Source organism: Aricia agestis, chromosome 12 (assembly GCF_905147365.1).
Source record: "Aricia agestis chromosome 12, ilAriAges1.1, whole genome shotgun sequence".
Lineage (NCBI taxonomy): Eukaryota > Metazoa > Arthropoda > Insecta > Lepidoptera > Lycaenidae > Aricia > Aricia agestis.
In genome coordinates, this window is record NC_056417.1 from 15,710,097 (window position 1) to 15,998,454 (window position 288,358).

The following is a 288,358-nucleotide window of genomic DNA, read 5'->3' on the forward strand; positions in this document are numbered from 1 at the left end:
CTATGTGAAGTTAGCAACCGAGTTCAAGGTAAATGATTTTTATATATGTCATTCGATTGTACCCGGAGTGTACCCGATTGTACCGCAATTAAAATCGTTTGTACCTCAATAGGGTAGAAATGGGGGGGTGGTAAAATTTGCTTAGCAACCGACATAAAGATACCGGAATTTTAATGATGCCATCTGGAAGAGTATCGTTTGTACCGGATTGTACCCGTTTTTAAAGTTATTTTTTTTTTTTGATTTTACGAAAAAAAAACAAACGTACAAAGCCTTATTTTTTCCCTAAAAATAAGGCTTTGTACGGAGTAGAAGGAAAGAAAGTATATAAAGCAGTTCAAATGTGTAAAAGAAGTTATTTTTTGAGGTAGATTCGTTCGGTCTTGACGAATTTTCCAATATCTTACTATAAAAGTCGGAGTTATATTTTGCAGTTTTTTTGTCGTTTGTACCTCGCCAAAACAGAAAGATTATAAAAGAAGATACTATTCACTTTAAATTCACACAAAATTTTTTGAGACAACAACGTCAGAGATTCGATCGGTCTTGAAGAATTTTCGAATATCTTACTATAAAACTCGGAGTCAAATTTTGCAACTTTTATCGTTTGTACCTCGCCAAAACCGAAAGATTACAAAAGAAGATATTATTAACTTCATATTTACATAAAAAAATTTGAGGTACAAACGATTTTTCATATAGTAACAACGTCAGAGATTCGATCGGTCTTGACGAATTTTCGAATATCTTACTATAAAACTCGGAGTCATATTTTGCAACTTCTATCGTTTGTACCTCGCCAAAACCGAAAGATTATAAAAGAAGATACTATTCACTTCATATTTAAACAAAAGAATTTGAGGTACAAACGATTTTTCATATAGTAACAACGTCAGAGATTCGATCGGTCTTGAAGAATTTTCGAATATCTTACTATAAAACTCGGAGTCAAATTTTGCAACTTTTATCGTTTGTACCTCGCCAAAACCGAAAGATTACAAAAGAAGATATTATTCATTTCATATTTACACAAAAAAATTTGAGGTACAAACGATTTTTCATATAGTAACAACGTCAGAGATTCGATCGGTCTTGACGACATTTCGAATACCTTACTATAAAACTCGGAGTCAAATTTTGCAATTTCTATCGTTTGTACCTCGCGAAAACCGAAAGATTATAAAAGAAGATTCTATTTACTTCATACTAACAAAAAAAAATTATAGGTAAAAACGATTTTTCATATAGTAACAACGTCAGAGATTCGATCGGTCTTGACGAATTTTCGAATATCTTACTATAAAACTCGGAGTCAAATTTTGCAACTTTTATCGTTTGTACCTCGCCAAAGCCGAAAGATTATAAAAGAAGATACTATTCACTTCATACTTACACAAAAATTTTTGAGGTACAAACGATTTTTCATATAGTAACAACGTCAGAGATTCGATCGGTCGTGACGAATTTTCGAATATCTTACTATAAAACTCGGAGTCATATTTTGCAACTTTTATCGTTTGTACCTCGCCAAAACTGAAAGATTACAAAAGAAGATATTATTTACTTCATACATACACAAAAAAATTTGAGGTACAAACGATTTTTTATATAGTAACAACGTCAGAGATTCGATCGGTCGTGACGAATTTTCGAATATCTTACTATAAAACTCGGAGTCATATTTTGCAACTTCTATCGTTTGTACCTCGCCAAAACCGAAAGATTATAAAAGAAGATACTATTCACTTCATATTTAAACAAAAGAATTTGAGGTACAAACGATTTTTCATATAGTAACAACGTCAGAGATTCGATCGGTCTTGAAGAATTTTCGAATATCTTGCTATAAAAGTCGGAGTCATATTTTGCAACTTTTATCGTTTGTACCTCGCCAAAACCGAAAGATTATAAAAGAAGATACTATTCACTTCATATTTAAACAAAAAAATTTGAGGTACAAACGATTTTTCATATAGTAACAACGTCAGAGATTCGATCGGTCTTGAAGAATTTTCGAATATCTTACTATAAAACTCGGAGTCAAATTTTGCAACTTTTATCGTTTGTACCTCGCCAAAACCGAAAGATTACAAAAGAAGATATTATTAACTTCATATTTACAAAAAAAAATTTGAGGTACAAACGATTTTTCACATAGTAACAACGTCAGAGATTCGATCGGTCTTGACGAATTTTCGAATATCTTACTATAAAACTCGGAGTCATATTTTGCAACTTCTATCGTTTGTACCTCGCCAAAACCGAAAGATTATAAAAGAAGATACTATTCACTTCATATTTAAACAAAAAAATTTGAGGTACAAACGATTTTTCATATAGTAACAACGTCAGAGATTCGATCGGTCTTGAAGAATTTTCGAATATCTTACTATAAAACTCGGAGTCAAATTTTGCAACTTTTATCGTTTGTACCTCGCCAAAACCGAAAGATTACAAAAGAAGATATTATTCGTTTCATATTTACACAAAAAAATTTGAGGTACAAACGATTTTTCATATAGTAACAACGTCAGAGATTCGATCGGTCTTGACGACATTTCGAATACCTTACTATAAAACTCGGAGTCAAATTTTGCAATTTCTATCGTTTGTACCTCGCGAAAACCAAAAGATTATAAAAGAAGATTCTATTTACTTCATACTAACAAAAAAAAATTATAGGTAAAAACGATTTTTCATATAGTAACAACGTCAGAGATTCGATCGGTCTTGACGAATTTTCGAATATCTTACTATAAAACTCGGAGTCAAATTTTGCAACTTTTATCGTTTGTACCTCGCCAAAGCCGAAAGATTATAAAAGAAGATACTATTCACTTCATACTTACACAAAAATTTTTGAGGTACAAACGATTTTTCATATAGTAACAACGTCAGAGATTCGATCGGTCGTGACGAATTTTCGAATATCTTACTATAAAACTCGGAGTCATATTTTGCAACTTTTATCGTTTGTACCTCGCCAAAACTGAAAGATTATAAAAGAAGATACTATTCACTTCATATTAAAACAAAAAAATTTGAGGTACAAACGATTTTTCATATAGTAACAACGTCAGAGATTCGATCGGTCTTGAAGAATTTTCGAATATCTTACTATAAAACTCGGAGTCAAATTTTGCAACTTTTATCGTTTGTACCTCGCCAAAACCGAAAGATTATAAAAGAAGATACTATTCACTTCATATTTAAACAAAAAAATTTGAGGTACAAACGATTTTTCATATAGTAACAACGTCAGAGATTCGATCGGTCTTGAAGAATTTTCGAATATCTTACTATAAAACTCGGAGTCAAATTTTGCAACTTTTATCGTTTGTACCTCGCCAAAACCGAAAGATTACAAAAGAAGATATTATTAACTTCATATTTACAAAAAAAAATTTGAGGTACAAACGATTTTTCACATAGTAACAACGTCAGAGATTCGATCGGTCTTGACGAATTTTCCTGTATCTTACTATGAAACTCGGAGTTAAATTTTGTAACTTTTATCGTTTGTACCTCGCCAAAACCGAAAGATTACAAAAGAAGATATTATTAACTTCATATTTACACAAAAAAATTTGAGGTACAAACGATTTTTTATATAGTAACAACGTCAGAGATTCGATCGGTCGTGACGAATTTTCGAATATCTTACTATAAAACTAAGAGTTAAATTTTGCAACTTCTATCGTTTGTACCTCGCAAAAACCGAAAGATTATAAAAGAATATTATATTCACTTCATACTTATATAAAAAATTTTGAGGTGCAAACGATTTTACATATAGTAACAACGTCAGAGATTCGATCGGTCGTGACGAATTTTTGAATATCTTACTATAAAACTCGGAGTCAAATTTTGCAACTTTTATCGTTTGTACCTCGCCAAAACCGAAAGATTACAAAAGAAGATACTATTCACTTCATATTTACACAAAAAAATTTGAGGTACAAACGATTTTTCATATAGTAACAACGTCAGAGATTCGATCGGTCTTGACGACATTTCGAATACCTTACTATAAAACTCGGAGTCAAATTTTGCAATTTCTATCATTTGTAGCTCGCGAAAACCGAAAGATTATAAAAGAAGATTCTATTTACTTCATACTAACAAAAAAAAATTATAGGTAAAAACGATTTTTCATATAGTAACAACGTCAGAGATTCGATCGGTCTTGACGAATTTTCGAATATCTTACTATAAAACTCGGAGTCAAATTTTGCAACTTTTATCGTTTGTACCTCGCCAAAGCCGAAAGATTATAAAAGAAGATACTATTCACTTCATACTTACACAAAAATTTTTGAGGTACAAACGATTTTTCATATAGTAACAACGTCAGAGATTCGATCGGTCGTGACGAATTTTCGAATATCTTACTATAAAACTCGGAGTCATATTTTGTAACTTTTATCGTTTGTACCTCGCCAAAACCGAAAGATTACAAAAGAAGATATTATTCACTTCATATTTACACAAAAAAATTTGAGGTACAAACGATTTTTCATATAGTAACAACGTCAGAGATTCGATCGGTCTTGACGATATTTCGAATACCTTACTATAAAACTCGGAGTCAAATTTTGCAATTTCTATCGTTTGTACCTCGCGAAAACCGAAAGATTATAAAAGAAGATTCTATTTACTTCATACTAACAAAAAAAAAATATAGGTTAAAACGATTTTTCATATAGTAACAACGTCAGAGATTCGATCGGTCTTGACGAATTTTCGAATATCTTACTATAAAACTCGGAGTCAAATTTTGCAACTTTTATCGTTTGTACCTCGCCAAAGCCGAAAGATTATAAAAGAAGATACTATTCACTTCATACTTACACAAAAATTTTTGAGGTACAAACGATTTTTCATATAGTAACAACGTCAGAGATTCGATCGGTCGTGACGAATTTTCGAATATCTTACTATAAAACTCGGAGTCATATTTTGCAACTTTTATCGTTTGTACCTCGCCAAAACCGAAAGATTACAAAAGAAGATATTATTAACTTTATACTTACACAAAAAAATTTGAGGTACAAACGATTTTTTATATAGTAACAACGTCAGAGATTCGATCGGTCTTGACGAATTTTCCTGTATCTTACTATGAAACTCGGAGTTAAATTTTGTAACTTTTATCGTTTGTACCTCGCCAAAACCGAAAGATTACAAAAGAAGATATTATTAACTTCATATTTACACAAAAAAATTTGAGGTACAAACGATTTTTTATATAGTAACAACGTCAGAGATTCGATCGGTCGTGACGAATTTTCGAATATCTTACTATAAAACTAAGAGTTAAATTTTGCAACTTCTATCGTTTGTACCTCGCGAAAACCGAAAGATTATAAAAGAAGATACTATTCACTCCATACTTAAACAAAAAAATTTGAGGTACAAACGATTTTTCATATAGTAACAACGTCAGAGATTCGATCGGTCTTGAAGAATTTTCGAATATCTTACTATAAAACTCGGAGTCAAATTTTGCAACTTTTATCGTTTGTACCTCGCCAAAACTGAAAGATTACAAAAGAATAAATTATTAACTTCATACATACACAAAAAAATTTGAGGTACAAACGATTTTTTATATAGTAACAACGTCAGAGATTCGATCGGTCTTGACGAATTTTCGAATATCTTACTATAAAACTCGGAGTCATATTTTGCAACTTCTATCGTTTGTACCTCGCCAAAACCGAAAGATTATAAAAGAAGATACTATTCACTTCATATTTAAACAAAAGAATTTGAGGTACAAACGATTTTTCATACAGTAACAACGTCAGAGATTCGATCGGTCTTGAAGAATTTTCGAATATCTTGCTATAAAAGTCGGAGTCATATTTTGCAACTTTTATCGTTTGTACCTCGCCAAAACCGAAAGATTATAAAAGAAGATACTATTCACTTCATATTTAAACAAAAAAATTTGAGGTACAAACGATTTTTCATATAGTAACAACGTCAGAGATTCGATCGGTCGTGACGAATTTTCGAATATCTTACTATAAAACTCGGAGTCATATTTTGCAACTTTTATCGTTTGTACCTCGCCAAAACCGAAAGATTACAAAAGAAGATATTATTAACTTCATACTTACACAAAAAAATTTGAGGTACAAACGATTTTTTATATAGTAACAACGTCAGAGATTCGATCGGTCTTGACGAATTTTCCTGTATCTTACTATGAAACTCGGAGTTAAATTTTGTAACTTTTATCGTTTGTACCTCGCCAAAACCGAAAGATTACAAAAGAAGATATTATTAACTTCATATTTACACAAAAAAATTTGAGGTACAAACGATTTTTTATATAGTAACAACGTCAGAGATTCGATCGGTCGTGACGAATTTTCGAATATCTTACTATAAAACTAAGAGTTAAATTTTGCAACTTCTATCGTTTGTACCTCGCGAAAACCGAAAGATTATAAAAGAAGATACTATTCACTCCATACTTAAACAAAAAAATTTGAGGTACAAACGATTTTTCATATAGTAACAACGTCAGAGATTCGATCGGTCTTGACGAATTTTCGAATATCTTACTATAAAACTCGGAGTCAAATTTTGCAACTTTTATCGTTTGTACCTCGCCAAAGCCGAAAGATTATAAAAGAAGATACTATTCACTTCATACTTACACAAAAATTTTTGAGGTACAAACGATTTTTCATATAGTAACAACGTCAGAGATTCGATCGGTCGTGACGAATTTTCGAATATCTTACTATAAAACTCGGAGTCATATTTTGCAACTTTTATCGTTTGTACCTCGCCAAAACTGAAAGATTATAAAAGAAGATACTATTCACTTCATATTAAAACAAAAAAATTTGAGGTACAAACGATTTTTCATATAGTAACAACGTCAGAGATTCGATCGGTCTTGACGAATTTTCCTGTATCTTACTATGAAACTCGGAGTTAAATTTTGTAACTTTTATCGTTTGTACCTCGCCAAAACCGAAAGATTACAAAAGAAGATATTATTAACTTCATACTTACACAAAAAAATTTGAGGTACAAACGATTTTTTATATAGTAACAACGTCAGAGATTCGATCGGTCTTGACGAATTTTCCTGTATCTTACTATGAAACTCGGAGTTAAATTTTGTAACTTTTATCGTTTGTACCTCGCCAAAACCGAAAGATTACAAAAGAAGATATTATTAACTTCATATTTACACAAAAAAATTTGAGGTACAAATGATTTTTTATATAGTAACAACGTCAGAGATTCGATCGGTCGTGACGAATTTTCGAATATCTTACTATAAAACTAAGAGTTAAATTTTGCAACTTCTATCGTTTGTACCTCGCAAAAACCGAAAGATTATAAAAGAATATTATATTCACTTCATACTTATATAAAAAATTTTGAGGTGCAAACGATTTTACATATAGTAACAACGTCAGAGATTCGATCGGTCTTGAAGAATTTTCGAATATCTTACTATAAAACTCGGAGTCAAATTTTGCAACTTTTATCGTTTGTACCTCGCCAAAACCGAAAGATTATAAACGTTGTTACTATATGAAAAATCGTTTGTACCTCAAATTTTTTTGTTTTAATATGAAGTGAATAGTATCTTCTTTTATAATCTTTCAGTTTTGGCGAGGTACAAACGATAAAAGTTGCAAAATATGACTCCGAGTTTTATAGTAAGATATTCGAAAATTCGTCACGACCGATCGAATCTCTGACGTTGTTACTATATGAAAAATCGTTTGTACCTCAAAAATTTTTGTGTAAGTATGAAGTGAATAGTATCTTCTTTTATAATCTTTCGGTTTTGGCGAGGTACAAACGATAGAAGTTGCAAAATTTGACTCCGAGTTTTATAGTAAGATATTCGAAAATTCGTCAAGACCGATCGAATCTCTGACGTTGTTACTATATGAAAAATCGTTTTTACCAATAATTTTTTTTTGTTAGTATGAAGTAAATAGAATCTTCTTTTATGATCTTTTGGTTTTCGCGAGGTACAAACGATAGAAATTGCAAAATTTGACTCCGAGTTTTATAGTAAGGTATTCGAAATGTCGTCAAGACCGATCGAATCTCTGACGTTGTTACTATATGAAAAATCGTTTGTACCTCAAATTTTTTTGTGTAAATATGAAACGAATAATATCTTCTTTTGTAATCTTTCGGTTTTGGCGAGGTACAAACGATAAAAGTTGCAAAATTTGACTCCGAGTTTTATAGTAAGATATTCGAAAATTCTTCAAGACCGATCGAATCTCTGACGTTGTTACTATATGAAAAATCGTTTGTACCTCAAATTCTTTTGTTTAAATATGAAGTGAATAGTGTCTTCTTTTATAATCTTTCGGTTTTGGCGAGGTACAAACGATAGAAGTTGCAAAATATGACTCCGAGTTTTATAGTAAGATATTCGAAAATTCGTCAAGACCGATCGAATCTCTGACGTTGTTACTATATGAAAAATCGTTTGTACCTCAAATTTTTTTAAGTAAATATGAAGTTAATAATATCTTCTTTTGTAATCTTTCGGTTTTGGCGAGGTACAAACGATAAAAGTTGCAAAATTTAACTCCGAGTTTCATAGTAAGATACAGGAAAATTCGTCAAGACCGATCGAATCTCTGACGTTGTTACTATATGAAAAATCGTTTGTACCTCAAATTTTTTTATTTAAATATGAAGTGAATAGTATCTTCTTTTATAATCTTTCGGTTTTGGCGAGGTACAAACGATAAAAGTTGCAAAATATGACTCCGAGTTTTATAGTAAGATATTCGAAAATTCGTCACGACCGATCGAATCTCTGACGTTGTTACTATATGTAAAATCGTTTGCACCTCAAAAATTTTTATATAAGTATGAAGTGAATAATATCTTCTTTTATAACCTTTCGGTTTTGGCGAGGTACAAACGATAAAAGTTGCAAAATTTGACTCCGAGTTTTATAGTAAGATATTCGAAAATTCGTCACGACCGATCGAATCTCTGACGTTGTTACTATATGAAAAATCGTTTGTAATCTTTCGGTTTTGGCGAGGTACAAACGATAAAATTTGCAAAATTTGACTCCGAGTTTTATAGTAAGATATTCAAAAATTCGTCAACCTTCTTTTATAATCTTTCGGTTTTGGCGAGGTACAAACGATAAAATTTGCAAAATTTGACTCCGAGTTTTATAGTAAGATATTCAAAAATTCGTCAAGACCGATCGAATCTCTGACGTTGTTACTATATGAAAAATCGTTTGTACCTCAAATTTTTTTGTTTAAATATGAAGTGAATAGTATCTTCTTTTATAATCTTTCGGTTTTGGCGAGGTACAAACGATAAAAGTTGCAAAATATGACTCTGAGTTTTATAGTAAGATATTCGAAAATTCGTCACGACCGATCGAATCTCTGACGTTGTTACTATATGTAAAATCGTTTGCACCTCAAAAATTTTTATATAAGTATGAAGTGAATAATATCTTCTTTTATAACCTTTCGGTTTTGGCGAGGTACAAACGATAAAAGTTGCAAAATTTGACTCCGAGTTTTATAGTAAGATATTCGAAAATTCGTCACGACCGATCGAATCTCTGACGTTGTTACTATATGAAAAATCGTTTGTACCTCAAATTTTTTTGTTTAAATATGAAGTGAATAGTATCTTCTTTTATAATCTTTCGGTTTTGGCGAGGTACAAACGATAAAAGTTGCAAAATATGACTCTGAGTTTTATAGTAAGATATTCGAAAATTCGTCACGACCGATCGAATCTCTGACGTTGTTACTATATGTAAAATCGTTTGCACCTCAAAAATTTTTATATAAGTATGAAGTGAATAATATCTTCTTTTATAACCTTTCGGTTTTGGCGAGGTACAAACGATAAAAGTTGCAAAATTTGACTCCGAGTTTTATAGTAAGATATTCGAAAATTCGTCACGACCGATCGAATCTCTGACGTTGTTACTATATGAAAAATCGTTTGTACCTCAAATTTTTTTGTGTAAATATGAAGTGAATATAATATTCTTTTATAATCTTTCGGTTTTTGCGAGGTACAAACGATAGAAGTTGCAAAATTTAACTCTTAGTTTTATAGTAAGATATTGGAAAATTCGTCAAGACCGATCGAATCTCTGACGTTGTTACTATATGAAAAATCGTTTGTACCTCAAATTTTTTTGTTTAAATATGAAGTGAATAGTATCTTCTTTTATAATCTTTCGGTATTGGCGAGGTACAAACGATAAAAGTTGCAAAATTTGACTCCGAGTTTTATAGTAAGATATTCGAAAATTCGTCACGACCGATCGAATCTCTGACGTTGTTACTATATGAAAAATCGTTTGTACCTCAAATTTTTTTGTGTAAATATGAAGTGAATATAATATTCTTTTATAATCTTTCGGTTTTTGCGAGGTATAAACGATAGAAGTTGCAAAATTTAACTCTTAGTTTTATAGTAAGATATTGGAAAATTCGTCAAGACCGATCGAATCTCTGACGTTGTTACTATATGAAAAATCGTTTGTACCTCAAATTTTTTTGTGTAAATATGAAGTGAATGGTATTTTCTTTTATAATCTTTCGGTTTTGGCGAGGTACAAACGACAAAAGTTGCAAAATTAGACTCCGAGTTTTATAGTAAGATATTCGAAAATTCGTCAAGACCGATCGAATCTCTGACGTTGTTACTATATGAAAAATCGTTTGTAACTCTAATTTTTTTATGTAAGTATGAAGTGAATAGTATCTTCTTTTATAATCTTTCGGTTTTGGCGAGGTACAAACGATAAAAGTTGCAAAATATGACTCCGAGTTTTATAGTAAGATATTCGAAAATTCGTCACGACCGATCGAATCTCTGACGTTGTTACTATATGTAAAATCGTTTGCACCTCAAAAATTTTTATATAAGTATGAAGTGAATAATATCTTCTTTTATAACCTTTCGGTTTTGGCGAGGTACAAACGATAAAAGTTGCAAAATTTGACTCCGAGTTTTATAGTAAGATATTCGAAAATTCGTCACGACCGATCGAATCTCTGACGTTGTTACTATATGAAAAATCGTTTGTACCTCAAATTTTTTTGTTTAAATATGAAGTGAATAGTATCTTCTTTTATAATCTTTCGGTTTTGGCGAGGTACAAACGATAAAAGTTGCAAAATATGACTCCGAGTTTTATAGTAAGATATTCGAAAATTCTTCAAGACCGATCGAATCTCTGACGTTGTTACTATATGAAAAATCGTTTGTACCTCAAATTTTTTTGTTTATATATGAAGTGAATAGTATCTTCTTTTATAATCTTTCGGTTTTGGCGAGGTACAAACGATAAAAGTTGCAAAATATGACTCCGAGATTTATAGTAAGATATTCGAAAATTCGTCAAGACCGATCGAATCTCTGACGTTGTTACTATATGAAAAATCGTTTGTACCTCAAATTTTTTAGTGTAAATATGAAATGAATAGTATCTTCTTTTATAATCTTTCGGTTTTGGTGAGGTACAAACGATAAAATTTGCAAAATTTGACTCCGAGTTTTATAGTAAGATATTCGAAAATTCGTCAAGACCGATCGAATCTCTGACGTTGTTACTATATGAAAAATCGTTTGTACCTCAAATTTTTTTGCTTAAATATGAAGTGAATAGTATCTTCTTTTATAATCTTTCGGTTTTGGCGAGGTACAAACGATAAAAGTTGCAAAATATGACTCCGAGTTTTATAGTAAGATATTCAAAAATTCTTCAAGACCGATCGAATCTCTGACGTTGTTACTATATGAAAAATCGTTTGTACCTCAAATTTTTTTGTTTAAATATGAAGTGAATAGTATTTTCTTTTATAATCTTTCAGTTTTGGCGAGGTACAAACGATAAAAGTTGCAAAATATGACTCCGAGATTTATAGTAAGATATTCGAAAATTCGTCAAGACCGATCGAATCTCTGACGTTGTTACTATATGAAAAATCGATTGTACCTCAAATTTTTTAGTGTAAATATGAAGTGAATAGTATCTTCTTTTATAATCTTTCGGTTTTGGCGAGGTACAAACGATAAAATTTGCAAAATTTGACTCCGAGTTTTATAGTAAGATATTCGAAAATTCGTCAAGACCGATCGAATCTCTGACGTTGTTACTATATGAAAAATCGTTTGTACCTCAAATTTTTTTGTGTAAATATGAAGTGAATAGTATCTTCTTTAATAATTTTTCTGTTTTGGCGAGGTACAAACGACAAAAGTTGCAAAATTTGACTCCGAGTTTTATAGTAAGATATTCGATAATTCGTCAAGACCGATTGAATTTCTGTCGTTGTTGTCTCAAAAAATTTTGTGTGAATTTAAAGTGAATAGTATCTTCTTTTATAATCTTTCTGTTTTGGCGAGGTACAAACGACAAAAAAACTGCAAAATATAACTCCGACTTTTATAGTAAGATATTGGAAAATTCGTCAAGACCGAACGAATCTACCTCAAAAAATAACTTCTTTTACACATTTGAACTGCTTTATATACTTTCTTTCCTTCTACTTCGTACAAAGCCTTATTTTTAGGGAAAAAAATTTTTTTTTGTTTTTTTTTCGTAAAATCAAAAAAAAAATTAACTTTAAAAACGGGTACAATCCGGTACAAACGATACTCTTCCAGATGGCATCATTAAAATTCCGGTATCTTTATGTCGGTTGCTAAGCAAATTTTACCACCCCCCCCATTTCTACCCTATTGAGGTACAAACGATTTTAATTGCGGTACAATCGGGTACACTCCGGGTACAATCGAATGACATATATAAAAATCATTTACCTTGAACTCGGTTGCTAACTTCACATAGGTTACATCTCTTACATTCAATATCAAACGGCTTAATGCGTGTTATGACGAAGTAAATAATGCTCTCTCAAAGATTGTACATTGGTTTAGCGTTAATAATCTTTTACTTAATAGTAAAAAAACGAAATGTATTAAATTCAAATTGCCCAATGTAAGGCAAACGGAAACCAATGTGCTTTTAAATGGTGATGTTATGGAGCTAGTGGATACAGCTGTATTTTTAGGTATTACACTAGACTCCAAGCTTCAGTGGGGCCCTCATATTGCTGGGTTGGCCGACAGACTCAGTTCAGCACCATATGCAGTATGTAAGATTAGACAATTTTCAGACGAAACAACAGTACGTCTAGTATATTTTAGTTACTTTCATAGTATTATGTCCTACGGCATTTTGCTGTGGGGCAATGCTGCAGATATAAATACAATTTTTGTGCTGCAGAAGCGAGCTGTGCGGGCAATCTACAAGTTGGCCTGTAATACTTCACTTAGAGAAAAATTTAAGGAAACTGAAATCTTAACTGTTGCTTCTCAATATGTCCTATCAAATGTATTAATGTGATACCCATGGGAGAAATACTCGTAATAAACATAAGCTTGAAATTCCGGTGACTAGACTTACTAAAGTCAAAAATTCTTTTAAAGGTCAATGTATACGCCTTTATAATAAGATCCCAGAAATCGTTCAAAATCTCTCAATTAATAGTACACCATGGGAATAAGGTCGCCCCCTGCAGAGCTGTTTCTATATAATATTATCTATAATAAATGTACACTCGTTGTATTTTATTTAGTCACACTGTTATTTTATAATATATTTTTTGTAATTTTCCATCTTTTTAGAAAAAGACGGCCCCGTGCGAGTTTCTTACGCCGGTTCTTCTCGCCGGGTTAATTCCCGAACCGGTGGTAGGCATCTGTGTAGCCCCGACGTTCAGAGAATATTTGAAAAAAAATATTCTGAATAAAAAATTTTGAGTTTGAGTTTGAGTTTGAATGCATAGACTTTTATGTAATTAATTTAGGCCCCCATTGACAACCCGTTTTTTTTAAGCGCTCGGGATAAAATTAAAATAGCAAGATTGTTTGAACCTTTAGAAAACTCTTTGCAAAGTCTTATCTCCGAATGGCAGACGCGATGGGACTGTTCCACCAAAGGGCGACATCTTTATAATTTTTTCCCTAATATTCGTGAACGGCTTTCCAAACATTGGATGGAAATTGATCACTGCGTTTCTCAATTCCTGACCGGTCATGGAAATTTTAAGGCCATACTCTACGGATTTAATCTAGTAGCATCACCCATGTGCGAGTGCTCGACCGAAGGCAACATGTTTGAACAAACAGCTCATCATGTTCTCTGGGAGTGCAGTCTCTGGCAGGACGAAAGAACTACAATGCTAAACAACCTACTCTGTACATCTGGTGTCGCATACTACGGTGATCTCGTGGACATCTTCTATGTAGTATATTTGAAGCTTGGAAGGGGTCGCAGGATGCACTTGGTATCTTCTGCGACCTATCCAAAGCATTTGATTGCGTTGAACATGCTACATTAATCAGAAAATTGTATCATTATGGTATAAGGGACACAGCCCTAAAACTGTTAAGTTCTTACCTTGCAAATAGAACGCAAAGAGTTGAAGTTAATTCTAAAAGGTCTAATGGTAGTAAAATAAAGCTAGGTGTTCCACAAGGATCTATTTTAGGTCCCTTTCTTTTTCTTATTTACATAAATGACCTACCTTATCTAGTTAAAGATAAGCATGAGATAGTACTTTTTGCTGATGACACTTCACTAATTTTTAATGTGAAGCGACAACAATATAATTACGACGAGGTAAATAGTGCTCTCTTAAAAATAGTACAATGGTTTAATGCTAATAATTTACTATTAAATTCTAACAAAACGAAATGTTTAAAGTTCAGTTTGCCAAATGTTAGACAAGTACAAACCAATGTATTATTAAATGATGAGAAAATGAAATTAGTGGACACCACTGTTTTCCTAGGTATAACTTTAGACAGTAAATTACAGTGGGGTCCGCATATTGCAAATCTGGCGGATAGGCTCAGTTCTGCAGCATCTGCTGTTAAAAAAATCAGAGAAATAACTGATGTAGAAACAGCGCGACTTGTTTACTTTAGTTACTTCCACAGCATTATGTCATATGGAATCCTTCTATGGGGAAATGCAGCGGACATTAATTCAATATTCGTGCTGCAGAAGCGAGCCATACGTTCTATTTATAAGATGTCATCGTGTGAATCCTTAAGAGAAAAGTTTAAGGAAATAAATATTCTGACCGTCGCATCTCAATATGTCTTGGATAACGTACTGTATGTAAGAAAGAACTTAAATAATTTCAAAAAGAAAAGCGACAATCATTGTTTTAACACTAGGAATAAGAACAAATTAGAAATACCAGTGATCAGAATTAGCAAAGTCAGCAAATCTTTTAAAGGCCAGTGTATACGCCTGTACAATAGAATCCCAGAAAACGTTCAAAATTTCTCTATCAATAAATTTAAAAATGTAGTAAAAGAACGTTTATGTACTAAAGCTTATTATAAAATCAATGATTTCATCGACGACAACACAGCTTGGGAATAGGGTGGTTCTTACAGGCTACTAGAATATTTTTTATAATTCCTATTGTAAATAGCTCTTAGTGATAATATTGTTATATAACACAGTCAAATTAACTAGACGCATGGTGATGACGTCATTACGAAGCTTGCATATACATTCCAGTGGTGCGTCAGGTTAATGTGACCGTGTTGTACTGTATATGATTTAAATTGTAATTTTCCATCTTTTTAGTAAAAGATGGCCCCGTGCGAGTTTCTTACGCCGGTTCTTCTCGCCGGGTTAGTTCCCGAACCGGTGGTAGGCACCGTAGTTTCGACGTTCGGTAAAGTTTTTGTAAAAAAATTACTCCGAATAAAAATATTTTTGATTTTGATTTTGATTTTGATTTTGACAGCGCTAGGAACTTCCGTGCCTTCAAGCGTTTTTGACACAATTACTACTGGCAACAGTCTAACACAATAAATTAATTTAGCTCTAGCGTAGTAGTCACTTTTATTATTAACGTTTATTCCCGTGGTGCTTCCCCCTTCCAGTTCTTTGACTTTCGGTCACTGCAACTCTGTGCTGTCTCCCGCTTTATATTGGGGAGGGAATCTGGAATTCTTCCTACTCCTCCTATTTTCTTCTGATTAATTTCGTTGCGGGTCCCAAGACAGCTTTAGCATGTCCCTCGGGCTCCCTGAGATCATATCAAAGGGTTTTCGTGGTTGGATACCGCTGTTGATCCTGGCGACACAGGAGATACAGTGGTGGGAATATGTGGTGGGCCAAAGCCCGTTTAAAAAAAAAGTTAAGCCCCCCCCCCCCCCCCTCCTTAAAGCTAATAAAAGTATATAATTTACAATAGGGTAATAATATGTTACTGCAATTTTTACACGCTCAGGCAGCACCAGCACAGACAGTAAACAAAAAGTTTTATTCGACGTTTGACAACGTTTTTGTCAATATTCTGTAATGACGTGTCAGATTTTCGTCGGACTATATTTTGCTGTATGTGCTAGTACCGCCCTCTGTTCCGAATTTTGCGTAATATTTGCTATTGATTATGATGAAAGTATACATGCGTGGGAGAGCCATGCTTCGGCACGAATGGGCTGGCTCGACCGGAGAAATACCGCGTTCTCTCAGAAAACCGGCGTGAAACAGCACTTGCGCTGTGTTTCGTCGAGTGAGTGAGTTTACCGGAGGCCCAATCCCCTACCCCATTCCCCTCTCTTCCCTCCCCTATTCCCTTCCCTTCCTTATTATATTAACCTATTCCCTTTTAAAAGGCCGGCCACGCACTTGCAGCTCTTCTGATGTGCGCGAGTGTCCATGGGCGACGGAAGTTGCTTTCCATCAGGTGACCCGTTTACTCGTTTTCCCCCTTTTTTCATAAAAAAAAAATACAGGTTGTTCGGGTGAACACCGTTATCATTAAAACCATCAAATGAGCCCGTCAAAATGAACAAATTTTTCTATGAGAACAATAATTATGCTGGGAACTAAAAAAAATCCGTCGTCATACCCATACAAATTTTTAGATGGTTTTAAGGATGTTATTCACCCTAACAACCTGTTTAACAATACATACATATAGGTACCGTAAGTTTTTGTAAATTGTTATGTTAAATAAAGTCCCAAAAATAGGACACAATTTGTCGTCCACAATGGGCAACATGGCGGACGGAAGAAGCCGGAAGTGCCACCTGGGTCCTTCATATCCGGTCACCGTTCTACGAATTCAAAATTCGAATCGGATGTAAATATAACATAGCCCCGTTTGTTTCGTTTCATGTTAAACTGAAGAGTTGAGCGGATGAAGTGGGTAACTAAAATTTTACAACATAATTTTTGTCCCATAATTTGAAAACAACCATGTAATTTACCCACTTCATCATCTGGCTAATACCAGCTATACATAGAATCCACATTTTTAGGCTTCCGTACCCAAAGGGTAAAAACGGGACCCTATTACTGAGACTTTGATGTAAGTCCGTCTGTCCGTCTGTCTGTCTGTCTGTCTGTCTCCAGGCAGTATCTCAAAAACCGCTATAGCTAGACTTCTGAAATTTTCACAGATTGTGTATTTCTGTTGCCGCTATAACAAAAAATACTAAAAATAAAATAAAGTTAATATTTAAGGGGGGCTCCCATACAACAAACGTATTTTTTGGCCATTTATGCTCGTACTCAGTAAATGCACCAGATTGGCACTTGAAATTTTCACTAAATCCTTAATTTTATTTGTACTTTAATAATTTTAATAAAAAAATAAAAATAAATATTTAAGGGCGCCCATACAAAAAACAAAATGTTTGCCTACTTTCGCTCTATAGTGGTACGGAATCATTCGTGCGCGAGCCCGACTCGCATTTGGCCGATTTTTATTTCAAATCATTTTCCCGGTCCTAAAGCCTCTTAATTACTCTCGCCCCTGGAGGATACACCAGGGGCGAGAGTAATTGAAATAGGTATTTGAAAATGTATTGCTGTCTCATCAATCTCAAGTCTCCCACCGCAGAGCGAGATAGAGACAACACGACAAAAGTTCTAATAAAAGAAGAGAAAATCTTCGATTCGTTGTCCGCTGATTCCTTCTCCAAAACTTAACCGATTTAAGTACTTTTTTGATTAGGAATTGAAGCAAGGCTTGAGCTGTGTTCCTACGTTTTTTTTTTTTGTATATTTTACCCAGTTTTGTTTTTTGGGTGTTTGAACACAGAGGAAAATCTGGCCATTTTTTTGGGTTTTTGGACGTTCTTATCTTTTTTAATAATAAAATTATGAAAAAAAAAGAAAACATAGGGACATGCTTATAGTGGCCATAGATATTCAGGAAAAAAATCATAATTCCACCGGCATTATCCAGGGAGGAAACAGGGGACAACGTTTGTATGGAAAAACGGCAGTGTGGACTCCTCTTAATACAAAAAAAAAGCAGTTTGCAAATTGCTATTTACCTACTTTAACAGCTCAAGTTTTCATTATTGTCGAATATTTCTTTTACAGTTAGTGCCAGACCGATGATTGATTTTTGGCTGAAGCCGAAGCCCATTCATTGCTTTAAGCCGAACCTTCGGTTAAACCGTGGCTGAAGTTTTGAGCTCCTTAAAAATCATTAATTATTACCTATTATTATTCAGGCTTGTCTGAAAGTAAAATGTTAAGAAATTTTACAGGCTATACGATAAATAATTAGTTGAGTTAATGTAATGTGCAAATAGCTTTTTTTTAATGAAATAAGGGGGCAAACGAGCAAACGGGTCACCTGATAGAAAGCAACTTCCGTCGCCCATGGACACTGGCAGCATCAGAAGACCTTTTAAGAGGGAATAGGGTAATAGGGGAGGGTAGGAAAGGGAATAGGGGAGGGTAGGGAAGGACATAGGGGAGGGTTGAGAAGGGAAAAGGGTAGAGGATTGGGCCTCCGGTAAACTCACTCACTCGGCAAAACACAGCGCTGTTTCACGCCTGTTTTCTGTAAGCCCGTGGTATTTCTCCGGTCGAGCCGGCTCATTCGTGCCGAAGCATGGCTCTCCCACGTAAACAACTAACTTAATCCTATCGAGCATATTATCTATACTAATATTATAAAGCTGAAGAGTTTGTTTGAACGCGATAATCTCAGGAAATACTGGACCGATTTCAAAAATTTATTTCACCAACGCAACATAAGATGTCCGTGAGTGCTATCGGATGTATGCTCCAAGATCGAAAACGGGGTGGACTACTGATCGTTTAATATAGAATACGATATAATATATAGATATATTACATCGTTTAATATAGAAAACAATCGTCTATATCATAGACGATTGTTTTCTATGAAATGAAACAAAGAACCTTCGGCGCACGATTACTTTCAGGCTGAATATGATTTGAGCCGAAGCCCAAGCCGATCGACCGGCTTGGGCTTCGGCTCAATTTGTTAATTGTTTTTCTTTGTTAATTGTTTCATTTTCATGCATTGTTAATAGTGACCACTATTAACAATGTATGAAAATGAAACAATTAACAAAGGAATGTCGAGTTTAATTTGTGAGGTAAATGCAACGTGAAAAGGTTCTGTTTGAACTGTTTACATTGAACAATACAATGTACAGTTGCGGTTAAGCCAATGATACTGTCTGTAATATAAATTCTTTGTTCATATTTAAAATAATACCGTGTTTTACACATTGTGTTAAATGGAAATACGAAGTTTCGGGATCCTTATATTATTAAATTATTTTGCACGCCACTTATAGGCAGAATGTTGGATCCATTTAAATAATATTGTAAGACCTTTTTGTACCACATTTATGCAATAAATCATTATCATTATCATAAAAAAAAAAGACGATAAACTGGGTAGTTTAATAATAATCCCATCAAAAACTTTTCTTGTAAAATGTTGCCGAGACGACCACATAAGGTATAACCTGAGAATAAGATATCAGATCTCATGTAGAACCAAGATTCTGAATCTAGACGGGTTAACTCTACGGACCCTAACTTCAGCAAATTCTACATAATATTATATTATATTATATTATAATATATATGACTTCGCCGTTACATTAACATTTTTAATTCAATAAATGAGTAAATATTGCAATTATGTAAATAAAAGCATAGGTATTAAATCTGTATATCTCGATACGTCATAATTTATGTAGATGCACACCACAGGCGATCCTCTCTCGGGATGGACCCACAGTAAATCAGCGAAATGTTCAAATATTTTAAACTCCAATTCGGAATAAAATAAAAGCTCACCAAAACAGAAAAAATAAATTTCCAGCGAAAGAATTCGATTGAATAAGCCCCGAGTTCGAACGGTTCGGCCGAATTCGAAAACTTTTCAAAATTAACCGCCCAACGTGGCGCACAACTCTTTTATTAAATTCATTAAAAATTGTTTTTGAATAACGCTCTTTACCTGCGTGTAAAAATGTATTTGTTTCTCGTTGCTTATTTATTGAAAGAAAAATAATTTCATTCCTTATAATTGGACGGTGTTATGTAATAACGAATCAAGCGACAAAATTTCAAAAAATGAGTTATGAATGCAGATCGATTCCAGGGATCATTAGCTATGTATTCAGCTCATTTTGTGTTCAAAAGTCAATCCTAGTGCCTTATAATAAGGGGTGAATTAAGCGACATGTCAAAATTTGTTAGAAGTTTTGCACAATTTAGTTACGTATTAAAGAATTATGCGCCAAAGTTACTGTTACAAAATACACAAACAGGAATTTAAAATGCATAAACGAATTATATCCACAGAAGTAGTAGATAATCCGTTTCAATTTATTCATTACAAACGCAATAACGGACTAACCGCCTAAAATGGCAGCAGATTTTGATATAGAAGATGAAGATAAGAAAAATAAAAAATTGATTAAGTATATTCATTTTTTTTATCATTGAGTGTTAATTGTTTTGTTTTTTTTTATGTTGAATAAGTGCCATTTTAATTATTAAAAACCTAGATGACGCCCGTAACGCCGCGCGCCGTTGCGCCAAAATTCGCATATCGCGCTAGAACCGTACATTTTTTGGAACAAAAAGTATGCTACTTCCTTTTCCGGGTCTCAAAGTATCCTCATGCCAAATTTCAGCAAAATCGGTTCAGCGGTTTGGGCGTGAAGAGGTAACAAATAGACACACTGACACACTTTCGCATTTATATTAGTTTCATAAAGGATAGCGAAACAAGCAAATAATTATGTTATTTTGTGGTATTTGACTATAAAAACCATTCAAATTTATGTGTATTTTCGTAATCATTAAAGACATACAGTATCATCTTAGAAAAACTGTAATTTTTGTTTAATTTGAGAAATTTTCATTAAAATATTTGGATTTAATCTTTTATTGCACTTTATTTCACCCGAAATAAATCGTATTAAAGAATCAAACGACAATAATGTCGTATAGTATGTTATTGACAAATTTAGTTTACCTGAATATAGCTATAAAACATTAACGAATTAAGCGGAAAAATGGCTATATCTTTTAAAGTATATTATACATAGTAATATATTCTATGTTTATCTAAACTTTATATACATCTTAATTTACAGTAAAAAAATCATACAGGTAACATAAATAATAAGCTCACAGCGACAATTTTTAGGTTTAATTTCTTTGAAGCTTATTTTCTCGAATTCTCTCAAGTGTCGCTTAATCTGTTATTACATAACGCCGTCCAATTATTATGTAACATGAAATTGATTTGATGTTGTAGATATTAATATACGGGTAATTCCAGAACTGTTTAGTTTTTGTATAATAATATATTATATGTTAGTCTATAATCACCGTCTGAACAAATATGCCAAATTTCAGAAGTGTATGTATGTATGTATGATTTTATGTTTGTGATCAGTGATCACATATCTCTGGAACTACAAGTCCGATTTAAATGATTATTTTTTGTTATACTAGGTATTGTTCAACTTTGGGAATACTGCAAGTTTCATTAAAATGGTTCAGTAGTTTTTTAGATAGGGAATTAAAATTCTTAATTACGTACAATTTTGAAGTCAGTTTTATCTTTTTAAAATACTATTATTTACTAGTAAGCACACAGTTTTATACCGGCCGCGGCTGCATCATTTCAGCCTGCCTAGCATACACCAACGAGATATCTCACCTACATGTTTTCTAGATGTTTGATGATTGTCTCTTCATCTCTATTGACCCTAGCATGACAAACAGTTTTTCTCACGTAGATAATGTCAAGATTTTGACATTATGAGACAAGTAGTTTTTAATTATATCGAGAGTGAGATATCTCGTTGGCGCATGCTAGGGCAGGCTGGTCAATAACAAGTGTGCGTGTACCTTTAAACTAGCTGCATCATTTCTGGAAAATTTCCCGTCAACGCAATATAAAAGCGCGTTATTTTTGATTGTACGATTTGTACGATGCTGTTTTATCCATTTTTATTGTAAATCGAATACAATTATAACAATTAATATTAAGCAGAAAATATTTCTGAATGTTTGTTTCAGCATTACTCGAAAGCTACTAACCAATTTGGTATTTTTTTAACCATAATAATGCAACATTCTTCTCATTACAGTTAAGGCGCTGTGGTTGTTGCAACTACGTAAAATGGGTTTTTAAAACACGTTTTTAGTAAAGGAAATGGAAATGTCATTAATTAAGTATAAAATAAGTACCGTTTTAAAATTGAGAAAATTTCCTATACCGGTAAACCGCGGTGAATAGAATTGAAGGGGGCAATAGGAAAAAATCTTAGGATAAGTTTTAATGTGTTTTATGGCAAACTCGGTATCCCCAGTAAAAAACCCGCAACTTTATAAATTTGTTGGTAACATTCTCCTTAGTCTGGAAATTTTTTATGTGTGGTTACATCGCTAAAACTGCCAAAATTTATTTTCAAAGTTGACAACAAAACAAGTCGTTGTAGACGAGCGAGTTTGAACCTCCGTATTTCGGTGAATTTTGGTCATAATAGTTTATAGTTTTCTTCAAATTGCGGTCAGTGCTGTTATAATATATTTTGATATAGTTATTAAGGTAAGAATATGCAGCAAGTATACAAAATTGCTCTTTTTTCGTAAGCCTTATTTTCTTTAAATTTTTGAGGTGATTAGATACACGAAAGGGGTGAATAAGAGGTTAATGGGCACGCAAATATGGGTAATAGACACAGCCAAGGGGTGATTAGTTACGAAAGAGGGGTAATTAGCCATGATTATGTCAGGGCTGCCACAAAGTTTGTAGTGGTTATCTATAGTTCAAATTTCTCTTTTAGTTTTGTTTTCGTGGTACATTCTAAATTTACAGCATTTAAATTCATTTTTATTATTGATGATTTCTATTTGAAATTATAATTTTACTTTATACTAATAAATAATTAAAGAAACCTTCTCAAGTTTGCTTGCCTTTATCCAACAAAGAATAAATATGGAAACTGTAACGAGGCAGCCCTACGAAATTTTTCCAATCACCGTTATAACGCTGTTTTTCATGATTAAATCATTTTATGGCTAAATTACACACTTTCTAGAAAAAACAAAAAAAATGTAGTATTATATGTGTCGTAACCTAACGTAAATGATTTGATATATTTGATTTGTGTAATACTAAAAACAAAAGGTTTTTACTCCTAATTTCTATTATCAAGGCACGCGGCAAGCGCGTAACAACCACTGTACAAGGCGCGCTGATATGAATGTTATTTTATTGTCCTTAACGTCGATATTCGTACTGACAAACATCGACCTGCTTATTTTAGGGACTACTGGGCCTTAACGGCTAAATTACTACTTTTATACTTCCCACAAAAAAAAAAACACAGGTCAGCTAGAAAAAACAAAAAGGTAAAAAATACAAAATTTCAGCAAATCCATTTATTTGTCCGAGCATTCCAAACATCGAAGTGACGTCACCTCTGTACACTCGCACGTGAAACCTCCTCTCCTGTGGCACCAGAACAGCAGCAGAAGACCTAGGAGGCACAGCAGCAGCAGGAATACCAGCATGAAGAGCAGGTACAGCTGAAACAGATGCTTAGGTTTCTTACAGACGAACGGCACATGTCGACGGCATTTGTCGACGGCAGCCGTCAACGCGTGCCGTCGACAAGTGCCATTCATTTGTAAGAAGCCTCATATTATACTACTAGCACAGAATATATATTAGTAGTACCAACAGAATTCCCACTGGTGAAACCCGTTTAAAAAAATAACAACTCATGCTACGATACTATAAAGTTCAAATTCCGACCGCGCAGTGCTAGGTGCCTACAATTATATTTGCCTACATGTGCGCTCTCTTTCTATCACGTAAGAGGTACCCTTTCTGACGAAATCAAGATTGTCACCTTTTAGAAAATAAAATAATCTTCTTTTAATAATTACTATAGCTACTAATAGCAAACTTTTTTATAGTAATAATCAAATTTTAGTAACCCAACGTATATTTTATACTTAATAGTTTTATATTCGATTATAGTGTAGGAGCTGGTCAGGATTTTTTTTAAACTTAAACTTAGTAACTTGTGTTTATTTATGTGTAGTATGCGGTTTGTTTGTAACAATTTGGTTTATTTTCTATGTTAGTGTATTTTTTAAATCTTTTTTTGGTATTTTAAAGTCTTAAATTACTTTATTGAAATATTGCTTTGACTATTTTCAATTGTTCATATTTATCAGATTAATAACGATTCTGTCACAGCGGTTAAATCAGTACGTAAATATATGCGATGAAAAAATCTTGCGCGCGCGTCACCGCTCGCTTGTTAGTCCCTTGTGATCTGCCCCTTTAAAGGGGTACTTACAGTTCGATACCTAAACGCGCGAGTGGGACAGGCCTGCTACTAGTAGATTCCCGAAACTTATTTGCGCAGAAATATTTGTATCCTATGCCCTTTCCCGGAAAACTTGAAGTACATCTCCATCCTTTTCCGGTATAAAAAGTATCCATATTTCCCGGGACTTTAAGTATTTCCATCCCAAATTTTACAAAATCGGTTCAGCGGTTTAAGCGTGAAGAGGTAATAGACAGACAGACACACTTTCGCATTTATAATATCAGTATGGGTGCCATAGACTTTGATATTGATAATAGGGAATCCTATTAGTTGGTCAATAATCGCTTTCACTTTTTTTTCAGGATAGAAAAACAACGGGTTGCACTTTGGATTGGAAGTACCGGCAGAAGTGAAATCGAAACAGCAAGCATACACTTTCTCTGCTCGGTAGAAAGAGAGGGAGTCATTGCTTTCTCTCCTTTATTTTTTTTGGAACGAAGTTACTTATCGCGCGTTCGGCGTAAATCTTAAGGCTAGACAGAACGATATTTGACCTTGATTTGACTTCGACCCTTTTTTTTATTAGTACCTGCATGTTAGGGTCAGAGGGCGTTGATAGTAAGTATTCCTGTGCGTCAACTTGATGACGTTTTTTAAAAATAAACAGCGACGCGTTGTTAGTATTCCTGCGCGTCAAAAGATGGCGTTTTTCTAAATAATTTTGTTGAGTGTATATTACTGTATACAGGTTTTTTTGAACATAAGAAATAACTTCGTTCCATTCGGGTGTCCCTTGACACCTCTCAATTTTTTTTAAATATTTTATTGTGCACAAGAAACTATTACAGTATGACCATATCTCAGTAAGACGACACTAAGGATCTGCTTATTTCTAATAGAAATCTCTTCCAGCAGCCCTACGGAGAGAGATAGGATTGAGATAGAACGTGCTAGTGCACGGGAAACAGTGGGAGAGTGTTCTACTAAATAGTTCGACCACCTGTGCACTCTGTTACTAGTGTCCCGACGCTAGCTCAACATTATTGAAAATCACAATTAATATTAACAAAAAAACCGACTTCAAGCAGTATATTTTCCTTATGATGGGACCACCTGTCCACCTAGGAGGATCGTCTTTCCAACTAAAATGAATGATGAAAATTGGTTCACAAACGGCTAAGTTATCCGGGAACAAACATAAAAACAATATTATATATTCAGTCGAATTGAGAAACCTTTTTTTTAAGTCGGTTAAAAACTGCACATCGCCGCTAAAGAACTTTCACTTCAAAAGGTAGAACTTACCCCAAAATAAGCCAACACGGTAGTATATGGAGACATGTCTCGTCAACCTCACATGGGCTACTGGAGGTGTAGGGGCGAAGTGCCAAATTCTCATGGTCTATCTTATGTTTTATTGATTCTGGCTACATAACAACATTTTACTTTCTAGTAACAGGAAAAGTGTATTAAACGAATAACAAATATTAAGGAAATGCTCATACGTCTACCGTACCTATACATCGTAATACCCCGGTTTCGGTGACGGTGGCGGTTTTCATTGACACCAGGCCAGTTCCGCAGTAGTAATTTTTATAGTGTCCAAGTGTGTGCGCAGTACACAAGAGAACTCTCTATTCCTTTACTCTCATAATCTAGTGGGACGGGAGATCGACACGACTGGCGAGAGATCAGGCGCAGGACCGACTTCTTATATGCCCAATGCCCATCCGACGCATGAATTATCCTATTGTCAGAAAATCAGATGACCAGCCTGCATGGTCCCAACCAAACTTTGAAATAACGCGTTTCCAACGCGGAAATCGATCCCGCGGCCAAAAGCCATGCACTAAACCGCTGTACAGTATTACATATTATTGTTTAGAGCGCTTACAGACGAACGGCACGCGTCAGCGGCACGCGTCGGCGGCAGTCGACGGCACACGACGGCACGTGTCGGCGGCAGTCGGCGGCAGATGACGGCAGCCGTCGACAGTTTATCACGCTTGCAGTTGTGACGTAATGCGTAAAGTTAAGCGTCCACATGTCGGTATCGTACGCAACGGACGTCTCGCTTCAAACAGATAATTTTTTTACAGTACTGTAAAACTCTATCTATCTCTAAAGTCCACTGTATCTGCAGCGTACGATTTACCTACTAGCCAGTATGTTTATCTTCAAATTTGTCCAAACAAAGTTCCTATCCACACCTCCTTTTTGAACATTCATTTACTAGGCTAGTCGGTAATCCGTACGCTGCCGATAATAGGGGAGGGTAAGGAAGGGAAAAGGGTAGGCGATTGGGCCTCCGGTAAACTCACTCAATCGGCGAAACACACCGCAAGCGCTGTTTCACGCCGGTTTTCTGTGAGCCCGTGGTTCTCCAGTCAAGCCGGCCCATTCGTGCCGAAGCATGGCTCTCCCACGTCAATAACATCAACATCTGTTTATCATACATCAAATACATTAACATCTGTTTATAATACATACGTCGTACGCAAAGCAACACATAAAATCCTCAAGCAAGGCTACCCTTTGTTCAATTATTTAATTAATTATCTTGCTAATTAAACTCCGCTCTCACTTTGCTTTGGGAATTAAAAACGCTACACCGTTTCAAAGGAATGTTGTTTAAAAGGAAACGTCGTTGAATCAAAATCGAGTAATAATTATTACTGTGTGGACCGCAAAACTGACAGCTCGAAGGCTCGCATCGAGCCGCTCGACGGCTCGCATCGAGCCGGCTTGATGGAATTAAATATTATATAAATTTAGAATAAAACTATCTATTTGACGACCTCTGTGGCTCAGTGGTGAGCGCGTTGGTAGCTCAAGCCGGGAGACGCGGGTTCGAATCCCGCCGACGGAACAAAAAGTTTTCAATGTTCCCGGATCTGGATGTGTATTAAATATGTGTATGATATAATAAAAATCTTAAATATATGTATAGTATAAAATTATTCAATATATTTCCGTTGTCTGGTACCTGTAACACAAGTCCTTTAGGTACTTAGCACGGGGCCAGACTGACGTGGTGTGAAGCGTCCATAGATATTAAAAAAAAAAAACTATCGAGCAATGCTGAATGTGTGGACGAAAGCCCGAGCCGCGGGTTTTGCTCGACGTCATTGCTCGATCGAGCATAACCGTAGGCGAGTACTTAGCATTATTGAGCTTTTAGTAAAAGTCATTTTGATTGCGCGAATACAAAATATTTTTCCAAGCAAGCCAAGCGAGTGCCCAACCGTCATGAATTTTCCAAAGACTTCTATTTAAACAATAGAATTCTTTGGAATTTTCCCATACAAAAGTTAAAAAGAGTGTCACTTTCAGCTGGTGCTTTCACAGTGACTTCTATATAAGAGACACATACACAGTACACACCCTAAAATAGGATGACTTGGTTTTGTTACAACCCGTATATTATGAGATACATACACACTCTGAAGTATTATCACTAACTTCTGTTATACTCTGCACACGACAGCTGGAATCCATCCTGATATCTAGTGGGCTTTGGCCTGACCGAGCATATAAACACCATGCAAGGCCGGATTTATATTTTTTACGAGTAATGGGCCACTTTAATTTTGCCGCCCCTATGTACGAACTCTGCCGCCATCCTAGGACGCTGCCACCCCCCCTAGGACGCCATAGGGCGCTGCCATCCCCCCTAGGACGCCCTAGAGCGCTGCCGCCCCCCTAGGACGCCATAGGACGCTGTCGTTCATAGACCGGCTTGCTAAGTCGGATCTTCCTGGCGCTCGCAAGCATAATATTTCGGGCACGCAAAATTTGTTTACTATAAAGAACTAGTATTTACGTCGTAGAACCATGCTTCGGCACGAATGGGCCCGCTTGACCGGAGAAATACCACGGGCCCACAGAAAACCGGCGTGAAACAGCGCTTGCGCTGTGTTTCGCCTAGTGAGTGAGTTTACCGGAGGAACAATTTCTTACCCTACCCTTTCCTATTCCCTTCCTTACTTCCCCTACCCTGTAATCCTATTTCCTCTTAAAAGGCCGGCAACGTACCTGCAGCTCTTCTGATGTTGCGTGTGTCCATGGGCGACGGAAGTTGCTTTCCATCAGGTGACCCGTTTGCTTGTTTTCCCATTATTTCATTAAAAAAAACACACATTACTGAATAGTTACTAGTCTATTCTAGCACACGTGCTAGCATACATGTAACTACATTGCATGGTCGTAACTAGTGAGCTAATTCCAAGTATAATATAATTTTAATCAACTCTATTATTATTACACACGAAAAAAATAACCTTTAAACGAAAAACATCAGAAAGAAGATGTTTTTAATTCATTATATTCCAAAGAACATGATTTTCGAGGTGAAGCTTTGGCGATTTAATTATGTTTTGATATTGATGGGACAGGGAAAATATATTTTCCATTAGAATAAATTTCACCAGAATATCATATTGTTATTAAGACATGACGGGTACTGGTTACCTTACTTATCTTAATCATTTTCTTAGAAGTGTTCTTAAATGAATAAAGCTGTTCTTGATAATAATCTGGTTTCATATTAACTTTACACAATTTTCATCCAGTTATTCCATTTTTCACTTCATATTACGATTCGATACAATTCTAATAATTATTATTATCAGGTGTAGCTTCTAAGAAATTGTTATGAAACAGGTCGGAGCAGAACAGAAAAGATCCCATGCGAATCGCGCATTTTTGAGGGTATGAAACTAGAGTAGGTATGGTTATTGTTATGGCAAGTTAAGAGAAATCGTAGGCTGTTTATTAGGGATTTACGTGGGAGAGCCATGCTTCGGCACAAATGGGCCGGCTCGACCGGAGAAATACCACGTTCTCACAGAAAACCTGCGTGAAACAGCGCTTGCGCTGTGTTTCGCAGAGTGAGTGAGTTTACCGGAGGCCCAATACCCTACCCTATTCCCTTCCCTACCCACCCCTATGCCCTTCCCATCGCCACCCTCCCCTATTACCCTATTCCCTCTTAAAAGGCCGGCAACGCACCTGCAGCTCTTCTGATGCTGCGAGTGTCCATGGGCGACGGAAGTTGCTTTCATTCAGATGACCCATTTGCTCGTTTGTCCCCATATTTCATAAAAAAAACAAACATCGCCAACTCATTATCATTTGGACTTAATAATTATTATAATAACAATCAATATAACGCTGCCACAACAATAACAAAATATTATGAAAAAAATCAAAATATCAAAGAGCTCATACAAGAAAAAAAGAAAAAAACGGGCACAAAAAATCAGCTTGTAGGGTTCCGTTTTAGGGTTCAATAGTCAACTAAGTTTTGTTGATTACAGAACTCTATAACGGAACCCTAACGTGCTGATTTTTTGGTATATTGATAGGTTTTTAGTTATATAATTGAGTAATATTGTCCTACAAATAAAACAGTCCATATTTTAGGACCATCAATTCAAAGTATGAAATCCTTTCTATCTCTGTTAGCTACCACTTTCAAGATTTTTCGCGGACAAAAATGTTGTTTGTCTTATCAAAATGAAGCTATACTCACAAAAAAATAGCTTCATAGTAAGTAATAAAAAAAAATATATATTTTCTCCTCAAATTGAGAATTTGAATGATTCACTAAATGAGAATTTTATTTTAATTTTTAATTAAAATAAAATTCTCATTTAGTGAATCATATAATATCTATAGACGCTTCACACCACATCAGTCTGGCCCCGTGCTAAGTACCTAAAGGACTTGTGTTACGGGTACCAGACAACGGAAATATATTTAATCCTTTTATATTATACATATATTTAAGATTTTTATTATATAATACAATATGTACTTATTTAATACACATCCAAGACCTTTGAAAACTTTTTGTTCCGTCGCGTCGCGTCGGCGGGATTCGAACCCGCAACCCCCGGCTTGCGCTACCGATGCGCCATCAACTGAGCCACAGAGGTCGTCAATATGAAATGAGAATTATTTGAATTTAATGAAAGCAATAAAACATTAATAATTTAAGTACGTTAATACAAAATATATTATAATATTGTGTAAGTATTTGATATTGTTTCGTAGATTATGGGCTTCAAAATTATATTAAAAATCACAAGATAATTAATTTGATACTTAATTTTTGGTAAAACATACAGGTGGCATGCAACATGGCAGGTTTAAATTAATTTTTTATATTATAGCCATACAGGGTGTAACAAAATAAGGCACTTTTGGAATAAGGCTTTTTATATCAATAAAACTGAGAATAACTACTGAATATTGTTTTATTTAAAGTAACTCACATTTGCACAGTAAGAAATCAGAAATAAATAAAAAAAAAAAACGCCATCTCATAGACATTGACATTAACTTTTTTACTATTCCACTAAACCAGAGGCAAAGACATAATGGCTATTCAGCCAAGATTAAAATTTTCTAATGCAAACTTAAACTTAATACTCCCACTAAAATTTTACATCATAGCTTATTCTATGGTTGAACATAAAATAACAAATAAAAATTATAAATCATTCATCATTTGTTCTCTTAGAAAAACAAAAAGTTGTGTGGGCAACGGTTTTGTTAATATATCAGCAAGCTGATTCCTGCTAGGGACATAAGATATATTTATTAAACCATTCTCCACTTTTTCTCGAATAAAATTGTACTTGACATCTATATGTTTTGATCGTTTGTGAAAAACTGGATTGTTAATCAATTTGATTGCACTTTGATTGTCAACACAAAGCTTAATATAATCAGATTTCTCATGTAAGTCTAATAATAGTTGTTGCAACCATAATATTTCCTTTGCCGATTCGCAGGCTGCAACAAATTCTGCCTCGGTAGTAGAGAGAGCAATGGTTTTTTGCTTTTGGCTTAGCCATGTAATAGGCCCTCCATTCATTAAAAATATGTATCCACTAGTTGATTTTCGGGTGTCCACATCTCCTGCAAAATCAGCATCTGAATAGCCAATAAGACCACTGCTTTCTCCATACCGTATACATACATTTTTTGTATTTACTAAATATCTGATAACATGTTTCAATGCATTAACATGTTGTTGACTTGGGTTATTTATATAACGACTTAACATGTTCACTGCATATGAAATGTCAGGTTTTGACACTGAACTTAGAAATAATAAAGAACCTATTGCTTCCCTATATGGAAATTTTATAGCAGTTTCCTCTGAATTTTTACATAAAACAACATTTGGATCAGCCGGAGTTGACACATGATTACATTCAGTCATATTAAAAGTTTTAACAATTTGTTCTATATATTCTCTCTGATGGACACATATACAGTTATCTGTTTTTAACACTTCTAGGCCAACAAAATATGACAAATCTAATTCTTTAATTTTAAACGCCTGTTTCAGAAAACTGATTATATCTTTAATTATCTTTTTACTTGATGATAATATAAGAGCATCATCAACATATATTATCAGTATTACTCTAATACTGTCTACATTTCTAGTACATACACAGTAGTCAGCCTGTGACTGAACAAAACCATAAGATTTTAAAAATTCAGTAAACTTTTTGTTCCAACACCTTGACGCCTGTTTTAACCCATAGAGTGATTTATTTAACTTTAGTACTTTACTTTTATTAATATTCACCCCATCAGGAATTTCTAAATAAATTTCTTCTTCCAAGTCCCCTTTCAAAAAAGCAGTTTTAACGTCAAATTGTTGGATTTCTAAGTTATACTGAGCTGCGATACTAAAAATTATTCTAATTGAATCATACCGTGTAGTAGGGGAGAATATTTGCTGATAATCAACGCCAGGAACTTGATTGAACCCTCTTGCACATAATCGAGCCTTGTAACGGTTTACCTTTCCATCATCACCCCTTTTGATGGAGAATACCCACTTAGCTGTAAGCGTTCTCTGTCCAGCTCGCTTCACTGGGGTCCAAGTTTGATTTTCATCATGTGCGCTTAGTTCTTCTTTGATAGCTTGCAGCCATTCCTCCTTCTGTAAACTGTTAATTGCCTCATTAAAAGATGAAGGTAACATAAATTCTACTAAATTGGCTTCTAAATGCAAATTTCTCCTGGGTCTCAAATTCATTGGTTCATGTAAAGAATCATCAATGATCTGTGATGACTCATAATCAGGATCATCATTATCAGAACTGAGGATACTTTTATCTTGACTCAGCGAGGTCTCATTTAAAGTGTCATCTCTCTGAGAAGAATCATCTTCCAGTATGACATCAGAGTTAGTACTTTGAATGTCTTCATTATTTTCATCTACAAACATCTTTGCTATATTTTGTCTTTTTTCAGGAAATTTATTCTCATCAAAAACAACATTTCTTGATATTTTAATTTGTTTTGTCTTTACATTGTACATTCTGTAGTTAGTATTATCATACCCAACCAATATCATTTTTTCACTCTTTTTATCTAATTTAGTTCTCAATTGATCAGGAATATGTATATATCCCTCACTTCCAAATACTCTTACATGCTCCAAAATTGGTTTGACTCCATTCCACAATTCTGAAGGTGTTTTATCTAATGTAGTGCTAGACGATGTTCTATTAAGCAAGTATACTGCACAATTTACTGCTTCTGCCCATAAATCTAAAGAGACATCGCGTGCATACAGCATTGATCGAGCACTTTCAACAATTGTTCGAATATCCCTTTCAGCGCGACCATTTTGCTCGGGGGTATATGGAGCGGTACATTCATGAAGAATCCCTTCTCTATCCAAGTAATCTTTAAATGCTTTGTTAATGTACTCGCGTCCATTATCAGTATGCAAGATTTTAACACTGTGCATGTATTTGTTTTTTATAATAGCATTATATTTCTTAAAATATTCAAAAGTATCACTCTTATTTCTCATAAAGTAAATATGTCTGTAGCTTGTTGCTGCATCTCTGAATAATAAAAAATATCTCATACCTTGAACAAATGAATGGCTCATCGGACCACAGACATCACTATATACTAGGTCACCCGGTTGTAGTTCTGGCCGAATTGATTTCTGAAAAGGAAAACGAGATTGCTTCCCATAAGCACATGCTTCACATATAAAATTATTTTCATTCCCTTTTTCAATGTTTAAGCCTTCAACTATTCTGTTCAAACTCATTTTTTTAATTTCTTGAATGTTCAAGTGCCCCAATCTCTCATGCCACTTTTTCAGATCACTTTTGTTTATTTTTTGTACTAAATTGCATGTGTTCGGGATGATTGTTTTAATGTCTAATTCATATAAATTATTTGATTTGAGTTTTCCAGACATTACAACTTTATTGTCTTTATAAATTAGGGCATTTTTGTCCTTTTTTATTATAGAATAGCCCTTTCTAGTTATTATTCCTTCTGAAAATAAGTTTCTTTTTTGGTTAGGTACATGCAGTACTCCTTTTAATATGCTTTCCTCCCACTGTCCATTAACAAGTCTTTTGATTAAGATGTTTCCTTGTCCACATACTTCTATGGATTCTTTGTTTCCCAAAGTCAATGATTTCTGCATACAAGTGTATTCTTCAAATAATTCTTTCCTATAGGTCATGTGGGCCGAAGCACCACTATCGAGTATCCAGGTTTCTTCTTCTGTATCATTACGAGCACACAATTCTTCAGCGACATTAAATGCGAGCATATTCTTATCTTTCTGCACTTTCTTTGGTGCACGACACTCTCTGGCAAAGTGTCCCCTTTTGCCACAGTTGTAACATTCAAAACGACGCTTCGCGGGTTTCTCTTTCTTGTTCATCCTATTTGGTTCATTTCTTGTCGATTCCTTCTTTGGCTTGTTTTTAGCTATAAAAAAAGCCATTTCTTGCTCATCTTCACCAATATTATTGGCCTCCTCATCAAGCAAACGTGCAGTTAAGTTGATCAAAGTTTGCTGTTTAGGATCCAGCGACATCCAAGCTTGCCTAAGTGATTTGTACTTGGGCGGTAGAGTGCCCAAAATTTTAGTGATAATAGCAGTGTCACTAATGCTTTCACCGCTTTCCTTTAGCTGTTTGGCAAGATTCTCAACTTTAGCTATATGTTGAGCTACGCTATCACTTGGTGACATTTTGTATTGGTAGAATCTTTCATGGATATACATTTTGTTCAACTCACTTTTTTGTTCGTAAATTGATTCTAATTTAGTCATTATTTCGATAGCGGTGTCACAGTTTTCTATTAACGTAATTTGATTTAATTCCATTGATGAGGTTATGATGTACATAGCCATGCCATCATCCTTTAGCCACTTACTTGCATTTCCTTCAGTTTTCTCTGCAGAGATATCAATTCCTTTTGCTTTCAGTGCGCATTTTATTTGAAACTTAAAACATTTTATTTGAAACTTAAACGAAAGTTTTTTCCATCGAATTTGTCCAAAGAAAAAAAAGCCACCATAGATCCGACATTCAGAAAATATTTTGTAAAAAATTTACTCTGATTAAAAATTGTTTGATTTTGATTTTGTATAGCCTTTATAGGTGTCCCAGCTGTATAGAGTTTACTGTGAACATAGCAGCGCTGAAAAAGTTTTATTTAAACTTTTGTATGGCCTTGTAATTCATGACGCCGCGCTGCACTGTGGCGCTTGCCCAATAGTAATTCCAAAAAAAAAAAAAGCTTTATTAGTGTTGCTACTTTCACAATGAGCTCTAGATATTCAAGGGCACATACACACCCTAAATTATTATCGATCGAATGACTTGCGATCCATGAACTTTGGATTGTCGTCAAATATAAGTTATTCCTTCGTTGCTCCTCTCCTGGTATTATAAAAAAGTTAATATTCATATTGTAAAGTTTAATCAAACTTGATAAGCGTACTTTAAGTTTAGAAATAAAATAAATAGCTTCTTATTTCGAAATAATCTGGTGGAAAATGGCTATTCCCTTCCCTACCCTCCCCTATTCCCTTCCCTACCCTCCCCTATTCCCTTCCCTTCCCATCCCTACCCTCCCCTATTACCCTATTCCCTCTTAAAAGGCCGGCAACGCACCTGCAGCTCTTCTGATGCTGCGAGTGTCCATGGGCGACGGAAGTTGCTTTCCATCATTGCCTGGCAGAGACTGCTTCCAGCAGTAAGGCCGCCAATTCAAACTATTTCTGTTTTTGTAACTTGTGTAAACTGATCTGTTTTGTTTGTTTGAATAAAGAGTTTTTTATTTATTTATTTATTTACTCTCTGTATCCGTTGGAAGGATCTGTAGAAAAAAACTTAGTGTTATACAAAGTTCTTAACAAAAATACTCCTTTACTCACAAAGTATTTTTTATTTACAGGGACTGAAAAAGATGTAACAAAAGCATACTTTCAAAGAATTTCAATGCATTGTAAGTAAGTGTGGCGTCACGCGTCAGCACCTACACAATTGACTTCAGTCGATTCATACATTACCGCGACTTATAGCTATTATATTATGACAAAAAGGATGTAGTCCTTATTTTCCTGTTCTGAGGTGTAGTCCAAGAAAAAAATAAAAGTATACTATTTAGTAAGTATAATATGATTATTTATATGGCAATATGTTTGACTAAACTAAACTGAGGTTTCCGCCCCGTGCGAGTTTCTTACGCCGGTTCTTCTCGGCGGGGTAGTTCCCGAACCGGTCGTAGGCCTCATGTAGACACGACGTTCTAAAAGAGTTAACTTTGATAACCTATTTGGAAATAAATATTTTTGATTTTGATTTTTGATTTCGAGGTCACAATATGCTTTGCAGCTCCGATCATAATGTTACTTTAGGTACTTTATAAAATTTTGATTTGTATAAAAAGGTACTATTGACAATTGTTGTTCATTAATTTTGCTAAGAAAAATTGTGTGAAAATGATTCGAACGCTAATAAATTTGCCTTATAAAAGCATTCCGTATACAATATACATAGCTTTAAACTGAGCGTGCCCTAAAATCGCTCATGCTCCCGCTGCCGCTCATCGCTAATCGCAGCCGCCTGTCGCGTGCGCTGCGAGGACGATGACGTCACGCACGTGCCGGTGTCGGCCATGTTGTCAGTTGTGCGAGGAACGTGTTTACGGAATTTTATAATATTCCTCTTACACCATACGGGCAACCCACTCACTTGAGAATAACTAATTATGTGGCGTCGCGTTAGACTCCATCCGAAGTCTAGCCCATTATAACCCAAATAATCCATACTAATATTATAATTGCGAAAGTGTGTCTGTCTGTCGCCAGGCTGTATCTCAAGAGCCGCTACAGCTAGACTTCTGAAATTTTCACAGATTGTGTATATCTGTTGCTGCTATAACAACAAATACTAAATACAAAACAATATTAATATTTAAGGGATGATTTGATTTTTTTAGCCTTTTTTGCTCGATATTAATAATGGCCACAAGTAGGTAGTAATAGGGTCCCGTTTTTACGGTTTGGGTACGGAACCCTAAAAACATCTATACATACATCCATACATCCTCACAAACTTTCGCTTTTATAATATTAGTAGGATTTATGCAAATAAACGACGCACTTTTCAAATTTTACCCATTTCATCAACAATTATTTATTTAGGTACGTTCTTTGGAAAACAAAATTTCAAGAAAATGGAACATATTTGTAGGGTACTTACCTTAATTCGGCATGTCTGTTAAGGTACCAATTAGTGTGAAAATTTCCGGCATCAAGAATGTATGGGGAATGAACGGAATTCGCTCCCTGTGAGATGCTATTCCAGATATTGGATTTACTTACCGTCTATTCGACGTTACTCGAATTTATTCTCCTCGTAGAATTAACGCTGAGATTTTCTGTCAGGAGTTTATTATTCTCTCTTCGACGTCTCGTTACTACTTCGACGTACGATTTAACGCCAAAAATCTTCGAATCTTAATTTGACCCACTCTCCGGTCTTCGATTAGGATGAAAATTTGCTCAGAGTTCTGATGACAATACATGACTAGCTAAGAAACGTCATTACAAATACAATATCGTCTCCCAATAATGCGGACAGGCTGTTAGAAATGTACCCCCATGATATGGGTATCAAATGAAAGGGTTTGCTGTCAGGAATTCGAAAAAAATTGTCACGTGACTTAAATCCAACATGGCGAACATCCAACATGGCGGATTGGCTTAGTGCGTCCTAAAAACGTGTTTTTTATTTTTATTTTTTTACAGTGATGTTTATCTTACTTCTTACCAAAGATATACCTGATAGGATAATAAAGTGGTTGATTTGTTAGCATCAACTAAGCTCTAAAAGTACTAGACCCACTTTATTTTAAATTTTCACATCCACTGTTTTATAGATCAGAGGGCAGGACACGTTGCTCATCGCGAGAAAATGTACGGTACCCCGGGGTAATCCACAAACTACTCGGTCTATTGGTCTTATAGCTGTTCTCAGAGGCATTTAAAAATATATTTTTAAAAAGTGTTTGACAGAAAAGTTCATGTCAAAATCATCATGAGATTAAACTTAAGAATAATAGATTTAAATGTCTCTGATCAAAGAGAATGTCATATACTACGTAACATCTCTGATTATAAATAAACCACGAAAGAAGGCACAAAGCTATCAGTTTTCATCAAACCCCTCTATTTCTTCAATTCTATTTCCAGGGTAAATCGTCAGACTGGTGACGTTCTTCTCACAGATGAAGGGTTTCCTGTCGCCGCAGGTGAGTTTTCTCAGCAGGGCAGATTTTTTTTGATGGCACCGCAGGCGCTCACTATGTCAAAAGGGTCGCGCTCAGCCCACCCAGTGGATGTGATGTCGTCTCCTGAAAAGTGATGAACATTCCATGTTTCATTCAAGGCTATCGCTGTTGAATAAAGCAAGTAGAGCATGATGGTGAATTATAGCTAGTAGCATAGGGCACTCTTCATCACTCGTGGAAACTCAGTGGATGACAGCTTGGTTCTCGACTTTGGAGGTCTTCCATTCCCATACAGAAACAGCTGAAATGCCTTCGTCAAGTATGGCCAAAACTATATGAGGATGAAAAGTATCACTGGTTGACAGTACGTTGGATAGGCACATTAAAGGCAATACTCCCTTCTAATCACTCACCGTGCAATGTGTGCCATTTGTCACTTATGCGCGTTCCCTCCCAGTTCATGTAACCGATTATTGTTTCGTCCTCGGTGGCCATGTCGGCGAGCAGCTGGGCTTCGCTGGCGTCAGACGGGATGGCCAGGTAGCCGCCCTCAGCGGTGCACACCGTCACCGCGGTGTTCCAGTCCTCGTGCTCGCGGTGCAGCTTGTAGCAGCTGCCGGTGGACTTGTCTAACGTATATGCTGAAAAGTTTTATGCATTAATTCTAGGATTACAAATATTTTGGAACAAAATTCATCATAATCGAAAACTACTATAATATGTATTTTGAGGAAATTTACAAATATTTTGTTGACCACGCGGTGGGCACAATCATTCATGCCGTCGTGTTGATCGGTCATAATTCATAATTCATTTATTTGCTCAGAATATGGTACAAGACGGTGTTACAATTTTTCTGTTTGGAATGTAGCATATTCTACTATTTGCATAGTAGAATATGCTTAAGTCATTTTGTTAGACTAGGCTAACTATGACTATACCATACGTGCCTGGTCTTTTCCTGTTACCTGGGTCCGTTGTTCCACACTCAGTTACGGTCAGGTGAACGAACCTTTTGGAGCACATGAAGGGATAGCCTTCGTCACATCTTACGCTGGCAAGCAGCCCTTTGTTATCGATGATGACGCAGCGGTCCTCGTGTGAGTAACTTAGACCATCCCGTCGCCACATGTGCTGGGATATACCCATGTAAGGAATACCTACAAAGATTTTGATATTTATTACCGGATATCAATTAATTAACAATAATTAATGTTATGATGATTCAGAACTTCTTGGTTCCCAATTCTCTAGAGTCTAGATTTTCCACGGTTTAGTAGGATACGGGGGTTTATAGCACACAACATACGGGACAATTTCAAAGGAATTCTATGCAAAGCTCCTAGGCCTTGTAATTCCAGCTGTACTCACCATCGACGGTGTAGAACTCTCCAAGTCCGTAGGTGGAATGGGCGCCGGTGTACATTTCGTTCACATTGAATCCTGACTGCACTTCCTTCAGGTACGAAGCGTTTTGACGGCTCATGGGGGTAATAAGCCGTGCCCCTGAATTTGATGGTATCTTATACAGGTTATGTCGTTATTAATGATTAATTCTTCATCATTATCAGCTATAGCATATTATAATTCATAACAGGTTAGATAATTTTATTAGTAGTTATTAGTTTTTGCCATTCTTTTTTAATAATTAGTAAACACGACAACATTGCAGACCTGAATAACGTGGGAGAGCCATGCTTCGTCACGAATGGGCTGGCTCGACCGGAGAAATACCACGTTCTCACAGAAAAACGGCATGAAACAGCGCTTGCGCTGTGTTTCGCCGAGTGAGTGACTTTACCGGAGGCCGGAGGAAACAGCGCTTGCGCTGTGTTTCGCCGAGTGAGTGAGTTTACCGGAGGCCCAATCCCCTACCCTATTCCCTTCCCTACCCTCCCCTATTCCCTTCCCTTCCCTACCCTACCCTATTACCCTATTCCCTCTTAAAAGGCCGGCAACGCACCTGCAGCTCTTCTGATGCTGGGAGTGTCCATGGGCGACGGAAGTTGCTTTCCATCAGGTGACCCGTTTGCTCGTTTGCCCCCTTATTTCATTACTAAGACTAAGAGGCTTTCGAATGAGAAAAAGGACCCCAAAACGATTATAATATATGAGTGAAAATGATTATGGGCGACCTCATCGGTTACAGCGGAGTTTGCTAAGATGAAGTTAATTTTGTTGTTTGTTATTATAAGCTGCGCTGGTAAGTAGGTAATTTATTTTAAATTCACGTATAATACGTGTAATATTTTAGCCGATATTTTTGTACAGTCACTTTGGGTAGGTAACTTTGAATTGCGGTTTAACTTTGAACAATACATAATACATTATTGTGCTGTTCAAAATTACCCAAAATGAGCGTAATTTAAATAATAATATAATATACTTTCATGAGGAACATTACGAACGTTTAGTTCCGTCAGCGGAACTCGAACCCATAGCTTCATCAGTAAGCAGATTTTGCTAACCGCCGAGGAAGTGAGGTTTTATAAGTTTGACGTGTGTATGTTTGTCAGTGACCCATACTTATCACGCAAATGGGTGGACCTATTTGGGTAAAGTTCTTTTTGTTCAAAAGCTGACACGTTTAAGATTGTTCTTAGCAATATTTTGAGGCTTAATGGGGAAAAATTTGGGGCTTATATTTTTCGCGTTACGTAAAATGCATGAAAATATGAATTATTTGATCGGTTGAATATTATCTTCCATTCTGATTACTGATGCTTATAAAATTTTGAATTGGTTAATTTTTATTTTCTTAACTATATTTTATTTCCAGTGGATGTTTTTTTCTATAAATTCAAGAATTAGATGACGCCCGCAACTCCGTTGCGCCAAAATTCGTTTATCGCGTGGGAACCGTACATTTTTCGGTATAAACATTATCCTATGTCCATTCCCGGGACTCAAAATATTCCCATACCAAATTTCAGCAAAATCGATTCAGCGGTTTGGGCATGAACAGACAGACAGCGCTGTTTCACACCGGTTTACTGTGAGAACGTGGTATTTCTCCGGTCGAGCCGGCCCATTCGTGCCGAAGCATGGCTCTCCCGCGTGTAAATATTTTAGTTATCATTAGTGTACGGAACATCATGTTGCAGAATTCGACTCGCACCGGCACATCAGTCACCACATGATCTAGTCATCTATATAGTCAAGTTCACAGACATCAAGCCACATCGTATCTTCCTCTGATAAACTGTTTTGTTTATAACTAATAATCTACCGATAGTAATATAAGGGCATAATATTTTAGTTCTGGATGTCCTAACCAAAAGTCACATATTTTGAAATTAGCAAGTACTTAAATAAATATGAAAAAAGCTCTAAATTGTTAATAATATGTAAGGTTTAAAGTCAAACTACCATTACACCATTGAACTTTATTAAAATAAGGGAACTAATTTTTTGAGCAGTTATTTAAATATTTGAGATATGATCAGTTGAAAAAAATATTGAGCAGTTATTTAATTTTATGGCGAATGATTAATTATTGCGACTGTTAAACATAGACAGTAATAAAAAATAATTGAGCAGTCCAATAACTGAATGAGCGGCAAAAATGATGGAATGAGCGGTTCGATAAATGAATGAGCGGTAAATATTTTAATTCAGGGGGGCTCCCATTCAACAAACGTAATTTTTTTGGCCTTTTTTGCTCGTAATCAATAATGGCAATAGGTAGGCACTTGAAATTTTCACAAAGGCCTAAAATATATGTGTACTTACTTTAATAATTAATAATAATATTTAAATAAAATAAAAATTTAAGGGGGGCTCCCATACAAAAAACACATTTTTTGGCCAATTTTTGCCCTATAACGGCACGGAACCCTTCGTGCGCGAGTCCGACTCGCACTTGCCCAATTTTTTATATTAGTTTCCAGTTGCACGTGCCATTTATAATTTTAACTTACCAAAACTGCAATTTACAAATGCCCCTTTATGATGCCTGAATTAAATAAATAAATTAAAAAGATTAAAATTAAATAATTTAAATCAGTGCTTTAAAATAATATGTAAAAATTCGTTGATTTTGATTTTATTAATATTATGTCAATCGTTTTCGTAGTGCCTGTTGATGTTCTTTCATTTATTCATGTGGATTTCGGCTGTGGAGCGACAGACTATCAACCTTTTTCTCACAGATGAAGGGATTCTTCCAGTTGCAATTAAGTTTTGTCAGCAGAGCAGATTTTTTTTGGATAGCCCCACAGTAGTTAATGCTGGCGCCCGGCTCGTCCCATCGGTTGTATGTGATGAGTTCACCTAAAAGTTATGAAATTCTACGTTTTATCTGGTCTAATGCAAGTTTTTCTTCAATTTAAGAACATGAATGATCGTCACAAACTTGATCCATTCGTCGGGTAGGCATGTAAAAAGTCAGACTGCGCCTAATCTCTCACCGAATACATTGGTTTTTCTGTCTTGGATTACAAAATGAAGCAATTGGGTGCTATTAAATAAGATGCAGTTGGGCACCACGAAGAGAGTTTTAATCGTTGAAACCTGACCAACAGGCAGGGGTACTGCTCGTTGGATAGGTTTCAAACGGAATTGGCATTAAAGGTCAGTGTAGGCTCTCAATCACTCACCGTGCACTGTATACCATTCAGACTCATCCATGTTCGCTTCTTTCCATTTCAAATATCCGATATAAGTTTCATCATCGGTGGCTATGTTGGCCAATAGCTGGGCTTCGCTGGCATCAGACGGGATGGCCAGGTAGCCGCCCTCAGCGGTGCACACCATCACTGCGGTGTTCCAGTCCTCGTGCTTGCGGTGCAGCTTGTAGCAGCTGCCGGTGGATTTGTCTAATGTATATGCTGAAACGGTCAAAGTTTTGTTAATTCTACTATTTTAAATGTACCTAAAGTTCTTTTGGAAAATTACGCACTGATTATGATGAAGTATCAAAGCCAACGTGCTTGCTACGCATTTTTTGCACAAATTTTGGTCAGGCAAAATTATAGTTGATTACGGAAAAAATGAGGTAGGTAATACGTGGGAGAGCCATGCTTCAGCACGAATGGGCCGGCTTGACCGGATAAATACCACGTTCTCACAGAAAACCGGCGTGAAGCAGCGCTTGCGCTGTGTTTCGCCGAGTGAGTGAGTTTACCGGAGGCCCAATCCCCAAACCCCTACCCTATTCCTTTCCCTACCCTCAACTATTCCCTTCGTTTCCCTTCCCTACTCTCCCCTATTACCCTATTCCCTCTTAAAAGGCCGGCAACGCACTTGCAGCTCTTCTGATGCTGCGAGTGTCCATGGGCGACGGAAGTTGCTTTCCATCAGGTGACCCGTTTGCTCGTTTACCCCCCTATTTCATAAAAAAAAAAACTTTAAATGGTATTGACTATGTTCCTATCCATAAAGAGGTCTTACTTCTTGAAAGTTGTGGCAAATCATGCACAAAGGATGAAATAGGTCTAATTTAGACGTTCCGTCTACTACATGCTTTGTGTATTTCTATTACCTGGATCAGTGGTCCCACACTCAGTGGTCTTTAGATGAACGAACTTCTTGGAGCAGATGAAGGGATAATCATCGTCACAGCTGACGCTGGCCAGTTGGCCGTTACTGTCGAAGGTGACGCAGCGTGCCTCGCGGGAGTATTTCAATCCATCGCGCCGCCACATGTGCTGACCCGAGAATGGTTTGCCTGTAATGATTTTGACACTGACTTACCTAATGTCCTAATACCAACAAATTGTGGTGATGCAGGATTTATTATGTCTGTATTTTCCAGATTTGTACAAAGCCATTCGTACCCACCACTGAAAGTCCTTAATTCAGATTTACGAAAAAATTTATCAGAAGAAGGTAGAAGTATGAATTAAAAAAAAAATTGTCTTACCAAGGACAGGGCAAATGTTTGCTTCCTAAGGGTGAATTTTCGAATTGAATTTTGATTTCGGAACTATTATAAGGTTGCTGAGTAAGGTAAAGAAATTAATCAATTTATCTATAACCAGCAGTACTTACCGTCGATGGTGAAGTAATTCCCACGGCCGAAGGTGGCATGGACGCCGGTGTACAAATCACTGACGTTGTATGTGGACATCACATCCTTATACATCGTCACGTATTCTTTGTTTATTGGCGTGCCAAGCTTGGACCCTAGAATTTAATGGTAATGTCTGGTACAGGAAGAGTTGTTCCCAGAGAGTTGACGCTTTTACTCGCACACGAATCCTGTTTTCACAGTTCGACACAAAAACCGTGACCGTAATATTTTCTTGCCGGAGAGAAAGACATATTAAGTATCTCTTTCCCTTCTCCTAGTTTCGAGACTTGACTTTAAATAATAAATTAAGGGCCCTTTTCACCACTTCCTGATAAGTGTCGAATAGGCTATCTGACACTTATTTGATAAATAGAGTATGAAGTATCTGTCAGATAAGTTTTGGATAGCCTATCCCATACATATCAGGAAGTGGTAAACATACCCTTAGGGCCTGTTCACCACTTCCTGATAAGTATAGACTATAGGCTATCCACCACTTAACTTGACAGTTAAAGTATGGAGAATCTGTCAAAAAAAGTTGTGAATAGCCTATTCGCCACTTTATCAGAAAATGGTGAAACAAGCCCTTAGTGTTGTTACTTGTTAGTTGCAGCCATTGTAGATATGAATTTTATGCCACTGGCTTACTGAATCAGTGATAAAGATGAGCATAACCGTAGGCAACGATATTAAGTGTACCTTCGTATTCGCATGTCCGGCGCGCGAGGTGCCAAGGCAGGGGTTCGCGGTGGAACTTCAGCCAGCTGCTGAACTCCGGTACGAAGTTGTAGTCGCTGCGAAAGAAGTACTTCTGGCCCGCTAAAATCGTTGATGATTAATTAATGTAACCATCTGCATCAGAGGATGTTCAAAATCCTGGGAAAAAACTAGGCCACACAAGTTTCAACTCCAAAAAAAATATATCCACAGCCGAACATATAACCTCCTCGTTTTTTGGAAGTCGGTTAAAAACTAATAATTGACATAGCTCGACCAAATGCCGTAGGCCCATCATCTATGAAAATATCTGAAAATATGTAAGAGCCAGGGACATCCAGACTTTCGTCATTCATAAAAATAAATAAAATAAAATAAAAATTGTTTTATTTCTGAATAAATTTGAACCAAACGTTCTCAGAAAGTCTACATGGTGCCTACCACCGGTTCGGGAACTAACCCTGGCGAGAAGAATCGGCATAAAAAACTCGCACGGGTTTCTTACGCCGAAAAAAAAGCTGAAAATGTTCTGTTTATGATCAATTATTATAAAGATAAAGAATTAAGCTCAATAGCTGCTGGTTGTTCTTACCTCAAAATTGGTCATAAACAGAAAAGCACGTTTTAGAAAATTGTGCAAATCGAGCTGTCACTGGCTCTTGGGTTATTAGTAATTTATACAGGATGTAACAAAACTAAGTGATAATACTTTAGGGTGTGTACGTGTTTTTTATAGAGTTCACTGTGAAAGTAGCAGTGCTGAAAGACCAATTTTTTTATGCCCCAGCGTCAGTAGTTTCCTCAGACAAAAGTGAAAAAAAATTGGTCATGGTTTTGTCCACACTGTGCCTTTTTCTGTTCGTCAAGGACATGCGTTATAGCGCAGTCAACAGCGAACGTGAGGCATGCTTGCGACGCATCCAAAACTTCAAAAATGACAATATTGGCGTTGCGTTCCTTGACGCATTCAATTATTGAATACTCCAATATGAAAGTTGATGACGAAAATTGAAGATGAAAGTGCACAGTGTGGACATAGCTTTTCAGCGCTGCTACTTTTACAGTGAACTCTCTACGAGGAACACGTACACACTACACACCCTAAAGTATAGTCACTTAGTTTTGTTACACCTTGTATAAGATAGACCTTGAGCTATATGAATAGTTGAATACCTACCAGCACAGCTGAAGACAGCAATCACCACTAACAAGAAAAACTTCATCTTGACAAACTGAGCGACTGGTGAGACCGCCCAAAATCGTTGAACTTATATAACTTTGTTTTAGGGTTTCATTTCTAATACGAAATCCGAAGTTCCCATATGGTACTTGTTAAAAGTAATTAAGCTTATTTAAGGAATATGAGCTACTGCCTAAATATTTTTCATTAGCGATTTTTGAGATAGGAAATTTTAATTCTCCATTACTTACAGTGCTCCCAAAGTGATAATGCGCATAGTTTCGTCATTGTTCGGCAACGATCGTTTTTCCCGAGCGTCGGAAGACGTCGCTGCATAAACTTTAACTTTAAGAAAAACAGCGCTTTGCAGCGACGTAGAGGCGCCTGACGTTGCTTGGACGTTACTATGGTAACGCCGCGATGCACTCATTGACTGACCGGCGACAGCGGACAGCCACCGGCTATATGATATTTACTTACTTCTATTTCCTTTGAACAAGGTGCAAAATGCAAGTGCATTGTTTGGGGCTCTTACGTTTCATAGATTCGGGTGTTTCCGTGATTACGACAATTAGCGAAGATTTGCATGCATGGGCGTACCCAGGTTCTGTGCCAGGGGGGGCAAAATACCCAAGTTCTGGGCCAGGGGTCAAATAACTCAGGTTCTGGGCCAGGGGGGGGGGGGGGGGGCAAATTAGATTTTTTATAAGCTAGATGTTTATTAGAAGACTAAAAATTTATAATTTTTAGTTGCAAAAATATTGTATTGCAAACAAATGGCAAAAATTCGTTTTCTTAATTTTTGATTTTTATAGATAAAAGTACTAGATAATATACTAATTAGTAGGGACGTCAACATGATCCAGGGGAGGGGGGGCGGCTGCCCCCCCCCCCTGCCCCCGCCCCCCCTCGGTACGCCCATGTTTGCATGCGCATTATTAATTTTGTACAATTATTTTAACGACGGTTTTATCTTTTCAAAATATTATTATGTCAGAATTTGTGTACGGAACTCGTAACTATAGAATTCGCATCACATTACAAAGTTCACGGAGGTCAATTCACATCTTTCTCTGATAAACTGTTTTTATTTTATTGACTTGGCCGATAGCAGAGTAGACAGAATGATAGGAGTTATGTCTATTGTGCCGATAGTGTAAAATCGGTCGTAGTTTAGAAAAAAATATATATGCACTTATTTGCTGATAGATATTTTAAAACCATTTTTTAGAAATAATTTAGCGGGATGATGGAAATTCCATTTTAAATTACATTTAAAAGAATAGCCGGATTCAATGAAACCGGTCACCGTCACCGAAATCGGCGTGGGGGTATTATTATTATCAGTGTGTACCTTCATTGTTGGGCTGGCATGCAATGTATGGCAAAAGCCTTTTATTTAAATAAAGATATTATTAAAAAAAAAACCTTCATTGTTCACGCTGATTACACTGCAGCTCTTCTGATGCTGCGAGTGTCCATGGGCGACGGAAGTTGCTTTCCATCAGGTGACCCGTTTGCGCGTTCGCCCCCTTATGTCATAAAAAAATAGGTACATCACTCGACTTTCTATCGGCTGAAAGTCTATCGGGGCTTAAACACGATTAAACCAAAAAAAGTAATATTTTTTCGTGTTATCCTGTTGGGAACTAATAATAAATTGCTCGGGGCAACGGAACTCCTTTTCACCGTGAACCGAGATCACGGAAAAAGGAGTTTCGTTGGTTTTCTTACTTACCTAATTACTTTTTTTTACTAACCGAATTGTATAGTCTGTCAAGAAAGTGGAGACATTAAAAAGTGGCAACATCGTAGTGTCATCCCTTTCAAATCAATCCAAGAAAAAAGGGATGACACTACGATGTTGCCACTTTTTAATTTCTTCACTTTCTTGACAGAGTATAATCAATGTTGACGCTTTGAAATAAAAGATGATTATCGGTAAGCCGTAGATTTTTAAAAGCTTTTTGTTTATTTCTACAGCAAATGTTATTTTACGTTTTGCTATTAAATATTAAAATATTTAAATACTTAGCCATTTCACAAAGGACATTGGGACCTTTACTATGGACAAAATACCCCGGCAAACACTAATGATTCATACCTTATTTTAATGCCCAAGACTTCTATAACATGTACTGGTAAAGCGCATTATTAAGGGGTATGGGAATATGAAGCATTTGAAATTCAAAAACTGATTCAATTTATCGGTTTTATATCAAAGTAAAATAAATATCATTACGGAAAGCTCTTTGTTTCTTATAATAATAACAAAGAATTATTACATTTACTGTATTCACTATCTTTTTGTATAAAATCATGACAAATATCTCAATAACGTACGTACATAGGTATTAAAGAAAAAAATGTGTCGTTCTCCTCACCGCATTCCACGCCTAATATAATATTATGATGGTCTTAGTTACTGTGTATAATTATCTTAATTACTTACTAATATTTTGAGTATGAAAACGTGCAAAATCTGAAACATATTTTTGTCTTTTTCTCTACATTCCCATTACTTTATTTAAAAAAAAAAAAACTACAAAGTTATAACTTATGTAAGGTTATCTAAAAATTCAACATAAGTTACATTCGTGTTTGCTGAATTTCGTAAAGCGGGTCACAAAGGTCCCAACTCCCAATGTCATATTTTGTAGAAACTACAAATTCTGCAAAACTGTGTCCATCATTGAATCCTTGGTTGAAAACAGATTGATATTGATGCTGGCGATAAATCTCTCCTGGATACCTCCCTGAGATTGTCCGCCAACGCGAGGCCAGTCCATCCAGAGTCCCCGGCGAGAGCGGTCGACGCCATTGCGCGGCAAAACTTCGCACGCCATTGCGATTCGAAATTCAAACGCGCTGACAGTTATACTTTTTTATTGATATTCAAATAATTGGCCCAACGCATCATTATTTTTTTCTCATTAAAAATAGTTTGTTTTTTCTTCTCTATAATGTTGTGCTTTTAATTTTAATTTGACAGTACTTTAATAGTGGAAGTGTTCGGACGTTTCGGAGTTGTTCGGAGCCTGAAATTAAATTTTGAGAATTTTCTACAGAACTTGCTCCAGTTTTAGATATAATGTGAAGGTAAGTCCTGCTTATTAAAAAAAACGATTTTAAACATTAAATTTATTATTACTTTTGACAACAATAAGTATAACAAAGTTAAGATGGAAATGATTTTAATATTACTTTTCGTGGGGATTTTTTAAAATAATATTTTCCTCAGTTTTTTTGGAAAACGACTCAGGGATATTTATTTTTTTAAGAACTACACCAGTGAATTTGAAAATAACGTGACGCTAATATTATTTTATTTATCTACCCTCTTACTAATAAAAATATTTACACAGCGAAAATATATTATAATTATTATAATTCCATTCGCTTAGTAATTTAATAAGCCGTCGTGGTCGTAGAGAATTCGTGAATTTGCCAATACAAAAATAAAAAACTGCTACTTTTACAGTAGACGCAACTCTTCTGAGTGTCCGAGAGCGACGGTAGTTGCTTTCCATCAGGTCCCTGATTTTAAGCTCGTTTGCCGTTGTATACAAAAAAAATCTAGAGACACGTCATAATATTGTAACACACCCTTAACTATTATGACATTATTTTTAACACCCTGTACTAACATTTAAATACCTATATAGTATCAATTTTTTTCTATAATATTATGGAGAAAAATCTATGATTTTCCTTTAATGGGTAAAATTACATGGGTAAGTACTAAGTACCTAATAATAAGTAAATAGCGAGAATTCAATCTGAACTGAAGTAGGTACTTTACTCTTTTAACTGGGCTTTCATAAAATAAGGCATTTGTTTAATGGTCCATTGGACTTTTATTATAATTAAGGGACAATCAAATAAGACATCTAGGATCCATAAAGCTACCGCATACTGTTGTTACTGTTGCATAAAATATATTATTTAATTTCGCTTAATTTGAAATATATTATTAACTCCGCTGCACCAAAATTAGTTTATCGCGCGGAAACCGTACATTTTTAGGGTTCCGTAGCCAAATGACAAAAACGGAACCCTTATAGATTCATTTAATTTTATTTTTTTTTAATTTATTGTTTTAAGCAGGGGTTTTTTCCCAACGGAAAAGATCACCCCCATGATACAAAAATTACATTTCAAACAATACAAAATCAACACAAAGAGAAAAAAAAAAGTAAAGATACAAAAACAAGACATCGTCATTTCATTTTGCAATGTACAATGCAATGCAATGTACATGAAAGTATCCTACGTCTTTTCCCGGGACTCACAGTATCTCAATACCAAATTAAAGCAAAATCGGTGCAGCGGTTTGCGCGTGAGGAGGTAACAGACAGACAGAAAGTAATGTCAGGCATAATATCATCTTCTTTGGAACTAAAAATCGTATTGGAATAACTTAGCGAGTTTCGGTAGTGAAGTCCGATATGTAAAAGATGACGCATCACAAGCGCCACACAGCGACGCGTTATATCAAATCCATTTTTATACAACCTACGAATAATAAAAACTAAGGATGAGTAACTACAACATGTGACCCGAATATGCATGTATTCGGTACACAATTTTGTGTACCGAATATGCATGTATTCGGTACACAATTTTGTGTAAATATAGAAGTGACTATTAACAGAGTAGACAGAATGATAGAGTATGCCGACTTAGAACTGATGTTGAAATTTTTAAATTTGACGTATTATGACGAAAATCGTCGCTAGGGTTGTTAACTTGTTACCTACGAATTTAAAACTATGACATATTCGATGGACGTGTTCCTCTTTGGTCGTATTGTTGTTTGTGTTTTGGCACATGTGATTAAAATTGTCAGAATCCAATTTTGAAATCTTTATTTTAAATATTTAAAAATAAATTGTATCAGCCAGGCACATTGCGTTCATAATCCTAGTGAAACCCGACGAATTTGACAGATATTGAAACCTGTCCGTCTCTTTGCAGTCGAACTACTTACTGGTCGTTATGTCTATTGTGCTATTAATGTCAACGGCTTTATTTCGTAAAGAGTGTTAGTGTTTCGATGCTATTTCCATATTATTTTAGTGTGCGAAAAGGAACAAAATTCAAAACGATTGAAGTATGGGAGTTACGTTTCCTTAATTATTTTTTTTATGATATAAGGGGGCAAACGAGCAAATGGGTCACCTGATGGAAAGCAACTTCCGTCGCCCATGGACACTCGCAGCTTCAGAAGAGCTGTAGGTGCGTTGCCGGCCTTTTAAGAGGGAATAGGGTAGGAAAGGAAAGGGAAGGGAATAGGGGAGGGTAGGGAAAGGAATAGGGTAGGAGATTGGATTTAGTTTGTATTATTCGTAGACATAAACATACATTTTTAAGAATAAGAATAAGAATGGAAGAATTTTTCACATCTAACTTCGTTTTCGAAATTATCACTCAGATCTCTTGCTTCAAAAATGAGCTAGCAACTCTATCTCCCAGATCCCAATGGTAGACACCAGGCAGTATGTCGATAAAGATGAAATTAAAGAGACGAAGGTGTGATGACCATAATTATTTCCATCTCAAAATAACCGACGTCTCGGCAATGGGACCCTTGTCCTAAATCTTGACATTTATTGAGGCTCAATAATACTACCACAGTATAAACATCATGCAGTAATCCAGGCCAGGGATGTGCCAAAACTTATTACTCATCAAGATACGGTCCAGCCCATATCTTTATAAAATTCGCTTAACAGATACAAGTTTTACTGCCGCGCTCAGAGATTTAATGCCGAGTAAAAGTAAATTTAATGAAGAGTTTGAAAGCTAAGTATCCAGGTCGTTGTGCCAAAATCTTCATTTAATTACAGTTAAGTAATTAATATATTAACGGCTCTGAGTGCTGCGGTTAGAGTGAGTTTCCTAAAGGGAATAAGCAGTACCGAGTACCGATGTGCCAAAACTTATTAGTTTTGGTACGATACTTTAATATTTTTTTAAAGCAAATCACGCCTTTTGGCGTCACAAAATTAATATTTTGTGACGCCAAAAGGCAACATCGTTGCAAATATTATTCTTACGGCCGAATAAAGCGGTCTAGTGTGATGATAGTGTACTGCATATAATTTATATTGTGATACTGGTGTCTTCTGGGCATATCCGTCATTTTCATTTCAAAATCTTATTAGTAAACGTCTTCAACGTAAAAATAATAATGTCCCTTTTGTATTTAAGAAAATGCATTACCGCTATCAAATTAAATTGTTTATTTAAATAAATATTACTTGATATTACAATAAGTATTGACTATCTTATAAACTAATGCATAGTAAATTTGAAATGCGAAAGTCTGTCTGTCTGTTTGTTACCTCTTCAAACATATAGTATAAAAGCTAGGTAGCGTGATGTACGCTCCCTAGCTTTTATACTATTGTATAATATTATTGTATGCTTAATAAAGTTTTTAGATGTCTTTTCAAACTTCAGCTGTATATTTGAAGAAGGATAATATCCTTTTTTATGGTCTTTCGTGGGGCTCAACGCATCTATAAATTAAATTTCATCAAAATCAGTTCTGCGTATTATAAACAGTCCTTAAATAATATGGAGATTATTCATAATTTACTATTTCACAATCAAATGATGTCAAAATGAAGATTGATTTATTTAGGAGACTGTACAAAGTCCGAATTCTAACCAATTGGATAACAATGAAGACAGTAACTATATAGACGGTGTGAGTACGAGTTTCTTATGCCGGTTCTTCGTTCGTCCGTTCTAAAAATATTTGTAAAAAAAAAAACGAATAAAAATAGTTTGAGATTGACTTTATTAGCTGGTTTGCTTTACTGGCATGAAATATAAGGCATCCATTACACGCTCATGCAAGCGACAGTCAATTCCGTCAATCATGAATAATTATGTTTGACTGATGGTGAGTGGTGACTGATGGACCGACGAATGGTATTAGACGGTCACTCAATCCTCTTCAGTTTTATGTCAGTCAAAGTCAAAATTTTCAAAGGTATACGTTTCTAATTTTTTTCCTATTTTGTCAGATATGACAACACTCACTCAAAATTCTTGACTGATTCTTGCATGAAGCAAAAATCAAGATATCCAGATTTTCATCAATCAACTTCATGCAACCATCTGTCACGCTCTTACACGGTAGGTTATCCATCAGTTACAGCAATGACTGTAATAAAACTGACAGCAAAACCTACCGTGCAATGGATGCCTAATGGAAGAGGATGAAATTATGAGAGTTTTCATCAAGACGGTTGTGAGTTTTAACAGAACTTTATTAAAAAGCTAATAAAAGCTGCTACTGCTAATAATAATTATTAGCCCTAGAACAATTTTTTTAAATTACTATCAAGCAAATTTTTTGTGAGTAGCTTCATTTTTACCGACTTCCAAAAAGGAGGAGGTTATACGTTCGGCTATATGTATCTTTTTTTTTGTATGTTCAACGATAACTCAGCCGTTTGTGATCCGATTTTCAAAATTATTTTTGTGTTGTATAGGGTTTAACTCGAATTTAGTACCATGATCACAAAAGTGGTGATCTGATGATGGGATCCTGGAGGAATCGAGGGGACTCCTTGAAATTTGTATGGAAACATGTTATAGTGATTTCAATTTTTTCTGAAGCATTCGAGGTAAATGCTACCAAAAAGTTAGATTTCGCACCAGGTTATACCCTGGATCCGAAGGTACTCAACAGATCTTTTGAATCCTTATAGATGGGTGAATTTCCCAAACGGCTTTTTTTTTGTCTTCGCTGAAATTACTATTAAAAAAAGGGAATATTTCTGTAAATTATTTGTTTTACTATTCAATGGGTAGCTATAGGATTATGGCAAAAATATAATATGCCTAGGACTATTACAAAGGTAGAAATAAAATAAAAAAACTTAAAGATCTATTTTTATCAAATCGGTGCTGTCCCTGTACTTTTTTACAAACAAAAACGCTTACATACTAGAAAATATGAATAATTTAAGGGTATAACTTATATTATTTCGTAGAACATTAGTTAATCTATTATTATATACCATATTTTATTATATAATTAACGATTGTAGTTACTTAGAGGCACAAATGTACTTGTCCTGAGAATCTTCCTCATATCGCTGGATAAAAGAAATTTGAGCATTACTTTTCATCGACGAGTCGGACAGTCTCACCACCCCAATTTTAATTTACTCCTTAGTGTGTGCTTCCACGCAGTCAAGACAGATTTGCATCAAACCGCTGCATATTCGTGCCAACAATATAAGTATGCCACTAAAATGCTCTCGGGCAATTATTTTATAATATCGGTGATTGAATGTTTTTAATGTAATTAATAGTTTTAAAATTGTTGTTTGGTTCTAATGAATGTATTAAGTGATTAAGCTTCATTATCTGTAACCAAATTTATCTTAGATATAATACATTTTTTATAATTTCCTTAAAAGTGCGTTTTTTCTCACGTCGCTGCTCTCATATTGGTGTAATCGTGGTCATTTTAACTACCGATATGATAATTTACACCGAAATTATAAGAAAAAACGAATCGGTGTCTTAAATCTAATCTCGGTGCTTGGAATCATGACCAACGCACAGTTTTGTCACATCGGTGGATTGCTTTATCATATCGGTTGATAATTTTACCATATCGGTGAATTGTTTTATCATATCGGTTGATCTAGTGGCATTTCGTTAAGTAGGTATATAAAGAAATTACAAATGCGCATGATAGTAAAAACGAATGGATGTAAGGATGTATGGTTTTAAAGTTTTTACTTTATTTTTCTTTTCACATCTAGTTCATTTTAATAAAGACAACGATGATAAATTTTATTATTTTTTTATTCTTTATCCCTACATCAAATAACTGGATTTCCCAAACTACTTTTTTGCTCGGCAATGTTGAAAACTATCTTATTTTTCAATATATCGTTTTCATTTTTGATTTTAAAAGTAAAACATAACGCTTATAATTTGGGCCTATCTTTATTTTTTTTAAATATTATTATTTTCCAAGAAAATAAACATAAATAGGCGATTTCCAATTTTGGTGGCTTGTCCCCGAACTATTTTACTCAATATCTAGACCGATTAACAGAAAACTTGATACTGGATTAGATTTTTATTTTTATGTTATAGTCATTTTATATAGTTGACTCTTCATAATATTATATAAATTTTACTGTGCTAACTTCTGTAGTTGAGTTTTTATGACACAGTTTAGGTCTGTCGCGGCGAATTTTTTAAATTTTGGTGGGATTTACAAAACGTTGTTTCTAAAAAATACCATTGATCACTTAAGCATAAAAAATACGCCATTTGCTTCATTCAGCCACACGCTAACCCGTTTAGGAGGTGGCTGTGGGCTGGGTCGTACCAGTTTCCAGCCAGAAATTAAAGAAAACCGTTTTATCACAAAACCCCCGATTTTATGCAATTTTGGTGTACTTAAATTATCCTACTTGTGGCAATAATGTCATGTTGTTATTTTGAATATCGGTAGAAATTTGGTTTGTTTATACTTAAGTTAATGTAATGTAACTTTAGTGCACATAGTTTCTTTTAATGATTATTTTTCTCGCAAATTCCAATTTTGGTGGTTAGGGTGTGTAAAACATTATTTTTACAAAATACCATTGATTCTTGAAGCATAAAAAAACGCCATTCACTTCATTCTGTCATAAGCTAACTTGTCTAGGTGGTGGTTGTTGTACCAGTTACCCGTAAACACCTAATCTCCAATTTTGGTGGAAACAAAAATGTCCACAAAAATTGTATAAAAATGCAAGTTGTTGAAATCCACTCAAATATTGAAAAACATTTTAAAAATATTTTAATTTTATTTTAAGTACTCTATTCTTGATCAAAATAAATACATAAATATAATATTATAAAGATAATATTATCATATCGCTGGAATAGTATGTCATTTCGGTGGTTAAGCTTATCATATCGGTGCACATAAATAAAAATCGGTGCCGGTTTATCATATCGGTGGAAACCAGAATTCAAACTGAATTTTCTCCTTAGTCTTAAACGATACGTTATTGATATTAAATTTGGGAACATTTTGTATCGTAAAGAATACATACCACCTGAAAAGTATAAATAAAAAAGTTCACCGATGTGATAAAAAAATGGTCATTTGTTGAAATTCACCCAGATACAGGTTCGGGGATTTCGGCGTTGTTTAAAACCACAGAAACGGATATAGTCCATGTTCTGTGTTTAAAACACTGAAAGCATAAGCCAACACATAAATTTATTTGATCATCATCATCATCAAAATCATAAATATGCCATGGGTCATCACATTAAGAACCCAATTATTGATGCTTTTCGTGATATTTTGCATCGAGGCAGATGTTTTTGATGATTATTTCGCTGTTTTGTGGATTGATTTTCAAAATTCTTGTGTTGTTGTATAATATCTTGTAATCTTGATTTTGTATAATAATTGCGAAAGTGGTGAGCTGATGATGGGATCTATGAGCAATCGAGGGAAATCCTTGAAATTTATCAAAAGACTCATAGTGGTTAAAATGTTTGTTTCTAGTAACTTAAACTTATTATGTTACGAATAAGAGAAAGTTCATTCGAAGGTGTCTCTTGGTCCAAAGGCACTGAACAGAACTCCTGAACCTTTAAAGATAAAAGTTTGGAAATTGCAGCATCGCTTAGATAACTGCAAGCATTTACCACAATTTTGCTTACAGTAACATAATGTGAATAGTTAACATTGGTAGTGGCTTTTTTCAGAATTGGTCTAAATCTCAACTATTACTGTACATACTACTGTCTTCATTACTTTGAAGTCGGTACCAGTCCCACAAGCTTCAGATATTTTGACATTGACTGAACTCACGATAAAATTAGCTGGTACCGACTTCAAATAATTATTGTTTTACCTTGGAAGTCGGTTTTAATTTTTGTTAAAAATAATAATGATAAGACAAACAACATTTTTATCTGTGAAAAATCTTGAAAGTGGTAGCTAACAGAGATAGAAAAGATTTCATACTTTAAATTAATGGTCATAAAATATGGATTGTTCTGGTTTGTAGGACAATGTTACTTTTAAATTATGTAACTACGAGCTTTTGCCCGCGGCTTCGCTCGCGTTGAGAAGTATTATTATATACAAACTTTCATTCCCTATTTTAACCCCTCGGGGATAGAATTGATCAAATTCCTTTCTTAGCGGATGCCTACGTCATAACATCTACCTGCATGCCAAATTTCAGCCCGATAGGTGCAGTGGTTTAGGCTGTGCGTTGATAGATCACCATGTCAGTCAGTCACCTTTGAGTTTTATATATACAGATTAACCTACCAATATACAAAAAATCAGCTGGTTAGGATTCCGTTTTAGGGTTCTGTAATCAACAAAACTTGGTTGACCACTTGGTCCACAGTAAGTAGCAAAAATACAAGAAAAGTAGCAAAAATATTATGTTACACTAGGTGACGCCCGAAGCTCCGTTGCACTAAAACTCGTTTAGCGCGGGAACCGTACATTTTTCCGGAATAAAAAGTATCCTATTGTCATTTACCGGGACTCAAACTATCTCCACTCCCAGCGAGCCCTGCCGGGCAAGCACGGCCACCAGTAGAAATGCGAAAGTATGGACAAACTGTGGACATAAACTTAAGGTGAAGTTCCGATCTTTACCGCGGCTAATAATTGAATTTTTGTCGGTCGCTATTAAGCGACCGACAATAATTCAATTAAAAAGCCACATTTTGACAGACTATAATATATGTCATAAAGTAGGATATTATTTGAATTTTTAGGACTATAGTCTGTCATAAAGTGGCATTTTAATTGAATTTTTCGGAACGAAAAGATCGGAACTTCACCTTAAGTTTATCTCCACAGTTTGTCTATACTTTCGCATTTCTACTGGTGGCCATGCTAGCCCGACTGGTATATCCCACACTACATTTTGTGGTACACTTTACGGAAAAACTATTACGCCTTTGTGCTTTAACATAGTAATTTTTATTTATATGTAGATGTGTTATCATCAGTCGGTCAAGGTGTGACGACGAGAGCTCTCACAAAGCTCGGCTTTTAGCTATGTTATATATTTGTATGGATGATAGAATTGAATTAGTTTTGAGCACAATTATGGTTATAATTGACTAATAGACAGAACCTGAGTAAACAGTCGCAGATGTCCAGGTTATATTATTCCTCGCACGATTCCACTCAAACCTAGATAGTCTAGATTTAGTCTAGGTATCTTGTGTTTGAATACTAGAAGTTTACGTGTGCAACTTCCACAATCTACATTTATGAGAATTGGATATGATAATAATATTATTGGCTATGAATAAATTGTTATGAAATGGATAGTTTAAAATGGGATTTATGTGACTTTATTATAGACATTGGACTTTATCTATACATCTACATATACATCTATACATATAAATAAAATTGGAGTGTCTGTTTGTAATATTGAAATAATCGTTTTTTACTACATGCATATTATGAATATTTAGACGGTACATACACCAAAATAACAATTTTTAGAATTTTTGTCTGTCTGTATGTCTGTCTGTTTGTTCCCGCTAATCTCCGAAATGGCTGGACCGATTTAAACGGGACTTTTATTGGCAGATAGCTGATGTAACAAGGAGTCACTTAGGCTACTTTTTAACCGACTTCCAAAAAGGAGGAGGATATTTTTTTCTTTTTTTATGTTTTACCTATGTATTTTACTCCGCCGTTTGTGGATCGATTTTCAAAATTATTCTGTTGTTGCATAAGATATGGTCCAAATTAGATACCATGTTCATAAAAGTGGTGATCTGATGATGTAATCCATGAGAAATCGAGGGGACTCCTTGAAATTTATATGGAAACAATAGCGTGATTTGAATTTTTTCAGAAGGACTTCAAGCATACACTACCAAAAAATAGGAATTTGCACTGAAGTATACCCTGGTTCCGAAGGTGCTGTTTAAAACTATTGAATACTTATAGACTGATATAATATGTTCGGGAATTTCGGTGTTGTTTCAACAACTAAAAGCATATTACCTAATATGATGTATCAATTATATTATTCATCATCATCATCACTATAATTATGACATGCATCGTCACATTATGACCTTATTAACGGTATTTCTCATAGTCTTTTACTTCAAAACGCGTGCTTTTATTATTATTCCTCCGTTTGTTGACTGATTTTTAAAATTCTTTTGTTAAATAATTTAAAAAATTGAATTCAGGTTATACCCCATACAGCAACGATTATTGTTGCTGTATGGGCTATAACCTGAATTTGGTACCATGCTTACGAAAGTGGTGATCTGATTGGAACTCCTGAGTCCAGGATCTTTTTTGGGACACACATAGATACCTCAACTATGTCTTTGATCAATCTTCATATTTTTTTAGTCGGTACCAACTACCAGCTAAGTTCAACGGCAGCGTAAGTTCTATGTGCAATTTACTGCATTAATACAATAACCAATTTTCTGAAATCTATAATAAGCATAGCAAGTTCACCTACAAGGAAAGAAATAATATTCTATAGCGAACGTTTTTTTGTAGATCTAGAAAAGGGGAATATTTCCTTCCTATATTATTTTGTTATGTCACATCGCATAGGGCTTAGGCAGCGTTTTCGTCAAAAGATGGCTTAATTTTTTCTAACACCTCTGACAAATGTTAATATTTTTTACTAAAATGCACATTAGAAATTTGACAAATTATATGCCTGAACCTCCCTAGGAATCATCATGTCGACTTTTTTTATGAAATAAGGGAGCAAACGAGCAAACCGGTCACCTGATGGAAAGCAACTTCCGTCGCCCATGGACACTCGCAGCATCAGAAGAGTTGCAGGTGCGTTGCCGGCCTTTTAAGAGGGAATAGGGTAATAGGGGAGGGTAGGGATGGGAAGGGAAGGGAATAGGGGAGGATAGGGAAGGGAATTGGGCCTCCGGTAAACTCACTCACTCGGCGTTTTCTGTGAGAACGTGGTATTTCTCCGGTCGAGCCGGCCCATTCGTGCCGAAGCATGGCTCTCCCACGTTTAAAAGTGAAATTGTGAAAAGTGCATAAAAATCCATGAATTGATTGTATGGAAGCTTTCTTCAAATATTTACGTTACTTTCTTTATAATGAAGTTTTAGTGGCAATAGAAAACGTAGTCTATGAAAATGCCAACTATCTAGCTAGCGCGGTTCTTGAGATACAGGCTTGAGACGGACATACAGACAGGCTGCTGCTGTCTTTGTAATAGAGTAGAAAATTTTCTGTCTTTGGTATCTAACTTATCACATTTTGTCGACGCGGACGAAGTCGCGGGTAACAGCTAGTCTATACATATAAATAAAATTGGAGTGTCTGTTTGTAATATTGAAAGAACCGTTTTTTACTACATGCATATGAATGTACATACGGGACATATACCAAAATAGCACTTTTTACAATTTTTGTCTGTCTGTATGTCTGTCTGTTTGTTCCGGCTAATCTCTGAAACGGCTGGGGCAATTTTAACGGGACTTTTTTTGGCAGATAGCGGATATAATAAAGAGTAACTTAGGCTACCTTTTAACCGACTTTACCGGATAGATAGAATAAGTGACCCATTTCTTAAAAAAAAAACAAAAGCACAATTATTGAACTGCACTGAGAGTCATTCACGATCAATACAAATCTAATACTTAATACCTCTCAGTTTGAATGCAAAATATCCGTCTTTATTTATATTAATACTTTTTATAGATGTAACTAAACAAAGTGTTATTATATTAATAATTTAGGTCCTAAAGTAAATACACCCTAAAGTTTAGGGTGTAACATAATTATAGGGTTTACTGTGAAAGTAGCAGCACTGAAAAAGTAACTTTTGACTTCTATGTTTCTATGAAAAGTGTCAAGAATTTGCCCATACAATAATTATTATTTGAAATGTGACCAGTGCTGCTACTAACTCTATATGGACTGTTAGGTATTTATATCATCCCAAAAAAAATAAGGTATTGAGTTATGAATGCAGTCATGATCTTTTTTTTTATAAAATAAGGGGGCAAACGAGCAACCGGGTCACCTGATGGAAAGCAATTGCCGTCGCCCATGGACACTCGCAACATCAGAATAGCTGCAAGTGCGTTGTCGGCCTTTTAAGAGGGAATACGGTTATAGAATAGGGGAGGGTAGGAAAGGGTAGAGAAGGGTAGGGAAGGGAATAGGGAAGGGGATTGGGCATCCGGTAACGGGTAAACTCACTCACTCGGCGAAATACAGCGCAGCGCAAGCGCTGTTTCACGCCGGTTTTCTGTGAGCACGTGGTATTTGCACTGCCATGAATGTCTCCATACACCAAACTCACACTGCACTAGGGACTGTGTCAAAATAAATCAAGTCACAGAACACACCTACTTAGGACTAGTTATTGACCATAAATTTAATTGGGAAAACCACATAAATAAAGTTTGTGATAAACTAAGAATTATATTGTCAACATTTTATATAATACAGCATTCTGTACCACGAAATATACAATTACTTACTTATAAAACACTGGTAGAAAGTTTAATAGCTTATGGTTTAAGTAGTTACGGACGCACCTATAAATCATACTTAGATCACATTTATAACATTCAATACAGGATTTTGAAGTTAATTGTATCCCCTAAAATTAAAAATCAGTACTCGGACAATCCTCTAGGTCTGTTTAGATATTGTGGTGTCCTTCCCATACATACTAAGGTTGAGTATGCACTGCTTACTGAACAATATTTTCGTTATGATATTCAATCATTAAAAAGTCACCATAAATTTACACGAAGTATAGCATTAAAAAAACTATGTACACCGAAATTGATTAATGAATATGGCAAAAGAACCTCTCATTATATAATACCACACGTAATTAACAATTTACCTGAATATACTAAAAAGAAAATTACTAAAAGAAATATTAAACATGTATTAAAAACATATTATTTTGATAAACTCGAAGGACAATTTAATAATATTTGTACTTAATTAAACACTTCAATAATATTTGTAATTAAACTCAATAATTAAATAGTGTAATATCAAAACATCCCGTATAGTGTTGTAACTTGTTTACTTATTAAGGTAGGTATTTACGCACCAAGCGGCGCAGCGAACATAAATGGTTTTATATCAGTTATGAAGTCCCATCTGCCCGCTCGATGCAAATTATAACTCGAATGGTTACAATTATCAATTATGTAATAATTTACATTCATTTGTTATTAGTTTAATTATAGTTACAAGTAGTTGAGAACGTTATCTCTAGACAAACTCGACAAGAGTTTTAGGCATATCATAATATAAAATTGTAATTAGATGTAAGATTTGGAGAAGTAAATAAATAAATAATTTGATGACCTTTGTGGCTCAGTTGGTGAGCACGTTGGTAGCGCAAGCCGGCGGGCGCGGGTTCGAATCCCGCTGACGGAATAAAAGGTTTTCAATATTTCTGGGTCTTGGATGTGTATTAAATTAGTATAATAAAAATATTAAATATTATGTATAGTATAAAAGTATTAAATATATTTCCATTGTCTGGTACCTGTAACACAAGTCCTTCAGGTACACGGGGCCAGACTGACAGTGAAGCGTCCATAGATATTATTATTATTTTATGTTATTTCTCCGGTCGAGCCGGCCCATTCGTGCCGAAGGATGGCTCTCCCATGGTCTTTAGGAAAAGACTACAAATGCGAATGAATTGAGAAAATTAATTTAACATTTTTTTTGTAAGATATTAGATACTAAATCTCTAACAGCGACCATAATATAAGGGACGCACGTACAAACCCCTAAACTATTGTTTTGTTGCAGGTAGTATACTTTATTTCTGAATTTCGTGCCGTCACGGCGACGATAGTACAGCAATTAGACTGCAACTCGACAGCAATGTTAGCTGGTCATTATCGCCCGGTAGTTAAACAAAATGGCGGACGTTCGAATCTAATTCCGATTCGATCCCGCGCTAATCGTTGTGTTTGTTCATTCAGTGTCAGTAGCTTAAACACTTATAAAGATTAACGCTGTGTGTACAGGGTGTAACAACAATGATCATATTTTAGGGTGTGTATGAGGCCCCTGTTCTGCGGAGATCAATATATCGAAATTTGGCCGGAAGGTTTAATTGCGCTCTGTTTAAATAAAAATGTATATGAATGAAATCTCGAAAACTGCTGCACCGATTTGGATTATTTTAGTATTGAAATAATCGTGGAGGTCCAGGGAAACTTTATATACCTACTAGGTGGGAAGTGATAGAACTTTACCAGCGGGGCTAAAATGGTCGCTTTGAAGAATCATATTATGAATTATGTTATGAGTCATTCTTTTAACCCATCGATCGTGGAATAACGAGACACAATAGCTTATCTATTGTTATCGCGGCCGGATGCGGCCGCTTAAGGCTTCATAAATTAAAATCGCAAAATGCAAGTCTGCTTGCAATTCATCTTTGACAGTTTTGACAATTAATTTGCTGAATTGATTGAGAGGAATTGCTAAATGTGACCATTTTGGCCCCGCAGAACATCTAGCTTTTAATAGGTGAAACTATTTCGTAGCACCTCTACGAGTCGTAGAGCTTTTGGCTACAACCTCGCGTAGCACTGCTACGAACAACGAACCGTGTTTAATGACTGCAAACACTTTAATGGGATATTCGTGTCTATCTGTCTGTCTGTTACCTTTTCATGCCCAGACCACTGCACCACTTTTGCTGAAATTTGATGTGAATATACTTGGAGTCAAGAGCAAACGGGTCACCTGATGGAAAGCAACTTCCGTCGCCTATGGACACTCGCAGCATCAGAAGAGCTGCAGGTGCGTTGCCGGCCTTTTAAGAGGGAATAGGGTAACAGGGGAGGGTAGGGATGGGAAGGAATTAGAGGGTAGGGAAGGGAATAGGGTAGGGGATTGGGCGTCCGGTAAACTCACTCACTCGGCGAGACACAGCCGGTTTCACGCCGGTTTTCTGTGAGAACGTGGTATTTCTCCGGTCGAGCCGGCCCATTCGTGCCTAAGCATGGCTCTCCCACGTATGTAGTATACTTTTTATTCTAGAGGTTGTACGGTTCCCGCGCGATTAACGATTTTTGGCGCAGTGGAGTCGCGGGCGTCAACTGTTTTTATAAGGTTGTAAAATAAAGTTTTATTCGTGGTCATAAAATGAAAACGAAATCTTAGCCAAAAGGAGGTCAAAGCAGCGACAGTCGACGAAATGTATAATTTAGAGCAGCTGTAGTCAACCTGCGGCCCGCCGGGACTTTATCAGTGGCCCTTGTGGAATTAAACCATTTTGAAAGTCTTGTCTAGCCGCAAAATAGCGCACATTTTTCCACTTTTATATCGCTAATTTTGAAGAACGTATTTTTTACCTAAAAAAATTTGTTTGCGCCCCGCGACACCAAGACCAAAACGTGTTTGTGTCCCGTGTAAAAATAGGTTGAGTACCACTAATTTGGAGTGTTTAGCCATCTGGTCTTAGCAATTAATTCGACTTGGACTCGGCAGGCGTATTTCATTAAAATTGCGATCGGCATTCGGCTCCGAAATTAGTTTCTATTGATAATATTAATTCTTTTATCTCCGACTTCGTTAAGGCCCCAATTTGACGTTATCACAATATGCCGGCATTCATAAATCGCCTGATTGGATATTTTATAAATAAAATGTGTTTTCATCACAATAAGTAGAGTAAAAAATGTTTTTTTCTTTTATACTAAAGGAAAGTGTTTTTTTTATGAAATAAGGGGGCAAACGAGCAAACGGGTCACCTGATAGAAAGCAACTTCCGTCGCCCATGGACACTCGCAGCATCAGAAGAGCTGCAAGTGTGTTCCCGGCCTTTTAAGAGGGAGGTAGGGAAGGGAATAGGGGAGCGTAAGGAAGGAGAGGAAAAGATTAGGGGATTGGGCCTCCGGTAAACTCACTCACTCGGCGAAACAGAACGCAAGCGCTGTTTTACGCCGATTTTCAGTGAGCCCGTGGTATTTCTCTGGTCGAGCCGGCTCATTCGTGCCGAAGCATTTCCCACGTTACAAAAATATTTTATAAATAAACTATTTTTATCACAATAAGTAGAGTAAAAAATGTTTTTTCTGATATACTAAAGGAAAGTGTATTGTATAGCGGTAATGTTTGATGAATGATGATATTAATAAAACCTTATTCTCGTGCTCGTATAACTAAGACTATTTTTAACTGTCTATCCCACTGCTGGGCAAAGGTCTTCCAATCGATACGACGTTGGACCGAGAGGATCCAACGCAGCCATAGGCTAGCCTGGCTCGTATTTGTCTAGTTCATCGCGCTATCAACTTATTAGTTGTATTATTTATTTATTTATTTATTTGGGATAACAACAGCCATCAATTTTACAATGTACAATAGAAGAATACAACAAGTACATAAGGCCAATAACAGCTATCCACAACTTATTACAATGCTTATTACAATTTTACCAAAAGTAAACAGCATAGAAACGGAAATGAAAACATGTTTGACACTTAATGCTAGTTCTTATAATAATATCAAGCCATTTATTTTATCTATTATAACTTATAAGTTATAGTATAATATAAATAATAAATATATACATATATAAATGTGTATAATATAATTTGGTGAATAAATGATAAAATAAGTATGATATATGCATATAAGATATAAGTATAATTTAAATAGTATTAGTTTTGTGAATTATATTAAGTATACGAATTTTATTATGTTTCTTGAAATCATATTAAGCTTTCATGAACCATCTCGAAACTTAACAAGAATCGATTTATTGATGTGAAATGGTCGTCGTTAATTTTAGTGCAGCTCTACTATCTCAAGAATAAAACTAAAGTACTTCATCTAATTTAAAAGATTTATATCTTTCTTGTGTAGTTTTATAGCTACACCCACTTTTCATAAAGTCGGTAAGCCAATATCACACTACCAGTAGGATTACGTTGGACTGTACGAGTTTTTGAGAAATATTGACTTTGTAACTTATAATACCGGTTGGGAATGTGCCAAGTTTGAAAAATAGCTGTTGACTTTTGTAGTTCGCCACTCGCCAGGTAAAATCGAAGATTTGGGTTAATCAAAGTAAGACTCGATAGTGGAATTCAAAGAGTAGAAAATTAACCCGTCGATCGTGAAAAACGAGACACAATAGAATTTCTATTGTGTCTCGGTCACCGGTAACCGTATGGGACTTGATGAATTAATTATTTACTAGCTGTTTGACCGAGCTTTGCTTGGTATTCGATAAAACACGAGTAAAATGACATTCTCTAAAAATGATTCCTAGCTAGATCGGTTTATCGCCCCCGAAACCCCCTATTATTTAATTTTATAATAAATTATAATTATTATAATAAATTTCATGAAAATCGTTGGAGCCGATTCCGAGATTCCAATTATACATAATATATAATATACAAGAATTGCTCGTTTAAAGATATAAGATTATACGAATATAATAAAAGGGAAAGTGAGCGTGTCTGTTACATTTTTACGCCCAAACCGCTAAACCGATTTTGCTGATATTTGGTATGGATATAAGTACTTTGAGTCCCGAGAAAGGACGTATGATACTTTTTATACAGAAAAATGTACGGTTCGTGAGCGATAAACGAATATTAACGCAACTTTAAACAAATGGGTGCCGCTTAATAGCTTTGTCCACACTTTGTCACGGGCATGCCACACCTTCGCTGTTGACTGCGCTATAACGCATGCCCTTGTTGAACAAAAAAAGGCACAATGTGGACAAAGCTTATAGCATACATTCATAAAAGTTAATAAACCGTACCGTATTTATTACCAATTCTTTTTAGTCTACACTTAACGATAAATATTATTAACTTCATTGTAATTTAATTACATTTAAGTAAGGTATAAAAACTAAGTAGATCGGTCTACTTTCCCATTTAACCTCGATATCGAGATGATCAGCATTACTTGTGACGATTTCATTAAAACCAGCGTTAAAGTCCATTAAAAGTATAAGAGTTTTAAAGCGGTAAAGTTTTAAGGAAAAACGTCCTAAAACCTCCTGAAGGCTGGTTAACGCATGGTTTGAACGCATGCAAAAGCATTTTAAATATCGCGAAGAATTCTTAAAAAAACAATAAATGGTGATAATCTATTAGATTGTCTGTATTTATTCCAAACGACAAAACTTAAAAGGCAGCCCTCGTAAAACTCAAAGGTCTGGCATGGTGATCTATTAACGCACAGCCCAAACCACTGGACGGATCGGGCTGAAATTTTGCATGCAGGTAGATGTTATGACAAAGGCATCCGCTAAGAAAGGATTTTGATAAATTCCAGCCCCAAGGGGTTAAAATAGGGGATGAAAGTTTGTATATAATAATACTTCTTAACGCGAGCGAAGCCGCGGGCAAAAGCTCATTTAGTAACAAATAACATTATAACAATTGCAAGAAACGTTAAATGATAAATGAAGTGAGTGAATGATGTATCACTGAGCAGTTGAAAGGATACCAACACGAAAACACACATGATTTATAGAGGAAAACTTACACCAAAACGAAACAACTGTTTTAGGATCCCGTGTACTTGTTTTACACCCCGTTTGAAATTACTGTCAAAACTGAACTCAGTAAGATTTAATTGCTTGGTTTACGACTAGTTTCAGTTTTATCTCATACTAGTCGATACCCGCATCGCCACTGTGCAGAAAATGGGATATCGCGTCGAAACCGTACATTTTTACGGGATAAAAAGTATCCTATATCCTTTCCCAGGACTCAAAGTATCAAGATTTGCTGCGGTTAGTGAGAATTCATATAGTTGGTAAAACGCGCGAGTTAACGAGTCATTACAATATTTTACTCAACAGATAATAATCGTTGTTCGAACTATAGATGATCGTATGATCATATTAATTCAACAGATTTACTCAGAAATAGATTTTAATACTGAGAACTTACGGTTGTAAATACCACAACACGTCCCTCGTGCGGAGGCGCCGAAGATTTTTACGAGGGGCATAAAATATTAATTATTGACGTATCTTTCAGCACGTAACACTACATCATAAACTCAAGAGTCAAGAGCTAATAATCGTAATTCGGATTTTCTTACTTTGACGTGTTACTAAGTGGGGTAATGTCATTGTGTCAAGGTGGACATAGTGTCACAGAACGCCTCCGTGGTCTAGGGGCTTAGAGCGTTGGAAACGTGTTATTTCCTAGTTTCTTTAGGACAATGCAGGCTGATCACCTGATCCTAACTCCGTAATTCCATTGCGCTAAAATTCTTTTGTCGCGCGGCAATCGTACAGTTTTCGCAACAAAAACTATCATAATAATATTATGTTCTTTCCCGAGACTCTAAGTTTTTCTAAGAGGTAGCAGACAGACAGACACACGTTATTCAAATTTCGACTCGACGACCTCTGTGGCTCAGTGGTGAGCGCGTTGGTAGCTGAAGCCAGGGGTCGCGGGTTCGAATCCCGCCGACGGAACAAAAAGTTTTCAATGTTCCCGGGTCTGGATGTGTATTAAATATGTGTATGATATAATAAAAATCTTAAATATATGTATAGTATAAAAGTATTAAATATATTTCCGTTGTCTGGTACCTGTAACACAAGTCCTTTAGGTACTTAGCACGGGGCCAGACTGACGTGGTGTGAAGCGTCCATAGATATTATATGTCCATAGATATTATATTAAATTTATAATGTTAGTATGGATGCAGCATTAGCTATGAATGTAATAATTATTCATAGCTACATAGGAATATAAAATATTCGTGTAATATAAAGAATAGCAGAACGTGCTATCAATGAGTATAATTATGTTATTTGTAAACAAACTTATTGTATACTTTTCTTAATACCAAGAATCTATAAAAAGGGGCTCAGCAAAGTAAGTCATCAAAATACAACAAATAACACTCACTGAAAATAACAAGTGAAATCTGGCATCACATAATTTATAGCGGTACAGAGGGTACACAACCAATCACGAGTCTTATATTACGACTATATGCTATAATGTTCATGATATAATCCTCTTTCACCTTCCTTTATATATACAGAAAAGGGTTTGGGGGTTAAATGCTTATTGGCTTTGTGGGAAACCGATTTCAAAACTATATTTCGTTTTAAACCATTGTCTGTTTATTCAAGTTTTGTTTTTTCGCTATAAACGTGATTCGAAACTAAAGTGATGATTCTTATATTCACGCAAAATGTAGACGTTAGGATATAAGCTACATTTAGCCAGTATAGGGCGAAGTTGCTGGAAACATCTATTTATATTTATATTTTTGCTTCTTTTCCCCGTTATGCAATAAAACATTTTCCTGCATAAGATGTTCCATATCTTTCCTGTCATCTGCATTAGCCAGGAAAGTGACACTGGCAGTATTCATTGGACCTGCATTTCCCTGTGTATTTTATAGCACTCAATGCAAGTGCCACTATCAGTTTGTCTATCTGTACATCTTCACGGCCAAGCCATTGAACCGATTTTGCTGTTTGTTATGGACATACTTTGAGTCCCGGCAAAAGGGCATAGGATATTGTTACGTGCTAGGGTTCGAAGGATTTGGAGAGAAATAACTGCTGACTCTCTTGAAGACTTTATTCACTAGCACTAGGTCTAACACAAAGCACTAGGTCTAAAACACTAAGCACTGTCACTGACCTAGGTCGTAGCCAAGTCGTAGGTATCACTCTTATTAACTTGTTTTCACTCCGAAGTCGCCTTGAAGATCGCTCAAACTGAACTGATTTACTGGCCCGCCTGACTGCGGCTATTTATATGGGCCGAGGCGAATCCCAGAATATTGATGAGAGTTCGTTTCTAGAAAGTATCTATCTCACGTTAAACATGGGTTAAATGTTTCTAGAAAATACGCGCATGTAATCGTACACCTAACGCCATCTTGTATCGGTTATGTTTTCTGTGTACCCCCGATAAGTTCCGCTGGTTTGACGCTAGATGGCACTATGTATCGTAAGTTCGTAACGCTATTTTTTATCTCAGAAAAATTTACGGTTCCCGCGAAATAAACTAATTTTGGCGCAACGAAGTTGCAGCCGTCAATACAGTAAAAATATCACTTCCAATGTTTGGTTTTCAACGCTTGCACGGAGTACTCGTTGTAAACTGGGAGTAAACTATCGACATAATATCTCTTTTATTGAATCACTCAATGCATATATCATGGTTATACTCGTGTAAAACAAAATGTTTGTGTTAATACTTAACACTGTAATACCACAGTATAAAACGCATTTAAACAGTAGAGTAAATCAGACGGCTGTTGAAAACTAAACTCGGCGTGATTACGCCTGTAATACTTTTTCAATTGGTATTTGGTTATCACAATTCTGAAATCACGCGTTCGTGTTATTATAATATTATATACCTACTATAATGAGCCCCGAAACTTCACGTCTTGTATCTTTTTGTGTATAGCCAAGTGACACTTCGTTTCGGTGTGACTGATTCTGAGTTATCTGAAATCATGTCACGGTTTCGGACGGTCATATACTATACTGTATAAATTTCTATTGTGCCGCTCATCGTCCAATCATTTCAGCAACTTCGCATTCCTGTGTTTTTGAAGTTATTTCAGAAACTGTTTGCGAGCGGAGCACGTTCCTACGTGGGTGTTGATGTACCCACTACGGTTTGCGTTTAAAACTATTTCCAGTGTCTACTCACATATTATACAATATGACGCAAATATTTACGTACTTTAAAACATCTATAAGTACTTATATAAAATAAATAGGTTAACTTATTTGTAATATGCTTCAAAAAGAAATTTATCGAATTTGGTCATAAAAAATATTTTTCAATTTTATTAGTCTCGCTAAAAGTAGTCTTGAAATGTTTGTAGAAGTCCAGAGAAGGTTTATAATATGAAGTAATAAGAAGTTGACCAGGTCATTTAGTAATAAATAGGTTAGTTTATTTCCAATACGCTACAAAAATACTACACCGAATTTAATCTTGCCACAGGACATAGGCTACTTTTCATCGCAGGAAAATTACGGTTCCGGCTAACATGTACAACTTGACATAATACAACCTGACCAAATTTCGTAGGTCTGCCAATTTTCTTGAGTCGGTCCATCTTCAATATACTATAACAATAAGGCTGGATGAGAGTCATGAAGATGAATATGCGACGGCGCGAATGCGCGTTTTTGTCGCTATACCGCGAGATCACATGCCGACGATTTATTTAATTAGCGGCGCGGTCGCGCTATCATTTACATACAATTGCTTGTGATGTCACGATATACTAACCAAACCTGAAAATTGAGCCTTAGGGAGATATTTACGTCGCAGAATTTCTGCCGCGTAAATATCTTTTCATACGAATCATGACTCACAATATTACGCTCGTGTGAATCAAACAGGACTTTTGTATGAAACTGAATGCAGCAGAATTTCTGCCAGCTGAAATTCTGCGACCCACAACTCACAAATTACGCTTGTTTGGCTTCACCCTTAGGTCCACATGTGAACCAGTTAGAGCACTGTAACCGCAGCACAAGTCACGGGACCACTAATTGCAGAGTGCGGTTATCGTGATATTAGCTCCGACCGAGCACAACTTCTGCTTGGTTGATTGTTGGTTGATTGGATAGCTGATATTTACGGAAAAGGCAACCTTGAGCGTAACTGGTGGGAGTCTCAGTCAGGACCCAATCAAGCCATTTAGCCGCTCCAGGCAAAGATTATTTTCGCCGCCCTTTACATATACAGGAAACATATTTGTTGGGGGAAAATGGGAGAAATAATTAAGTAAAATACTCAAATATTTCCACTAGCAAACTTAAGGTAGGTTAGCTGGTAAAATTCTCAAACTTAAGTGGTGGATGGCTAAGTTGGAAGATAGGAATAAGTCAATTTCGCCGCCCCTCATTTTTGCCGCTCTGGGCAAATGCCTAGCCCCCCCCCCCCCCCCCCTTAGATCGGGCCCTGGTCTCAGTAACTGGTGGAGGAGTCAGTGGTTCCGTTACTGAAAAAGGAACTAAATAGAAAGAGATAGCGCAATACAACTGTACACTATTATTCACGCATGCGAAGGCTACAATTTAGTTTCACCCTCAGTGACGAGAGGCGCTGGCAGCGCTTTAAAATGGCGGACTATAGTAACGGCTATCTAGTTAGTATAGAAATCAGTACGATAGGTAATGACTTGTTTATATTATATTGTTCTCATCTCTAGGCACGGGCGCCGAAATACTAACTGCTCCCTCTGAATCGTATCCAATGAATGGCTGCTCGAATTGTTGACTGCCATAGTGTTTCAAACAGCTTGGACCCCTTGAAATTATGCCGAGATGTAGCTTCACTCTGCATCCTCTATCGGTTGTATCACGGGAAGTGCTCTGACGAATTGTTGCAACTTTTCGCCATCGTCCCACGCGAAAAATATACCATCCTCATCAACTTGATGAGTGGCAGTCTTCAACCGTGCGTTTCTCGCGTAACTTTCTGCCGCGCACTGTAAAACTCTGGAACGAACTGTCACCAGCAGTATTTCCGGACCTATATGACCTGCAAACCTTCAAGAAAAGAGCGTATTCCCTCTTAAAAGGCTGGCAACGCACCTGCGGCTCTTCTGATGCTGCGAGTGTCTATGGGCGACCGTAATTGCTTTCCATTTGGTGACTTCCATTTGGTGACTTTCCATTTGGTGACCCGTTTGCTCGTTTGCCCCCTTATTTCATTAAAATAAAAACTTGGAAATAAAGTGAAGAACGGGTTGCACCTCGAAAGTGCCGACAGGAAACGAAAACATGAGTGGGACTACTCTGCCTTATGAATTTTCAATCAGATGTTTTGTTGTAAGATTCACACGGTTAACTCCAATGAGTTAACCGTCGTGCGGTTTTTATTTGAATAAAAACCGCACGACGCCGCTAGAGAAGTGTTTACTACAAAAATTTATAAATTATTATGTCACACTTAATTTTATGAGCGTTAGCATGCATTATATTTATACGTGGGAGAGCCATGCTTCGGCACGAATGGGCCGGCTCGACCGGATAAATACCACGTTCTCACAGAAAACCGGCGTGAAACAGCGCTTGCGCTGTGTTTGGCCGAGTGAGTGAGTTTACCGGAGGCCCAATCCCCTACCCTATTCCCTTTCCTACCCTCCCCTATTCCCTTCCCTTCCCTACCCTCCCCTATTACCCTATTCCCTATTAAAAGGCCGGCAACGCACATGCAGCTCTTCTGATGCTGCGAGTGTCCATGGGCGACGGAAGTTGCTTTTCATCAGGTGACCCATTTGCTCGTTTGCCCCCTTATTTCATAAAAAAAAAATATGGAATATTTAGGAGTGATTTTTACTAATTTGTTTAGATGGCAGGCATCATAGACTTTTTCAAAAGAGCTATTTTTAATCTATATATATATATATAAATGGATTTTCAATTGTGTTAGTAACGCTAAAACTCGAAAACGGCTGAACGGATTGGGTTAATTTTAGTCTTCAAATATTCGTAGAAGTCCAGGGAAGGTTTTAAAGTGAGACAAAGTTCACCGGGACAGCTTATAGTCAATAATAAAATAATAAAACATTTTTCACTTCTAGGCAGCGTCTAGTCAGAATATTTTAAAGCAAGTTACATTTACAACAAAAATTACATTATAAGTGCTTCTTTCATTTACTTAAATAAAAAACGTTAATTGTGTGACTAAAATTGGGTCCTCAAATTAACTCAGATCACGGTAATTAACTCAGAACATTAATTATTGCCTAAAAAGTTTTTAAGAAAATATAATTACAAGTCTAAGTCGGGGCAAATGAATTAAGTGGATATTACAATTCATTCTGTAATGTTTTAGAATTTTTAAATTACTCTTGCTAATAGTTTTATTTTTTGTAAAGCCACTCCCCTTGGTTTTGTTCAGGTGCAATGAATTATATAGCGCTCTTCTTTGAGTCATTTTCAACAATTGCTTAAGAGGATACACCAGGGCCTAGAGAAATGAAAAAAAAGTACGTGTAATATCTATAGCTTATCTCTCCCTTACCTCGAGCCTATACCGCAGAACGCGATAGAGACAACTGCAGAAAATCAACGATTCGTTGTCCCCTGATTCCTTCTCCAAAACTTAACCGATTTAAGTATAAGTCTACTAGCATTATCCAGAGAGGAAACAGGGGACAACGTTTTTATGGAAAAAAGGGCGGTGTGGACTCCTCTTAAGAGGATACCACAGCGGCTAGAGAAATGAAAAAAAAGTACGTGTAATATCTATAGCTGTCTCCCTTACCTCAAGCCTATACCGCAGAACGCGATAGAGACAACTGCAGAAAATCCAGAAAATCAACGATTCGTTGTCCCCTGATTCCTTCTCCAAAACTTAACCGATTTAAGTACTTTTTTCATTAAAGATTAAAAAAAGGCTTGAGCTGTGTTCCTATGTTTTGCTTTTTTTGTATAATCTATCCAAATCTGTTTTCTGGACGTTTGAACATAGTGGAAAATCTGGCCATTTTTTTGGGTTTTTGAACGTTCATATCTTATTTAATAATTAAATTATGAAAAAAAAGAAAACATAGGGACATTGTATTAGTGGCCGTAGATATTCAGGAAAAAAATTATAACTCTACAAGCATTATCCAGGGAGGAAACAGGGGACAACGTTTGTATGGAAAAAATGGCGGTGTAGAATCCTCTTAATAGTGATAATATTATGTTAAGCTGATTTTAAAGCGTATTTATTATATTTTTTGGTTATTAGTAAATCCTTAACTAGTTATTGACATGATAACATAATACGTATTGTTTTTTTTGGTTGAGATAAACGCATACATAAACAAGCTTTAACGTACCTATTACATTATTATATCATCACAATAATATTCGTTGTATCTTCTGTACAAATCCACAGGGACTGACAAAAGCGTTTTATTTTTCCTATTTGTGTAAGAAACAATAAAGACATTTTATCTCAAACGCGACTTACGAAGTTACGATGATGTAAAATTTGTAAATTTAATTATTTTTCGGAGTTTCCGGGAAAACTTAGTTTACGAGCTAAATTGGACTTTGGGGCAATCGCGTAGAGTTGAAATTTGAAATGAGTGTTTATCTCGCCATCTCTTGCATGATCAATGGTATTACCAGATTATGGCACCATAAGTGTCATCGGAGAACGTTAGGACATAATGCAGCCTTTGCACAATGGCGCATGATGGTCCAATACAGGTGATTATGAACGTGTAGGGTTGCCATTAGTTACTGCTGCTTTACAATGAAGGTGGCAATTATGGTTATCAATATGTATAGAATAAAGCCATTAAATATAATATTATTAATTACATTATGGCACACGTAATGTAAATAATACAAGTCCTAGACAACTTACCACTGGACTAGACTGACGTGATGATTAGAATCCAAAGATATTATTATAATTAAATGTATGTATGGCTTCGCAGTTTGAACTATTTTTTTTTTGTCCTAAAGGCAGGTTGTTGTAGCATTGGCGTCACTGCGACCATTGAGGATCTATTGTAACTCCTTCGCATTATAGTACCGTCCCCAACCCAATGCTGCTCATAAATTGAACGATGTGGTTGGAGTTGGTGCCACGAATTTCCTGTGTGGATGAGTATTCGTAGTGACTCTGTAGTAGAGCAGAACAGTCAAAGATGTATAGGTGTCAGGTCTTGCTCCTTGCAGAATCTGCAAGTCATTATGCTACTAACACCTATTCCGTAAAGACTTGGAGCATAAAATATTTAGATTATTTAGCCGGAAATCGATGATGATGCTGTATCCTACATTTTCCGGTTCACTTGACTGGTGCGATGATCGGGGCTGACGGAAGTGACGGAGCACACTGTCGTCGCCGCAAATAAAATGTTAAATATACTAAACGCGACAACTGCAGACGACGTGTTGTCGCGACACTATTGGTTTGTATATATCTATATAATAATACGTGAGCCAAAAACTTTGTATCCCTTTTGATGAAAAATGGGGAAACGTAGGTGAATGAAATTTTGCACAGTTATCCATACTAATATTAAAATGCGAAAGTATCTCTGTCTGTCTGTCTGTCTGTCTGTCTGTCTGTCTGTCTGTCTGTCTGTCTGTCTGTCTTGCTTTCACGCCAAAACTACTGAACCGATTGCAATGAAATTTTGTATACAGTTAATCTAGAGTCTGAGAAAGGACATAGGCTACATTTTGATGTGGGAAAATATCTTATTTCCATGAAAATTTCGATGAAAATGAATTCGCATTGCGCGTGGCCAGCGCTCATCCCGGGGGTCCTGGGTTCGAGTCCCGCAGGCGGAACAAAAAGTTTTCAATGTTCCTGGGTCTTGGATGTGTATTAAAATAAAATTTCAAAAATCTTAAACATATTTTATGTATAATATTATAAAAAATCCAGAAATATATCGATGGAATGAACATTTTAGTTCTAATACAATTCAACAGATGGCGTTTTATTTTTTACTTTATTGTAACATAGAACTAATCATACTTATTAGTTAGTATGTTTTTGTTTATAGTTTTTAATACGTTAGAATATTATGTTTAATAATATTATCACTTGGTATAATAATCAATCTATCTTATCTTATGTAGAACTCCTACTGCATTTCTAATCCATACTATCCATACTAATATTATAAATGCGAAAGTATCTCTGTCTGTCTGTCTGTCTGTCTTGCTTTCACGCCAAAACTACTGAACCGATTGCAATGAAATTTTGTATACAGTTATTCTAGAGTCTGAGAAAGGACATAGGCTACATTTTGATGTGGGAAAATATCTTATTTCCATGAAAATATCGATGAAAATGAATTCGCATTGCGCGTGGCCAGCGCTCATCCCGGGGGTCCTGGGTTCGAGTCCCGCATGCGGAACAAAAAGTTTTCAATGTTCCTGGGTCTTGGATGTGTATTAAAATAAAATTTCAAAAATCTTAAACATATTTTATGTATATTATAAAAAATCCAGAAATATATCGATGGAATGAACATTTTAGTTCTAATACGATTCAACAGATGGCGTTTTATTTTTTACTTTATTGTAACACTAGCTGTTGCCCGCGACTTCGTCCGCGTGGACTTCAGTTTATAGCGCGCGATGTCAACAAAATTGGTGTCAAAAGCTTTTATAAAAAAACCCTGGTACCCCTTAAATCAATACAGCTGTGCAGTGTGCACACAATAAGTATTTCATTTTTTTATATTAAACTTTATATTTTATGCCAAATTTTAAAGCTTATTTAGCCCTCCAATTACACAACTTTACCCATAAACTATTTATCATTGACAGATTTAAGGTTACGTCACTGCACAGATAAAGTACTGAGTTATTTAATACCGTAGAATAGATATAACAATCGAAAAAAATCGAAACTTAAAAAGATGATACCACGTCTTATAGAAAGACTTTTGAGCAAGCGTCAGCGCGATGTAGAAGACGCACGGCGCCATCTATTATGAATTGTTGGAACTAACTTAATTTGAACAAATTTACGCATTTTCACCCCCTTACAACCCTTTTTTCCAGTAAAAAAGTAGCCTATGTCCTTTCTCAGGCTTTAGACTATCTGTATACAAAATTTCATTACAATCGGTTCGGAAGTTTTGGCGTTTGGCGTGAAAGCGAGACTGACAGACAGACAGACAGACAGACAGACAGAGATACTTTTGGCGTTTGGCGTGAAAGCGAGACTGACAGACAGACAGACAGACAGAGATACTTTCGCATTTATAATATTAGTATAGATTATGTGCACACTGCATAGCTGTTTTTGGGTATTTTGATTAATTAAGGGCCGCGCTACACCGGAAGCACTTACCAGGGTTTTAAAAAGTTTTTAAATTTGACACAAATTTTGTTGACACCGCGCGCTATAAACTAAAGTCCACGCGGACGAAGTCGCGGGCAACAGCTAGTAGTTTATATGGTGAAGGAGTGCATCGAGCTAATATTATTTTGAAATTATGCTTTTATCATACATTTTTTTAACAAATAAAACATTACACACACTACAACACACACACTAGGAAAAATGACAGATTTTTGAGTGACAAGCCTATACATACGAATTATAGTCTTTTATTTATGGTTGAAGTCTGTTGACAATAAGGTGACAAATTGAGAATGGAATATTATTTTTTTTTACTAGACAATGTTTACATGGCCAGTCTGAAATCAGGTGAGTCCCAGAGACAAGAGTTGAAAAAATGATGATAGTCAATATTTTTTTTTTGCAAAATATAGGTACTTAGTAGTCCTAATGTCGTTGAAACTAAGGTCGAATTTCGACAATTGGGCGACCTCTAGTTTCTATGAAATACCCTCCGCAGCTAGCGACACTTGTTCATAGAAATACATAGAAAGTAGTGTCGCGACGAGACGTCGTCTGCAGTTGTCGCGTGTCGCTCGGTTCCAACTTGTACCTTTACGGGGTGACCATAGATAGGATATTTGCACGCTAGAGCACTAGCATAGACAGTGAACAAAAAGTTTCCTTCGACTTTTGATAACGTTTCTGTATTTTTTTTATGAAATAAGGGGGCAAACGAGTAAACGAGTTACCTGATGGAAAACAACTTCCGTCGCCCATGGACACTTGCAGCATCAGAAGAGCTACAGGTGCGTTGCCGGCCTTTTAAGAGGGAATAGGGTAATAGGGGAGGCTAGGGAAGGAAATAGGGGAGGGTAGGGAAGGAAATATGGGAGGGTAGGGAAGAGAAAAGGGTAGGGGATTGGGCCTCCGGTAAACTCACTCACTCGGCGAAACACAGCGCAAGCGCTGTTTCACGCCGGTTTTCCGTGAGCCCGTGGTATTTCTCCGGTCGAGCCTGCCCATTCGTGCCGAAGCATGGCTCTCCCACGTCAATTTACGTCAATGACGTAATATGCAACGTGTCGGATTTTGGTCGGATCATTTACTGTATTGTGCTTGTATCTTAACTCATATTGTTATGATATCTAATAATTAGACATCGGATTATCCCTTTTTTATTAGATTGATTTGAAAGGGATGACACTACGATATTGCCACTTTTTAATTTCATGACTTTCTGTAGCTATCATGACACACACTGAGGCCACAAAACAGAGGTACAATAGATCAAAATACTTAAAATATTGGCTCCATCCCCATTTACTCGTCATAATGCAATACACCCAATAGGTACAATATCTTCCTAGAAACAAAATTTTTCTTTGTAGTTGGCAACATTAGTAAAAAATTCGAATAAAGTAGTTAACGATTTATTAAACTTCCATGGGCATTAAGATTGCAATCGGAAAATGTTGGTAGAAAACTATTATTGGTGCTGTATAAAAGATGAAAAATCCTGGATTTAATGAAATTATAAAAATTGACGCTTTTATTAACGGCACCACCGGAACGCTCTTAAAAAATTATAAATTTTAGTAATAAGTGACTTTGATCATGCATATTTTGTGCATATTTCGGCCATTTATCGTGCATACTTGCATGCATATTTCGGCACTTTGATCGTGCATATAATCCGATGTCTACTCATAACTTAAAACCGATTCATCATTCTCTAAGCACATCCATTACAGCACTTATAAAACACAAAGTTGAGCTAGTTCTGATATAATTACTTCAACTTTTGCTGAACTCACGATAGTTCACATAAATTTTCTTCCGAGTGTAAAATTTGTTCTTATCTTTGGGGAATTGTTCGTGTGCGGAAATGTTCACGTGCTCCGTGAAGTTGCCGACTAACATGAAGTTGCAATTGCTAATTTCCGTTTACTTTTTAAACAAATATCATTAAAACAATATAAATGTGATTGTAAGTTTGTATTAAACTTTTGTTGTAAAATATTTAACCGGTCAGCACGAATCTTGGTAACATTGGTATTAACCCTTAACCACTGACGTGCAGTTAAGTTACATTACCACTGACGTACGTATGGGATACGTATGTAATTTTGAACGCCTCCTGATGTGTCGATAAAGTTTAATGCTGGTGTAAATTTAAGTCTTTTTATTTGGATACTTTCAAATTACATAAAGATATTTAAAAAATTATAAATAAATTTTTATGTAACAAAAACCTTAGTGACTTACAAAGTAGGATATACTTTTTATATAAAATGAACAAAAAATATTTTCAAAACATATGAACTTTTTTTTTTGGTTTATATTAATCATTAAGGATTATATTAATTAGGAAAAAATTACAATCACCACAAATCAAATTATAAGTTTTTAAGGACAGTTGTTGCAGGTCGACTTAGAGCACTGCAAGCAAACCGATTTATGCAAGCAATTGACATCCGTTTCGGGTTCTGCGACGTTTTTCTTTGAAATATACATGGCAAATTTTCATTGTGTGAAATTTATGACTTCTGTTGCTTTTTTGACCAACTTCATCACCCTTATCCTTGGCCAACCAATAAGGCTAGAGAGCTCTTGTGAAAGCTACGGTATAAATTCAATTTGTTCGTCATTTTTAGAAATATTCTGTTCAACTGGCCTTTTTTAGACATTTAGGGTTCCCAAGATGAATAAGACAGCCTACAATTCATTTTTATCTACGGACAAACAAAAAGTAATTACTTGAAAAAAGTCACACTAACACTGACACTACGTACCTCATACGTCAGGTCGTCGAAATCACCTGCTTGCAGACATGCACTGCATCCGCTCTCCCCTGCCTTCGACGCGTCACTGGCAACTAGGAAACTACCAAAAATGACACGCAGAAATTCCCCCGAAATTTTGAGTTTTGACTGAAAAACCGCGTGGGTGACGTACCACATACGTACGTCAGTGGTTAAGGGTTAAACAAACAATTTTTTTGTCATTCGTATGGACATGAGCCCCAGCGTTATAAACTTTTCCATACAAAAGTAAAAAAAGTTACTCTTTCAGCGCTGCTATTTTCACAGCGAACTCTATACAGGGTGTAACAAAAATAAGTGATAATACTTTAGGGTGTGTATATGTTCCTAGTAGAGAGTTCAGTGTGAAAGTAGCAGCTCTGAAAGACCAAATTTTTTTTTCATTTTTGTATGGGGAAACTCGTGACGCTCTGGCCCTTGCCCATACAAAAGTGAAAAAAAGTCGTCTTTCAGAGCTGCTACTTTCACAGTGAACTCTAGAAACACGTACACACCCTAAAGTATTATCACTTATTTTTGTTACACGCTGTATACTTAAACACCCACCACCCATACAAATATAGTAACATAATAAAGTACTATTAACACTTAGTTTTGTTACATTCTGTATAAGTAGTAAGTAATTGACTTTTATTCAATGAAAGAAAAAAGCTATCCTATGTGCATTATTGTAGATGTTTTTATCCATACTTCCATACTAATATTATAAATGCGAAAGTGTGTCTGTCTGTTACCTTTCACGCCCAAACCGCTGGACCGATTTTGCTGAAATTTGGCATGGAGATACTTTGAGTCCCGGGAAAGGACATAGGACACTTTTTATCCCGAAAAAATGTACCGTGTACGGTTCCCACGCAATAAACGAGTTTTGGCGCAACGGAGTTGCGGGCGTTATCTAGTTATTATTAATAAAATGGTGAATATTTTACCCAAAAACCGAAACAATATTATCATTCAATGAAAATTTTGCACTGAAATTATTCTGGAGCGTTATCTCAATATTAAGAGCACGTCTAGTGTTCTCAAAGAAACGGTGTAACGGAGTTTCATGATTAATTAATACTCCGCACCAGTGCGAATTACCAGCGCAAACTTGTAATTATTCACGAAGTACTAGTTTTTACAGGTCACCGGTTCGCGCATAACTGATTAGTTAGTTTTAACTTGTGGTTAATGCGAAGTTAGTAAATAAATTCATGATTTTTCCGTTGAAAAATATTTTTCAGCATTTAAAAGTTTTCTTATATTTAAATTAATGAGGAGAACATTATTTTACCTGCATAGTCAAATTTGTAAAGAAAACATAATACTAGATGAAGCTCGCAAATATTCGTTTATCGCGTGGAAACCTTACATTTTTTCGTATTTCGTAGTCTCCAATGTCCTGTCCCGGGACTAACAGTATCTGTATAAAAATCTGTTCAGTGATTTGGGCGTAAAGAGGTAATAGACAGGCAGACAGACAGACTTTCGCATTCATAAAATTAGTACAGATTATTATTATATGACATAACAATAATAATTATTACCCTGTGGCGTGTTTTGTTTTTTTTAAGAGAAAAAAGAGAAACTAAAAGACAAATTTTTTATCACGAATTATGATCGAGGACAGATCGGCAGGGTGATTCCTGTATCTTACAACAGAAAACTTTGATCGACAGCCTTCGACAGCACAATTTTTTATGATCGTATCTCGATCGTAATTTTATTTATTTATTTATTTCTTTATTAGACTCGCCAACAGCAAAACACAGAAATACATTTAGACTTAAAACTTAAACTAAAACATGCACTTATGTGTAAGCCAATTATAGGCGTGTACGGCATTCATTAGAACAGTAGATATATTATTTATTAAATGTAATAATGATTACTTGATATGAGTTTTAATTTTCGAAAGCAGAAGTTTGAGTATTATAATTGGTTAATTTGGTTTTTAAACTCTTACAGGAATCATTAAAAATATCTAAGTCTCTTACAGATGTGCAAGCTAGGTTGTAATCAGAACAGATATTAGATAAGGGAGAGTATTTTAGGATGTTAGTTTTGCTTTTAGGAGTGTAGAATAATTTGGTAATTGGATAACGAGGATAGTGATACGGGACATTTAATTTTATACAACGAAGTAGGTTGTCGCAGTTAATAATTCCGGATAATATCTTTTTTAAGAAAATTATATTAGTTATCATTCGGCGATTACTAAGTGTCAATATTTTAAAGTGTTTTAAGCGTAAATCATAAGTAGCACGATGAGAAATACCAGGAGAGTGAAACGCGAGATGTCTCGTGAATGCACGTTGGACATTTTCTACGCGCATGGAGTGGGAAATATATCGAGAGCTCCAAACTACTGATGAAAACTCCAGATGGCTACGAACTAATGAGTTATATAGAATAATTTTAGGCTTAATACTTAAAAATCCTGTAGTGTTTCTTTTAAGAAATCCTAACATTCTATACGCTTTTTTGACACACATATCTATGTGTGACTTGAAATTGAGCTTGGAGTCAAAAACCACGCCCAGGTCTCGAATCTCTGTAACCTGTTTAAGTACGGCAGAGTTTATAGCATAAGTTGCGGTTACATTATTTTGTTCACGTTTTCGTGTAAATTTAAGATAAAATGACTTTTTAGCATTTAGAACCATACCGTTACTACAGCACCAGTAATATATACTATTTAAATCTTGCTGAATAAGATCAGCATCCAGTGCGCAGGTTACCCTTCTGTATATTTTAAGATCATCAGCAAATAGACTGAACTCACTATTGTGTATGGCATCTGAGAGATCGTTTATAAAAGCTAAAAAAAGTACTGGACCAAGGTGGGAGCCCTGAGGTACACCAGAAATTGCGAAATTTTCGCCTATTATGTTACATTTTTGTCGCAAGATACGTCACCCCGTCGCAATGTCAATAGCTTTGTCCACACCAGAGTAGACAGAATTATAGAGTATGCCGACCTAGAACTGATGTTGAAATTTTTAAATTTGACGTATTATGACAAAAATCGTCGCTAGGGTTGTTAACTTGTCACTACGAATTTAAAACTATGACATATTCGCTGGACGAGTTCCTCTTTGGTCGTATTGTTGTTTGTGTTTTGGCACATGCGATTAAAATTGTCAGAATCCAATTTTGAAATCTTTATTTTAAATATTTAAAAATAAATTATATTATCAGCCAGCGCGAGGCACATTCCATTTATAATCCTAGTGAAACCCGACGAATTTGACAGATATTGAAACCCGTCCGTCCCTTTGCAGTCGAACTACTGGTAGTTATGTCAATTGTGTCCACACTGTGCCTTTTTCTGTTCGTCAAGGGCATGCATTATAGCGCAGTCAACAGCGAACATTCAATAATTGAATGCGTCAAAGAACGCAACGCCAATATTGTCATTTTTGAGGTTTTGGATATGGTCAGAGGGCATGCGTCGCGGGCATGCCTCACGTTCGCTGTTGACTGCGCTATAACGCATGCCCTTGACGAACAGAAAAAGGTACAGTGTGGACAAAGCTATTATGAAAGTTGATGACGAAAATTGAAGATGAAAGTGCACAGTGTGGACATAGCTAATGGGCGTACAACAATTTTCTCTCATTTCTTGGTAATAATTTTCATAAGTGATCGTTTTCACTGTATCCACCTGAGAGGACACGTTGGTAAATAACTTACCTAGGGGTTAGGGTTACCTTACCCGGTCTACAGAGGGAATCATGTTTCGGGATGAAAGATGTCCCTGCCCTTTTCAGTACCCATGAATGTACATTTCTCTATTAATTGATCAGCTGGCAATATTTTCCGCAAGAGTGTTCATTAATTATTATTTACGTACCTTACCTGTGTAGCCTACCAATACAAAATGCATTACCAGTATGAAAAATTAATATTTGTTTGTTTGCATAGTGAGTTCCAAAATCTAAGGACAGGTTAATTGGTAGATGTCAGATATATTATCTATAAAATAAATAAATAAAATAAAATAGCCTTTACTGCTGCTTTTGTACAACAATTTTACAAATACCGTTAACCACTGACGTGCAATTAAATGGCAAATCAAATGGAATAACTTTTGTCGTTGGTTAGTTTCTTTTGTGTTACCTTCACTAATATAAAAATTACAAAGTAAATAAGTAATAGTCTCATACACATTTATATTTTTATTAAAATAACATCTTTCGAATAATATTTTCGTAGTAGCACTTAATAACTTCAAGTCACGTTTCTGAAACTGCGGGTTACTAGAATTAATAAAACCTTGCACTTGTTCAAAATATTTTGCTTAGCAAACAGCGACGAAATAAACTGTTGAGTTTTAATATTGCAGTCGAGTGTGGCCACATTGCTTTGTTGCATTGCGTTGCCGCGCCGCAGCTTTGATGCCACGTGAGTCGTGACTAAGGGTCAATTTATATTTAATACTAGCACAGAGTCGAAGCGCATTGAAGCGCACTTTATTTTCAATAGGTAATCCTTTCCGCATGTGGTGTGAACATCATATTAAGATGAATTACATGACGTGCGAATTTTCAACAAGTGAACATCATATTAAGATGACTACATGACGTGCGAATTTTCAAGTTTCTAGCTCAAAGCGTGTGTTAAGGACGCCATCACAAAAAATATTACAAAAATTAGCAGGTCAGTACGAATATCGACGTTAAGTACATTAAAATAACATTCAATATCAGCGCGCCTTGTACAGTGGCGGTTACGACGCTCGCCGCGTTCTTGATAGGGCGAAAATGTATGAAGAAACTTGAGAGCGTTTCTTATTTTTCTTATAAATGGAAAAGTTATTTATTTTTATATAAAATATTTAGCTTTACGTACCGGGGACGAAAAAAGCAAAATTTTTTTTGTACATTTATTTTCCTTAGTTCAGTGTATTTAGCTATAATGGTACCTAATCAAACCCCATTTTTTTTAATCTTTTGCGATTATTGTGATGGTTAAAACGTATTTATGTGAAACTTTTGTATGCGGCTATAAAATTTTTATGGTGTAGACGTGGAGATGAATATATTATCATTCATTTGAAACCAAAATATCCTCGCAGTGTGACTCCTAATTCTTTAAAATGGTACCTGAAAATCGCTGATGTTTGTGAAAAAATGTGATAGCGTCCTTAACCTATCATAGTGAAATACCTTATATATATACCTTTTAACTTATTTTAAGAGACTATAAATGCCATATTTTTTACGGAACTACAGACGATATGAAATGAAACTTGAGTTGCCGCAATTCCCCATAGATGTCATTCAGTTAATGCGTTTCGAAGACGACGCTAGTCGCTACACAAAGAAGCAATGTGGCTTTCTTACAGTCGAGCGGTACGTACTTGGCGAAGGGGGAACTCAAATGGGGGTATCGAAATATTTTCTATTGCAGGGTTGAAACGCAAGAAATTTCAAATTATTGTACTTTAGGGACTAACTGCCGCACTCAGAGTGGAACATTAATTACTTAAATGTTATTAATTCAAAATTTTGACATAAGCCATTACCATACATCACATTAACTGTCAAACTCTTCATTAAATTGAAGGTTAATCATAATTAAAATATGTCTCTGAGTACGGCGGTATGTAATTAAAAAAAATATGTGTGAATCTCTCACTTTGTCTATTCTTCCTTTTCTTTGATAGAGAGCTATTTTATAGTTGTGTATTTCATTTTATTGGTTCTTAAGTGGATTTGCGAACATTTTTGGTATAGGTAAAGTTAGGTAAAGTCGCGTCAGGGACACAATAGTATTTTCATGATCGTAAGATGGAAAGAACTCGCTGAAAAAGTCTTAATGTAGTAAGTACGCGTCGCAATTAGGTACGTGGTAATATTATTTTTGGTTATAATTGAATTCACCATAAATAAAAACACTTGACTGTCAACCCTACCTTTGTTTAAAGCTTCAAGTATTTTCGAGCGATTCGCCGTCGATCGAAAATAAAACCACGCCAATTTGTGCCCGGACAGCCAATTTCAGCGGGTATTTAACACAAAATGGACGTGCAATTATCTATTGTTTTAGAGATACAATATTCCCTGTGGGTAGTAAACAATTTCTTCAATAAAATCCGTCAAGAAAGAGTGGGCGGTGAACTAAATTTGAAAGCGCCATCACGATAGGATGGAAGTCTTTTTGCCAATAATAGACAACGTGACTTTAAATATTATTAACCTGACACATGTATTTGATGTAATAAGGTTTTCATAATTTTCATGTGATTTATAGTTGGGGAGGGGAAGAGGGGATTTCGGCAGTAGCTTGAGCGTGTCAGATTAAGCTTGCATAGGCTTCCGACATGTGTCTAGTTATCATGGTTTAGAAATCAGATTTCTCACGTGGTGGGTTATTTTTAATTTTTTTTTTTAATATTGAAATGTCGTCGGATTTGTCAGATTAAGATATGCTTAGTTTACCCCAAAGAAGCTTCCATATAAAGCACTGACGATTCAAAGGTTAGGTAAGCCTGTAGGGACATTTTAAAATATATAAAAATAAAGCTTTATATTTTCTTAACTAAGCTTCGCAGATATTTTATTTTGCAGTAAACTACATGACTTAGTCCTTGTTGTCTAAAATATATTTATAATTAACCTAAATAAGCAATTTTATGAACAAATTTTCTTTTTCAAAACATTAAAATGGCTGCAGTTTCTGAACCCACCGCTAAAATAAAAAAACGCTCTTTTTTTTTTATCAGCTTTACCTAATGTACAAAACCTACTAAGTCTCCATGACGCTCGAGTGACTACAAAAATAGCACCCCCTACTATTAAGAACGCTCGGCAATCTGCATCTACTCTTTTTTGACAAGCTTGGTACCTAGCTTTGCACGTGTGAAATATTTGATCTCTATCGGGGTGCTACATAAAGTTAATATACCTAGCGGAATAGAGAAACAAAGGCCTGAGGAAGCGGAAATATCAGTAACACTGCGTGGTAAAAAGAGACGTGTGATACATGACAGCAGAACTCTTTTTTTTACTTCTAGTCGGCACGTGCCGCACGTTGATAATTTAATCTCATAGAATTAATGTTCAATCATGCTTGTGTAAGTGTATATGTAGGTACACATATTTTTACACACAGATGTAAACCACTTTTGATTTCGTTTGACAGCTCGAGATTGTTGCTCTATTCCGCTAGGTATATTAATAACTTTATGGGGTGCTACCAAAGTGCCACTTAGTAAAACACTCTCATCTACTACCTATATATAAACGGAACACAATATGTCGATTTGAACATAATGATTTTGACAGAATTGAAAAGAATACTATAGGCACAATAGACATAATTACCAGTAGTTCGACTGCAAAGAAACGGACAGGTTTCAATAACTGTCAAATTTGTCGGGTTTCACTAGGATTATGAACGGAATGTGCCTCGCGCTGGCTGATATAATTTATTTTTAAAAATTTAAAATAAAAATTTCGAAATTGGATTCTGTCAATTTTAATCACATGTGCCAAAACACAAACAACAATACGACCAAAGAGGAACACGTCCAGCGAATATGTCATAGTTTTAAATTCGTAGGTAACAAGTTAACAACCCTAGCGACGATTTTCGTCATAATACGTCAAATTTAAAAATTTCAACATCAGTTCTAAGACGGCATACTCTATCATTCTGTCTACTCTGCTATAGGTCTACCAGAATCTGATGGCAATTTTTGACAGCAGATTTTCAAAAGATATCCTTGATCATTGGATACATTTTTATATTTGTATGTTTCACACAAAATAAGCCGCTAAAGGAATAAACAGGGATGAAAATGTTATATTCCTGTTATGTTGGTATTGCTAGAGCTAAATGTAAGACCTATATCCTACGCACATATGCAAAGTAAATGATTTGATTTGATTTGAATTTATTTTCTCACTTTTTGTCATCAGATTCTGGTAGACCTATAATTTATTACATAATTGAAGGCGTGCAGATGAAGTGAATAACTAACATTTTATACCATAAAGACAATATTTTTTTTCTAATAATTTGAACAAACCTAGTCACTGAACTACTTCATCATGCTGCTAATATATCTGGCTTTACATGAAATCCATTTTTTTATTTGAAATAATTTTCCGATCCCAAAGCCTCCATTTATAAAAAAAAAGTGAATTTTCCAGTTACTCATCCACTTTATCCACTTACGTCTTCAATTGTAATAATATTATATTAGCTTTTTATATTAAATAAGCCAATCCAGTAATGAGCAATGGCCTAAGCCTTAATCCCATTACCTTCCTTTATAATTCAGTTCTCATTGAATTAGGAATCATTTCGGGAACGCCCCGCTCCATCGAACAATGTTATCTTTTTTTCTCGATCTTAACTCAGCTGCTTTAATTCACTTAGTAGTATTGGAAGATAAATTCTCCGATCCTGAAAAATAAACGAGGAGGAACGCCATTTTGAAACGCCTTGATAAGTAGATTAAAGTTTGAAAATGCCACATTACGAGGATTATTTAGTGTCTAAAATTAAAATAGGTGATTTTAATTATACTAAACTAGCTGTTAACCGTGACTTCGTCCGCGTGGACTTTAGTTTTAGTTGTTCCCGTACATCGATCGAGTCGTTTACGCGCAAATCTGAAAAGTATATTGTGTTATTTGTGTGGAAACCGCACATTTTTTTGGGACAAAAAACATTCCTTGTCCCAGATTCAAATTAGTATCTCCAATCTCCATGCCAAATTTCATCAAAATAGATTAAATAGTATAATTGAATTTCTTAAATCGGACCAGTAGTTCCTGAGATTAGCGCGTTCAAACAAACAAACAAACAAACAAACTCTTCCCAAATGACGCCCGCAATTACTCCGTTGCGCCAAAATTTGTCTATAGCGTGCAGGCCCGGATCTACGTTTTAAGAAAGGGGGAGCAGAATCCCAATTTGCCGCCCTCCAAGCAAAAATGTGCATTTTCAATTGGTACTTAATAAAATGCTTTGATTGCCATTTACACCGCGACAAGGGGCGCCTCCAAGTCTTTTAACAACAGATAGAATTCTGTGAAACAACGTTGACGGGGTAGCGCGGTGGGCCACCGGTGGCGCACGCGGCGGTGAAGAAGGCGGCAAAAGATTGGGACTTGGGAGGTGGCCTCTGGCCGCCAATCTTTGCCGCCCGGGGCAAGTGCACCCTCTCGTGGGATACGTGAACTGGATCCATAACAATATACGAGCTAAGGCCGGTATAGATAGTCAGTACTTAAGATGCAACGCGCTCTCAAGAAGGCTCTGTGATTGGTCCAAATTTTGACAGCTAACCAATCACAGAGCCTGAACCGTGTCTTGAGACCGAGATGCATCTTGAGTACTGACTATTTAAACCAGCCCTAAGTTTTCCAAGTGAGTGTACGTGGACCATCCGTATAATAACACTTTCAATACGCTCCCCCAAGTAATGACTCGTTCAGGAGGCAATAAGACATTGTATAACTCTAGTAACAGATTGCGTAATAAAATAGGAATAAAAATAAATCGATGTACAGTCGAAGATAACTTTTCGTTCTTATTTTTTGCTGGGTACAAAAGTTGTATACCGGATCTTTCTTTAACCATGATACTTATCGCTTGGGAGGCCTCCTTCGTATGATTGCTTTTGTACCGGGCGTTAAAAAAACCTCGAAATGACGCAAATGAATACTCACGTATTCACAAGACAACGTTACAATTTTCGACATATACATTATAGCATGGTCTTAACGTGACGCTTTTTAAGCTCTCGTGCGAATGAGGCCTAAGGGACTAGGGAAATATTGAAAAGTTCACCCGATTACCTTGTTTATAGCTTTGGTTGTTTTCTTTTTTACGATTAAACCTCTAAACCGATTTAGGTGAACGTCGCTGCGAAGATACTTTCGGTCTTACTACAAAAGATTTAAACACCCGTTGAACAGTTGATTAGAGCAAAATTCAGTACAAAATCGTCTCAAAACAACTGTTAAACAGAAGTTAAATCTTTTATGGTATGACCGTTTGTGTCCCAGACAAAGATTAAAAAAAAGTGTACCGTTATTTGCATGTGACAAAAGGAGACAAAAACCATTTTATATCTACACTTTTGAACGGTACCATCAATGCGCGAGTCCAAATTGTACTCGAAACCTAGGTACTTCTTTAAATTTGAACAATGATTTTGTTAAAATTTAAAAAAAGCATTGCAAGCCTAACAAACCTACAATATTAATAATTGATTGAATATTTTAATTATTACTTCATGGCAAAGTTCTGCAACATGAAGTTTGTTCTCGTATTGGATAACATTTGTCTCTGGGGTAAATCTCCGGCCACCTTCACCACGGCGATGGACATGATAAGGAATATTAACTATCAACTATTGAGACGTAGTTTAGGTAAGGGACCGATTCATATCTATTAATTACGGAGTTTGTAATGAAGTTTGCATTTAACTTTGTTCTCAAGTATCGGGTTATGAATCTGATTTAGATAAACTGTATATTTGATGATTAATGTATGGGATTTGACATAAGGCATCGCAAGCGTGGTAAATTATCGTACCTTTTTTGATTTCTAGGTTGTTGCAATTATCGTCGAATGCAAGCTGCCTAAGGCTGAAAAGTGGTTTGGCTGAACATCAGCAAAATCACGAGTAATTGTATGTAACCTAATAGACATATTTAAGGTATAGCGGCGCGGTCGCGTTACAACGGTCCATTCAGACCGCAACGCGACGAGGCGAGGCGAGGTGCGGCGCGGCATAAATTTGTATGGATTTGACAGATTTCAATTGTGTGAGACGTCTTGCGAATCTGTCAAATCCATATAAATTAAGAAATGCATCTACGCGTCGCGTTGCGGTTTGAATCAACCCCATGCATTGGGATTTCGTTGTTTAGCGGCCAAACCGCTCTGTCGCGCGGATGCAAATAATTCGATCACGCCTTTTACTACGCCTTTTTTATTTTCTTTGTTTATTTAAATCAATATATTATACTTTAATGACTACCATACATTTTTGCAACGCAAGTCACGTCTCAGTGTAAATACGTCTACGTCATTATGGTTATTATCTAATTTTTTTGTCTTAATATCTGGATAATATTATATCAAATTACCACCAGCCAAAATAGAATTTTTTTTAAAAACATTACTTTCATTTCTTTGAGTATCATACCCTGGAAATACCTTTCACATAAATATCTTACACATTTTTCCTGTTATCACTGAACCCTGAAGCTTATATAGAAACTATTTGAAGCGTTCGACACTGAATTACTTTGTCGCGAAAGGGCGCGAAGTAATGCTGTAACATTCTTATTGAACTTCGCTATTTATGTATAGACCATAAAGTTAATATACCTAGCAGAATAGAGCAACAATCTCGAGCTGTCAGACGTAACCGAAATTGGTTTCATCTGTGTGTAAAAATATTATGTGTACGTATACACTTACACAAGTATGATTGAACATGATTTCTATGAGATTAAATTGTCAACGTGCGACACGTGCCGACTGGACGTCAAAAAAAGAGTGCTGCTGTCATGTATCACACGTCCCTTTTTACCACGCAGTTTTACTGATAGTGACATCTCTCTTGCTCAAGCCTTTGTTTCTCTATTCCGCTAGGTATATTAACTTTATGGTATAGACGTAAAAGGTTAAAGATGCCTTTTATACGACTTGTCAGAGTGTAGTGTACGTTTTACAATTACAAAAAATAACATTCAACATTTCCATGTTGAATAAATTTACAGGGTGTAACAAAACTAATACTTTAGGGCAGTATTTCCCAAAGTGTGGGTCGCGCCCCACTGGTGTGTCGCGAGTAGATTTTGGGTGGGCCCTGATGGTGAACTACGATAAGAATTAACGGGTAAATATTAGTAGTTTAATGACACAAGGTGGGCCGCGAACTTTAAACCTTCTTGTAGAAGGGTTGCGGTCCCGGAAAGTTTGGTAAACACTGCTTTAGGGTGTGTATGTGTCCCAAAAATAGCGTGAAATATGCGACCAGCGGGGCTAAAATGGTCGCTTTGAAGAATCATGATATGAATCATAATATGATTCATTTTTCTAAAATCGCAAAATGCAACTATGCTTGCAATTCATTTCTGTATTTTTGTATTGATTTGACATTTATCAGTTTGACAGTTTTGACAATTCATTTGCTGAATTGATTGAGAGGAATTGCTAAATGTGACCATTTTAGCCCCGCAGCTCCGCTGAGCTCCATCACAATACGAGTATACGTAACCTGATGTTTTATTTCCTACTATAATAATATATTGTTTATCAATATCAACCAAAATACTTAAACTAAAACTAACTTTCATAGTTGATTAATTGTTTGATTGTTTGACACTATCTTCGGCCATCTTGGTGAGCTGACAATGATTGATGCTACTGTAATACTCCGTTAATTGTGGCAATTACTGTCCCGCACTATTGACTCGACCATGTCCACGTGATTAATGTCCTCACACTGTCACATTATAAATCATATACAGTACATCTTCATACTACTGGATGGCTTAAATCCGGCACACACACACTTAAGGCGGGGATTAATCTCAATCCAAAACGATAACTTTGCACACAACGCAATAAGATTCATTTTAGCTTAGCATAAAACTGAAATCACTTGAGCGGATTTTCTCTATTTTTCATGTTTTTTTAAAATATCTTTGGAAATAAACATTAAGAAACAAAATTGTTCGGTTAAAGAATTTTTAATATAGATAAACTAACAATTTATTCAAATAAAATGTATAATTATCCTAGTTAATACTTATATTTCGATGAAATAGATTTTTATCGGAGGTGAGTATGTAAATTAATTACAGCCAAAGTATAAAGTTTTATTAAAATGTTTATGGTTTAAGGTATTTTAAATATTGTGCTTTATACCTCATATTTTTTTAAAACTTCGTTAATATATTGGAACTAGGTAAACCGGAAGTCGCGGAATAACAAATTGGGCTTTATCCTCGCCTTAAGCGTGAATCGTGATATCGGATATATTTAAGAACACGAAATAATGTGTACACTGTACGCGGACCAGAGAGCGTACAATCCTGAATAGCACTATCGATAAGGTTGACAGTTAGAGGTATTTAAAAAAAAGTTTTATTACAACATCCTACAAGGGACAATAGCCGCAATAATATCTTCCTTTGAGTTTCAACGATAGTCTAGTCAGTTTGTAATTTATAAACTTGTGTCGGTGTTGCACGAATTTAATTTCAAAATTATTGTTGACCTACGCTACTGAATATATTAGTATTGTATCCCAATATATTTAATTGTGTTAAACTGGCTATCAATTATTATTGTCAATATTAACTTTACTGAGGTTAATTTATCGTGTTAAATTTAAAAAATATATAGCGAAAACTAGTTTCTGTCCGCAGCTTTTCATTTGTTGCGTTGTAATCGTACATTTTAATCATTTTTGTTTATTTTTTTAATTGAATAAAGTATTATATAGTACCCCTCGAACAATTTTTTTTATTAAGTAAGTACTAAAAATTATTTCTAAAAAAATGTTCTAGGGAACCTGTACCAATATTATATTCTATGCGTCCAAATTGATTAAGCGGTTTTAATACCAATACCACATATTATATAATGTTATGACTTATAAAGAATACTTAAAAGAGCTTTATTATTTACTGAAAAATAAAAACACTAATTGACCTATAACCAAAATAATTTAATTGACTAAACTAAGTGTTAATTATTTCCTAATAGTTAAATTGTCTGTTTATCACTCTCCAATCGTTAATTCACCGTGAACGTCTATTCGCAAGTGTGACGTCACCGCTGGGGTGACAATGACGTATGGCGTCGCGGGACAGTCCCAGTTAGCGTTGAGTTGACGTATTGCCAACTTGTTAACAAGATGACAGATTGTTATTGATAGGAGTTGTGAGATGCTTTGATTATGTTCCTAAATAGGATTAGATTTTTTTTTGTGCTTTATAAAGTCTGGGTTTATTCTTATAGGATTATGATATTGTGTTGTTCACACCAGGTTATGGTCAGTTTATATTGTAAGGCGCTGATATTACAGTCCTTTAAAAAAATATAACAAACGTAATATATTAAACGTGGGAGAGCCATGCTTCGGCACGAATGGGCCGGCTCGACCGGAGAAATACCACGTTCTCACAGAAAACCGGCGTGAAACAGCGCTTGCGCTGTGTTTCGCCGAGTGAGTGAGTTTACCGGAGGCCCAATCCCCTACCCTTTTCCCTTCGCTACCCTCCCCTATTCCCTTCCCGTCCCATCCCTACCCTCCCCTATTACCCGATTCTCTCTTGAAGGGCCGTTCAGGTGACCCGTTTGCTCGTTTGCCCCCTTATTTCATAAAAAAAAATGAATGTCCGCAACTCCGCTGCGCAACAATTATTAGTTTAATTATATATATATATATATATATATATATATATATATATATATATATATATATATATATATATATATATATATATATATATATATATATATATATATATATATATATATATATATATATATATATATATATATATATATATATATATATATAATATATATATATATATATATTAATTATTACGCCTCAAGTCCACTGACGCTGCAAACTGCGAAATAGCGGCGAACCGATTTACCTACTGTCTCATCCACCACACGACAATGCGTTATATTGCATCTCGCTCTATTTCTGATTCGCATTGGTTTCACAGATATTTCGCAGTTCGCAGCGTCGATGGACTAGAGGCGTAAATGTATCTTGTGTCCTTTCCCGGGACGGAAAGTACATGGAGATACTTTGCGTCCCGGGAAATGACAAAATAGATTCAGCGGCTAGTGCGTGTAGAAATAAAAGACAGAGAGACATACTTTCTCATTTATAATATTAGTGTGGTTTATTGTAACTAACAATAATATTAATTAATAATTAAAATTTTAAACCATTAAATATTAATGCCTTGTTGTTGTTGATGTTGTTTCTTTTTTTTTTTAATAAAAAAAACCGGGCAAAAACCCGTCTACGCTTATGTTCATTTACTTCCTGGTTTAAAATCATAGTCACATCATTAATTGTTTAGCCAACAGCGCGATGAGTTTCGGAGTTAAATCGGGAGCGACAGGCAAACACACGGCGCCAACACCCACGACTTCGATGGCCTGTCGATGGCCCACGTCACTGCTTTATATTTAGTATATAAACATACTATGCTGAAGTTACGCGACGAAAACTCCGCGGCTTATTTTCCATTCGGAATATTTGACGAATATTTTTAAAACAAATTATGTTGTCGTTAAACTTACGCGAGACCGAAATCAGACTGCTAAAATAATAACTAAAATAATTCCCACACAAATAATTTAGACACTTTATAATAATTGAACTAGTATGATTCCCGCAACTCCGTTGCACCAAAGTTTGTTTATCGCTAGGGAACTGTACATTTTACGGAATTAAAAGTATCGTCCTCTCCCGGGACTCAAAGTATCTCCATACTCAGCAAATCGGTTCAATGGTTTGAGCGGACCGACAGATACACTTTCGCATTTTGGATATAAACTTATTATGCTGAAGTTACGCGACGAAATTTCCGCGGCTGATTTTCCGTTACGGAATTGCTACTTATTTTGTGAAGTAAGAGCCCGTCCACACGGGCGTCGCGTCGGCGTTGCGTCGACGCAGCGCTGCCGTTTGACGTACGCGTTACTGGCGCGCTTGCATGTGTACGCTTCAGTAGAATCCGGGATTCTCAAAACGCGCGTTAGCAAAGCGCGCGCTTCTAAACGCCCAATGTGTACCTGCCCTTAACGTCAACACCCCCTCCCGCTTCCTCTCGGGGGCTGCTGTCCGTCATGTGAGCGTTGCGCTCTGCTGTCACGACGCAGCGCGCCGTGTGAACGCCTTGGTTATTTGTATGTAAAACAACGCAACGGCTGCGTCGACGCAACGCTGACGCAACGCGCCGTGTAGAGTGGCTCTGAGGGACCACCCACTCATCCATAAAATGCGTCACACGATTTTCATGATTTTTAAACCGATGTTGGTTGATTGGGAATTTGTGAGACTCACTAGTCACTGAAGCTCGGTTTCTGAGAATTATTGACGGGCGTTTATCTCTTCACTAGTGTCGTAATTGATTGGTTGACTTTTTGACTTTAGCCAATCAACAAGCTCCCAACTGTTTCGGAGGGGGATACACCCAGAGTAGACAGAACTAAGTTAGTTCTGTTTACTTTGTAGCAACATCATGTTAGTTGCTAATCTCCTCCGAAACATGACGTGGGAATTTTTAATATAAGGGCTCCCACCACAGAAATAAATCTGATCTTGATTTATTTCTGTGGATCCCACACATAACTGCGAATTCGCATCGCATCGCGAATATCTGCGACGAAATTCATATTAAAAATGACATTAAGATGCGATGCGAATTCGCAGTTCTTTGTGGGAGCCCTTAGGATAGGTGATATAAAACCTATTTATCTGTACATACCTACATATACGCGGAACTCGGAAGTTTAACAAGCGTTCAAGTTCAGTGATGTGGTGTGCGATATACACCCGATATACCCTTATTCCGCCCCGCTGCCTCCACGCTATCCACGACATGGTCGTTTAGTCACGTTATGGTCTTAGCAAAAGCACTTGATATTATACTCTCCTTATTTAACCAACTATCAAAACGGAAAAGGTTCTGTTTTCGGCCTATTTTTAACCCGCTTTTATTTTCTTAGGCTCGGCCGAGCACATCCATGATAAACATTCCAAGTTCTTATAGCAGCGGGGCTAAAATGGTCGCTTAGTGGAATTATAATAATATGAATCATAATATGATTCATTTTAATAAAATTGCAAATGGTCACTCTGCTTGCAATTCATCTCTACAGATCGACAAGGCTTTATATGAACGTGGCGAAAAAAGGAACTAAAGCTGCCACCATACAAAAACGTCATTTTTGAGAGTTCTCCTTTACGTGCAGCGCCCCCGCTCACGTTCATAAAAAGCCTTGTCGATCTGTAGTAATTCGTACAAATTTGACATTTGTCAGTTTGACAGTTTTGATAATTCATTCGCTGAATTGATTGAGAGGAATTGCTAAATGTGACCATTTTAGCCCCGCAGACCGACCGAGTGCACTGTCTCGCAATTACTGTACTCGGTAGATGTAAACAAGGCATCAACCCTAATATCGGTTTTATACGCCAATATTAATTTATAGTAAGGCCTTTGCCCAGCAGTGGGACACTGTAGGCTGATAATAATAAAAATAATAATAACTAGATGACATCCGCAACTCAGTTGCTCCAAAACCCGTATATCGCGTGGGCGTAACCTACATTTTTAGGAATAAAAAGTATCCTATGTCCTTTCCCCTGACTCAAAGTCAGCGGTTTAGCCGTGAAGAGGTAGCAGACAGACAGACAGGAACACTTTCGCATTTATAATATTAACCCGTCGATCGTGGGAAAACGAGACACAGTAGATATTCTATTGCAGGTGACGCAAACGGTGGACCGCGGTCCGCATCCGGACCGCCGACCCATTGTGTGCGGAACTGCGGACCAAGCATGTTCGAAGATGAACTTCGTTAAAAATAAATTTAGGTCTCGACTTACTGATCTCCAGGATTTAATGTTAATAGCTTGCACCAATTTCACTCCAAACAAGCAACGAAAAATTGTCACTTTAAGGCTGTCACAGACAGAGCAGGTAATGTATATTAATGTACATTACATCCCGGGATGTATATCTTTACATTATATTAATGTATCACACACACAACAGGTATATTTCCCTACTAATGTATATTTCCCTACATTTCAATGGTAGCCGCCCCGCTTCGCTTGACGCACATTTCAGCTGCTGAGGTGTTATACAGGCTGTTCTTATTTTTAATGTCATAAATCGTAATACTATGGACCCTTCGAGTTCTTTGCTATTAGATTTACTAGATAGTTCATCAGAAGATTGTATTTATTGGATCATCGGATTGTAATTATATGTAAGTATATTGTGCCAAAAACAGAACGATGTGGATTGAAGATATTTGATTGAAAATATAGGCTCTGGGGAACATACTGCCTGCAGTATCTACTGTGAAGTGCTGTGCTAAGGTGGCAAGTGGCAACACTGTGTGTATCCGTCAATGATATACATATAATATAATCTCAGAAATTTTTGAACATCCTATGAAGAGAAGAGATGTATAGTAATATAAAGAAATATATTGAGATGTATTGAGATGTATTTAGATGTATCAAAATATAAATGTATATTTTCATACAGCTCTGTATCTTAAGATACGAAGATGTAAAAATATACATTATAGCTGTTGTGTGTGGTCTCCTGATGATTTCTATAGAAAGGTGTATCGTGCTATAACATACATCTTTACATTACCTGCTCTGTCTGTGACACTCTTTACTCATTGATATGTAAATAAATACCTTTGTACTTTCCGTACTAAATGTTTCCATATGCTGACAGTGAAGTTCATTTTATTTTTTTAAATGGACCCCGAGTGAAACTAATTGGTGACCCCTTCTATTGTTTAAGTATCGTTCACCGGTGACCGTATGGGGCTTGATGAATTAAGTATGGATGAAATGAAGAAAACATAAGTTTAACTTGATGGATATTGAATTAAATTGCTTGCATCAATATTCCACTTTGAATCCGGTTTGCTTTCTCGCTCAAGTTATTAATCTCGCGATTGGATCAGCGATGATGGATGCAGCTCATATCGCGCTTATTACGGCAATGTCGCCGGATTACCGCCGCCGCCGCCGCAGCCGATATCCTGTGTCGCCTGTCAAATTACACCGCAACAGCCAACAGCATTATCAGGCCTTTTTAGGGTTCCGTACCCAAAGGGTCAATACGGGACCCTATTACTAAGACTTCGCTGTCTGTCCGTCTGTCTGTCTGTCTGTGTGTCTTCAGGCTGTATCTCAAGATCCGCTATAGCTAGACTTCTGAAATTTTCACAGATTGTGTATTTATAATAATTATATTATATTGCCTCTTTAACAATAAATACTAAAAACAAAATAATATTAATATTTAAGGGTACATATATTATACATATGCCCTTACAACAAATGTGATTTTTTTGTCCTTTCTTCCTCGATATCAATAATGACAACAGGTAGGCACTTGAAATTTTCATAAAGACCTTGAGAGAATATATAAGTATATTTATTATTAAGTATAATTAATACTTTAATTATTAATAATAATATTTAAATAAAATAAAAATTTAAGGGGGCTCCCATACAAAAAACATGATTTTTGGCCTATTTTTGCTCTACAACGGTACGGAACCCTTCGTGCGCGAGTCCGACTCGCACTTGGACTATTATTTGACATGGGATAATTATGCCACTTTACGCTTTACGCATAATACTATGGTTTAAGTTAACTTTGGATTAAAAAAGATATTACTTGTTATATTTTTCATGGTTGAAATGAAAGATAATAATTTAACATTGTGTACTTCCCATAGAGAGACTACATAGCTTTTTTTTTTACATTAAACTACTTTTTTAAAATTTTACATCAAGTAAAGGACATCCTTTACAAAAAAACTTGAAAGATATATTAAATTAAAATCTCAACGTTAATCAAATTAAATTAAACTTAAAAACATTATATTAGGTATACATGTATGTGGTAAATGATGTGGATATCACAATTATTGTGTGTATACAGTTAAGACTGTCTGAAATGTATTTTATTGTGATATTGTTTTTTTTACCCAAATAAACAATAAAAAAATGTACAACTTTGAAAACTATTCAGCTGTTAACAATGTAGGTCAGTGACCTTTTCAGTGTGGTTCCGTAAGGGCACAGGGCCGCGCGTTAGGGAGAGAACTCACGGCGCGGTTTTTTCCTGCGCCCACCGCGGTTGCGACTTGCGCGCCCGCATCCTTCGTATAATCCAGTTTTGTATGTAAAAAATGAAAGCAAAACTCATGGCGCGTTTTTCGCCCGCGGCGGGCGCGGTGGTTTGCGGCTCTCGCAGCCTCGGCGGTGTGCGCCCGCGCGCTATGCGATAATTTAGCGGGCGATCGCAGTAGAAACCACCAGTCTTGCGATCATCGCCCGCAGAGTTTGCGGGCAATGATCGCGATCCCGGCGGTTGCGGGCCCGCACAAATCAGCGGTTTTGTGAGTTCTGAAATAAAACCGCTCATTTGCGCGGGCCCGCAACCGCGGCGGGCGCGGGACAAAACCGCTCCATGAGTTCTTAGCGTTAGACTATCGGAAAAGTTCACTTCCTTTCGTAACATTTTTCCTTTGCACGGTCGTTGTTTAAATCATTTAGCTAAAATAATTTTAAAATTGGTTGTGCTAATATTAAAAGCTATTCATGAAATGACATTTCCATGTGTAGAACGCAGAACTAATATCGAGCTGGAACAAATTAAACAAGTTTGTACAAACACTGCGCACTGTGAAAACTTTCTGCGGATTGCTGGAGCTAGTCAGCTTCTATATACGAAAGTTTATCTAAAATGATATAATATATTATATTCCTAGAATTTTCTAGAAAAGACAAGAAATTATTTTTAAATCATAATTTAAGTTAATCGGGTGAAATTGTAGTTATAGTTCACGCAGTGATTCGAGGCGACATCGGTTATTAACCTCATTTTGTATTTCATCGTTTTCTATTCTATCGCGACTTATAATATAATTGGGGAGGAGAAGAGGGGATTTCGGGACAAGCTCAAGCGTGTCAGATTAAGCTTGTATAATGTATAGGCTTCCGACATGTGTCTAGTTATCATGGTATAGAAATCATATTTCTCACATGGTGGGTTAAAAAAATGTTTTTTTAAATATTGAAATGTCATCGGATCTGTCAGATTAAGATAGGGGATGTTTAGTATACTCCAAAGAAGCTTCCATATAAAGCACTGACGATTCAAAGGTTAGGTAAGCCTGTAGGGATATTTTAACTCGTCGATTGTGGAAAAACGAGACACAATAGAATTTCTATTGTGTCTCGGTCATCGGTGACCATATGGGGCTTGATGAATTAAAATATAAAGAAATAAAGCTTCATATTTTCCTAACTAAGCTGCGCAGATATTTTATTTTGCACTAAACTAAATGATTTAGTCCTTGTTGTCTAATAATATTAGACAACAAGGACTAAATCATTTAATATATATATTATATATATTTATAATTAACCTAAATAAGCAATTTTCTGGATATTATGTTTTCTTTTTCAAAAATTTAAAATGGCTGCAGTTTTTGAACCCACCGCTAATATAAAAAACGCTTATTCTTTTTTAAATCAGTTTTACATAATGTAAAAAACCTACTAGGTCTCCATGACACTCGTGTGACTACAAAATTAGCACCTTCTCCTCCCCTACATGTTTCAGAAACATAAGTCATATCAAGCAGATTGCTTAAATTATTGCTGCTAATTATCCTCTATTCTAAATTATACAATCTTAAGTAAATTCTTCCTTCTCTTGTTTCTACATCCCCTTAGAATATCTCGATTCAAATGAATCTTGGCATCGATTCCAATAAAATCATTTTAGCGGAATCTTGCTGAAAAGGTTGAACAAATACCGGTTTTAAAAGTAGAGTTGAAATCAGGACTGCACCGAGTCCGCATACTGATAAGTGTTGAGTTCAACACTCAGCTGTCCCGATTCTACAATAGAAGACATGAGTGGGTAACTAACTATTTGAGAACTCCCCACACCGGTTTCCGTGACGGTGGCCGGTTTCATTGAAACCAGGCAAGGTACGCAGGAGTAATTTTATAGTGAACAAGTGTGTGCACAGGATTTTGATTAAAGTTTGTACGAAATTTTTTCAATTTTAATCCGATCGGACTGAGATTTTGATACCTAATTAATAATAATACTTCTTAACGCGAGCGAATCTAGCTAGAAGCCATTCATGTCTTCAAGTTTTCGTATGCAAGTGGCGATTCTTAAAGACGATTCTCCTTATGTATGAGCGTGTATACATGTTTGATTTTGATAATTCACTAGCCAACCTGGAAAACGTTGTTTTGCATATTATATGTAACGTTATGGGAAGCTCAAAGGCAGATCTTCCGAGGACGTATGCTTGATCAGGCCGAAGCCTATTGTAATTTCAGACGTTGCATATTAAGAGGGCTACTGACACAAAAAATCAAACATCGTCCTTCTCCCTTCACACTCACGCCCGTCTTTCATATGCCAGGTGAAAAAGGACGACGCGGAATCATCGCCAAGCTAGTTTTACTTGAATAAAAGACGAACTGTAATGATTATGAAAAAAGTATTTTGAGCAAAAGGTTTTATCAATGCTTTTTTAGATATTAAAAAATATTAAAAAAAGACAGCAAACTTCGAAGATCCAAGCAAAAATGTGTTTAAAACAAGGATTTTTGTAAAAATAAAACTATCGAGCATTTATTCAGTAATTGTGTTTTCGTCTTGAGTATTTAATCTTCATGAACTGAAATTACTTGTGTAAAAAAATCAGTTTTCTAGACCTTACAGATTTTGTGATCTAGGTTTACGTATGTAGTCAAGTTAGGGTCAGGTGCATTCTTGATTGCGTTCGACGACCTCTGTGGCTCAGTCGTTGAGTTGATAGTCGACTCTGGCTGTTAATTAAAATTAAACATTTTTAATTCTTAAAAACTAGTCGGTACTAGATGACGCCCGCCGTTGCGCCAAAATTTGTTTATCGCGCAGGACCGTACATTTTCCGGGATAAAAAGTATCTATCCTATGTCCTTTCCCGGGAGTCATGGTAATATCTCCATAACCAGCATAATCGGTTCAGCAGTTTGTGCGTGATGAGGTAACAGACAGACAGAAAGACCAACACACTTTCGCATTTATAATATTTGTATGTATGGTATAGTTTCTACATAAGTATTGACTGATAAGCCTCAATGGTTATTACTTATTAGTATTGATATAATATTATTACAAGCCATTATTCAGAAAAAAATCCCTTGTACGTAGCATCGGTAGGGCTTCCTTTGAGGATTAACAATCTGAGAGTAGAAGCCGTTCCACGGCAAAGTTAATGGAAATCTATTTTTGATATGGCAACATCTACAGCGTAAACTGAACATTCTAATATTTTGTGCTATATTGTACTGTTAAATGTAAAATACTGGTAATAAACATAAAATTAGTATGGTTTGGGGCTACGTCAGTTCATACACGATATCGATAATACTGTCAGAACTCAGAGCATTCATCAGGGCGAGCGAAACGAGCCCTAGTATATCCCACAATCTGAGCACATTTGTGGTACACTTTACGGAAGAACGTCAAGTACTAAGATGGGAAGATGACCTAAAGCTATAAACCTTGGGCCCGCTTTGGCTAAGAATTGCATCCAATTGAAAGCAGTGGAAGGATCCGGAGGAGACCTTTGTCGTAAGACACACCGACCGTCGCGTTAAATATTATAATACTAGCTGTTGCCCGCGACTTCGTCCGCGTGGACTTCAGTTTATAGCGCGCGATGTCAACAAAATTGGTGTCAAAAGCTTTTATAAAAAAACCCTGGTACCCCTTAAATCAATACAGCTGTGCAGTGTGCAAACAATAAGTACTTCATTTTTGTATGTTAAACTTTATATATTATGCCAAATTTTAAAGCTTATTTAGCCCCCCAATTACACAACTTTACCCATAAACTATTTATCATTGATAGGTTTAGCCCCAATTTCACCAACGTCTGTTAGTGTTAACAGCTTGTTAAAATATCCTGTCTTCTCTTTCATTCATATGAAAAACAAAACAGCTAACGTGATACTAATTCGAGCATTAACTTTAACAGTCGTTGGTGAAATTTGGTCTTAAGGTTACGTCACTGCCTGCACAGATAAAGTACTGAGTTATTTAATACCGTAGAATAGATATAACAATCGAAAAAAATCGAGACTTAAATGTAGGATGATACCACCTCTTATAGAAAGACTTTTGAGCAAGCGTCAGCGCGATGTAGAAGACGCACGGCGCCATCTATTATGAATTTTTTGAACAAATTTACGACCCTTACAACCCTTTTTTCCAGTAAAAAAGTAGCCTATGTCCTTTCTCAGGCTTTAGACTATCAGTATACAAAATTTCATTACAATCGGTTCGGTAGTTTTGGCGTTTGGCGTGAAAGCGAGACTGACAGACAGACAGAGATACTTTCGCATTCATAATATTAGTACAGATTATGTGCACACTGCACAGCTGTTTTTGGGTATTTTGATTAATTAAGGGCCGCGCTACACCGGAATGGCAGCGGCGAGGCGAGCACTTTCAGCGCTGCCATTCCGGTGTAGCGCGGCCCTAAGAGAGGTACCACTTACCAGGGTTTTAAAAAGTTTTTAAATTTGACACAAATTTTGTTGACACCGCGCGCTATAAACTAAAGTTCACGCGGACGAAGTCGCGGGCAACAGCTAGTTATGAATAAAAACAATAATATATAATAAAGTAGGTACCGTATGATTAGTTCTGTTATAATAATGAAGTAAAAAATAAAGCGCCATCTGTTTTCATACATTAGAATTAAAATGTTGATTGCATTGATATATTTTCTGGATGGAATATAGGCCAACACAACACACTCGAACTCCTTAGAAATGCAGTAGGAGTTCTATAAGATAAGATAGATTGATTATTATTATAGCAAGTGATAATATTATTAAACATAATATTCTAACGTATTAAAAACTATAAACAAAAACATAATAACTAATAAGTATGATTAGTTTTATGTTCCAACGAAGTAAAAAAAGCGCCATCTGTTGAATCGTATTAGAACTAAAATGTTCATTGCATCGCGTCGATATATTTCTGGATTTTTTATAATATTATACATAAAATATATTTAAGATTTTTGAAATAATATTTTAATACACATCCAAGACCCAGGAACATTGAAAACTTTTTGTTCCGCCTGCGGGACTCGAACCCAGGACCCCCGGGATGAGCGCTGGCCACGCGCAATGCGAATTCATTTTCATCGATATTTTCATGGAAATAAGATATTTTCCCACATCAAAATGTAGCCTATGTCCTTTCTCAGACTCTAGAATAACTGTGTACAAAATTTCATTGCAATCGGTTCAGTAGTTTTGGCGTGAAAGCGAGACAGACAGACAGACAGACAGAGATACTTTCGCATTTATAATATTAGTTTTTTGGGTGAAAGTGAGACAGACAGACAGACATACAAACAGAGATACTTTCGCATTTATAATATTAGTATGGATTAGTATAGAAGTATAGATACATAAAATATATTTAAGTAAAAAATAAAACGCCATCTGTTGAATCGTATTAGAACTAAAATAAAATAAAACGCCATCTGTTGAATCGTATTAGAACTAAATTGCATCGATATATTTCTGGATTTTTTATAATATTATACATAAAATAATTATATTTAAGATTTTTGAAATATTATTTTAATACACATCCAAGACCCAGGAACATTGAAAACTTGTTCCGCCTGCGGGACTCGAACCCAGGACCCCCGGGATGAGCGCTGGCCTGCGCAATGGGAATACATTTTCATCGATATTTTCATGGAAATAAGATATTTTCCCACATCAAAATGTAGCCTATGTCCTTTCTCAGACTCTAGAATAACTGTGTACAAAATTTCATTGCAATCGGTTCAGTAGTTTTGGCGTGAAAGCGAGACAGACAGACAGACAGACAGACAGACAGAGATACTTTCGCATTTATAATATTAGTATAGATTTAAATATGTAGTTTTAAATTATGAATAACCTAAACTTGTAGCTGGTCTGGAAATAAAGGCTTTATTTATTTATTTACAGAAGAACTATCACGCCTTTTGATTTGTGCTTTAACATAGTAATTTCCATTTATATGTAGATGTGTTATCAGTCAGTCAAGATTTGGTTACTATATTTTTTTTTTTTTTTTTTTTATTAGCCTATTAAAATTATAACTATTAAAATATTAAAAAAAAAATGTCTTAAAAATTATTACCACGCAGAAAAACTTTAATTGTACATTTTTATGGCGCAAGAACGCGAAGCGGCTGACTCTCGAACCAGCACCAACGTTAGTTTGTCACGGTAGTCCTTAGGGCGTTCGCTGCGTTAAGCGTGCGTCCGGCGCGGCCACCCGCGAGGCGTGCTTGTTTCATGTCATCCCATAGAGCAGCGCTGCGTGAGGCGGTTCAGCCGCGGCGCGTGCAGCGGTGCCCGCCCCGCGGGCGACGGGTCAACAATCTAGACGTGACAAATGGGCTGATTGGCTGACGCCTTTGTACACGTCAGCATCGTCGTCTGTTGGCTAGGTAAATGGTAATATTATATCAATAAAAATCCATAGGTATCGACTTTACACCCGCGCGATCGAAATTATACTGGCCGCTGCGAGAGACGGGTGGCCGTCGTGGCCGCCCGCGCCGTGCGTCCGCCTGTCTGTCCGCCGTCGCGGGCAGCCGCGCCGGGCGCAACGAACGCCCAGTCCTTACATGCATAATTTTAATTCAAAAACGACTAAACAGTATTATTTCCTTCTTATGAGACTACCTTTGAAATGTCCTATTCAAAAAAAAAGAATCATTTAAATCTGTTCATAAACAACGAACTTATTATCTAGAATGCGTGTATAACTTTTAGATAAAATCGAAGCTTTTATACGGTCCTCCTTTTTGAAGTCGGTTAAAATAATATGGATGAAATTGACAGGAGTGTTAAATGGTATAAATATTTTCAGTTAAGTAACTTGATGATAATGATAAATTAAAACGCCCCTCTGTTTGTACTAATATGTATAATTCTGTGCCTCTGTTTCCGTCGGGGGTTAAAAATGTAGCACAATCGTACAAAACATCTGTTTGTCGGTTCATCATAATTTAGGCTTCCCTTCGCGGAATTGCAAATTTGTACAAGGATTTAGGGTCTTACATTACCAGCGTCGAATATATTATCAGGATTATGGAAGTAGGCCAGCTCGCAAGATGCTCTGAGATTATCATACTGTTTTGGGCCGTTTTATCATTATTTTGTCACCAAGGATGGTTAAATTCAAATGGGTACCGATTAAAGGGTCAGGCTCTTTAGCCAAGACCTTTTCTTCATCGTTTATTTATAGAATAGCCGACCATGATGGAATTGACATAAGACGTGTTCGTTAATATGACGTTGACATTCGTCTCGTCTAATGTCATTTTCATAGATTTTGATCGGCGATTCAATAACGAAGCGATAAAAAATGTCTTGGCTACAGGCTCAGCCCTCAGGTGTAGAATGCGTATAACTTTTAGATCGCAAGGCAAAACTGGAGGCCTGGCAGGGTCGCGGTTGTTTTTGCGTATCCCGTAGCTCTGTCTACAGCGGAAAAGCAGGAACACCGTTGGGGTTTAGTGGGCCTTCACTGACCCCGGGGAGTCCCACATAACCCGGTGGCCACCCCCAGACTTACGGTGATGCGTAAATGCAATGCCCAGTTTCATCTTTATTCCGCAACGGAATAAAGATGAAACTGGGGGGCCAATGGGGGCATATTGTGTGCAATACCAATAACATCTAGTAGATTGGAGTAGCGTCTCATACCTAACGACCTATCTAAAGTAGTAACTACTGAAATGCAGAATATATTTTAAAGCATATAAAATACTTTTATGTTCCACGACTTTACGAGACATATAACGTATTACACTTTTATTCAACAGCATAAATTATAAAGCCTTTCTCTTATAATTTTTTCAGGTCAATATAAAATTATTATAGATATTTAAGTGCAGTGTTCCGTAATATTTTTGTGTTCAAGGTACATCTAGAAAAATGAAAATTTTTGGAGGTACACCAGAAATAAATCAGCGTGTACGGGGGTGCTCTGTTCCCAATTCCCACTCCTTTCGCCAATCTTCCTAAGATGTTGTCTAATGCTAAGTACTCATATGCGGTTTTGCTCGACAGTTTTACTCCAAATCGAGTAATAATTACTGTGTGGACCGCAAAACTGCCAGCTCGAAGGCTCGCATCGAGCCGGTTCGATGGAATTAAATATATCGATTTAGAATAAAACTATCGAGCAATGCTGAATGTGTGGACGAAATCATTCATACGTGGGAGTATTCCGTTTCCTACTCTCCCCTATTCCCTTTTAAAAGGCCGGCAACGCACTTGCAGCTCTTCTGATGCTGCGAGTGTCCATGGGCAACGGAAGTTGCTTTCCATCAGGTGACCTGTTTGCTCGTTTGCCCCCTTATTTAATAAAAAAAATCCCGAGCCGCGGGTTTTGCTCGACGTTATTGCTCGATCGAGCAAAACCGTATGTGAGTACTTAGCATAAAAATGTATCGTTACGTCTCTCGATATTGCAGTATGAACTGACCCTTTGAATCATATCAGGGCTACAACAATTTTAATATTGTTCGTAATTCAACTACATAACATGATTCAAGAGAGTAAATCAGAACTTGACAGAGTCTTGTTAATATTACGGGCGCGGCGGTAAGTCAGCGCCGAAGCCTACTAGATTTATTGCCACTATATTGATAACATGCATGTACAGTCGACAAAATTAAATATTTAGCAGTTTACTCCTTTTATTTTTTATACTAATTTACTCCTTTGGGAGCCTTCGAGTTTATTTTCTACATTAAATATAGAATACCTACTTGCCTGCGCGGACCACAGATCGAAACGTAGGGAAGGAAGACGCTTCGAACAGCTGTTTTTGCTTATCCAAAACTGTAAAATATTATTTACTTGGCTTATGCTGCTAGCTATACCTCTTTACACGTTATATTTAATGAAATAGAAAAGTTTTTTTCTCAATTTACAAGGATTAATTTCATCGCAAGATAATATATTGTACATAGTTTTAAGGGCCTGTTTAACCACTTCCTGATAAAGTGCCGGGTAGGCTATCAACAACTTTTTTGACAGATTCTCCATACTCTATCAGCTGTCAAGTTATGTGGTGAATAGCCTATCCGGAACTTATCAGGAAGTAGTGAAACAGGTCCCTAGTCTATATTTTTGGCCATTCTTTAGTAACAGGTCGAGGATGAAATGGACCCGCTATTGAACGAGTACCACAATAATTAACTCTTTTACTCACTCACAAATTAAATATCTACTTATAAATCACTTCTTTAATTAACATCCAGCTATCTACTACAGATATCTGGATACAGTAGATTATATTGGTCATAAATCATAATATTAATTGAACAGAGCTGAAACCAATCACTCTCAAAGCAATGAAAAGTTGAAACGGTTTATCAGTCCGCCTGAAACTTTCATTAATTATATCGCAGGACAAATTTGTTTTTATTTTACATCTGTATTCTGATTCCCAATTAATATTTTTTTTTACTATATGGCACACATCATGGGCGTAGCCAGGATTCTACGGGGGAGGGGAAGGGGCATAGGTCTTTAGGCCCGCCCGTACTTCGCTACGCCCATCACAATAGACATAACTAATAACTACCAGTAGTTCGACTGCAAAGAGACGGACAGGTTTCAATATCTGTCAAATTCGTCGGGTTTCACTAGGATTATGAACGGAATGTGCCTCGCGCTGGCTGATAATATAATTTATTTTTAAATATTTAAAATAAAGATTTCAAAATTGGATTCTGACAATTTTAATCGCATGTGCCAAAACACAAACAACAATACCCCCAAAGAGGAACACGTCCATCGAATATGTCATATTTTTTAATTCGTAGGTAGCAAGCTAACAACCCTAGCGACGATTTTCGCCATAATACGTCAAATTTAAAAATTTCAACATCAGTTCTAAGTCGGCATACTCTATCATTCTGTCTACTCTGCGCCCATCATGGCACACATCAAAATTTAATTTTAAAAGTTCCAAAGCCTATTCGATGCAAACAAACAAATCTTCCTTCTTTTGTCCACAGTTAAGTGTAATATTATCTGAACGTCCAATAAATGTAATTAAAATGCAAATATGCAGGAATATTATGCATAGTATTCATTACATTGTAAACCGAACACGATAATATATATTGAAGAACTAACTGTCCCGGCAAACGTTGTTTTGCCATATAAATTATTTCTAGTATCAATATAAAAAGATAAAGAGAAAGTAGATAAAAACCTATTCTCAGGCCTAAAGAATGTACACACAAAATTTCATTAAAATCGGTTAAGCCGCTTTGGAGAGTTCGCGCACAAACACTGTGACAGTAGAATTTAATCTTATTTTAGAATTTAATTATTAGAATTTAATATATGTAACCCTGTATATATAAAAATGCATATATATATATATATATATATATATATATATATATATATATATATATACAGGGTTACATATATTATACAGGGGATATTCGACTTTAATTTTTTTTTCATAAATTTGCCGAATTTTTGGATATTTGATTGTATACTATGAAATTTAGAAGTCAAAATTGTATAACTTTTTGCTTTTTTTTTACTAGGACAAGATGCCTTATGACTTCAATAACCAAAATTGTAAGTAAATTAACTTAACAGGTCGTACTAAGACATTGAAAGTTAAAAAAATAAATATTTATTTATAAAGTTTATTTTTCTTTAAAGGATATCCAAAAAAAATATTATGGAAGATGTTCTGCAGATCTACTTTAAAATATCTTCGTTTCATCAGCTATCCAACAAGGTATCACAATCAAGGGTTTTGTCAAAAATCATAGGAAAAACACTTAGTTAAAAGCCAGGTAACCCAGGTAGCATTTCTAACAAATAATGGTCAATAGGTCCTTTGAGTTGTTTCGGGGCGTGCAAGCCAGACAACTGACGATTTATGCTGATATGAGTGAGAAAGATAATGTGCCGATGCCGAAGGAGGTTGGGAAAGGGAATACAACATTTTTTTTTTTTATTGTTTGTGTTTGGTTGTTAGTCTGCTTATGGGATTCGTACATGGTAGCGCATATACCATGGATGATTATCGTTTTGATTTCTGTTTTCTGTTCGACTTGGCTTTGTTTTTGGACTGTTTCTTCCGATTTGTGACTATTGTGGTTATTTACTCGACTCTGATTTTGCTTGACTCTGGCCTATATCCTGGCCACCGGGAAGTCCGGACCTAACCCCCATGTATTTTTATGTATGTATGTATGTGTGTATGTATTTTATATTAACATGAAGAGTCCGGTGCACAGTGAGCCCAACCAGATCTCATCTGCATCTGTAGAAGAATTTAGAGCTAGAATAATTAACGCGGCGAATGAAATAAGAGGCAATTTAACAACTGGCGTAGTGAAAAGTGGACTAAGAAAAAGACTGCGAAACATGTGTGCAAAACAGGGGTGGTCATATTGAACATGAAATTTAAACATGTCTTGTTAAGTAATAAATGTTATTGTGTACTTATTTATTGTCTTATTTTGTTTTCTGGGGTCAAGGGTTACATTGAACGTAATCAACAAATGTAATTTTTACCTCCTTAGTTGCCGTCGAAGCCAAGTTTTTTACACCAATTCCAATAAAATCTTTGATTGTTATACCTTGTTGGATAGCTGATGAAACGTAGATATTTTAAAGTAGACCTGAAGAACATCTTCCATAATATTTTTTTTGGATATCCTTCAAAGAAAAATAAACTTATAAAATAAATATTTCTTTTTTTAACTTTCAATGACTTAGTACGATCCGTTAAGTTAATTTACTTACAATTTTGGTTATTGAAGTCATAAAGCATCTTGTTCCAGTTGTAAAAAGCAAAAAGTTATACAATTTTGACTTCTAAATTTCATAGAATACAATCAAATATCTAAAAATTCGGCAAATTTATGAAAAAAAATTAAAGTCGAATATCTCGAAAACGGTTAGGTTTAGGATAGGGTGTTTCATAGCCAAATCAGTTAGAAACGATGCAAACTACACGCCCTTAATGGATCTACATCGACTTTACCTGTAACCCTGTATATATATATATATATATATATATATATATATATATATATATATATATATATACAGGGTTACAGGTAAAGTCGATGTAGTTATATATATATATTAAAACTAGTGATAATACTTTAGGGTGTGTACATGTTCCTTGTAGAGAGTTCACTGTGAAAGTGGCAGCTCTGAAAGACGAACATTTTTTTTTCATTTTTGTATGGGCAAGGGCCCGAGCGTCACGAGTTTCCCCATACAAAAGTGAAAAAAATAATTGGTCTTTCAGCGCTGCTATCACTTGTTCGTATTATCACTTGTTTTTGTTACATCCTGTATATATATATATATATATCTCGGAATCGGCTCCAACGATTTTCATGAAATTTAGTATATAGGGGGTTTCGGGGGCGATAAATCGATCTACCTAGGAATCATTTTTACATTCATTCAGTCATTTTCATCGAATACCGAGCAAAGGAGCAAAGCTCGGTCAAATAGCTAGTAATACCTAATAGAAGATTAAATTACAAATGTTACGCCACCCACACGGACACGTGCAACACCCTGGAAGTTACAAGTGCGTTAAGTCCACACTCTTCCTCGGGTAAACAGGTAAGGTAAACACCTAAGGCTTGATTATCAAGTGTCGAATGTCGTTTCGATCGCATGTTATCTTACTCGCCGCACTCGCGTAATATCATCAAACCGGTTTCGGAAACGGTGGCTGGGCTCATTGAAACCAGGCCAGTTACACAGAAGTAATTTTATAGAACCCAATGTACGCAGTACACAAGAGCAATCTATATTCTTTACTCCTGTGACCCAGTGGAACGGAAGACTGACACGACTGGCGACAGATCAGGCGCACCGATTGGACTACGGAGGCGTTGAGTCACGCACGAATGAGAAATTCAATCTCAACGTCATTCGATGCCTCAGAATCGGGCCCCTGAACTTTTCAACACACCGTACACGTGTGTAAGGGGCCTTATTTAAACATAATTATGCGCGAGTTAATATTTAACTAAGCCGGAGGACTGTCGGATCATTATAGGGTTGTACAACGAGTGTGCCGACGTTGTTAACGTGGTTATTATCTCCTCGTGGAGAAAATGATACAGAAATCTATAGTAATAAATGTAAATGTGTCGGTCTGTTTGTTACCTATTTACGCTTAAGTTGTTGCCTTTATTTGTATGAAATGATGTATAGTGATGATTTGGTCCCCGAAAAAGATATTATACGGAAAATCCTTTCTAATTTTACTGTCATAACCAAAGTGTCTCCTTGTATACTACATACACGTAATGTCGCTATGTCTGTCTGTTTACACGTACGAAATCAAGTGACGTTTTGGTGTCAATGTCAGATAAACCGGAAAAGCTTAGTTAGGCTTGTTATTTTTAACTGCTCCAAATTGAACAGTCGTAGTTACTTACTATAATATTTTTTTGAGTTACGACTCTTAATTAAAATTAATTGATTAAAGCTAATGGGAAGCTAAAAGATTAGTTTCATGGTTTTGTCCTCGAAACTGATGGATTAACAGACAACGGTTTCATAGCACAAACTACTAATAAAAATATTATCTCAACATATTTTAAATATTCAAGATCCGCTGTCTTTATCTTTTCCAGAGTGCCAGACAAAGACAAGCAGATTTTATATGTTGGCTTTGTAAATCACAAAAGAGTAAATTCTAAAAAAATAACAGCTTTATTGGTCTTGCAACACGGGCGCCATTTTTAGACTCTTTCCATTGTAATCGTTTATAAACATGGCCAATTTCTTCAATATGAGTTATATTTCAGTAATGAGCAGTTTGACCGCACGCCACAATATAGCTGTTACTGCATTATAAACCGTATTATTACAGCGATAAGACTTAAACGTGCACTGTGGAAAAGTATGTAATTTAAATATGGCTTAGGTAACACGATAAAATACGCTTTCGATAAAATTGTAGGTAATGACTTACTAATGCCCAGCTTTTGAGGTTTTCGACTATAGTTTATCTTTTCAATGGCGTTTTTCATTAGCTTACGTCAGAATATTAACCAAGCAAAAAGTCCAAGCTATTAGATAAGTTGCTGTAAAAGAACTAAAACGGTTAATAACGGTCGCACTCAGAGATGATAATGATGATGATGATGATTAAACTTCAATTTAATGTAGAGTTTCACAGAAAATGTACGGTGGCACTTCACATTGCTATTTGTATTTGCTATTGGCTATTTATTGCATTTAGCAAAGTTATTGACGTATACACAAATTAGCAAGTAAAGGCAAATACGGCCTTCCACACATGGACGTCAAATACCAAACTTTTACTCAATTTTGTTTACTTGCCTGTTTGACTCTTTTCATGTGCGTAAAAACCGACAAAGGTATAAGTGTATTTGGTATTGATCATATTATATTTTGTCAAATAGGCAAATAAGGCCAATACTTTGTCAAACATACCGTCTACACATGGTGATTGTTTGGCCAATATATCAAATACGCAAATACTCGTACAAATAGCCATGTGAAGTGCTACCTTAAGGCTTATGTGAAAATCTTCATTTAATTACAGTCGTGTAATTGAAATTCGTTTCTGAGAGCGGCAGGACATAAGTAAAAGACTCGGCATGTCTACCTATGAATTAATTACTCAGATGGTACAATCTCTACCACAATTCTTTGTTCCTCGTTCGTTGTTCGCTCCAGTCCCTGCAAATAAATGTGCCTATAAATACTACCCTCAAGTATTGTCTACGAGGTTTCACATGTCGTCAAACACATTTATTTCCATCCCGTATTACTTCCACCACGAATATTCGGCGAAAGAAAATATTTCTTGTAACGAACGATGCTTTTAGGTTTTACCAGAGACCAGCCATACATATTACTCTATGGTTTTACTTTATTCTGTTTATGAAGATACATTGACATAAGTCCGACTGTGTCGCGAGGGTTATTATTATTTCATAACTGGCTTTGCTCTTGTAAGTGATAAGTAAAATTTTGCAAGAGCTGTGCGTTTTTCCGGTGTAAAAAGTACCGTATGTCCCAATGGTAAACTCTTTATCTGAATAAAATATCGTCAAAATTGGCCCAGCTGCACGTGATGCCGCAACTAAGCAAAATAGGGAGACAGTTGTAAGTTTCTAAATGTATTAGTAATAATAATTTTGTGGTTTATATTTTTAACTGAAAAAAGAATTTGTAACGACTTTTTTTTATTAAATAAGGGACAGACGAGCAAACGGGTCACCTGATGGAAAGCAACTTCCGTCGCCCATGGACACTCGCAGCATCAGTAGAGCTACAGCCTACAAGTGCGTTGCCGGCCTTTTAAGAGGGAATAGGGTAATAGGGGAGGGTAGGGAAGGGAATAGGGGATGGTAGGGAAGGGAATAGGGTAGGGGATTGGGCCTCCGGTAAACTCACTCACTCGGCGAAACACAGCGCAAGCGCTGTTTCACGGTGGTTTTCTGTGAGAACGTGGTATTTCTCCGGTCGAGCCGGCCCATTCGTGCCGAAGCATGGCTCTCCCACGTATATAGAGCTTGCGTTTCTATTGCATTTCAAGAATTCAAAGAAGAAACATAGAAAAAGCAAACTACGTAGCATCATTACCTATTGTAAGACTACAATAAAATTATCTTGTTATCCAGAAAATTGCCTGCAGAAGCTTCTGGATCTCAACAAAAGCATAGTTTATAATATTTCATACCCAATTGTATTTTCCAGTGAATTATTATGCAAACTACAATCTGTGGCAGCAAAATTCTTGATTCAAAAGCAAATTATGTAAAGTAGAGCGAACAAAAGTGCGCTTTACATTCCGAAGACGTGGAGCCATTAAGTATCGCCGCAGAGTAAACATGTACAGAGAATAATTATTTTTATATATCTATGGACGCTTTACACCACGTCAGTCTGGCCCCGTGGTAAGTACCCGAAGGACTTGTGTTACGGGTACCAGACAACGGAAATATATTTAATCTTATATATATAGTATATAGCTCCCACACCGGTTTCGGTGACGGTGGCCGGATTCATTGAAACCAGGCCAGCTACGCAGGAGTAATTTTATAGTGCCCAAGTGTGTGCGCAGTACACAAGAGCACTCTCTATTCCTTTACTCTCATAATCCAGTGGGACGGAAGACCGACACGACCGGCGAGAGATCAGGCGCAGGACCGACTTCTTACATGCCCATCCGACGCATGGATCATCTTACTTGTCAGACAATCAGGTGATCAGCCTGCATTGTCCTAAACAAACTTGGAAATAACATGTTTCCAACGCGAAATAACATGAATCGAACCCACGACCTCCGAGTCGAGAGCCGTGCTCTGTACCACTAGACCACGGAGGTATTTTTTAATCTTATATATAAAATTCTCGTGTTAGGCCGCGTACTCCTCCGAAACGGCTTTACTGATTTTAACCAAATTTTATATGCATAATCAGTGGGTCTGAGAATCAGCTACTGGGTACTTTTTATATTGATAAGTGCATTTGTTGAATAAATAAAAGTAAATTATTACAACTCCAGACTGACGACGACCATTGTTTGTGCGACGGGATAGCGATGGACGTTGCCATGGTGACTTATTTAATCACTTCAACAAAATAATACGGGCGAAATACGTTATATGGCAAAGAAACGTTTGCCGGGACAGCTAGTACTTTTATACTATACACATATTTAAGATGTATATTATATCATACACATATTTAATAGACGTCCATGACCCAGGAACTTTGAAAACTTTTTGTTCCGTCGACGGGATTCGAACCCGCGACCCCCGGCTTGAGCTACCGACAACCCACCAACTGAGCCGCAGAGGTCGTCAAATTATGTAGCGTTATAATTATGAAGCGTTTGCATGAAGCTAATAATATAGAGCTTCATGAGCGTTTGTATTAACCTCAGAACAGGAAAATACCCACAAGCCCCGTAAGGACACCGGTGACCGCGACAACAATAGAATACAATAGCATTTCCAAGAATCCCCGATCGAAGGATTAATTGTAGTAGTGCAACAAGCGTACGTGTTTTAAAATGAAATTAAAATTATTGTGTACAAAGTATAACTAACAATTAAACAGTAAGATTTCAATAGAATAAACTTGTAAGGGTCAAGACCGCAATGCAACGCGTAGATGCATTTCTAAATTTGTATGGATTTGACAGATTTGCAGGTTGTCACTTGTCTCACGCTCAAGAAATCAATTGAGTACTTTAGAAATGCATCTATGCGTCGCGTTGCGGTCTGACTTGACCCTTACATCGAGATTTTGTGCCCTTCTGCCACGAGTGACGAGACCCTTCGACTTTTACACGACCATAAATTAAAGGCAATAATTCTACTATAGCAGCCTATAATTATTGGCTAATAAGCAGCTATTTAACTCCATAAATAACATTTTTATCTCCTTGTACCTTTACTAAATATTAAACTTTATTAAATATTAAAGTTATCTGAATACTTTTATTGCTTTTCTAATTAATATCCTTCCTTTCAGGCAACAACCGGTTAGAGATAAACTTCTGAAACTCGTAAGTGAAATTTCTGTACTTTTAAATTTTATGTTATAAGGATTTAAATAATTCTTCTATTATATTTATCAAGACAAAGTATTATAATATATATGAGATATCTCAATGATATTTATTTATATTTTATTATTTTTCATTACGTCAAGCGCCATAGCAACCGAAATGGACCAACAGGGCCGGATTAACGTTCCTTATCTTGAGATTAAACGACAGGTCTGGATTTTAGCATAATGGGGATGATCTTCTTATCGGTCGCCCACAATTTGCTAGGTGACCTCGCCGTAAGTATTTTTGCATAAATAATCTTTACCGTATAGCCTACGACATCGACGGCTAGGCTGTATCGCTAAACAAAATTAGATCAACCTACTCCTTAAGACTGTATTGTATCAATTTAGAATCGAAGTGTTGGCGGCAAGTAAAGTTGACTTTAGTGTTACTGTGGTGTTACTGCCGCACTCAGAGACAAAATGTAATTTAATGAAGATTTTGACATAAGCCTAAATAATAATATAAGTCAAAATATTAATTAAATTGAGGTTTCGTCATTCAATGTTTTTAAGTGCGGCAGTAAGATTCATTTTAGTGTCGCACTCGCTAAACATCGGCGCCGAGACAGAAAAGTAAGTTACATAAGCGCTGACCGCATCGCGTGATTCATGAACGCTTCCATACAACAAAGGATTGTTGTATGGAAGCGTTCATGAGTTTACCGGAGGCCCAATCCCCTAACCCCTACCCTATTCCCTTCCCTACCCTCAACTATTCCCTTCCCTTCCCTTCCCTACCCTCCCCTATTACCCTATTCCCTCTTAAAAGGCCGGCAACGCACTTGCAGCTCTTCTGATGCTGCGAGTATCCATGGGCGACGGAAGTTGCTTTCCATCAGATGTCCCGTTTGCTCGTTTGCCCCTTATTTCATAAAAAAAGGGTTTTTAGGGTTCCGTAATCAACAAGGAACCCTTATAGTCTCGGTCTTTTCGCCCGTAGAGTCCAGTCGATCCCCCCCTTCTACCAGCTAAACGGTTGCTTCTAGAAATGTGAAAAATTCACTGGAGTAAGAAATATATTTAAAAGGAAAACTATCACGGCTTCGAAGACTTCATAAGTTTTTGAGTTATAGTCGATCAACTAAAAAAATGTATTCGGCGAAGTATAAAGGAACTTTTCGTTCAAATTCATTTGATAGTAACTGAGATGATATTGTTGTTAGTAGTGTAAAACACGTTATAAATGTACATTCATTGACCATACAAAAAATATCAAAAACTAGCGGTACTACGGAATCCTATATTGCGCGTGGCCCGACTCGCACTTGGCCGTTTTTTTTTTCAACTTTTTCTATGAGAACAATGCTGGGAACTCAAAAAAAAAATGCCGTCTTCATATCCAAACGGATGCCCGGATCGGCAATTTGTATGGGTATGTAGACGGATTTTTTTGAGTTCCCAGCATTGTTCTCATAGAAAAAGTTGTTCATTTAGACGGTCTCATTTGATGGTTTCAAGGATAACGGTGTTTACACAAACACACTGTACATTCACACCCAAATTGAGCTGAAGAAGATGAAAATACTAAACGTTATATTAAACATTCCATCATTATACCAAACGTATATTTTTAAAAGCATTCAGTAAGTTTAATCGCGTTTATTATCACTCAGTTTATAAAAGCCTATTAAAATTTCCAATACATAAAGTATTTTTGTTTGAATAAATTCAGTTGTCGCATATCGAATTTATTCAGCTGGACTTAAGTAAATGGTTTATTATAGAGTGGAGCTTTAACATTTTAATTTTAACTCAATTGCAAAGCTGAGAAAACTTAATTGCAATTTTTATGTTAAGTAATCGTACTGAGAACGGCTTTTAATCTCATAATTGTACCATTGAAGAAATTGATGATGACGGACCTATGACATTTGGTCGGCTTATGTCAATTTAATAGTAGAGTTTGGCATAACGCGACCGAATTATGTAGGTCCGCTATCTGCCTGTGAATCAACTTCTCTGTACAATCGTTTATTTTTCTTCATCACTTGCCAGTTTGCAGATCCTGATGACGGCTTTCGATGATCCTGACTAAGTTTATAGACAAACTAAGCGGAGTTCTTATGAAAGCTGTGCATTTAGTTCTGTTTTTTAATTACAGACGTCATAGTTGTACAATACGACTAGATGACGTCCGTAAACCCCGATGCACCGAAACTCGTGTATCGCGCGGGGATCTCATATTTTTGCTATGTTTCCCGGGACTTAAAATATATCCATACCCAGCAAAATCGATGCAGCGGGTTGGAAGTGAAGAGGTAACAGACAGACACACTTTCACAATTCGCATGTATTAGTATTTTTTTTGATGAAATAAGGGGGAAAACGAGCAAACGTCACCTGATGGGAAGCAACTTCCGTCGCCCATGGACACACGCAACATCAGAAAAGCTGCAGGTGCGTTGCCGGCCTTTTAAGAGGCAATAGGATTACAGGGTAGGGGAGGTAGGGAAGGGAATAGGGAATCCTAATTCCCAGGCCCAATTCCCTACCCTTCCCAGTAGGGAATTGGGCCTGGGAATTAGGGAATAGTATGGCTATTATCTTTCAAAAACTGTATCAAATCTGTACGTCTTGCAATATTTTGCACATCATTTTGTCGTGTTTCGCTTGAATAGCTAGGTGCAGCATGAATGGCCGTGGAGAGCGCTTTGTTTGCGATTGCGATACTGATGCCAACTTCGCGGCTATTCACAACAGCTCCAGTGTTATCAGCACCCTCGCCCGCATCGCAACTTCTGATAGGGGCGCGTTGAAGACTTTTATTCCGTATCTAGAGAAACTGTATATTATCATGTTATTATAATTATAACTAGATGTCCCGCGCGGCTTCGCCCGCGTAATTTAGAAATTTTACGGAAACCGTACATTTTCCCATAAAAAATAGCTACTAATACTCTACTACCCTTCACGTGGTCTACTCCATATCTGTGCCAAATATTGCCATAAAAATTGCTCCAGTAGTTCGTGAGATATTTCTAATATTCCCCCGTTTTTCCCACATTTTCCTGAGTTTCTTCGGTTGTATTAGTCTTAGCGTGATAATATATAGCCTATAGCCTTACTCGATAAATGAGCTATCTAACACTAAATAAGTTTTTAAATCGGACCTGTAGTTCCTGAGATTAGCGCGTTCAAGCAAACATACTCTTCAGGTTTATAATGTTAAAAATAAGTATAGATTTTTTTTTAATTATAGATTCGAGTCTCGATCTAAAATACTATGAAAAGTACCAATAACAGGGTCATAATAGGCTCATAATCATGGGACGATGTATGGTATAATATTATGGTAGTGATGATGATATATATGACATAGTAGCATATGCTTTTCGTTCTTAAAACAACGCCGAAACTCCCAAACTTGTATCTATAAAGAATCAGGAGTTCTCTCAGCACCTTCCGAACCACGGTATACCAGGTATACCTCGGTGCAAAATCTTACTTGTTGGTAGCATATGCTTAGAACACTTCTCACGTAACCGAAGTCACCACCACCAGTCAAATTTTGAAGAGTTCCCTTGATTACTTATGGATCCTTCATCAGATCACCACTTTTGTGAATATAATACCAAATTAGGATGATACCCTATATACCAAAAGAAAAATTTTGAAAATCGGTTAATAAACGGCGGAGTAATCGTTGAACATCAGAAAACGAACATAACACCTCCCCCATTTTGAAAGTCGGTTAAAATTATAGCCTATGTATTATTCTGATGTATAAGCTATATTATTGTAAAGTTTCATTAAAATCTGTTCAGTAGTTTTTGCGAAAAAGAGTAACAAACATCCATACATCCAAACAAACTTTCGTCTTTATAATATTAGTAGGAAGTAGGATAATACTGCCTATCATCAGCCTCTTATAATTTAGGCACTATCCTTGTTCTATAAAGGCATTCGCTGCGTTGAGCGTGTGCCCGGCGCGGCTGCCCAGGGCCTGTAGACAAGTGGCAAAGCGCTAACGCTAACGCTAACGCGAACGCTACAAAATGTATGCGATTTCACATAAGTCATCGCTTCGCTAGCGAATACTAATGTTATCCATACATTTTGTAGCGCTAGCGTTAGCGTTAGCGTTTTGCCACTTGTCTACAGGGGCTGCTCTCGCAACGGCCAGTATAATTTCGATCGCTATCGTACAGATATTGTACAGTCGATACCTATGGATTTTGTATTGATATATTACCTAGCCAACAGACGACGATGCCGACGTGTACAAAGGCGTCAGCCAATCAGCCCATTTGTCACGTCTAGATTGTTAACCCGTCGCCCGCGGGGCGGGCATCGCTGCATGCGCCGCGTGCGACGGCTGAACCGCCTCACGCAACGCTGCTCTTTGGGATGACATGAAACAAGCACGCCTCGCGGGTGGCCGCGCCGGGCGCACGCTTAACGCAGCGAACGCCCTAACTTGCCACTGAACAATGACATTTCAAAGCCAAAATATTATATACTTGCCGGCCAGAGACAAAATATACTTTACAATAATATAACTTTTTTTCTAATACCTTTTTAAATAGGAAAATGACCCCATTTTTATTATATTATATTTTTCGGTATTTTTTAATTTATTAAAACCACGAATGAAAAGAATAACGATTAAATGATGCTAAGAATACAAATGTAATAAAAATTCGTAAGATGAAAAGAATTTTATATTGAGTTTGAATAAAAGCTGAAGAATATCTTTAGTGTCTAATTTGGATTTGACAATTCAAAAGATAATTTTATTTGCCCAAATCCTATTTAGTCATAATACTTTTACGGTTTATGAAACGTGAAGTCTTTATAGTATTGGATCCGACCGTAAAATCCTGCAGGAATCGTTTTTTTCGAACAAAATTATTTTAAAATAATCTTTAGAACGTATAGAATGGATTAATGTTGGGTTGCCTTATCAAAAGTAGCCGCAAGTACCTCTAATTAAGTTTAATGTTCATGAAATAAATGCATAATTTGTTTGAATATTTTTTCAGTAAATTTTACATCATTTGAAAGAAAATGACGAGACAAAATAAGGTATAAATGGTTGCCAGCTCTAAGTCGGCCGCAACCTAGGGTTGCCAGCCTGTAAACAGACATAGTTCATCATCAAAATTGAAGCATCGATTTTTTTAATAATTTTGATACAAAATTAAAGTTTTATGCATTTTGTGCATGAATATCCATGGTTACCAGTTGCACGATAGCCGCAAACTGGGGTTGCCATCACTTTTGTTTAAGACAAATGTTCAGGCCTACAATTATTATGCCTGGGAGAATTTGGGGACGTCGAGAACCCGCAAGATTGCAATTTTTATTTAACAGGCGTTTTTATTTTTATGCGTAGTGTCCTGTCATTCCTCAATGTCATTCCTTCTTAGTTCTTATTTTTCCATTGAATACACGCAAGTTTGTATTACGGGCTTTCATTTTACTCAATTAGAGGTACTTGCGGCTACTTTTAACAAGGCAACTAACCTAACCTAACCTAACCCAACATTAATCCATTCTATACGTTCTTAAGATTATTTTAAAATATATTTGATCGAAAAAAACGATTCCTGCAGGATTTTACGGTCGGATCTTAGGATATTATATTTTATCGTAAAATACACTTTCATTGATATCAATCAAACGCTTTTTTGGTCCATGTTATCGTCATTCGACACGAATACGAAAAAAAACTGCCAATCAAAAGCCGCCAGTGTAATTTGTCCCGCCAAAAAAGCGCGGGATTCGAGATGTCATTTTTCACAATTTTTTTGTCAAACCACGTACATGCAGAGGGACTCTTTACTTGCCTATAATAATAATAATTTTGGTCAATAGGGAATCGGAGTCGGAGCAGAGGGCGCTACTAGTATATACAGTAAATAATCCGACCAAAATCCGACATGTCATACGTCATATTAGAATATTGACAGAAACTTTGTCAAACGTCGTACAAAACTTTTTACTACTGTCTATTCCGATGCTGCTTCTAGCGTAAAAACATTGCAATCATATACCTTATTGTGCATACTACAGCTTTGCAATCGTGATGACAATCAATGTAATTATTTTTTTAACGTGGGAGAGCCATGCTTCGGCACGAATGGGCCGGCTCGACCGGAGAAATACCACGAGCTCACAGAAAACCGGCGTGAAACAGCGCTTGCGCTGTTTCACGCCGAGTGATTGAGTTTACCGGAGGCCTAATCCCTTTTCCCTTCCCTACCCTCCCCTATTACCCTATTCCCTCTTAAAAGGCCGGCAACGCACCTGCAGCTCTTCTGATGCTGTGAGTGTCCATGGGCGATGGAAGTTGCTTTCCATCAGGTGAACCGTTTGCTCGTTTGCCCCCTTATTTCATAAAAAAAAAACGTCGGGGCAACGTCAAAAGAATACATAATATTATTATGTACTGCTTAATGCTTACAATAATACGAATAGGTTAAAAATGTCACCGACGTTGTTGCTCTTGTAAGCCTCTTTAGAAAACCAATAACCATTATTAAAAATCAAATATTCTAATATTGTTGACGTCGGCGCACTGATGGGATTTAATATAAGCTGTGCTCAGACATGTTGCTGTACATATAATGTCATTAGGGTTCGATGTAGATGGGATACATGATACATACAGCCTACAAGCAACGACAATATTTTGGCGGCTACCCCTCGAGATCCAAAGCAATTGTATGTTACGATTTATTAATTAACCGCGCGCTGCGCTGTCATTTACATACGTTTTCTTGTCATCGCGGTGCGGTGTAGCGTTTAGTCCTATATAGTAGCCTATGTCACATGTGTGATAACTGATAACTGTTGTCATTATCACTGTGGCCTTAAGCTCTAATTTCCTCCAAAAGCGGTGCCGTAATACAGCGGTGAATGACATCACTAGAACGTTGGCTATGTAAGCAACATGGCGCTGTTTCCTAGAGAACCGTAATTGACACCGCTGTATTACGGCCGCTAATTGACGGCACCGCTTTTGTAGGTAACCAGAGCTTAAGATTAGGTTACGTCGTATCTATTTAGTAATATGTGGTTCAGATACCAAATAAGCCGCTCATGTTGTCCCGTATCCCCCGGGTTAATATGGATTTTCATGGATCTCCACTTTATACGTGGGAGAGCCATGCTTCGGCACGAATGGGCCGGCTCGACCGGATAAATACCACGTTCTCACAGAAAACCGGCGTGAAACAGCGCTTGCGCTGTGTTTCGCCGAGTGAGTGAGTTTACCGGAGGCCCAATCCCCTAACCCCTACCCTATTCCCTTCCCTACCCTCAACTATTCCCTTCCCTTCCTTTCCCTACCCTCCCCTATTACCCTATTCCCTCTTAAAAGGCCGGCAACGCACTTGCAGCTCTTCTGATGCTGCGAGTGTCCATGGGCGACGGAAGTTGCTTTCCATCAGGTGACCCGTTTGCTCGTTTGCCCCTTTATTTCATAAAAAAAATAAAAAAAAAATGGACCTACATTGAGTAGCTACTCTAACTTGCCTTTCTCTGAATTAAAAGCTGACAATAGTTTGGCTAAAGTAATCTGTTATCTGTCCAGCATCCCCCGATACCTCGAACATCCCCTGCACCTCCAATCTTCTATCTTTCGTATTTTGATGCTTAGATCTATCTATTTTCTACTATCTGCAATTAACTGATATAAAAATGGAGAATTGTCAAATTTCGGTAAAGCCGAAAGTGATTGATGTCACTTATCATTTCCATTTATCTAATCTGTTATCACAGAATTAGGGTGAGTGAAATATAAGTAGCTCTCAACGTTTTATGAATTTGGAGGCTAATCCTAATTAATGCTCTGCTAATATTGGCCGAAATTTCGCGGTGTTTTTTTAAAACCATTGTACGATGTTGCGACCCCAAGCATTTTTATGTTTTGGAAGTGAACATTTCTTTAGGCTTGTTTTTGAATTAATTATTCTTTAGCGGCCTTTTGCACCTTTTCATATTCATATATTCATATTCATATCCTTTATTTCCAAGAAATTGTCATTTACAATGATGTTCTTAGGTCTATAACGCGTTTACAATTTCTACCTCAATGAGGTGTGGAAATGTTAGATTTATGTCCCTGCTGGTAACGTAAACTTAAGAAAATAAAATAATTATTTACTACATATTTAGGACTTACTACTAAAATTTAAAGTTTAAATTTAATCATTTTAACCAATCAATAATACAATTACTTAAAATAAACACTCAACATCCTTAAAATTATTATAGTCATTTAGTCAATTTACTTAATTAAATATCAATTACTAATGTCCAATTTTAATACAATATAATATGTCACTTAATTATTCATTCCATTGTTATGATTAATAAAATTATCACTCGGCTTATTGCAGATAAATTCTGTCAATTATTAGTCAATTACATTTGAAATAACAATTACAGTTTTACGATAATTAATACACAAATGTCAGTAAGTATGATTAAATTTAATTCAGGTATAATTATTGACTATTTATTAGTTATTACAAAATTATTACATATTAAAATATTATCTAATACATTTATCTAATTATTTTAAGTTAAATTTTCTTACATTATTAAAATGTTCAAAATATTCCTTATTGCTATAGAAGCATTTGTCCAGCAACCAATCAAATAATATTTTTTTGAATTTATTTGTTACGGAGATATTTTTTATGTCTTTAGGCAATCGATTAAAAATTGTTACCGACATACAGTAGCTATTCTCACTATACAATTGTTTTTTGTGTCGAGGTATATAGTATTTATTGCAATCCCTACTTACATACTTATTTACTTTTAGATTTTTGTTTGTCTCAAATAGATGGCTGTGTTTTTTAACGAATATGCATGTATCAAGTATATATTGACAAGCTAGTGGCAGTATCTTATATTCCTTAAAAAGCGGCCTACAGGGAGCCAGGTATTCCGCTTTTGCCATCGCCCGAATACATTTTTTTTGTGCTAGGAATGCATTATTTATATCTGGTGAGTTCCCCCATAAAACAAGACCGTACTTAAGAACAGACGCTACATATCCGTGATATGCTGTAAGTGCAGCCTCTTGTGATACAGTATGACTTATTCTCCTTAAAGCAAAGACATAGCTATTTAATTTATCACACACCTTTTTTATATGGTCTTTCCATTTTAACTTTTTATCAAGTGTGATCCCTAAGAATGACGCCGAGGGCACGCATTTGATTGAATTATAAGAATTATTATTATTTATATTATGTATGTCATCAGTATCAATTGAATTGTGAAATTTAATTATAGTAGTTTTATCAATATTAATATGTAAATAATTTTGATTGAGCCATTTAGTAATTTTGTCCAGTTCACGTTTAATTTCAAATTTGATTTTATCTTTGGTAGACTTAATTAATAAGGTTGTGTCGTCTGCAAACATATAACAACTGTGATCAGTGACATCTGGCAATTCATTTATATATAAAAGAAATAGTATTGGGCCTAAGATACTCCCTTGTGGGACGCCACCTTTATTCATTTTGTATTTAGAACGGTGTTTGACAGTCTTATGATTAATAATATTTGTTATTTCTATACATTGCGACCTGTTTTTTAGATATGACCTAAACCAGTTAAACGCGTTGCCTCTAATCCCGTATTTTTGTATTTTTTTTAAAAGCAGATCGTGATTGACAAGGTCAAAGGCTTTGCTCATATCCAAAAGCACGGCTGCTATGTGTTCATTTTTATCAAGAGCTTCTGTTATTTCCTTTACTAGGGAAAAACATGCTAAAGCTGTGGAACTACCTTTTGTAAAGCCAAATTGTTGTTTGCTTAGGATACTATTGCGGTTTAAATACGAGACTAATTTAATTTGCATGGCCCGCTCGAAAATTTTAGAAATAACAGGTATCATCGTAATGGGTCGATAGTTTGACATGTCTTTTAAGTCTCCTTTTTTATAAATGGGCTTTACAACTGACTTCTTCATCTGACTTGGGAAGTGTCCCTGCTCAAACGACAAGTTTATTATATGGGAAAGAGGTGCACTTATGTATTTTGCCGAGAGTTTTAAGCTTTTTGTGTTGATATCATCATATCCGCTTGATTTAGTATTGTTTAGAGACATTATAATTTTATAGATGTCATTAGGTACTAGTGGTGATAGATATATAGTGTTCGGAATGTCAATGTTAGTTGTATTAATATTATTAGTCATAGATACGTTAATGTCATTTTTATTATGTAAATTATTATTATTAGTATTATTGTTTTTTATTTGATTTTCAATGTCAATGTAATAATTATTGAATAATTCTACTATTTCTAGGGGATTTGTATAAAGTTTGTCTTTATTAATTATTGATTCAATGTTATGTTTATTATTTTTATTGTTAGCATTTTTATTAATAATTGTCCATGTAGCCTTGCATTTATTTTTTGATGTTCTAATAAAGTAACTGTTTTGTTTTTTTTTTGTGCTGTGTGTATACATTGTTTTAAGATTTTAGAGTAGTGAAGATATTTGTTTCTCAAATAATTTTTATGTAAGGCATCATGGGCATACTTAAAATATAGTGTTCTTTTTGTTGTGCATGATTTTTTGATGCCTTTAGTTAACCAACGTTTGTGTGTGGAACTTTTACAAATTTTTACATTTATTTCTGGAAAACATAAATAGTAGAATAGTTTGTATTCATCGTAGAAGGATTTAAATGCCTCTTCACAGTTTGTGCTATTATACACTTCTGTAAAGGTAAGTTTTTGAAGACAATTAAAAAATTTACGAATGTTATCCTTACTAAAGTCCCGTTTTTTTATGAAGTAGAAGTCATTTCTATTAACTCTAGTCTTCTTGTTATTATCGGCTTTAAACCTTATTGTCTGGCCCGTCTCATGGTCGGAGAGTGCCAAGTGGTGTATATCTGTTTTGTATATGTCAATGTTACTTGCTATTTGGTCTATAGAGGAAAAACCTCGAGTAGGTAAGTTAATATTTATCTTTATATTGTGGTTTAGTAGAATATTTTTTAAATCTTTGACATCATTTGTTTCCTTTAGTACATTTATGTTCCAATCACCGCATGCAATTATTTTCTTGTTAGTTTTGTTATTTAAATGTGTTAGTAGTAGGTCAAGGGAGTTAAGAAAAACTTTCGTATTAGAGTCAGGTGTTCTATAAATACAAATAATTATCACATTGTAGTCAAGTAGTTCAATACCGCAACATTCGAATTCGCGTTCTTTAGACATTTTTTTGGTTATATCGAGTTCTTTGTAGTTTAAATAATTTCTTAAGAGAATACATGATCCACCCCTTTTTTGTGCATGGCGTGAGAAGCAAGTTGCAAGTTTATAATCATCTACCCTAAGATTGCCTTCTAATCCTTTTTTCATTAATGTTTCGGTTAGGCATATAATTTGAATATCACCAAGGTTTGGCTTAAGTGTAGTATCTAGAACTACTTGCAAGATATCCATCTTATTTAAAATTCCAGCAATATTTTGATGAAATAATGTCATATTAAAATTCTTATCATCAGTTATAAAAAATGTTTCTTGTTTATTATCGAATTATTTTTACTTGTATTATTTTTGTCATTAATGGGTTCGAAGTAATGTGTGATTTTATTTTTATTGTCTTTTATTTTAATTATTTTTTTATCAGAAATATTGTTTTCTTTTTTACATATTTTTTTAAAATAATAAGTTATTTTGTCTTTATTAGTTTCAGGTATCTCTTCTCTTTTTTTTGTTTGTTTTTTAAAATAATATAGTATTGTACCTTTAATATTACGTGTAACGTTGCTGGTATTTAGCAATTTATATGGCTTACATTTTTTACCGCATATATATGTTTTTTCATAGTCCATCGCATCTATTTCAAGATTTATTTTTGTACTGATCTCTCGAAGATTGTTATGAATACTAGTATTATTTAATTTAATTATCTTAACATTGGAAAAATTACGTGCAGCTAGTTCAATTCTACTGTTAAGTTGTTTTACACTAACATACTTATTATGTATGACAGGCAGCAAAATGACATTAGTATTACTTAGTTTATTGAGCATACTGGTAAGATTGTGTTTTAAAGAGTAGTGGTTAGTTTCATTAGCTCCTATTCCTATGATAATATAGTCTAGTTCAGTAAAGCTGCTTACAACGTCCTGACTTATCTTGAGAATCTGTGTTGCTAGAGCGTGAGGTTTTATAAAACCCGTTACTTTATAAATGTCGTTCCATTTTCCTAACCTATTCGTTCTAATTATGTCACTTAGTCCTGTCCATTGTTGATCTCCATATATAGTGACTTTTTGCTGATATTTATGTTCCTTTTTCGTGTCAAATGATTTAGGCATGATTTGTTTTTCTTTCCTCGTGGTGGAATTATTTCTATTAATCCGCTTAGTATGGGTGAAAATGTCGTCTGCTTGAGTATTTTCTATTATCTTATTTTCTGTATATTCTGGTTGAGGTTCAGTAAATACAATATTCTTTTTTACAAAGTTCATATTATCTTTGTTGGTTTTGAGAGGGTCTCTTGGTGTTTTAAGTCTATTTATTCGTTTACTTCCCATTCTAGTTGATAGAGGTGTTTGGAATTTTGTGGAAATTGGAGTCAAGTTATTTAATGATTTTTCTAGTGAAGTTTGGTTATCTTTTAGTAGGGATTTATATACTGCTAGCTGCTTAGCAGCTTGGTCTTTTGTGATGTGCTAAAAATTAAACTGTTAAAATTAGCTTATTTTGTTATAATAAACAACATGAAAAAGCAACGGGTTGCACTCTAGAAGTCCTAGAAAAAGTGATGATAATACTTAAGCAAAAAGAGACCACAAGTTGGCAGGTAAAAATTTTCGTCGTGCAGTTTAAAGACAGGATGATGTTACTTCCTCTACTACGCTGATTCAGCAGTTTACTCTTTCTCTATCTTAAGGGGATACACCAGGGGCGAGAGAAATTGAAAATAGGTATTTGAAAATGTATTGCTGTCTCACCAATCTCAGGTCTCCCACCGCAGAGCGCGATAAAGACAACACGACAAAAGTTCTAATAAAAGAACAGAAAATCTTCGATTCGTTGTCCGCTGATTCCTTCTCCAAAAGTTAATAGATTTAAGTACCGTACTTTTTTCATTAAGAATTAAAGCAAGGCTTGAGCTGTGTTCCTATGTTTTATTTTTTTTGTATATTCTAGCCAGTTTTGTTTTCTGGGTGTTTGAACACAGAGGAAAATCTGGCCATTTTTTTGGGTTTTTGGACGTTCTTATCTTTTTTAATAATAAAATTATGAAAAAAAAAGAAAACATAAGGACATGCTAATAGTGGCCATTGATATTCAGGAAAAAAATCATAACTCTACCGGCATTATCCAGGGAGGAAACAGGGGACAGGTTTGTATGGAAAAACGGCGGTGTGGACTCCTCTTAAGAATTTGCAATCAGGCTAAATGTCCTGACGCAAGTTTTTTTTAATGAAATAAGGGGGCAAACGAGCAAACGGGTCACTAGATGGAAAGCAACTTCCGTCGCCCATGGACACTCGCAGCATCAGAAGAGTGAATAGGGTAGGGGAGGGTAGGGAAGGGAATAGGGTAGGGGATCGGGCCTCCGGTAAACTCACTCACTCGGCGCTGTTTCACGCTGGTTTTCTTTGAGAACGTGGTATTTCTCCTGTCGAGCCGGCCCATTCGTGCCGAAGCATGGCTCTCCCACGTATATAAGTTATAAAAAAAACCCGTATAAAATGTACAACGCCGCGCCGCTTAATAAGTTTTCACTTCAAAATAAAATAAAACCATGACAAGCGCTCCGCGCCGTGCCAGTTTCCGACGATCCTGTAACATTCTGTAAAACGAAAATTTTGTCTGAAACTTCTTCTTGTGAACGCCTATGATGTACACTTAATTAACGTTCTTTGAGAGCCCCTCATTGGTTCAGTTAATTGGAGAGTCGAACTCGTGCGCGAGTTGCCTTCGTTAACGTATTCACTACTACACAACTACACGTGGCGCGTTGACTCATAAGTAGGCTGAAGTATCGAATGGTCCAGATATTTGGATATAAAAGAAGGTAATAATTATTGAGTTAAAATATATATATTTTTTTATGAAATAAGGAGGCAAACGAGCAAACGGGTCAGTAGATGGAAAGCAACTTCCGTCGCCCATGGACATTCGCAGCATCAGAAGAGCTGCAGGTGCGTTGCCGGCCTTTTAAAAGGGAATAGGGTAATAGGGTAGGGATGGGAAGGGAAGGGAATAGGGGAGGGTAGGGAAGGGAATAGGGTAGGATATTGGGCCTCCGGTAAACTCACTCACTCGGCGAAACACAGCGCAAGCGCTGTTTCACGCCGGTTTTCTGTGAGAACGTGGTATTTCTTTGGTCGAGCCGGCCCATTCGTGCAGAAGCATGGCTCTCCCACGTATAAAATGTTGGATAGGATTGGAAAAAATAAATAACTGCTTGGAAAACGGGATGGTTCGGTCGAGGCGGTTCGGTTTTTGCTCAGGGGACACTTCACACTGCTATCCTTTCAGTTTATCCGTTATAAGTGTTAAAGTATTTCTGTCACTCATTAATGTCCTAAATTAATGAATTTTTGCAGGTTAATTGATATTTAAGTACAGGGAGTTAACTTCTCAAAATAAAAATGTGATTTAAAATTAAGGAAGTTGCTGCTATTGAAAAAATACTTATTTTTATTAAGTATAAACCATAAAGTTAATATACCTAGCGGAATAGAGCAACAATCTCGAGCTGTCAAACGTAACCGAAATTGGTTTCATCTGTGTGTATAAATATGTGTACGTATACACTCACACAAGCATGATTGAACATGATTTCTATGAGTTTAAATTGCCAACGTGCGGCACGTGCCGACTGGACGTCAAAAAAGAGTGCTGCAATCATGTATCACACGTCTCTTTTTACCACGCAATGTTACTGATAGTGACATCTCTCTTGCTCAGGCCTTTGTTTCTCTATTCCGCTAGGTATATTAACTTTATGGTATAAACACTCCACAGAGACTCAACACAGACAAATCTTTGGTAATCTACCGCGAAAAACATGATTTAAATTGACTGGCGGAAATTACAAAAAAAATGTATCACGAGATGATGAGATATTGTCATTTTTTCACCCCAAGCTCTGACACCCCAGTATGGCCTTTGTGCAAATGTAAAAATCGGCTGATTAAAAATAAACAATGTGATTTACTCGGAAAAGAGAACGATTTCTATTCACAGAGTAAGCCCTGTTTGTTGACTTTTGCTAAAAATAATTCACAAATCATGCTTTGTTTGTTGTAAGCTGTTCCTGTAATAAGTGCCGTCTTTGTTTTTGTGTATATTTTCATGTAAAATTGTAATAAATAAAATAAATAAGTATTTCATTCAAACCACAAGGTTTGCTTTATATCCATGCCAAATATTATTATTATAAATCGTCCAGCTGTTCACCAATGAAAGCGATACTTTTGCCAACCGATGGTCTACCATCAACAACAATTTGCAGCGAATGGTTTAAACGTGTTGGTAACCTATTACCAACAAGTTTGAAAGTATTTGCTGCAAATTTATTAAGAAATATTTTTTGTTATTTCTGAATAAATCAGGGATTTAAAAATTTTAAGTTCATAATTTATTTATTTATTTATTTAAATCAGGCATCTTGGCCCATATTATTATATATACCTTATAGACTACCTACGAGTATAAGCACTAAATACGTATCGTTTGCGACGTGGGGCGCGAAGCTCCTGTAGACGACTGCAATCGGCCAGAACTACTCCTTCTCGAAGATCGGTAGATGATGCGTCGGGACCCTCACCACAAAGGAGCTAAAATTGACTTTGAGGCGGAACTCCAAGCGCTCGACCCTCAAGACGAAGTGGGTCTTGCTCCTGATGTAGTCCACGACCTGCTCGGCCGTCGTGGACCAGTGCAGCCTGGACACGTACTGCGGCGTCGCAGGAGTCGAATAATAATTGTAGAGAAACGTCTACAAGTCAAGATATTACTTACTTGAAACTATATTATGCTACTTCATAATCGAAAACTTTTTTTAGAAAAGCAAATATTTCCTTGTGACGTAATTTACTAGATAGATCTGTTACGTAACATAATACATTTAATTCACCGAAAACATAATAAAATTGGATAAAAAACATTCCTCGTCGTTTCGACTCTTTATGTTTCCATGGCTGGAAATAATTCCTAGAGAATTGGCTTCGGTAGATTGATTGAAGTTTGGCTTTGACTACAAACGGGTAACCGTATAACAGTCCAGATCTATTTTCCTCTAATTTTTCAGCTCCCAAATCCTAGGAATAGTTGGCACGGGTCCAAATGCACTTGGCTTCCTTTTTGTAGATCCCGTTTTAATTTCATTTCAATTCTTTCCGCCATTTTGTTGTGTGACATCAAAATCTAAAGTTATCTAAAAATTATTATGAGCTGCAGCTACGAGCTACAGGTACTGCTTTAGAGTCTTAGTATTATTATCCTTATCCCAGTATTCAACTTACCAACGTCATAACACCGCTAAATTACTTTGCACTAGTACACACACGTACGGCCATACTCGCCATACTGACACACATTTTTGTTGCGGTTAAACTTAAATTTAATGTATGGGGATCATGTCAAAATCTTTATTTAGTTTCAGGTAAGTAATTAATATTAACGAAAACGTTATAGCTACATTTTTATTTTTTATCTCGCTTTAGAATAGAATAGAATAGAATAGTATATTTATTTCCAAGAAATTTGTAACAATGGTTCTTATAATTAGTTATAGTATCAAAATTTCTGCCTCACTGGCGTGGAAATATTGTCTTATTTTAAACATTTGATTTAAATCTTATATTATTCTAATGAGCATGCAAACGTCGCTATTTAACTATTTGAAAAGATTAAATCATTAACATATTATATCATTTTATAACATATTACTAGATTGAACTCATTTCATTATCTTTGTCTTCATTAAAAACCTAATTACATTATATGTCAAAAAGAATTAGATATTACATACGTATAATAATTATTAAATTAATCAGGTCCACAAGAATCACATACATGTCGGAATCATTTCATACTACACCGATAAATTCTATATAATGTCATACTACAAGTTAAATAAAAAATAAATAATATAAATAATATAATTGTCATAATTTCTTAAAATGTAATCTGGATCGAATAAATTATTGTCTTATATTGTCACATGCCTATTCTATATATTAAAAGTAAATTTAAATTTATTTGTTACTGCTATATCGTCAAAGTATTCTTGTACTGAATAATAGCATTTTTCTAATAGCCATTCAAATAGCGCCTTCTTAAACTTAGCATAAGTATTATTGTCATTTTTTATATTGTCTGGCAGGTTATTGTATATATATTATAGTTATCAAAATGCAATCGCTAGGTTTTGTCTATCCAAATGGCATTTGTGTTTTTTTCTGTTTAGCTCAGCAAAATGTGGGAGTTAGCCAAGGACGATGGGCAAAAAAGCGGTGACCGCTGCGTTTTCACTGGCCGCACCGCTTGTCGCGAGCTTCGTGGCAGAGGCCTAACAACCGCCGCCCTTGTGTAGGTGCCTGGATGCCCGCATACAAAACAGTAATTTGCCTCATGCCTCGATTTTTCATTGACAATAGCTGGCCTTAATTGGTCTGGTCGCACCCACTTTTCTTTTGAATGCAGTTTAAAGGCATTAATATAGCATCTAAATTTTTTACTTTTATAATTTATATTGTACATTGGTATCATTTATATCAAAACTACTTTAGACATATTTATCAACTGCTTAAATAGTCGTTAAGGCAGAAAAAATATTTTTAGAGCGGAGAAAAAAAAACCTCCCATTACCTATATGGGAGAGCTTTCCTTGATCTGATGATTCAGTTACTTCAACTATAACAATATTTTTTAGGGTTCCGTACTCAAAGGGTAAAACGGGACCCTATTACTAAGACTTCGTTGTCTGTCTGTCCGTCTGTCTGTCCATCTGTCTGTCTCCAGGCTGTATCTCAAGAACCGCTATAGCTAGCCTTCTAAAATTATCATAGATTATGTATATCTGTTGCCACTATAACAAAAAATACTGAAAATAAAATAGAATAAATATTTAAGGGGGGCTCCCATACAACAAACGTTATTTTTTCGGCCTTTTTCGCTCTATATCAATAATCGCAAGAGGTAGGCACTTGAATTTCTCATCATATTTGTTATATTTGAACTTTAATTATAATATTTAATAATAATATTAAAATGAAATGAAAATTTAAGGGGGGCTCCCATACAAAAAACACAAGTTTTAGCCTATTTTTGCTTTGTTTCGGTACGGAACCCTTCGTGCGCGAGTCCGACTCGCACTTGGCCTTTTTTTTTGTATAAGCGACTACACATAAGCAGTAGCTTAACTTCAGTATCTAATTTCCATATTTTCACTACACTTTATAATAAAAAAAAGTATTTTATTTAGGTACGTAATAACAGCTGTATTATATCAAACAAATTCCTCAGCTTATTGTTCAATTACAGTATTACCATTCTAAAACTATTCAACAAAGATCTAACTCCGAACTTCAATACTGTTACGATCAGCTGTCTACAGACGGATTTGTCTGCGAACAACACAACTAACTTTTAGTTGCTCGCTTGTCTTGATCGTATTGGAGAACTCTGGAATTTTGGAATTATTTTCGTAACAAGTTTAAAACGTAGCAATATTTGATAACGTGATTTGTTTTATTATAAACTAACTAGTCTCCTGAGGCCGACTTAATCTTTATGATTTGGCCTTTAAACATTAAAAAGTTAAAATAAAAACTAATCTCAATGATCAATATGTTTTGGAACTCATATGAGTCATAGATCAGGGTAATATCTCTTTTCAGCATTATTTAATTATAATAATAATAGCTCCCACACCGGTTTCGGTGACGGTGGCCGGTTTCGTTGAAACCAGGCCAGCTACGCAGGAGTAATTTTATAGTGCCCAAGTATGTGCGCAGTACACAAGAGCACTCTCTATTCCTTTACTCTCATAGCCCAGAGGGACGGACGACCAACACGACTGGCGAGAGATCAGGCGCAGGACCGACTTTTTACATGCCCATCCGACGCATGGATCATCTTACTTGTCAGACAATCAGGTGATCAGCCTGCATTGTCCTAACCAAACTTGGAAATAACATGTTTCCAACGCGGGAATCGAACCCACGACCTCCGAGTCAAGAGCCGCGCTCTATACCACTAGACCACGGAGGCGATTAAATTATATAGTGACAACGAATCACCTGTTATATTGTAAATCTTAAAAATTATTTATAATATTTGTAACATGATAATTGATACCTATTATATTTGGGTATTTAATTAAAAGCTGAAAAGATCAGGCAAGGATAAAACATTTTGTAACTGCATGCTGTGACGTTTATACTATTTGAACAGAGATATAAAGATATAGGTATAAGGATAATGGACAAGCTATTCTTCTATAATTATAAGTTATAACTATAGAAGAACAGCTTGCCATGTTGTACATCACAGATAAAGACAGCGCCCGTACCTCTATAATATCCTTGTAGTAAGGGGGAGTGTGGGTCTTTTTATTACCACAATAGTTAATGTACAACAAGGATTATTATTATAATTATTCACAACCACTCCAAAACTCCGCCAATTACAAAACAGCGTTCGCTTTAAACATGTTAGCAGAACAATACATTATTACAAATAGTTATTCAGTACTCGATACAATACAAAATAAACCGTGGCTTGTTTGTTATATATTATGTCAGTTGTATATTATGTACTAACTGAATTGTGTTTAAATATAGCAATGTGCGATACTGGCGCAACTCCGTTGCGCTAAAATCATTTAATCGTGCGGAAACCGTAACATTTTTCGGGATAAAAAGTATCCTATGTTCTTTCCCAGCACTCAAAGTATTTTCATACCTTTCAACAAAATTGGTTCAGTTTGCGGGTAAAGAGGTAGCAGACTGACTGACAGACAGACACACTTTTGCATAATATTTAACGGCCTGTTTCACCACTTAATGATAAGGGCCGGATAGGCTATCGACAACTTAGGTAACAGATAGAGTATGTAGCATCTGTCAGATAAGTTTTGGATAGCCTATCCGGCACTTATCAGTGACTGGTGAAACAGGCCCTAAGTTATTTTGTTTAAAGTCTACGAATAATAAAAACCAAGGAAGAGTATCTGTGTCAAAAATTTGACCACGAGTCTACAAAATGTGACCCGAACACATTATGCATATACTTTATGCATGTATTCGGTACACAATTTTGTGTAATTATAGAAGTGACAATAAATGTCAACGGTTTTTTTTCATAAATTTGAGTGGTGTTTCGTTACTATTGGCATATTTCAGTGTGCGAAAAGGAACATAATTCAAAACGGTTTCAGTATGGTAGTTACGTTTCCTTAGTTTATATTATTCGCAGTTTAATTAAGTGCATTAAGAGGATTCCACACCGCCATTTTTTCCATACAAACGTTGTCCCCTGTTTCCTCCCTGGATAATGCTAGTAGAGTTATAATTTTTTTTCTGAATATCTACGGCCACTAATACAATATCCCTATGTTTTCTTTTTTTTCATAATTTAATTATTAAATAAGATATGAACGTTCAAAAACCTAAAAAAATGGCCAGATTTTCCGCTGTGTTCAAACGTCCAGAAAACAGATTTGGCTAGATTATACAAAAAAAGCAAAACATAGGAACACAGCTCAAGCCTTTTTTTAATCTTTAATGAAAAAAGTACTTAAGTCGGTTAAGTTTTGGAGAAGGAATCAGGGGACAACGAATCGTTGATTATCTGGATTTTCTGCAGTTGTCTCTATCGCGTTCTGCGGTATTATAGGCTTGAGGTAAGGGAGACAGCTGTAGATATTACACGCACTTTTTTTTCATTTCTCTAGCCCCTGGTGTATCCTCATAAACGCAGTTCGTTGTTCGTAGCAGTGCTACGAGAGGTTGTAGCCGAAATTTCTACGACTCGAGGAGGTGCTACGAAATAGTTTCTACCTATATCCTGTATCCTGGTCCTGGGGTTTCCGGCGTGAAGGGGGTAACAGATGGACAGGACCACTTTCACATTTATAATACTAGTATAGACAGATTTTAACCGAATCTCAGCCTTACCCGATAAGTACACAAAATTTCATCTAAATCGATCCAGCCGTTTTGGAGGAGTTTGGTAACAAACAACGCGACACTACAATCGAAAAAAATTAGTAACATCGATGTGATAATCCATACTAATATTATAAATGCGAAAGTATCTCTGTCTGTCTGTCTGTCTGTCTTGCTTTCACGCCAAAACTACTGAACCGATTGCAATGAAATTTTGTATACAGTTATTCTAGAGTCTGAGAAAGGACATAGGCTACATTTTGATGTGGGAAAATATCTTATTTCCATGAAAATATCGATGAAAATGAATTCGCATTGCGCGTGGCCAGCGCTCATCCCGGGGGTCCTGGGTTCGAGTCCCGCAGGCGGAACAAAAAGTTTTCAATGTTCCTGGGTCTTGGATGTGTATTAAAATAAAATTTCAAAAATCTTAAACATATTTTATGTATAATATTATAAAATCCATACTAATATTATAAATGCGAAAGTATCTCTGTCTGTCTGTCTTGCTTTCACGCCAAAACTACTGAACCGATTGCAATGAAATTTTGTATACAGTTATTCTAGAGTCTGAGAAAGGACATAGGCTACATTTTGATGTGGAAAAATATCTTATTTCCATGAAAATACCGATGAAAATGAATTCGCATTGCGCGTGGCCAGCGCTCATCCCGGGGGTCCTGGGTTCGAGTCCCGCAGGCGGAACAAAAAGTTTTCAATGTTCCTGGGTCTTGGATGTGTATTAAAATAAAATTTCAAAAATCTTAAACATATTTTATGTATAATATTATAAAAAATCCATACTAATATTATAAATGCGAAAGTATCTCTGTCTGTCTGTCTGTCTGTCTGTCTGTCTGTCTGTCTGTCTGTCTGTCTTGCTTTCACGCCAAAACTACTGAACCGATTGCAATGAAATTTTGTATACAGTTATTCTAGAGTCTGAGAAAGGACATAGGCTACATTTTGATGTGGGAAAATATCTTATTTCCATGAAAATATCGATGAAAATGAATTCGCAATGCGCGTGGCCAGCGCTCATCCCGGGGGTCCTGGGTTCGAGTCCCGCAGGCGGAACAAAAAGTTTTCAATGTTCCTGGGTCTTGGATGTGTATTAAAATAAAATTTCAAAAATCTTAAACATATTTTATGTATAATATTATAAAATCCATACTAATATTATAAATGCGAAAGTATCTCTGTCTGTCTGTCTTGCTTTCACGCCAAAACTACTGAACCGATTGCAATGAAATTTTGTATACAGTTATTCTAGAGTCTGAGAAAGGACATAGGCTACATTTTGATGTGGGAAAATATCTTATTTCCATGAAAATACCGATGAAAATGAATTCGCATTGCGCGTGGCCAGCGCTCATCCCGGGGGTCCTGGGTTCGAGTCCCGCAGGCGGAACAAAAAGTTTTCAATGTTCCTGGGTCTTGGATGTGTATTAAAATAAAATTTCAAAAATCTTAAACATATTTTATGTATAATATTATAAAAAATCCAGAAATATATCGATGCAATGAACATTTTAGTTCTAATACGATTCAACAGATGGCGTTTTATTTTTTACTTTATTGTAACACTAGCTGTTGCCCGCGACTTCGTCCGCGTGGACTTTAGTTTATAGCGCGCGGTGTCAACAAAATGTGTGTCAAATTTAAAAACTTTTTAAAACCCTGGTAAGTGGTACCCCTCTTAGGGCCGCGCTACACCGGAATGGCAGCGCTGAAAGTGCTCGCCTCGCCGCTGCCATTCCGGTGTAGCGCGGCCCTTAATTAATCAAAATACCCAAAAACAGCTGTGCAGTGTGCACATAATCTATACTAACATTGTAAATGCGAAAGTATCTCTGTCTGTCTGTCTGTCTGTCAGTCTCGCTTTCACGCCAAAAGCCAAAAGTATCTCTGTATGTCTGTCTGTCTGTCTGTCAGTCTCACTTTCACGCCAAACGCCAAAACTACCGAACCGATTGTAATGAAATTTTGTATACAGATAGTCTAAAGCCTGAGAAAGGACATAGGCTACTTTTTTATCGGAAAAAAGGGTTGTAAGGGGGTGAAAATGCGTAAATTTGTTCAAATTAAGTTAGTTCCAACAGTTCATAATAGATGGCGCCGTGCGTCTTCTACATCGCGCTGACGCTTGCTCAAAAGTCTTTCTATAAGACGTGGTATCATCTTACATTTAAGTTTCGATTTTTTTCGATTGTTATATCTATTCTACGGTATTAAATAAGTCAGTACTTTATCTGTGCAGTGACGTAACCTTAAATCTATCAATGATAAATAGTTTATGGGTAAAGTTGTGTAATTGGAGGGCTAAATAAGCTTTAAAATTTGGCATAAAATATAAAGTTTAATATAAAAAAATGAAATACTTATTGTGTGCACACTGCACAGCTGTATTGATTTAAGGGGTACCAGGGTTTTTTTATAAAAGCTTTTGACACCAATTTTGTTGACATCGCGCGCTATAAACTGAAGTCCACGCGGACGAAGTCGCGGGCAACAGCTAGTAATAATAATAAAAATACCGTCCCTCACAACATCAAAAGAGTTAAAGGTGCGTTGCCGGCCTTTTAAGAGGGAATATTAAATTCTTATTGAAAATGATTTCATCAGCAACTTTAAGTTTGGTAACAAACAAATCAATATCAGAAAGTTCACTGATATGATGATATTTGATGATAATGATTTCATCAACAATTTGAGTTAGTTTCGCTTTGTGCTGGGTCGGTTATCGAATATTCTAGATATCTGAGCCGCTTGGGGCGGTGCGAGGTACAATAGACGAGCCAGAGAATAATTCATACAGTGATCTCCGAACAGCTTGTATATGAAGGCAAGTCGTATTATATAGCATGCCTTTGCCAGAACATGACTTTTGACTCAGGTATTACTTTATTTACTATGCTAAAATGAGTATGGAACGTAAATGATATAATTTTATTATTAAAACTCAGTTATGCTAAATCTCGTTTGTCGTGCGGGACACGTACAATTTTTGAAGTTAAAAAGTATCCTTTGTCATATTCCGGGACTCAAAGCACATATTACAAAATAGTTACTACGTTAAAAATATATCCGTACCAAATATTAGCGAAATCGGTTTAGCAGTTTGAGCGTGAAGAAACTACAGACAGACAGAGAGAAATTGAAGTCTTAGTAAAGGGTCCCGTTTTCACCCTTTGGGTATGAAACCCTAAAAAATAAAGTGCAGCCTGTAACGCGATGATATAAAAACAAAATATTTGGTTTCAGTTATGTTTCATTTTTATCGTATGCCCAGACGTTTTTAATTACAAAAGTCGCACTAGAAACATTTCGGAACTTAAACTATGAATAATAAATTAAAGAAATTGCACTTTTATAGTTCCCAAGCTGTGTCCGATGCCTGGCTGCGTTTTATTTTACCTCTTACTGTTAAAAAGACTGTGTGTACAGACGTTAAAGTATAATATTAATAAAATTTTTAAGTTTTTTCCTAGTCAGTGAAACAACTTTTCTTACGTAGCAGATAAAGACAAAACATTGTACAAATAAATTGTCTATATTATGCACAGTGCAGTTTAGCAGACCGACAGACACACTTTCGGATTTATAATATATATAATATTAGTATATTATATTATATAATATTAGTATGGATTTGGTATGGAAATAGGAATTTGCGTTTCGGGACATGGTCTAGATAACAGTGCCGGAAAAAGTGCGTAACTAAGAAACAAAGAGAGAAACTATACGAGTAGGCTTCTGATACTAGGTACGTCTTTGTATCGTGAATATCATACTCTTGTCCCCACACAACGTAAGGATTAAGTTAGACCGCGACGCGACGCATTTCTAAATTTATAAGTTTTTTTTTATAAAATAAGGGGGCAAACGAGCAAACAGGTCACCTGATGGAAAGCAACTTCCGTCGCCCATGGACACTCGCAGCATCAGAAGAGCTGCAGGTGCGTTGCCGGCCTTTTAAGAGGGAATAGGGTAATAGGGGAGGGTAGGGAAGGGAAAGGAATAGGGGAGGGTAGGGAAGGGAATAGGGTAGGGGATTGGGCCTCCGGTAAACAACTCACTCACTCGGCGAAACACAGCGCAAGCGCTGTTTCACGCCGGTTTTCTGTGAGAACGTGGTATTTCTCCGGTTGAGCCGGCCCATACGTGCCGAAGCATGGCTCTCCCACGTGTAAATTTTCAAGATCCTAGATTTTCATGATGTCTCACGCAATTGAAATTTTTCCAATCCATACAAATTAATGCCGCGCCGCGTCCCGCCTCGCCTCGTCACGTAGCGGTCTGAATTAATCCTTAGACTGCATTGTTTTACTTTAACCTATCTAAAATTACGTTTCTGCGCGGGTTCACCAAATCGCACTGTCTTGTATGGAGATTATATTTGACCGAGCTTTGCTCGGTATTCAATAAAACACGAATAAAATGACATTTTCTAAAAATGATTCCTTGCTAGATCGATTTATCGCCCCCGAAACCCCCTATATACTAAATTTCATGAAAATCGTTAGAGCCGATTCCGACATTCCAATTATTTAATATATAGATAATATATATATACAAGAATTGCTCGTTTAAAGATATAAGATTACAGCTGAAACAAAATCAAAACATACCGTCTGCAAACACTTTTGTATTTCCAGGACTGGTATAAAAAAGGGGAAATGAGTGAAAAATATTTTCCATTTCCATTTTGATTTACAGCTGATGTTGTACGTGTTTGTGTTGCTAACTCCGACATTTAATTAAAAATAATCTAGATTTGAACTGAGAGAGCAAAATGTCTGTTCCCTTTTGACTTAACCTAACAGATGTTTTTGGCTTTGTTTTTCTTTCGCGAAAACCGTACATTTTTATTTATCTATTTATAAAGGTATAATTTCACTAAGCAGTGCATACAGTTGGTTCATTATATTTTTCTTGATTAATTATTTGTTCCATTGCTACGTGGCCCCATTCTGGGTAAAAGCCTCCTCCATTTCTTTCCACCTGTCTCTGTCTTTAGCAGTTTGCATCCAGCTTCTCCCTGGTATTTTTTTTTAAATGAAATAAGGGGGCAAACGAGCAAACGGGTCACCTGATGGTTAGCGACTGTCGTCGCCCATGGACACTCGCAGCATCAGAAGAGCTGCAGGTGCGTTGCCGGCCTTTTAAGAGGGAATAGGATAATAGGGTAGGGATGGGAAGGAGTTAGGGGAGGGTAGGGAATGGAATAAAGTAGGGGATTGGGCCTCCGATAAACTCACTCACTCAGCGAAACACAGCGCTCGCGCTGTTACACGCCGGTTTTTGTGATGTTATCGGTTCATCTTCTTTTTGGCCTTCCTTTTGCATTTTGGGCCATGCCATTTAGTTGCAAGGTAAGTCTACCTGTTATCACTGTATCGGGAAAGGTGTCCAGCCCAACTCCATTTCTGTTTTAAGCAAAAATAGAGAGCATATTTTATCTTTGATTTCATGCGAATATCTGCGTTTCTAATTCTTTGTATCTTCCTCAGTTTCAGCATGCTACGTTCCATTGCATGCTAGCTAGACATTGGTGTTTACAGAGAAAGTCAAAAAGAAAACTAAACCGTACATTTACCGGGATAAAAATAACTTAATATGTTCTTTCCCCGGGAAAAGGACATAGATGGAGAACGTATCTTTGTTCTTACTAACAAGTATATTTACTTAGACGACTAAAAGTATATCACCTTCATATAATATTTCTGTCCGCAACTCCGTTGCACGAAAATTCATTTTTCGAGCGGAAATCGCACATAATTCCGGAATAAACAGTACCCTAATATTATGTCCTTTCCTGGGACTACCATACCAAATTTCAGCAAAAACAATTTGGTAGTTTGTGTTGAAGAGCTAGTAGACAGACACATTAGCATTTATATTATTAGTATAGATGACCGGAGCTTTTTATACATTATCATTTATCGTGGTTTGACACGATATGAAGTGTTGACAAATCGTTTTATCGCGATAATAAACATTAAGTTACAGATAGCATCATGAGCATTAAACTACATTGTAAAGAGTGGTAACAACACAATAAAAATTATACTGTTCAATGTTCATCTCCATACAAGACAGTGCGGTTTGGTGCACCCGCGCAGAAACGTAATTTTAGATAGGTTAAAGTAAGACAATGCAGTATAAGGATCAATTCAGACCGCTACGTGACGAGGCGAGGCGGGACGCGGCGCGGCATTAATTTGTATGGATTGGAAAAATTTCAATTGCGTGAGACATCATGAAAATCTAGGATCTTGAAAATTTACACGTGGGAGAGCCATGCTTAGGCACGTATGGGCCGGCTCAACCGGAGAAATACCACGTTCTCACAGAAAACCGGCGTGGAACAGCGCTTGCGCTGTGTTTCGCCGAGTGAGTGAGTTGTTTACCGGAGGCCCAATCCCCTACCCTCCCCTTCTCTACCCTCCCCTATTCCTTTCCCTTCCCTACCCTCCCCTATTACCCTATTCCCTCTTAAAAGGCCGGCAACGCACCTGCAGCTCTTCTGATGCTGCGAGTGTCCATGGGCGACGGAAGTTGCTTTCCATCAGGTGACCTGCTTGCTCGTTTGCCCCCTTATTTTATTAAAAAAAACATATAAATTTAGAAATGCGTCGCGTCGCGGTCTAAATGAATCCTTACGTTGTGTGGGGACAAGAGTATGATATTCACGATACAAAGACGTACCTAGTATCAGAAGCCTAAAAGTGCGTAACTAAGAAACAAAGAGAGAAAATATATTTCTCTCTTTGTTTCTTAGTTACGCACTTTTTCCGGCACTATTATCTAGACCATGTCCCGAAACGCAAATTCCTATTTCCATACCAAATCCATACTAATATTATGTAGTATAATATACTAATATTATATATATTATAAATCCGAAAGTGTGTCTGTCGGTCTGCTACACAGACATAGAGCAAGATAGATACCGCATGTGTATGTACTTCGCGTGCCATATCGCGTTCCCAAATGACGAGCAATGCTCGTCTTTCGAAAGTCTGTTCTTTAGTCTGCTATCGGAATCGGACGTCAATTGGAATTTCAAAAATGCCTATTAGCCTGAAAATGCAATATTGAGCTATAGGGATTCAAATAGAAAAGTTGGCCTAGATGGACACGTTTCTTATCATCCATCGGTACGTCACAGTAGAAAGGAAAAAAGTGGCACACTCATTTCCATACAAATGGAGCGATCTTTGTCTGTGTAACAGACCGACAGACACACTTTCGCATTTATAATATTAGTATGGATTTGGTATGGAAATAGGAATTTGCGTTTCGGGAAATGATCATAATCATAATGATTTCGCTCAAACCTGAACGAATTTTGTTGAAAATTGGTGGTTATTAGTATGGAATATGGATTTCCTGATGATGTATCCGTGAAAGTGGGACAGTCAACAAGTGTTATTCACACTCAACATTTTCATACACAATTTACAACTGTTTGTTGCCTCTCCAAATAATTGCACGCCTCGTTATTTCACTGTCACGCCAAAAACTACCTTAAACCCCGGTGATACGAGCTACAATCGCACGAGTTTCGACCCAGCTCCGAACTTTGTTACTGTTAGTTTTAAACAAAATTATTTCGGGTCTGTTATGGTGGACTACTTAGCTGTATTGAGCTGACGTTTTAATGCAAATTTATTATAAATATTTATGTTATAAATCTATATAAATGAATATAAAAGATGAAGGGAAAAATTGTAGAGATCATCCTATTTATTATTTTATAGCTGTATTCTTATATATCATATAGCTTATTATATTAGACTAGATGATGCGTTGCGTTGCTCCAAAATTTGTCGCGCGGGAACCGTACATTTGTCCGGGACAAAAGTATCATATATCCTTTCCCGTGACTCAAAGTACATTCCAAATTTCAGAAACATTCCTTCCATTCCTCCCCTACCCTATTACCCTATTCCCTTTTAAAAGTCCGGCAGCGCACCTTCAGCTCTTCTGATGCTGTGAGTGCTCATGGGCGACGGAAGTTGACCCGTTTGCTCGTTTGCCCCCTTATTTCATAAAAAAATATCGGTTCAGCGGTTTGAGCGCGAAGAGGTAACAGACAGACAGACAGACACACTTTCGCATTTATAATATTAGTATGGATAACGCCCGCAACTCCATCGCGTCAAAATTGATTTATCGTACATTTTTCCGGGATAAAACATATCCTTATATTTTATCCTTATTTTCCCAAGACTCTGTATCTCTCTACCCAGCCAAATCTGTTTTGTGGTTTGGGCATTAAGAGGTAACAAACAGATACACTTTCCCATTTATATAGTATATTGGTTGTATGTATTTAATCTAAATGATTTGTTTAATAAGTGTCAGGGGAATAGAAGACGTAATGGATATACTTATAAATATCATTATGTAGATGAAACCTCGATTTCTGTCCTTTGTCCGAAAGCGCGTCTAATAGTTGTTTGTGAAATTGATTGTGTATAATAAATACTAGGACCACCAAGATACAGGCTTTGCCTAGTTTGGGGTCCACAGATAAATCCTGTACAATGTAATATTTTATTTCGCAAATAATTGTCATGTTTTTAAGATAAGTCTAGTGTGCTATTAATTCTACATTAATCTTGACCGTAACTTTGTCTTTAATTGTTGTGGTGGGTAACAAATAAATAAATAAATAATTAATATAGATTTTATGAACGGGACCCAGAAACATACAGATAGCGGGTGCTTTTTTACAGTGAACTATAATAATTTATTATAAGGTACACAACTAAACATATCACTTAGTTTTGTTACACCCCTTATACAGGTGTTACAAAACTAAGTGATAATAATATTTTAAAGTGTGTGTGTGTATCTTACATAGAGTTCGCTGTAAAAGTAGCAGTGCCGAAAGAATTGATTTTAGTAATGGCCAAATTAATGACGTTAATATTACACTATATTTGCTCTGTAATCTGTTCCCAACTGTACCATACAAGCAACTTTAAACTCTAATAAACAAAACGCAAAGGTGACTGACTGACATGGTGATCTATCAACGCACAGCCCAAAGCACTGGACCGATCGGGCTGAAATTTGGCATGCAGGTAGATATTATGACGTAGGCATCCGCTAAGATTTTGATCAATTCCACCTCCAAAGGGTTTGTATATAATAATACTTAACGCGAGCGAAGCCGCGGGTAAAAGCTCGTATAAATTTAAGATCTAAAATAGACCGAGGTTATTATAGTCCAAGAGTTAGAGCGCTTACAGACGAACGGCACGTGTTAGCGGCACGCGTCGGCGGCAGTCGACGGCAGACGACGGCACGTGTCGGCGGCAGTCGACGGCAGTCGGCGGCAGTCGACGGCAGCCGTCGACAGTTTATCACGCTTGTAGTTGTGACGTAGCGCGTAAAGGTAAAGGTCCACAGGTCGGTATCGTACGCAACGGACGTCCGCATCAAACGGATAATTTTTTTACAGTACGTCCACTGTATCGGCAGCGTACGGATTACCGACTAGACAGTAAGTTTATCTTCAAATTAGTCCAAACAAAGTTTCTATGTCAAAATTTCTGCTTTTGACTATTCCATCCACACCCCCCTTTTGAGCATTCATTTACTGGGCTATTCGATTATCCATACGCTGCCGATTCAGCGGAAGTAATGTGAAAAAATTATCCGTTTGATGCGAGACGTCCGTTGCGTATGATATTGACCTGTGGCCGCTTACCTTTAGGCGGTACGTCACAACTAGGGGCCTACCACCACCTCTACAAAGCGACACCGTTTGACAGATAAGCAATAATTACTTTAACGTCAAGCTATCGATCTTAAAAAGTTGACCTACCACCACCTCTACAAAGCGACACCGTTTGACAGATAAGCAATAATTACTTTAACGTCAAGCTATCGATCTTAAAAAGTTGATATTTCACAGCGGATTTAACAATATTTTGCATTTTTTACTGTTTTTTAGTAAAATTATATTTGAAAAGTGAGTACGGTAATGTTATTGTATTCTTACAACAAAGCTTTCTGGAAACATGATCGTTTTAGGAAAGGTCGTGGTAGGCCCCCTGCAAGCGTCATAAATTGTCAACGGCGGCCGTCGGCTGCCGTCAACTGCCGTCAATTGCCGCCGACACTTGCCGTCAACTGCCGTCGACTGCCGCCGACACGTGCCGATCGTCTGTAAGGGAGCTAAGTGGGTTGTACGAGTACATGAAGTGGCCTGAAAATATCGTATTTAACGCTTCCTTTGTACAATATTTACGAAAGGGTTTGGGTCTTATGTACTTGGGTTGAAATTATAATTGCTTATAGCTTTTGGATAACAATAGCTATTATTATATTATTATATTTGTTATTTTGTGACAGCAATATTATGTGAATAATGCATAGCCGAACTGAAATAGTAACTTTTTTAACTTTTGTACGGGCAAATTCATGACACTGCACACCAGTTTATAAATCACAAAAATGCTGCTACTATCACAGTGTATACTATGTAAGGGACACATATTTACACACCAGCATAGCTAGCACAAGCACGTAGACAAACGAAAGAAACTAAATTTTGACAGTTTTACCGGAAAAACATTGGATTAAAAGTTTCTTTCCTATCTCGATATCTTTCGCTTTTGAAAATCTATAAGTCAAGCATGACGATCCGCTTTTGACATTTAGTTTCTTGATTCTGTTTTTATTTCTATTATGGCACTTGGCTATAAAACCATGGCCAGTGTCGAGTAAATGGCGGCAAATTAAAAAAATCGATGTATAGCAACCCTGTCTATAGCCGGAATTATAGTTTTGATCTACAAACTACGAATAATAAAGTTCCTTAGTTTTTATTATTCGTATTTCGTAGATCAAAACTATAATTCTGGCTATAGACAAGGTTGCTACACGTCGATTTTTTTAATTTGCCTCCATTTACTCGACACTGGCCATGGTTTTATAGCCGAGGTGCCATTATTAAAAAAAAAGAACCAAGAAACTAAATGTCAAAAAAAAATAATTGCCGTTGCTTTAATGGTTGCTATGGAAAGAGTTTCTTGCCTTTGTCCACTGAAACTCAAGTCGATGGGTGGTGCCATGCTCGGGAATAAGATATGTAGACATGGGAAAGAAACTGCCATTACTTTCTTCCGAAGAATCGACTGGGAAACCCCGTGCTAGCTACGCTAGGCCTGTAGACAAGTGGGAAAACGCTAATGCTAACGCTAGCGCTACAAAATGTATGCGATTTGACATAAGTCATCGCTTCGCTAGCGAATACTTATGTCAAATCCATATATTTTGTAGCGTTAGCGTTAGCGTTTTGCTACTTGTCTACGGGGGCAGAATAGACAGAACTAAGGAGTACTTCAAAAAACTACGTGAGTTGGGCGCGAGTGTCACTTTCAACACGTTTCAGCATGCGCGTGTGACCTCACACGCGCACACACCACCTGCTTTGCTCAAAATTAAGATGAATATGGGAGATCGCAGACGACAGACTTTTTGTGCGATCGAGTCTGCGGCGCCCATTTTAGACGTGGGAGAGCCATGCTTCGGCACGAATGGACCGGCTCGACCGGAGAAATACCACGTTCTCACAGAAAACCGGCGTGAAACAGCGCTTGCACTGTGTTTCGCCGAGTGAGTGAGTTTAACGGAGGCCCAATCCCCTACCCTATTCCCTTTCCTACCCTTCCCTATTCCCTTCCCTTCCCATCCCTACCCTCCCCTATTACCCTATTCCCTCTTAAAAGGCCGGCAACGCACCTGCAGATCTTCTGATGCTGCGAGTGTCCATTGGCGACGGAAGTTGCTTTCCATCAGGTGACCCGTTTGCTCGTTTGCCCCCTTATTTCATTTAAAAAAAAAAATACAATCGGCATGGCGCGGCCATGCCGACTGTATGGGCGCCGCAGACTCGATCGCACAAAAAGTCTGTCGTCTGCGATCTCCCTATAAATGACTATTATTGTAATAATAGTCATAAATAAAAAGGTGTATAATGGTAACAATGGTTTTGTTTTATAGTTTTGTTATTTAACTTGAAATTAACATTTCTGACACGCGCATTTACGGCGCGCGCCGGCCGCTCTGACATGGGGCCAGGCCACAACACTGCGTTGCGGCGTCGCAATAAATTTACGACGCCGCAGAACGCATCGTGAAATGCTATACTATATGAAATTTTTGCGTTGCGACAACGCATCGCATTACTGTGCGATGTTGTTTTTGCGATTTCGAGATCTCTTCTGAGTCGGCCTACTCGTTAGTTTTGTTTACTGTACACACCATAAAGTATAACTTTTTTGTTATAATATTACTTGCTGTTGCCCGCGACTTCGTCCGCGTGGACTATAGTTTATAGCTGTTGTTCCCGTACATCGATTGAATAGTTAACGCGGAAATCATAAAAGTATATTGTGTTGGAAACGTAAATTTATGCGGGACAAAAAATATATGTATCTTATGTTCTTTCCTGGGACTCAAAGTATCGCTATACCAAATACCTATCAGCAAAATAGATTGAATAGTTTACTTAGGCGAAAATTATAAAAGTTTATTGTGCGGGAACCGTACATTTTCCGGGAAAAAAGTATCCCTTGTCCTTTCCCGAGACTCAAAGTATCTTCATACCAAAATAGTTTACGTGCAATTTGCAAATCAAAAAAGTATATTGTGCAGTAACCGTACATTTTTCCAAAATGTATCTTATGTCCTTCTCCGGGACTCAGACTCAAAATATCTCTATACCAAATTTCAGTAAAATCGGTCCAGCCGTTTACGCGTGACGTCGTGATCAAGGGAAATATTGATTCATTTTTATTTTAAAAATATAATATATTGATTATAATAATAATAAGTAGAATAAATGTATAAAACTAGCAGCCTCCGTAGCAGTGCTACGAACCAAATATAATATTATCGTTGCACTGCTACGCGCTACGGGTACCGTTTGCTACGATTTTTATGAAAAAGTCAATAGGCCAATGATGCCCTAAAAGTCCATCCATCCGCGAGTTATTGATGAAATTCGCTCAATCATTGCAAATCATTCATCAATTCTGATACTTTGACGGAATATAACGAATCGTTTAACAATATAGATAGATATAGACACAGTATTGTGTTGATTTTGTTATAGTATTGACGACCCGGTGTCAAAACTGTTGAATGTATAAATAGATCTAAAATTGCTTCTAAAACCTATTATGACACGCACACTCGACCTGTCACTTATCATGCAGGTGATTATGTCTATTTAAAAAATCACCTCCGTTTGCGTAAGGCTCTTTCACCCATTTGGAAAGGCCCATATAGAGTAATTAAGATTAACGGTAGAAATAGTCTGACTGTATGAATAAATAGAAGACACGTCACTCATCACTATGATGAGGTTAAGTTCGTTTCAGTTTTATACTAATTCAGAACTTCCCTGGACTTGTACGAATATTTCAAAATCAAAATTAATTAAATTGGGTTTGCCATTTCGGAATTTCAGCGAAAAAAGTGGGCTGGTCATGTCTGCAGACAGGAAGGCGGTAGATGGAGCAGACAAGTGTTAGAGTGGAGACCACGATTAGGCAAGCGTAGTGTTTGACGTCCCGCAGCACGGTGGACCGACGATTTGAAGAAATTGACTAGCAGCGGATGGATGAGGGACCCAAGATCGGGATGGTTGGCGCTCATTGGGGGAGGCCTACGTTCAGTAGTGGACGGCAATAGGCTCATGATGAATTTCAGCGAAATTAACAAAATTTGATTGTGTGGTAGCTGGTGTCAAATTGTCAAATAGTTTTTCCAACTTCTCTCTTTCTCCCACTCGAAATGACGTTTATTTTTTTTATGAAATAAGGGGGCAAACGAGCAAAAGGGTCACCTGATGGAAAGCAACTTCCGTCGCCCATGGACACTCGCAGCATCAGAAGAGCTGCAGGTGTGTTGCCGGCCTTTTAGGAGGGAATAGGGTAATAGGAGAGGGTAGGGATGGGAAGGAAAGGGAATAGGGGAGGGTAGGGAAGAGAATAGGATAGGGGATTGGGCCTCCGGTAAACTCACACACTCACAGAAAACCGGCGTAAATCAGCGCTTGCGCTGTGATTCGCCGGTTTTCTGTGAGACGTTGTATTTCTCCGGTCAAGCCGGTCCATTCGTGCCGAAGCATGGCTCTCCCACGTTTAAAAAATTAACCCTCTTAATAAACCATATTTTAAGTCAACGAGCTTCATAAGCTTTAATAAGCTAAAAGCTATAAATTAGTTAATCTGCCATAATCATATTACGACAGATTACTTGTATCCATCAACCGTATTTAATAAGCGTCTCATGAATCATGATAGAATAATGAGCTATCAATGTTACCTTTAATTAAAGAGTATATTATGTAAAGAGCGACCGACGACGGCAACCTCTATGGCTCAGTTGGTGGGCTGTTGGTAGCTCAAGCCGAGGCGCGGGTTCGAATCCCGCCGACGGAACAAACAGTTTTCAAAGTTCCTGGGTCATGGATTGTATTAAATATACGTATCATAAAATAAAAATCTTAAGCCCCAATTTAAAAATGTCATGTCTTCTCTTTCATTCATAAGAAAAACGAAAGAGGTAACGTGATACTAATTCGAGCGTTAACTTTAACAGTCGTTGGTGAAATTGGGGCTAAATATATTATGTACAGTAAGTTAAAAGTGTTAAGTATATTTCCGTTGTCGTTGTACGTACTTAGCACGGGGCCAGACTGACGTGGTGTGAAGCGTCCATAGATATTATTATTATATTACTGGAGTCTCCTGTAATAGTCCCACCTTCGTTGCGCCAAAATTCGTTCATCGCACGGGAACCGTATGTTTTTCCGGGATAAAAAGTATACTATGTCTTTAATAATACTAGAGATCGCCCAATGGTCGAAATTCGACCTTAGTTTCAACGACATTAGGACTAAGTTACCTATATTTTGTAAAAAAATATTGAATTTATCATAATATGTTTTTTTCAACTCTTGTCACTGGGACTCAGCGTGGACTCAGCTGATCTCAGACTGGCCGTGTAAGCATTGTCTCATCTATACATAATTATCTATACATCTATACATATAAATAAAATTGGAGTGTCTGTTTGTAAGTGAAGAGTGTCTGTTATTAAAATAACCGTTTTTTACTACATGCATATGAATATTTAGGCGGTACTTATACCAAAAAACAATTTTAAGAATTTTTGTCTGTCTGTATGTCTGTCTGTTTGTTCCGGCTAATCTCCGAAATGGCTGGACCGATTTTGACAGTACGTTTATTGGCAGATAGCTGATGTAATAAGGAGTAACTTAAGCAACTTTTTAACCGACTTCCAAAAAGGTGGAGGACATGTTTTTACTTTTTTATTTTTTACCTTTGTATTTTACATTTTGTTGACGCGGACGAAGTCGCAAGTAACAGCTAGTAGTATCTAAGATTCAATAAAAAAACTATAATCCATTTTCAATTTGTCAACTTGTTGTCAACAGACTTCAACCATAAATAAAAGAGTATGTGGCGGTACCCACAATTCGCCTAACATTCCTACTAACAACGTTAAAAGTATAATTCGTATGTATAGGCTTGTCACTCAAAAATCTGTTATCTTCTTGAATGTGTGTGTTGTAGTGTGTGTAATGTTTTATCTGTTAAAAAAATGTATGATAAAAGCATAATTTCAAAATAATATTAGCTCGATGCACTCCTTCACCATATAAACTATAACTGTGCAAAATTTCATTCACCTACGTTTCCCCATTTTTCGTCAAAAAGGATACAAAATTGGCTCACGGATTAAAACATAGATTTGTAGGATATATCCATACTAATATTATTATTATATGTAAAAATGTACGGTACCCGCGCCATAAACTAATTTTGGCGCGTAATTGCGGTCGTCATTTAGTGTGATATATGTATATATATAACTTATCTTGACCTTTTAATTAATTAATATGCTTGGGAAAATATTTAGCGTCAGGCCTAAACACACACGTTAACACAAAACAAACTCTATGTGCGGCGAAATTGAGTTTATTTTCGGACTAACCTGTCCTTGTTAACGCAGATCGATTCGAGATAATGAAAATTTTAATTAATATCCTTGCCGGTATTATCTTTATTAATAAAATAATTTAGTTTTTCCCTTAATATTATATTCAAATGTTAAATTGAATAAACGTGCTACAACTTACAAGGGACTCTATTAAACTATTAGATAAATACTAGCTGTCCCGGTAAACGTTTCTTTACCATATAAAGTATTTCGCCCATATTATTTTATTGAAGTTATTAAATTAGTACTTATGTCACCATGGCAACGTCCATCGCTATCCCGTCGTACAAACAATGGTCGCCGTCAGTCTCTAGTTGTAATAATTTACTATTATTTATTCAACAAATGCACTTATCAATAATATAAAAAGTTTAAGTACCCAGTAGCCAGTAGCAGATGAAATTTGGCATACAGGAAGATGTTATGACGCAGGCATCCGCTAAGAAAGGATTTTGATAAATTTCAACCCCAAGGGGTTCAAATAGGGGATGAAAGTTTATATATAATAATACTTCTTAACGCAAGCGAAGCCGCGGGCAAAAGCTCGTATATATATAAAACTCAAGGGTGACTGACTGACTGATTGACATAGTGATCTATCAACGCACAGCCCAAACCACTGGACGGATCGGGCTGAAATTTGGCATGCAGGTAGATGTTATGACGTAGGCATCCTCTAAGAAAGGATTTTGATCAATTCCTACTCCAAGGGGTTAAAATAGGGGATGAAAGTTTGTATATGATAATCCTTCTTAACGCTAGCGAAGCCGCGGGCAAACGCTCGTTATGTATTATTATTATAATTCATCTCTGAGTGCAGCAGTTTGTCACAGAACGACTTTTCCATTATTAAGCAATACAAAGACGGCTTGTTACGCTTATACAGGTACTGCAGTACACTACAACACATGACTAGTTAGCAGTGGATGTTTACTGCTCAAGAACCGTACGAATTTTTGGGATTTTAATCCCGAAAGCACAACCGAAAGTATCGTCCGACATTTGCCGAGACTCAAAATCTCCATACTCGTCAAAATCGATCCAGGGTCTTAAGCATAAAGAGGTAACAGACAGACAAATTTTCCCATTTATAATATTAGAATGGATTAGAACAAGCTTGATTACTTTTTAGGGTTCCGTAGCCAAATGGCAAAAAACGGAACCCTTATAGATTCGTCATGTCTGTCTGTCTATCTGTCTGTCTGTCCGTCCGTATGTCACAGCCACTTTTCTCCGAAACTATAAGAGCTATACTATTGAAACTTGGTAAGTAGATGTAGTCTGTGAACCGCATTAAGATTTTGATAGAAAAATGGAAAAACCATAAAAAAATTTAGGGGTACAACTGAAACAAAAAAAATATATTTTTTTTTATCTAACCTATGCGTGTGGGATGTCTATGGATAGGTCTTCGAAAATCATATTGAGGTTCCCAGTATTATTTTTTTGAACGCCTCCGTGGTCTAGTGGTATTGAGCGCGGCTCTTGACTCAGAGGTCGTGGGTTCGATTCCCGCGTTGGAAACATGTTATTTCCAAGTTTGGTTAGGAGTTAGGACAATGCAGGCTGGTCACCTGATTATCTGACAAGTAAGATGATCCATGCGTCGGATGGGCATGTAAAAAATCGGTCCTGCGCCTGATCTCTCGCCGGTCGTGTCGGTCTTCCGTCCCACTGGGTTATGAGAGTAAGGGAATAGAGGGTGCTCTTGTGTACTGCGCATACACTTGGGCACTATATTACTCCTGCGTTGCTGGCTTGTTTTCAATGAAACCGGCCACCGTCACCGAAACCGGTATGCGAGCTATTATTATTATTATTATTTTCTAACCTGAATAGTTTGCGAGAGAGACTCTTCCAAAGTGGTAAAATGTGTGTCCCACCCCCTCTAACTTCTAAAGTATGAATGAATGAATTAATATTCTTTATTGCATTTACACACAGGTACATAATATATAGAAATTCAAACTTAGTACTAATAAGTATATATAATGCACATTATAACATAATGCAATAAGTATATATAATAAAAATATATATAATGCACATTACTTACTATAAAAACTACCAACGAAAAATGGTTTGAACGAGATGTAGCTAGTAGTTTTTTTTACGTTATAAATGGTAAACATTAAATAAACTTTCATAAAATCAACTGAAATATTAAAATAAATCAAAAACTTATTAAAATCATAAAAATATACCTTATTGCTGCTTCGGAACCATTCATGGGCGGGTCCAACTCGCACTTGGCCGGTTTTTGTTTATTCATTGTAGTACTTAGTCACCTTAAATAAAAGTTTATTTTAAAATCAAGTAAAAATGGGATTGCTAGTAATTATTTAAAGACGACTTTAAAAGTTTTATCGGTCTTCAAGCGTCATGAACATAAAACATAAAGGGTACATTAAACATACGAATATAAAGCCGGCGTTTGTGCGAGAGTGCCGGACGTCCGCACTGACACACACACACACACACCACGTCATTTTTGCTATGAGTGGGTTTTTGTGTTCTAAGAAATATGTTTTTGTTCTAAGGGCCGATTTTTCAATCGTCAGATAACTTTTACTTAAAGAATAAATAAGACACTTTGACATTTTTTTCATTTTTTTTTTATGAAATAAAGGGGCAAACGAGCAAACGGGTCACCTGATGGAAAGCAACATCCGTCGCCCATGGACACTCGCAGCATCAGAAGAGCTGCATGTGCGTTGCCGGCCTTTTAAGAGGGAATAGGGTAATAGGGGATGGTAGGAAAGGGAAGGGAATAGGGGAGGGTAGGAAAGGGAATAGGGTAGGGGATTGGGCCTCCGGTAAACTCACTCACTCGGCGAAACACAGCGCAAGCGCTGTTTCACACCGGTTTTCTGTGAGAACGTGGTATTTATCCGGTCGAGCCGGCCGATTCGTGCCGAACGTATAAATTTTCATTTAAAGTATGTCAAAACGCCAAATTTATTCCAGTGATAAAATTAATCTGACGATTGAAAAATCAGCCTTAAATAATATTAGGCCAAAATAATATAATATGGCCTGTCACTTCTGCAGTGGAGATATCTTATATATAAAAATGGATTTTCAAATGTGTTAGTCGCGCTAAAACTCGAAAACGGCTGAACGGATTGGGCTGATTTTAGTCTTAAAATATTCGTAAAAGTCCAGGGAAGGTTTTTAAGTGACACGAAGTTCACCGGGACAGCTATATTATAATAAAACTTGAGAGGTGTCAAGGGACACGCGAATGGAACAAAGTTATTTCTTATGTTCATGAACATGTATACATATACACTCAAAAAAATATTTAAAAAAACACTATCTATTGACGCCCAGGAATACTGAAAACGCGTCGGTGTTAATTTAAAATAAAACGCCATCTAGTTAGCGCACAGGAATACTTACTATCAACGCCCTCTGCCCCTAACATGCAGGTACTAATAAAAAAGTGTCGAGGTCAAATATCGTTCTGTCTAGCCTTCAGATTTACACCGAACGCGAGATAAGGAACTTCTTGCAATAACAGTTATTGTGTCTTACTGCTGGGCAAAGGCCTCCCCTATTTCCTTCCACACGCCTCTATCCTTCGCTGTATTTTACCACTCTTTATCTACAGCGTCCTAGCTTGCCGCGCCTATCTTAGCGCCGAGCGCGCCACCATTTCTTGGGTCTGCCCCTAGTTTCGCCGATCGGTCGGTAGCCACTCAGTAACTAGACGCTAAACGCTAAAATATACTATAACAATAAATACTATACTCGAAAGATTAAACGTATCGTATTATTCGTTTCACCGCCGCGCCGTGAAAATTTACTAAGCGTAAAGAGCAAAGACCAACCTACAGATTACAGCTGATGTATAATATAATATGAATCATTAGCCTCACAGTACTAAAACAGTTATGACGTCATATGTGCTATCATCATTTGCTTTGGTAGTAAAACTTTAATGGATTGTCTAGCTCTAACATGCTCCTAAACTAACCTGTTTCATTTTGTCACTCTTACTTAACCATTTTATTAAGACTTTTATTCTTTTTTTATAATATTATGTAATCGTAGTATACTAAAAGTATTTTTTTTTATCTTATTTATATCCTTTTATTTACGACGGTAATTCTTTTTATTTTTTCGAGGAATTCGTTGTAGTATTCTGTAACTTGATCAAGCTAGAATTATCAGATACTAGTTTAAAGCAGCACTTAACTTTAAGCAAACATCTGGTACGCTTTTAGTGATGAATCTTAAGTCGAAGTGTATTGTCTCATAGTTAATAATTTAAATAAAAGTTTCAGTTATTTGATAAAATGGCTTATATTTATAATTGGTACCTTAGGGCCTTAGATTTTTATTTGAGAATACTAATAACGCCATTCATAAAAAAATATATGACCCTCTGAAGTATTTAAACTCGTTCTCATTAATTTATAATTTTTAAGTGAAAACTCTTTTAGTGGCGTTATAATCTTTTTTTATCATAATATTAATACGCGAACGAAAAACTTTGTAACCCTTTTTACGAAAAATGGGGAAACGTAGGTGCATGAAATTTTGCACAGTAATAGTTTATATGGTGAATCGAATCGAACCAATATTATTTTGAAATTATGCTTTTATCATACATTTTTTTTAACAAATAAAACATTACACACACTACAACACACACACATGAGAAATGATAGATTTTTTAGTGACAAGCCTATACATACGAATCATACTCTTTTATTTATGGTTGAAGTCTGTTGACAACAAGTTGACAAATTGAAAATGGATTATAGTTTTTTTATTGAATCTAAGATACTATTAGACAATGCTTGAAAAAAAAAAGATAAAGTCAATATTGCTTTACAAAATATAGGTAGTAGTCCTAATGTCGTTGAAACTAAGGTCGAATTTCGACCATTGGGTGATCTCTAGTAATAGGAAATGTTGGGATACCTGACATGATCCAAAATTCGAAAGATGGATAGAGAGAGCCTCCTCTCTTTCTACCGCGACGCGAAAATGTCTGTTGCTATCTCGTTTTCATATCCGCCTGTACTCTCGGAGTACAACGCGTTTTTAAGCTTTTAGTGAACGATAGCTGGGATCTTCGAATTAAATACTTAATGCGCTGAATTACTTTATTGCACGACCAGTTAAATTGGCGATGGGCAGACGACTGACTCTGCCGTCTGCCTACTGCCTCTTCGGAGTTGGTAAAAGTGAAACCTCTCATTAAATCTTTAATTTTGGGAAAAATACAGAAATCACAGGGTGCTAGGTCGGGGCTATGTGCAGGATGGGTGACGAGTTGTGATTTTTCGGAACCTAAAAATGACTTTGTTTAGTTGGTCGTGTGTGAAGAGGCGTTGTCATGATGTAGGAGAATGCGGCTTTTTAGTCGTCTTTCGCGAACCTTTTCTAATATCCTGGGTAAACAAATGGTAGAATACCACTCAGCATTAACACTCTTTTGATCTCCAAGTGAAATTGTACAGATGGGATCAGTAGTTCAGAAAAAAAACGCCATCATTTTCTTACCAACGTTTCTCGCTTCACTTTTGTTGGATTGTTCTCATTTTCAAACACCCACTCACAAGATTGCTGTTCCAACAACAACAAATCCACGTTTCATCTCCTGTGACAATGTCATAAAAAGCATTAGAATGTCCGTGGGCGTGCTTCAGTAGCATCTGTGAGCACCATTCCATGCGAGCCCGCTTCTGCTCCGCTGTCAGTTCATGAGGGATCCAACGACAACAAAGTCTCCGAACTCACAATTCTTCGTGTATTTTTTTTAATTTAGCTCATACTAATCCCCAATTAACAGTAGCCACATTAATTTCGTTGACGGCAGTTGAAGGCCGCCCTTCACGAAATTCGTCATGTAAAGAAACTCAACCTCTCTCAAATACAGTATACCATCTCCTCACGGTGCTCAAACAAGGTACTTCCCTCCCAAAAGCATTTTGAAGACGGGCAGCACAGTCTTGCGGAGAGAGAGAACTTTTAAAATCATAAAAAATCATCGCTCTAAAATCTTTTCGACCTGATTCGAATTTCGGTGCGTACGTAGAACTTTGATGCGTGATAAAAAACAATTGACAAATGATTTCCCGCCAAATTTTTTTTTATATTGCTAGGAAGGTTGCGCATGTTTAAAAAAATATAACATTCAAAACTCAAATAGTTCCGATTAGCTAGAAGTGCAAAACTTTTAATGTGTCCCATGTATTATGTTATTATTATAAGAAAGGGTAGCGAGTATTTTCAAACATGCCATGTCACGTCTACATTGTTTTTACGCCGGTTGTATTTTGTTAACACTCGGACGAGAGTGTATTTTTAACATTTTGCGGAATTCGGTCTTTTAATTTACAAAAACCCTCAAATAATTAAGTATTAAGCTTTATTTAGGTTAAGCCCGGCGAGCTTTTGAGAATAAAAAGAATGTGTAAATGTAAAGCTTCAAAATGGGTGGCTTCAAAGTGAAAAAAAAAACAAACAAAAAAAAGGAACTTGAGAACGTTTCGTTATAAGTAATTGTCTGCGTTACTAAAATATAACAAAACTAGCTGTCCCGGCAAACGTTGTTTTGCCGTATAAATTATTTCGTAATATCTACGGTATATTCCTATTCCTAATATCTACGGTATAAATCTTTTTGAGGAAAACTGCTCAGGTATATTTTGCTCAACTTGATATACAAAACAATCTTAGCTTTTTAAACTAAAGTAAACATTAGAGATATTTTCATCTTTGGAATAATAGTGAATGGCACATTATAATTGTGTTAATTTTTTTTTAATAATGTTAGTGCAGTGACGAGTGAGTTGACTGAATAACAAATTACGTATGTCATTTTTTTTTAAGTTTGTATACAATTTCCGGTTATTTTCAAAGACGTCTTTAATAATTTTCATTTTTTTTTTAGTTTTACTATCTAAGATTGATTAATGTGTAAGTTGAGAAAATGTTTTAAGGAAGTTTTCCACCAAAAGACTTATTACCAAGAGTAACAATACGACGAACTGATTTTCTAAAGCTATTATTGTTAAATACTTACGTAATTTTGCATTATTTAGGGGTAAAGTTTATTTTATTCCGATATTTTTATTAAAGTTTATTGGAAAAGTACAATTTTACGTTAAAATAATGAAAAACTATACAAACAAATGAATAAATGGCGAAGCAAAAAAAATGTTGTAAAAGCCATTCGCAACTAGATTTTTTGTAGTACAAGCCATGCGATCTCTGAAACTATTGAATGTAGAATATTTTGAGTTTCTATTTAATAAACTATCCGAAAATCTAAGCTGACTGAGCTATAGTAGTTTATTATAACTTCAAAGAATAAAAAAATGTTTGAAGTCGAGAAAATGTTGTAAAAGCCATATTTGTTGGTGACGTGTCTTTTACTATAAAATGTTTGAAAGTATTATCTTCAAGTATTGTATATATTATGTAGTATTAACCACGAAATCAAAAATTTGTCGCTTACTACATAAATTTCAAAAATTAATTGAAAAATTTGCGCATTACAACATTTTCAAAGAAGAAAACTGGGTTTATAATGACTTGAAAAATGCTGTAAAAGACATTTTTTTGCGAATTTGAACATTTTGAATATACAGATCGATAGAGCTCGCGATTCTGAGTAAGAAACCGTTAAAAACTCATTTTGGCCAAAATGGCTTTTACGACGTTTCTACCCAGAGGGGTCGATAATTTACTATTATTTATTCAACAAATGCACTTATCAATATAAAAAATAGCCGCAGTAGCCGATTCTCAGACCTACTGAATACACAATATACAGTGTGTAACAAAAATAAGTGATAATACTTTAGGGTGTGTACGTGTTCCTTGTAGAGAGTTCACTGTGAAAGTAGCAGCGCTGAAAGACGATTTTTTTTTCACTTTTGTATGGACAAGGGCCCGAGCGTCACGAGTTACCCCATACAAAAGTGAAAAAAATTTTTGGTCTTTCGGCGCTGCTACTTTCACAGTGAACTCTATATAAGGAACATGTACACACCCTAAAGTATTATCACTTATTTTTGTTACACCCTGTATATAGAGTTTGGTAAAAATCAGTAAAGCCGTTTCGAAGAAGTACGGTAACTAACATTGTGACACGAGAATTTTATATGTAAACGTTCAAAATCTTTCCATTAATAAATTTAAAAAAGTAGTAGTCAAAGAGCGTTTGTGTGCCAAAGCCTATTATAAGGTCAATGATTTCATAGAAGATGGCACATCTTGGGAGTAGGATGGCTTCTTGCAAGGCTACTTCTACATTATTTATGACTTACAATTATGTATGTTGACATTGTATATAATATTAAGTTACAAAATTGTAAACTTTATTTTATAAGAACAATATTTCTCTAATTTTTTTGGTAAAAAGTGGGACCCGTGCGAGTTTCTTACGCCGGTTCTTCTCGCCGGGGTAGTTCCCGAACCGGTGGTAGGCATCAGGTAGACATTCTGAAAAAATTTGATTCAAATTTACTCAGAAATAAAACATTTTTTATTTTATTTTTATTTTATTTTTTATTTATAAGAGAAGAGATATATTTGTTTAGTTGACATTCGTTCATTATTATCAATATTGGTAATTATTAAAATTTTAATTTGTAGGGAGTTAACTTAATAGATATACTGAATAATAATAAAATAATAATAAATAAACACACACACACACACACACACACACACACACACACACACACACACACACACACACACACACACGCACGCACGCACGCACGCACGCACGCACGCACGCACGCACGCACGCACGCACGCACGCACGCACGCACGCACGCACATACACCTCTAAAATATAAATGATGTTAGACACGATTTAATACCTTCTGAGGGGGGGCCTGGTGACCCCTTAACACAGGGCAACCTAGTAAGGGCACCAGTCTCCTACTATAATTTTTAACTAAGCATCATAATGATTGTATATGTGTTTTTTGTATTGTGGGAGAAATTAATAAAGATTTTTGATTTTTTTTTTTATTAAAAAACATATTTTTTACAAGGTTGAGTATAATAAAATTGACCAGCAGCACCTTCTATGAAGGCTGGTTATTTTTAAAAGGATGTTCTACGCAGTACTGGTTACCTATACTGTTACAGAAAAATCCTAATACTTTTCTATAAATCTAACGACTTCTGTTCTGATGCTATTAGGTGCACTATGAATAAAATATATTGTTTAGTGACAGCTATGTGACTAAACCTACGAATAATAAAAACTAAGGAATTGTAACTCCCATACTATTACCGTTTTAAATCTGTCATGTAACGTCAGCCTAGTACCGCTCAAGGTCACCTAAATATTGCAAATGTATTGAAATGTGTACCTAAGGTACACTTTTTTGACAAGTATTGTGGAGCATGTTTTTTGACGGAGTTACTTTTCCTTGGTTTTTATTATTCGTAGGACTAAACTATGTTTTCTGACAGCGAAATAAGCTGTGTCTATAATATTTCCACGGCCTTAGTTCAGTCTCATATGGATGCGCGAAGTGTGCGGACATTTTAATTCTTGATGTACTTACGAGTATAATTATTGGAGGGCCCCGAATGGAACTTGTAAAAAACATTTCAGAGAACTCTCAATGTTTTCACAAGAGATAATGGAAAAGCAAATAATATGTCTGCGTTATAATAAATTATTTTTTTATGATTCTTGGTACTTGTTATTTCCAGGATTTCCGTATACTTCTTATAGTAGATGTTACTGAAAACTGGTTTTTATAGACGAGATTTTTCCATAATGAAATCTATCATATTTCCTCTCTCGGCACCATCGGTTTTGATACCAAATTTAACCCACAATCTTTTTGTCTTGTTGGATAAAACCATTTCAACCATGTATATTTTAAATGTATGTGACCAAAAAAATGAAATGAAAAATACAATGCTAGTAGCTAATATTAACATTCTGAAAGTATTTTCTTAAAATCTACTCAGAAATAAAACATTTTTTATTTTTATTTTTTATTTATTTTTAATGGCAATTTAGAGCAATGGCCACCACGGGCAATGATTTCGGGAACTAGCAATTATTACAATATTGTTCTATATTGCTATACTAGATAATTTGATCTATGTATCCTGATAGCACACAATATTTCCTAAAAAGTTGCGGATAAAATCACACCTAAATCGAAACGAAGTGAAACGTGATGGGATATTTTTAAATTAGCTATGGTCAAAAATAAAGCGACGTAAAAATGTAGGATAGGTATCTAAAAAGAAAGGAAAATATTGGTACAGTTAACAGTAAAACTTGGTTATTACTAAAAGTTATAAATAATAGACTAAAAATTCAAACTGAAGGTGTTCCAGCCAAATACTCATTATCATGTGTATAATTCTCATTATCATGTGCAATTCAACCGGAAAAGTATACTTTGTTCTCACAAAATATTCATCGAGTGAACCTAGAATGTTAAAAAACTAGTGACCGCAGTTTCGGCCAGTTTCGGCTTTCGTTTCGGTTTCAACCACAATAATATTATAGTCCAAACTCGAATTCCTAAATTTTTGTCCGTGTTTGGTAAACTTTACTGCAAACACGTGCCAGTTTGACGACGCAGATCTAGCTCATTTTATTATATTACTGCTGTACCGGCAAACGTTATTTTGCCATATAAAGTACATAACATTTCGCCCAAATTATTTTATTGGAGTGACTAAAAATCGCACAAACAATGGTCGCCGTCAGTCTCGAGTTGTAATAATTTACTATTATTTACTTAACAAATACACTTATCAATATAAAAAATTGATGTTGTGAATCTCAACCCTAGCCGTATGAATAAGAATAAGAATAAGAATTGTTTATTTGCAGAAAGTACCGTTACAATAGGTGTTACAATAGTCATACAGAGGTCCAGTCTTTCTACCTAATATTAGGCATGCAAATTTGATGGCGATCATTGATCATGTCTACAAAATAAATCAAATATAAAAAATATTTAATCAAAATAAAATTGATAGACAGTTTGGATGAAATTTTAACACAATTGAATATATATATAAAGAAATCATAAAACGTAAATTAGGTAAAAAATAATATTACTTAATTAAGACAAAATATAATTTAAATAATTAAAACATTTAATATAATTATGTACTACTTGACTATTGCTCACTAAGATTCACGAAAATCGGTCGAGCAGTTTCTTACGCACCCCGTGACTCGAGAATTTTATATATTAGATGATTGATTATAAAATCTAATAAATTTCAGTATTAATAATAGTAATTTTTGGAATTCTAATTTATTTCGGTTTCGGTTTTGGCAAACAGTAAGACTGAAATTCGATTTCGGCTAAAAAAACCAGTTTCGGTCGGATACTACACTACAAGTACACAATGGAATATGCAAAACATATTCCAAAGCCAATACAAAATCCAATCTGTTTTGGTATCGGTAATGTACCAGATTGAGTGGAAAATTTCATTTAGCTGACAACGTCACTGAATCCTTATCAGTTGTCTGTTATGAACTGATGTCCTCTTCAAGTTGGTTACGATGGAAAGCCATGATGGCCAATGTGATCACGAAGCATGTGTCAGAAATGGCTTGGGCTTGTAAAATGAAAGTATTGTATAAATCATAAATTTATATATAAATCATAATAAAACTGGTAAATATAATACAAACACTTTAATACTTTACAATTACAATTTACTTAGCTTTTCCTCATTTTCATAAGCAATCGAAACAACTTTTCTGAAAAACCAATTATTAAGCTGAAAGAACAGATATTAACATTTTGATTTTAGCCAAAAGGCCTAGAAGCGTTTAAACCAATAAAATACTTTGAATACTCGTACGTCATCTCACACCTGGCCCTGGATGTGGGCCTGGGTGGGGAAACATGGCCAGGGGCTAAACCCCTCAACATGCGAAAATCCTTGCAGTATTGTTGCGCACTCGGCGTGAGTTCCGGGATGCGCAGAAAGATACAATTTCTTTTGGGAAAAACCCCGCGATAACGCGGGGAAAACCCAGGGGCCTGGAGCGACCAGGAGGTGTTTGTGGCCGGAAAGCCGAACTCGGCCGGGACAGGTAGAGGTCCCGGCGGCGCACGAGGGTCCCCGCCCGGGGGCGGAGATAGCGTGTGTGAGTCCACTCCCACGCGCGCCGTTTCTCCACTATTCTGTGGCCAGACCGAGTTGGGGAAAAGAAAAGTGGGGAAAAGTAAACTAAAGGGGGGGGAAAGGGACACCGAGGGGTCGGCGGTAATGGCAATAGGGCTGCCACTCGCCAGGCCCCTGGTGTCACGTTGAAAGAGGGGGGCCGCGCCGGGGTTTCGTCCGGCGTGGGGGAGGGGGGTTACCCCATCAAGAAGATGTTGGGGTGGTGCGGGGCGCTGTGGCGCTCGTCTGCACTGCTCCTCCTCTTCTGTGGCGGCGGGGCTGCAAGCGGCGCAGGTTACCACCTTCATCGAAGGTGGAGTCCCGGGGCAGCAGGCGGCGGTCCTCCTCGAGGACCTCTTGTTCAAAGTTCCCCGTGAGGCGATACGTGATCGCGATGTCCAGCACATCCGGGGAGTGGGTGGGGCACTCGGGGTAGTGGGTAGGCCCATAAGTACCCAATACGCTGTACCCCACGCGCTCGGCGTCGTCGAAAAGGCAGGTGCTGTCACGGTTGGTGGTACGCGAGTCCCAGCCCGGGTGTTTGCAGTTGAGGTCCCCCGCGATCACAGTCGGCTCTTCCGATAGGAGCCGGTGGATCTCGGAGGTATTCAACCGCATTTGCGGGGGCTTGTAGCACGCGTACAGGTTACAGGAGTGGTGCCGAGCATAAGCTCGATGCCGAGCGCATAGAGGGACTCTATGTCCGGGTCCGGGAGCCGCTGGTGCAGCAGGCTACGTCTGACGAGGACAGCAAGCCCTCGACAGGAAATAGCAGCGCCCACGTAGTCCTGCCGGTATGTGTGGAAGCCCGGGATGGCCAGGCGGTCACGGGGAGAGAGGTGAGTCTCGCTGACTAGAGCGACATCAACCTCATATGTCCTGAGGAGGTGCAGGAGGAGCTGCCTTTTCCCCCTGAGGCCTCTGGCGTTCCAGTGGACCACCCTTAGATTCGTTGAGGCTTGGGAGTCCATTGGGAAATCAGTTGTGTGATGATGGCTGCTGCTGCTGGGAATGATTGCAGCAGGGTTGTCAAGGTATCCTCCCCGGCTTGGATCCTAGAGTAGGCATCCATGGCCAGGGAGAGCAGCTGCTGTAAGAGCTGGAAAGTTGACAACCCCGTGAGGTTGTCGGGAACCAGCTGAGTACGACCCTGAGCAGGCGTCGGGGCGCCGAGGGCGCGAGGTGCGGGTACAGTGTTGCCCCTGTTAGGGGGTCTTGTGGTACGCCCGCGTGAGGGCTGGCGGTGTGCGGAGGCGGGGGCGGTCGCGGGGGCTGCGGGGGCAGCGCCGCTGACGGCCCTGGCTGCGGCGGAGTCGTCCTCAGGCGCCCTAGCAGCGCGGGGGGCGCGCGGGGTGCGTGGAGTGCGCGGTGGACGTTGCGGCCGTTGGAGAGCCACGGCTGTGTCCTCGCGGTCGGAAGCGGGGGGCGCCGACAGCTCGTATTCCGAGTCTGTCGGGGCTGCCGATGAGGTGGTGCGCCTTACCCTCTTCTTCTTTGGCCGCTGCTCTTGGGCCATCGAAGGGGTGCGGCGGGGGGTGGGGTCGTTGGCCTCCGCCATGAGTGAAGTGGCGGTGGGCGGGGGCGGGGGCATCTCCTGCTCCGGGACAGAAGGTGCAGTGTCAGGGCGGCTAGGGCGGGTAGGGCGGGCGGCACCGGTTCTAGAGACCGTGCCAGCCTGCCTATTGCGCGCCTCGGCGATGTACACCGGGCACTTCTTGCTGTTGGCCGCGTGCGGCCCCTTGCAATTGGCGCACGTCGGTCTCTCGGTGCGGGGGACGGGGCAGTCTCTGGCCAGATGCTCACCGGCACAGCGCACGCAGGTCAATGGCCGGTGGCAATTTAAGCTGGAGTGCCTAAATTGCTGGCACCTGTGGCATTGGGCGGGGTTACCTCTTCCTCGCCAAGCGGTGATCTTAATTCCCGGCATACAAAGCAACTGCGTCACTACGTATATGCCGGGAGTGAGGTCTGGCGTCCTTGTGAGGAGCGCGAAAAATATGCACCCAGGTCTGTCGGCCCTAGCCGACACCTTGGTGACGTGCTCCGCAATGTAGCCGAGCTCCCCAAGCCCGGCTACCACGTCCTCGGGAGTAGTGTTGATGGGCAAGCCAGTGATGCCCACCTTTAGTGCTCTCTCCGCTGGGAGAGAGTAGGAGAACCAGCTGAGTCCCTCAAGCTGGTTCAGGTACCGCTCGATGGTACGGTATTCCCCCTCGGTGCGGGGGGAGAAGCAGACACCGGCTCCATAGGGTTTCGCGTTTGGAGCGTGTCCTAGGAGCTCAGTGAGCTTCTTAAAATGTCCTAACCAGCCGTCGAGTTTTTCGACGACTAACTGGGGGTAGCGGGGAGGCGGGGGCGGCGGGGGCGGCGGCGGTGACGCACGCGCAGGAGCGGCGGGGTCAGTCTCCATCGGGGTGGAGGGGGGGGCTGCGGGTTACCTCCGCGTACGATGCCAAGCGATCGGTACGTTTCGCGGGGGGTGAAACGCTCGATGCGGCTTCTGGGCGAGGCCGCTTGGCGGCAAGAGTAGGAACGGGGGGGGGGGGGGGGCAAGTGTGTGCGCAGTACACAAGAGCACTCTCTATTCCTTTACTCTCAAAACCCAGTGGGACGGACGACCGACCCAGTGGAGTAGCCCTACGCTCTAAATCTAAACCTCTGGACCACGGAGGCGTTAAAATAACCCTGTGTTAATACGTCAACCCTACGATTATCATGAATCGTTTAACAACAATTTATGATCACACACAAAACAAGTCGTCGAATGGACGTCGATAAAATTAAGTCTGTCCAGACACCATTAGCGATGCAATAAGTCAGTTCAGTCTGTGTCCTGCAGTTTACTGTTGTTGCAAATGTCACTGCCACTTAACACAAAGAGTATTAAGTTTTATAGTGTGTAACTGGTGGGGTTTAGTATAGGGAGGTATTGCTTAGGTTTTTAACCCCTGTGTGTGACTATCTACAATATATAATACTTTGTTTATCAGTATACAGGGTGTAACAAAACTAAGTGATATTACTTTAGGGTGTGTAGTCCCGTGTTCGGAGTTCACTGTAAGAGTATCAGTGCTGAAAGAACTTTTTTTTTAATTTTGTATGGGAAAAGCTGTGACACTGGGGCGCTTGCGCCTACAAATCACAAAAAATGTTGGTATTTTAGCGCTGCTACTTTTACACCTAACTCTATATAGATACCCTAACCTAATAGATATCTCTATGTACCCTAACCAATAGACACCCCAACATATTAGCACTTAGTTTCATTAAACTTTATTACAAGAAACTAAAAAACGTCACAAACCTCTTTCTGAGGCTATTCGGGTAAAAATAGTATTTTTACGGTCAAATGCACGGTTACCGCAATATATCGCCGGCAAAGTTGCAACGTTGTTTCGGGTTAGTTTCATCGAGATAGACAACGAAATATAGTTGAATATTTTTTGTTTCCAGTTTTAAACATTTTATGAATTCAGTAGGTTGAATTTTTTAAAAGTCTATATTTGTTTTTTCACGATAAAACTGATCCGGGAAACGTTGTTTTGACATATCCGTGTTGCCTGTTGTGCAAAGTTGATCGTGTAAGGTTGAAAAACAATAATTTTTGGTAATTATTTTTGTTAAATAAAAAAAACTTATAACAATTTACCTAGGTTCATTAAAAATAGATATTGACCGATTTCCAGTGCTGCAAGCAAACAAGATCTCATCGGACAATACTGTAGTACAAGCAGGGAGTTTAATGTTTATTGACCGGCCTCACTATCGGAAAACGATTGAAATATGTGGCCAGTCGTAAAAGTCGGTTAATATAGTTCCTGCAGAGAAATCGTCCACCTGAGCAGAAACGACTAAAGTTTTCACAATAAAAACTACTTAATTTAACTCTAGTGAAAAGGGTATATGCCCTTTTCCTGGACTCATAAGGTTTCCATACAAAATTTCTAGTTAATAGAATCAGACGTTACTTTGCGGAAATCCATAGCTTAAAATTTTATATTATGTTATTATTTTTTAGCAATAATATTCCGCGAAATAGACCTCAACCTATAAGTAAATGAGTGAATGTACGCATAGGCATGCGTACAGCACCTCCCTCCTTTCCCACTGCCTATGCGTACACTCGCACGCAAGAACCTGCAAACACCACCACTCAATAATTTACTTACAACTTGAGGTTTATTTCGCAGAATATTGCTAAAGAAAAATAACATAGTAACACAGAATAGATAATAGTACAAGTAATAGTACTCAAATATCCCCAAAATAGTTTTAGCGAAATAAGTGTTGAAATGTAAGAGACAGGCAGACACACTATTGTCATATTATTTTATAACTAGCTGACCCGGCATATATTGTTTTGCCATATAAATAATTTTTAATAATGTGAACAACCCTTATTACTCAGGGGTATTAAAAATAGATGTTGGCCGATTCTCAGACCTACTCAATATGCTCACAAAATTTCGTGAGAATGGTTCAAGCCATTTCGGAGGAGTACGGGAACGAACATTGTGACACGAGAATTTTATATATTTAAGATAATTATTATCAGTAGGTATGAATTTAAATGTCTACCTTGTACACTCTGGAACTTTTTTAGTTTTATCTGCATGTCTAAAGTCTATGTGTCCTGTGGCGTCGTATCTTCTATACCTATGGACCAATTTTTATGTAACTACTTTTGATATAAAGCTGAGTAGTTAGTCTTAGCTACAATTTTCATCGTCAGGTCAATGCTAGTTCGAACATTGTTAAAATACTTTCTGCGAAAGACTTTCAATCGCTTTTCTTCTTAAGCAGAAAATCATCTTTAATATCAGATCCGAAGTAATTGGAATGCCTCAAATACTTAGATATTCTTGGAACTACTATTTTGATATCAAAAGGTCAATATCACACACACAACGATTCACTCAATTTTCTAAAAGGGTTTTTTTTTTTTATTAAATAAGGGGGCAAACGAGCAAACGGGTCACCTGATGGAAAGCAACTTCCGTCGCCCATGGACACTCGCAGCATCAGAAGAGCTGCAAGTGCGTTGCCGGCATTTATGAGGGAATAGGGTAATAGGGGAGGGTAGGGAAGGGAAGAGAAGGGAATAGTTGAGGGTAGGGAAGGGAATAGGGTAGGGGTTAGGGGATTGGGCCTCCGGTAAACTCACTCACTCGGCGAAACACAGCGCAAGCGCTGTTTCACGCCGGTTTTCTGTGAGAACGTGGTATTTATCCGGTCGAGCCGGCCCATTCGTGCCGAAGCATGGCTCTCCAACGTATAAACTTTGCATTAAGGCGACGCCTTGATAATAATTTGGCTGTAGCGATCGATTTTTCTCAGCAATGTCTAAAGCTGTCATGATACTAAATAGGTACTGTTTGTAAACTAGATTGATCTCGCATACGGCACCCTAGTGGTACTTGTCACTGATCCCAAGACCTAATGTCGTAGGGCTAGGGTGCCGCCTGCTAATCAATCAAGGTTAAAATCTCAACTACTTATAATTAAACTTAAATACATTTTACATTTTATATATGTGGTAAATGATGTGGATATCACAATTACTTATATGTATAGAGTAAGACTGTGTGTAAACGTATTTTATATTGTGATATTGTTTTTTTACCCTAATAAACAATAAAAAAAAAAAAAAAAAAAAAGCTAAGGAATTAAAGTTCATTGTCAGTATTCATCATGTCTTTGTCTTTGAATTACCCATAGCATAACACGATTAACTTTTAAAAATTTGTCGACAACAAAAAAACTCAAAGGTGCATCTAAATTTCACGAATACTTCATTTCTTTTCAGTGCTTCAACTGAGTCAATATTTTAATTTTTTTTTTTTTTTTCACACCACGTCAGTCTGGCCCTGTGGTAAGTACCTGAAGGACTTGTGTTACAGGTACCAGACAACGGAAATATATTTAATACTTTTATACTATACATATATTTAAGATTTTTATTATATTATGATACACATATTTAATATACATCCATGACCCAGGAACTTTGAAAACTTTTTGTTCCGTCGGCGGGACTCGAACCCGCGACCCACGGCTTGAGCTACCAACGCGCTCACCACTGAGCCACAGAGGTCGTCAAATTATTTTAAAATTATATTAGCGAGGGACTGGTTAGCGGATTTTAAAAATATTATTGTTTATTTATCACCATTTAGAAAAAACTAACTTAATGTGCCAATTGCTAAGTCCGGATACATTGCAGACTCCTTTGCTGTGAGAGCTACGCATTTGTGGAATGACATTCGTGACTCAAGGTCACTTGCCATATTTAAATCAAAACTACATGGCCATCTTCGAAATAAAGTCACACGGTAAATATTAATATAAGTATATATATTTTTTAATATATTTAGTAATATACATATATACTTTATTTTTATTTATGGTTAAATTATTTTATGTATGTTTAATAAGAAATATATTTTATACATCTTAATTCGTAGCATAAACCTAAACAATTACATCAGTGTACATATTTTATGTAGTCCATTTTGACTTATAATTACCCCGCTATCTATTTATTCGTGAACTCTCCTGCCTTGCAGGGTTGCCTGGTAGAGATCGCTTATAGCGATAAGGCCGCCCTTGCCCACATTAATGTCTTAGTTTTTAAGTATTTTAAGTCTGTTTGTATACCCATTTATATGTGAGCAATAAAGTGTTTATCTATCTATCTATCTTAATGCTCCGCGTTGTTCTTTTTCACCTGGCATATGAAAGACGGGCGTAAGAGAATGTATTTTACTTTAAAATCGTAATTGGTAACTTTTTTTTAGTTTTATAAGGAACGTGAACCCATAGCGTGAACCAGCAACAGGATAAACCTATCAGGGTTTTTTGTTGCTGTATCTAATATTAAATGTATCTTTTATATTTTGGTTAGTAAATAAATAAAAATAAAAGTGTGAAGAGAGAAGAACGTTGTTTTATTTTTTGCTTTAGTCGCCATCTTGTGTTTTGTTTTCAATTTCAAATGCAATCTGTTAGGAGGCTTCAATTGATTGTCTTAGATGAAGACGAATGAGAATGAATAATTTTATGCTGTCTCTATCAGATGTATATTTTATAAGTAGTAGTATTGACGGTCTAGACGGGTGGATTACTCCTCTGTATTTAGACAGCACGTCCATTTATCGTTTGTTTATCGAATATTCTTATTCTTCATGCCCAAACCCGTTGGCAGTAAATAGTCAGCTTTTACCTAGATCGTTGTAAAATCTGTGTATGTAATTTCCTTGGATCTTAAGCCTATGCACGGCTGAGAATCTATCACAGAATATATTAGAGGATGCCCATAACTCTGTTGTGCAAAAGTTCGTTTATCGCGTGGGAACCGTGAATTTTTCCAGGATTAAAAGTATTTTATGTCCTTTCCCGGAACTCAAAGTATATTGATACAAAATTTCATCAAAATCGGTTCAGCGGCTTAAGCGTGAAGAGATAACAGACAGACAGTCAGACACACTAACGCATTTAGGTATATTAATATTAGTAAGGGTAGGCAAAATTATAGTACGAGTAGTCTATCTGTTATCTTGAACCCTTGAAGATCTTCTTGACTCATTCATACTAATATTATAAATGCGAAAGTGTGTCTGTCTGTCTGTTACCTCTTCACGCCCAAACCGCTGAACCGATTTTGCTGAAATTTGGCAAGGAGATACTTTGAGTCCCGGGAAAGGACATAGGATACTTTTTATCCCGGAAAAATGTACGGTTCCCGCGCGATAAACGAATTTTGGCGCAACGGAATTGCGGGCGTCATCTAGTGATAAATAAAATTCAAAATTCGACTTTCAACATATTATATTGTAGTAATAAATTACTGTTGAGTATTATTTTATTAAAAATAATTAATACCGATAAACTACAGAATTATAAATAAAATTGAAATGTATAATATTTCAACGGTGCAGCACAGCGGCGGCGGAAAAATGTCGGAAATGAAAATCGCAAAATATTGTTTAATTAAAACACGAGAAATGTCCGAGCGTGATATTTAGTGGCCCACTTTGCAGAAGCGCTTTATACAAAGAGGTGTATCTGTCGCATTCGAATTGTATAATCCGACGTATTACATTACGACTAGCTGGTTTGAAAAACAGGGCCGTTTTGTAATGCGCCGGTTGAACTATTAGCCGGATTGTCATTGCGATACGTTCTTCAATAAGGCGGCCCACGTTATCCGCATCGTACTTTCCCCGTACCGGTACTTTCTTTACTGTTTTACATCGAGAATAATAGAAATTCTTTAGTGCACCTGAAAATTGTCCTGAAATTTACTGTTTTCTTTGTTTAATTCACTCAAAACTTCGCAATTTACCAACACACTTTCGGTATCCAACGCCATTGTTGTTGTTATGTCACAGACAGCGCCAAGAGTATCAACAATCAATCAATTGGTATTAAAAACTGTCAAAGAGGCGACTTATCTTTCGCTTTATTACATTGTGGCTAGCCGTTTTGAATAACGTATGGCGCCCAATACATTCCGGCGATTTTTCATTCAGCCGCATTCAATCCGGCTAATCGATAAATCGCCGCATTACATAACGGTCCTGTTTTTTAAAACAGCTAGCCTAAAATAGAGGATTATAGCAGCCTACCAGCTAATGTAAAATAACGGATTATACAATCCGCCTGTGACATATCCACAACTACTAACATGTTTGTTTAGTTTAGCCTTACTTTAAACTCGATATAGATACAACAGCAGTGTAAAAAATCGGTGCAGGTGTAAGGCTGAATTTAAAATATAATGCGACCACGCGAACGAGCGGATAGGCCGCTATACCGCGAGATGACAAGCGGCGCGGTCGTGCCGTTATTCACATACCTCGCGATATAGTCGCTAAGCCGCGCGTTCGGTCGGACCTATACTATATATAAATCATGCCTGCGAGATGCGATCAGATGATTTACTTCGGTGTCCTGAAATAAATAACTGCAGATCAAGATATCGCAAAGTTACTTCATAAAAAACTACATCAAAATAATTATATTTTGATTTATAAGCAGTATGATTATTATAAGCAGTATGATTATTATAAGCAGTATGATTATTATAAGCAGTATGATTATTATAAGCAGTATGATTATTATAAGCAGTATTTTTTCTGAACGTAACTTGTTCTCTTCAGAACGTTATATGTGGTAAATAGTAATAGTAAGCAACCGAATCAAAAAAGTTGTTTATTAAGTTCACCATAATATTATTATTTATGCAAAATGTGTGAGAGGTTAGCGTTCTATACCTAGTGTATTAAGTTTCGATGATTAATTCTTCCATGTTATTTTCATGTTAATTTATTTTTGTGCCGGTCATGTTGTTTCAATTACAGATTGTATGAATACAATACAGTCACTGCGGAGTCATCAATTCTGTATTTTGCTCAGACATAAAGTATCGATAAATCGTAATTCGTACATTATTCGATTTAAAAGCATATTTACGACGGACATAAAATGCATCGCGAATAATATTTTTATTATATTCATCTCGCGGAAAATGGAGGTCGTACAGTGACGGCATTTAGTGGACGTGGAAAGTGCTGGCGCGAGGAAAAATGTTTTATACCCAAATTGCTGAAACTAACTCTTTCGGAAGGCCTACGCCCTACGTGATGCCTACCATTGGTTCGTTCGATGCAAAACACCTTTCTGACTGTCCTACAATATTATGCTTACCATCCGCTATTGGTAAGACACGAACATCTTAGAAACTCTCCCATTTCTTTCAATTAGGAGGCCAATAATCAAACAACCAACTGACGGATACCAACTACCGCCTCCCATGGACACTCGCAACATCAGAACAGTTGCGGGTGCATTGCCGGCCGTAAATATAATCTTTGCAATGCATACCACCGTTTGGTAAGAAACTAACGCTGTCGTGACAAAAGTTTTTCGACTGGAGTTTATGTATTCGATAGCGCTGTAGTTTAGTTAACGCGTAAGCCAATTAAAAGTGTAAGGTTGGGTTGCACCAGATGCGTGGTTAAAATTAAAGTTAAGGCAAATTTAACTTTTACCTTAACTTTGACCATAGAATTTGACAGAAGACGTTGCTGGTGATGTATTCAACATGGAGACTAAACCACCATTCAATTAACATGTAGCAAGTGAATTTCTCGTTGGAAACACCGTTATTTACTAATAGATGATGTTCGCCTCCGTTGCGCCAAACCTCGTTTATCGAGCAGGAACCATACATTTTTCCGGGATAAAAGTCTCAAAGTATCTTCATACCAAATTTAAGCAAAATCAGTTCGGTGGTTTGGGCGTGAAATAACAGACAGATAGACACGCTTTCAAAATAATATGAATATGAATATGGATACACATTCCACACTCGCTGGGAATCAACAAAATATAGACTGGACATCTTCTTCTAATAGACACCTATCAAGATTTCTAGCGTCTGTAATATAATTGTAATGTTTCCACGAGTAAAACACGATACCAATTTGAGTCGTAATAATGTTCAATCAGAGCTTTTGATATGCCGGTCATTCAAACGGAAAATTTAATTTCACTGAACACAATATGTTTTTGTTTCAGACAATTACAACCATTATTAGCTCACTTTGAATCTCTACCTAGTACCCAGTAATAAATTAAAGTATTTTTGTTGCCTATTTCATATTCATGCCAGTGGATTTTGTATTTTCAATACCCAAACAAACAATAAAATGTTTCGTTCTAAAGTATGGGTAGATATTCACTTTTTTATTTTTACTAGAGATCGCCCAATGGTCGAAATTCGACCTTACTTGCAACGACACTACTACCTATATTTTGTAAAAAATATTGACTTCATCATAGTTTTTTTCAATTCTTGTCTCTGGGACTCAGCTGATCTCAGACTGGCCGTTTAAGCATTGTCTAATAGTATCCAAAATTAAATAAAAAAAACAATAATCCATTTTCAATTTGTCAACTTGTTGTCAACAGACTTCAACCATAAATAAAAGAGTATAATTCGTATGTATAGGCTTGTCACTCAAAAATCTGTCATTCTTCCTAGTAGTAGTGTCGTAGTGTGTGTAAGGTTTTATTTGTTAAAAATATATATGATAAAAGCATAATTTTAAAATAATATTAGCTCGATGCACTCCTTCACCATATAAACTATAACTGTGCGAAATTTCATGCACCTACGTTTCCCCATTTTTCGTAAAAAGGGTTACAAAATTTTTCTCTCACCGCTCACGTATTAATATATAGATTCATAATATTTTTTACAAAATGTTTTCGAACGTCGTTACTACTAGTACCTACCATCGCACCGCTTCGGGAACTAACCCGGCGAGGAGAAACCACGGGCTCACAGAAAGCCGGCGTGAAACAGCGTTTGCGCTGTGTTTCGCCGAGTGAGTGAGTTTGCCGGAGGCCCGACGCCCTACCCTTTTCCCTTCCCTACCCTCTCCTATTACCTTCCCTACTCTCCCCTATTACCCTATTCCCTCTTAAAAGGCCGGCGACGCACCTGCAGCTCTTCTGATGCTGCTAGTGTCCATGGGCGACGGAAGTTGATTTCCATCAGGTGACCCGTTTGCTCGTTTTGCCCTTGTTTTATTAAAAAAAACTTAACTCATACTAGACTTTACTTAATAAACACACTTCTTAAATTATTGAGATGGTGAAAAGATAACGAATAGTTTTTGTTTTTGAAAAATATACGATTTCCGTAGTATTTTCAGTCAATTCTTCAACAACGTAAAGACGAAGTAAAAGCTCAATGTAGCAAGAGCAGATTTTCATTTAAATCAAAGTAATGGACGTTTAAGAGCGAGTGTTATGAACCGTTTGATTCGCTCCAAAATTTATTGTCTGTGGTTCGGAATTGGACCCGTTTCTCACAACTTGGCAAATTAACTGCGATTCGAAAAAAGAATGGAACCCCATTATTAAAAACTTTTTGTAAATGTGATACCGTGATGAAAAACGATATTATATAAAATTTCAAACGCTTTGTTTCTTGATTCTTTTGAAATCGTGTTAATTGAATCGAAGGTAAAATATTCGTCGTTTTTTACTTTACGTAAACAAAACTAAGTGGTTCTGAGCACTCTTTTTTTAACAAAACATAAAGAATCTTTTACAGTTAATGCCCTTGTAAAAATATATTCTAAATTTGTTTTGCTGTAAACATTATTTAATACTAGATGATGCCCGCGACACCGTTGCGCCGAAATTAGTTTACCGTATAGGAACCGTACATTTTTCCGGGATAAAAAGTATCCTATGTCCTTTCCCGGGACTCAAATTATCTCCACACCAAATTTCAGCAAAATCGGTGCAGCGGTTTAGGCGTGAAGAGGTAACAGACAGACAGACAGACAGATAGACAGACACACTTGACGACCTCTGTGGCTCAGTGGTGAGCGCGTTGGTAGCTCAAGCCGGGGGTCGCGGGTTCGAATCCCGCCGACGGAACAAAAAAGTTTTTCAAAGTTCCTGGGTCATGGATGTGTATTAAATATGTGTATCATATAATAAAAATCTTAAATATATGTATAGTATAAAAAGTATTAAATATATATCCGTTGTACCTGTAACACAAGTCCTTCAGGTACTTACCACGGGGCCAGACTGACGTGGTGTGAAGCGTCCATAGATATTATTATTATTATTATTATTACACTTTCGCATTTATAATATTAGTATGGATAAACATTATGATACAGTCATTTACGATTATAAAATAAAAATGATACTACGTGCACAATATCTTAATTGCGAATTGAAATAGCAATAACAAATAAGGTTTTTTTTATTGTTTCAGGTAACTCGAACCAGAAACATGAGAAGGAGAAGCTAGAACCAACGATGAAATAGAAATTATTAGTTAGCGGAACATACGAATTTACACAAATATGCTTTAAATAAACCACCATGGAGTCCACCGAAGACGAGTTCTACAGCATATGCCTGAACCTGACCAGCGAGGAGATAGCTAGCTTAGGAGGCTGCAACTACAGCGCAGAGTTTGAAAACGGGGAGTTACTGGAAAAAGTCGTATCCAGGGTGGTACCTATCTTCTTCGGCTTCATCGGAATAGTTGGTCTCGTCGGCAATGCTCTGGTCGTCCTCGTGGTCGCAGCCAACCCCGGCATGCGATCGACGACCAACCTCCTAATAATAAATCTGGCAGTAGCTGACCTTCTGTTCGTGATATTCTGCGTACCCTTCACCGCTACAGACTACGTCATGCCACGATGGCCGTTCGGAGATTGGTGGTGTAAGGTGGTGCAGTACTTTATAGTGGTGACGGCGCACGCGTCGGTGTATACCCTCGTGCTGATGTCCCTGGACAGATTCATGGCGGTGGTCCACCCCATAGCGTCCATGTCGATACGAACAGAGAAGAACGCGCTGCTGGCGATAGCGTGCATATGGGTGGTGATCCTCACCACGGCGATCCCGGTGGGGATATGCCACGGGGAGAGAGAGTACTCCTACTTCCACAGGAATCACTCGTCGTGCGTCTTCCTGGAGGAGCAGGGGTACAGCAAGCTGGGCTTCCAGATGTCCTTCTTCCTGTCGTCATATGTGATACCGTTGACTCTGATAAGCGTGTTGTATATGTGTATGCTGACGCGGCTGTGGAAGAGTGCGCCGGGGGGCAGGGTGTCGGCGGAGAGCAGGAGAGGAAGGAAGAAGGTGACGAGGATGGTGGTGGTGGTGGTCGTGGTGTTCGCCGTCTGCTGGTGTCCCATACAGGTCAGTCAGCTCATGCAGTTTGCATAATTTTAGGGGTTAAAGATTAAATAAATTGCACAATGAGGGAGGTAGCTCTCTAGCTCTTAAATAGTATACATAATGATTTAACTGTATTTACGTTTGTGCCATCGTAGTGCCTGAAGTTCTGACACCGTTTTAATGAACAAATTATATCAAAAGATTCTTAAAGATGGCTTTGTAAAATGTTCGTAGTTGAGTTATGGTTTTTAACTTTCAATTAAGTATGTGAAGAAAATTTGTGATACCAAGCGAAGCATAACATCAACATTTTTATTTTATATGATGATGTTTCATAATATGATTGATTCAGGTCAGGAATATACCACAAAGAGCACATTAATTAATTTAGATACGTTTCAAACACGTAACTATGTCAACAAGTAGTGTTCTAGTGTACACAACTACACGACTACTCAGTACATAGTCGGCGAAATACGTTCACAGTCAATTCTCATTACTGTTTTAATTAAATGAACAACTTCTGATAGAAATACAAATAGTGTAACTAACAAAATATACTCTTTTTAGTCTGCTAGCTGACCCGGAAAATGTTGTTTTGCCACGTTCATACGTTATAAAGGATTAAGGGTACAGTAAACATTTAAAATAAGAAGAATTTTTCAATGCTGATTCTTAACATTTTAGGAAATAAAAAAGTTGTTGGCTTATTCTTACACTCATATTCGATATGCACATTACATAATTATTTTGTCAAATCCCTCTAGCCGTTTCGAAGGAGTCTGGCAATAAACAGCGCGAACGTGATTTTCTTAAAATTATTAAGAAATGCGAAAGTGTTTTTATAATATGTAACTTCTTCACGCCTAATCCACTGAGCCGATTTTGCTGAAATTTTGTATTGAGACACTTTGAGTCCCGGGAAAGGACTTAGGGTACTTTTTCTCCCGGAATGTACGGTTCCCGCGCGATAAACGAATTATGGCGCAACGGGCGTCAGCTCAGCCTTATCTCATTTTAATGAATGGATTATCAATAAACGAGTGATTATCCCAGTTAATTAGAGGGTATGATTTGAATACTTAACGAGGAAAAGCCTAAATCAACTATTAAGTAATTATTTATTTTAAGATTATCTGGAGGTCGGGATCATTATTATTATATCCTCGACAACATAAATTAGAATTAGCGCGTTAGAATTTTTTTTTCCTAAATTGATAATATTATAAAGACGAAAATTCGTAATTGTGTGCAAATATTGTATGTCGTTTCTCGAGACTAAAGGTACTCTTAAACCAAATTTCATAATAATCTGAATAGTTTTCAATTAAAAGTATAACAAACAAACTTACACTTACAAACTTTAATGTTCTAAACTAGTATAGCTGCTTTAGATTATGTCACTTGCAGTGATTTAAGTGATCACTACTTAACCCGACAAAAGTATAATAAATATTCCCTGTGATAAAATCGTTCAAATGAACTCTTTCTCATATAAAATGATTTATACCCAGCGGAAGAGCTCGATATAACAGGGTTTTGTTTGTGTGAAGTGAAGCGCTAGGCACGTCCGGAACTCGGCTCCGATTCAACGCCGGGAAAATTAATTTTCTTTCACTCTCATTACAATCCGAGATGAAATATTAAAGAGAAGAGAGATTTTGTGTTTTAACGGTAATTGACTTGTAGGAATCATCGAAATACCATTCAAATACAAATACATACTAATACATAATATTATAAATGCGAAAGTGTGTCTGTTTGCCTCTGTCACTTTTTCACGCCCAAATCACGTCATTTTTAGCCGACTTCCAAAAAACGAGGAGGTTATATGTTCGGCGGTGGATATTTTTTGACTCAGTTATTCTTCCATTCCGTGGTATTTCGAATGTGGTAGATATTTCTCGACGTTATTTGCGTCAGTTTTTGACTCAGTTATTCTTCCATGGCAAAGTATTTCAATGGCGATAGATTTTTTTCGTCTCACATTTATTTGCTTACTCTCGGAGACTAATTTCGGGTGAGACGTTTGAGGATCACGTGACAATCGATATCCATTACCTCACCAAGGTTGACTCAGTAATAGATCTGAGCTGGGCATAATCTGTGAGGACTTTTACGGATATCTATTACAGCATAATAAAGATATTATTACAATACGTCTTTCCACCTGCCAGTCGCCGCAATCGCGAAAATGGAATAGGAAAATAGATGTGGAAAATGGATATACTCTAGCTTCTATAAGGTCACAGGATGGTATTCGTCGCTGGTAATATGTACGACTACAGAGCCATTAACGAAATTAGCGCAACGAAATTGCAAGTAATATGAATTATATAAGTATTCAATCTTGAAATTACTACAGCAGATTTGCAAGTTTCTGTTCCACAAAATTTCTGCTCTAATGACTCAGCTAAAAATTCGGAGACAAAACAAAACTTTCCAACACGCAAACTGCAACCGATCAGGGGCATTACTCATCTTATATTCGCAATTTCCCCGCGACTCTGACAAGTTGCTGACATTGAAATTTGAAACTTCTGGCGAGCTGCCAACGGTGCGCCTGATAAAAAAGTCAGCGCCTGTTTGAGGCCGTTCTTCCATCGTCGCCTACACCGGGACGTCACCGACCAAAATTAAAATAAATAAAAAACTTGAGAGGTGTCAAGGGACACACACACAACACAACGCCCTCTGCCCCTACCATGCAGGTACTAATAAAAAAGTGTCGAGGTTAAATATTGCTCACTTCTTTACGCCGAACGCGCGACAAGGAACTTCATTCCAATATACTACTTTATGACTTAGCTATAGGCTTCATTTTGTTCTACGCCACTACAAAGCTGCGGCAGCATCGGTCGCTAGACCAATGTCGGTGGAAAATGAAACTTATAGTCTAGGTCATAAAGTGGCATTTCATCTGAATTTTGTCGGACCTATGTCGGTGGCAAATGAAAACTATAACCTAAGGGTCAATTCAGACCGCAATGCGACGCGTAGATGCATTTCTAAGTTTGTATGGATTTGACAGATTTCAATTGCGTGACACGTCTTGCAAGTCTGTCAAATCCATACAAATTTAGAAATGCATCTACGCGTCGTGTTGCTGTCTGAATTGACTCTAAATATGATTCATTCTACGCCACTACAAAGCAGCGGTAGCATCGGTCGCTAAACCAATTTCGGTAGAAAATGAAAGTTATGCTCGATTTACACGGGTGACTGGCAAAAATCGACCGTCTAAATGGCAATTTGACTACGCCGCATGCGGCTAAAGTCGCAATCCCCAAAGCCAATGGCCGCATGCGGCTGGTGACTAAAATCGACCGTGCAAACGCTCAGTCGCAAGCGATCGCTTGCTGCGAATTCTACTTTCGACTGGTGACTTGCCGGGTGACTAAAATCGACCCGTTAGTCAACCGTGTAAATAGGGTGACGCTTCGACTTGGACAGGCGATTCGACTGGTGACTTACCGGGTGACTAAAATCGACCCGTTAGTCACCCGTGTAAATCGACCATTTTAGTCTAGGTCATAAAGTGGCATTTTATTTGGATTTTGACGGTGACGTCCCGGTGACGGCAGCAGTGGACAATGTGCCAAAAAGTCAACGTCTGTTTGAGGCTTTAATTAAAGACTGTGGACGTTGAAGGTAATTTTAAACGTGAAAGGGTTCTAAATTCATTATCATTTCCCGGCTTTATTTATTACTCAGGTAGCGCTTTGTTTTGCATTGCATTTATATTAACAAAGTTTGGAGTACCCGCTTCTTTTATGACTTTGATAGTAGTCAGTTCTTGAGCATAGTAAAGACTTATAAATCTTTAATATGCTCAAGAAATTCTAAAAACTACATCCGTTTGTAACAGATAATATTGATAAAAGACCGTTATTTCTTGTTGTCTTGTTGTCGTTATCAACCAATTTTCAATCAACAATCAAAATCAATATATTTTTATTCATAACCGCAATCATACTCTTTTTCAAGGTAAAGTCTACCATACGAGTTCGGGAACAAGCCGGCGAGAAGAACAATAATATTTTTTCAAATCCATATTATAGCCATTCTTTTTGGCGATGTTTATTTAGTAAGCAATTAGGGGAGAGGAATAGGAAATAATTGGAGGTGGCAGATGACAGGCGCCGTGCCAGGCCGGAGTCTTCTCGTTATTCATAAAGTAATTTACTCTCTTTGTTTAGGATTAAGAAATCTAGGACAAGATTAAACGGAATGATCAATTTGGTACATAATATTAAACTGTACAAATTAATTATAACAAGGATTCGGCTAACGGGAATAATTATTCAGCGTAAATATTTGATAAACTCCGTAATTATTAATTAAATTTTAATTAATTGCGATTGTACAGAACAGATACATATCGCGATTATAATTTTGGATTAACAGGGAAATGAATTATCGTTGAACTGGTTTAGATTTAGAATCGTTTAGTTTTGATTTATTAAATACCTTGCGATTATAACATTATTGATGCTTTAGTGTTTGATACAAATTCAAATATTTACAATACAAGCTGTAGTGAATTGAAGTTATATCAACTCTACTGATGCTTTGTACGCTATGTATCAGTAATATCAAATGTTATAATAAAAACAATAGTTCATAAATCGAATACTTAAAATTAAAAAAAAGAACAGGAAAAAATCGTCAGCGTTTTCCGTGGTGTACCACAGGGCACTGTTTTGCTTCCACATCTTTTTGTATTATATTAAATTGGCATCTTTAACATTCAACTTCCAAAAAAGCTGAATTTAACTACTGATATTAATATAATGTGTTTGCCATCACAGATAATACTCCTGGTGAAGGCGCTGGACGCGTACAACATCACGTACTTTACGGTGACGGCGCAGATCGTGTCGCACGTGCTGGCGTACATGAACAGCTGCGTCAACCCCGTGCTGTACGCCTTCCTGTCGGAGAACTTCCGAGTGGCGTTCCGGAAGGTGAGACTATTCTTACTACTAATAGAACTATGAACGGAATTTTTGAACGCCTTCGTGGTCTAGTGGTTGAGAGCGTGGCTCTTGACTCGGGGGTCGTGGGTTCGATTTCCGCGTTGGAAAAGCATTATTGATACGTGAACCATGCGGGCTAATCACCTGATTGTCTGACAAATAAGACGACGATTTACACGTGGGAGAGCCATGCTTCGGCACGAATGGGCCGGCTCGACCGGAGAAATACCACGTTCTCACAGAAAACCGGCATGAAACAGCACTTGCGCTGTCGCCGAGTGAGTGAGTTTACCGGAGGCCCAATCCCCTACCCTATTCCCTTCCCTGCCCTCCTCTATTCCCTTCCCTTCCCTACCTTCCCCTATTCCCTTCCCTTCCCTACATTCCCCTATTGCCCTATTCTCTTTTAAAAGGCCGGCAACGCACTTGCAGCTCTTCTGGTGCTGCAAGTGTCCATGGGCGACGGATGTTGCTTTCCATCAGGTGACCCGTTTACTCGTTTGCCCCCTTATTTCATAAAAAAAAAACGATCTATACGTCGGATGGGCATGTAAAAAGTCTGTCCTGCGCCTGATCTCTCACCAGTCGTGTCGGTCGTCCATCCCACTGAGTTGTGACAGAAAAGAAAGAGAGAGAGAGTACTGCGCATACACTTAGACACTATAAAATTACTCCTACGTCCATAGCCTGGATTCGTTAAAACTACAAATCTCGATCATTAAAAGATATAACTTTAAGAGATGCTTGTGTAAACTTTGGATGATTCAAACTATCTTGTATGATTAGTTAAATAGCATATTCAGTTATTCCTACTAATAACACTAATAAACGCCTCCGCGGTCTAGCCGACCTCCGTCGTGGGTTCGATTCCCGCGTTGGAAACATGTTATTTCCAAGTTTGGTTAGGACAATGCAGGCTGATCACCTAATTGTCTGACAAGTAAGATGATCCATGCGTCGGATGGGCATGTAAAAAGTCGGTCCTGCGCCTGATCTCTCTCCAGTCGTGTCGGTCTTCCGTCCCACTGGGTTATGAGAGTAAAGGGATAGAGAGTGCTCTTGTGTACTGCGCACACACTCGGGCACTATAAAATTACTCCTGCATAGCTGGCCTGGTTTCAATGAAACCGGCCACCGTCGGTCGGTACCGTCACCGACCGACGGGAGCTATTATTACTAATAAACGCCATCTCAATGCTTATATTCCGACAGGTAAGTTCTACACACTTAACAATAAAACTTTAAATCTCGGTCATAAAAGAGACATAACAATAAAATACGCTTGTGAAAACGTGCGCGGATTTGAAAGATCTAGTACGAATAGTAAAGATTTAGTACTGTGACCAAACTTTACAATCTGCAACCGCGGTCATAAGATTATAGAGCCAGTAAATCGGAACGTAAAAGAAATTGTGGAATCTGTTTTATTTTGCATCAATTTCTCATCCATTGATAAGCGAAAACCTAAATATAATATAAAACTAGATATTTTAGATACAAAGTTACAAATCGTTGATCCATTAATTTACGAATGATTAATAATGACAGCTGATCTGTTTCTTCGAAAGATACTTATTAATATTTAAAGTTACAAATAATAAAAATTAAGGAATCGTAACTCCCATTACCCATACTATTACCGTTTTAAATTTGGTTCCTTTTGATCTGTCATGTAACGTCAGCCTAGTACCGCTCAAGGCCACCTAAATATTGCAAATGTATTGAAATGTGTACCTAAGGTACACTTTTTTGACAAGTGTTGTAGAGCATGTTTTTTGACGGAGTTACTTTTCCTTAGTTTTTATTATTCGTAGATTTAAAGAAATATTTAAAGGCAAGTTTGAAAGTGGAATTTAAAAGCGTTTAAGATGGCGAGTGCTATCGGACGTTTCCGGAGAGTCCTCAAAAAGAACAAGATCCGGTCGGCGGATATTACCTGCCGGCGCTGGGATACGGCTGAGGCTAATATGAAGGTGAAAACCTTTTATAAAAGCTGCTTCACTTAAATCTTGTGTACCTTTGATATTTTGAAGACCAATATATTTTGACCTATAACATTATTACCTAGGTGTATGTGTCATATTAACTTACAAAATAAAAGTGCGAATATTTTTGATTCACCGAAAATAATTTATAGAGTAGATGACGCTGACGCTCGCAACTCCGTTGCACCAAATTCGTTTATTCATCGCGCGGAAGTATCCTATGTCCTTTCCCAGGACCTCCATACCAAATTTCAGCTTAAAATGGATGCGGTTTGGGGGTGAGGAGGTAACAGACAGACAGACACATTTTCTGATTTATAATGTTATTATGAGTTGTGGACCTACGTTATTTTGTCGGATTATTTCAAGTTAATGTAAGTCGTGGTCTTTCGGCTGGGCAGTTCAGTTCGGGCTGGACATAATGGTGCCAAATTGTAAAGGTCCGACGTGACCTCAAATCTCAATTACCTAATAAATGGAGTCCTCATTACTGTACACATGCTAGACACTGGGCGAACCCACTATCGGAATAAAAAAAAAGGTTGAATAGGTACATAAAATAACCCTATCCTTATCTCAATGGTATACAATTCCACCTAGTTTAACTTATGCAAAATTTTGTATTCAAAACTATATTATGTGGGGTATCCGCCATTTCTCTACAAGATACGAAGGTCCTTCTACCGTAAGTAAGTCAGCCGTGACGGATTCTATTCATCCTATAAGTATACCTGCTAACCTCAGCTAATAGTCTCGGAGCTCGCGATAAGGGTCTTACTTAAATTAAATGACCTGGAAGACGTTAACGACCTTCAAAAGGGGTAAATTAGGGATTAAAGGCACCAACACTTTTATTGACTTAAAGTTGCCGCCTGAGGGTTCGCAAGAAAGTTTAATTCAGTTTGCGAGGTTGGCTAGTTTAGGTGACCACGTTTTGTGTTGACGATAACCTACATTGGTATTTCAAGGAATATGAAATTTTTTATAAAGTGTATACTGTATACGTATTTTGTACTGGTAATAAAGCGCTATTATATTGACTTCTTTTATTTAAAAGTGTACGGTGGCAACAGAATATCCAAGAATGTGAAATACGATGTAGCAAGCAAAATAGTTTTAAATTTTCTGTCAGTTATGCGGCAAAGACTAACAATTATTGATGCGCACGATGTAACATGCAACAAAGTTTTAAACATTCTGTTATGGTCAATTCAAACAGCAACGCGACGCGTAGATGCATATTTTCTAAATTTGTTCTGAATTGATACGTGGGTGATTGAACTTATACGTGGGAGAGCCATGCTTCGGCACGAATGGGCCGGCTCAACCGGAGAAATACCACGTTCTCACAGAAAACCGGCGTGAAACAGCGCTTGCGCTGTGTTTCGCCGAGTGAGTGAGTTTACCGGAGGCCCAATCCCCTACCCTATTCCCTTCCCTACCCCCCCCCTATTCCCTTCCCTTCCCTACCCTCCCCTATTACCCTATTCCCTCTTAAAAGGCCGGCAACGCACCTGCAGCTCTTCTGATGCTGCGAGTGTTCATGGGCGACGGAAGTTGCTTTCCATCAGGTGACCAGTTTGCTCGTTTGCCCCCTTATTTCATTAAAAAAAAAAAATAGATTTCAATCAAATTTACAAATGCATCTACGCGTCGTGTTGCTGTTTGAATCAACCTAAAATAAAATAAAAATTCAAAGAATTGACGTCACGCCAATTTTTTAAGACACAAACCCTTAAAATTGTACCAAATCAGAAATAAAACATTTACGATCGCAGCGTGTAGTGTCAAATAGAATATTTCCAGGAACATTCAATATCCTGTCGGCCCGCGTATCGAATTTTATTCGTATCCAAAGTAGGTAAAGAATACGCAAATATAACAAAAGAAAAACACAATTTTATTTTTAAACCAATATAGAAAAGTAAACTCAGCGCGTCGATTCGCATGTACAATATTAGCTTTACATATTTGAAGTCATGAGGATGGAGTGGGTAACTAACATTTTACAACATAAGAGCAATTACAATTTTTTCCCTCATTTAATTTTATCGAACCATGTGACCTACCTAATTTATTATCTAGCTGTTAGTTATTATCTAGTATACAAAGAATCCACATTTTTTATCTAATATATAAAATTCTCGTGTCACAGTGTTTGTGCACGAACTCCTCCAAAACGGCTCCACCGACTTTAATGAAAATTTGTGTGGACATTCGTTAGGCCTAAGAATAGATTTTTATCTACTTTTTATATCAAAACTAGAAATAATTTATATACCAAAAGCAAAACAACGTTTGCCGGGTCTATTTTATGTATTTTTGTTTTATTCAAAAGATATTATCATCAACAACATAATATTGTGACAATAATCAAAATTTAAGACTAATTAATACATGTTTGTTTTATACTAACACAATAGTGAATTACGGGCGTATGCAACTGTTTTAGAGGTATGTGCCCTTTACATTAAAAATATGAAATGAAATGAAAATGTTTATTTCTAAATAGGTTAACAAAGTTAACACTTTTAGAACGTCCAAATTGGCTTAGCTCGTTTCATATATTTTTCCCGGTTAAGCCTACATTTACGCAAAAAAAAGTCAGTTTTCAACTTATAAGGTACCCTCTTTATCCACTCACGTTCTCACTGTACCCCGACCGAACAAAGGTGAGATACACCGTACACGTAAAAATTTATGATTTAATAAAAAACTTCAAAGTGGGAATCCTTTGTAGTCGCGGCTCGTTCCAGCAGTATGCGTGTAGAAATAGATATTGTATATTGTAAGTAATTCGGGTCTCGACGAAAGTTTGACGGGTGAATGGTAATTTTATTACGGCATCATCATCATGGTTCACAAGATAGGCGTCGCGCTCGTATGGGGACATTTCGGTCACATATCTGTAATGCGATTAATATGCTATTTCAATATATCGTTTATATAGCCACATCCGGTTCAAATCCTATCAAATAGCAACATAATATTATTCAAGGCTGGGAAATCAGGGTTTAGGTCGACCTCCAACTAGGTGGGACGACGACCTCCATTTAGTTGCGGGTCCATGTTGGATGCGAGTAGCAGGAGATCGGTCATCTTGGCATGAGAGTGAACTCAATGAACGCCAAGATGACCGATGAACATAGGTTCAGGAGTGGACGAATATAGACTGATATGATGATGATGATTCTCACGTCGTCTAGTTACAAAGGACTGAGTCAGAGTAGACAGAATGATAGAGTATACTTATGTCTATGGAGTATACCATAGACATAATATAATGCTAAAGACCAACAAAGAGTGCGAGAGAGAAGAAAATCCTTTATGGAATTATAACAAGATGAAAAGAGAGAGGCAGTCTAATGAAAATTGTAACAACTTTTATTTGACAGGTCGTCAAAAGTCGTCAATCGTTTTTATGCCCTTTCGGTATTTGCAATTTATTATTTAAATCGTATGTTATTTTCAACAAATACTATTATATATAACAATAATAACTTGTGCTGTGAGTGATTGCAGTGTAAATCATAGGAATAATCCTGAAAAATATACATTTCACCCGTAATTAATCTTCATGTCCTAATTGCTACGATGTGTTTATTTTTGCTATATTCTGGTCTTTAGTTCTCTATTTCAAATAAAATATTGTGAATCCTCCCTTTTACTTTCATATTTTGCGTAACTAAAGGTACTATTGTTCCTATATTACACAAATTTTGAAGAAAAATTTTTCATCAAAATTTCTTACATATACGCTAGTGCTTGAATCAAATTTATCGATATGCTTATCGATATTTTACAATAACATAAATCTAAAATCATTTACCTTTATATTTATCACCTTAAGCCCGGCCGCACATTATCCGAAATTTCTGATCAGAAAAATTCGGACGCCCGGCGGAACGCACTCTGTTCATACATTTTGTTGTAGACCCATCATACTAAAAGAATTTCTGACGTGTCAAAATGTATGAGCGGGGCGGGGCGTCCGATTTTTGTGATCAGAAATTCGGAAAATGTGCGGCCGGACTAAAAATGACATATTATCTTATTTTAACTAATATAATATAGTATAGTATAATATAGCTAATATAATATAACTACTATAATATAGAGTGACTCTAAAACTAGAGGAAGGTTTATATTTATATATCATAATCATTTGTTTTACAGATTCCCTCAAGATCCTCTAATAAGAGGAAAATGGCTGAAATTAATTGGGCGTGTTGGTTGGAATCCCAAGAAAAATTCAACAATTTGTAGGCAAACATTTCATTGAAAATTTTTAAAGAAAAATTAGAATAAATACTATTTTGGTTAAAGGAGCTATCCCAACTTTATTTGTGCCAGTAAGTTTGACATACTGTTGCACTTGTTACTGAAGCAATTATTAAAAATAAGCAATTATAAGCAATTAATGCTTTTTAGTTCATTTAAGATTATACTTATATGAACTAAAAAGTATTAAATAATCCTTATTCTGTACTCAATCTTCATAATTTTGAAGTCGGTACCAGTCCTAAGTATATAAGTTGCTGTTATACCTATTCTGTCAGAGAACTGGCGATTAGGTTAGCTGGTACCGATTGCAAAATAATGAAGATTGAGAACAGAATTAATACTGAGTACAGAATAAGAATTATTTAATACTTTTTAGTTCATTTAAGTATAATATTACTATTGTCATTGCCTTGGAAGTCGGTTTTAATTTTTTGTTTAAAAATAATAATTTTACTCATTTTAGCTGTCCTTAACGTTTTCTATACTTACAGTTGGTGTTTTAAAAAATCAAAATCAAAATTGCTTTATTTCTGAACAAATCTAAAATAAAATATATTTTCAGAATACATGGTGCCTACCACCGGTTCGGTCACTAAGCCGACGAGAAGAACCGGCGTAAGAAACTCGCACGCCCACTTTTTACCAAAAAAAGTGAGAAAAAAAATAATCTTTTAAAACAAAATTTACAATGCTGTAACTAAAAATTATACAATATAAACATAGATAGATACATAATAATTGTAAATCATGTAAAAGTAGCCTTGCAAGCAGTCATTCAGCATTCTACTCCCAAGATGTGCCATCAATTACGAAATCATTTTGGCTTTGGCACAAAACGTTCTTTGACTACTTTTTTAAATTTATTAATCGAAAGATTTTGAACGTTTTCTGGGACCATATGTTCCCATTTGAATATCAAGGAGTCACTTCGATTTCTCATTGTTTCCATCACCAGACCACCACTTTTGTGAACATGATACCTACTCGGAACAATACAATGTACAGCAAAAGAAAAAAATTTGAAAATCGGTTCATAAGCGGCGGAGTAATCGTTGAACATACATAAAAATATATCCACAGGCGAACGTCTAGACTCCTCCTGTTTGGAAGTCGGTTCAAAATAATTGTAATAAAATATTATGATATTTTATAATATGTATTTAATTTAAGAATAAAATATATTGTACTATGTGTGTTGTTTACTTTCAACGTTTACTTTCAATGTAAGGACTGATTTACCAGATAGATTTTACCTGAGTAATAAATAAGTAACTTTATAATGTGTTAAGTGTAAATTATTTACCCCTATAAGAACCTCATGTCGTAACATATCCGACGATTGAAAAATCATTCCAAAAGAAAATGTGTATCTACTTTTCAATCGTCACCTTTTTTTGCCAATTAAAATTTATGATACCTAATTTGAAATACAAATCTATCAAAGTTGCATATTATTTATTTCTTATAGAAACTCAGGTAAAATAACTCGAACGGACTAAACTATCGATAGCAAAATACTATACTATCGATAGTAAAATATACATCACTAGCACACGCACACATTGACAGATCAAAAATGGTCACGCATTTTCGAGTTGTCAGGTGGTCTTTACGACAGTATATATTATGTCTATGGAGTATACCGACTTAGAACTGATGTTGAAATTTTTAAATTTGACGTATTATGACGAAAATCGTCGCTAGGGTTGTTAACTTGTTACCTACGAATTTAAAACTATGACATATTCGATGGACGTGTTCCTCTTTGGTCGTATTGTTGTTTGTGTTTTGGCACATGTAATTAAAATTGTCAGAATCCAATTTTGAAATCTTTATTTTAAATATTTAAAAATAAATTATATCAGCCAGCGCGAGGCACATTCCGTTCATAATCCTAGTGAAACCCAACGAATTTGACAGATATTGAAACCTGTCCGTCTCTTTGCAGTCGAACTACTGGTCGTTATGTCTATTGTGACTGAGTTTTGTAGTTTGAAAAAACGCCTTGACATTTTTAACACTTTATAAAAATAGCTGTTGGCTGATAGATAATCCTACAGGCCACAATGCTTTAGCCCGCCTTTGCATATAAGATGTTTAAAAATATAAAAATATTCTTGTGAATTTTGTATTAAAATTAGAAAACTTGCAAGCGGACCACCTGTTGGAAACAAACTATACTATCTACATTTGCAACATCAGAAGAGTTGCAAATGCTTTGCCTTTTAAGAGGGAATAAGCGAGATTCTTCTAAAGATCCGAAAATACTGCTGACATCAATATGTAATAATTTTGAAAATTACTTGTGGAAATACTGCATCAATTTTGTATTAAAATAGGAGGGCTTCCACCCTGATTCTGCTCAATACTATAATATAGTGGAACCCGCAAAAAATACGTTTCATTTTATGTGAAAGTATTTTTTCGGACGTAACCTGGGTTTAAAGTTTAAACTTTTACAAAATGAACGTACTCTTGATAAAAGAAGGTTTTCTTGTTTGAACTGTTTTGTTCTGTGTCGTTAATGACATTTACTACTGAATCAGTCGTCTTCTATCTAGAGATTATTCCAATTCAGTAATCTGGAATGCACTGAATAGGGATGATGACAAGGTCAAATATTAGCGAATTTTGTTAATAAAATAAAGAAATCACGGTGAAAAATAAGTGTTCCCAAAATTACAGCTCGATATCATTTTTTTTTTGTTATGCGCCTTCAAAGTTAGATAATCAAGTCGATTTTTTTAAATTAAATTTCTCAATATTTGTATACCATTCGATAACTTATGCAATTAAAAGCAACTTTTGTTATGAAACCACTTTCATAAACGCAATATTTAATATACCTATCGAACAAAGTTCTCTCCCGATGCGTACAAACTACGAAAGACTGACGTCAGTCTCATGGAGTCATATTATTACTAATGTATAATATTATATAATATTATACATTAGTAATAATATGACTCCATGTCGATTCATTGTTGTATATAATTTTATACATTAGTAATAATATGACTCCATGTCGATTCATTGTTGTCTAAACAAAATAATATTATTATGTTTGAGTAATTGAAAGTGAAACCAAGCGTTACGATCCGGAAGTCCACAGGACTTCCGCATGCCGACTGTGGTGGTTTGAATGGTGTTGTAATCAAACATTAATACAACTTTGATTCAAACCCAATTATGGCCTTTACACACTACAATGTGTATATATTTTCTCATTACATCATAATATAAACATATTTTAAATATACGTTGAAGCGATCAGCTGTCTCATCTGGATATACGTATAGGTCTTTATAATATCAAAGCTACATTGTAGCAACATAATATTAATTATCACGTATTAAAGAAATAATATTATATTTAACTAGATAACGCCCGTAACTCTGTTGCGCCAAAATTCGTTTGTCGCGCAGAAACCATAAACTTTTTCGGGGTGAAAAGTATCCTATGTCCTTTCCCGGGATACAAAGTATCTCCTTACCAAATTTGGCGATCTCTAGTGGATTTAAAACTACAGATTTTGGCCAATGAGAACACGTCAAGGTTTTACAAGATTTTGCTCTACGCCACTACAAAGGAGCGGCGGCATTGGTCGCTACACGCTAGCTTGTCAGTAGACAATTAGACCTAGCCTGGGCCCGTACTACGAAACGGTTTTGAGATTCAAACAATCGTAAGAGAATGTTGCGTTCTTCTCTAACAAACGTGATATTATTAGAGCAGGACGCGGCATTCTCGCGTTCGATTGTTTCAGTCTCAAAACGGTTTTGTAGTAGGCGTACTGGTTCATAAAATAAAATAACTACTTAATATATGTTCATTTCAGGCTTCAACCCATAAAAATATAATTACTTATATTTTTATGTAAAGTGGCATTTTCGGTGGTCGCGGTCGCTTGCCGCAAGGATAACCTTTACGTTTTCTTTACGAGGATGCCGCTATGTAAATCTTCATAAACTGCATGTAAAACATATCGAAACTAAATTATTATTGTAAGTTTATTCAGCAGAATCGACCTCCTGAGTAAACTAATTGAAATCGTTCACCGCATTTTCGGGAATTATCATAATATTGGTTAATTAATTATAACGTGTACTTAATCAATGTTTAATTTTAATTACTGCCGCTAGATCTACGATAATATTGAAGAAGAGCAATTTAAAGTAACTAGATGACGCCCGCAACTCCGTTGCGCCAAACTTATTTTATTTTGAGGGAACCGGACATTCTTCCGGGATAAAAGTATCCTATGTCATTTCCCGGGACTCAAAGTATCTTCATACCAAATTTCAAGACGGACAGACAGACAGACGGACACACTTTCGCATTTATAATATTAAGTATGGAAGTACTCGTTTATCGCGTTGGAACCGTACATTTTTTCGGGATAAAAAGTATCCTTTCTCGGGTCTCAGAGTATACCCATACCAAATTTCATCAAAATCGATTCAGTGGTTTGGGCGTGAAGAAGTAACAGACAGACACACTTTCGCATTTATAATATTAGTATGGATGGATATTGGATATGGAAGTATAGATTTTATGGAGTAAGTCATAATATATTATTTATTGATAGTTTTTTATCTAAAGGGGCTTTGGCCAGGATCGATAGTACAGCGGTATCCAAGTTAGGTTAGTGTTAGGTGTTAAGAGGATTCCACACCGCCGTTTTTCCATACAAACGCTGTCCCCTGTTTCCGCCCTGGATAATGCCGGTAGAGTTATGATTTTTTTTTCTGAATATCTATAGCCACTATTAGCATGTCCCTATGTTTTCTTTTTTTTTTCATAATTTAATTATTAAAAAAGATAAGAACGTCCAAAAACAAAAAAAAATGGCCAGATTTTCCTCTGTGTTCAAACACCCAGAAAACAAAACTGGCTAGAATATACAAAAAAAATAAAACATAGGAACACAGCTCAAGCCTTGCTTTAATTCTTAATGAAAAAAATACTTAAATCGGTTAAGTTTTGGAGAAGGAATCAGCGGACAACGAATCGAAGATTTTCTGTTCTTTTATTAGAACTTTTGTCGTTTATCGCGCTCTGCGGTGGGAGACTTGAGATTGGTGAGACAGCAATACATTTTTAAATGCCTATTTTCAATTTCTCTCGCACCTGGTGTATCCTCTTAAGTGTGAGGTTTTTTTGTTACAAGCGATACAAGCTATGCAAAAGCTTAAAAATACAAAATATGCTTAAACGTTAGCTTGTATTAAATATAGGCTCTAAAATCATTTACCAGGACCATTACGACCTGCAAACCTTTAAGAAGAAAGCGTATCCCTTCTTAAAAGGTCGGCAATACACTTGCAGCTCTTCTGACGTTGGGAGTGTCCAAGGGCGACGATAGTTGGTTTCCATCAGGTGACCCGTTTGCTCGTTTGCCGATTTTTTTTTAATAAAATAAGAAGGCAACGAGCAAACGGGTCACCTGACGGAAATCAACTACCATCGCCCATTTTATAAGAAAAAACTTATACAAAGATTTTTTATGTTTAATTTTGTTGTTTTTAAGTTTCAATTTTTTTTTTATTCGACATAATATTCACAAATTACTCATAATATAACGGTACCATAATATCATACATAAATGACATAATATATTTTGTTATTATAACAAGCTATTGTAGTACATTATACCATTCACAGTACATTTCCAGCCAATTATGAAGGTTTGACGTGGGTCAATTCTGACCGTTTGAAGTGACACCAATATAACTGTCATCTTAATACCCTTCAGCGTTTAGATGATAATGTACAGAAACCAAATATCATACGCCTTTTCGACGACCCTTTAGAATCCTTAACGAGCTTGTTTATATTATGATAATAATAGGATCTACGAATAACAATAATCGGCCAAGTGCGAAACGGACTCACTCATGAAGGGTTCCGTACCGTTGAAGAGCAAAAATTAGCCAAAAATTGTGTTTTTTGTTTGGTAATTAGAAGTTAATTTAAAATTTATTTTTATTTTTTTATGAATTATTTATTAAAATACACATATAATTGAGGATTTCGTGAAAGTTTCAAGTACCTACCTGTTGCCATTATTGATATCGAACAAAAAAGGCCCCAAAATCACGTTTGTTGTATGGGAGCCCCCTTAAATATTGTTAATTAAATTTCAAGGTTTTCAACCTGCATGGTGGTGAGGGGCCTTGCACGGATTTGCCAACATTATTGCTTGTGTGGTGGTGGTGTTTGCAAGTTCTTGCATGCGAGTGTACGCATAGGCAGTGTGGGAGGAGGGAGGTGCTGGTGCAACCCACCCTTAGTATTTACTGCGTAGTATTTAATATTTATTCCCATTAATAGCTTTTGTATCTTTTAGACAACTTATAATATAAGGTGTAAAAAATAGAATACTGATGTTCTGTGCAACACATGATTATCTAGTATCTACTACATGAATAACTGGTATTTGTATTAGCCATTAACATTTTCATTTGCTTGGGGATTAAGTACTTCCGTTTTCTAGCGAGTAAATAAAAAATTCCAATATCATCAACCTCTAACATCCCACACAAAGGCTTTCTAACCCCCTCTTAGCAAATACTCGACAGCACATTTTCAATTGTGTCGGTAATTTTTCATTTGCGACACGGGCGGATGCGCCGACCGTAAAATCGTTTGAGAGGTATTACGCGACGTTTGATCTGCGGCTTTCTCATTTTTACATCTGAATTAATACATCTAATCACCTTTCTACTTTGAATATTTCGTAATAAAGCTATTGTACGAAGAGCATTGAGGTATTGCTTTACAATGAGAGAATCTATTGCGACAATATTTATTATTTTTACGATAATTCGAGCTGGCCCTTTGATGAAGACATTTTCTTTATCGTTTTCTTCATTATTAGAATGGCCTATCATCAGCGTTCGATAATATGACGTTGACGTTTGACTCGTCTAGGTACTTTCAATTCGAGCAAGAAGATTCAAGAAGCGATAAATAAAACGTCTTGGCTACAGGCTCTGGTCTGGCAAGCAAGAGATTCAATTGTGTTACATACATGAACCATTTGGCGCTGGTTATATTAATGATATTATTGTTTACCTTTAGATAGCTCTGTCTATTGTTTATTATTTTTATTACGACGACCTCTGTGGCTCAGTGGTGAGCGCGTCGGTAGCTCAAGCCAGGGGTCGCGGGTTCGAAGCCGCCGACGGAACAAAATTTTCAATGTTCCCGGGTGTGGATGTGTATTAAATATGTGTATGATATAATAAAAATCTTAAATATATGTATAGTATAATAGTATTAAATATATTTCCGTTGTCTGGTACCTGTAACACAAGTCCTTTAGGTACTTAGCACGGGGCCAGACTGACGTGGTGTGAAGCGTCCATAGATATTATTATTATTATTATTATTATTATTATTATTATTATTATTATTATATTATACTTTGTTCTACGTCCAGTAGTTTTTTTTCGCAAGAAAGCAACATCTATTATAGGTATTTTGTATTTAAATTAGTTTGGTGTTTGTTTTTGTGAATGTAATACGACATATTTTTTTGATTAGGCGCCAGTTGTTTAAGTAATTCAAGAAGGGTCAAACGTAAAATATGTTTGTATACTCTGCAATAAAAGGACATTTAAATCAGTAATTACTGCAACATGTCAACATGCAACTTTTCCACGTTGACAGGCAATATCTCGCCCCACTGGCGCTGCAGTCGGCTCGACGTGACAGTCAAGCCAGTTGTACTGGTACAAAATATATTCAAGCAGACTTGACATTGGATCAATTCAGACCTCAACGCGACGATGCGAGGCGAGGCGCGGCGCGGCATAAATGTGTATTTATATAAAAGATTTCGATTGCGTGAGACGTCTTCAAATCTGTCAAATCCATATCTATATATTAATACGTGAGCCAAAAACTTTGTATCCCTTTTGACGAAAAATGGGGAAACGTACGTGAATAAAATTTTGCACAGTTATAGTTTATATGGTGAAGGAGTGCATCGAGCTAATATTATTTTGAAATTATGCTTTTATCATACATTTTTTTAACAAATAAAACATTACACACACTACAAAACACACACATGAGAAATGACAGATTTTTGAGTGACAAGCCTATACATACGAATTATACTCTTTTACTTATGGTTGAAGTCTGTTGACAACAAGTTGACAAATTGAAAATGGATTTTTTTTTTTTTATTGAATCTAAGATACTATTAGACAATGCTTACACGGCCAGTCTGAGATCAGCTGAGTTCCAGAGACAAAAGTTGAAAAAAAATTATATGATAAAGTCAATATTTTTTTTACAAAATATAGGTACGGTAGTAGTCCTAATGTCGTTGAAACTAAGGTCGAATTTCGAGTTTCGACCATTGGGCGATCTCTAGTAAACTTATAAGGCTGGTTTTATAGTTAAGCGTTTCGGCAGCGCCGTTGGAGCGCCGCGCGTTCGAAGATGTATGGGGGTAGTAGTTGCGTTTCTAAGTCGCGCGCTTGAGCAGCGCCGTTCGCCCGTATGTTCGTTACATCTTAGAACGCGCGCGCTCCGACGGCGCTGCCGAAACGCGTGACTGTAAAACCAGCCAAAAATGCATCTACGCGTCGCGTTGCAGTCTGAATCAACCCTGAAATGTATATTATATTATTTAAATAAAAAATGTTTTCGAAGTTACAAAATCATTTGCAATAAAAAAACATTTTTCTTGTACTGCTCCGGCTACAATTAAACTGGCAAAACACGGACGTAAAAATTTTTACGTCTGTGTGGCAAAAGTAATTTTTAATACTTAATTCTACAAAACGAGTTTTTCTTTAGATTTACCTAATATTGTAAAAATTATGCATCTTGCGTGAAATAATAATAATAATAATAAAACTAAACTTTACTGGGATCGCGACATTCGTGAGATCGAACCATCCTCAGCAATAGGCCAGACATAACTCTCACAATAAAATCTGAAAAGACTACATACCTAATAGATATCGCCGTCCCCAACACCAATAACCTAAAACAAAAGCATACTGAAAAAATACAAAAATACATTCCCCTCGCAGACGAGATTAAGCAAATGTGGCGTCAAAATACTGTTAAAATAATAGCTGTTATCATATCTTCAACCGGCGTCGTCCCTAAAACTCTACATTCTGCCCTGAAAACAATAGATTTACATAAAAATTCATACATACAAATGCAAAAAACCATTGTCATTGACACATGCTCTATAGCTCGTCGATTTCTTAACCCGTCGTCATCTTTCACCTCATCACAATCATAACTCTGCTTATGAATCAGGTTACTTGGCATCAGCCCGCACCTGAATCTTTTATCCGACTAATAGCCTTGACTCGAATTGTTTACAACATAATAATAATAATAATAATAATAAAGCCTTTATTTATTCCTTAAAAAGATTTATTAAGTACATTACAATATCTGGATACAATATTATGATAATTTGCATAGCATTACAGATATTTTATATAATATATTTTGTATTATGATTATTTCATAACAATACTTATAGTCATGTTTTGGTTGCGTGAAATATCCATACTAATATTGTTTAAAAATATATGAAATTGTGTCTGTCTCTTACCTCTTGGCGCCCAAACCACTGAACCAACTTTGCTGAAATTTGGTATGGAGATACGTTGAGTGCCGGGAAAGGACACTTTTCATCCTGAAAAAATGTACTATTAACGCATGAGAAGCATATTTTGCGCAACGGAGTTGTGAACAGTAACTAATAAAAAATATTTGCATTCAAAAAAATATGTAAGTCCGAAGCAATAAAAGCCCAGACGCCTGACGAGACGATAAAAGGGATAAGTAATATGTTTTATTTCACGGAAATCTCTCATTTCAGTTTTATTGGCGGGAATATTTTATCTCGATGGAACAATCTAAATCGACCAGGCGCCGGCCTCTCGATAGTGAAATATCCACTGACTTTATTGCTTTAGGAAAAGGTTTTATTGTTGAAACTTGTTCGGGTGAAATACTGACACATAAAAAGGAATTCACACTTGAAATTCAAATTATTTGCAACCAATAAGGCGTTTAAAACTTTATACAGGACCATTAGTTCAGCTGTGCTCGCCGCTTTTAGATATGATATTGAATGTACTGTCACTTCTTGGTGGAAATTCATCTTTCACAAAGAAGTGACAGTACATTCAATATCATATCTAAAAGCGGCGAGCAACGTACCTTTTTCCGAAAAAAAATATCTTATGTCTGTGATCTACTCTATATCTGTGCCACTATCATATCCACATATCTAACACTGAAAGATTTTTTAAAATCTGACCTAGTTCCTGAGATAAGCGCGTTCAAGCAAACAAACAAACAAACTCTTCGGGTTTATACTATTACCATAGATTTTTTAAATCGCTTGCCAAACGCGAGTCTCGATCTAAAACACTATGATAAATGTCAAAACTTTAATAGGGTCATAATAAGCTCATAATCATGGGACGATGCAAGGTATAATATGGTAGAGATGATTATGATGGTTATTAATATCATTTGCATAGTAGCATATGCTTTCCATTCCTAAAACAACGCCGAAACTCCCACTTGTATGATGTATCTATAAAGAACCAGAAGTTCTCTGAGCACCATGCGAACCATGGTTTGCCTCGATGCAAAATCTTATTTGTTGGTAGCTTATGCTCAGAATACTTCTCACGAAACCGAATTCACCACACGTCTCCATATAAATTGTGAAGAGTTCCCTCGATTACTTATGGATCCCTTCATCAAGTCACCACTTTTATAATACTCTATACACCAAAAGAAAAATTTTGAAAATCGGTTCACAAACGGCAAAGTAATCGTTGAACATAAAAAACGAACATAACACCTTCCCTATTTTGAAAGACCGTTAAAATTGTAGCCTATTATGTAATTATGTTATTCTGATGTGTTAACTCTATTATTGTGAAGTTTCATCAAAATCCATTCAGTAGTTTTTGGGTGAAAGAGTAACAAACATCCATACATCTATACATTTTTTTTATGAAATAAAACGAGCAAACGGGTCACCTGATGGAAAGCAACTTCCATTGCCCATGGACACTCGTAGCGCACATCCTCGCAAACTTTCGCCTTTACAATATAATAATAATACTCCCACACCGGTTTCGATGATGGTGGCCGGTTTCATTGAAACCATGTCAGTTACGCAGGAGTAATTTTACAGTGCCCAAGCGTGTGCGCAGTACACACGAGCACTCTCTATTCCTTTTACTCTCATAACCCAGTGGGACGGACGACCGACACGACTGGTGAGAGATCAGGCGTAGGCTCGACTTTTTACATGCCTATCCATCATGGATCATATTAATTGTAAGACATGATCAGCTTGCATTAACCAAACTTGAAAATAACATGTTTCCAATGCGGGAATCGAACCCACTACCTACGAGTTAATCCCACGCTCTTTACCACGAAGGCCTTTACAATATTAGTAGGATGACCAAATTGTATAAGTCATATCACAAATTATTCTCTTCTCTCTCTGAATATCGTCCACTTAGCCCTGGGCGTGGGCGTATATTATCGTAACTGGCTATTCAAGACACTCATACCGGACGTGAAAGAATTATTCTAGCGACTTGAATTTATTTCTTGTGGACTACTTTTGAAGACCTATTTCAGTAAATTATTTTTTATTTTTTTATTTATTTATTTATTTAAATCAGGCATCTTGGCCCATATTATATATACCTTATAGACTAACATACATAACATATAAACTAAAGCTAACACTAAGCACTAAACACTAAACACGTATTGTCTGCGACGTGGGGCGCGACGTGTAGCTAAGTAGTAAAGCTAGTAGTAAAGCCATATTTAGGGTGACAGATTTTCAAACATACTTAAAATGAATCCAGCAAACGTTGTTTTGTTATACGTTATTTCGAGTATAAAAAATATATTATGTTGGCAGATGCTCAGACCGAAAAGTACACAAACATCAAAACCAATTCATCTGTTACGGAGAACTTTGGCAATCAGTTTAATTTCTTATTAGATCGATCGTAGATTCTTTGTGGAAATTTATGTTGAAATTGATGCAAAATATTCACTATAAATACATTGAAAGTCATAAAATCTTAAATGAAATAAATCCAAACGACAGGAAATAAAAAGAAAAGATTCGCATCTCTTAATTGATTTCTTGTGCCGGTAACCGGCACCTGGTATTATGGGATTATTGCAGAAAATATGATGAAGAAAATATTTTCCGTAGACAGGAAAACCGGGAAATGCGCCCCAAGTTTTTGTTTTCATTCGATTATGAGTTTCATATCAGCAGGGGTTCGTAGTATACGAGCTTCCGACGACAACTGATCGCCCTTGCTACATAATTTAATATTGCACGACTTGTCGCTACTGGCTTCAGCAATAGGTAGCGTTGATTTTATCTTATTTTTAAAAATGAATTATTTACTAATTTTCTTTTGATTTGAAGTTTGAAGTTTGAAAATATTTTTTTTAATTTAATATTGGTATATTAATATTCTTTTTAAAACATCAGTTTGGAAACTAGCTTGGCAAGAACAACCGGCGTTGTCTTTCTATTATTTTTTTAAATATTAGCAGGCCCCTAGACGAAATAATTTATTTGACAAGGGCATAAGGGTACGTTCAATATCAACCCTATACTATCAATAGCATATTACACAATACGTGATATTGCACAATAAAATTGATCGTCTAGGGGTCCTAGTCCAATCAACTAATTCGATTGATCAAGTATGTTTGTTAATCAACTACGCAGGAGACTGTAATCCGGTTGCGCCACTAATGTACATCGGCGGTTCCACTAAATAACTGTTCGGCTGACGTAACAAACTTGCAATCCAGATAGATGGCGACACGATAATCCCCCGAGCTATGCGCCACCACACCGCTCTATTATCTATTTAAAGTTGGACAATGAGACCACAAATTAATAAACTTTATACAGGAAACAATATAATTTAAGAAATACAAACTTTTATTTTAGCTGCAGCGCTAAGAAATACGAGAAACTAATCTGCAAGATTGTCTCTTAAAACTTTAGGCGCCTTATCTTAATCATACACTTAAGGATTTTTTTTCTACAGGTAATGTACTGTCCGCCACCATACTCCGAAGCGATGGGCCGGCCGCAGCCAACCAAGACGACTCGTGCTGGCAACGGCAACTCCTGTCATGACATCGTGTGAGACTCCTCCCGCCGCACGCACGCCGAGCAGGCCACGGCCGTGTAGTGCGGTATACAACATCACGGCAATAGCAACATCTGTCATGACATCGTGTGAGACTCCACCCGCCGCACGCACGCCGAGCAGGCCAACATCACAGCAATAGCAACATCTGTCATGACATCGTGTGACCATGATTCACGAGAGACTTTCGTAGGTCCTGATTCACTACTGCAGCCACGCTTGTAAGAACTAGACCCATCATTAATCATTGACAACGACAGGTAATTCTTGTGAAGTGATTCAATACCAAACACACCCGCAGCAACATCTTACAAAATATCAAGATTTTCGATAAGCATGTTGGGAAATAACGAAATAAAATATACTTACCTTTATAATATTGTAAGAAAATGTGAACGGTCTGTGTCGGCATCGCCAATAATAAACACCTGTCATGTAACGACGTCGTTTGAGATCCTCGAAGAAACGGCAATGTCATGATGTCATTAACAGTTCTTGTCGTGATAGCATTTGTGACACTTGTTAATAATATGCTCCAGTTTCCTTTTTCGTTTTCCATTCCAAACTAGATACTTTAATAAGTTAGCTTTTAATTATTTTGTACGTTTTTCTCTTTGTAACGCTGAAAATATTATGTTTTAAATATAAATTATACATCTGTTTTATTACTAACAATAATAAAAAACCCTTATAGCTTGACCGCTGTAAAGTTCACCCTTGTAGCATACTGAATGAATGTATGCTACGAAGGTCGACTTTACAGCGGTCAAGCTTTAATTAATATTGTAATGTTAATTAATAACTACTCAATGTAAAAATATATACCATAATTTTTATTAAACCTGATGTATAGTGAACTTAAACACAATTTAATTGAACTTAGAAAATTGCAAGAAAAATTAATTTACTTTCTGAACAAAAATATTAATGAGAAGTGTAAGTATAGTACTTTTTTTTCAGAAGGTATTTTCTGAATTAAAATATCATAATAAAATATATGTTTTAATTAATATTATATAATGTGATATAAATACAGATTTGAAATAGTTTTAGACTAATTGTAAAAAATTACTTGAATTTTCGTCTGTAAAACAGGCCTTTTAAAAATGCAAATATTATAGAAGATTTTAATGTATGATTATTATTATTTTATTACATTACTTTAATACGTAAAGTTTATGAACCGTCAAAATTGTAATAAATCTAGTCAGACATTGTTTAGAAAAGTTTCGTGATAGATAAAACAAAACATTTGACAACAAAAACGTATGCTAGCAACGCGTGAATCTTTTAGCATTGAGGTAAGTATATTAGTAATATCAACAGAAAACCTGCATTAACAATTCATACAATAAAGTCCAAACTCTCTATCGGGGCAAAAATCTTCATAATATAAAATATCAACATTTGTTAGAGATTCTGTGCATTGTTATTTCAACTATAATATACGCAGGTTTTTGGAAAGCATAATTTAGTAAAGTTAGGTTAAACATAAGTTTAATCTATATCAATATGTATTATAACTTTTGTAACATGATAAAACTGTATAGTGCATAACTATTTATAGTGTTTTCTTTAGTTAGTTATAAAATAAGTTTTAGGTAGACAATATTTTACGTAGATTAAGTGTATTAAGAAAAATGTGCTATAATAATCCATACTTGTTAAGAATATTACTTTGAATGATAGAAATAATTTGTATATAATACCTGTATAACAGAGAATAGGTACTTTATGATAAATTGTAAATATTATAGTATCACTTAGTAGATAGGCATATGGAAATATATTACTTTATTACATATTACGAGCCCAAATGTGTAAAAAAGTGAATATTACTGTATTTTATGTAAAATGAATTGCTTATAGCACATCGAATATAAAAGTCGTTATAGATATCTTGCTTTAATAGAACTTGTAGATTTTTACGTGGATAGAAGAGGTAGTGGATAGTAATATGATATGTCGATAGGTATGTTTATATAAGTAAATCTTAAAGTTATATCTGTTACTGAAGAACTATAATCTATGTCAAAAATGTCTATTATTTGATGTTTGTTATTTTCAAATATAAAAATAAATGTTTTCAAACAAACATTGTTTAATTTTCTAAACATCCACCTTTTTTGTACACTTTTTTAAAGAAAATATTTATTTGTAACGATCATATATTCAGTAACCAATTCAAATAAAAAGTACTGTTTAAAAATATCTGTAGATTCAGATGGTAGCTGTGATAGCACGGCTGCATCAAAATAACTACACCAAGTCGAGTCTACAGAGGGATGAGCATGGCCCATATTCATAGTAAATTGTAACACTATCAAAAATGATTTGTAGAGCTGCTTAGCTCCCGACAGAATCAGAATCAAATCGAGAATCGAATCAGCTCGATCTCAAAGCTTTTGCTACTTCCGACATTATACTCGTGTACAAGAGCACGACCGTACTGCGGCTCAATTTGAAACTAATCAGAGTCGTAAATTAAATTCGTGTCAGTTTGATGACAGTTTTGGGGGTAGAACTGCTGTTCCGGTATATTTGACAGTAGATTTTTGATGATAAAGTGACGAAAACGCAGCTGGCCACGGCAATTGATAGTCAAATTGACGGGCAGAGTAAAGGCCCTCCTTGCTATGCGTGTCATCGCCCGCACGCGGATCTGGTCTGCATGACAGTGGCCCGCTAGGTGATTTTCTTGACACGCGGGCAACACGCGTGTGGCCTGGAGCATGTTGTCTGCCGCATGCGGATAACATCCGCGTGCGGGTGACAACAGGAATGACAGGAATAGCGCCCTAATTACGTATCTTGTGACAACAACGCAACGTAAGATACGTAATCGTCCTGTAGAGTGGTAATAGTTTGTTTCAATTTTTATAGGTTTTTCAAAAAAGAAAGCGCAGCTACATCTAATAATAAACCATAAAGTAAATTACAAAAGCAACGAAAATTGCAACTTATCTTTAACAAATACGTAGGTAATTTCACTTACATCTTCACATTATAAACCTTTGTAAAATAAATTAAAAGCTGACTCAAAATTAGAAGTTGCAAAACAACTTAATAAGTTTCAAGTTTAAGCTTTTAAGCTCCACTTAAAGTTCATTTAAAATTACCGCCAAGTTTACTGTCAAGATTACGAGGGGATTTGACAAGAGCACTCTCGCCGTTGTTAATGTCTTTCTTATTTATACACACATTACTAATTAATTTGCTTTTAATTAATTTTGTTAAACGAGAAACAACCGAATTTTTAAGCCTAAAAACGATTTTCAGTATCTGATAATAATTATATAATGTTCTCATTATATAATTATTATCAGATACTGAAAACTAACAGGTGTATTAAGTTTCGTATCGAAGTAGAATAACATGTTATGGTAAATAAGGTACAAATTATTTGATTGAAGGTAATACTTATTATTAGATCTTATTATTCTAATAATAAAGTTGTTTTCGATGAAGAAAAGCAGACCTTTTGTCTGTATAAATATTTTCATGAGTGCCTAACTCATATTTTTAGGATTCCGTACCCAAAAGGTAAAAACGGGACCCTGTCACTGAGACTATCCGTCTGTCCATCTGTCTCCAGGCTATAACTCAAGAACGGTAATAGCTAGAGAGTTGAAATTTTCACAGACTATGTATTTCTGTTGCCGCTGTAATAACAAATACTAAAAACAAAATAAATTAAATATTTAAGGTATGTATGGGAGCCCCTCCCATACAACAAACATGATTTTTCAAACATTTTTTGTTCAGCATCAATAATGACAACAGGTAGGCAACTGAAATATTCACAAAATACTCAACTATTTTATACTTTCATAACTAATAATTAGATTTAAATAAAATAATTAATAACGGGGGCTCCCATACAAAAACACGGAACCCATCGAGCGCGAATTCAACTCGCACTTGACCAATTTTATTTAATTAGTATTGAGAATAAATTATTATTTTTAGCAATATTCCGCGAAATAAACCTGAACCAGTAAGTAAATGAGTGAGTGTGTGTAGGTATAGGCATAATATACAAAATTTAAGGGTATGGATTTCCGCAAAGTAATGTCTGATTAAATGTCATAATTAGTGAAAATATTTCACAAATACTTTTTAGGCTCGATCGAATCTTATTCATATTCAAATATTCCATTTCAAAAGGCAGATAGTGCCAATTTTGCGACTGACCATAACATTTATGTTCACACCTGCTTGTGATTCCAATGGGATCCCCCAGGGTACGTTGGTGATATAACCAAAAAACTTTATAGACGAACTTATCGAAGAAATAAAACGATCGTAAACAAGTCATAAAAAGCGGATGTGGAACATTGTAATATTGTTTTAGTTGAGTCGCGATCCTTGAAACACTCATAAAGTTACCTTCTGAGGTGTGAATTTCTTTCCCTTTAATAACTTTGAAAAGTACATAAAACTAAGATTTTTAACATCATAAAAACTTTATGGTGTAATTTAAATATTTTGCTTAAACAAGAGCAAATTTATTAGTTATATTACAACTAGGAAATAATAGTATGTCATGGTTATTCGTAAAATGGTTTGTAACATAAGTTCTCGGTATAAGAAAAACATCCGAAGCAGATTAATATTAAAACCTGCAATTTATAGTGCAAATAGCTCTAAGCCATGAAGACGTTGTTACCATACTGTACTGGCAATATAAAGATGGCGATAATAAATGTTTGGCTTAACATAGTCTTCATAAGTTGGAATTCACAGTTACTTCAGTTTACACTAACATAAAATCACTAAAGGCACCTGCTAAACGTTCAACTTCCACCATCGTACAGCAACATATTGTATGCAGACAGCGGTGATCAATTACCACTAACAAGCGACTCCTGGCGCGCTACATGTTGCTGCAGATAATACCCGCAAGACGTATCGTTCTCATCCATATCTATGTAAGAGAACACAAATCTGCGCTAACAACGTTGTATGCAATATAGTTGTGCTGAATGTCATTATTACAGGGACTTTGTTTAATGTTCTACAAAATGAAATACTTGTTAATTAATCATTGTTACGCGTAGCAGTGCAGCTGTACTACACCAACAGGCTTCGCGTAGCTGTGCTACACCAACGTGCTACATGTAGCTTGCCACACCAACAGGCTTCGCGTAGCTGTGCTACACCAACGTGCTACGCGTAGCTCTGCTACACCAACGTGCTACGCGTAGCTGTGCTACACCAACAGCTACGCGTAGCTGTGCTACACCAACGCACTACGCGTAGCTGTGCTACACCAACAGCTACGCGTAGCTGTGCTACACCAACGTGCTACGCGTAGCTGTGCTACACCAACAGTTACGCGTAACGGGACACATCATGCTCCTGGTAGCGAAAACTACTAGTATTATGTGAGTAATTAAAGTACCTTATTAAAAGTATAATATTAAACTTAAAATCCTTACTTACTAAAACGAACTATTAACAATATCAATAAATTACTCATAAACAATATCAATAAATTACCCATGTTCTCGGAGGCTGGAGCAATTTACAAGATGAAAAATAACTAGAAGTTCGAAACGCAACAGCTGCGCTAGTCCGCGTAACCTTTTACGAGATAGAGATACCGTTTTAATGTCCAGACTGTCCAGATAGTAAATAATTTTCGATTAGGATTTTAATAGAATTGACTGTTTTATTTAATACTTTAATATTATTATCAAAAACATCTTCTTCCTTTTTATAACTAGATGTAACCTGCTATAGACTGACTAGATGTAACCTGCTTACTTAACTGTTATTAGGAACCACATAACACCAGGCACTGTGGTGACACCACAGTAATAAGCCTACAGCTCGCCACAAGCTGCCCTAAGGGCTTATTATTTATTATTATTATTATTACTCGTTCAATGCAAAAGAAATTAAAAAGTAGGACTATATTTAAAAAAAGGCTTACAAACCATATTTAATGACTTTAGTCTACTTACTACCGTACCACGAGAAAACCAAAAGTGGAGCTCCTAATTATTATGATTGCTAGTTTTGTTTACTCATGTAATATTTTTGTGTTAAGTTCAGACGTTACTTGGAGTAAAAAATATAAAATGAAAGAAGAGAACGAGTTTTGAGTAATAACGAATCGTCTGTTGTTAAATAGTTTTGAATATATCTAACTTTACACCTTTTTATCTTAGTATGTGACAGTAAACAATAGTACATAACGACTACAGTACTGTACAATAATTGCAGTGGCTGTATGACGTATATAAAAGGAATTTGTGCAAAAATTCAACTTCCACATTCATATCCGTTCAGTCGGAACTATGACGAAATGGATTTTTATCCAAAATTGAATTTTTAGCCAGGCTTTAAACGTGAAATATTTAAAATCCAGGCAATATTAAAATAGAAGGCCCATACACGTGTTACAAAGTGCGGACCGCCTGAATTGTGTGTCTTGGCACCCTGACAGAAATGTGCAAGTCAAGAAGCATAATATAGCACTGTAAACATAGTGTAATATATTTGATTTTGACTCACATCAAGTACATATTGTGAATAAATATACTGACAGTACAGGTGTTCCAAATATATTTTACATTAACATAATGTAAATTAAGCTTAAGATGAAAGTTAAGATAAGTTATAGGAGGAGTTATAATAACATGTTTAATTATTTCAGCTATAAATCAAACATTCTTTCAAACTAAAAACTGAATATATTCTAAAATGTCATTACGGCAAGTAGATGCTTTCACGGTTTCAAAGATAAAAGTGTGCCAAGTCTTTCAAATGCATTACACGGTCTGCGATGTCTTGAAAACATCAAACGCTCGGCGAAACCGCGACAAAGTATAAAACACTTTTTTCATTTCAAATATTTTGACTAGATGACCTATTTTCTGGTAATAAGTGGGATTACCTCGCAACTTGTACATTTTTGTATATAATATAATATTATGTAAAAACTGTTTGATGTTGACTTATAATGTTCTGTTCGTACTTATCCTGTTCAGGAGGAGAGACGAGGCTTATTTTTAATCATGTTGTACTAACAATATGATTAAAAATAATAATTATAATAATACTAGCTGTGCCGGCAATCGTTTTTTTTTTGCCATATAAAGTATTTCGCCCGTATTATTTTATTGAAGTAACTAAATAAGTATGTCACCATGGCAACGTCCATCGCTATCCCGTCGCACAAACAATGGTCGCCGTCAGTCTCGAGTTGTAATAATTTACTATTATTTATTCAACAAATGCACTTATCAATATAAAAAGTACCCAGTAGCCGATTCTCAGACCCACTGAATATGCATATAAAATTTGGTTAAAATCAGTAAAGCCGTTTCGGAGGAGTACGCGGCCTAACATTGTGACACGAGAATTTTATATATAAGATTTTTTGAATATCAATTTTAATCTAGCAATTCTTTTTCTCTCTATTCACTTTCCCTTATTGTGTCTGCCAATAATACTGACTTTATTTATTCGATCCAACAAGGACCTGTAATATATTTCCCGCTAAGAGTAAAACTGTGTAGGTCCTTGAGAGTAGTTCACAACAATATGACGCCAGTCGCGATACTTCCGTGCGACCCCATCGCGCGAATTTGAAAAGTTTCTAGCCATATTTACTTCTTCAACCAAAGCATGTCAATACCAAAGTTTATGGCAAAAGATACACGCGTGAAGTTTGGATCGTAATTCAGTTTCACCATATTTATCGGGCGTGTAGCATTCGCCATTGAGTTGTTAATATAATCCTTAAAAATATTATAAATCCGTGTCTGTAAGGCACATTTTTACTCGTAAACCGCTGAACCAATTTTTATAAAATTTGTAATGGGGATAATTTGAGTCACGGGAAATGACATAGGATACTTTTTATCCCGGAGAAATGTACGATTCCCGCGATAAACAAATTTTGGTGCAACGTAGTAGCCGGCTGATACTTTATATTTATTTGTATATAATATTATGTAACAAAATTGTAAACTTTATTTTAAAAGAATAATTTTTCTCTCACTTTTTTGGTAAAAAGTGGAACCCGTGCGAGTTTCTTACGCCGGTTCTTCTCGCCGGGGTAGTTCCCGAACCGGTGGTAGGTATCAGGTAGACATTCTGAAAAAATTTGATTCAAATTTACTATTTATTTTTTATTTTTTTATTTTATTTCGAAGCATAAAATAATGTTCCGTATTCAAACGCCACGGTACTCTCCAATATTATAAAAGTCACTTACAGCGAAACGAGTACACAAGAAGATGCAAGATGATAAGAGGCAGCAGTACAAAATTAAAATATCAAGCTTCGCTACGCTTTTTAACATTTCAATTTTGATTTTTTTTACGCATTCTCAAATCGGGTCTCGTAACATGTAATTTAATGACCTGAGCCTACAGGTGTCGGTTGGTAGCGGAAGACATGAAGCAACCGCCGACGACGTGTCGTTGCGACACTACCCGATACCCTGCGCAGCTAGCGACATGAAGCTACGCTACGACACGTTCAAAAATACAAATGACGTGCCGCGACGACACGTCGTCTGCTGCAACTTCATGTAGTCGGCATCCAACTTGTACCTTCAGTTACAAAATGTAATAAAATAATTGGATCATAAAGCAGTACTTACAGAATAATCTCCCGCAGAGTAAGTACATGTAAGCGTCGGACGGACGGACGATAAATCACAAGGGCGGGCCGTAAAAATCGTCCGGAGTCCGGACCGGACGCGTGACGCGAATACGGACACGGACGAGTGGAACTTGGAAGTGCTTGTACAGACAAAAGATAGTTGAAAATATGAAGCTTGCAATCCTTTAATAAATAATTATTGCTAGTGTCATTTTTTAGTGATTAGGTACCTAAATCCAGACATCTGTCATTTTTCAGGCTGGTTGCATACACCCATTTTCCGTATTCGAATTCCGAATTAATTATTTTCCGTATTCGGAAATCCGAATGCATGGGATCAATAGAAAATAGTCAAAATACATTAAGACTGACGCATACACACGTTTTCCGTGTTCGATTTCCTAATGTGGAGTTACGATTTGAAATTCCGTGAGACTACGCACACGTTCGCCTAGCGGCCTAGCCTAATTGATTGTTTGTCCATATAAAATATAATATAACCCATTCTGTCTGTTTGCCACCTTTCCACGCTAGAGCTGCTGAATGGATAGGAGATTTGGTATGGAAACAAGCGCGTACGGTAGCCGCGTAAAAAATAAAGAGTTAAGAATTACTAAAAAAATATTTTTTGTCTGTCACACTTCATTGGAACCGTGACACTTTTTGTACCTGTGCATACTCCATAATAACTTTACTAAAATAAGGGAGCTCTTTATCGTTCTAATTTCAAAAACTGACTATTCTGATTATAATATTATATGAGGCATAATTATACTATCGCATTTTTGATAGATGATCATCATGACATCAATATAGTCCTGATATTCAGAGAACATATTTCGCAGGTTATGTAAAAGGTGTAAGATCCCTTAAAGTATACGTATCTCTGATCACGCCACAGAACGCATACCAAGTGACTTTTGACGACTCACTGGGCCGCCCTCTGATAAAAGTCGTAAATGTTATAAGGGAAATATATTTTATACTATCATGATAATATAGTAAAAAACGTAAGACACTTTAATACTTTGTGAAATAACAATAATATTTAGTTTTGTGCCTCATAGTTTTGACCATACTTTACTATATTACCGTATTTGCTGTTTGGGCCACACAATTAGTTTTTTTCTTATCCGAGAGCCCAGATATAATAAGGGCTAGTTCACATTTCGACGTGACGCGAAAATGCAGTGCAATACATTTGAAATGATCCATTAAACACTGAACTTTAATTACTACACAAGAAGATAATATTGAGGTGACAGACTTGCCATCTACTGTGTTGGGCTACGTGTCCCAATAAAGAATGGGTCATTTAAAAATTCATCACATTCGTGACCTTGTAAAGTGAATTTACCCTTTACTCTCATTTTCCTTATAAATGGTTTAATTTTCATAAATAAAATCGCTAATGTTATTTCCCAAAGCCAATTCTTGTGAACAAGAAAGATTGTCAGAGTTGTCGAGTATTGAGTTAATAAGCTTAAACCAATGTTTCAACTGGCGTGGTTTTGATAAGGGTTTAATTTTCTTTGTCACAACTTTGTAAAGAGTCAAGAATGAGTACTCGTGTGTCGGGCACAGAATTTGAATATTAAATATAAGCTGTTATGTTATATTTGACGATCGAGTCAAATACTGTATATTATTACTTGTAGGTATACAAACTGTTTTGTGGAACACTGTTAATTAGATATCAGATAATAATTGAAACAAATAAAAACTAGCTAAAGCCGAGCTTTGTGAGGGCTCGCATCGTCACACCTTGACTGGCTGATGATAACACATCTACATATTAAAAACAAAAATGACTATGTTAAAGCAGAAATCAAATAGGTGTGATAGTTAATCCGTAAAGTGTACCACAAAATGTTCAGGTGTGGTTCAGGTTGTGGATATATACTATTGATATGATAAATTAATTAAAAACACTCGACCCTCCTACGAAAAGTCTTAGAAAATAAATTACAAGAAGCTTTATGCAGATGATGAAGATGCAGAGAAGAGAACAGCATCTTGGATAATGCAGTCAATGCGTTAATATCTAGGGAGGTCCCTAGACCCCTACAAACATCCTTTAACAACATGAATATTAAATTCAAATCGATTGACACTGTTTGTCCGAAAGTACTTTTCATTCAAAAGTTTGTGACCTGAGCCTTCCGCCTAGACGCTTTCGTTGATTTCAATACCGGTACTCAAAAAAAATAGAGGAATTTTACATAAAAAAATGTTGCGTTGTCTTAAATTCCAGACAGTTTTGAATTTGAAATTCTGTAGGAAACTAAGAAAGCGCCTTGGCTAAAATCCAAGATTCGTTTAAAATCTATATATATATATATATATATATATATATATATATATAACTCAAAGGTGACTGACTGACTGATTGACATAGTGATCTATCAACGCACAGCCCAAATCACTGGACGGATCGGACTGAAATTTGGCATGCAGGTAGATGTTATGACGTAGGCATCCGCTAAGAAAGGATTTTGATAAATTCCAACCTTAAGCGGTTCAAATAGGGGATGAAAGTTTGTATATAATAATACTTCTTAACGCGAGCGAAGCCGCGGGCAAAAGCTCGTATTATAATAAACTAGCTGTCCCGGCAAACGTTTCTTTGCCATATAAAGTATTTTTCCCGTATTATTTTATTAAAGTGACTAAATAAGTATGTCACCATGGCAACGTCCATCGGTATCCCGTCGCACAAACAATGGTCGCCGTCAGTCTCGAGTTGTAATAATTTACTATTTATTTATTCAACAAATCGACGCCCTCACCGAATAATCAGACAATGTGCTATTGTGGGGTTTTTGCTGTTATGCGATTTTTGGCATCTAGAAGTCAAAATACATCATGTGAATTTTTTTCAGAATTTTTCTGTGGATATTTACAAAGATATAAGAAATTATGTGTTTATTCCTTAACAATACTTAAAATTGTATTTTACACCAAAAACTGGGCAATAGGCTATTGCGAAAAAATATGTCACAACAATTTGACGATAAACGACTATTGCATGATTATTCGGGTAAATATATTGCTGCCTGCCTGCACACTTCCACTCCTGCACATCTCACTTTTACACTCCTTCAACTCAGGTAGCCGCTCATCACCCGCCTCAGGTTCCCCAGACATCTAACTTCAGCTAACCGAACCTTTACAGCAGCTGGCCACCAAGCATTGTCGAAGGCCCCCTCTAAGTCCAGCGATACCACAACAGAAATTTTCTCCTTCTCTCTCTTCTTTCTGATGTGGTTCACTAACCTAACCTATAGAGGTAATTTTAGACAACTTGTAGAATCTGAGTCGGACGACCATCATTTCGCGGTGATCAATGATCATAATCAGTCCACTCACCTCCAGCTTCCAGTCTCAGATCAGCATCAGATCAGTCATCGCAGAGGTTTACACAGGGCCTAAGAGTCAGGAATAGTCAGACTTTCTTCATTAAAAAAAATAAGAATGTCTGACTGTCCCTGGCTAGCTTTTTTGGATGTCTTAAGTCGTCATAGACGTAAGAACGACCAGCAGTTGTTTTGGAAGACATCAAGTGGTAAAGTCCTTCCTAACATTCGTTAAATTATGTACATTGCTCATATTTTTATTTTATACTTTACGGCTATTGTAGTAATCCGTCTTCTTCAGTTTTCAGGATATAGAAATCTTCTAATATTCTGTTTCGATTTTTGTAATCCATATGCGGGTTTTCTCACAAACAAGGATGTATGGGCATCGGCCAATACTTGCTACAAAATAAACTAATCGTGACCTATAAGCAGCGAAATCTAATGCAAATTAACGAGAACGTATTTAGATATTTTCTTCTTTCGCAAAGACTCCTAAGAATTGCTTTAAACTGTCACGACAGCACTTGTTACAGGTTCACGCCTGCAAGCAGCTGTCAGACAGTCAAACATTATTCGTGGAAGTTGTCCTGCAGGTCCTAATAGGACCCAATTCAGTATTTAATTAGGAATGCGATTGCTAGCTACTATAAGATGTGCTGTTATAATGTGTTGTGTGCTAATTGTATTGTGTTGTAACTTGAGAAGTTTTTAACATAGTTTTGATCCTGATTACATTGAACTATATTACGATGTAGATAAAAGTCGACGATTAAAGCACCGTCATATAAGAAAGGCCTACGGTGCTCTCGGAAGTCTGTCTAAAGCAATTTTCTGCCATTATCATTCATTTTATTAGAACATAATATGATATTGATTATTGTGACACCAACTCTGGTGGCGATGAGTGTTATGATTAACATTTTAGTTAACTGCAATGATTATAATAATAATAACTTTTATTTCGGATCACAACAAAAATCCATAGTGTTAGTAAATAATATAATTGAGACTTAAACTATGTTAGTACATCACATTATCAAATAACAATAGCAACAATTTGTGTATTAGGAATGGTGAGGCGTTGGAACTTTTAATGAGCCTATTCCTATTTAACGTGAACCTCTATCCAATGCCTTACCAAACCATCAAGATTATCAGTCAATACCCTTAGAATGCTGTTATTACTACTTCTGACACGCTGCATCAATGACGCCACTCTTTTTCTTATTATGGCGTTAAAGCCATCGGTGCGCATTTCTGCAAACATGCCTGAGGCACTACAGTACCTTGGTAGTCCTAACAGCATTCTAAAGATATTATTGTATTGAACACGAAGAGCATTTATCGCGCGCTGGGTGTAGCTCGCCCATAGATTGCATGTGTAAAAGGACTGGCAGTAAGCTTTAAATAAAGTCACTTTTACCTCATCAGAGCATCTTGCAAATCTACGAGCTAACATGTTCCCACGCACGGCCAACGCTCTTCGCTCCCTCTCAATGTCTACATCGTCAACAAGCGTATCAGTTACCCAATGACCCAGGTATTTAAATTTATGGACTCTATCAAGAGGAACTTCATTAAGAAACACGGGTGGTATTGTGCTAACTTTATGTTCACGGGGTTGGAAAACAAGTAGTTCACTTTTCTTAGAGTTATACCTGAGTCCTTGGGCCTCGGCATACGCTTGACACTTGCCTAGCAGTTTTCTGAGGCCACTGACCGAGGGACTGAGCAGCACCATGTCATCAGCATAACTAATGTTGTTTAGCATCACTCCGCCCATGGAACAACCGACGTTAGTGTTGCTCAGCTCCTCGATCAGCTTATTTATGTAAAGGTTGAAGAGACGAGGAGAAGTTAATCCACCCTGTCTAACTCCACACCTTAATTTGTACAGGTTAGAGAGAGCCCCAGACCACTTTACAGCATTTTCCTGGTTCTTGTACCAATAATCAAAAATATTAATAACCTCAATTGGAAGATCCGTCTCATCCAGCAACTTGTTGCGTAGTATCTCATAGGACACCATATCGAAAGCCTTTGAAAGGTCCAGAAAACATGCATATACTGGAGTGCTTCTATCGGTGTAGTATTTGACAGTCTGCTTGAGAGACAGAATTGCAGTTTCTGTAGATAGTCCTGCTCTGAAGCCAAATTGGGCATCGTGCAACTTAAGATGCTTATCTAGATATTGATCAAGCAGACTGTCTAGGACCTTTGCGATTGTTGTGGCTAGCGATATGGGCCTATAATTAGCTTTACTGGAGGAATCTCCAGTTTTATTTTTGATTATTGGTACAACAACCGTCTTCATACAATCGCCAGGTAAATAAGTGTGCCTAATGCAAAGGGTGTAAAACAAAGACAGAACCCTTGGTAAGTGTGAGCCAGCGTATCTCAGATGCTCAATGCTAATTCCATCATGACCTGGAGATTTACCCTTCGTCATAGCGCGTATTGTGTTAGACACTTCTTTCGCAGTAAAACGTATCGGGTGAGCAGATGTCCGGCTGGGCGAGTGGTTATTAGACTCGAGCGGCTGAGACACACCGTTTGGCCTGGATAAGGGCTCTATCAAAAAGTTCTCCCTAAACATATTGGCAATACCAGCTGGCTCTTGTATGCCTTCAACATTGAGAGGAATGCACGGCCTTGGATTGAGCTTATTGGTTTGCCTCCAAAAAGATTTAAAGTTCTTTTTCGTGTGATGTGATGCCAGAATATCCATTTTTATTTTCTCTTGATTATTCTGACACCACCTCAGTTTAGACTTAAATATTCTCCGAGACGAAGACATATTTTCGAAGATTTCACCCGAGCGAGGTTTGCCATGAGATAACCAAACATGATAGTTGTGTCGTGCTACCCTATGAGCCGGTTGGATATGCTTGTTCCATCCCACAACGCGCAACTTTCTTTTGGTGTCATTACACTTAGAGCTCTCCAAGGCCGCTTCACTTAAAGTATTTACTATACTATTATAAAATTTGTCAATGACATGCTTGTGCTCACCATCATTGCACATATGGTCACAACAGCGACACAATTCCTCAGGAAAGTCCAAAAGTTTTAGTTTTTCATTACATAGCGCATTGTAGAGTTCTATATGCTGTTTGTCTGTATCACCCCAAATTATCTTATTAATTGAACTTTTGCCAATAACCCGTGACTGCTGAGGAATTAGTTTATCTAAATTACATACTACTTCCAGTGGAAAATGGTCAGACCAAGCAACATCGTCAATGACTCTTACACTGAGCACAGATTGCCTCGCGGCCTCGGTCACTACACAGTGATCGAGCCAGCGAGTGCAACCATGAGCTTCACTTATGTAGGTATGAACATTGTTTAAAATATGCATATCAATACATGACCAATTTTGGTCTTTACAAAAATTTAAAAGTTCTACACAAAAAAGTTCGCCTGGATGAGCGTTAAAGTCCCCTAAAATAATTACAGAAGCGACTTCACAATGATCTACTATAGCGCTAATTTCACTTAAACAGTCTGTGAACTCAATAAGATTTTCACTATTGTCCACTGGCATGTACACCGAAAATACTAAGGTAGATCTATCACAGGTGTGTACCTTTATAGCTGATAACCGAACACTATTACACTCTATGACCACCACTTTCTCAAATGCACTTTTTTTCCACAAAAGCGCAACTCCGCCATAGGGCCTTCCGCGCATAATTCCTTCAGAGGTATCAATTGCTGATTTTCCCGTGAAACCAAAAGTTTTATCAATCGTACCAAGGAAAGACAAGTCATGAGGGTAAAGCCAGGTTTCTTGCAGCGCAATGATATCCGCCTGTTTACACAGTAATCTTATATAATCAACAGAACGGGTAACCGACTTACAATTATAGGATATAAAAGTACTCGTAGGCTTTTTAATCATTCTGTTTATTCAGGAATGCATTCTGATCCGACGCCTTTTTTCTTGAAAAGTCAATAAACCGTCTAAACGATATACCTTCCGGCCATATGTCCTTATTCATAAATAATTCCAGCTTATGTCTAGGTATAAAGATTTTGTAAGCGTCGTAGTCTTTTTTCTGCTTCATATTCATTTTTTCTAACAATATAGATACATTCGTTTTGTTTTTAAAGTATTCGATAATATCAGACGAACATACATTCTTGTCAACATTATTAATAAATAGCGGTATCTTCACTTCAGCAGCCTTAAATTTACACTCCGGTTTCGTAAGCCCCGTGCCCTTGTTACCAATAAATCTATACTTATATTTATTTTTCTTTAATCTATACTTATATTTATTATAAGTACTATCAAAATGTTAGAGCCAGTCTCCAGAGTGCATTTTTTTGAACCTAGAGATGTTTCGATTGCAAGAATGTAATTTATGTCATCAAATAATGAATGTACTACAACAAAAATACATATTATTTTTATTTTACCTATAGTAGAAAACCATTGAAATAAACGACAATGACTATAATTATAAAGTGTACAATATTTTTTAATCACCGAATAGTAAAGTAATAGGTGTTTACCAATATTCTTATCCCAAACAATTTCCCCGAATAATATTGCAATGAGATATTATATGTGCATATTATTGCAGTAGAAACACAAAATTACCCGAATAATCATGCAATAGACAATAATGATTAGAGCTTGAACTACTCCAGAACGATAAGTTGCGTTTTGATTTATTTAAAAAAAACCTTCGATGGTAATTAAATATTGTTAAGATAGCAAGATAGGCAAAAAAATTAGCTTTCATTTGAGATATAAAAAGTCTCTGATGCTTTTTTTTTAGACGGTAACAAAAATCAGTTTTTCGGCTCTCCTGAACATTTTCATTTTTACGATTGTCCCATTATTCTGTGGGGGCATCGAAATGCACTTATCAATATAAAAAGTACCCAGTAGCCGATTCTCAGACCCACCAAATATGCATATAAAATTTGGTTAAAATCAGTGTAGCCGTTTCGGAGGAACGCGGCCTAACATTGTGACACGAGAATTTTATATAAATATGCATATAAAATTTAGTTAAAATCAGTAAAGCCGTTTCGGAGGAACGCGGCCTAACATTGTGACACGAGAATTTTATATAAATATGCATATAAAATTTAGTTAAAATCAGTAAAGCCGTTTCGGAGGACTACGCGGCCTAACATTGTGACACGAGAATTTTATATATAAGATTAAAAAATGTCTATGATATTCAAAGCAATATAGAATTCAAAAATTATTCCAAAACACTTTTAAACCTTATCGCCATAATCCATTATATTAAAGACGAAACGGTCCTTCCAGTTTCCCGCTATCAATTCTATCTAAGTGACAAAATTTAGGAAACATAAAAAAGAAATCCTTTTTTTGATAGCACCGATAAGGCCGAGGAGAAATTTAAAAAGTTGTTATCTTTAGTGGATATTTAAGCAGCAGCTCTTCATTGTAGTCCAGAGCCCCTAGTCAAGATTTTTTCTTCATCGTTTCCATATAAAATCGCCGATAAAAATATATAAAATTGACATAAGCGTTCGGTAACATGAAGTTGACGTTCGACTCGTGTAATGTCAATTCCATATATTTGTGGCGGGGCCCACAATTAGCGCCACATTCCTGCATCGATCTATCGAAGTTTTCTAAGAGCGGCGGTATACAGGGTGTAACAAAAGTGATAATAGGGTGCGTATAATAAACGAAAGCTAAAATCAATCACGTGGTTCCGGCCTGACCGAGTATAACAGTTAACATCTCGCTCGGTCGCAAGATCTTCCTTTGCGGCCTCCACGCATAAGCATATCCCCCACACATTTTTGTCGGTGATTCTATAAAGAAACGTCTTGGCTAAAGGGCCAGGTTCTCATTGTAGTCGATAGCTTTGTACGGCGCAGCTGGGGTGGAAAGCCTTTCACACGCGATATACACGAACCTTCATAAATTATACGAGAAGCTATGAAATAACCTACATTCAAATTTTATCTAATACCTTTAAACTAGCGCAGATCAGTTTTTTTATAGTTCCTAATTAATATTAATAAATATATTTTTCTGTTAAAATAAATCCGTATTAATAATATACATGCAAAAGTGTGTCTGTCGGTCTGCCTGTTACCTCTTCATGCCAAAACTCTGAACCGATTTTGCTGCAATTTGGTATGGAGATACTTTGAGCTGCGGGAAAGACATAAGGTACAAGTTGGAAGACGGCTACATGAAGTTGCAGCAGACGACGTGTCGTCGCGACGCTACTGGTTTCTGTGTATTTCTATGAATGTGTCGCTAGCTTCATGTCGCTAGCTGCGGAGGGTATTTCATTTAAATACATACAATCCAGTAGTGTCGCGACGACACGTCGTGCGGTTGCTTGATGTCGTCCGCAAATAACCGGCATTTATAGGATACTTCTCATCCCGGAAAAATGTACGGTTCTCGTGCGATAAACGAGTTTTGGCGCAACGGAGTTGCGGGCGTCATCTAGTATGAAATTCTCGTGTCACGAGGTGCGTGGTGGAACTCCTATGAAACGGCTCTACCGATTTTCGTGAATCTTAGCGAGCATATCTGCTAGTTGAATAAATAATAGTAAATTATTACAACTCGAGACTGACGGCGATTATTGTTTGTGCGACGGGATAGCGATCAGCGATGGACGTTGCCATGGTGACATACTTATTTAGTCACTTCAATAAAATAATATGGGCGAAAATCGAAATACTTTATACGGCAAAACAATGTTTGCCGGGACAGCTAGTCTTTTATCATTTAACGAATATCAAAAACTTAACACGTGACAATTATAACAATTTCCTTGGGAAACACGTTATATATAAATAGACTCTATTAAATAGGGCGTAGGAGTCAGATTACCGTGGCTCGTGTTTCCACGTGGAAGCAAGAAGGTAACAGAAACCTATATTAATTCCATTAGGTCAATATAATGAGATGTCTGATGAAAATCTCGAGTTCAATGCTCCTGGAGATTTATTGCGAGTAAAACCCTGCTTATTAAAAATCATACAATTATTTGAACAAGAAAATTAATTTTTATTACATTTATACCAATATTTTTCTCGTCTAATATTTTCTAGACGTAATTATCTACGTATTATTGTAGCAACAGACATTCAAGGTCATTTCAGATAATACTATTAGCAAAATTAGACGTGGGAGAGCCATGCTTTGGCACGAATGGGCCGGCTCGACCGGAAAAATACCACGTTCTCGTGAAACAGCGCTTGCGCTGTGTTTCGCCGAGTGAGTTAGTTTACTGGAGGCCCAATCGACCCCCCCTACCCTGTTCCCTTCCCTACCCTCCCCTATTCCCTTCCCATCCCATCCTTACCCTGTTCCCTCTTAAAAGGCCGGCAACGCACCTGCAGCTCTTCTGATGCTGCGAGTGTCCATGGGCGACGGAAGTTGCTTTCCATCAGGTGACCCGTTTGCTCGTTTGCCCCCTTCTTTACTAAACAAAAATTAGAGCTGATAGAGTAAATACATCTTTCAGTTTAGATTCTTATTACAAAATAATCATTAACAAAAATCTGTTGTTTTATTGGTGTTAAAGCTGCTGGCATAAAATAATAAAATCATTTTCTACTGCCATGAGTAAATAGGGTACGATAATATTGTAGACATAAACGATGCCAGTAACTTGTAGATACCGAAGCCAGATTTAATGTTAGTGAATCGTAATGATAATATTATGGTGAAGGCTCATCCAAGATATTTTTACACATGATTTTCAAGCGTTCGAATATCTGGCACAGAAATATATCAGGATATTAATATAGTTTTAAACGTAAACTAAGCCTTTACTCTAAACTGTAATAGTTTTATTACTCTAAACTGTAATAATCTTAATATTTTTATGACTAATAAAACTTTTAGCACCGGTCCCTAAATATCTATATATTAATACGTGAGCCAAAAACTTTGTATCCCTTTTGACGAAAAATGGGGAAACGTAGGTGAATGAATTTTTGCACAGTTATAGTTTATATGGTGAAGGAGTGCATAGAGCTAATATTATTTCGAAATTATGCTTTTATCACACATTTTTTTAACAAATAAAACATTACACACACTACAACACACACTCTAGGAAAAATGACAGATTTTTGAGTGACAAGCCTATACATACGAATTATACTCTTTTATTTATGGTTGAAGTCTGTTGACAACAAGTTGACAAATTGAAAATGGATTTTATTTTTTTTATTGAATCTAAGATACTATTAGACAATGCTTACACGGCCAGTCTGAGATCAGCTGAGTTCCGGAGACAAGAGTTGAAAAAAATATGATAAAGTCAATATTTTTTTCAAAAATATAGGTAGTACCTAGTCCTAATGTCGTTGAAAGTTAGGTCGAATTTCGACCATTGGGCGATCTCTAGTTTTTTTAAACAGAACAGTTACTAGCGTAATTAGTTCAAAACAAAAACATGATATACCTAGATTTTAAATTGCAGTTTTACGTGGATAATTAAGACAAAACATTATGAGTATAATATTCCAGTCCGTGTTGCGAATTGAAAAATAGTCTTACGAGAAGCTTAGCTTAGCTTAGCTTCGTGATTTCAAAGTCTTATTTTACTTTTTTGTTTTTTACCAAAACAAGATATTAATAAACTACTGGCGCGAGTAGCTGGCGCGTGTGAACGCGGCCGACCGCACGCATTTTCCTGCGAAATCGAGGCGTTGATTTTATTAAGTCAGACATAAGTATGTAAGTGTGCCATATTCCCGGCGAGATATTTTACGAAGCCACATCATAATATATCTGCATAATTGAATTATTACTGAGCGTAAGAGGTATTCCTCTCACATAATATTACGTGATACTCTACGTAAGTTCCAAGAACTACAATTAAAAGTTTCTTTATTATTTTATTATTATTTTTTTATCTATTACTTTCTTTATTATTAAAATATTAGAATTTCTCTGACAAATAAATCCTATTTCAATACTTCTTACTTTTCTTGTTTTTCTATTTCTCTAATTAACAATTTTTTATGTCCTTCCATTTATTACGTCTTGTACTATTACTATCTTATTAACTTACAAAAGTTTTGCTTTTTAGTTTTACTGTTTATTTAATTTGCACAATAGTTTCACTCCCTAATAGAATTTTTGTTGCCTTCCTGATTCATTTCTCATCACTGCTTGGTATATTATGATAATCAACTTAAGTAAGTACCATCGAGGGAATCGATTCCTAGGCAGTTGACGGACCTACGTCATGTGGTCGGCTTAATATGTCAATTCAATGTTAGCTGTGATCGGTCGGATGGGTTTGAAATAACGCGACCTAGTTACTTAGGTCCGCCTTTTACCTAGGAATCAACTTCTCTGATAGTACTATGGAATAAGCGCCGATTAATCGTGTCCAATGTCCACGGATACATACTTACATGTACTACAAAAACCTCTGCAGTAGTCAAAAAATAAAACACTCACTATTACACCTACTTAGAGTGGCCGGTCAGTGAGGTGACAGTGCTCTTGGCCGAGAGCTGAGAGAGAGAGAGAGAACTGTCTCACCTCTCTGCCAGCTAGGTTTAGTCAAGCCCTTAGCAATAAAAATATTACCATGTACGCACCATATAACAATATAAAATATGCTTGTGTTTGTCTGGCATATTCGAAATGTCACATGCCAGATAAATACAGGAAAATCTGTATAGTTATAAGAATGCGAACAAAATATTTTTATTCATAAGAGGGTGAGTGTTTAAAATTTTGGGACGTGCTGGAGCAAGGATAGAAACAAACTTACTAACTTGATATTGTACAATGCACGTGTCTCTTTCGAATATGAGTGGGATGAGACTGTGGTTCACTATGCTAGCATAGTGTTTGTTTATGGAGACTAGACGAAACAAGCAGGTTCAGTTGTTTAGTGTAGATTTAGTTGTGAATTAGGGTCGGATCACTAACTAGAGATCGCCCAATGGTCGAAATTCGACCGTAATTAATATAATTTTCAAAGCTATAAATATTCTATTACCAAAATATTGAATTTCTTCTTCTTTTGGCTCCCCGTTTAAAGTATTGACTATTTCAGATTTGATAAAAAAAACAGCAATCCTTTTTTAATTTGACATTAAGCCGTTATCTGTTTTTAGCGAGACTAACAGACTTTAAAGTTTCTTTATATTTAAATTATATAGATAGAAGATTAACACTTATATTTAAACGATACATATTATACCTACAACTGGCTACGAACCAATCAAAATCTTACACATTTTGACATAATATAACATGAGTTTTATTACTCGCCTCGTGGCTTGAAGTTGGTGGAGAGTTAAAGGAAATGAAAGAAATATTTCATTATATAATTGAAAGCCAAAGGTCAAAGGGTCGCTAGGTAATTATATAAAGGGCATATTGGCGGTTTTCTTGTTTTATTTTATACTTACTACATGTTGCTATATAATATTATTACATCCAGCAAGAACTGTACATTTTCAGGACGACCAGCTAATGACCTTTTCCTTTGTTTGTGTGTCTGTACTCTTCATCAAAATTTCTCCAGATGTTTTGGAGTCTAATTGATGGAAGTAAATTAAGAATCGAACAAAAATGAATAAAAGCTCACTCTAAAATCCTTATATCTATAACTTAATATATAACATATCACTCATCAGATAGGCATGTCGGTTCCCCGATCATAGTTACAGTCATAGTCACGGTCACGGCCACAGATACAGTGACAAGCACGGTCACAGTCACATAAATAATAATAACTCCCACACCGGTTTTGGTGACGGTGGCCGGTTTAATTGAAAGCAGGCCAGTTACGCAGGAGTCAGTTTATAGTGCCCAAGTGTGTGCGCAATACACAAGAGCGCTCTCTATTCCTTTTACTCTCATAACCCAGTGGGACGGCAGACCAACACGACTGGCGAGAGGTCTGGCGCAGGACCGACTTTGCCCATCCGACGCTTGGATCATCTTACTTGTCAGACAATCAGGTGATCAGCCTGCATTGTCCTAACCAAACTTGGAAATAACACGTTTCCAACGCGGGAATCGAACCTACGACCTCTGAGTCAAGAACCATGCTCTGAACCACTGGACCATGGAGGGTTCCACAGTCACAGGTACAGCGACAGGCACTGCACGGTCAAAATCACAGTCATAGACTTGGCCAAAGATTTCATTTACCCTATAATACTCAAACATTTCACGAAATCAGCAAACCTACGATGCCATGCCATGACATATTCACTATTTGGGCGCCAAATCATAATGGCTATGATCTATCCCATTACGGCGCCCATAGTCGTTTAAATGTATTGAGATGAGTTCGTCGCGAGAAATTGAGTAATATATAGCTAGGATAAGGGCCCCCAGGGCCCGGGATACAAATCGATCAATTTGTTGAGGGATAATTTTGATTTATGCCCAATAGGTATTGTTTCCGAGGGGTAACCCTTTAAAAGTTCTTTGTTTGGGACGATTTATGATAGTTCCCGGGAATTTTATACAATATTCGTGCTTTCTGAATAAAACTATCCAGTTATACTCCAGTCTTTGTTACGATTTTGATGCGAGTCCTAAGAGTTTTACTAGTTAGTACTTTAGTTTGTCCCTTAGGCTCCCAGAGCTCATACTTTTTTATTAACACTAGCTATTTGTCCAAGCTTTGCTCGGTATTCGATAAAACACGAATAAAATGACATTTTCTAAAAATTATTCCTAGCTAGATCGATTTATCGCCCCCGAAACTCCCTATATACTAAATTTCATGAAAATCGTTGGAGCCGATTCCGAGATTTCAATTATATATATATATATATATATATATATACAAGACTTGCTCGTTTAAAGATATAAGATGTATAATTTTAGGCCATCTATAGGCTTGTCGCCCATATCTAATAATTGTTTGTATCTATTGTAAAAAAAAATTTACCAAGAATATTTTCTTAATTTTATGCCATCTAATATTAGTCCATCACTCCTTAGGTGTTCTTTACATACTTCCATACTAATATTATAAATGTGAAGGTGTGTCTCATGTCTGTCTGTCTGTTACCTCTTCAGACTCGAACCGCTGAACCGATTTTGCTTTTTGGCATGGAGATACTCTGAGTCCCGAGAAAGGACATAGGATAGTTTTTATCCCGGAAAAATGCACGGTTTCCGCGCGACAAACGAATTTTGGCGCAACGGAGTTGCGGGCGTCATGTAGTAGCTTGTAATATTATTTGCCAACGGCTTTTTCTTGGTCTTACCCCTATTGCTATTGGAGCTTATGAGAATTGGTGATGGGCCATTCGTCTGATGAGAATTTCTATTATACCATCCGGTAATGGATTAAAGTAACCGCTTTAAATAATTTTTATTATCTAGCTAGTTAATCATTATTTTATGGTTAATAAAATTTTTATAGATCTTACGCTAAACGTACCTAGCTATAAACTGATTAGGCTCGTAACAATCTATAAATGCTGACCTGCAGTTAATGCTTTACGGGCTACGGTAGAACAAACATATTATCTACATTAAGGGCCTAATTAAATGTATAAATACCAAAAACGTAGTCGGAAAAAGATTGCCCAGATTAGCTAAAATATACTTGCTTATACTCTTCATACTTCACTATAGTGATAACTGTAGATATTCTTGTAGAATGCAGTTTTTTAAGTGTAAGTGGCACACGGTCTCATATTAAAATAAATAGCAGTTTAGAGCCACCGCAGACTGCAGACTTTCTATTGGCCGATAGTTTGGTCTCATGATCAGTATGAAGCTGTATGGCAGTGCGCATATTACAACGGATACCGAGTCGGCCGATAATTAAGTTTGATGGGCAATAGCCGCTATACGATTGCCTTCAAACTTAAAACTATTCAAAATTGAAACAGGGAGGTGGTGACCACTGACCGGTAAGAGCCCCCGCAAGCTGCACTCTTTCTATCGGCCTATAGTTTGGTCGGGTTGGGCTGTTAGCGCGCACACTACGCCAACTAAACAGTTGGGTTGGTGATGAGTGCGCAGAAGAAACAACAGTCGGCCGATTGTTCTCGCACGATTCCATTAATAGCAATAGATTTTTGAATGGAAAATTTTACACGATTCGGATTTCTGCCGACCAAACAATGGGCGTCGTGCGCGCGCGTGCATAAACGTCGTACTGATTAAACATCGGCCGACAGTATGCCGATGGTTAAGTTTGAAAGCAATCGTATAGCCCATCAAACTCCATTATCGGCCGACTCGGTATCACTCGGTAATATGCGCACTTCCATACAGCTTCATACTGATCAAAGCTTCATACTGAGCCAAACCAAACTATCGGCCGATAGAAAGTCTGCAGTCTGCGGAGCTCTAAGTCTGTCAATTCAATATTTGCGAGTTTCTTACGCCGCTTCTTCTCGCCGGGTTTGTTTTCGAACCGGTAGTAGCCAGTAGGCACCATAGTTTCGACAATTTATTCTTAACTAGATGATCCGCAACTCCGTTGCGCCAACATTCGTTTATCGCGTGGGTACATTTTTCCGGGATAAAAAGTATTCTATGTCCTTTCCCGGGACTCAAAGTATCTCCATATCAAATTTTTGCAAAATCGGTTCAGTGCTTTGGGCGTGAAGAGGTAACAGACAGATACACTTTCGCATTTATAAAATTAGTATGGATAGAATATTTTTGATTTGATTCTTCTCGTATATTTTTAAAGTTCAATTTTGAATGGCTTATTTAAGAACGCATCGCATCGCCTCTTCACGTTTGACCCTAAAGTTTACAATTCGTCTTCTATGATACCACGATCGCGAGCTGTAGCGCCCTACATTTCCCCAGAGACCACTTTTACGTGAACAACATTGAAAACAGCCTGATATTTTGCCGCAAAGTTATTTACCAGTGTGTCATGAGACGGGGCACAAAACTTGATACTGATACAGAATTTCAAATAGCTTCCGTGCCTCGTCTCACGGGTTTGACAATATACAGACCTAAAGGATTAAAACTTTATTTACTACATTAAAAACATATTATATTAAATATAATATATGATCCTGCCATATTTTTAGGCTAGACGCCAAGTAGCACAGGTATTAAATAATAAGTATGCTACCATAAACCTTACGACAGTATATATTAACGGTCGTATTAATAAAAACTTAGCGTGGGTTTTTAGAAGCTTTAAAAGCCTGTTGTAAAATTTATTATGAATAAAGGTTCTCTAACAGTGCTCTAACACCGTTTTAAGGTGACAGCTGTCAAAGAATAGCTCATGTTTAATAGGCCTGTTGTAAACCTATTTTAAGCATAATCGTTATGAATAAACGTTTGCTAACAGTTGTTTAGGCTCGAAACGTAAAATAGGAGTTCGCAAACTTTAGTGAAGCCTCGGACCTACTTTAAGACCATTTTAAGAGACTGAAAATGGACGCAATATCGAGTATTATCGCGATTTCTGACATTATTGCAATTTCAAGAATCAGTAAGGGTCTCTACAGACGGACCGCATTTCAACTGCAATCCAACCGCAAATTGCAGTTCAAGTACAGTTTAAATCCAGTTGACACGATTGCAATTTGACTGCAATAGAACTGCAAACCATACAGTTTACACGACTGCACGCTAACTGCAACTGAACTGCAATCCGACTGCGCGTTTGGTTTGCAGTTCTATTGCAGTCGTGTCAACTGCATTCAAACTGCACTTGAACTGCAATTTGCGGTTGGATTGCAGTTGAAATGCGGTCCATCTGTGTAGACCCTACAATAGAACTGCAAACCAAACGCACAGTCGGATTGCAGTTCAGTTGCAGACTTGCAGTTGGCGTGCAGTCGTGTGAACTGCATGCTGACTGCATCTAAACTGCACCATCCTACCCGCCCGCACGGTCCGCTCTCCAGCAGTGCAGTTTGGATGCAGTCGGTATGCAGTTCACACGACTGCACGCCAACTGCAAATTAACTGCAATCCAACTGCGCGTTTGGTTTGCAGTTCTATTGCAGCAATTTGCGGTTGGATTGCATTTGAAATGCGGTCCGTCTGTATAGACCCTTAGATACAATGTGTAAAATGCACCAATGTAGGCCTCAAAAGTAAAACAGAATAAAATAGTATTTTTAGTCATCTTCTTCTTCTTTTATTATGGCGGCCTTAGTGAGTTGCCAATGTCAAAGTCTACTTTGCTCTATGATTTATAAAATCCATAAAGTACATTTATTTTTTCTTTACTCTTTATTTTTGACACATTGAATACAATTTTTAATCTGTGGAATACAATAAATTGACACACTACCAACATTACCAAAAAAAATTCTTATAAAACGTCATCTAAAGGTATTTTACTTAGCGAACTCTTAGCAAGCGTTTATTCATATGGAGTGTTATAAGACGGTTTTTAACTTTAGTGAACATTTTAGTTAGAAAGCTGTTAAAACGTTCACCAAGATTTTTTTATTCATACCACCGTAAGTCTATGTATGTTACTATGTTTGACAACGATTCTGTCGACAAATATTTGGATATGACGTGTGCTTTGGACATCGTATGAAAACACAATATATCTTACAATTTATACATAATTATTATATTATTAGATTGTTTAGTCTATCAATTGCGCTCCATGCGATTGATGCAGGCCCGTAGTGCTGTGTGATACTGTATATAGTGTTATACTAAACAATCTCATGCGATGTCCAAGTCGATCTATTTATTTATAACGTAAAAGATTTTTAATATTAATATGATAATAACTTACGTACTAACTTGAGACAGAAGGTCCCCTAGGTAGGGACTGAATAAATTAACCGACTTGGTATTGCATGGATCTCATAAATGTTTACGGTATAAAAACTGAGTTGCGAGACTTGGTTTTTTTTACAGGATGTTTTGATGGGATACTAATATATTATAATAAAAGAATAAAATATGTTTATTTGTTTAAATCTAATTGGGATTTGAAAGTACCGACTTTGATGAAAAGCTCAATCATAAAGTTATTGACTTACTTATAGAATTTTTTTAACTAGGGAAAAATGTGCGATTAATTTTACATTTTTATACGCGTAAAGTTTAGCTTCTGGTTATCTATAATAATTTCTACAAATCTTATAGAAATTATTATATATACACGAATCAGTTTTAGAAAATGTCATCAAATAGCTAGTTTTTCCTGGTACTTACATAATATTTTGATTTCAAATATATATATATATATATATATATATATATATATATATATATATATATATATATAAATTTCGTGTATCGCACGGGAGTCGTCAATTTTTCCGGGATAAAAGGTATCCTACGTCCTTTCCCGGGACGGACGGGACTTTCCAATAAAATTTTAGCAAATTCGGTTCAGCGGTTTGAGTGCGAAGAGGTATTTTACACTTTCACGTTTATAATGTTAGTAAGGATAATATGTTTGTTGAGTTGTGTACATAGGTATAAAGTTCGGCTTATCTACACAACACTCGTGACTGAACATAATTTGGATTAGAACATTATAAATTGTTATTTCGCCGCTAACAACTGTAAGGGTGAAGCCAAACGAGCGTAATTTGTGAGTCGCACAATTTCGGTTCGGCAGAATTCTGCTGCATTCAGTTTCATACAAAAGACCTGTTTGATTCACACGAGCGTAATTTTGTGAGTCATGATTCGTATGAAAAGACGCGGCAGAAATTCAGCGACTCACAACTCACAAATTACGCTCCTTTGGCTTCACCCTAAGCCCGGGCGCGCACTAGCGGCCAGGTCGCGGCGGCCATCAAAAGTATGGTGTGGCCGCTTGACAGCGTGCGGCCAGCGCGGCGGCCACACCTTAATTACTTTCGATGGCCGTCGCGACCTGGCCGCTAGTGAGCGCCCAGGCTTACGGTATGATAATTTATACACAATACCGTATTCTGTTAGTTCAGCTGCTTATAGGTAATATACACATCTATGCATATAAATAAAATTTGAGTGTCTGTTTGTAATATTGAAATAACTGTTATACTAGATCTACCAAATAACATATTTTAAAACTTTTGTCTGTCTGCTTGTTCCGGATAATATCTCAAATGGCTTGACCGATTTTGACGGGAATATCATTGGCAGATAGCTAATATAGTAAGGAAAGGCTTAGGCTACTTTTATTACAAAAAAAAATAGAAAAATAATAAGTATAACGTTGCAATGTCCAAGAATTGTCCAATACCGCGCGCAGATCAGGATCAGGCGCATGCCATCACTGCGCCGTCACATCGGGCGCCACCACTTCTCAAAAATGCAAAACCCAAAAAAATAAATGTAAATTAACTAATTAACATTTTTTTAAATGAGTAGCGGACGAAGTCGCGGGTGTAGTAAGTCATAAATACATAAATTCACAGCGGAATCTGCATTTCTATGAGTTATTAACATTTTAATAGCAATCTTAAATGTTTCCTAGAACTCGTTTCTCCAAAACGGAGCAACGAAATTACATTTCAAAGGGAAAACTTAAAAATATGATTTCATATGGCATTTCGGGTGCAGGAATTTTTAATACTGGCTGGAGATCAGGAAATATTCTGGCAGCACTTCCTATGTGTTAAGCCGCTAAACCCGGTCCAGCTTTATTCGTAGCTAATACGAAATTACAGCTTGAAACGTCGCATTTTAAAGTGGATCCGGCGTCGAGCAAAGCGTCATCGTTATTTTATTTGTTAAGTAAAGTTCAGTTTTGGAACAGCCATTTTGAAAATGGCGTATCATTTAGTGCGTTGTTGGTATAATATTTTTTAAGCTTATGCTAAGGGTCAATTTACATTGAAATGAGATGAAATTTTAAATGAGACATTCAGACTAAATCGCATCAAAATCCGTTGTCATGTTATAATGTGATCTGACCCTAGCAGAATGTTCTGTAACAAAACAATTTAAAAACAAAATGTGAGTGAAAACAAAATGGACTACAATTTTAAAAATAGTTACTTTTTCGACCTTTGGGTTCGGTCGATGAGAAAAGTTTAAAAATATAAAGACGTATGAAAATTCCATAATATTATGTACTACCTAGGTGAATGTCGAATTATTATACAACGTTGATCGCCAGAGGCGTGCGTGGGGTCTTTGAGTCAGAGCTCTCAAATTGAATTGATATGAAGAGATGATTGAAATGATTATTTTTGTGTTTAAACTTCAAAGCGTTATTTTATTTTTTGCAAAAAAAAAGAAAGATTGAAGAAATGTTCTTTAAACAAACCACGACACTAATCACAACATACTTATAGTAGAGGAGGGGAGGGTGCTATTTTTATTGTCACTCGAGCGTTATGGAGACTTAGTAGGTTTTGTACATTAGATAAAACTGATTAAAAAATAATAAGAGCGTTTTTTATTTAAGTGGTGGGTTCAGAAACTGCAGCCAGTTCAAAGTTTTGAAAAAGAAAATATATTCAGAAAATTGCTTATATAAGTAACTACTTATAAATATACTTTAGACAGCAACGACAAAATCATTTAGTTTAGTGCAAAATAAAATATCTGCGAAGCTTAGTAAGGAAAATATGAAGCATTAAAAAATAATAAGATCGTTTTTTATTTTAGTGGTGGGTTCAGAAACTGCAGCCAGTTCAAAGTTTTGAAACAGAAAATTATTCAGAAAATTGCTTATTTAAGTCAGTTACTTATAAATATATTTTAGACAGCAACGACTAAATCATTTAGTTTAGTGCAAAATAAAATATCTGCGAAGATTAGTAAGGAAAATATGAAGCTTTACTTTCTTATATTTTAAAATGTACCAACAGGCTTGCCAAACCTTTGAATCGTTAGTGCTTTATATGGAAGCTTCTTTGGGGTATACTAAACATCCAGTATCTTAATCTGACAGGGCCTGTAGACAAGTGGCAAAGCGCTAACGCTAACGCTACAAAATGTATGCGATTTGACATAAGTCATCGCTTCGCTAGCGAATACTAATGTCAAATCCATACATTTTGTAGAGCTAGCGTTAGCGTTAGCGTTTTGCCACTCGTCTACGGGGATCCGATGACATTTCAATGTAAAAAAAAATTAACCCTCCACATGAGAAATCTGATTTCTATACCATGATAACTAGACCCATGTCGGCATGTGTACTATACAAGCTTAATCTGACACGCTCGAGCTTGTACCGAAATCCCCTATTCCTCTCACCAACTATTACATAATATCATGTCATTTAACATAAAGTTTGTGACTCTTCTACTCATTCACTGAAAATGCCTGCATCAATCTATAACTTCGTATATTCAAAACTAACGCAAGATAATTGAATATTTATTCTTGACTTCATTATTTTTATGAATATAACATAGGCGACAGGTTTCCGATGGTAAATGACCACTGCAACCCTTCCGTTACACGAGCCTCTAGCCGAGCTGACAAGGGTCATAATATGTTTTATGGTCGACGTACAATACACTGTATACAATTACAGCCACACTGCGCTTGTACGGTGCGGCATTGGAATAACGCACGCATTGCTGCGTTGGGACGTCAACCCAATATAAATGGTGACAGCACAACGCGCAACGCGCTATTGACCATTACAACATACAGTCTCATTACAGCTGTGGTTGTGGTATTAGGTACGACGACGCGCACACATACAAGACGGTCTAAACGCAATGCGTGCCTTTCCCAGTACATATTCTCCTGTCCAGCGTTTTATCAAACACCGCGTCTAAGGCTAGATTCAGACCGCAACGCGACGCGTAGATGCATTTCTAAATTTGTATGGATTTGACAGATTTCAATTGCGCCAGACGTCTTGCGAATCTGTCAAATCCATACTAATTTAGAAATGCCTACGCGTCTCGTTGCGGTCTGAATCAACCCTAACGATGTGACACAATTGTGTGACTTATAATTTACTCATATTATGTAAACGTGTTGACGTGGCTCCGCATCGCAACGCAAAGGTGCACTGTGGCCCCATAGTGTTGTATGTCGTGCTATATGTTGCTAAAATGTGGCGGCAACATTTCATTCCTTTTGACCGAAATGTATAACTATAATATTTTCTAAAAATAGCTGCTATTTCAACCTGGTATTTTATAAATCGCTACCAATATAAGGCTATAAGTCGACTTAGAATTTTCGTTCTCAACGGATTTTATACTTTACAGTAGTGTGTTGCATATGTCGTAGGATGATTTGATAAATCCGTGTTTTCGCGAAATCCCTAGAATTTTCGCGAAAATTCGATTTATCAAATCATCCTACGACATCGTAGGATGATTTGATAAATCGAATTTTCGCGAAAATTCTAGGGATTTCGCGAAAACACGGATTTATCAAATCATCCTACGACACATATATTGCATATACTATAACTGTCGCAAGCACTTGCTTGTACGTTATTGTTCACACGTTATTCGATATTGCATATCAGAGAAGTTGGTTCTTAGGCAGATGGCGGACCTAAGTAATTTGGTCGCGTTACATCAAACCCATCAGACCGATCACAGCTGACATTGAATTGACACGATCCGACCCAATGACGTAGGTCCGTCAACTGCCTATGGAATCAATTTCCTCGATAGGTACTCAATATCGAAGAATAATATTTAAAAAAATGCACATACATGTATTTAATATTGTACAAGGGCACAATATTAATTTTTATTTATATGTGTATAAATAAAAATGCGTTTTCAATTTTGATAGTCTCGATAAAACTCGAAAGCAGCAGAACCATTTTGGCTAATTTTTGATGTACGCTACCTAGCTTTTATACTATTGTATATTATTGTATGCTTAATAAAGAATTTGAATTTGAATTATAGTCTTGAAATATTCGTGAAAGTCCAGGAAAGTTAAGCGAAGAGAGCGAAGTTCACCTGAGGGCCTAGACAAGCGGCAAGCGATTACCGTAAACGCTAACGCCAACGCCACAAAATGTATGGGATTTGACATTAGTATTCGCTAGCGAAGCGATGACATACGTCAAAGCGCATACATTTTGTTAGCGTTTACGATAATCGCTTGCCACTTGTCTATTAGGGCTGGTCATCTAAATTAAAATAAATTTAACACATCTCACAAGTATGCCTTACTATCCATGCCAAGTGTCATAGTAGGCGTAGTAGTGGGCTTTAAGAGGATACACCAGGGGCGAGAGAAATTGAAAATAGGTAAGTATTTGAAAATGTATTGCTGTCTCACCAATCTCAAGTCTCCCACCGCAGAGCGCGATAGAGACAACACGACAAAAGTTCTAATAAAAGAACAGAAAATCTTCGATTCGTTGTCCGCTGATTCCTTCTCCAAAACTTAACCTATTTAAGTACTTTTTCATTATGAATTAAAGCAAGGCTTGACCTGTGTTCCTATGTTTTATTTTTTTTGTATATTTTAGCCAGTTTTGTTTTCTGGGTGTTTGAACACAGAGGAAAATCTGGCCATTTTTTTTTTGTTTTTGGACGTTCTTATCTTTTTTAATAATAAAATTATGAAAAAAAAGAAAACATAGGGACATGCTAATAGTGACCATAGATATTCAGGAAAAAAATCATATCTCTACCGGCATTATCCAGGGAGGAAACAGGGGACAACGTTTGTATGGATAAATGGCGGTGTGGACTCCTCTTAAGAAATGATATGACAAATGAAGCTCCTAATAATCTAAGTTTGTCATGTCGAGAACATAACGCTAAAATCAAAGCAAATATTGAAATTCAACCGAAAGGCAGAAAACTAGTAGGCTTTCTAAGGACTTTCCTTTGCAACATAATATTAGTCTACATATTTTACAAAAACTTCTACAAAGTGCCGTCATGTAAGAACAAAACAAAGACATAAAGAGTTTCTGAGTAAATTAAAGGCACCAAAGACTTGAATCGCTAGATGTGCTCAAAGTTCAAGTTTTAACGAGTGTTCCAACAGTGTTGTTTCCTAGAATAACCATTACATCTCCGCATGTATTAAACTTGTCTTAGTGTATTAGTACCTCTTTAAAAAAAATTAGTATAGTTACTGTTGTTTCGTCTTACTGGAAGTGTATCGTTAAAATATTATCTAATTCAATGTTTAGAAACTTGAAATTTTGAAATTATTATATAATACTAGCTGTCCCGGCAAACGTTTCTGTGCCATATAAAGTATTTCGCCCGTATTATTTTATTGAAGTGACTAAATAAGTATGTCACCAAGGCAACGTCCATCGCTATCCCGTCGCACAAACAATGGTCGCCGTCAGTCTCGAGTTGTCATAATTTACTATTATTTATTCAACAAATGTACTTATCAATATAATAAGTAGCCGATTCTCAGACCCACTGAATCTATACTTATAAAATTATATGTCCTGACTGACTGATTCATCATCGCTGAGCAAAAACTGTAAAAGTTACAGCCACGAAATTTGGTGAGTAGGGCTGTTTTATTAAGTAGACACCCACCTAAGGAAGGAATTTAAAAAAATTTACCCCGAAGGGGGTGAAATAAGGGTTTAAAGTTTTAATGAAATTCCGTCATTTCTTGAGTTAGAAACATGAAACTTTATTTTTGGGTTATTGATTAAAAATGAATGGATACGTACTTAAGGGTTTTTGGAAATTCTACCCCCAAGGGGGTGAAATTGGGGTTGAAAGTTTGAATGAAACTCCGTTATTTCTTGAGTTAGAAACATGAAATTTTATGTTTGGGTTACTGATTAAAAATGATTGGATACGTGTTTAAGTGTTTCTGAAAATTCTACCCTCAAGGGGGTGAAATAGCGGTTGAAAGTTTAAATGAAAGTCCGTCATTTCTTAAGTTAGAAACATGAAAGTTTATTTTTGGACTGCTGATTAAAAATGAATGGATAGGTATTTAAGCGTTATTAGAAATTCTACCCCCAAGGGAGTGAAATTGGAGTTGAAAGTTTGAATGAAAGTCCGTCGTTTCTTGAGTTAGAAACATGAAACTTTATTTTTGTGCTACTGATTATAAATGAATGGATACGTATTTAAGTGTTTCTGGTAATTCTACCCCCAAGGGGCTGAAATTGGGGTAGAAAGTTTCAATGAAAGTCCGTCATTTCTTGAGTTAGAAAATGAAAGTTTATTGACGTTTGCTTAAATAGGGTCCGTTTTTACCCTTTGTATAAGGAACCACAAAAACAAAAAGGAGAACACTATCCATCTTTGTTATTATACTATGTTAACGCGGATGAAGTCGCGGGCAACAGCTAGTATGCATATAAAATTTGGTTAAAATCAGTAAAGCCGTTTCGGAGGAGTACGCGGCCTAACATTATGACACGAGAATTTTATATAATAATATAAGATATACAGTTGTCATGAGATCAATAATTTGTGACGTCATGACAACTTCCTATATAATAATATGTGTATCTGGGTCTTTAAACAAAAAAAGTTAGGCATAATTACTTATAATTTAGTTAAGTTATAAGGTTTAAAGACATCATTTAAATTTCACAAAATAGACCTGCAGTTCACATAGAAAATTATATCTATGATATTTAAGTTAAGACATAATATTATTATCTATCAATAATTATAGTAATCGTTGTGCCAGCCAGATCAGCGCTTTTACAACGACTGAAGTTGGAGACGTCCATTGTATAGGGTTTTTTGTTGCTTATTGTTGGAGATCTTCTATCGGCCACTCCCGTGATTATTATCATGTCATGTATCAAAGAGACGTGATTATAGTAAAATATATAGTAGAATATTTTTATAATACGTTAGATTTTATCAGTATAACTAGCTGACCCGGCAAATATTGTTTTGCCGTATAAATTATTTCTAGTATCAATATTAAAAGTAGATAAAAACTTATTCTCAGGCCTAACGAATGTACATGCATTTCATTAAAATCGGTTGAGCCGTTTTGGTGGAGTTTGCGCACAAACACAGTGACACGAGAATTTTATATATTAGACTAGCTATTTCCCGCGGCTTCGCTCGCGTTAAGAAGTATTATTATATACAATCTTTCATCCCATATTTTATCCCCTTAGGAGTATAATTTATAAAAATCCTTTTTAGGGGATTCTTACGTCCTAGAAGCTTTATGCATGCAAATTCTTAGCTTGATCGGTTTCTATTTTAACCCCTTGGAAGTAGAATTGATCAAAATCCTTTCTTAGCAGATGCCTACATCAGTGGTTTGGGCTGTGCGTCAATGAGTTTCTAAAATACTAGTAACATAGAATATCATTGCTGTGCGTTGATAGATCACTTTGTCAGTTAGTCAGTCACCTTTGAGTTATATAATAAATAAATAAAATTATATGCATGTTTCACACACAGAAGAAGCCGCTATAAAGAAAAAAAGGATCAAAATGTTTTATACTAATTACCCCGGTATTGCTACAGTCAATTTAATTTCTCACTTTTTGCCATCAGATTCTGGTGCCAAAAAGTGAGAAATTAGTGAGAAAAAATAGCCATCATATATGCAAGACGATTCCGCAATTTTGTGACCAATATTGAAATGGAACATTTTTTTCACTAGATGTTGCCCGCAACTTTGGTACGCCGAAATATAATAGGAACCGTACATTTTTCCGGGATAAAAGTATTCTATGTCCTTTCCCGGGGCTCAAAGTATATCACACAGCTAAATTGGTTCAGCGGTTTGGGCGTGAAGTGGTAACAGACAGACAGACACACTTTCTCATTTATAATACAAGTATGGACTTTTTTGATCTCAGCTACACGCGCTAACTTACATAAAAAGTTTGATGCGAAACGATTTATAATGACTATAATTATTATGTCGCTCGTCGTTTATCAAATTATCATATTTGAACAGTTTTTATATTTTGTGCAGCAATCAAGACAAAATATTATAAAGATAAACAAAGGCGAAACCATCTTGAAATATTTTGATTCATGTAAACTATAACTAACTGTAATAATTCGAATCCGCATCCGGACAGGGTCGAAACTGTGTAGTAGCAAGATTTAGATTCGGTAATTATAATTTCAGAAATCGTATCATGCATACAAATTCATTAGTTTTTTTATAAATAAAAATAAATTCCCTATGTTGTTAGTCTTGTTTTGGCTAATTTTAGTCTTAAAATACTCCTTTACCAGGGAAGGTTTGAAGAGAAGCAAGTGAGTGAGTGAAGGTGAGAAATGTGGAAAATATTAATAGTTGGGGTGGGGAAGAGGGGGTTTCGGACAAAGCTCGAGCGTGTCAGATTAATCTTGTATAGGCTTCCAACATGTGTCTAGTTATCATGGTATAGAAATCAGATTTCTCACGTGGTGAGTTAATTTTTTTTATATATTGAAATATCATCGGATCTGTCGAATTAAGATAGGGAATATTAAGTATACCCCAAAGAAGCTACCTACCATATAAAGCACTGACGATTCAAAGGTTAGGTTAGCCTGTAGGGACATTTTAAAATATAAAAAATTAAACCTTCATGGAGACAGACGGACAGACGGACAGACATCGAAGTCTCAGTAATAGGGTCCCGTTTTTACCCTTTGGGTACGGAACCCTAAAAACCTACTAGGTCTCCATGATGCTCGAGTGACCACACAAATAGCACCTTCCCCTCCCCTAATAATATTAACATCGACGTGGACGAAAAAGCTATATATTATATTATGTTACTAAAATTTATAAAAGTATGTATGATATAGTTTCTTCTTTAAGTAATATCTAACCAAATTATTTTTCCTTTGTCCAATCAGAATCAATTTAAAATTGGAATGTTGGTAAAGATGCACCTTTAATGGCGTCGTCTTACTAGCTTCTGCTATACCAATTAAGCATCATACCTTTATACAATTGTGGTTCAAAAGCCAATTTATAAATATAGCAACCCTTTGAACAAAATGGATGCAATCATTTTAAATTCCTTTACAAAGTTCCCGGAGTATTATGAAGCCGAGGCAGAAATCAAACGTCTTTAAGCCGATTACCTCTGAAGCTGAAGGTTCTATTGACAATAGCGGTTTGTCTTCTCGTAAACATTTTAAAGTACTAAAAGTAATATTCAAAGCGCCTTTTTATAAAACTTTCGAGTAAATTGAATGTATTTCGTATAAATAAATCATTCTCTTTTGATATAAGCATCAACTGTTCTCACAAAATGAAACTCCACGTGCTTAACACAACAAAACCTCCTTAACATTGTTTTCTTGTTTTATCTATATATTTCAGGATTTGAACGCTTGGAACAAAAATTATGTACCGTCAGAGAAATTAAATTATAACTTTACCTACGCCACTTGGCCAGCTTAAGTCAAAAAAGGCAGATTAAGCGAGTAGTAGTACTGGTCGTAAATATCCGACCTTGGCAAAATGGGCACGAAAATATTTGTCGGATTATTCCGACCTTGGCGTTTAAAGGGTTAAAATAGTTTGTTTTTTTTAACCAGAATATGAAGAAGTTTTAATTAAAACGGTATGCAAGAGTTCTTAACTATTTCCTCGTAGTTTAATTAATACATATAACACTTTTCCTCGTATACATATAACACTGTTCAACGCAGTGACATTTTATAATAATAGTTCTATTAACTAAGTGCAATGTTTGCTGGTCAAAATGGCCGTGGCAAAGTTTTAATGCAGGAATAGTTGTTCCAATTAAGAGGTAATGATGTCTTCGATAGTCAATTAAAACACTCCTCGAGTTGCTCGGAATTCTCTCTCAGAGAGTACAACATATACAGGGTGTAACAAAAACAAGTGATAATACTTGAGGGTGTGTACGTGTTCCTTGTAGAGAGTTCACTGTGAAAGTAGCAGCGCTGAAAGACCAAATTTTTTTTTCACTTTTGTATGGGGAAACTCGTGGCGCTCGGGCCCTTGCCCATACAAAAGTAAAAAAAATGGTCGTCTTTCAGAGCTGCTACTTTCACAGTAAACTCTCTACAAGGAACATGTACACACCCTAAAGTATTATCACTAGTTTTTGTTACACACTGTATAAAGTACTAGAGAGAAAGAAAATAGTAGATGACGCCCGCAGCTCCGTTGCGAAAGAATTCGTTTTCTTATATTTTTCCTTATATTTAACGTTAACCTTATATTTTTCCGGGATAAAAAGTATCCTATGTCTTTTTCAGGGGCTCAAAGTATGTTTATACCAAATTTCAGCAAAATCGGTTCAGTGGTTTGGGCGTGAAGATGTAACAGACAGACAGACACACTTTCGAATTTATAATATTAGTAAGTATTGTATTTGTTGTTTCATTAAGGAGTGAGGACACTGAGACGGGCCGTACCGAGGCGCATCGTAAAAATCCGCCTCCATACAATTTGTATGGAAGCGGATGCGCGTATCGCACACTGTGCCGGGGCGCATCGGTGCGGATTTTTGCTCGGCGGATTTCCGTCAATGCGACACGGCCCGACAAGACCCGCTGCGCCCTGGCAAGACCCGCTGCGCCCCGGCAACTGTGTGCTATAGCAAGCGGCGCGCGGATGTGATACGATGCGCTGCGCTGAGCCCCGACCCGCCCCGGCACGCGCCGACAAAGTGTGCGCGAACCTTTAGTGTGTAATGACTACAAGACCGAACGATGTTCAGCTGACGATGGCCGCTGGCAACATGTTTTTAAAAGTTTATATTTAGCCACAACCACAACACAACCAACTTCTTAATGTTAAGTAATTATGGTTCACTAACAATAATAACGTTATGACCTACGGGGCGGAAACCTGTCCTTTTACAGCAGGGCTAGCTCGTAAGTTTTCCGTCGCTCAGCGTGCTATGGAATGCGCTATGCTCGGAGTTTCTTTGGCGGATAAGCTTCGAAATGAAACAATTTGTCAAAGAACTAAAGTCACCGACATAGTGCAGAGAATCAGTACGCTGAAGTAGAACTGGGCTGGTCACGTAGCTCGAAGAACAGACGATCGCTGGAGTAAACTTACTCTGGAATGGAGACCAAGGCTGGGAAATCGGGGTGTAGATCGACCTCCAACTAGGTGGGACGACGATCTCCGCTTAGTTGCAGGCCCATGTTGGATGCGAGTAGCAGGAGATCGGTCATCTTGGCGTTCATTGAGAGAGGCCTATGTCCAGCAGTGGACGACTATAGGCTGATATGATGATGAACAATAATAATACAAAATGAAAATCCTTGATTTTAAGAATAATTCCCTTATTTCTTAATTTTAAATATTTTTTATTTTAAAATGACATCAGCAGTACCTACATGTATTAAACATTAGTTAAAAAATAAAGCAAATAAAATATAGTACAATCCCGATACATGCACTTTTATAGGTGACACAACCTTAGCAAAGGTATGGCTAATCATATTGTTTAAGCATAATAATTAGTAGTAAGCGCTTAACTAATGGCTGCCATACGATCTATCGGACTGCGCAGGTAGGCCGGAATGTGTGTGGGAATAGACCTGTGCAGTTTTTGGACCTGCGCAGGCGACCGGCGCAAAATTGAAAATCAATTCCTTTGACTGACACCTGTGCAATGTACATGCACAGGTGACCTCTCCCGTAGACCGTAGCGTGTGTGGCTTATATAAGCTAATAAAATAATCAATATTTTGACGGATAGGGTCAATTCAGACCGCAACGTGAACAGGCGAGGCGCGACGCGACGCGACCTCTTGTATGGATTTAACAGATGTCGTCAGCGTGTGACGTCTTGCGAATCTGTCAAATCCATACTAATTTAGAAATGCATCTACGCGTCGCGTTGCGGTCTGAATTGACCCATAGTGTAAATATTGAAGCACCTAACTAAAGGTAGACGGAAGTATGAAATGAAAATTCTCTACAAAATTTAAGAACTTATTTGGATACTGACTGAAATTATAAAAGTGGTTCTTATCTGTTCAGGAAAATTTTTCGAACTTTTATTCTAATATTATAAATACAAAAGTTTAATTATATTATATGACTAAATCTTTTCAGCAGAGCCACTGTAACGATTATTATAAAATTAGCGAATAACGATATAAGCCAGTATTTTCTCAGAAATATGTGGAGTTTCCGTGCAACAAATCACTTCGGCGCAAACAATTTACGATAACGTCTAGTTTATAACTCGCATACTAGGCCTTTGCATCCGTTGTGGATGATATTATACAGTGTTTTCAGAGCGAAGTAACCACTCCTCAAATACTGTAGTGCCTGGGACAAGATTTTAAATGCCTGTATTGCCCAAGCACATGGGGCATTCTCGCAACATAGTTGGCCTAGTCCAGAGAAAAGAACGGGTCAATACGACTGGAACCAACTATGTGCGGGCTTCCTCATTTTCCTTTACCGTACGAGCGTCCGTATTATGTACTTGAGATCAGAAAATGTCTCATTGGTACACGGTTCCACCCGGGATCGAACCTGCACCCTCTGCGAGTGCGAACCAAAGATCTACCCAATAGGCCACTTACTTACTTACTCGCATAGCTGATGTGAAATTCGATACATTGCTCTTTAATATACTTTATAGTATCATTGAAATAAAAAGCTTTGTTTTAGATGATTCGTCTACAGTTTTAGATTTACTACTTTGGCCTGTTCTTAACGATTACTTGGTCTCACACATAAGGATTAATTGTCACCTGCACCTAACGACCCTCGCGAGATCCGGCTCGAAGGACCAACGGCTATTATTCGGACAATGAAAGCGTTAACACCACTTAATAGCCAATAATAGCACTACCCCACGCCCCCACAACACGACATGCTACCCCACCCGACGTATCGGAAAAAATGGCTGCAGTAATGGCCTTTTGTTTCAATTACGACGATTTTAGTGTCACACGTGGAGCAGCTTTCAGGTTATTTTCGGCCAGAGGTAACGGAGTGCATTGAGTCTCGTATGGTCATACAATTAGCGATGGTACTGGCGTCATAATGGTATTTTCTTATAGAACTGTTTAACCTTTGTTTCACGAAAGATGCGTTGCAAGGAAATTCTTCTTATGAACCAATATAATCGATTTATTTGTATGACCTTTAGCAAGGTTTTTATAGCGAATCTGTAGCTTTTATTAAAAAATTATTATTATTTATAAACGCATTTCTCGCAACGCATCTCTGGTAGAAACACAGCCTGAAACTGATGTGAAACGATTCTTTCGAGTAATAACATTTGTTTTCAGTTTTTTGAGCCTATTAGGGTCAATTCAGACCGCAACGCGACGCGTAGATACATTTCTAAATTAGTATGGATTTGACAGATTCGCAAGACGTTTCATGCTGACGACATCTGTCAAATAATTACAAATTTAGGTCGCGTCGCGCGTCTGAATTGACCATTAGGCGCTTTGCAGATGACGGGGCGGGGCGGGATTTTTGTCCGTGAACATGCCGCGCAGCCAGAGACCGCCGGGCACCTGCGGCGCGGTCTTTTTGCCCGCCGTATGCGTTAATAAGATTCCCTTTGTGCTATAGTTCGCGGCGAAATTGACCGGCCCGCCCCGCCCCGTCATCTGTAAAGCGCCGTATAGAAGAAACTAGGAAAATCATGTTATGATTGTAGAGGCGTAGGAAAAATATTAATACTCACAGAAAACCGGCGTGAAACAGCGCTTCCGCTGTGTTTCGTCGAGTGAGTGAGTTTACCGGAGGCCCAATCCCCTACCCTTTTCCTTTCCCTACCCTCCCCTATTTCCTTCCGTACCCTCTTCTATTCCCTTCCGTACCCTCCCCTATTCCCTTCCCTACCCTCCCCTATTACCCCTTAGAAGGCCGGCAACGCACCTGCAGCTCTTCTGATGCTGCGAGTGTCCATGGGCGACGGAAGTTGCTTTCCATCAGGTGACCCGTTTGCTCGCTTGCCCCCTTATTTCATAAAAAAAAAAAAAAAAAATCTTATCGTATCACTAATTTGGTACGTCACGTTTTGAATGTTAAACGATTACGAAAATCAGTTGTGCAAATTTAAACAGTAATTTGTTGTTTTGTATGCGTTTATACGCGGGCTGCTGTAATACTGATTTAGTAGACATTAGAGTAAAACACTCCAGGCGCAGTTTACACTAGTAAATAAACACGAATGCGCACGGAGCGCTGTGTTTTGAGTATTTACTACACCAGCTCCATTAATTACATGTTTGATGTAAGTATATGTACAGGGTGTAACAAAAATAAGTGATAATACTTAAGTGATAATACTTTTTACTAATGTATGGGTTCCATACAAAAGTAAAAAGTTACTCTTTCAGCGCTGATACTATTACAGCCAGTACTTCACTCCCTGAAGTATTATCACTTAGTTTTTTTTTTTTTTTCTATGAAATAAGGGGGCAAACGAGCAAACGGGTCACCTGATGGAAAGCAACTTCCGTCGCCCATGGATACTCGCAGCATCAGAAGAGCTGCAGGTGCGTTGCCGGCCTTTGAAGAGGGAATAGGGTAATAGAGGAGGGTAGGGATGCGAAGGGAAGGGAATAGGGGAGGGTAGGAAAGGGAATAGGGTAGGGGATTGGGCCTCCGGTAAACTCACTCACTCGGCGAAACACAGCGCAAGCGCTGTTTCACGCCGGTTTTCTGTGAGAACGTGGTATTTCTCCGGTCGAGCCGGCCCATTCGTGCCGAAGCATGGTTCTCCCACGTATAAAAAAAGTTTTGTTACACCTTCTGTTTTTACTGTAACTTTTGTTAATGAAATAAATATTTTTATTATTATTAAGTACTATGTATAATATAGATTTTAGAAGTTAGAAGTTTCTAATGGGTAATGTAAATATCCAGAAAACAACTTTACCGCCTTCCTCCTTTTCTTGGTCGAAAACAAGTTAATAACAATAATTAACAATTGGGCAATTTTAGCTCTACAGCTTAATTAATTCATTTACTTCTATTAAATGAATTCATTAATTTCTAGTCCCCTATCAGGCTTCTTGTGTACCATGATTAAGACGTTCGCAAACACTTGTATTTATCACTCATATCCAACGTGGGATGCCGCAAAAGAAATGCCGTCAGAAAAACTTCAGTACAATAGTAATTTAATTTGTCCGAGATCCGTTTCCCCGCAGCAAACAAACTATTATATTAAATAAAGTGGAACTACTTTCGACGTGTGTTGTGTTCCATCCGAAGTCCAACAACGGGGATCTAGGGGGTGTTAGGGGGTAGGAGGTGATGGGGGGTGTAGGTAAGTTTTTCTCGGAAACACAAACTACCATACAGTGCAACTTTTTAATTGGTGATGTCAACGTATGTCTCGTTAGAGATGTAGTTGTGTCTGCAACAATACCGTTATTATCATCAGCCCATGAACCATCAAAATTTTCTAAGTATTGTGGCGTTTTGTCTTTTTGGTCTAAATAAAATAAAACAAAACGTCAACAGAATATATTATAATTTATTTATAATAAGGGGTCGGGGTACTAAGTGCCTGATCTGGTTTTGGAAGTACTTTTACTCCCCTGATTTGGCGGGGAACAAGGGCACCGGCGATAGCAGAAACCATATGGAGGTCCAGCCTGCGAGGAAGCTGGAATGGCCCTGGGGAGTGATCGGACGGCAGCCTCTTCCAGAACATGTTCAAGGGGCTAGGAGATACCTCTTCAGCCTCGATCCAAAGGTCGGACCCCTATCGGGGTGCAAGACGACACTTATAATGATTTATAATCAAATTTATAATTATTAAATAGGTACTTTGACTATTTAAACTTGATTTAAACGATATTCATCGATGTTAGGAGTTAGGACGTAACGCTAACGACACAGTTAAAATGGCGCGACCGCGCTCCAGCGAGCTCCAAGTGGGAATGTGCGTAGACAATGGCGCGCGCGACGGCCGGCTATTGGCCCTCGGCCGGCTACGTAATGACCGCCCGTGTTGCATGTACAGTGAGCGATAGAAGTGTTACGCAAACATTAAATAAAAAAAAATACATTTTTAAGAAATTATTAAATTATTATAATAATTATTATTAGTAATCATGTACGTACAACGTTACAGTATTTAGGTATACAATGGCAACGCACCTGCAACTCTTATGTTGCGAGTGTAGTTGCTTTCCATCAGGTGGGTGTCGAAACCGTTATGTCGAGTTCCCAAAAATGGCTATATGGGATACAGATTTAAAAATTGCGGGACGTAGCTTTTGCGGCGGTACAGACCAATGCGGGCCGCGGGTAGTAATGAATACAATTAAAAACGACTAAATCGATTTTAATCATTTCTTCAGTGAGTGACCTAGGCTATAATATATTTTATTTATTAAAGCCGGAGCGGGTACGCTAGTTATCTAATAAATTATTATTATTTTAAAACACACTTCTCGCAACGCATCTCTGGTAGAAACACAGCCTGAAACTGATGTGAAACCATTGTGAAACGATTCTTTCGAGTTACTAATTGTTTTCGGTTTGCCCCCCAATTTTATATATTAAAAAAGTATTTTAAAAATTGTGACCTTATTCTAGAAACCGCTAAACTGCATATCAGTTTGTTGGAGATTTTGATAATATGATTCATAGAATCCGGCAGACCTTGTAATGCCGTTTTCTATATTTATCTTCTTATATATAAAAATGGATTTTTAAATGTGTTAGTCGCGCTAAAACTCCAAAACGGCTGAACGGATTGGGCTGATTTTAGTCTTAAAATATTCGTAGAAGTCCAGGGAAGGTTTTAAAGTGACACGAAGTTCACCGGGACAGCTAGTCTTATATATAAAAATGAATTTTTCAAATGTGTTAGTCGCGCTAAAACTCGAAAACGGCTTAACGGATTGGGCTGATTTTAGTCTTACAATATTCTTAGAAATCCAGGGAAGGTTTTAAAGTGACACGAAGTTCACCGGGACAGCTAGTCTTATATATAAAAATGGATTTTCAAATGTGTTAGTCGCGCTAAAACTCGAAAACGGCTGAACGGATTGGGCTGATTTTAGTCTTAAAATATTCGTAGAAGTCCAGGGAAGGTTTTAAAGTGACACGAAGTTCACTGGGACAGCTAGTTTTCTATATTGGTCGCGTAGGAGGTACATCCGACTCACACGAAGTGGCTATTGGTGGACTCGTGTTTTCAAAAACTGTCACTAAGAATATTAGCAGGAGGCAGGAACTATATAACTATTTATAACAACATAACTTATTTTCTCTACCCCACTACTCCCACACCCACCGCCCACGTCCTCCTAGCACGCACATTATCAGAAAAGGTTGTTCAGGGTAGGAGTTTTAATATAGCTGAAGCCACACAGCTGATTTGGTCGCCAGCTCTCCGTCAAAAAGCAACGAAGATATAATACGACAATATTAAAGAGAAAACAAACAGATAATTATTAAATACAGTAGAGTTAAACTCTCATTACGGCGTATTATTGTTGTAACGCCATGTTGGATAGAAATTTAAGTAATATTAATTGTTACAAGTTGGGAGTGATTTACATTTCATTGTGTGGCTGTGAGGAGGATTAATGGTGACAGTTCTGAAACTATGTCACGAAACATAATATTATTTATAACTCATCTACTATGTTAATCTGAAAACAATTTTTTAGTATTGTTATTGGCTCCCTACATTTGCGATATACTGTCAGTGAAATTGGTTCACAGGCAGATGACGGCCTACGTTTTTCCGTCGGGTTATAACAAGACAATGTTAATAAAGCTTTTATTTAATTTTCTCACAATTTAACACCAGGCCATTTAGCCGAAACTTTTTCGTTTTCGCTTCATTATAGAATCACCGATCAAAATGTATGGAATTGACATTAGACGAGTCGAACGTCAACGTCATATTAACGAACGTTTATGTCAATTCCATACATTTTTTTAGAAGCGAAAACGAAAAGATTTTGGCTCACCCCACAGGATTCTTACCTCCCAATACCGGATACTTATGACAGTTGCTTCACACGGGCTCTTGGGCCATTATGTCCTGTGGCCGGTTTACACGTATTAAGTTGATAAGTAGTCAATTAAATTTTAACTTAATTTAAAGTGCCTGCCCCAATGTATCAAGTGACAAGTCCCTGAAGGTCCCCGCCTGTCAACTTATTCTCCATAATTTTTCGAAACCATAAATATTAAATAAAATTATAATTATGTAAAGCAGGTAGATGGTTAAATATTCATTGTTTATTGTTATTTACCAATTACCTGCTAAACTCAACTAAAAAAATCATTAAAGGTGTTTATATTTTATGTGTGTCTTTTTCTAATAGACCTATTTCTAATAGGGCACCGTGACAAAAGATTGTAACGTGTAACTGCGCCGCAGGTGGAAAAAGATTGGGAACCCCTGTTATAATGTATATAGTAAAGAAATTCAAAATTCCACATAATGATATTTATATAACGATGGATGATAGCGAAGCGATGAACTTGCAAATTGACTTCTATTGACTTGACTGTGTTTGTGTACACAGTGATAGCAAAGTGGTCCCCGACATTTTGTAAACATTCAGTCTTTTCCGATTCAATTAAAAGTTTTCCACTGTTGATAAATAAAAACATTGATTCAGGAAAATATTTACGAACCTTAAACAAATAATAATGTACTGTGATAAATTATTGGAAAAATATTATTTCTTAGGTACTGGTACGGGAGCGGGCAATTAGGGACGCGTCTAATGAAACAGGTGGTCAATTTTGCACTGTCATTTACTGTCCTGAAACATAGGCGATGCAACGCGGGGGTGCGCGGGCGCGCGGGGAGTACACGCTTCCGGTGCATTACAGTTTATAAATAATTATTAATCTGTGATCAAATCAATACACAACACTTAGCAACGTTAATTCATATTATAATGCGAAAGTGCGTCTGTCTGTTTGTCTGTCTTTCTTTCTGTTACTTCTTTACGTCCAGACCGCTAAACCGATTTTGTTGAAATTTTGTATGATGATACTTTGAGTTTTATGATATAGGATACTTCTTATCCCGAAAAAATGTACGGTTGCCGCGCGATAAACTAATTTTGACGCAGCAGAGTTGCGGACGTCATCAAGTTTATTATAACTTAGAGTAAAAAAAATATAAACTTTTTTAGCACAGACGTAGAAAAGACCACTATAGAAAACAGATTTGCTGTGTATCATTTTTTTTTAATACAGTGTGTTTGTGTAAACATCGTTATCCTTAAAACCATCAAATGAGACCGTCAAAATGAACAACTTTTTCTATGAGAACAATGCTGGGAACTCAAAAAAATCCGTCTTCATACCCATACAAATTGCCGATCCGGGTATCCGTATGGGTATGAAGACGGCTTTTTTTTGAGTTCCCAGGATTGTTCTCATAGAAAAAGTTGTTCATTTTGACGGTCTCATTTGATGGTTTCAAGGATAACGGTGTTTACAAAACACTCTGTATTTGCTACTGTGGCGGTACCCACAATTCGCCTAACATTCCTGCATCGCGCTATCGAAGTTTTCTAAGCGCGTCGGTATATATACGACAGCTGAGATGTATCACGTGGGCTCCGGCCTGACCGAGCATAACACCTCGCTCGGTCGGAAGATCTTCCTTTGGCCGCCACACATATTATCCCACACTACATTATCTTGCAAATTCTTTTTTTTAAACAAACAGATCTCTCCTTAAATAGTAAATGAGTACATCGAGCTAAAATATAAATGGTCGGTAACAAATGACGCCGAAATCCTAATACATAAACCACCATCTTAAGGTAGGGTGATGTATCGCACGTCGTCGTAGGGCCCAGGCTTACAGACCTGTAGAGTTACTCCCGTTACTGATTAAAGTGTTTGTACCCTGTGTTATTTTATAGTGTCTTTACTACTTAAAATATAATACTTCGGTTCACATGCGCTAAATAAATCCAAGACGTGAGTGGAAGAATAAGGTAAGAACATGAAAAAACTTCCCATTTTCTTGCTTAAATGGAGGCTCTAGGGCCGGAAAAAATCATTTGAAATAGAAAAACTATAGATTATATGTGTAGGGGGGTGAGCCAAATCTTTTTCGTTATCGCTTCGTTATAGAATCGCCGATGAAAATATATGGAATTGACATAAGCGTTTGTTAATATGACGTTGACGTTCGACTCGTCTTATGTCAATTCCATACATTTTGATCGGCGATTCTATAACGAAGCGAAAACGAAAAAGTTTCGGCTAAATGGCCAGGTATAATAGCTAGGATAAGAAGTAGATTAGTTACAAGTTTTATAAAAATAATAAGGGAAAAAATGAGTCATTATCGGTATGTTACGAAATGTTACTTGTTCGATTCTTCCACTCACGTCTTCATTATTAATTTAAAAAAGCTAATTTCGAGAATAGAATTTATTTTGATGTCTTGCCCTTGTCGTTCATACAAAAGGAAAGTTTAAGTACGAATAGGCGTGTAGCGTAGACCATCGTAGTATGTTAGCATCGTAAAGGTTTTGTAGAAAGCCGTCGCCGCTACGACGTAGCACATCGCATCGTAGCGTGTCGTAGCGTGTCGTAGCGCGTCGTAGCGCGTCGTAGCGCGTCGTAGCGCGTCGTAGCGCGTCGTAGCGCGTCGTAGCGCGTCGTAGCGTGTCGTAGCGCGTCGTAGCGTGTCGTAGCATGTGACGTAGCTGATAGTGCGTAGCGTGACGTGTTGCACGTCCTAGCAACCATAGCTCATTGTATTGAAAATAGTAGACTGCTACTTGTACTTGTAGATTGCTACTAAGATTACTAAGTGTCTGTCCAGATGAGGCGTTTTACGCGCGAAGTGTATACGCGCGTTTCAATTTCTATTGCATCCAGGTACCGCGTTTTACGTGCGTTTTAAAGCTACAAACATGGACTGGAAGTTATCACGTTCCTATCAAATACGTCCATTCGCCACGGACTCGCGCGTAGTACTGGACGATGCAATGGCAGTGCCATTATGGCACCCAAGTATCTCAACTCACGCGTCGCTCGCGCGTTTTACGGGCGAGTCGAGAGTCCCGCTCATTGCAAGCGTTTTACGCGCGAGTAAGAAAACCTGCGTAGGCATATATACAGGGTGCAATTGAACGTACCTGCCAAATTTTTTTTGGGGCTTAGGTATCATTAGGTGAGTCCATTAAACCAAAAAAAATAGGGTGTTAATTTTTTTACAACAACATATTTTATCCCATAAATGCTCTGCAGCTCTTCTGATGCTGCGAGTGTCCATGGGCGACGGAAGTTGCTTTCCGTCAGGTGACCCGTTTGTCCTCTTATTTCATTAAAAAAAATAAGCAATTGCCTAGGGCATCACGTCTGAGGAGGCACCAGAAGAGTAAAGGTTTAAATACACATTCTAGTTAAGATACGGATAGGGGGCCCACACACATGGATTACTTAGGGCATCAAGTAGTCTTAATCCGTCAATGCAGGAATGTCAATGGAAGGGCGGGGCGGGGCCGAGCCACGCGTGTGTCCATATTTTGTGGTGTTTGGTAGGATAACTTTCGGAGGCTATTTCTCAAAATTTTAGTACTGAGTGATTATAAAAGTAGAAATACGTGTATTTTTATTTTTAACTAGGATCAATATATCCAAATTTGGTAGGAATGTTAAATTGCACCCTGTATATGTAGCTCTAGCATCTCGGGTACGCGCGTAAAACGCGCGAGTGAGCGACTAAAGTAAAGCCTCATCTGCCTCATCTGGACAGGCTCTATTATACCGGAGGTAGCGAGGAGGAGCGCTTGTGCCAACATCAATAAGCCTACTTATATGAAAATATATAAATATAGTATTACTCTGAAACGAAAAACACTGGATAAAAAGAATTGATAAGCTCTAGAGGAGTGGTGTCACAAAATATTATGATTTATAACACTTTATGTAAATATTGTTAAATAAAGGTATTTATTATTTTACTAATTTGATAAACCTTACCGAGAATACCCGAGTTGTAGATAGTCTCGTGTATATCGGCCGGTCCTAATGAACGCCGTAATCTCCACATCGGTATATTGAGGCCGCTATTAAGGACTATTAATACGACCATCTATTGTCTAGCCTCTAGACTCTAGACACTAGATATTATAGCTAGTGAAGTATGTTGTTTTTTAATTACAAAATAAATGATAATTTAGTTACGGATTAAAATAATTGAGTTTTAATTCCTCGCGGCAAATAATTTTCAAAAAGAGCTGAAAAAGGTAAAGTGCAAAAAATGACTAAACAATGGTATCCACAGTCCATTATTAGGTCGCCCCCTGCAGAGCTGTTTGTATATATTATTATATAATATTGTACACTTGTTGTATTTTGTTTTTAACCCCCGACAAAAAAGAGGGGTGTTATAAGTTTGACGTGACTGTCTGTCTGTCTGTCTGTCTGTTTGTCTGTGTGTGTATCTGTCCGTGGCATCGTAGCATCCAAACGGGTGGACCGATTTTGATCTAGTTTTTTTTGTTTAAAAGCTGACATGATCGAGAGTGTTTTTAGCTATAATTAATCATCATCAGCCTGCTCAGTGCTGGACAATCAGGGTTTATCTGGTTCATGAAAGGCCGTTAGCAACTTGTTGTCGTTTAAAAGGTTTTATATTTCATTCTAGTTCGTGACATTTGTGAGTATACAATATACATATACACATATTACTGGAAAGTTGACCTGGTCCTGCAGCGTCACCTGGTAGTCAATAAGATATCCAACTCCTCGCCAACTTAGAGCAGAGGTTTCGTGTTTGGGCTTATTTTAATTGCGACAACCAGTAAGATGTAGATAGACAGTAAATATTTACATGCTGCTGCTGCAGCATCACCTGGATTCTATACCTAGGAACCGAGCTTCGTATAAACCCAAAGTGGAGGTTTCATGTTTGGGCTCATATTAACGGCCTCATCGAAAAGAACATTGATAGATATGGTAATCATGAAAATATGATTCTGTTGATAGGAATTATTCTGCACTATAACCAACACAAGTTTAAAAATTATGAAATAAAATTAAATTAAGAAATTTAAAAAAAAACCCGCCAAACAACTTTAAAAAGAAATGAAATAATATTTACTGCCTTTAAGTTCAAATAATTTCTAACTAGTCTAAAGTAATATTTTAGTCCATAATTGTTGTCATGGTGTGTCGGGGGACAGCTAATGTAGATGTTTGATTTCACATAACATTAAAGTTTAAGGATCAGTTCACAGCGAACCGAGTCGAGATAATCAGCGTCTTGGCGGTTGTAGGTTGTAGTTTACTTGGCGGTCCCCCGACACACCGTGACAACAATTATGGACTAAAATATTACTTTAGACAAGTTAGAAATTATTTGAACTTAAAGGCAGTAAATATTATTTCATTTCTTTTTAAAGATGTTTGGCGGGGTTTTTTTTAAATTTCTTATTATTTAAGTCATAATGACATTGTTTTCCATCTTTTTTGTAAAAAAAGGCCCCGTGCGAGTTTCTTACGCCGGTTCATCTCGCCGGGTGAGTTCCCGAACCGGTGGTAGGCACCAGTAGTATCAACGTTCAGAAAGTATTTGAAAAAATAATATTCTGTATAAAATTTTTTGAGCTTGAGTTTGAATAATTAGTATGGGCTGTGGAAACCATTATTTTACTATCATTATACCATTATTATAAATGCGAAATTGTGTATGTCTGTCTGCCGACATCTCTTAACGTCTAAGCCGCAATACCGATTTTGCTGAAATTTATAAAAAATATCATATTATGTCCTTTCCCAGGACTCAAAGTATCATCATACCTTTCAGCAAAATGGGTCTAGTGGTTTTTACTTATTTTATAATATTAGTAAGTACGAATGCCGGTTAAAAATGTATTTTAACGTGTAATTGATAAATAATAAAGTACCTAATTGTTATACAATATAATTCAGACAGACTTCAATCATAAATAAAAGAGTATACTTCGTATGTATAGGCTTGTCACTCAAAAATCTGCCACTTTCTATGTGTGTGTGTTGTAGTGTGTGTAATGTTTTATTTGTTAAAAAAATGTATGATAAAAACATAATTTCAAAATAATATTAGCTCGATGCTCTCCTTCACCATAAAAACTATAACCTTGCAAAATTTCATGCATCTACGTTTCCCCATTTTTCGTAAAAAGGGTTACAAAGTTTTTCGTTCACGTATTAATATTATGATGATGATAAATAGGTATAATAAAACCTTCAGCAAATAATAATAGGATTGACTTATGAATCGCCATTCATTAAGACTTAAAAGGGTCTCTACGACCTACCCTAAGCCCTAATTTTGCCATACAACAAAGGGCTGAGCCGTAAAAATATGGAATAAAGGTCGGAGACATAAAAATAATATTTAACTGCAGGCGCCGGCTGCGAGGACAGACGGACAAGATAATAGAAGGGAAAGGACTATAGTCTCTATATTGTCATATAAAACTAAGTGATAGTACTTTAGGGTATTATCACTTAGTTTTATATATAGCTGCATAGATTTCACTGTGAAAGAAGCAGCGCTGAAAGAGTAACCTTTTTTCACCTTTGTATGGAAAAATTCAGGAGCGGGCGTTTGCCCAAACAAATCACAGAAAAAAATTGCTCTATTAGTGCTGCTACTTTCACAGTGAACTTTACATCAAAACACATACACACCCGAAAGTAATAACACTTAGTTTTGTTACACCTTGTATATAATAACGCGTAACAGAACTAAGTCATAATACTTTAGGGCATATATGTATTCCTGCATAGAGTTCACTGTGAAAATAGCAGTGCTGAAACGTTGTCTTTTTTCAACTGTCTCGGAATATTTTTTGTTAAGTTCTTTTATTCGGCTGAGTCATGTCAAACCTAGACGAAAGATCATGACTCAGGGTCAATTGAGACCGCAACGCGACGAGGCGAGGCGAGGCGCGGCATAAAGTATGGATTTGACAGATTTCAATAGCGTGAGCCGTCTTGCGAATCTGTCAAATCATAGGTTTATGGTCAAATCCATATTTTAGAGATGCTTCTACGCGTCGCGTTGCGGTCTGAATCGACCCTTACATTGACTTGACGTAACACGACCAAGTAACAGAACGTCTGCCAACTACCTGAGAATCGATTTCTTTGCAGACTCTACGCACTCCGCGTCCATACTTTACCTCCACGTACACGATCTATAAAGTTGTTTTACTGGCACCGGGTATTGCTCCACGAACAATATGCTTTACGACGTCCAGGTGATACCAGATTATACCATAAAGCATATAAAAGTATGTAACTACATATTAATAAAAGACGTAGGTACATTAAATGTACCTACGTCTTTTATGCATATCAACTAGATGACGCGGCATCTCTATTTATCGCGCGGAAACTATCATATGTGCTTTCCCTGGACATTACTATCGGAGAAGTTGATTCCTAGGCAGATGGGGGACGTCGCGTTACGTCAAACCCAGGTGACAGCTGATCACAATTAACATTGAATTGACATGACCCGACCAAATGACGTTGGTCTGTCAACTGCCTAAGAATCAATTTCCTCGATGGTATATATTCCATTACCTCCTCCTTTTTGGAAGTCGGTCAAAAAAGCAAAAACGGTTCAGCGGTTTGACCGTGAAGACGTAACAGACAGACACATTTTCACGTTTATATATATAGATATTAGTATGGATATTATCTACAGCGAAATTCTTAATGTTATAATATTATTAAAGTGTCCAAATGTGTATTGCGTGTACACTTGTACAGTACACAACATACTCTCTCTTCCTTTGCTCCCATAACCTATAAGTGGGAAGGACTGTAAGGACTATAATAATTAAAATTAACATTTAAAGTAAGTCATTCTTAACTATGCTTATATTTAAGTGGGAGATTAAAGTGCTTCCAGTGCTTTACCGTCATTAGTTTACCGCCGGGTCCGACCCGACTAAGATTATTGAAACTCGTAAAATAATTCCTAGATATTGGGGCCCTTACGACTACCAAATAGTACGGAGCCGCAAATAAAAGTTTAAGGGCATGTTTCACAACTTCCTGATAAGTGCCAAATAGGCTATCCACCACTTAACTTGACAGATGAAGTATGGAGAATCTGTCAAAAAAGTTGTGAATAGCCCATAAAGTTAATATACCTAGCGGAATAGAAAAACAAAGGCCTGAGCAAGAGAGATGTCACTATCAGTAACACTGCGTGGTAAAAAGAGACGTGTGATACATGACAGCAGCACTCTTTTTTTGACGTCCAGTCGGCACGTGCCGCACGTTGACAATTTAATCTCATAGAATTCATGTTCAGTTATGCTTGTGTAAGTGTATACGTGCACATATTTTTCACACAGATAAAAACCAATTTCGGTTTTGTTTGACAGCTCGAGATTGTTGCTCTATTCCGCTAGGTATATTAACTTTATGGAATAGCCTATTCGGTACTTTATCAGAAAGTGGTGAAACAGGCCCTAATAATTTTATTTTTAGTTTTTCATACCTGTCCCATAAGCTGACTGTCCGATCCTTGCGGCAAGCGACTACGCTAGCTACTGTAGTTTTTATTTTTCTCTACACTAGTACAAAGCAGCGGTGGCGAGGGACGCTAAACCAATGTTGGTTAGAAAACGAAAGCTATGATTTATGAGGATCGGAAAGTCCCTTTTAGATAAAGATATGGATGGATGGATATTGGTCAGATAGAAATGTGTAATTTTGACCCAAATCTGACACTTTGTCATGGATGGACATCCGTCAAGAAAGAGCAGTAGACAATGAAAAAAATTACGATCGAATCTTAGTTTTTCGTATCGTATTTCCACAAACTACTTTTCTACACTTTAGGTCCTGACCTCATTATTTGTAGGTCCTGACACAGTTTTATACAAAAATATAATGTATTCGAAGAAAGAATTTTTAAATACTTAAACAATATTTTGAATGTTAAATCCACTTTACGTGGTTTGTGCTGATTGTACTTAAAATATACAAAAAATGTTGACGGTTCGAGCGAACCTGAGTACACTTTAACATTTTTACTGGAATTTCGCACAAAAGACCATATTTCATATTCAATCTGATTTAAAAGTATTGAGCAAACATTTTTCAACGCCCCTGATTCGTAATTCTGAAATTAACAAATTTTATTAAAGTTTTTGTGGTCCGTAATGTAGGAAGTTCAATTACAGAAAAAAAAATATGCTTAGTGACGACCACATATTTTTTTTATGAAAAAAGGAGTTGAGGAAACGGGTCACTTGATGGAAAGCAACTTCGTGCGTTGCCGGCCTTTTAAGAGGGAATAGGGTAATAAGGGAGTGTAGGGATGGGAAGAAAAGGGAATAGGGGAAGGTAGGGAAGGAAATAAGGTAGGGTAAACCGGGTAGGCCTCCGGTAAACTCATAGCGCAAGCGCAGTTTCACGCCAGTTTTCTGTGAGAACGTGGTATTTCTCCGGTCGAGCCGACCCATTCATGCCGAAGCATGGCTCTCTCACGTCTAAAATCCAGAGCCTATTAGAAAACCGGCGTGATTAGGACACACTGCAATGTTGTCACGCTAGAGGCAGCATCAGCACAGACAGTTCACAGTTAAGGAAAAGTGTTGTTCGACGGTTGACAACGATTCTGTCAATATTCTGACATGACATGTGCAACATGTCGGATTTTGTCCGGATTGTACTATAATAATTATATTGTGCTAGTCTGCTCCGACTTTTGCGTGCGTTGCGTACAAAAACGATTTTTGTATCATATTTAGTTCATAGAGCAAATGTCTGTACATTGCAACCTAACAAATCATTTTAACTGTAACAAATAAGTTGTACTCTATATTTTACTATACAAAAAGGTTTTACTATACAAAAAGGTTTTACTATACAAAAATTGACAAACTAATTGCTTTATCGTTTCAATTTTAAATGTCTCATTGGCAGCCTCACCTACAGTATTGAACAACAACGTATTTGACAAAAATATATAATAACTCAATATTTCAATATCAATAATTTTGCACAATACCCAATATTTCACAATAAAATAGATCTTCTAAACACATACATATTTGATGTAATGTGAACTGATCCTTAGCTGAAATTCGTGCCACGGTTGTTGTGTCGACCCAAATTACGATTCTCTTAAAACATTTAACGCTGAAAAGTCTTTTGAAAGCCTCATCTCTAGGGGCACGTATCGGAAGCGAGTTTCAGCGCGATTCGCTGGAATATACCAGAATATTCCAGAACGCGCTGGAATATTGTGGAATCGCTTTTACACTGGAATTAGTGGTTTGTGAATTCCATACAATGCAAGCTGCGGGCCGCGGGGACTGATTTTGAATTCATAATTATGAGTATTTCAAAGCGAGCGCTTTTATTTATGAATGCGACATTTATTTTCCGATTTTATTTCGTTATACCTTTGATTCCACTTAAGTAAATAATGCTACAGTAATATCAATATTTTGCATGAAATATATGTAATTGTCTACATTTGTAATTATTGTTTAAAGTATAATATCATAAAAATTGTAACCAATTTGTTGAAGAAATAAATTAGTCAGAGATTGATTGATTCGCTAAATAAAAAATTAAGTTACTAACCAATTTAACAGTTCTTAATTTTCATAATTTTCTGAACGGTGCCAGCCCACTAAAACGTAGGTTCAATGATAATAATTATCATTCTATAATATCATCTTTGAGGTAACAATTGCATCACAATATAGGCATTTTAAAAGCCATTCTAAAACAGCTGGTTATATCTAGCCAGTAATATAATACAGGCCTCTATGATGGGAGCGGGACTAACCCTTCAATATCTCATTATGATCCACTATGACCACGCTCGCGCTGCATACTGATCACTACCTACGTGCTCGCTGCGCGGCGCGACTGACGGACAGACCAATATAAATGATATAAAGTAGAATAATAAGGAACCCCCTAAACTGGTCTACGACGGCCTGCATCAGGAGCAAGACCCACTTCGTCTTGAGGGTCGAGCTCTTGGAGTCCTGTAACAAAGTGAATTGTAGCTCTTTTGCAATGAGAGTCCCGCCGCATCGTCTACCGACCTTCAAGAAGGAGGAGTTCTGGCCGATTGGAGTCATCTACAGAAGGTTCCGACTTCCGAGGACAACTTCCAAACACGTCGCACCCCAGATCGCAGACAATACGTGTTTAGTGTTAGTGTTAGTTTTAGTATAATTGTATGTATGTTAGTCTTTAAGGTATTTATAATATGGGCTAAGATGCCTGACTTAAATAAATAAATAAATAAACGGTAGTATACATAATTATATAAATTATTTCTATAAGCCAAAAATGTTTTTTTGGCTTACTTAAATGTAGTTCGTAGTTGTAGAATGTTGTAAAAAGTTGTAAAAAAAAATGCTCGGCAACTAAATTTATGTACAATTAATATGCAATTCCGATTTAAATATGCTTAAGTATTTCATCTATGCAATGTAAAATACAAAGCTTATTGGCTGATAGACGTATCAATACTAGGAAAGCGTCTTCCAAAATTCCACCTCAATCTGATTACAGATATCATTAGAAAGCAAATCTCTAAAAAAGAGCATAATATTATATTTCACGGTCGAATTGAAAAGACCTCCTCCTTTTGGGAAGTCGGTTAAAAAAATATAAATCAGCAGATATCTACTAAAATTGTATCATATGACCTGAGTGTTTAACTTAATATCTCTGTCACCTGTGTTGCACCGTTCTATAAGACAGCAGCATACTGTATGTATTTATATTGTGGACAAGGCTTCGTACTCCCGCGATACACAACCGAGGTTTGATCGAATATCCTCTGTACCTCTGTACCTTCTGTCGACCTTTGAGCGCGCGTCACGTCGCCGACAACTCGTGATAAAGTGTAGTAATTAAGTGTATATAATTTATATTATATATGTTAGTCATTAAGGTATATATATATATATTGTATGAGCCTGATATAAATAAATAAATTAAATAAATAAAAATTATTTATACAAAAAGTTTTGTTCGACATCTGACAACATAATATTATTTTGTGTCAATATTCTGATATTATGACGTGTGCAACACGTCGGAATTCGGTAGGATTACTTACTGTAATTGTGCGTTTGTAGTGCCCTTTGCTCCGCACCTTTGCGTAATATTCCTTCGCACACATTATTCCTAACATACACAGGCTAAACAAATACTTAATATTAAGAGTATGTTTGGAATTGCATATTTCGGCCATTTTAAATGCATATTCCGCGTTCTAACTTCTCGCTCTTATTCACGACAAACTTCGTCACATGTCTGAGGACTTTCCCTGAAGTGCAAACATCTGTGTACCTACTTAAAACGCAAGTACTAGACGTGATGTTACTGGCTTTGGCCAACTTAGACATGAAATATCTATAAAATATTTCAATTAGGGCCTTATCACACTGGCGATTAGCGAGCGATTTGAAAGCGACGTGACTGCGCGCAGCGCACACGCCGCGATGACGCCGCGATGACGCCGCGATGACGCCGTGATTGCGCAAAATGCAGCAGCAAAATGATTCTAACGTCACTCCCTAGATGAGTCTACTATATTATACCTATATAATAATCTGTGTAGACGAGTGTACAAAATGGCGTCCACGCCACGCCGCGACGACGCTGCGCTTTCGCGACGTGCACGCCGCGCAATCGCGGCGTGTACGCTGCGCAATCGCGTCGCTTTCAAATCGCTCGCTAATCGCCAGTGTGATAAGGTACTAAGAGTATAGCAATTTTCAAAGCATCCCTTTTTTTGTTTTACTGTGAATGAAAAAAATAAATTAATTAAATAGCGTATAACCGTAAATAACAATAAAGCTTAACTTACCCGGGACACAATTACAAATTTTACGACTCATTTTCGATCAGCACTTTAGGTGGGACGATGAAATAAACATTTGAGTTTGTTCCAAAACTTACAATAATATTGTTCGGTTTGCATCCGTTAACACCAGGTTAACTTAGCATGGAATGGAGAAAATTACGCAGAGGGCGCTAATAACACATACAGTAAATATAATCTGACCAAAATCCGACATGTTGCACATGTCATATCAGAATATTAACAGAAACGATGTCAATTACCGTAGAGCAAAACTTTTTATTTACTGTTTGTGCCGGTGCTGCCTCTAGAATGAAAACATTTATACGTGGGAGAGCCATGCTTCGGCACGAATGGGCCGGCTCGACCGGATAAATACCACGTTCTCACAGAAAACAGGCGTGAAACAGCGCTTGCGCTGTGTTTCGCCGAGTGAGTGAGTTTACCGGAGGCCCAATCCCCTAACCCCTACCCTATTCCCTTCCCTACCCTCAACTATTCCCTTCCCTTCCCTACCCTCCCCTATTACCCTGTTCCCTCTTAAAAGGCCGGCAACGCACTTGCAGCTCTTTTGATGCTGCGAGTGTCCATGGGCGACGGAAGTTGCTTTCCATCAGGTGACCCGTTTGCTCGTTTGCCCCCTTATTTCATAAAAAAAAAAACATTGCAGTAATATCTCCTTTTAGACGGCGTGATGCACATTACCTGATTTATGCTAGGTTTTTTAAGTATTGTGCGCTTTTATAATTTTGGACGTGGCGGTAATATCGTGGACGTCCGCTGTTAAACGATAACTTAGGGAAGTAAAATGTACGGAAACAATACATGAAGACGCTTTTAAATTTCCGTCGACGATAACTTTTTAACGTGCACGGAGGACATCACGACGTCTACACTTCTGAACCGTAGAAAAAGTCCGCGTTGCGTAAAATCAAAAGGGCATTTAACGCAAACGTTGAGTAGGTTAAATAGTTTGTATGTGTAATAAATATGCCAGCTCTACTAAAATTTTACTTACACTACGGCAAAACACAAGCAAACAAAGTGATTGCCTAGATCCAGTTTTTGCTGTTAAATTTTCGGGTAAAACTTAACCTAGGTTATAGCTCGGTTAGCCCGGCCTGCATAGCCTAGAAAGCGCTGTTTTTGTTCCCCAAGTCGTGAAACTCGCCGCGCCGGCTGCCCGTGATCAGTATTTATCGCTTGTGCTATTATCGTCCGACATTGACGTACTATACAAGAGACCTCGCCCGGCGGGTGACAGCATAATGAAGCGTAGCTTGATAGTTGAAGTGTATAATGACTAATGAGTTTTCGCTCGATCAGTATCAAAACATGGATATCGAGTCGCAAAATATGAACACGAATAACTGCAACGTTTTCAGACAAAGGTTGAATTGGAGGAAAAAATAAATTAGTATAGGGTTTTCCATTAGGGACTTGACAGTTTTGAATTTAGTTTGTGGACGCACCCTTTCACTTAACATCGAACTGTTACTGTCATTTTACTCATTAGACATAACATTTTTATCATGGTGAAGTACACGAACGAACAACGTCTGCAGATCTTATAAATTTACTACAGAAATTCGAAGTCGGTGGCCACTACTTTAAGAGAGTTAACTCCGATTTTCGATCGTAATTCTCGCCCTAGCAGACAGACAGGTTGGCCATGATTATGGATTATTTTGGCCCGAATTAGAAGATATTATGGACTTGAACAGCGTGAGGTTTTAATAGGACGGCACCACAAGCCACATCACAAATTACAATCGATTTATTGAAGAGCAAGTTTGATGAGCGTGTTAGCTCAAAATATGGACCAGTCGATTAACCGCCTCTTTCGTGCGATTAACGCCTCTAGATTTTTTCTTAGGGGCTGCGACGAGTCGTTGGATAAGCCGCCGCCGTTGGAAGAGCTCAGAGCCAAAATTAAACGCGAAATAGCCGAAATGTGTGGCAAAGTCATACAAAATTGGGTTCAAAGAACCATCGCTGCAAACGGGCCTGCGGTGACCATATGAGCGAAGTCGAGTTCCATTAAAAAAATGAACTTCAATTCGATACTAAAATTGTTGAAATATCTCAAATGGTTTTAATTTTATTTTGAAAAAATTGTCAAGTCCTTATTGGTAAGCCCCTTATATTTTAGAAGTTTTATAATGTGTACTCGTATTGTATAATATAAGAGAAACTCGGAAACTAAATAATTTGGTATTCTTTTATCTTTATTAGTTGTCTTACTTGTCGTTGTCGTTGTCGTTGCATTGCTCAACAATAACTTGACCAAGTTCAAAATCTAAAATAGTTTAATTAGCCACCTCACACAACGTTTTTATGTTTCGTTTTTATCGCGGTTTACAAAAATGCCTTTAATATAAAGTAAACTTAACGCTACATCCTTTTTATGTTACGTCACGGAGTTAATAAAATTCCTGTTACAAGCACCAGCTGTTCAGGTGCAGAGGGAAAAAAGTAACTTAAGCAGTTTTATTTCCATCTCTTTGTTTAGTTTACATAATATCATGTTAACTAAATAGAGACATGATATGCTTCTTTTAATAGCGGAGAAAATTAGGATTATTGTTCTTGACTAGGTCTTCCAACAGACAGCTGCCTTCACGTAATTTGGTCGGGTAATGTCAAGCCCGAAAGAAACATCGCGATTCGTGATGTTTCTTGCGACTACGTCGTGATTCGCGACTGACATTGAATGAATAACACGACCAAATTACAGAAATCCGCCACTAATTTCTTAATGGTACATTAATCTCCGTACTTTTCCATAAAACAATCTTTCAGCAATTATTCCTAATGTTTTCTCAATATAATTCAATTTAATACCGTCGTCAAAGTAGAATCAATCATAACTGAAAGCTGGTTATAATTCGGACAACTCTTCCGTCGAACATTATTAAATACCTTAATTTATGTTACACCAGATGGTCGTTATAATGGTCTAAACTAAGGGCTAGTTCACACCGAAATGAGACGCGACGATGTTTAAAAGCATCAAGGGGCAGCGCAGCGCTGGAAAGATAATGCCATAATCAAGTTATCAACGCAGCAAGCGACCGTGAGCGACAAAATCCTAATAAAATGCCACTTTATGACATAGGCTATAAGTTTCATTTTTCTCTACGCCACTACACACCATCGGCGGCATGAGTCGCAAGCGCAGTGGTCCCAAAACTTTTTTTCATGCGGGCCACAAACGTGGTTTGGTCTTGGTGTCGCGGGCCGCAACAAAAATTGTTAGGGTTAAAAAATAACGTTTTTTAAAATTGACGATGTGAAAGTGAAAAAAAATCACGACATTCGCGACAACTTTACATTATTTTGCCGGTGACTACAGTCACCGGCAAAATAATGTTGACTACAGTCACCGCGTGATGTTAATTAAAAAATTTAAAAAATGTTTTAATTAACATCACGCGGGCCACAAAAAGTCTCGGCGGGCCGCGGGTTGGGGATAGCTGCGCTAGCGGCTAGACCAATCATGTCGGTAGAAAATGAAACATTTATATTCCATCATCTCAATAAAAACTGCCAGCAGCTGGAACAAAAAAACCTCCTCAAGGTAAGCAGTACGCGTCTAAGTGAGTCAGTGTTCGCTCATCCTTACTTTCAGCTGAAAGTAAACCATAATCGAGTATAGCAGTTGTGTTTGTGATTGTTTAAAAAGCCGACTGTGATGGATGGCAGTCATTAGGAAATGGAAAAGGCGATTAAGCTCCAACTACCGAGCGACGCCAAACGTAATATTCTATGGATTTTTAATTATCACACAACTTTTTACGCTTTACAAATGGAGCAATTTTAAATCGTGTTTTAAAATTTACTCTATACTCGTATGTAATAATAAATGAAGTGTTCAAATAAAAGTTTGCTTTACCTAAAAATATTTAAACACAAAGCAAGGACGCCGTAAAAATACTTAACACAAAAATGTTATTTCCAAACTGCAGATGATATTATAAAATTTTTAATTATATTACGTACGTATTTATATGTGAGTTGTTGTTTATGCAAAAAGGTGCTGTTTAGCGTTTTCAACTCGTCAATGCGCTTGTCGAGCAACAACTATGTCGACTTGAGAAATTGATGCACAGATCTGACGGACCTACGATTTTAGTCGGGTTATAATATTGTTACGTGCTAGGGTTTGAAGGATTTGGAGAGAAAGACCTGCTGACTCTCTTGAAGACTTTATTAACACTGCACTAAACACTAGGTCACACTAAGTCCAAAACACTAAGCACTATCACTGTCCTAGGTCGTTGCCGAGTCGTAAGTTCACTGGTTCACTAACTATTGATCACTTGTTTTCACTCCGGAATCACCTTGAAGATCGCTCGAACTGAACCGAATTACGGCCCGTCCTCCTGCGACTATTTATGTGGGTCGAGGTGAGCCCTAGACTGTTCGAGAACATTTCTTCCCGAATGTACACAATTGGCGTAAACAAGTATGGAATACTTCGAGAAGCTTAACGCCATCTAGTATCCAATAGCGGATTTTCGCTGTCTGCGTTTCTTCAATAAGTTGCGCTGGTGTGACGCTAGATGGCTCTTTGTGTCCGCAACACTACTCCCCTCTTAGAGATGCTCGTCCCGAGCATCATTGGTAATGCCATGGTAACGCGCCACGCTGTTCCTACGACTACTCCTGGTCTGTGCTCCCTTTACAGCAGCGCAAGTAATACATCTGTGGCACCAATCCTTTTTTTTTTATTAAATAAGGGGGCAAACGAGTAAACGGGTCACCTGATGGTAAGCAACTACCGTCGCCCATGGACACTCGCAACATCAGAAGAGCTGCAGGTGCGTTGCCGGCCTTTTAAGAGGGAATACGCTCTTTTCTCTAAGGTTTGCAGGACGTATCGGTCTGGAAATACTGCTGGTGACAGTTCATTCCAGAGTTTTACAGTGCGCGGCAGAAAGTTACGCGAAAAACGCACTGTGGAAGACTGCCACTCATCAAGGTGATGAGGATGGTATGTTTTTCGCGTGGGACGATAGCGAAAAGTTGCAGGTGGTATGATTCCGAACAATTCCTCAGAGCACTCCCCGTGATACAACCGATAGAGGATGCAGAGTGAAGCTACATCTCGGCGTGATTCCAGGGGGTCCAAGCTGTTTGAAACACTATGGCAGTCAACAATTCGAGCAGCCCTTCGTTGGATACGATCCAGAGGGAGCAGTTGGTATTTTGGCGCCCCTGCCCAGAGATGAGAACAATATTCCATATGAGGCCGAACCTGCGCCTTGTAGAGTTGTAGGCGTTGGTCCGGACTGAAGTACTGTCTCGCTCTGTTAAATACACAAAGCTTCTTCGAGGCTAATTTGGCCTTACCCTCAAGATGATATCGGAACTGGACTTCGCTCGATATGTTGACGCCAAGTATCTCAATGCTAGGGGAGATAGTTAAAGATGTGCCCTCGAAACGAGGATAAACGACCATTGGTGACTTTTTAGTGGTGAACGCGCAGACTTGTGTCTTGGTGGGGTTGAATTGGACTAAGTTACGTCTACCCCATTCAGAGACCTTCTCCAATGAATTCTCCACCTTAGACACAAGTTCGTTTCGACTCTCAGTGACATTTTGCCGAGAAATATTAGGGGAGCCGGTATATACAGCATCACCTGTACTATCATCCGCATAGCAATGAATGCCGTTGGTTTGTAACATGTCATTGATATGCAGTATGAATAGCAAATGCAGGGCGATGGCACACAGCCCTGAGGGACAAGAGCATTAACAGACTGAGTTTCCGAGCATACGCCGTCAACTACGACCTTTATGCTTCTGTCTGCTAAGAAACTAGTGACCCACTTACATAATTTCTCGGGCAGCCCGTATGATGGAAGCTTTGATAGCAGCGCTTTATGCCAAACCCGATCGAAGGCCTTCGCAATGTCCAAACTAACAGCCAATGCCTCTCCCTTCGACTCAATTGCCTGAGCCCAACGATGAGTCAGGTATGCCAAGAGATCACCAGCCGAGCGACCCTTACGGAACCCGTATTGTTTGTCGCTTAGCAATCCCTGGCCGTCCAAGTATCGAAGAAGCTGGCTATTGATAATGGATTCCATTATCTTCGAGAAGAGAGAGGTTATAGCGATTGGTCTGTAGTTGGAAGGATTTGAGCGGTCACCTTTTTTGGGGATCTGGTGCACCAAGGCTGTCTTCCAGGAAGCCGGGACGATGCCATTGGAATAGGAGAGCCGAAAAAGACGCGTCAAGACCGGAGCCAACTCTGGAGCACACTTTTTCAACACAATAGGCGGGATTCCGTCAGGCCCACTCGACTTTTGGATATCAAGGGAACAGAGGGCTTTTCGCACTGAGCGCTGGTGAAACCGAATATCCGACATGATGCTCGTGCATCGCGGTATGGTCGGCGGTTTCTGTCCCCCGTCATCCAGGGTCGAGTTTGACGTAAAGAGCTTGCCCAGAAGATTGGCTTTGTCCTTTGCGTCCTGGGCCAACGATCCATTTCCTACGTGTAGGGATGGTAGGGTTGGCTTGCAGAAATTTCCTTCAATAGCTTTGGCCAGAGACCAGAATGCACGGGTTCCCGAGGGGAGGCACTCAAGTCTCTTGCCAATTCTATTGACGTGCTGTTGCTTTGCCCGAGTAATCTCTTTCTCTAGGTCCCCTAGAGGCAAGGTTGTACTCCTTTTTATATGTGCTGGTATTTAAATCCCGAGCAGACACTGCGTTGGCCCAGGATTGGTAAGCCTCCTGCTTCCGGCGAGAAGCTTTTTTGGGGGATGAACCAAACCAGGGATGAAATCTGCCGCCAGTTGGCACTACAGAGGTCGGAATGAAAAGTTCCATCCCCTGCATCACCACATCGGCAACAGAGTTGGCAGTGTTGTCGGGATCATCCGGCGAGAAGCACACGTGCCCCCAAGGATAGGATGCAAAAAACGACCGCATCCCATCCCAGTCTGCTGACTTGTAGTGCCACACACGACGGTATTTAACAGCGCGCTGTCTTAACACCGTCGTAAGTGGCACAGAACTCCTAACAAGGCAATGATCCGATGAACCAAGTGGTGCGGTTACGGATATTTGGTAGCCGTCAGGATTTGAAGTCAGTAGGAGGTCCAACAAGGAAGGATTCTGACCATCCACATCTGGGATTCGCGTAGGCGTAGTAACCAGTTGTGTCAAGTCGTTCGCAAGGGCAAAGTTGCAGACAGATCTCCCCGCATGATCAGTTTACTGGAATTGAGCCAGTCGGTGTGGTGGGCATTAAAGTCGCCAAGTATTATGATCTCTGCGTTTGGGATCTGCTGCTGCACAAAATCTGAAGCAGCTTGCAGGTGCTCCAAGAGTCGGTCCGTCTCGGGGTCACCAGTATGGGACCTATATAGGCACGCATAGACGCGAGGGTGGTCGTCGCAATCTATGCGGAGCCATAAGTTTGATAGGTCCATGACCTCAAGATTGCTGAGGCGGCGAGAGCTGATATCATCTCTGATATACACACACACTCCAGCTTTGGGTAGAAAGGAGTGCTCGAGGTAATACCCTGGGTGGAAAAGGTATGATGTGTCACTCGGAGATGATATCATAATATTATTCATACACATCCATACGCAAATAATACATACAAAAGTGTGATTATCTGTCTGTCTGGTACCACTGCACGCTTGAACCGCTGAAAAGAATTTGATAAGACTCGTGAAGGACATTGGAAAATGTGTTTTCAACATTCAGCGCAATGAAGTTACGTTTAACTGTAAAAAATGTATTGCATGTCCCGCGCGATAAGCGATTTTTGAGGGCGTCATCTAGTGTTATATAATATATTGGAACGAAGTTCCTTATCGCACGTTCGGCGTAAATCTGAAGGCTAGACAGAACGATATTTGACATTGATTCGACCTCGACACTTTTTTATTAGTAACTGCATGTTGCAAAGGGCGTTTATAGTAAGTATTCCTGTGCGTCAACTAGGTGGCGTTTTTTAAAATAAACAGCGATGCGTTGTTAGTTTTTTTTTTTTTTTTTTTTTTTAAATACTTTATTCACTTTATTACAATTGTTTTACAGTATACATTAATACGCCAAACTGAACAAGCAGTTTGTAGGCGTTCCGCTCAAACACAAAAAATTACATGCAATTGTAATACAATAATTACACAAAATATAATACTAACAAGTAACATAATTATGAATTACTAACTAAAAAGTGTGTGTTTGTGTGTGTGTGTGTGTGTGTGTGTGTGTGTGTGTGTGTTTGTGCGTGTGTGTGCGTGTGTCTGTGTGTGTGTGTGTGTGTTTGTGTGTGTGTGTCGGTATTTGTGTGTGAGAATGAGACTACATTTTTTTTATTACATTTTCTTAGTATATCCAAGCATTTCTTTGAGTTTTTGTTTTAATTTCTTTTTACACTTTATTTTCTTTTCCTCTCTTAATAACTTAAACTTATTACATAACTTAGGCACTATATACTTCCTAGTTCTTTCCCCATAATAATTATTTACTTTTATTTGCTCTAATTTTCCTTTTTTCGACTCTCTAACACTATATTTATGCTTTATCTTTATTTTAAATTTATCACTATAATATGTTTCTATCGCAATTAAATATTTCACTTTTTCACTTACTGGTATAATTTCACATTCCTGGAATAGCTTACAATAGTCGTCTTTGTATTTATTTTTTGTTCTTTTATCTACCATTATTTTTAAAAACCTTATTTGTATATTTTTAATTTGCTCTATATACGTTTTAAACGTTAACCCATAGCAATTTAATCCATAATTAATGACAGACTCCACCAGAGCATAGTAAACCATAAGCAGAGTACGTTTATCTAATATTCTTTTTAAAAGATAACATTTACTGTTACATACTAATTCAATATGCGGCTTCCAAGTAAAGTTTTTATCTATAATCAGACCCAAATATTTTATATTATTTACCACTTCCAATTCGTTACAATGACAGTTATTTTTTTGATGTAAACAGTTATATATGTGTCCCACTATGCGTACATTTGCTCCTGCTGATCGATTGTAGGGTGAGCATATATGCATAACTTTAGTTTTACTGGCGTTAAGTATTATCCCATTGTCGTGGGCCCATTTTGTTATTTTATCAAAATCACTTTGCAATTGACTTTCCATCAGTTGCAAGTTTTTACCTACTACTACCAAGCATGTATCATCAGCATACATGTATAACCTACTATATTCTACTACATTAGGCATGCTATTTACATGCATTGTATACCCAGAAGGACCATATACAGAACCAGTGGGCACCCCCAACTTTATGTCCGCATCTGCGCCCGTTGTATCATCGACAACGGTGCAGAGCGTCCTGTTCTTCAAGTAGCTCTTGAAGAACTTATTGGTGGGCCCACTGATTCCGCATTCCTCCATTGCCTTTAAAAGCTGTTTGTGGTCCAGAGTATCAAACGCCTTTTTAAAATCAATAAATAATGCTAAAATCTGATTTTTATCATTTAGCTGCTCATTAATAAAATCCGTAAACTCAATTAGTAGGGTATCTGTACTCCTTCCTGGTCTAAATCCATGTTGGCAGTTGGTAATAATATTATTTTTTTCTAAATAATTACTTATTTGTTTAACTACAATTTTTTCTACAATTTTATTTACTACGGATAAAATAGCTACTGGCCTGTAATTTGTATAGTCCAAATGACTTCCTTGTTTATAAATCGGTCTTATAATTGCTCGTTTGAGCTCATCAGGATAAATACCTTGCGATACACACATGTTAACAAATTTTGCAATAATTTTACTTATATCATTGATTATACATTTTAAATCCGTTACCCGTATTTGATCACTACCGGGTGCCTTATTACAACTTAAGTTTTTAATGATTTTAGCAACCTCTATGGCATTTACCTTCCTATATCGAAATGAACTATAATTTGGCCTAACATAACTATTTCTATCCAAAAAATTTTCATTACAATTATGCTTAATTTTTTCTATTTCCTGTGTAAAAGTTTTGGAAAAGTTAGTGCAAATATTAATCAAACTGTCTGTCTTCCCTAAGTACTTTTTAATTATGCTGTCAATGCTATTATTACTTTTCCCTATCCATTCATTAATATAGGACCATATTTTTTTATAATCACCCTTACATTTATTTAACTGGGCCTTTCTATGCTTGTTTCTCGCAGTGTTTATGATTTTATTTAGTTTGTTTCGAAACCTCGTATAATCCAACCTCTTGGACATGTTAGACGGTTCCATTTTCCATATTCTAAATAACTCGTTTTTTTATCTATCTTAATTAATATTTGCTTACTTACCCACGGTTGCTTTATCCTTTTATTCTTATTTTTTTCTGTAAACAAACAATCAGCATAAACACTGCGAAAAACATAACACAACTCACTATACAATACCAATGGACAATCAATCCTTAAATAATCCTCCCACGTAATGTTTTTAAGCTTTTATGTAACCAGTTTATTATTAAGAACTGTCCGCTTTGAGTAACTTTTACTAGATTGCATTGCACTTTGTTTACACACCAGTCTAATACCGATCATATGGTGGTCCGATAAGTTGCATTCCAAGGTGAAAGTCGTCTCACAGCTGATGGGCCACGCCGCCCCGCGCCCCGCGCGTGAGCAGTATCCGCTGTCTCGTACCCACACGTGATCGATGCAGGACACCTGTCTCTGTCCTTCCACGATGGCTTCTCTTGTTATCGCTGTAGTCGGGATGACACACTGAAGGCCGTGACTACACAGGGTGGTTTTGTACATGTTTGTTATGCCATTCTGTTTTTCCGACATGAGGTCTATGTTCATATCTCCTATTATGATGACATAATCTTGTTTTGGAATTTGCTCCAGCATCTGTCCTAAGTAGTTGATAAATTCTATTTTGTTTTATTAGTTTTCCTGGGCGTCACTAGATGGCGTTTTTTTGAGTGTATAATATGTAAATATACAGGTTTTTTGAACATAAGAAATTACTTCGTTCCATTCGGGTGTCCCTTGACACCTCCCAAGATTTTTTATGTATGTACACAGTACAGTCACTATGTAGAGCTATCTCTAAGTTTACCTCATATGATATTCTGCGGCGGTCCGGAGCGATCGCGGTGTCGGAAACTTCTACCTTCGTGCTCGCCTCCTATTCCACAATATTTTAATGCAATCTCTTTTGAAATGCAAATAGAAAGATAAATAATAGGTAGTGGTTGTTTATTTTTTAGAAGAGATATAATAATTTATATCTTTATAATTTACAAGTTAATAAAAATGCGCCATTGCCTTTCTGATTGTTCGCAATTAAACCACCGAGCCGATCTGAATGGGAATCAAAGTACATATCTCTTAACTAAGTTTCGGAATAGGACACACTGATATAGGGATAGTATGCATTGCGATAGTATGTATAGCGACATAAAAAACTAATTTCTATTCAAAAAAGTCGCTGGTGACCTCTAGAACTATAATTAATCTGGTAAATCTAATATACGAAATTCACACCCTAGAAACTCCACCCAGCTTGAGTGACCCCTCTCCACCAAGCCAATGTCACAACATCTAAAGGCAAAGGGAGGAGCAGCATAAAATGTAAGGAACTCGGAAAATGTCGGACCTACTGGCCGCCACACCGACTGGGACCTCACCGTTCAAAACATTAATATTATTACTATGTAATTTATAAAACAATAAATATATATTTATTTATTACATGTATAATATATTATAGTCTATTCTACTAAGTATATATACACACACACACACACACATATATATATACTTAGTAGAATATATATATATATATATATATATATATATATATATTACTTTTATAAAAAAAGTGTCCATGGCGTGATGGACCACAATTAATTAAAATTCATAATATTATTTCAATTATCCTTGGTGGGAAAAATCTTAATAATAAAATACCAAAAAAAGGATATGGACGAACAGTCCATAGACGGCCACAATTTTATAATAAAAAAAAATTAAAAAATATACGAAATTCTCGTGTCACAGTGTTTGTGCGCGAACTCCTCCAAAACGGCTCAGCCGATTTTAATGTAAAATTTGTATATACATTCGTTAGGCCTGAGATTAGGTGTCTATCTACTTTTATATTGATACTAAAAATAAATTATTTAGCAAAACAACGTTTGCCGGGTCAGCTAGTTATATTAATAATACATAATATTACTATATTGTGTGAGAAATATTGTACAGTACTAATATTAGGCTTATAATTAACTAACCACCAGATACAGTAACATAGACAAAAATAGATCACCAAAATACAGATAATACAGATTTTAATGTAAAATGATCTACGACTATCTCGATATCCTATTTATGCAAAATGATTCCAAATAAATCATTGTTTAACCAAAAATAGTAGTATTATGTATTATTCATACACCGATATGTTTTAAGTGGATTAAGTCATAATAATATTCGTGCCAAAATACCGGGGTGCCTAAGTTACATACATAGACTCATGCCACAGAGATATGGCGAAAAAAATAAATAAAACAACAAGTGCAGGGATATCATTGTATATAACGTATCCTGGTAGCCTACTACTAAACAGAATGCTGCGTCCTACACTAACAAAACTGAAATGACGTTGTTAAAGTAGGATGCGGCATTCTGATTCGATCGTTTGAGTTTTAAAACAGTTTCGTGGTACGGCCTCTGATACGAGCCTAACGTTTTTTATACATCCCAAAAAGGATTACGCCGATGTTTTGTCTTCCTAAATCCTGCATTTTAAGTATCTTTGTCTCGCATTTCCTAGGTCTTCATATAACGAAGTGATCGCGGGGGTGACGAAGTTAAACTTCACTAGCTTCTAAGTAACCTGCGGTGACCGCGGGCTACGGTTTTCACTAAAATAGGGCCTGTGTTCGCTCTAAGATCATTTTGGTGAACATAGTGATACTATTACGTACGTACTCATATTATGAGCTTAAAAGTATGTCTGTCTACATCTTAACACGTAAGTTACGTGGGAACCAAATGTTTTGCCACGATGAAAACTTTTCTTATATTAATGGCCATTCCGGATCAAAAACTATAGCTTACGCGAAGACTTAATACAAGAGTCACGATCAAAGTTAAGGTCAATCATCTGGTGACACTATTATTCGATTGTTTTACTTGTGTTTCTTTTGAACGGGCATCACAAGTGAAAACTGATTTGTTGGACAGTGGACACATACATAAAAGTAAAGAGGTGGTACCTTCAGTCCTAACGAGAAACGGTTGAATATGTGTTTTTTCCAGAATTGTCTATAGTTAACAGCAGTAAATTGAACAGCGTTAAAACTCCTGTGCCATTTGCAATAAAAGTGCTGTTTGTTTGTGTAAATACAGCCGTGTTACAGTTTACACAAAACGAACACAATCGCGTGCCTGACGCGCGAGCAAAGGATTTAACGGATCCGAAACCGAATTCCATTCGAAATATCGAAATTCGGATGCGTGTAGACTTAGTTCGATACAAAACATGAAATGTAAACGGGATTACTCGCATGGAAATTGAAAAATGACGAACGGTAAAAGCGCTTCGGTTCATTTTGTTATGGACTTCGTATACCGTCAGTGAAATTTTATCGTAGGTACGGGTTCATGATATTATGGTTATGCCAAATCGATTGATCACAAGTCATGACTTACATTGACTTGAGAGAACAAGTAATTTGGGGCACTTGAAGAATGATGCTGTTGAGGACAGCGGCCTCGCACCCGATAAACATATAGTGAGTGCATACAAACTCGTTAACAGTGAAATATACTCAGTACAAAATAAGTGTTTTTAAAAATAAACTTTAGAAGTGCACTGTGATAAATCTGTGGCTCCCTAAGAGGTAAAAAGTTGTTATTTTAATAAAATAGAACGTTAACTAATAAGTTAACGTTCTATATATAAGTTAACTGTATAAGTTAACCAGGCCAGAAAGCTGGCCTGGTTTCAATGAAACCGGCCACCGTCACCGAAACCGGTGTGGGAGCTATTATTATTATATTATAGTCAATTGAGTACCCCGCTACACCTATTGCGTAAACTAGAACCACAATAGTCCACAACCGGCCTTCACACCTTCATCTTATGCACTCACATAAACCCCCTCCGCACTGAAAAGGGGGTGGTGTATCGCCTGCCAATTTACACGATTGTGGCTACTATACACACAGACCCCGCAGTCGTGGTCTGGAGGAAGTTTGAAGATCTCAAATAAGTAGAGAGAAGAAAAGAAAATCTTAGACGTGATAATTGATTTGAAAGAACTTAAAATCGGCCAAATGCGAGGTGGACTCGCCCATGAAGGGTTCCGCATCAGCAAGAAGGTTTATTTTTATAAAATTAAATGGTTATTGATTTATTTTTATATTTCAGTTGATTTCATGAAAGTTAAATTAATTTAACTTTCATGAATGGTTTACCATTTATGACGTATAAAAAAACTACTTGCTAGATCTCATTCAAACAAATTTTTATTAGTAGCTTTTATAGTAATGTACATCACATATTTTTTTAGACTCATGCTCCTACTTTAGAAGTTACAGGGGGGGGGAGACATACATTTTACCACTTTGAAAGAGTCTCACTCGCAAACTATTCAGGTTGAAAAAAATTATATTAAATTATTAAACCTCAATAATATTATTTTTGAAGACCTGTCCATAAATACCCCTTACGCATAGGTTAGATGTTTTTTTTTTTTGTTTCAGTTGTACACGTCGGCCCTAAAATTTGTGCGGTTACACTTTATGCTTACTTAATGAGGTTCACAGACTACGTGCGTACATCTACTTACCAAGTTTCAATAGTATAGCCCTTATAGTTTCGGAGAAAAGTGCCTGTGACACACGGACAGATAGACTGACATGACGAATCTATAAGGGTTCCGTTTCTTGCCAGTTAGCTACGGAACCCTAAAAAGGAATTAAGAGTAAAGAAGATGAGAGAATGTTCTGATGTTCCCTCCTTGTGACATGAAAATCTGTTGTGATATTTTTATGAAGTTAGCAGATTGTTTATAGGTTATAATAATGTGTTGTATATATTTTAGTTGTTGTTTCTTGGAAATCATGCTATTTTGTTCGGCGTTTTCCTTTCAGACTTGTTTTGAAATGGTGAGGAGTTTTCCATGAAAAAGTTTTAAAGGCAACATTTATTCTATGTTTTGAATAAAATTCTTAAATCAGCTTGTACCATCGGAAAAATCATAAGCAGATGGCGGACCTATTGGGTGGTTTATAAGTATAAAGTTCATAAGTAATTAACTAAAATTCAACTTAATTTCAAGTTATTAATTGCATGTAAACACGAAAAGTAGCAAGTTAAAATTTAGTTCAAATCAAATCAAATCAAAAATATTTTTATTCGGAGTAATTTTTTTACAAAAACTTTACCGAACGTCGATACTACGGTGCCTACCACCGGTTCGGGAACTAACCCGGCGAGAAGAACCAGCGTAAAAAACTCGCACTCACAAAATATGGAAAATTACAATTTAAAACATATAACAGCACAACACGGTCACATTAATGTACATTACATCCTGGGATGTATATCTTTACATTATATTAACCTGACGCACCACTAGAATGTACATGCAGGCATCGTAATGACGTCATCACCATGCGTCTAGTTAATTTGACTGTGTTATATAACAATATTATGACTTAGAGCTATTTACAATAGGAATTACTTATAAAAAATATACTAGTAGCCTGTAAGAACCACCCTATTCCCAAGGTGTGTTGTCGTCGATGAAATCATTGATTTTATAATAAGCTTTAGTACACAAACGTTCTTTTACTACATTTTTAAATTTATTGATAGAGAGATTTTGAACGTTTTCTAGGATTCTATTGTACAGGCGTATACACTGGCCTTTAAAAGATTTGCTGACTTTGCTAAGTCTGATCACTGGTATTTCTAATTTGTTCTTATTCCTAGTGTTAAAACAATGATTGTCGCTTTTCTTTTTGAAACTATTTAAGTTCTTTCTTACATACAGTACGTTATCCAAAACATATTGAGATGCGACGGTCAGAATATTTATTTCCTTAAACTTTTCTCTTAAGGATTCACACGATGACATCTTATAAATAGAACGTATGGCTCGCTTCTGCAGCACGAATATTGAATTAATGTCCGCTGCATTTCCCCATAGAAGGATTCCATAGGATATAATGCTGTGGAAGTAACTAAAGTAAACAAGTCGCGCTGTTTCTACATCAGTTATTTCACTGATTTTTTTAACAGCATATGCTGCATAACTGAGCCTATCCGCCAGATTTGCAATATGCGGACCCCACTGTAATTTACTGTCTAAAGTTATACCTAGGAAAACAGTGGTGTCCACTAATTTCATTTTCTCATCATTTAATAGTACATTGGTTTGTACTTGTCTAACATTTGGCAAACTGAACTTTAAACATTTCGTTATGTTAGAATTTAATAGTAAATTATTAGCATTAAACCATTGTACTATTTTTGAGAGAGCACTATTTACCTTGTCGTAATTATATTGTTGTCGCTTCACATTAAAAATTAGTGAAGTGTCATCAGCAAAAAGTACTATCACATGCTTATCTTTAACTAGATAAGGTAGGTCATTTATGTAAATGAGAAAAAGAAAGGGACCTAAAATAGATCCTTGTGGAACACCTAGCTTTATTTTACTACCATTAGACCTTTTAGAATTAACTTCAACTCTTTGCGTTCTATTTGCAAGGTAAGCACTTAACAGTTTTAGGGCTGTGTCCCTTATACCATAATTATACAATTTTCTGATTAATGTAGCATGCTCAACGCAATCAAGTGCTTTGGATAGGTCGCAGAAGATACCAAGTGCATCCTGTGACCCCTCCCAAGCGCCAAATACTGCATAGAAAACTACATAGAAGACTGATGCCTGCATCTGTAGTGGACCTACCTTTAGTAAAGCCAAATTGATTGTTATGTAGCAAATTATTACAGTTAAAATTAACTAGTAATTGATTTAGAATTATTTTTTCAAATATTTTACTAAAAGTTGGCAAAATAGATATTGGTATGTAGTTAGCTGGGTCAGACTTAGTCCCAGCTTTGAAGAGAGGCATCACCTTGCTTGTGGGAACACACCATTTTTAATACCATTATTAAAGACTAGAGCTAAGTGCGGGGCAATGATGTCAATTATTGATTTAATAACTCTTGTGGACATACCCCAGAGATCAGTTGTACTTTTAACATTTAGCGATTTGAAAGTCTTAATAATATCTCTGGAGTCGATTTCTTTAAAAATAAAATTGACATCACATTCCTTGACATTTTCTTTAAGTAACCTTTCCGCAACTTCAGGTGAAGAATTTAAGTCTTTTGTAGTTGAGATCGGAATGTCAGCAAAAAACTTCTCAAAAACTGTCGCAACCTCAAGGTCAGAGTTGACCTTTTTATCATCAATATAAAGTTCAAGTTTAGAGTTACGACAGTTGACTCTTCCAGTCTCATCTGCAATAACTTTCCAGGTAGTTTTCACTTTATTTTTAGAGTTCTTTATTTTTTCTTTTATGTGGTGGGCCTTCGCAGCTTGACAGACTTTTCTAAAAATTTTTGAATATTTCTTCACGTATGTTTTAAAGGATTCATTAGTATTCATTGTTTTTTCATCATATAACTCATACAGTCTTTGCCTAATTACAATAATACCTGGAGTTGCCCAATTTCTGAAATTATTTTTTTTATTATTTAAACTGACCGTTTTAGAAGTAAACACACACTTGAATTCATTTCTTACTACTTTAAACAATGAATTAAAAGCTTCATCTGGTTTATTTGACATATCTAAGCGCTGAAGACTTGAAACAAGTTTACTTCTAAATTTCTCAATATGTTTTGTATTTACAGAAATAAATTAAATATCACATTCAATGTTAAAAGTTAGCTTCTTTTAACATTGAATGTGATAGTAATACTGAAAAAAAATCTTTTCTTCAGTATTACTATCACATTCAATGTTAAAAGAAGCTAACTGTCCACGATGATCAGAACTCAGAGCATTAATTATTTCTTTTTTACAGGGAGTAACATTTGTGAAATTAATATTAGAGAGCCACCTCTAATGGCATTTTCTCTGCTGAACGAACTAAACTTAATACTTAAGCAAGATAGGTCATTAAAATAAAGTCTATTTTCTGTTACGTTGGCAGGCGGGGCTTGTCACTTGACACATTTGGGCAGGCAGTTAAAATTTAGTTGACTACACTTATCAACTTATTGCGTGTAAACCCATAAAGTTAATATACCTTATTAACTTTATGTGTAAACCACGTCTAACCACGACAGATCACGTCATATTGACTTAACATACTCGTAGTCCGACAAAACGACGTAGGTTCTTCATGAGCTCAGACATTAATTTTTCTAAGACTGGATTTATATGCGTCCGCGAAATCACAAGCAAAAGCATGTAACGATTTTTTTAAATAGCGGCGCATGTGATCTCGCGGTGCACCCGCCACACCGCGCGTTCGAACGGTCGCATATAATTCCAGGCCAAGAGCCAGTCCACACGGCGTGTTGCGTCAACGTTGCGTTGCATTGTTTACCCTCAGTTTATGGCGACGCCTTGATAATTTGGTTGTAGCGATATCAATTTTTCTCAGCAATGACTATAGCTAAGAAATTAAAGTTCATTGTCAGTATTCATCATGTCTTTGTCTTTGAATTACCCATGGCATAACACGATTGGTCAACGTTTATAATACAGAATAATCAATCAAAAAGACCTCTGTAAAAAAAGGTATTCCTATTTTTCCAACAGAGGAGAGTGACTTAAGCTTCCAAAATTTGTACATAAATTGGTTCAAGCATACACTTTAATTTGCCCATAGCTTGATTGAAATGTATTTATGGTTTTTAAATCACGCGACAAATACCATTTTGTCGTTTACGCCCTTTCAATTTTTTGCTGTTCCATTGCTTGTTGAAAACAAGCAATCTAAAACATATCCAACACGGTTTTTTACTTTAACTCGGCGTCACCTTAAATAGAATTATTTGTGTTTTACATACAAATAACCAAGGCGTTCACAGGGCGCGCTGCGTCGTGACTCGTGACAGCAGCGCGCAACGCACATGACGGACAGCAGCCCCCGAGACGAAGCGGGAGGGGTGTTGACGGACTGTTTCGTAATAACGCTGCGATGACGCAGCGCCCATGTGGCCGGCTATGCGTCAAACGGCAGCGCTGCGTCGACCCAACGCGCCATGTGGACAGGCTCTAAAAGTATAGACTAAAGAAATTCCACTGCATTTTAGGTAGCCGTGTGTTAGTGTAAATTGAAACTCAGTTGGTGTGATACACGAGAGTGTTTGTAACCCGCTGCGAATACTGATTCACGTAACTGGATGAAATGGTGGTAGCATCTTATCAACCTCAGCGCTAGCGCCTAGCATACATAAATAAGATAAAATTAAAAAAGATACAGCAATTGAAAACGTGAGTGGATGAACAATTTGAAAATTTACGTTTTTTTTTTTGCATAAATGGAGGCTTAAAACGCGATGAGGCGCCTTCGTGAGCGAGTTCGATCCGATTTTTATAAATTGCCAAATTACGCCTTATTCCTTGCTATAAAATTTAGAAGGATATAATAAAATCACATTACGTTATTAAAGTTTTCGAGTAAATGTACGGTGAGTAGGCTGAGCCGCAGGTAAATGCTAGTTGAATAATAAATAAGGCGCTAGAATTTGCAAAGTAGATACTGAATACTTTATGTGAGTATATACAAATTGTATTTAATATAATAATAATAATATCTATGGACGCTTCACACCACGTCGGTCTGGCCCCGTGCTAAGTACCTGAAGGACTTGTGTTACGGGTACCAGACAACGGAAATATATTTAATACTTTTGTACTATACATATATTTAAGATTTTTATTATATGATACACATATTTAATAGTTAAATAATGACCCATGACCCAGAAACTTTGAAAACTTTTTGTTTCGTCGGCGGGACTAGAACCCGCGACCCCCGGCTTGAGCTACCGACAGCCCAACCACTGAGCCACAGAGGTCGTCAAATCAAAATCGGTTCATCTGTTTTAAAATGACAAAGCAATAAACAATAAAGGACATACACTTTTGCTTTATCAATATTAACATTGCCTTATTAAAGTAGCCCTCCAGGCTATACAAACATATTTACTATTGAAAATACAATCTATTCATCGAAATATTATTTTTCATCGAGTATATCGTGGCCATCGACGTTCCATTCCGGGTAATTAGCGATATCGCGATAGAAGGTGACTCTGAATGCGGTTATTAATCACGCCATACTTGTAAATAGTCTGCCTCGTAAATAAGTCGAGACATCATGGCTGGGAAGTTCAATGAACATATTGGGTAGATCGATTTTGCGAAGTTAGCGCTCTTACAGACGAAAGGCACGTGTCGGCGGCATGTGTCCGCGGCAGTCGACGGCAGTCGACGGCACGTGTCGGCGGCAGTCGACGGCAGTTGACGGCACGTTGTCTGCGGCAGTTGACGGCAGTCGACGGCAGCCGTTGACAATTTATGACGCTTGCAGGGGACCTACCACGACCTTTCCTAAAACGATCATGTTTCCAGAAAGCTTTGTTGTAAGAATACAATAACATTACCGTACTCACTTTTCAAATATAATTTTACTAAAAAACAGTAAAAAATGCAAAATATTGTAAAATCCGCTGTGAAATATCGACTTTTTTAAGGTCGCTAGCTTGACGTTAAAGTAATTATTGCTTATCTGTCAAACGATATCGCTTAGTAGAGGTGGTGGTAGGCCCCCAGTTGTGACGTACCGCCTAAAGGTAAGCGGCCACAGGTCGGTATCATACGCAACGGATTACTCATAAAATGTGAAACTAATTTTAAACACATTATGATGGTGAACATTTCTGCCTAAATTCTGATTCTTTATTGTGATTGAAATAGTTTGAAAGTCTGAGCATAAGGCTCTGTTTATTGAACAAAGAAACAATCTAAAATAATGTAATAATTTAGTTAGCACAACAACAATATTAAATATTTACTACCTACTTACTGCAACCTGTTGCCAAGTTTAACTTAGAACTAATTCTATGAGTATAATTTCAGCCCGCGCGTTAGAATATTTTGCCTTACTGCCACAATTAATTAATGAAAAAATTACAATCCATACTAATATTATAAATGCGAAAGTCTGTCTGTCTGTTACCTCTTCACGCCCAAACCGCTGAACCGATTTAGCTGAAATTTAGCATATATATATATACTTTGAGTCCCGGGAAAGGACATAGGATACTTTTTATCCCGGGAAAATGTACGGTTCCTGCGTGATAAACGAGTTTTGGCGCAACGGAGTTGCGGGCGTCATCTAGTAGTAAATAATTAATTTACTACTAGATGACGCTTAATATTTAATTTATAAAGGACCTTTATAAATTAAAAAATTAAAATAAAACTTAACCTAACCTAACTTGTTGCAGGAAATAAGCTTGATTTATTAAGTTCAACGTTATACAGAGCCGTGTGTATCACTTCAAAAGCCATGATTGATGGCCGGCGTTCTTTGTGAGTAGACCTGAGGCCTGATGGTGCGGTGTACAAAAGACCGCGCTTTGTGTGGACTTATTGAACTGTCGCCGACTCCATCATAAATAATATTGACATCGCCAATGTTTTAATACGCCGAACTCTTAAAAAACTATATAGAGTCTGCAGTAAAATAGGCCCTAAGGTTGTCTAGGTAACTGACTTCGGGCCAGGCCACAACACTGCGTTATGGTGTCGTATTGCAAAAACAACATGGTACAAAAATGCGATGCGATATGTTGCAAGTAACGCAAGAATTTCATCAGATACGACATTGTACGACGCTAACCTCGTAAGATCCAGTCCACAAGGCGCGTTGCGCCAGCGTTGCGCCGTCGCAGCGCTGTCGTTTGACGCATAGCCGACCACACGGGCGCTGCGTCATCGCAGCATTAACGGAGCACTGAGCAGTCTACGTCAACACCCCCTCCCGCTTCGTCTCGGGGGCTGCTGTCCGTCATGTGTGCGTTGCGACGACGCAGCGCGCCGTGTGAACATTTTGGTTATTTTATTTGTACTTATGTAAAACAACGCAACGGAAGCGCTGCGTCGACGCAACGCTGACGTAACGCGCCATGTGGACTAGCTCTAACGATGCGCTGTCGCAACGGAAATTTACACGATGCGTTCTGCAGCGTCGTAGATTTTTACGATGCAATGTCTGCCGCAACGCAGGTTTGTAGCCTGGCCATTTTATTGTACATTTTATTATACCGTTGGTAAAGGTTGCAAATTTTTACGGAAATAGTGAACGACCATTGCATCAACGGCACATGAAACAGTGTACCTGGCATTAACATGAAGTTTCCTATTAATTTATTGTGAGTATATGGAACACTCGCTCTCAGTAAGTATAGAAAATGACGGGAATGCCTTATTCTATATTCGTACAGAATGCGAATAAACTTAGCGATAAAACCTACCCTTAATTATTATTAGTCTGAAAGTGTAAATATTTATAATAATAGTAATCACTGAACCAAGATTAATGTTATAATTAAGAAGATAAATCGAGTTGTGACAGATGATACCGCAGGGAGACGAGTTATTGAAAACGAACTAGAGAGTCCACTTACTTGTCGTTACTCGTTGATGACAACTTTTCAACTTTATTGCTTATACTTTCTCTTTGTCTGTTCACAATAACTAAGAACTGCAGGCGCCTATCTGTAACCTCTTCACGCATACGCCACTGAACCACCACTGAACCCATTTTAATGAAATATGTTATGTACAAACTTTGAGCCCAGGGAAAGGACTTAGGATACTTTTACCT

The 288,358-nt window shown here is 36.8% G+C and overlaps 2 protein-coding genes and 1 long non-coding RNA gene across 6 annotated transcripts; 2 read left to right on the forward strand and 1 right to left on the reverse strand.

The window, feature by feature from the left end:
• Positions 1–38,210: 38,210 nt before the first annotated feature.
• LOC121732376 (secretory phospholipase A2 receptor-like) lies at positions 38,211–46,253 on the reverse strand. 3 transcript variants are annotated; one of them, XM_042122238.1, is made up of 6 exons: positions 46,200–46,253; positions 45,005–45,124; positions 39,664–39,798; positions 39,261–39,452; positions 38,706–38,933; positions 38,211–38,415 (listed from the first exon to the last, which is right to left on the reverse strand). In XM_042122238.1, the coding sequence occupies exons 1-6, from the start codon at positions 46,243–46,245 to the stop codon at positions 38,324–38,326; spliced, it is 813 nt and encodes a 270-aa protein (XP_041978172.1). In that variant the 5' UTR covers positions 46,246–46,253; the 3' UTR covers positions 38,211–38,323. The 3 variants fall into 3 exon arrangements, with proteins under 3 accessions (XP_041978172.1, XP_041978173.1, XP_041978171.1); XM_042122239.1 differs by lacking the exons at positions 39,261–39,452; positions 39,664–39,798 and adding exons at positions 43,775–43,960; positions 44,284–44,418; XM_042122237.1 differs by lacking the exons at positions 38,211–38,415; positions 38,706–38,933; positions 39,261–39,452; positions 39,664–39,798 and adding exons at positions 42,308–42,564; positions 42,891–43,121; positions 43,775–43,960; positions 44,284–44,418.
• Positions 46,254–49,005: 2,752 nt separating this feature from the next.
• Positions 49,006–206,027, forward strand: LOC121732374 (allatostatin-A receptor). Of its 2 annotated transcripts, XM_042122235.1 has the most exons (5): positions 49,006–49,301; positions 118,296–118,329; positions 180,522–181,459; positions 186,250–186,405; positions 205,802–206,027. In XM_042122235.1, the coding sequence occupies exons 3-5, from the start codon at positions 180,632–180,634 to the stop codon at positions 205,901–205,903; spliced, it is 1,086 nt and encodes a 361-aa protein (XP_041978169.1). In that variant the 5' UTR covers positions 49,006–49,301; positions 118,296–118,329; positions 180,522–180,631; the 3' UTR covers positions 205,904–206,027. The 2 variants fall into 2 exon arrangements, with proteins under 2 accessions (XP_041978169.1, XP_041978170.1); XM_042122236.1 differs by lacking the exon at positions 118,296–118,329.
• Positions 206,028–242,970: 36,943 nt separating this feature from the next.
• On the forward strand, positions 242,971–255,900 carry LOC121732439. Its single transcript, XR_006036372.1, has 3 exons — positions 242,971–243,029; positions 255,352–255,357; positions 255,891–255,900. It is a non-coding gene; the product is annotated as an uncharacterized LOC121732439 (long non-coding RNA).
• Positions 255,901–288,358: the final 32,458 nt, after the last annotated feature.

Excerpts from the sequence above, each read along its gene's own strand:
- LOC121732376 (XM_042122237.1), bottom strand. The coding sequence starts at position 46,245 with ATGAAGTTTTTCTTGTTAGTGGTGATTGCTGTCTTCAGCTGTGCTG. Across the intron at positions 43,961-44,283 it reads GAATTACTTCACCATCGACG|GCAAACCATTCTCGGGTCAG; the intron begins GTAAGTACTGCT and ends AAATCATTACAG. Across the intron at positions 42,565-42,890 it reads TGAATGGTATACAGTGCACG|GTGAACTCATCACATACAAC; the intron begins GTGAGTGATTGA and ends CATAACTTTTAG.
- LOC121732374 (XM_042122235.1), top strand. The coding sequence starts at position 180,632 with ATGGAGTCCACCGAAGACGAGTTCTACAGCATATGCCTGAACCTGACC. Across the intron at positions 181,460-186,249 it reads TCTGCTGGTGTCCCATACAG|ATAATACTCCTGGTGAAGGC; the intron begins GTCAGTCAGCTC and ends TTGCCATCACAG. Across the intron at positions 186,406-205,801 it reads TCCGAGTGGCGTTCCGGAAG|GTAATGTACTGTCCGCCACC; the intron begins GTGAGACTATTC and ends TTTTTTCTACAG.